The sequence below is a fragment of the Pleurodeles waltl genome, chromosome 7 (assembly GCF_031143425.1).
Source record: "Pleurodeles waltl isolate 20211129_DDA chromosome 7, aPleWal1.hap1.20221129, whole genome shotgun sequence".
NCBI lineage: Eukaryota > Metazoa > Chordata > Amphibia > Caudata > Salamandridae > Pleurodeles > Pleurodeles waltl.
Window position 1 is genome coordinate 1326052594 of NC_090446.1, and position 288358 is coordinate 1326340951.

At 44.7% G+C, this 288358-nt stretch overlaps 1 protein-coding gene across 3 annotated transcripts; it reads right to left on the minus strand.

The window, feature by feature from the left end:
• Positions 1 to 60084: 60084 nt before the first annotated feature.
• ODAD1 (outer dynein arm docking complex subunit 1) lies at positions 60085 to 173451 on the minus strand. Of its 3 annotated transcripts, XM_069200673.1 has the most exons (16): positions 173361 to 173450; positions 170083 to 170752; positions 153063 to 153142; positions 145016 to 145115; positions 135055 to 135244; positions 131449 to 131571; positions 126730 to 126843; positions 121420 to 121487; positions 112793 to 112980; positions 111503 to 111637; positions 109281 to 109363; positions 104794 to 104962; positions 85314 to 85477; positions 70738 to 70841; positions 64616 to 64709; positions 60085 to 60739 (listed from the first exon to the last, which is right to left on the minus strand). In XM_069200673.1, the coding sequence occupies exons 3-16, from the start codon at positions 153127 to 153129 to the stop codon at positions 60635 to 60637; spliced, it is 1704 nt and encodes a 567-aa protein (XP_069056774.1). In that variant the 5' UTR covers positions 153130 to 153142; positions 170083 to 170752; positions 173361 to 173450; the 3' UTR covers positions 60085 to 60634. The 3 variants fall into 3 exon arrangements, with proteins under 3 accessions (XP_069056774.1, XP_069056773.1, XP_069056775.1); XM_069200672.1 differs by lacking the exon at positions 170083 to 170752 and having other exon boundaries at positions 173361 to 173451; XM_069200674.1 differs by lacking the exon at positions 170083 to 170752 and having other exon boundaries at positions 60514 to 60739; positions 153063 to 153139; positions 173361 to 173434.
• Positions 173452 to 288358: the final 114907 nt, after the last annotated feature.

Genomic DNA, 288358 nt, shown 5'->3' on the forward strand with positions numbered 1-288358 from the left:
CCTGATTCACATTTGATCTGAGGGCTGCAGCTTTTTTCAAGAGCCAGCGGTTCTTAACCTGGCGTTTTAGGGTCCATGAGGGTCCGTGATGCCTACTCAGTGGGTCTACAACTTTTTAGAAAGGTAAATAATGTTAACAGACTAAATATATAAATATAAAAATGTAAAATGATACATTTTGAAACACCCTGTAAAATCTGAAGGTATTTGATATTGGTGGCTAAAAAATGAATTAGCATCCTTATTTTGGTTCATGGGAGCAGCCTAGGTACAGCAAACAAAATCCAAAATGGCCTATTGGTGACCTCAATTGAAGCACTGCTAAGTGCGACAATAAGAGACCATGCATTAAGAGCGAAAAAGATAAAGTAAAATCCTGGAGTGTAGCATAGTGCGTCATCTTTTAAAAATAAAACAACATTTTGAAAAGCTCCAACCTTCCAATTAGAATTAATATTTTGATATTTGTGTATTTTGTTGCTTGTGAATAATTTGTTTTTCTTCATAATTTGTGTATTTGTTTGGTGTATATTTGTGCCTGTATTTGTGTGTATTATTGAGGTTTAAACAGTAGAAACTGCTTAGTTTTGGGCCCCCGGCTTCCAGCCGTGATTTAGTTGGGGTGCACAAAAGTAAAAAGTACAAACCACTCCTTTATACTTAGATTGTGGCATCAGGTATGCTGTGCACATATTATAGTTATTGCTATTACCATTCTTTGCTTTCTAAATGCTTAGAACATTGCCAAACAGTCACAGCTGGGGACTGGGAAAAGTGGCTGGGTGGGGGGAACAAAAATAAAATATTTCTATTAAAAATAAGTACTTTCTCTGAACCGCCGCACCTCCGCTCTCTGCCGCGCTGCAGGTACAGGCTCCCAGCCTGCCCTCTGGCCAATCATGACGCTGCTCAGAGCAGCTTTATGATTGGCTGGAGTGCCCAGGCTGGGTGCTCCAATGCAGACTGGGAGCCTGGGCTTGCTCTCTCCAACCCGGCAACACAGTGCCGGGTTGTAGAGAACCCTTATACGCATGTGTGTTTGGCTGGCCCAAGATGGCCGGGCAAACATACATGCGCACTGAGGGGAGTGCTCTGTGCACTCCCCTTGGTGCTCGTCACACCCATGGCCCCGCCCCTTTGAACCCTTCGGTACCACGGATGTAACGGTTAAGTCCTCGGCTGCAGCGCAGCTGTGCCAAGGACGTAACCGTTATGTCCTGCACCTGGCCCACAGGGGTAGAGCTAGTGCTCCCCCCGTGGGCCTAGACAAGGGGGCATCTGATGACGTCAGCGTGCGTTCATGCACTAACCTCATCAGAGGTCACCCCTGATGCGCTGGAAGCATGGCTTCAAGCACGTCCAAGGAGAAACTGATTAGTTTCTCCTCGGGACGGGGAAAGGGGCATGTCGGAGAGGCATCAAAAGAAAGGAAAGGCTTTTCCTTTCTTTCATGCCTCTCTGAGCATTCCTGTAGCACGATCGCATAGTGATCGTGTTGCAGGAATTCCCACTAGACACCAGGGAGTTTCGTTTTTTTAAAATCTGACATGAGGGAGCAGCCCCTTGGGCAAAGGTTGCTCCCCTTGGGGGAAGACGGGCCTATTTTTATGAGGCCCTTCTGCCCCGAAAGGGGGGCAGAAACCACTTAGGCCCCAGGGATAGGTGTGTGTTTTGTTTGGCGGGCAGCCCCTTTGGGAAAGGTCGCTCCCCATGGGTGCGCATTACTGTTGACCATTTCTGCCCCCGTTGGGGGCAGATCGGCCTATTTTTATTAGGCCCATCTGCCCCCAAGGAGGTCAGAAAGCTCACTAGACACCAGATAAGATTTTTTTTTAAACAAGAGAGGGTGGGGGTATGGCCAAACCCCCACTCCAAATAAATGGGGACAAAGTAATTCTGCCTACCAGTGGGCAGATGGGTTAATTACCCCAATCCACTCTCCGAGGGGGGGAGGAAGAGCAGAAAGCCTAATAGATTCCAGGGAATTTAAAAAATGGAGGTGTGGGGGTTGCCAACCTGCATGGGCCTGGTTATGCCCCCCACCCCAACTGAAGGGGGTAGAAGTCTTTTAGCCCCCCTGCAAACTAAAGCATTTCATCCCAATGGCAAGTAAGAGGACATTTGATTATTGTGGGTTTTGATTTTACATTTGGGCCAAGAGAGCTTGGCTAACTCCCAATATCGCCCCACTTGGGATGGTGAACAGCTGCACTTTTTGGACTTTAGGACACTGCCACCTAGAAAAATCTACCAGACCTAGACACATCTGAAAACTAAACATCTGGGTGAGTCCAGGGTGGTGGACTTCACACCACACCATTTTCTTACCCACAATGCCATGCAAACCTCCAACTTTGCTTGAAATCACGCATTTTCCCTACATTTTTGTGATAGAACCTTCTGGAATCCGCAGGAATGCACAAAATTCCTACCACGCAGCATTGTTGCATCTATACCAATAAAAATTCTCCCCCACTCATCAGCCTAAAAACGTTTTTTTTCAAACTGCCCTTTTGGACCTGCTTTGGTTCCCCCTAAATTTCAACATGTTTTTGGCCCTTTCCTGTCACAGGTACTTGGCCCACCAACACAAGTGAGGTATCATTTTTATCAGGACACTAAGTGGAATGTTGGGTGGATGGAATTTTGTCCTGGTTTGGTGATCCCACACAGAAATGTGAGGAAAATGTGATTTTTTGTTTAGCTAAATTTGAGGTTTGCAGGAGATTCTGGGTAAGAAAACACTGGGGGATCCCACAAGTCACACCTCCCTGGACTCCCTTGTGTGTCTAGTTTTCAGAAGTGTCTGGGTTTGGTAGGTTTCCCTAGATGGTTGCCGAGCCAAGGACCAAAAACACCCCCTTGCAAAAACATGTACTTTTGTACTAGATAGTTTTGATTTGTCCGTGTTGTGGACCCTTCCCTGTCATTGGCACTAGGCCTACCCACACAAGTGAGGTATCATTTTTATCACAAGATGTGGGGGAACGCTGGGTGTTAGGAAGTTTGTGGCTCCCCTCAGATTCCAGAACTTTGCAGCACCAAATTGTGAGGAAAAAGTGTTTTTTTTAGCCACATTTTGAGATTTGCAAAGGGTTCTGGGTAACAGAACCCAGTAAAAGCCCCACAAGCCACCCCATACTGGATTTCCCTAGGTGTTTAGTTTTAAAAAATGCACAGGTTTGGTAGGTTTCCTTAGTTTCTGGCTGAGCTAGAGGCTAAAATCCACAGCTAGGCACTTTGCAAAAAGCAGGTGAGTTTTCATTAGAAAAATGTGATGTGTTCATGTTGTGTTTTGAGGCATTTCTTGCCGCGGCCACTAGGCCCACCCACACAAATGAGGTATAATTTTTAGCAGAAGACTTGGGGAAACACAGAATCAAAGAACACATGTTATTGCCCATTGTCTTTCTCTACATTTTTTACTTCCAAATGTAAGACAGCGTGTAAGAAAAAAGTTTATTTGAGAGATGACTTGTAATTCACATGCTAGTATGTATTCAGAGATGTGAAAATAACCACTGCTTCTCAACACCTTATCCTGTACCCATTTCAGCTGTTACTTTCTGTAGGAAAACCTTGAAGGATCTGCACAAATGACCAATTGCTGAATTCAGAATTTTGTCTACTTTTCAGAAATGTTTAGTTGTCCAGGATCTACCATTGGTTTCACACCTATTTCTGTCACTAACTGGAAGGAGGTTGAAAGCACAAAAATAGTGAAAATGGGGTATATCCCTGTAAAATGCCAAAATTGTGTTGAAAAATATGGTTTTCTGATTCAAGACTGCCTGTTCCTGAAAGCTGGGAAGATGGTGATTTTAGCACCTCAAACCCTTTGTTGATGCCATTTGCAGGGAAAAAACACATGCTTTCGTCTACAGCTAAAACACATTTTAGCTGTATTTTGGCTAATTTCTTGGTCTCCCCCATGGGGACCTACAAACTATGGGTACCTTTAGGATCCCTAGGACGTTGGAAAAAAGGACACAAATTTGGCGTAGATAGCTTATGTGGACAAAACGTTATGAGGGCCTAAGCTCGAACTACCCCAAATAGCCAAAAAAAGGCTTGGCATAGGAGGGGAAATGGTCTGGCAGCGGAGGGGTTAAAAATAAAATGATAATAAACATTGTTTATTATAATTTTACTTTTAAAGGTGTGCAGGCTGGTGTGTGTGTGTGTGTGTGTGGAGGGGGGAGTTGACGCTTTTCCACCATAGCAGAGGAGCTGCGCCTGTTGCTAAAACTGTCATTTTCACAGACTTGCGTCTACTGGGACAAAACTTTACATTTCAGATACATTTGATGTATTTTGCTAATGTCAAATCAAAGTAACATGTTGACTTGGTTACTTTATGCCCTTCTTTTGAGTGCCCCTTTATTTCTGATGGGGCCAGTAACACCTGCCACCCCTTTTGATAGTACCAGGCCAAACATCCAGGATTAAAACCAGGGGAAATGAAGAATTATCATTAGAATGGGATTCTCCCTGGTAATTTCTTTCCCCCAGGGAAGCGTAAAGGTTCTACTTATAATTTTGAATGAACTGCCCCTCCTGGAATTACAGAAACTCTCTGTATAGGAAACTCTGGGGGGCTGAGTCAATAGGAAATTTAGGAGGGCATTTGTAGTGAGGGACATAGTCCTCAGGCTTTTTTCCATTCTCACCATGAAACTGAGGCACATCCTATGCTCCCTCTGGCAACTGCACCAAGACTGGTTGTGCTCCTTCAGGGCGCCTAGTATCATTCTGCATGTGATAATAGGCGCCCCGAAGGAGCACAACCTGTCTTTGTGCAGCTGCCAAAACTTGAGCCAAGTTTTGAATATTATTGTATTCCCACATGGCCAAACATGCTATTCGGCCTCTCAAATGACTGTTGTTAATAACTGGGACTAAGCATCTCAAATGGAACCATTGCTTATGGCAGACAGCCATACAGTGGATCAGAGAGTATATGACCAAGTGAAATGCTTGCAAAAGTCACAGCCATTTGCAATCGCTGGGGCTGCATTCCAGTCCATCATCCACTCAAACAAAGAATAGCTATGTATACGTCAGTCATGGTCTGCTGCAGTAAAAAAAACCAAACTGCCAGGCCAGGTACCCTTTACACAGAAACACAAGTATAAAGCCTAGTTAGGCCACACTGTGGAGGTATAGCATCAGTGTTGTGGCACAGTAAGCACAGGACTCAGGATAGGGGATACACCTGGCACGTGGGTCATCGCACTGAGAAACCTGAGGTAACTGCTTGTCCTCATTCCAGTCCATTGATTTTCACCCATTATGCTACTCGACACAAAGACCAGCCATATACACATTAGGTTTGGTTTTGCTCAAATAGGAAAATTTCACCCCAGGTGCCCTATCATGAAACACAATCAACCCCTGATAGGGGCAGCCAAAGTAATACCATAACAGTGAGGTATAGCTTGAATCCTGTGGAGTGACAGTATCTCCATATCCTGTATGGTGGGACTAGAGACATTGGTCTGCCAGAACTAAGTACAATGAACCATACAAGTCTGTAAGGCAGTTCTCGCTATGGGTGAGTGGAAATGTGAAGCAGTGAAACCTTCCTATTGTTGGCAAGGAGTGTTGGTGATCTGAAAAAGCTAGAAGGACTTAAATATGGGGATCTGATTGCTATACAGAAATGAAAATGAGTTACTTACCTGTAACTGCAGTTCTCCAGTATTGGTTTCTTTCATAGATTCACATGCTTGAATCATCCCGTCGTCGAGGTGGGAGCCTCACGGTAACTTTAAATACACAAAGCAGTAAGTTTGAAACCAGTAGGCCTCAGTAGGCCCCATAGGATATTTTATAGCCTATCCACCTTGTTTTGTGAAAAGACCCAAACTTCAGTGCCAACCAATCAGGATTCAGCCCCCTCCCAAACACTCCCAACAGAGGCTGACTTCCCTCAGATTTTCTAGTACAAGTGTGAAGTTCAATATCTGTATATTAGGGGAGCCTCTGAGGGGTGGAGGGTGGGTCGCATGTGAATCTAGGAAAGATACCAATACTGGAGAACTGCAGTTACAGGTAAGTAACTAATTTTCTTCTCCAGTACTGGATCTTTCATAGATTCACATGCTTGAATCCGAGTAACGAGCAGTAATGTTGGAGAATTAGTAAATTAATCTGCATGTTGTTTTATCGTAATTCTCCAATCTATATCAATAACGTTAATAAATATAACATTAATAGAAAAAAACTGTATGTCTGAATATTATGCTACAAAATGTGACATTGTTGTTTTGAGGTCTACAACATTTTAACACAATATGAAAAAGCGTTGGTACTACGAGTAGTATGAAGCAACATATTAGAGAAATCAGCACTGTAATATAAAATTAGATGTTAAAGAAACTGAAGAACAATATCGAACATACCTTGAGTATGGTGGTGGGATGTTGGAAGAGGCTCACCTTAACGAAACAGATGCCTCAGTACTGCCTGCCCCACCGCTGTATCAATGTTACTTGTTTCTTCGAGACAATAGTGTTTTGTAAAGGTATGCTGGCTGGACCATGTGGCCGCTCTGCAGATGCTGTGCAGTGGCACCACAGCAAAGAGTGCAGCCGAAGTGGCTACCGATCTTGTAGAATGGGCTCTCACTTTGTTGTGGAGCGGTTTACCAGCCTTAGCATGACAGAATTGGATTGCCAGGCCAATCCACCTGGCTATAGTCTGTTTGGACACTGCGTGGCCCTTTCTTGTTTCACCAAATGCAACAAATAATTGGTCAGACTGACGTATGACTTGTGTCTTCTGTAAGTAAAATTTTAGACACCTTTTTATATCCAGGGAATGTAATGTCTTTTCCGCTACCGTTTGTGGATTTGGAAAAAAGGTTTTTAAGATGACTGGTTCATTCAAGTGAAAGGTTGAAGGAACTTTTGGGATATACTCAGGATTTGTCCTCAGGATTACACCGGAATTTGTAAATTGTAGTGAAGGCCTGAATGTCGCTGACTCTTTTAGCTGAAGTAAGAGCTAGTAGTAATGCTGTCTTCCATGAGATGCATTTTAGATCGGCTCTGTGGATCGGCTCAAAGGGAGCTTTCATGAGTTGCATTAATACAATATTCAGGGACCATAACGGCGGAGGTTTCCGGACTGGTGGGAAAACACGGAACAGGCCCTTCATGAATTGTTTCACAATCCTGGTGGAGCATAATGAGACCATGTGTTGTGATCTACGGTATCTCGAGATTGCTGCCAGATGCACTCGAATGGAGGAGTATGAAAGTCCTGACTTTGCCAAAAGCAACAGATATGGTAGTATCTGCTCTGGAGGAGAGGAAATCGGATGTATACCTTCCGCTGCACACCATATACAAAAACGTTTCCATTTAAGTTTGTAAGTTTTATTGGTAGTGGCCACTCTAGCTTTGGCTAAAATGTCTCTACACTCAGAGGAAATGTTCAGATTTACATACTCATTGAATTCAGGAGCCAAGCCGACAAGTGAAGAGATGACGGATCTGGATGCCTGACTTGTACCTGGTGCATCGTCAAGAGGGTTGGACTCTGTTTGAGTTGCACATGTGGCTGTTCGGAGAGCATTAGGAGCTCCGTGTACCAGACCTGTCTGGGCCACCTGGGAGCTATCAATAGAAGGCGACACCCCTCCATCTTCATTTTGTTGATGACTCTTGGTATGAGCAGGATCGGAGGAAAAGCGTAGGCATAGACCCCGGACCATCTAATTGAAAACGCATTGCCCCACAACCCTTTCTGGGGAAGTCAACTTGCATAATACTGGCATTTCTTGTTCTCGAGTGTGGCAAACAGGTCGATATTTGGTTTGTCCCATAAAAGGAAGAGTCGATCGAGAAGTTCCTGGTCTAGCTCCCATTCATGGTATGGTATCACTGTCCTGCTCAGGGTGTCTGCCAGAACGTTGGTTTGTCCTGGCACATGCTCCGCTTTGAGCGACATGTTGTGCTTGATGGCCCATTTCCAGATATCCTGAGCCAGTTGGGAGAGTTGTAGAGATCTTGTGCCCCCCTGCTTGTTTAGATAAAACATGCTGGTCGTATTGTCCGTTCTGATTAAGATGCTTAAATTTTGAAGTTTTGGCAAAAAAGCTTTTAGAGCTAGGTCTATCGCTTTGAGCTCCAGGTGATTTATGTGGAGCCGAACCTCTTTTGCATTCCAAGATCCGCTGATTTGCAGATCTTGGCAGTGTGCACCCCAACCCTCGAGAGAGGCATCCGTTGTTACTATGTAACTGGGTACTTGATGAAGGAATGTGAGTCCGTTGGACAAATTGGTCAGCGTTGCCCACCACTTCATGGTGGTTTGCATTAGAGGTGTCATGCGAATTCTGTCTTCGAACGAACCGCGCATCTGAGTCCACTGTACATCCAATTGTTCTTGCAGGGGTCGCATATGGAGCCTGCAATCTGGGACTAGCGGAATGCATGATCAGATGATTCCTAGCAATGATTTGTAGGTGCGGACTGAAACTAACTTTTTTGTAGAGAGTCTGCGTGCTAAGGAGGTTAGTTTTTGTTTCCTCTCGTGAGACGGATACGCCTTGCTGTGGACCGTGTCTAGTATTGCTCCTAAGAAATGTAATACTTGTGTGGGGTGAAGCTGAGATTTTTGATAATTGACGACAAACCCCAGGCTGTTTAACAATTGGAGGCAAACCGAAATATGACGTACCACCTGAGGCTTTGAAGGTGCCTTTATGAGCCAGTCGTCTAGGTAGGGAAAAACCTGCATACCTGACTGGCGGAGATGTGCTGCTACCGGAGCTAACATTTTCGTGAAAATTCTGGGGGGCGATTTTAGACCGAATGGAAGAACTCGAAATTGGAGGTGCATACCAGCTACCTTGAACCTGAGGAATTTGCGGTGGTTGCGGTGTATTGGAATATGAAAGTAAGCATCCTGGAGGTCTAGGGATGCCATCAGATCTCCAGTATTTAAAAGGCGCAAGACATCCTGTAGTGTTACCATCCTGAACGATTGTTTCTTTAGGAACTTGTTTAGTGCTCTTAAGTCCAGAATGGGGCGCCAGTCCCCGGAGGGTTTCTTTACGAGAAAGAAGCGGGAATAGAATCCCCTGTTCCTCTGAGAAAAAGGGACCAGTTCTATCGCTCCTTTGCCCAGCATCACTTGCACTTCCTTGAGGAGTTGGTTCACCCTCGGGCGGAGGGCCTGATGGGGGAACAGCTGGTGGTGTCTGTGTGAATTCCAGAGTATGGCCTCTGGCCACTATATCGAGCACCCACCTGTCTGATGTCATTGCCACCCATTGAAGGAAATAAGAAGTGATGCGACCTCCAAACCTCGAGATTGGTGAGGGGAAGACTGCTGGTATGGCTGGTAGGTCATTGTTTCCTGCCCGTATCCCTTCCTCGGGCAGCCACTCTTCCTCTCGCTGGATGTTTATAGGCCGCGGCCGGTGGCAACCTGTAATGCTGCTGTTGCTGGTGGTACTGTTGTCGGGATCCTGTGGAGGAAGACTGATACTGGGGTCTGTACTGATGGTAGCCCCCTCGAAAGGAGTAACCTCCTCTTCCCCTTGCTCAACGAAAAGGTTGCTTTTTATACTGTAAGGTGCCTAATGATTTAGCCGTATCAGTATACGTTTTGATGGCTTGTAACATGTCGTCGACATGCTTCCCAAACAGACTTTCACCGTCAAAAGGCATGTCGAGAACACGGCTCTGGACCTCCGGTCGAAATGATGTAGCCTTTAGCCATCATTGCCTACGTAAGACTGCTGCACCAGCCAATTGTCTAAAACCAGTTAAGAAAATGTCTATTGCGCTGTCTATAATCTCTGCCGCAATCCGTTCTCCTTCCTGCAACACCTTCTTCGCTTCCACCTTGACATCCTCAGGCAAGAGATCCAAGAAAGCAGACATGTCTGCCCACATCTGGCGATCATATCTCCCTAGGATGGCGAGGGAATTAGCTGCCTTGACTGTGACCGCCGCTACAGAGGATAATTTTTTTCCGATATTATCTAATCTCCTCCCTTCTTTGTCTGCGGGAGATGCTATAGGTGTGGAAGGGTTTCTAGAACGTTGTTGCGCTGCTTGCGATATCACCGAATCCGGTTTCGGTTGCGACACTAAACAGGCCGGAGAATCATCCGAGGCCTTATATTTCTTTTCTAGCCTTGGCATTTGTGAAGGCACTGTCGCTGGATTCTTCATCGCCTTCAACCCTTCCTGCCATAAGAAATCTACTATCGGTATCGCTCTTACCGATCTCTTTGATGGCTCCTTGAAGTCGTAAAGGAAGCACTCTGTTTCATGAGAGATCATAGAAAGGCCAAATCGCTTTGCCGCTCTCTTGATCAAATTATGAAAACCTCCTATGTCCTCTGGAGGTGAATCCACTGGACCTGCTGGAGGTGGAGATGGTGTGGGGACGAGGTAATCATCCCATTCACTGGTCACTGAATCTCTTAACTCACCCTCTTCCCTTTCGTCGTCCAACGAGGGATGAGCTTCTTGCGCTTGGCTACTCAAAGGTATGCCAGCGTGCGGCATCTCCGGGAGACTGGTCCTCGGGATTTGATGAGGCATCTGGTAGGTTTCAGGGCTGGGTGGTGTGGTAGATGTTGATGGTGGAAACCTTCTGTAGTAGTTATTGAGCATAGATTGAAGGTCTGACACCAATGTGCTTGGCATGGAGAGGGATAATTGTTGTTCTGCCGGGTGGTATGACGTTGAAGCATAGTTGGGCTGGTACTGCTCTTCATCTTCCTCATCAAAGTCCTGGCATTTTACATGCAGCTGAGACGAGCTACTCGCTGCACCAAACATTCCCTCGTCTTGGGAGTATGTGTCATCATCATCCAAGAGATGTTGCAGGGGATATGGCAATACTTTGCTCGGGGAGGTATGCATTGGAAGAATATCAGAAGATTTGTCCCCCATGGTGATGAATGAAAGAGGCAAGAATCTTGCTGAATTGTCTTGAGAGTAAGGCATCATTGTTGACGATTGGTCCGGTGGAGTACACTGGAGGGTCGATGGTTTATACATTGTCACTGCTGTCGACGATATGCTCGTCGACGGTTCCCTCATCGACGGTTCCTTCGTTGACGGTTCCTTCGTCGACGGTGCCTTTGTCAACAGTGCCTTCGTCGATGGTTCCTTCGTCGACGGTTTCTTCGTCGACGGCTCCTTCGTTGACAGTGCTTTCGTCGACGGTTCCGCTGTCGGCACCTGTATCGCCGGTGTGCCCTTCTTAAACCTCATCGAGAGGTGCTTCATCGACGGAAGTGCCTTCGTTGATTGGTGGACCCACGAAGCCTCCGCCGTCGACGACGTGTTTGTCGACGAAGCTTTTTTAAATATTTTTGCTGTAATTATCGTCGTCGACGATAATGGTGATGACATCATGATCATCGGTGAGACCGCCGTTGTAAACGTCGACGCCACTGTCGTTGATGTCACCGTTGACACCGTCATCGACGGGGTGGTCGTCGACGGGTGCCTTTTACCTGAAGAGAATTTTTCCGGATCTTTCTGGGGTGACAGAGACAGGGATGCCCTTTTCGCTGTACTCTTCCTGTGTAGAGGCGAAGTAGGCTCTGAACGAACCTTTTTTGGCAAACTTGTTGTTAGGGTTTGTACACAGCAAAGAGCATGTCCCCTCTCACTGCACTAGTGGGTTCTGTAATAGCTCCCTTTTAAACTTACTATTGAAAGCCTTTCTTGTTATCTCACCTTCCCCCCCCCCCCGCCCCCTAGGGTTCTGTGTATGTTGTTTAATGTGCTGTTTTGTTTACACATTGGGCCTTGCTTTTACCAAGGCTTCTTTAAACTACTCCTCCCTAGGCCATGTGTTAATCCAACTCATTTGTATAATAACTGAAACTCTGCACACCTTTCAAGAACATGTGCAGCATGTGAGGACCACACCCAGCTCTTCAAACCACACCCAGCTCTGCACACCTTCCAAGAACATGTGCGGCATGTGAGGACCACACCCAGCCCTTCAAACCACACCCAGCCCTGTCTATAAAAGGCATCCCCCGAGCCTCACCCAGTGCTTGTGCTCGTCTACCTCCCGCTTACCTGAGAACAGATCCCTCGGCGCTGGCACTCCTGCTCTTTACAGACTTTCATTGACTTCAATGGGCGCAGCTTCTGGCTCTTCCTTCTTCCGGTTTCCGGTTCCTCCTTGCTTCAGCCTCTCTCCTATGAGTAACCTGCAAAAGAGAAAGAAGACAAGGTTAGACTGATCAGTATCTCTTGCCAGCAACAAGTAAGTGCAAAACCTTTTATTACCTGAAAGAACTTTGACAACAATTTCTGGATTTGTGTATAGACAATTTGAAACGAAATACCTTCCACGAACATTGTGATTCAAACTCTTTGTTACAAGAATATTTTGCAGAACTTTGTGAAGCAAACATTGTTTTTTCTCATGGAACCTTTAAGAATCGAACAGTGGAAACCATTAACAGCAAGGCAAACAGTAAATCAAGGACTTGCACAAATTACATGCTGTATTTTGATGTAAAAGTACAGTATTTGTTTTATAAAAGATTCTGGAAATATGGGAAAAGTGAGTCTGCTATTGGGAATTTAGGCTTTAGTTATATTATGATGAATGTTTGATATTGGTAATTCTGATAACGGTATTTGTTTAATGTTTTAGAAGCTTTACAGTAATAGAAAGCACATCCCAGAGCAGTAACACATTCCAAACCTGGAAACTAGAGACCAGGATCCAAGAGGTACTTTTAGAAGAGAATTTCTAATAAATAAAGGGATAGTCAGGAACCCATTTAGGAATAGGTTGCACTTATCTGTTCTTTGTTTATGTTTCATTAGGCACCAGTTTCTACAGAAGTCAGAAAGGGCCGCAGATTTGTGCAGCACTTCAACAGTGGAAACGCAAGAACGGTGTTGTCTCTCTTTTTTATTTTATCCACTTCCCCCCTTCCCTTGAGCTTCTGTTCTTAGTGCACTGTTTTAAAAAACTAGTGTGCTGGAACAAGCAGTTTCAGGGTGGGGTCGGATTGTCTTCAACCTCCATCAGAACTGAACAAGAACTCAGGTGAGCTGGGCTTTGACACTTGTGTGGGTCTCTGACTGGGAAACACCCTTTTTTGCCTCAGTAGAGACCTGCTTCATCCTTTTGGCCATCTTCCTCAGTGGCTCATCAGGAAATCTTCCTCTCTCACCTGTTCTTTTTTGGGAGTGAGAAGCATGAGATGACGCTTCGCTTTCGTCTGAGGAAGGATGCTCCATGGCTTTCTCCTTCTGCAGCCACAAGAGAAGCCTACCCTCACGGTCTTTGAGGGTTTTGTGACTAAAGGTACGACAGATCTTGCAGTCTCTCACCTTGTGGTCTGGATGTAGGCAGTAGATGCACTTCTTGTGGGGGTCATCAACATGTAGTCTCTTCATCCCACAACTGCCACAGTCTCTGAACAGACCCTTTTTTGTCTTTTCAGACATGATAAAGCTGGAAAGCTGGGTTCTTGAGAGAAACAATTTTCAGTCATAAAAAAGGTAAACTGAGCAGAGCTCAGATAGACTCCCTTCACACGACGTGCGGTAGAAAATCTGAGGGAAGTCAGCCTCTGTTGGGAGTGTTTGGGAGGGGGCTGAATCCTGATTAGTTGGCACTGAAGTTTGGGTCTTTTCACAAAACAAGGTGGATAGGCTATAAAATATCCTACGGGGCCTACTGAGGCCTACTGGTTTCAAACTTACTGCTTTGTGTATTTAAAGTTACCGTGAGGCTCCCACCTCAACGATGGGGATGATTCAAGCATGTGAATCTATGAAAGATCCAATACTGGAGAATATGGGGTTTCTGGGATCAACAAGCATGAAGTATTCTTCAAAAATTCAAGCAGAATATGGATTGGCCAAAGTGGAATTTTACAGATATTTGCAATCCCAAAGTATGTTAATACAGGCAAGTAAGTACCAGATAGCAATTTTGTTGACATATATGACAATGTCAGTTAAATGGACAACTGATGTGGTCCAATCAGTGGTTTGGGTTACATGGAGGCAATGGTACACCACAGGGGAGTAGTGATAAAAGTTAGCTTTAGATTTGTTCAGCAGATTATTTTACAGTTATTTTACAGAGGTTGCTTTACCAGGGTACTACAATGCTGTACCTCCGAGGATGTGGGGACGAGGGCACTTTCTAGCACATATTTTGTCTCTGTTCCAAAGTTCGAAAAGTTCTCGGGTTAATGTCTAAGAATTGTTATATGATCATGTGGGAATCTTTTTTACTCTCCATGCTGGGATTCTGCTGCTTAGAATGGGGTGCCTGGCAGTTTAGGAAGGACTATTCATATTGAAGCAGGGTTAAGACTGATTTGCATTTGGCTAGGTCCAAACTGTGGTGGCATGGTGTGCAAAAAATAATGGGCTAGATTGCGGCCCTGAGCGATTGCCTGTGGCTGAGATTAATTCTAGCATTCCATCCATCACCTTATTGTTGTAGTTGACATCCTAAGTGTCATGAGTATGGCCAGATATGAGACCCGTGCCCACTATGCACTGGAATCAAGCTACACTCGATCTTGGGTTACCTGTGTTCCAGTTCCTGGAGGGCCTGGCCTGCCAGTGCAGGCTCAAATGTTCATACTGGGACAGGGTCAAGACTAGTTTGTATATGCTAGGTCTAACCTGAGGTGGCATGATGAGCAAGAAACAATGGACTGGAGTGCTTCTCCAAATGATTGCCAGTGGCTATGAATAATTCTAACATTTCATGCATCACCTTGTTGTTTTTGGAATATGGAGCAATCAGGAATTGCTCAGACAGATTAAACTGTTTTTGCATTTTCCACACAAAGTGCTCCAGGTGTGCCCAGACGTGGGGTACGGCCTCACTATGTCACTAGATTCGAGCTAGCCTGGCTGCTGAGGGGTGATACTCTGAAACCGGTCCCAGAATGCTTGTTTCTGATCCAGAGAGGACCTGGCCTGGCAGCTCAGGCTTGGCTGCCCCCATGGGGAGAAGTGTCAGACTGGTTTGTATATGGTTGGGTCCAAAGTAGGGTGGTGTGGTGGGCAATAAAACAATGGATTAGGATGCGGCCCGAGCAATTGCCAGTAGCCAAGATTAATTCAAGCATTCCACCCATCACTTTGTTGTTTTTGCATCTGCTGCCTTAAGAGCGCAGACTATGCCCAGACGTGGGTACCGGGCTCACTGTGCCACTGGATTCAAGCTAGCCTGGCTGATGAGGGGTGATACCCCAAACCTGGTCCCAGGATGCTGCCTGGCAGTTCGGGCTGGACTGTTCCCATGGGAAACAGGGTCAAGGCTGATTGGCATATGGCTAGGTCCAAATTGGTGGAGGAACCAAACTGGCTGGGGTTGAGGAAAGAGCAATACAAACAGTACAAAGGGGGACCTGACAGGAGAAGCAACACATGAGGGGAGAGCAGGAAACACATGGACTATGTATTGCTTAAAGAAGATGAAAAAAGGGCACACACTACAGAAGAGGAAAGAAAGCCATCCAACAGAAACCAAGATAATGAAACAGATTGGAAATTGAACTAATCATGAGCAATATGCAGATTTAAAGTCCACCCTAAATATTTGTATTGAACACAAGAGATTTTTCAACAACAATCACGTAAAAGGTCAACATCAAGTTTTTAAAAATGTGCAATTGGTCCATCCTTAACAAGCACTGAGCCTTTAAAGTTACAAAACTTTCTAAACAATGAAAGGAACAAAAGCTTCAAGACCCTGCAATCACAGCAACATGTGAAGGCATAAAGACAGTAAATTATCACTGAAATGTGATTTGATCATTCTTTCAACTCAGAGTATCTGCATGGTGCAAAAACAATCAATTTGAAATTTAGGGGCAGATTTATGGAAAGTGGCGCTGCACCTAGTGCAGCGCCACTTTACCTGCACCCCTAAGTGCCCCCCTACTGCCACCATGTGTGCACCATATTTAAAATACGGCTCACCATGGCGCAGGGTATGGGGCAATAGCGTCATTTTTCATTACGCTATTGATGTACTCTGCAGGAGTAGCGCCAAAATATTGGCACTACTCCTGCAGAGTACATAGAGGCCCATTCAAAATAATGGAAGCCCCTTTTTGACGACTGCTCTGAGCAGGCGTTAAAAGTGCTGTAAAAATTGGCGCAAGGAAATCTCATAGATTTCCTTGCCCCATGTTTTCAGCCCCCCAACGGGGGAACTCCCCCTTTGCATACATTATGCCTGGCGCAGAGTGGCATGCATTGTGCCACTCTGTAAATACGATGTGGGGAATTCGGCCTCATTGGGCCACATTAATGTAAAAAATAATGGCGCTAACATGGCGCAAGGTTGCGCTAGGGGATTATAAATATGCCCCTAAGAACCTTACCCTGGTAACACAAACCTCAAAGATAAGCCTAGAGCACACTCAGGTATACTGTACAACATTAATGATGAGGTGCAGAATGGCTAAACTTTTTTTGTTTTCATTTTGTAATTCAAATTGGATTGGAAAATAAAAAGAAACAAAAGCACAAAAGGATTTTTTGGAAAGCGGGCAGGAAAACAATACGCACAGTGGAATGCCTGGAAGAAACATGGGGGCAAAGCAGTTCGAGAGACCAAGACAGATGGGGAGGGCGCAAAAGCAACATGGGGTTACGAAAGCAAAATGGAGGGTGTTTGTACAAATGCATCACGGAGGGGTTGGGAGAGAAGCATATGGGCATAGAGAACATTGTGGAGAAGGGAAGAGAAACACGCTAGGGACACAGGTGGAAATCACATGCAGTCTCATAGCTCATAGAAAAAAGGAGCACCTAAGAATCGAGCAGTGTAAGGACACAGTAATTTGTCTGTGTGCCAAACAAGCACAAAAAGAGGAAGGAAAGCCCACACACACTAATGAATAAGAATCTAGAAAATGAAAGTGACAATGAAGCCAACCAATGGTAATAAACAGGCGAACTCTAAGCCTGCTGTATGCGAACACTATTTCTTACAACTGTGCATGTTCAGTCTAGCAGGCAAGACCTAAAAACTTTGGCCAACAAATGAAACCCATGGGCACAGTTTGCTTGACACCCTGAAATGAGTTTTCTAAAACATCCTTCTGTTGTTAGCGTTCTGTCTAGAATTAGAAAGATACTGATGCTCAGTAAGAGTCTGTTCTTCCACAAAGCATTAATCACACTGAAACTGCCTGACAGTGAAGCAATGTAACAAAACTCAATATAACAACAAGCATTGGGAAAGTAAATAGGACTCGCATATGTGTCAGTTATTGACTTTGCCAATGTCTTTTAGCCATGTTATACAGCAGGGTGACTGCTGTTCAGTATGGCTAAAAGTTAGTGGTGTGGTGTAGATTAGAGTGGTGCAGAGGAGAGTGAAGTAGTGTGGAGTGGTATAGAGTGGCCGGAGTGGTATAAAGTAGCGTAGAGTAGCTTGGAGTCGGGTGATGTAAGGTACAGTGACGTAGAGTGAAGTAGTATACAGTATAGTAGTGTACAGTAGAGTGGCGTAGAGTGGCATGGAGTAGAGTAGAGTGGTGTAAAGTAGAGTGGCATAGACTGGAGTGGTGTAGAATATATTGGAGTTGCATAGAGTAGAGTGGTGTAGAGTGATGCAGAGTGGAATGGAGTGGTGTAGAGAAGAGTGGCATAGAGTAGAATAGAATGTGTACAGTGGCTAGACAGGAGTAGAGTGGCATAGAGGAGCGAGATTAGATTGGTATAGATGGAGTTGCGTGGAGTAAAGTGGCATAGAGCAGAGTAGTATAGAGTACAGTGGCTTAGAGTAGAGTGGCACAAGGTGAGGTGGACTGGAATAAAGTGGAGTGAAGTAGAGTGGCATAGAGTAAAGTGGCGCAGAGCAGATGGCGTGGAGTAGTGTGGCGTGGAGTAGAGTGGCTCAGAGTAGAGTGGGGTGGAGCGGAATAGAGTGGCGTGGCATAGTAGGGCAGTGCAGAGTAGAGTAGTGTGGTGTAGAGAGGAGTGTCATAGAGTGGCATTGTGTGGAGTGGACTAGAATGGCATGGGGTAGAGTGGTGTAGAGTAGAGTGGCATAAAATAGAAAGGTATGGAGTGGTGTAGGATAGAGTGGCATAAAGTAGAGTTGCATAGAGTAGAGTGAATGGTGTAGCATGGCATGGAGTTGCATAAAGAGTGATGTGGAATAGAGTGGAGTGGCAAATAGAGTAGAGTGGCTGGATTGGCATGGTGTAGAGTGGAGTGGCGTACAGTGGAGTGGCATAGAGCAGAGTGGTGCGGAGTAGTGTAGAGGGCAGAAGAGTGATGTAGAAGAGAGTCACATAAAATGGTGTGACGCAGAATGCCTTAGAGAGGCATTGTGTGGAGTGGAGGGGCATGGCAGAGAGTAGAGTGGCCTAGCGTAGAATGTAGTAAAGTAGAGTGGTGTTGAGTGGAGGACAGTGTCATAAAGTGGAGTAGAGTAGCTTAGAGTGGTGTGGAGTGGCCTGATATAGAGTAGAGTGGCATAGAGTAGAATGGTGGAGAGTACAGTGGCATAGAGTGAAGAGGGGTAGAATGGAATGGCGCAGAGTAGAGTGCTGTAGAGTGGAGTAGGATGGTGTAGAGTGGCATAGAGTGGATTGGCGTAGAATAGAAAAGAGTGGCATGGCATAGTGTTGAGTGGCATGGCATAGAGTGGAGTGGCATAGAGTGGAGTGAGGTAGAGTGGAGTGGGGTGGAGGGGCATAGAGTGGAGTAGTGTAGAGTAGAATTGCCTAGAGCAGTACAGTTGTGAGTGCAAGTAACTAAAGCATCAATAGAGACAGCGAATAGGATGAAAACAACATAAATAAGAAGTCATATGCCTATGTTAAAAGTAGGAAAGCACATTGCACGTTTATGAATAATGTTGAAACGCTTATGAAAAAACAAATTGTGCGCTGCAGAAAGAGGAACAGGGAACAAAGATGAGGAAGAACAGTACAATCTACTTTAAATCACACGCATGTTTGCCTTAATCATTATTATTGTTTCTCTGCAAGTTGCCCACACCTTATTTCAAAGATCACAATTTCTCACCGTGACAATAACTAATTTCCTGTAGCTCATCTATTAACCCCTTCGCTGCCAGGCCTTTTCCCCCCTCCTGTGCCAAGCCTTTTTTTTGGCTATTTGGGGTAGTTTGCACTTAGGCCCCATTATCTTGTAGTCCACATAAGCTATCCACACCAAATCTGCGTCCTTTTTTTCCAACATCCTGAGGATTCTAAAGGTACCCAGAGTTTGTGGGTTCTCTTGGAGGAGACCAAGAAATTAGCCAAAATACAGCTAAATGTGGGGTTTTTGGGGAAATATGGGAAAAAAAGTGCTGCAGGAGAAAGTATCTGCGTTTTTCCCTGCAAATGGCATCAACAAAGGATTTGCAGTGCTAAAATCACCATAGTATCGGCTTTCAGGACCAGGCTGACTTGAATCAGAAAACCAAATTTTTCAAAACAGTTTTGGCATTTTACTAGGAATTTTTACTACTTTTTGTGCTTTCAGCCTTCTTCCAGTTAGTGACAGAAATGGATGTGAAACCAACGGTGGATCCCGGACAGCTAAACATCTCCGAAAAGTAGACAAAATTCTAAATTCAGCAAGCGGTCATTTGTGTAGATCCTTCAGGGTTTTCCTATAGAAAGTAACAGGTGAAATAAAAAAATATTGAAACTGAGTTGGATAAAACAGCCATTTCTTTCTACGTTTTCTTGTGTAACTTATTCCAACTATGGCAGATTTTTTAAAGCAATATACTGTTACATATGCTGGACCCTTCTGGTTGTGGGGATATATAGGGCTTGTAGGTTCATCAAGAACCCATGGGTACCCAGAGCCAATAAATGAGCTGCACCGTGCCATGGGTTTTCATTGTATACCGGGTATCCAGCAATTACTTTGGTAAAAAATAAAGAGTGAAAAATAGGTATCAAGGAAGCCTATGCATTTCCAAAATGGGCACAAGATATGGAGTTTAGAAGCCATGGTTATTTGCACATCTCTGAATTCGGGGGTCCCATACTAGCATGTGAATTACTGGACATGTCTCAAAATGACTTCTTTCTTACATAGTGTCTTACATTTGAAAGGCAAAAATGTAAAGAAAGACTTTTGACAATAACACTTGTTCTTCTATTCTGTATTCCCCCAAGTATCCCGAAAAACATGGTACCTCACTTGCATGTGTAGGCCTAGTGCTCCTGACAGGAAAACGCTCCAAAACGCAATGTGGACACATCATGTTTTTTGCAAAGTATCTAGCTGTGAATTTTTGGCTTTAGCTCAGCGAGCACTTAGGGAAACCTACCAAACGTGTACATTTTTAGAAACTAGATCCCTATGGGAATACAGGATGGGGTGACCTGTGGGGGCTCTCACCAGGTTCTGCCACCCAGAATTCTTTGCAAACCTCAAACATTTGGCTAGCAAAACACTTTTTCCTCACTTTTCAGTGATGGAAACTTCTGGAGTCTTAGGGGAGCCGCAAACTTCCTTCAAACCCAGCATTCCCCCAAGTCTCCTGATAAAAATGGTACCTCACTTGTGTGGGTAGGAATAGTGCCCGTGACAGTAAATGCCTCAAAACCCAACATTGACACATCACATTTTTACACTGAAAACTCACATGTTTTTTGCAACATGTCTAGTTCTGGATTTTGGGCTCTAGCTCAGACGGCATCTAGGGAAACCTGTATATTTTTTTAAGCTAGACACCTCGGAAAATCCAGGTTTGGGTGACTTGTGGGGCTCTCACCAGGTTCTGTCACCCAGAATCCTTTGCAAACCTCACAATTTGGCCCAAAAACACTTTTTTCCTCACATTTCGGTGACGGAAAGTTCTAGAATCTGAGGGGAGCCACAAACCTCCTTCCACCCAGCACTCCTCTAAGTCTCCCCAAAAAAATGGTACCTCATTGTGTGCCGGCAACAGGAAACGCGCCAAAACACAACGTGGCCCACCACATTTTTTTACTAAAAACTGGTGTGTTTTTTTGCAAAGTGCCTAGCTGTGGAATTTGGGCTCTAGCTCAGCTGGCACTTAGGGAAACTTAGTAAACCTTTACCTTTTTTTAATCAAGACATCCTAAGGAACTCAGGATGGGGTGACTTGTGTGGTTCTCATCAGAGTCTGCTACCCAGAATACCTCAAAATTGTCTAAAACAAATTTTACTCACATTGCTGTGATGTAAAGTTCTGGAATCTGAGAGGAGCCATAAACTTTCTTCCACCCAACATTCCCCCAAGTCTCCTGATAAAACTGGTTCCTCACTTGTGTGGATAGGCCTAGTGCCCGCAACAGGGAGGGGCCCAAAACATAATGTGGATACATCAGAATTATCTATTACAAAAAAAACTGTTTTTGCAAGGCGGGCATCTGCGTTTTTGGTCTTGGGCTCGGCAGTCTAGGAAAACCCTAAATGTCTGGGTTTGCTAGGGAAACCTAGCAAATCCAGACATTTCTGAAATCTAGACATCCAAGGGAGTCCAAGGGAGGTGTGACTTGCATGGATCCCCCAGCATTTTCTTACCCAGAATCCCCTGCAAATCTCAAATTTATCTAGAAAATCCCATTTTTGGGTCACCACACCGGCACAAATTCCTACCACTGAGCATTCCTTTCCGTCTTCTGATAAAAATGATACTTTACTTGTGTAGGTGGGCCAAGTGCCTGTGACAAGGAAGTGCCAAAAACATGTAGAAATGGAGGTGGAACCGTAACAGGTCCAAAAGGGCAGTTTTTAAAAATGTTTTTAGGCTGACTCTGCTTTGGGCACCCACACAAGTGGGGCAGAGTTTTTATCAGTGCAGATGCGACAATCCTGGGTGGTAGGAATTTTGTGGATTCCTGCAGATTTCAGAAGGATCCATCACAGAAATGTAGGGAAAATGCATGATTTCGGGCAAAGATGGAGGTTTGCAGGGCATTGTGGGAAGAAAATGGTGTGGGGTACATGTGCACAACACCACCCTGGACTCACCCAGATGTTTAGTTTTCAGATGTGTCTAGGTCTGGTAGGTTTTTCCAGGTGGCAGTGTACCAAAGTCCAAAAAGTGCAGCCGCTCACCATTGCAAGTGGGACAATATTGGGAGCTGGCCAAGCTCTCTTGGCCCATATTTAAATCAAAACCCAAAAGAGTCAAATGTCCTCTTGCTTGCCATGGGGATGAGATGCTTTAGTTTGCAGGGGGAGGGGCTGAAAGACTGTTACCCTTTTCAGTTAGGGTGGGGGACATACCCATGCCCATAGCGGTTGGCAGCCCCCGTCCCTCTATCTTTTTTAATTCTCTGGCATCTAGTACGCACTGACATCATTAGATGCCATGGAGAGAGGGTCAGGGATGGCAGCGAAAGCACTTTTGCTGCCATCCCTGCTGTGGAGGTGTGGGGGCGGCCCACAGGGGGAACGCTAGCGCTTTCCCTGTGGGTCAGTGCCAGGACGTAATGGTTACATCCTTGGCACAGGACAACCATAGACGAGAGTAACCATTACATCCTCGGAATGGAGGAGGTTAATACTGCAAACCAGTGCATGAAATACTCATATCCCCCTCTCCCACTAAATATCACACCTAATTCCTACTTATGTGATCTACCATATAGAAACTTGAGTAAAGGCATAGAGTGGTTCTCGTAGAGCACAAGACTAATACCAATAACCAACAATGACTACAAAAAAACACCCCCAAGACCTGGAGCAGCATGCTGCCCAGCGTAAAAGCACAATGCCTTGTGAGGGGTAATAAATGCTATATAATGCAATTGCAAGACAATATAAACCCCACACTACAACCAATACCATAACACTCAACAGTCAGTCAGTCAACTATATTTCAACAGGCTGCAAATTCTATTTTCCTAATTCACACTCTTACGCTCACATAAGTCAAAACTGTTATGTCATATCCATCACCAAATACTATTCCAGTCCACAGTAGTAAACTACTCATCTACTAGCGAGTAGGCACAGAATAACAGAAGATATTTGCCATATAGAGCTGGGCAACAGAGGACTCAGATTTAGTCACACGCTGCATGTCCCAACCAGCAACATACTGCCACCACTACCTGGCATCTTATAACATCATTCAGATTTGGGATGATATTATCAAAGTCCATCCCAGCAGATGTCTCTGCCACTTCTACCTTTAACCTTAGCCTGCTCAGGACCATAAACTTGAAACAAAATATCTCTGAATGGACAACCCAGTACAGTAACCAGCTCTGTGGAGCATGAATATAAGAAATACCAAAAAGGGACCTGCAGAGCTGCTCAAAGCAGCCAGCTTACTGAAAACCATAAACTACATGCCTACCTCTCACACTGGTGCAACCATCACACTGCTAAGTGCTGTGTTCCATAACACAATAACTGCACCTTGGTGGTTCTAATGCACAACATGGAAACACCTCCCACACAGGTTCAAACCAAACACCCTATGTGGTGTAAAATGCTACCCATGCAGGCAAGCGCTTCAGCCTCCCACATAGGGGTAGTAAGCACTATTTAAAGGTGACAATACAACACAATAGAATACAGTACATGGCTCATGCTCCAGGGAGGAGCTAACAAAAGAAAGTAAGGGAAGCCTATGGGAGCTAAGCAATCGAAAGATTGCAAATGAGTGGCAACGAAAATAACCAATGGTATGCTGTGGGCAGGGTGTAAGCTCACTGAATTGTAGACACCTAAAAACTGTAAAATGTACAGAAATCAACAGAACTTTAAAGGCTCAATGACTTCACAGCAAAGACAAAGTTGAAGTATCAAAACTGGAGAATAATGTTATATATAGATTCAGTTTGGACACAAATTAATTCATATAAAATATGCCTCTAATATAGAAACCACGGAAACGTGAGCATTTGCTAAAATCATTTGCTTAAAACACTCGAGAAACGAAATGAAGCTGTTGGAAACCAGCTTATATGATTGTTTTAATACTTTATCAGCACTCAGATGGGGAGTATGCTTGATCAACATCATTTGATTAGACCCATTATAAATGTCACCCTAATACGAAAATGACCTCCTGATTCAGCATAATTGAACACTGACAGAAAAGAATGCAGCCGACCTGAAAACAGGAGAGGCCACAAGGTGTGCACGCGCAAAAGAAGGACAACAATCTCTTGGAGTACTTGCATGCTGCACAATGTATGAAACTACATAACAAAGCCAAATCTCACGAAGCTTCACTCGATCGCAGCAAGGCCCTCGCAGTCATAGCAACACAGAAATACAGGAAAGCAATCAAAACATTCAGGCACTGAAAACGTTTGGCGCTCAGACTAGCATCAGAACCGGGGAAGCAAAGAACAGTCGCGCCCTCCAGAGCAACAGTCTGTGCTGTAAACAAGACAGTAAACAAAACCGTTAACCCACATGATAGGATCATGCCCCCGGACAGCAATCTGGCTTAATTAAATCAAAATTAAATGCATGCAACAGCACATGGAAAAGCATACAAAAAAAATTCTCTCTTTCCCCTGCCCAAATGAGATATGGTGGTTGGAGAGAGGGGAGGCACTGAAGGGGAGCAAGAGGGATTTAAAAAAACACAATTCAAAAAAAGACGACTGGGATTGATGGGAGAAGTGGCAAACAAGGTGGGGGGAACCTAAGAGCAATAGCGGCTCCTCTGCTATGACAGAGGAGCGCTGCTCCTCTCCACCCCTCCCCCCCACCAGCAGCAACCTCTGCAAAGCCTTTAACAAGGAAAGGATAATAAACTAAGTTTATTAGCCTTTCCTTGTTAAAGGCGCAGGGCATGTGGGATGATGAGCACTGAGGGGAGTGCACTGTGCACTCCCCTCACTGCGCATGTATGTTTGGCCGGCCATCCTGGGCCGGCCAAACACATATGTGCAGTGTGCTCTCTCCAGCCTGGCACTGTGTTGCCGGGCTGGAAAGAGCAGGCACAGGCTCCCAGTCTTACTGGGAGCGCCTTGGCTGGGCACTCCCAGCCACTCCTAAAGCTGCTTTGAGCAATGTCAGGATTGGCCACTGGACAGGCTGGGAGCCTGGGCCTGCCTGGCCTGATGCAGGGACGACGGAGAATCAGCAGCGCGACACAGTAAATTAAAAAAAAAAAAGTTTTTATGTTATTAATGTCACCCCCCTCTCCATCACCCCGTGCGCCGCTCCGCCCCCTGTAACTCCCCCGAGCTATTACTGCCCTAGAGGTGAAGCAGCAAATGAGAGAGAGAGAAAACACATACAGACTTATGCAATGCTGAAACAACCTGAAAAAATTAGTTTCCTAAAAGTCGGCAGTGGACGGACACAAGTCAGCCAAATTAATAGCATGGTAAAAAGGCTATGCCCCAGGGGAGGGACAAACAGGAGAAGACAAGAGTGGTGATGAAGCCAACCAATGGTAAGCAAGTAATGGACTATAAGCCCACTGCTGGGTCATAATAGGTTTTTTTCACAACCAGACAGTATGCTGAACCTAAAAATGTATTGCTTCCTGGCATGTTCAATTTCCCCACTTAATGAATGACCTATATTTGAACTTGGCACTTGCATCAAGAGTAGGGTGATCAGGTATAAAAAAACAAAAACCAGGACATTTCACTAAAATAGAAGAAGGACTACAATTTTTTATCAGCCTGGGAGGCACAGGATGACAGCACACATCAACCTAGAAAAACAGAGGAGGCACTGAGAAAATAAATAAAGTGGAATTTTTAACTTCACTGTCCCACCTGTCAATTAAATTGCTTTCTGAGAACAACTGCTAACTAGCCCTGCTTTGGAACATATAAAAACGTACTTCTGTTGGTTGACAATCGACTTACTCTGAAAACCGGGACATAAGCCAAATTTGCTGAAATCTGCCTGGTCAACTGCTGAACAACCAGGACTGGCCCGGCAACTCCGGGGCACCTGGTCCCCCTAATCAAGAGGCAAAGGGACTGGTATTGCAATCTATTCTTATGAGACCCACTATGATACCCTGGTAGTGACAGCGTGTTCACCCCAGTTTACTCCACCTAGACTCCACATTCGATGTCCAGATGAGCCACGACAAGGCACTACTTACAACTAGGTCACACACAGCAGAGTATTTGCTAAATATCAAGAACTGTGTGTAGTGGCAGCTGCTACTCAACAGGGGGTGGGGTGGGGGTGAGGGGATATTAAAAAAAAGAAAAGAAAAAACACTTACCTTTTCCATTAGGAGAGACAGTTCCATCTCTCCTTCCTCCTCTTCTTTTCCCCGACTCCTGGCAGCATGGAAGCACACAGGCTCCCAGACTCTTCTAAGCCAATCATGACGCTGCTGTCACCAGCATGACAGAGGTGTCGTAATTGGTCTGATCAGCCTGGTTCGGCGCTCAGACAGGGAGTGGGAGTCTGTGCACAGTATCTTCCCGGCTGTGCAATACAGTCGGGAGGAGAAATGTTAAGTGTGTATGACCGTTTGGACGACCCAACAATGCTGGACAAACGGTCATGTTGGCACTTATGGTGCACTGCACTCCTCCTCCATCCCTCCTCCAGCCCAGCCCTGCCCCACCTTAACCTGGGTCCCGAGAAAAAATAAAATGATAATAACATTCGCTATTATCATTTTATTTTTCCTTCTTCTGCACTGCACAAAACAGTGGGGAAACGCACCTCCACCTTAGCGGAGGAGCCGCCCCTGAGTGTGTCATAAACTGGGAATGCAACCCCACAGACCCACCAACGTCTTATATTTCGCTTGTTGATTTTACTTCTTAGTCGTGTGCTACTTTGATATTTTATTTTCCACTTCCTGACTTTGAAGAAGGCTCCAAGCTTCTTATTGTTATTTTAGATGGGAAATATTTGTGTACAATTACTGCTATTGTAATACATTTGGTTTGCTTATTGTTTATGTGTTTTCACAACCTAGTATGCAGAAAATAATACAAAAAAGTTACATTTTAAAAAAAAGCAGGTTTTCCATTTTGTCTTGACGGCATGCCAGATGTCCTTTTGGGAAAACAACCACAATAGATTTACCTCAAAGCTGCGAGATGGCGCCAGTGAGGCAAAACCTAAAAATTATCCTTTTACTTACCTGGGCACTGTTCTTAGTTTGTAATTGTTGACTCAAGCACCTCAATCACTTCTCATGTTCTTTTTTGAGACTCCCTAAGTGCCCTCGGCTGCCTCCGTAGGCCTGTTATGGCACCTCGTGATAGCAGCATATCACTGGCAGTAATCAGGGGCTGAGCTCTGACTGAGCCTGTGTAAGATTATAAGTGAAACTCTGAGTGATCCTGCCATGGACAGGAAGAGTGCTCCAAGCCTGTGCAATACTAGGAGCTAAGCTACGAGTGAGCCTGATCATTATCAGGACGTGACTTCTTAGTAAGACTGTCTATTACCAAGAGGCAAACTCTGGTTATTATCAGTCAGAGTTCCGATTGAGCATATGTGTTATCCAGGAACACATCTCTGAATGAGTCTGGGTATTACCAGGAGCTGAGCACTGAGTAAGCCTGTGTGATACAGCAGCAAACCTGTGAGTGAGTCTGGTCGATCCCAGGAGCTGAGCTCTGGGAGAGCCTGTGTAATAGATCTGCGAAGCTTGTGGGTCAGTTATCATCAAGAAAGCTCTCACTGAGCAACTATTTGTTTATTTCGGATATGTCAATCCATAAAATGTACATCATAAAAACCTACCGTATTTATACTTTTTTAGCGCTGCATTTGCGCCGCTTTTTGACGCAAAAACGGCGCAAACTTACAAAATACAGGCCCATATTTATACTTTTTGACGCAAAACTGCGCTAACGCAGTTTTGCGTCAAAAAAATTAGCGCCGGCTAACGCCATTCTGAAGCACCATGCAGGCGCCGTATTTATTGAATGACGTTAGCCGGCGTTAGCCGACGGTGCCGTCTGGTGCGCGTTAAAAAAAACGACGTACACCAGGCAGCGCCGGCGTAGGGGAAAATGGAGCTTGGGCGTCAAGAAATGGGGCAAGTCAGGTTGAGGCAATTTTTTCGCCTCAACCCGATTTGCGCCATTTTTTTTCACTCCCAACCCCCATAGAAATGACTCCTGTCTTAGCAAAGACAGGAGTCATGCCCCCTTGCCCAATGGCCATGCCCAGGGGACTTCTGTCCCCTGGGCATGGCCATTGGGCATAGTGGCATGTAGGGGGGCACAAATCAGGCCCCCCTATGCCACAAAAAAAAAAAAAAAAACACTTACCTGAACTTACCTTAATGTCCCTGGGATGGGTCCCTCCAGCCTTGGGTGTCCTCCTGGGGTGGGCAAGGGTGACAGGGGGTGTCCCTGGGGGCATGGGAGGGCACCTCTGGGCTCCTTCAGAGCCCACAGGTCCCTTAACGCCTGCCTTTTGCAGGCGCTAAAAAACGGCGCAAAAGTGGCCGTACGTCATTTTTTTTGACCCGCCCACTCCCGGGCGTGAATTTTGCCCGGGAGTATAAATCCGACGCACATGCCTCGGAGTCGATTTTTTAGACGTGAACGCCTACCTTGCATCTCATTAACGCAAAGTAGGTGTCCACGCTAAAAAATGACGCAAACTCCATGGACTTTGGCGCTAGACGCGTCTAACGCCAAAGTATAAATATGGAGTTAGTTTTGCGTCGAAATTGCGTTAAAAAAAACGACGCAATTCCGGCACAAACGGAGTATAAATATGCCCCACAATTGTATTTTGTACGTTTGCGCCGTTTTGCGTCAAAAAACGGGGTAAACGCGGCGCTAAAAAAAGTATAAATAAGGGCCCTAATATCATAAATATGTTGCATTAAGTAAAGATTTCATCCTTTTTAAAAACAACATAAAAGAAAGTGAACTTGAGATCTATAATGCTAAAATCCTGCTGTACACAATATTCGATATTAAATTTCCCTAAAAAAGCTCACTACACATCGTAAAAGGAAGACAAAATGAAATGGCAGCTTCCATACTAGTTAACAACAAGTGCACGCTGTATGCTCTGAGGTAATAGGATCACATAAAATAATAATAAAAAATAAATACACAATTCTTTCTGGCCTCATCTGGGGTAACTCAAACTTCTATTAGGCAGTATTTAAATCTTAGAACGGTCTTCCTGCACTTTGCGAATAAGCCAGGCAGCATGCAGAAAACTGGCTGAGCTAATAACACCTCACATGTATCTGCCTTTAATATCTTAAGGGCTGATCCAAGAGTCCTTGTACCCAGAAGTTTACACACTGGAATAATCCACTTTCACCCAGGATCCCTATATGCCACACAAAAGAAAACAAAATGGAAGATTGTTTCAGGGGCACTGTCACAGGGTGGGCAGGTAATATTAGCCATTTTTCCCCATCTAACTGTGAATTCAAGCGCTAGGAAAATCCCATACCTACACTTCTGCCTAGGGAAAGAACCCTGGATAACATTCAATACAGGTTCGTAAAATGGCAATCTTGTAATCTAAAAATACATCTGATAGATTCTCTGATTTGCAGTTCTCAATTGTTTCTCCCCACAGATACTCCCTACATCGGTCCTTGACAGCTGGTATCAGATGAGCATCATCTTGGTTGTCCCACAGACTCTCGAGGACGAGAGATTTAAACATTTTCTTAACATAAAGCAACCATGGGATCCTTAGATGCCCAACTGTACTTAGACGTTCTCTAAGAGGAGATCTTTAAGGTTCAAGTTCTGGTGTTGAACATAATCTGTGCCAAAATGGCCGAGGTCTCAACTGAACGGTAAATGTCACCGGGTACAAGCCCACACCTTGCATCAAAGGAAGTGTTGGGGTGCTGAGAGGAAGATTAGTTAAGTGCTTGATGAACTTATTCTCGGCCACAGATAGCTCATTTATGGCTGAGTGGCCCCAGAGCTCTGCACCGTAGATGGCAGTGTTTTTGCCTTTACCCTGTATACCTCTAGGGCAGGAGTTATACTTGTTGATTTTAGTTTTCTCCCCTTATTTAAAATTGCCCCAGTCTCCTGCTGTAGTTTCAGCAGACTTCTGGTTATTACGGCCTTCCAACTATAATTGTGGGATGAAAATAGACAAAATTGGATATTTGCTCGAGTGGGATATTATAGGCAAGTATTATGTTTGAAATGATTTGATGGGATTAAACACCATTTATTTCGTTTTGCTTGTATTCAGCTCTAAGCCACGGTTAGCGCGGAACAGTAAAAAATGATCTAGGACTGCTTGCAAGCCTTTTGGAGTTTTTGAGATAAGGAGGGTGTCGTCTGCGAATAATAGCATTGGTATTTACATTCCACTGATTCTAGGGGCATCATTATTTCAGAATATCAAAGTCTCTGCAAGACCTTTAATAAATGGAGATAAGAGAGTCAGGGCTATAATGCAGCCTTGTCGCACTCCCCTCTATTTTGATTAAATCAGTTTATTCCCCATTCTCCCATATCTCATTTGTGCTTGATTGTTCTCATGGTTTTTTATTAAGGCATCTAGGATGTTTGTTGGTATTCCCATACTGCCAAGCACTTCCCACAGTTTGTGTCTTGGGACAGTGTCAAAGGCTGACTTAAGGTCAACAGAAATTATGTAAGGTGGCCTTTCCCAAGCAGGACTGTTTTCCAATAAATCAGGTTACACCTGAATGTTTGGTCAAGAGTACTTACTTTCGGGTGAACACCTGCTTGCAAGTTTGTAAATATGTTATTTGACTGAGCCAATTCAGATAATTTTAACAGAACCTGTCGGCAGAAAATCCTCTGGAGCCCATCTATAAAGCTAATCAGTCTATAATTCCTGGGTTCGCCCCGCTGGACTTTCTTATGAATTGGAACGATCTCTGCACTATGCCAAAATTTTGGAATTGGGCCCCGTCTCAAGATTGCTTTTGATAGTAGATTTAAATAAGTAGCCCAAATATCAGGTTCTGAGGCATAGAGTTCCGAGGGGATATAGTCCAGGCCCGGAGCTTTATTGTCTATAATTGATTTCAGGGCCTCAAGGGAATCAGCGTAAGTTATTTCAAGTATATCTGATTGATCCAGTAGAGGACTAGGAGGATTTCACTCCTCCCACCACCATCTCCAATGCTATCCTTAGCAAAATACAATTCTGCATAGTGTTTAACCCACTTGCTTGATCCAATATGGAAGGCTACTGGGCTAATCACAGAGCGACTGCCACGTGCTACAATGGCCCAGAATGCTTTGGAGTCCTCCATCCTCACACCAAGTGTCAAGTCTGCCCAAACCCCCGCCTCCCTGACACTTTTGGCACATTTAAGCTCGTTCTTATATATTCACAGAACCTTTGGGATTCTGCTCTGGTCTCCTGCTTTTATGCACCCCAAGAGTGAAGCTTTCACTATCCTACACTTATCATTATATCATGGGTGCTGTTTAGGGCCACCCCTTATTGGTTTCCTAGATTCTTTAGAGAATAAATCCCTCGTAACAGCAAATAATTCCTCATGGACATGTATAATATGGCTGGGGGATACACCTTATACCAGCAGTTTATTCATCAGTGCCATGGCATTGCCCACATTTACATATACTTGTTTTAAAATATTGAGGTGGGCCTGCACATACTCCCATTTTAGGGACTTTTTGTTATTAGAGAGGACTACATTTCCCAGAAGACTCAGCTTTATTTCAGCTGAATAAGGCTCAAATAGGCTTACAAGTTCCAGTGTCAGGGCATTGTGGTCACTGTCTCCCCTTTGCATTACAGACACATCGCTCAGGTGGGCCAAAAGACACAAGGATAAGAATATACAATCGATCCTACTTGGACTATTCAAACGATTATAGGTAATGGCACCTTCTTGATCAGATAAGGACCGCCCATTACAAGCCCTTAAGACAGTTCTCAATGTAATACCCAACAACTGTAATGCCAAAACTGAACACTTCACCTAAGAAATACCCAGTTTTGGAATATGCCATCAGGCATCCTCCTCATCAGATATAGATGAGGTACAGTTGTACAATGGTTCCAGCATCACATTAAAGTCTCCGGCCACTATTATTAAAAGATTTATGGTGCAAGATACTTAGCTGATTGTCCAAGAGTGCAACAGTAGACAATTCACTACTTGTTTTTAAACATTATAAAGGTATATGCAAATATCATTTTTACACAGTTGGAGACAAAGGAGATTAGGTGTAGATATGTGAAGTAAAGTAATTTTGCAATTCAACAGGTTTTTCACCCAGATCAATAACCCCCTTGCCTGACGACCAATCTCTTCAACTATTGCAGGGCAGAAGAAACTTGAGTAACCACACCTATAGCAAGCGTCAGGATTCCATGTTTCCTGAAGAACACATATGTCATGCTCATCAATGTATAGTCCCCAGTGAGGATCCAAAGGTTTTCCCTTTATCCCGGATAGACTCCATAAAAGGATGTTCCACGTTGCTTTAGCAGCATTCAAGGGGTTACTCAGAGGGGCCTTCTGGTGATCTAATAAGTGATACTCAGAGAGTCAATCGCAGGCATCCAGTGAGGCTAACAGAGCAGGTCTATTAGACGTAACTACACTGTTAAGAGCTATAAGCTCAACTCCTGCTCCCCCACAGTTTCGTAAAAAGATCTAACCTGTGAGGATATGATAACAAACCCAACCCAGTGGGTCAATAAAAAAAGCCAAGGTGGGAGGAATACAATGGAGGTCAAGGGACAGCCAGGGCCAGGACGACGAACAGAAGCAAGAACACTTCCTGCAGTCAGGGGTCGATTGAAATTAATAGCCACACAATCCCCTTCAAAGGAATTTGGGCCCTTGCTGATCCAACTCACCCTCCTAACCAGGTTCATCCATCCACCCACCTCCGGCCCTAGTGACGAATGTAATTGCATCCAGTCTGTGACCTTCCTCAGCTGGTCATAATTTTCCACCACCCCTACTTTTAATGGTAGCATATTGCCCAGGCCAACAATATAAGGTTGTGCTTCCCAGGGCAAGTTAATATGTGCTAACCTCAAAGATGGGGACTCTCTACCCTATGAGGTGATAAAAGCATTAGACACCAGGGTCTCCGAGCTATTTCTGGGAGATGATTGAGAGCCCGACTGCTAACCAACCTACCTGGGCCCACAGAGAGGACACTCTGTGACCTGCCATCCACATTGTGACTTTTAAAAATTATCCGCTTGGAGCTGCCTGAACTCGGCTGCAACAAGATACAATCTTGTGTGACTCTACGTGGTGCTTGGATGACCGGTTCTCCTCCGCCGGACATCATCATTGTCATGGATGGATCTACAGACTGAGGTGGAAAGGGAGGTACACAGGTAGGAACAGAAAGCCCCTCAGAATGTAGTGGCGGTAACAAGTTGGAGAGTTTCCGTTCAATGGCAGTCAACCTTACAAGTAACAGTTCCAATTTTTCATCCAGGGGGAGCATGCAATTTGTAGTAAAAAGAATCTAATAAGGCATCCAACTTTTTGGATTCCCTAGAAACCACATCTGAACCGATTGGGAACCGAATATTATTCCACTAGGGGTGTTTGGACTTGCTATTATGATCCATGCTTTTCCTCTTTCTTCAATCAACTGCACCTTTATCCACCACCACCACCACCACTTCAGGGACCAGAGGTACTACAGACTTGGGAGCCTCGTTAGAGTGTTGAGGTTCACGAGTAGGGGCAGAACAACTCAAGGCCTCACTCCCCCTAGACACCTCCTCAGACCACACAGCCCCAACAGGGAAAATGGGGTCGTCACTAGTGGGTGGGGGAGTCAGGAAAGGAGAGGGATAGCCGGCTCTCTGCCAGTTCAATTTCCTTACTGACCCGCACAGCCCTTTGAAAGAAGCCAACCAAAGACATGGGCGTGGGCATACGAGGTTTAGAGGAGCTTACTGGTTGCTTCCTCTTCCCCATAGCCCTACAGGGGTAGCTATAGTGCCAAAGGCCCAGAGTCTGCCAAACAAAAAAACACAAGAGTACCTCTTGTATCCAACGTTGGAGGTATGGCCTGGCCATGGCCTCCTACGGGTGATGACGGGCCCAGTCTTGGCCCGGTCTTCGCCCTGGTGTGTCCCACGCCATGGTAGATGAAACATGCTTTAACATCGCGTGACGCCGGGAGAATGCCTGCAGCAGCCTCTCCTCCTCAGGCAAAGTTTTCGTGGGGCAGGGAGTCCCCAAACACTCCACCAGCTCCACAACTGCTTGTCCATGAGCATGTGAATTACCAAGGGTATAGCACCAAGGAAGTTTGGTTATTGTCAGAAGCTGAGTTCTGGATGAGCCAGCCCAAGAATGCCTAGGGCCAGGTTTATCATAGTGTTATGTCGCTATTGCACCACACAAGGGGGCGCAAGGTAGATGCAACACTAAAATCAGATTTATAAAGCCACGCAAGGCCACCTTGCGTGTGCCTGCCTGGCTTGATAAATCTGTAGAAATGCAAGGCAGCGCATATCGCTGCCTTGCGTTACTCTGCCCCGGGGAGGCGTTCCATGGGTGGAGCGTGGGTGTTCTCATACATCTACCCATGGATTTTGGAGCATTTCCAGATTTACCATTACTGGACGACCTGGGAATGCACCAAAATGCTATGCCTCCCAAGGGGAGGCGTAAAAATTAGAAATATCTTTATTTGTGCTAGTTTTTATGTCTTTATACATATGCTGCATTCTGAAGCACACGAAGAAAGAGGAAAATGCCTTTGTGGGATGTTTTTGGTGCAGGAAGGCGTTCCTTCCTGCACAAAAACAATCCTGTTTGCAAGCAGGCACCCTCACACCATGGTGGAAGGGTGCCTTAATTGGCACTAGGCAGCCCAAAATGTGCCAGCGCAAGGAAAGGAGAGGAATGCTCCATATTATGTTAAATACGGCACATTCCTGCCCTTTTACCCGACAGAGCAAGATGGCTTGCTGCTTGAAAGTATGATAAATCTGGACCACAGTGTTAAACGTGTAGGAGTCAAATCTGCTTTTTTAACAGATCATACATTGCGAAACGCTAGTAGCTGTTGCTCCCCAAGCCAAATCTCTTCAGCGCTTGTCGGTTCTTTCGGGACGGCTTGACTAAAAGCGTGCTTACTATAAATGGCCACACATCACTATACCACTTTAACTCCAGGCTCTTCCTGCCTGTATGCCTACCAACAGGTGCCTTAAAATGAATTAGCGGGCCCAATTTTACAAAAATACAGTCTTACACTCAAAAGAACTTTTGCTTGTTTGCCACCCTTTCTTGTTCAGAAGCAGCTTTTTAAAACCCCTATAATTTGTGGGCCGAACATAGCCATGCTTCAAAAATTGCGACAGCACTACGGAGGTCATCCGAGGACATAGTACTGTGTATAAGAGTGAATCCGATCTTCTAGCGACATCTAGTGGCAAGTCTGCCTTTGTGCAGCGGGCCCAGTCCAGTCACAGTTTTAAATTAACAAGCATTTGCCATAGCAATAGGTCTTGCATATTTCGAATAAGATAATTGTCACCTTCTCACAACAGCGCCCAGGAGCCAAAAAATAAAATAAAAACATGAGTGGAAAGTAAGAAAAGATAACTTAACAAAATAAAGTTAGCTTTAACAAATAAAACCTTGCAATTTTGTTTGTCCTGCTGGGCACGTTTTTGCCAGTCACAGGCCTTCTGTTTGCGGTGAATTGGAATTTCCAACAAAATAGTACATTAATCAGTGCTTTGAATGGGCCGGTAATGTCCGGTACTGAGTACCGACACTTTTTTATTTTGAGAGGGAGAGTCCCAGTACATCTCAAGAAAAGCTTAATAGTTTTAATTGGAGAGTACCGGCACTTCTCAAAAACAAGCAGGTACTCTGGCACAGAGTACCTGCACTTCTGTTTTTCCATTTCAAGCACTGACCTTGATCATGTGGGGAGCAGCAGATGGGCACTACTTAAGTTTAAATCAATTAGTGCTTGATCCCGGCGCTACACAAAGGAGCAGAAATGAGGCCAGACATGACTTGACGAATTACAAGGCTTGAAAGAGTGCCACCCAAGCCAACAAATGGTGAGTGGCAGGCAGACTACAACCCTTTACTGAACACAACAGCCTCTCGTATACCAGACGCATGCGCAAGCACATGTACTCGCAGGCTCGGCCCTGAAAATAGTGGAGATAATCTCAGCCGTTCATCTTTCCGAGGGCAATAAAACAAGTGCCTATCAGCAACAGTTACAGCTACTATGTACAGTGCTAGAAAGCTGTAGCATCAGACCACTTAAAACAACTGTTCCTGAAACCTGACATTCACGAATGTAATAATCAACCAATTGCTATTTTCTTAACTTTCTCATGTGAAAACGTAGACACTTTTTGCCATTCACTGCAGTCGAACAACTTTGAACTGAGTTGCAGGTGACGTAGCTACACAAAGACCTTTACAGTACATGAAGTTTAAAGCAGTATTTGTAATCGATTTCTTAGTAAGGCGCGCTTACCGCATGACCCGTCTCCACACTTTTCAGTGATTATACAGAAGTGGCCACAGTCTTGAAACACGATTACTGTCAAGAACTGAAATTCAGGACGTGTGTGCTCCATGCAGACCCACCAGGGAGGAGGGCAGCAGTGATTGCAGATAATTTTGTGTAGGTTGGTGTCGGTGAGCGTATTGCAATGCGTGCGTTGGTCTGGGAATACAGGTCTGTGAGAAGAGGTAGTGTGAGGGCTCTAGGGCGTTTCCAGACTAAAACTCGGGCTGCGGAGCTTCTGGCAAGTAGGGGAAGAGATCCCCATATGATAGCTGCTGCCGTGGCCAGTATGTCATGGGCCAATATGCAGGGAAGGAATTTGCTCTCCTGGCTACTTCTGAATTGCAAAATACATCAATAATTAGGTTCAGTGAGACCCTCAGACCTCTAGGCCCTGGTGCCACTGCACATGCTGCACTAATGGAAGCGTCGCCCCTGAGTAGCAGGAGTTAGTGCTTGGGGGTGCAGATTAGCACCAAGGTGAAGGTTCAAGTTGTGTGGTGTTTGTCGAGTGGGGACAGACTGTTGCCTTCATATGTATCTTCCGTAGCATCCACAGTTTTGGGAAATGATGCACACATTTTTTAAATGTAAACAGGAGTAGATGGTCAGCCAGTGGGCTCAACAAAGATAGACTACTAGGCTTTTGGCTGATTGTTGTGTCTTGCCTTTCATGCATGAGATAAGGAAATTTGTCGGCATGAGACTATGAGGCAGGTGTCATTTTTTGTATCTAGGGGTTGGGCTCTGGTGTACTTGCTTTTTTCAAAATTAATTTCTGTTCCCTCACCCCTATTCAAGCATTTTCTGCTGTTGTGCCCCTTATGTGCCCTTTGTTTCTCCTTACTCTTCCTCCCTTCTTTTGTTTCATGTAGCTACCCTGCCATCTTCCTCTTGTCTGTTCTTCCTCTTTTTTCCTCTGCTTCCATGCTTCACTTATGGCCGCCTGATACAGAATATGGATACATATAGTCGTGGACTTACAAGCAGTGAAGCAAGGTATCAATCTGTGGTTTGTTAAAAAATGTAATGTGGTGACATGATATGCACAGTGTATTTTGCAGATGGCAGTCAGTGAGCGGTCCTAAGAAACCTGCATTTTGACTAATAAAGAGGCCCTGGTCACAGAACCTTTTCCTGATAGCTAGTTAGAAATGATGCATTTTTGTGCTTAAGGTGTGCTAGTTCTTGCACATCACCCGTCCCTTAATATGGACGATCGAGTGGCTGTTATTAATGCACAAGTTGCTTACCTCCAGTAACACTCTTTCAAGTAGAGTCTCTCTGTAGCCACAGATTTCTCACCATTTGAATATTCCCCAGGTGTCAGACTGGATCCTGAAACCTTTCAGCAGTACCTCTGTGTACTGTAGGTTGTGCTGTGCCGCTCCACACTGATGCTGTTCTTCTCCGAAAATAATGCGTGGAGCCTATACAGATGCCACTCCAGCATGCTGATGTAGTTTGCTTTCAAGACTTTCTGCACCACCAGATGCAGAGCCCCAAAAGCAAATTGTTGTGACCAGTGTGCAGATTCCCAGACTTTGGATATTATTAATGGACAGAGGCCACCCACACGATGAAGAGGGTGGAAGGGTTGGTGAGGAATCCGCGACTAGAGTCTCTGCCCAAATGATCATTACTGAAGGTAACTTGTTCTTCTGATAGAGGCGTCTATCTGAAGATTCCTCACCTTTTGAACAGAAAACAAAACAGTACCTATTTGGAGGAGGGTCGGTGGATGGACTCAAATGAGAAAGTCCTGCAGGACCAAGCTGACAAAATGCCCCTCTCTGCAAACCTGACTTTCCAGACAATAGTGCTTCGTGAACATATAGAGGGACACCCATGTAGCACCTGACAACTGTCTAGGACAAAGACTCTGAGTGCTAACACAGAGGTATCAGCTTTGGCTCTGGTAGATTGAGCATGCAGTCCTTCCCAGAGGCTGTCTTTAAGCCACTGCATAGCAGATCATAATTCAGAGCTCCATCCAGCAGGAGATGGTTCTCTTCTGCACAGCCTTGTCTTTTGTCGCTCCCCCCAAACAGCTGATCGCCCACCAGTGTTCTTAGGTATGATCTATGTAAAAATTCCGTGCTCTTTTGGGGTCCAAGCAACAGACTCTCTCCTCCTTCTTAGAGAGCTGAGGAGGAACATACAATATCGGAAAGGTGATGTTTTCACTGATGTGAAATGGCATCACAACTTTATGCAAGAAAGAATCCTGTGTTCGCAAAACCACCTTGTCTGAGAAGAAGGTGGTGTACAGTGGCTTAACACACGTAGAAGCTTAACTATGTTAAAGCAATGAGGAACACTGTTGTGAGGGTAGGGAGCCGCAAAGAACAACTGTGAAGCGACTCAAATGGTTCGTGCATCAAAAAGTTAAGGTTCCACCATGGCATGACAAAGGTAGAGGAAGGAAACAAATATTGTAAACCTTTCAAATAGTGCATGGCAACTGGAGATTTAATCAGCAGGCATTGGCAAAGCCAATAGGGCTCGCCTATGCAATAGATATTGGCTTTGCAAATGTGTTTTAGCCATGCTGTACACCTGTATGGCTTCTGTTCAGCTTGGTTAGTGGCATATAGGATAGTGATGTGGAGTGTCGTCGAGTGGAGCAGCAGACTGTTGGGTATCGAAGTGGCGTAGAGTGGAGTCGGGTATAGGGGAGTACAGTGGAGTAGTGTAGAGTGAACTGGTTTAGGGTGAACTGGTGTTGAGTTTTGCTGAATATAGTGCCATAGAGTGTAGTGGCATAGAGTGCAACAGCATAGAATTCAGAAGCATACAATGCAGTGTTGTAGAATGCAGTGGCGTAGATTAGAGTGTTCCATAGTAGAGTGCAGTGGCGTAGAGGACCGTGATGCAGAGTGGAGTGGTGTAAAGTGGGGTAGCGTACAGTGGTGTACAATGCAGTGATGTGGAGTGACATAGAGTTCAGTGGCGTAGAGAGGTGCGGTGTAGAGTGGTGCAGAGTAGAGTACAGAGCCATAGAGTGCAGTTGCGTAGATTGCAGTGGTGTACAGTGGAGTGCTGCAGAATGCAATAGCATACAGTGGAGTGATGCAGAGTAGAGTGACACAGAGTGCATTGGCATAGAAAGCAGTAGTGCGGGGTAGAGTTCAGTGACAGAGGGCAGTATTGCAGAGTAGAGTGTCATAGAGTGCAGTAGCCTAGAGTGGCATAGAGTTCATTGGCGTTGAGTGCAGTGGCATAGAGTGGTGTAGAGCACAGTGCAGCGGCACTGAGTACATTGGTGCAGTGTAGAGTGGCATAGAATACAGCAGCATAGAGTGCAGAGGTGCAGAGCAGAGCAGCATAGAATGCAGTGGCATAGAGTGGTGCAGAGTAGAGTGGCATAGAGTGCAGTAATAGAGAGTAGAGTACATTGGTATGGAGTGCAGTGGCATAAAGTGGAGTGCTGCAGAGTGCAGTAGTGCAAAGTAGAGCTGTGTAAAGTTCAGTGGGAGAGGACGCAGTGTTGAAGAGTACAGTGTCAAAGAGTGCAGTGGTATAGAGTGGCGTAGAGTGCAGTGGTGTAGAGAAGAGTGTCATAGATAGCTGTGGCATAGACTACCGTAGTGCAGAGTAGAGTGCAGTAGTGTAGAGTGCAGTAGTTTAGAGTAGAGTTGCATAGAATTGAGTGGAGTGACGTAGAGTGCAGTGGTAAAGACTGCAGTGATTTAGAGTAGAGTGGTTGTTGAGTGCAGTGGCATAGAGTGCAGTGGTGTAAAGTAGACTGGTTCAGCATAGAGTGTAGTGGCGTAGAGTGAAGTGCTGCAGAGTGCAGTAGTGAAGAGCAGAGTGGTGTAAAGTTCTGTGATGGAGGACGCAGTGTTGAAGAGTACAGTGTCAAAGACTGCAGTGGTATAGAGTGACAGAGTGCAGTGGCATAGAGAAGAGTGGCGTAGATAGCTGTGGCATAGACTACAGTAGTGCAGAGTAGAGTGCAGTAGTGTAGAGTGCAGTGGTTTAGAGTAGAGTGGCATAGAGTCAAGTGGAGTGACGTTGAGTGCAGTGGTAAAGACTGCAGTGATTTAGAGTAGAGTGTTGAGTGCAGTGGCATAGAGTGCAGTGGTGTAGAGTAGATTGTTTCAGAGTACAGTGAAGTGGCGTAGAGTGAAGTGACATAGAGTGGAGTGGTGCAGGATAGAGTGAAGTGGTGTGGAGTGGTGCAGGGTAGAGTGCAGTGGCATAGTGTAAAGTGGTGCGGAGTAATGGCAGAAAGTGGTGTAGAGTGAAGTGATGCAGAGTAGAGTCTCATACAGTGGATTGGCATAGAGTGCTATAGAGTGCAATGGCGTAAAATGCAGTATTACAGACCAGCAAAAAGAGGAGTGGCCTAGACTGGAGCGGGGTAGAGTGGCATAGAATCCATTGGCATAGAGGAAAGGGGTGCAGAGTAGTGTAGAGTGAAGTGGCGTATAATGGAGTGGTGCAGAGTACAGTGTTGTGGCACGATATAAAGTGGAGTGATGCATGGTATAGTGCAGTGCAGTGGCGTGCAGTGGTGCAGAGTAGAGTTGAGTACGTGTGGTGTGGTAGCACACTGTCACTACAGACAACAGATTTTCAGCTAAAATTACTATTACAATTGTACATACAGTTTTATTAATAAAACAATGCAGCGCACAAACAATAATGTGAGGAAATGGCATTGCCTTGTGTATTAATTTGTTTTGATCATATTAAAGTATTTGTTTACAACACACTTCAGAATTTTTTAAAAAATTGTTTTATTTATGCTTTGCTAATTCTGCTATATCCTGAAATACTTGCACAGTTCATTTAAATGTTGTTGTATGCTAGAAAAAAACCTTTCCTCTACTCTGAGTATCCAGCAAGAATGTCACATAAATCCTCTTACTTTGAAGTCGAGAAAATAATGTAAACACCAAACTCCCTCAGAAGAAAGAGCCTGACATTTGACCTCTGTCTTTGAATGCACAGCAAATGTGACAAGTTAAGAACAAGATTTACTGGAGCTACCTATTACCAAAGGGCGTGAGTATAGCACCCCAGCAGGCAGCTGAGGCCTGAGTACCAAGCTGGTGGATGACAAGGCTCTCTTGCAGGATGTCTCCACCTATTTCAACTCCGTATTAGTGGGAGTAGTGGGGAATGTGTGGGGGTTACTTGTGCTTGCAGACATATGCACCACTAAGCTTTCAGGAAAAGGGTGCTGAGATATAAATACAGGGTTGCCTGTGGCAGGGCACTGGCGCAGTTGAGCTGAAGACCAGACAAAGGTTTCGCCCATGCTCCCAACAAAGTATCCATAAGGGCCTTGTTAAATGGTAGTAGGGGCTTAGTAGATGTCTACCCTGCTGGAAAAACCTTATGTAAGTACATTGGTCTTGACCTCCAAGGTGAGGATTTGGAGGTCAAGTTATTTGGCTGCCCTATGCATAACCACTGCATAAGAAGCACTCTCTTCAGGAGCCAGGGGGTGAGAGAAGCCTAGACACAGGGGAGGTATCAAAGCTGCTAGTCTCCTGCAGGTTGTGATAACAATTCTTGTTGCAATAATGTTGGCCAATCATCCCACCGCATTGTAATCGTTATTCCAATCTGTGCCAAACAGGGAATACAGGATGTAAGTTTGTTATTGTGGAGGATGATCAAGTGAGGAATTGGAGCCTCAATGGCGGTCAGGCACAACTGTGACATTAGAGAAGTATCAGCACATCTTTTGGTGTCACCGAAGGTGTCGGGGTCAATGTGCGTATAACTAGAATGGACTGTAGCACCAGAGGTTGAGTCAAGAGTGGAGGGGGAGGCAGACCATTATGGATTCTTGATATCAATCTGGCTCTGAGGGTGTACCTGCTGATGGTAACCCAGGTGAGGAGCCTTTCTCCTCTGTGAGGCCCGCAGGCATGCCTGGCAGAGTTAGCAAGTGTCGGAAGAGTCAGAGCATAGCGTCACAGAACTCTTTGATTTACTTTGGAGCGTAAAACAGCCCCTGCTACTCGGGTGATGTTGAACAAGTTGCAGGACTGGCTCCGAAGTCAAAAGACTTCAGGAGCGAGATTGAGATGTATGGTGCCACCCCCACCTTTTCAGGTGCGAGTGAGTGGTGGGAAGGGGCCCAATCTCGCTTATATTTTTTTTGTTTTTTGTTTCATTTACCCAAAGACATAGGCCCTCATTATGAAAATTGGCGGTCAGCTGACTGCCACGCCAGCGAATGCGGTATTACTGCTGTCAGGCTGGTTGATAAGACCGCCATATGATGACTACGGCGGTGATCCCTCCAATATACAGCCAATGGACCGCCTGAACCTCCAGTGCGGTCCAGCCACCGACCACGGTGGTTGCCATTCACCGCCCACCATATTACGACATAGAAGACTGCCAGGATTTCTGGGATGGGACCACCGCCACAAAAAGCCTGGCGGAAACAACCCATATAAAAGGAGACACTCACCTCTAGGGACACAGAGGAGTCAGCGGCCGCCATGGAGCCCGAATTGGAAGTTCTACTGATGCTGTACCATGCAATGGGAGTCTTCTTCTTTAATACTTTACTCGGTTCATATAGACCATAAAAGACATCCAATAAATACATACATAAAAATTTCTTAGCAGTAAATTAATTAATAACATTATTAGTACAAATTTCGAATTCCAAAAGCAGCATATATATAGTTTAGCACAGCCTGTATTGTCTCTACTTCTCCCAGATTGTGTAAATACGAGAAGGCAAGCTGGCTAGTTCTAATGCTTTTAGACAAAAAAAACGGGGCGTAAAAACCTTTTTCTTGGGGTATCATAAAAAGTGCAGAAGAGTATAAAATGCAAGGCGCTTTGAGGTGTTTTTCCATCACAGCAGCACGGTGGAAGATTCTTGAACCAAGTTCAGCGGGTGGGAAATGCAACCAGGTAATGTAATATATTCAAGCGTAGCCTGATGAGTAAGAACCTTTGTCGCTCAAGACTGGTAGTAACCAAGTATAACATTGGATATAGTTGCTGTGACTGGTTCCTCTTCTGATTTTTATCTAAGCCTGTGTTTAGCTTTAAATCATATATTTGCTGCCAATATATTTCCTTTACCCTTTTGATGTCCAGCTTTGTCAGAAGGTCCGGCTTGAGGAAAAACTCCCCTATTCCAAGGGAGAAAAGAGAAGAATGGACATATCTAAGCCAGGGTATGTCCAATGATCGTGATAAAGAGAGGCAGTCCTGAATCACCTTTCTACATAAGTGGGCTTCAGGTTTTGACCACATTTTTAACCATAACAATACAGGTTGAAGCTTTATGTGATCGGATATACCTCTGAAGCCCACTTCTTCGTGACAAAACGTTACTGAGGTTGATTGCGGAACTGCTCTTAACCTCCTTAGGAACTTAGGGCCAGATGTAGCAAAGGTTTTTACCCATTCTGTGTCTATGGGAAAAAGTGTTCGTACATATGGCCCTTATTTTCCGCAACCTGGAGGCTCGAGCATTCAGCATGACCCCAGACCCCTGCTTCAAATGTCACAATAGAGAGACATTTACTAATAAAAACAGTCACCATCTCTTTTACAGGTTTATGTCCCAACTTTTTCGAAAATCTAAAAACAGCATCTATGGCTGTTTGGAATTGTGTTAGACGTATATTTACTAAAAATTTCCAATTAAAATCAACATCAATGGGAAACCCCAAATACGTAAAATATGGGACCTTAAGTATTTCTTCCCCTTCCAAAATATTTTTTTTAGTTTTTGCTAGCTTTGGCCCACTCTTCATCACAAATGACTTTGATCTGTTAATTTTAAGACAGAGGTTTCCCATAAATGTGTTAAAAGCATTCAGTAAAATTTGGAGCCCATTTGCTGTCCTTGAGATAAGTACGGCATCATCCGCGTACAAAAGTACTGGAATTGGGGAGTTATTGATAATTGGCAGATTCTTCCCTATTTCACAAATAAATTTCTCTAACCCATTTATATAAAGAAGAAAAAGAAAGGGGGCCAGCACACAGCCCTGCCTGACCCCCTTTAATGAGGGGAATTTCTCTGTTATATCCCCCTCCTGAGAGTATCGAACTCGCGCTGAGGTGCAAGCGTGGAGTCTACTTAGTATACAGGCACAAAAGTCAGGCAAACGCTGGTAACACGGGAGGAAAATGAAGAAACTGATTAGAAAAAAATACAGGCACAAAAGTCAGGCAAAAGCTGCTAACACGGGAGGAAAATGCAGTTCAAACAAGCACAAATGCTAGACAAAACAAGCAAAACCGACGCCAGCGGCGTCAGCCGGCAGCGAGGCAGGCAGCGAGGCAGGGGCAAGGCGAGGGGGCACACACAGCAGCTGGTGGCCGTGCGGCGCGGGGGTGTCCCACAAGTGACTGCACAACGTGCAATAGCTAGGTCACACCACTTAGGCAGTGGACATTAGGGCATCACTCAAACACCAGTGAGTCAGATGTAGGCCCTTACTGAAGCTGGAATACCAGCAAATTACCAATACCAATTGGGCATACCACTCACCATAGCTATGCTGAACTTGCCAACATTACCTACAGGGGCATATTGAGGCATACACTGACTATTACCTTGCATTCAAACTACATGCCAGGCATTAGGAATGACATTAACACACTGTGTACTCACCCCCTTGTGGCTGCTGTGCTGCTCTTAAGCGCCCATCCAACTCTGGGTTGGCCTCCTCCAGTATGCGGGCCACAGGGCGGTCAGGGTCCAAAGGGCACCCCTCCCTCGTAGGGAGGACGTCCCCAGCTGGGCCTCCGCGGTCTTCCGGGCCCAGCGTCTCAGGTCCTCCCATCTCTTTCTGCAGTGGGTGCTCCGCTGGCTATGGACCCTCAGGGTCCGCACGTCCTTGGCGATGGCATGTCATAACCCTTTCTTCTGATGGGCACTGACCTGCATAAGAAACACAGACAGAAGGACACCGTTAACTACACACTACATTCTGTTACAATAATGGTCTACATATTGCATTGATCCCACATTCATCTCACACATAACTCGTACCTCTGCGTACATATAGCATGCAGCACAAAGAGCATCATGTGCGCCATTGACTTCGATGTTAACCAATGAGGAGTTGCACGGCGGTTCAGAGCGCCCTCCGCCATGACGTCAAATGCCAGCAGAGTGAGGTTACTTCCACCCGTCCTCTGCATGCAGGGCAGGCGGGTGCCATTTCCTGATGATAGTACTCATGGCAGTCAAATAAATGTGCATCATAGATACGGATAGTACGCACCAAGCCAATAATTTGGTTGGGTGGGAGACTCTGGATCTTCAATGAGATCTCGTACCAGTGCACTGCTTACAGAAGAGTAGTTGACAAACCATGTAAAATGTGTTGCTACTAGTCACGTTACATGACTTCGACTACATCTTTGAGGCACTATGGAAAATGATCAAGAATGTATGGTGTCAGAAGTCCGTTTGCATGTAGAGTACACCAGTGTAGATTCTGATCATTGGTTGCCTGCAGCGTATGAGACAGCTGTTTACTGACACACACTTGTGATGTTTGGTTTGTTTAGATACCAACCACTGCGGAGGAGGAGGAATGCGCCAGTGTACAGAGCCCTAATCGAGTTGGCTACACTGGAGGAACGTCATATTATACTCACCTATCTCTGGACAGGGCCACAATCATTGAACTGTGTGCACAATTGGAGCCAGATCTCATTCCTGCTCTTTGTAGTCCTACTGCTATACCCCCTACAGCAGTGTTCCCCAACCCCCGGGCCGCGGACCGGTGCCGGTCCGTGGATCAATCGGCACCGGGCCGCCCCACTGTGGCGGGCGGTAAATGTTTGATAATTTTTCCGTGGCCCGCTTGTCACACAATGGGCTCCCAGCGAGGCTCTTTTAGGGGCCAGGACTATGGCAGAGGAGGTGCCTTCTTCCCCTCACGCTCCCGATTCATTTGTCGGCATGGCCAACGAGGCGGCTCAAGATCTAACTCCCAGTCAAGTTTGTCTGCAGGTGAGAATTCAAGAGGGTTCTTTCATTCAGTTGGGGGGTCATGTAGAGTTTTTCCTCCACAATTGGTCTCAAGTGACTCAGGATGCATGGGTGTTGCAAACAGTCCAGGGTTTTCATCTGGAGTTCTATCAGACTCCACTGCAGGAGAGTATTCCTCCTCCTCTCCATTTTTCCCGACAAGACGCCAGCTTCATAGACTCCGAGATTCGGGAGTTGCTCCAGAAGAGAGCCATTGCTTTTTGCAAACCCCATCCTTCATGGTTCTGCAGCAATATTTTTCTAGTACAGAAAAGAGGAGGTCACCGTCTGGTCTTAAATCTTCGAGAATTCAACGCTTTTATCGTTTACCGGCATTTCAAAATGGAGGGTCTTCATCTTTTACCAGACCTCCTTCAGTCGGGAGACTGGCTGATGCGTCTGGACCTCAAAGATGCCTATTTGACGATTCCCATCTTGCATCCTCACAGGTGTTTCCTCCAGTTCAGGTGGAGGGACTCTTGGATGGAGTATTCAGTCCTTCCCTTCGGGCTCTCCTCGGCGCCTTGGTGTTTTACCAAGCTGCTCAAGACTGTAGTGGCGTTTCTGAGGGAGAAAGGGATTCACTTGATCGTTTATCTAGACGATATTCTGATCATGGCACAATCCCAAGAGTTTCTGAGGCAGCACGGGCTCACAACCGTAGCCCTTCTTCAGGACCTGGGTTTTGTCATAAACAACAAGAAGTCTGTCCTGGTACCTTCCAAGACTGTAGAATTCGTAGGTTTTCTGATAGATTCCGACAGATCACTTCTGGTTCTTCCCAAGACAAGCTTCTGGCCTTCAAGAAGGAGCTTCAGGTGGCCTTAGCCAGAACATCATTGTTCCTGAGAAAGATCGCTGGGATTGTGGGGCTTCTGGCATCCTCAATCCAAGCGATTTTTCCAGGACTCCTCCATTACAGAGCGTTACAGAGACTCAAAATACGTCACCTCCAGAGGGGCATGACCTATTCAGATTTGGTTCCTCTGACGGAGGAGGTTCGTTCAGAGCTCAACAGGTGGTTGACCCAAGTCGACGAGTGGAATGGCAGAGCCATCTTCAGCTCCCTGCCCGAGACGGTGATAGAGTTGGATGCCATTCTTTGGGGCTGGGGGGCGAGATGCGGGGACATCTTGACGGGGAATGAAGATGGTCCTCACAGGAACTTCAGTTGCACATCAATTGCCTGGAGTTATTAGCGGGTTCTTTTGCAATAAGGACTCTGTCGCCCAAGAGAGCTTTGTGTTCCATTTTGCTTTGGATGGACAATGTTGCGGCAGTCAGGTATATCAACAAGGTGGGTGGCACGCGGTCGCCTGTCCTAGCAGAGATAGTCAAGGATTTTTGGCATTACTGTTTGGAGCACCGTCTGCGGGTGACAGTGGAGTATCTTCCGGGTCAGATTAATGTGGTAGCGGATTGGAATTCCCGTTATCTCACGGATTACAGTGACTGGAGGCTTCTGCCTCAGTTATTTCTGTTTACTCAGCAACTGTGGGGCCAATGCAGAATAGATCTGTTTGCTTCTCGTCTGAACAAGAAGTTACAAGAGTTTTTCAGTTGGAGACCGGATCTGTTGGCGAGAGCAACGGACGCGTTCCTTCAGGATTGGGCAGGGTCCCTCAATTATGCTTTTCCTCCATTCGCCAAGATCCCAAGGGTGGCGACTCAGATCAAACGGCAGAAAGCGGAGGTGATATTGATCACTCCTCTCTGGAGGGTGCAGCCGTGGTTCCCGTTGCTGTTGGAGCTGGCATGCGACTTTCCTCTACTTTTTCCTTGGTTGCCGGACATGCTTCTGGGTCCACAAGGCGAGAAACACCCTCTGGTTCTGGAGGGACAGTTGCAGCTGATGGCTTGGAGGCATTCAGGCAACAGTGGCACTTGCCAGGCATTTCACGATCGGCTCAGAGGTTTATTAGTGGGGCTTGGGCGCCCTCCACTAGGAAGAGGTATCTCTCCGCTTGGAGAATCTGGAACAGTTGGTGCCTGGAACGGCATTTGGATCCCGTGGCAGCCGAGCTGGTCCAAATTGTGAACTTTTTATCGCAGAAAGCTGACGAAGTATTGTCGTACAGGTCGGTAAATCATTTTCGTTCAGCCATTTCTGCAGGCCATGTCAAGGTGGATGGAGTTCCGGTAGGTATGCATCCGATAGTGGTTAAGCTTTTAAAGGGTGTGAGGGTTTCCAACCCTCCTGCTTCCAGGTATACGTTCCTTTGGGATGTGATCTTGGTTCTCCATTTGTTTGAGAGATGGCCTGATAACTCTGATCTATCTGCGAAACAGTTATCAGCAAAGCTAGCCATGCTGCTATGCCTAGCAGCTTGTCGACGATCTTCGAATGTGATGGCCTTGGATCTTCCAGGTAGAGTTTTTACACCTGAGGGTGTTCCTTTCTCCATATCTAGAAGAACTAAAACAATGTCTACCAGTATCGAATACTTTGCTTTTCCATTTTCTAAAAAGTTGTGTGTTGTTGCTTGTTTGAAAGAATATAAGCAATATACTAGATCTCTTAGGCAGAGTCTGACGGGCCAATTGTTGATTTCACTTTGTAAACCTTTTAAACCTGTATCTGCAGCTACCATTGCCAGATGGTTGTGTTTTGTAATGGTTGAAGCGGGAATTGATACGCAGTTATTTGGTGCGCACTCTGTTCGGGGCACGATGGCTTCCAAATCTGTGGGTTTGGGTCTGTCAGTGCTGGATATTTTGAAATCAGCTGATTGGTCCTCGGATTCCACTTTCAAACAGTTTGATTACAAACCAGTTGGTGATTTTGTAGCCAAAGTGTTTCAGGCAGCTTTGAACTAGCATAATCTGAGCCTCCTGTCCTGCCATAGAATGAAAAATTTGCTAGCATTCGCGCCAAGAATTTTCAATTCTATTAAGGACACGGAGGCGAGGATTATCCCTCCCAAGGATTGTGTTTGTTTTGGGCAACAATATGTTCAGTGCAGTCTCTATTGGGATATGTTTTAATGTTCCCTCCCGAATTATACTGCTGTTATATAGATGAGCATGCAATTATTATTATTATTATTATTATTATTATTATTTTTTCTTCTTCTGCCTTGCATCGGAGCAAAAAGCGGAACAGCAGGGAGTTCTGGCACGAGGCATTTGGCTCGGACGTTTTTGCTGCATTAATGTTTGTCTTCAATCAGCTGTTTTTTTCCTGGGCGTTCTTTCATTTCTTGGTTATGAATTCTTAATACGCAGTTCGTGAAGCAAAGAAAGAGGAGGTTCCAGAACGGTTGTGGACTCTAATATGGTCAAGGAGCTGTTTTTATTGGTGGACATTTTGTGCAATGACTATTGGGAAATGTAGTTTATGTATTTTATGTGTTTTGATTGGCTGCTGAAATTTTGAGTAGTAAAGAGAGAGAAGCATAATCCTCGCCTCCGTGTCCTTAATAGAATTGAAAATTCTTGGCGCGAATGCTAGCAAATTTTTCAGTCTATTGCTGTGCAAATTTCTGAGTTGAACTGACCAGTTGAATGTAGGCTATCGTGTTACAGGGGCTTATGTTGCTCTACTTCCTTTACTTCTCATTTGAATGTCACTTATGGTTTCCCTTTTTACAGATGTCGGTGTGGTCACTACTGTGAACTCATGTGGTGCCTACAGACTGCTTTCACACAGTTTGGTGGATGGTGATTTGTGGCATGCTCACACTTTAAATTACATTTGCACAGGATGATAAAGGTCAAGACATAGCATATAGTTGTAATTAAAGCACAAAACCTTAAGTTGTGGTTAAGTGTGTTTATTGCATTGACAAAACAGAAGGGATAGTGCAATAGAGTGGAGTGATGGTGGACGAAATCTTCAGTGTAGTGGCCCAGTTAGTTTGTAGCACAGGTCCAGTATCCCTGGGGCCACAGGAAAAGGTAAACACAATGTCTCAGTGGCACACAAGGGAGACATGTAGGAGAGGCTTACTTCCTGGCAGTGGTTTTGGTCTTGGCTACAGTCTCTGGTGGCTGTCTGGGCCACAGGGAATGTGATTTTTTTGCTGCAGAGGTAAGGGTGCTGGTAGTCTGTGAGTCATGTGGCACGTCCTCCTGCCCACTAGCTGCAGCAGATGTGGAGGGATGGTCAGGAAACTGGCTAGTGGAAGAGGCCCGCTGGTTTGTTGTGTACTCACGCATGATGGTAGCCATCTCACTGAGCACCCCTGCAATGGAGGCCATGGTGACATTGTAGGACTGCAACTGCTGCATGACCTCCTGGTGGTGTTCCCCTTGCAGTCTCTGGTTCTTCTGCAAGATGATCAGTACCTGGGATTTCTCCCAGGACATGTGACAGTGCCTCCTGGGCAGTCGGTTCCCTGGGTTGGGCCACCCCATGGCGCACAGCTATCCTTCCACTGGCCCCCTGTGCCTGTGTCCCCTAAACTGTGTGCTCACTCCCAATGACAGCAGGACCTTCTTCATCTTGCTTGTGAGGCTATGACTCGGGTATCTGTACAGGTGGGCACACTGTTGAATGACGTGTCCTGGGGACAGAGGTTTGGGGATGTTGGGTGGCTTCTGTGGTGGTGGAGTCCAATGTGGGGTGCTCTGGGGTGGACTGGGTGTTGCCTGTGGTGTCTGAATGACCAGTGGTACCAGATGGGTCAGGGAGATCTTCCAGATCCAGACACCCAGAGTTGCCGTCATCACTGGGGCCTTCTTCTGGTGGAGGACTGGGTTGACGTGCCCAATGCTGCCAGCTGACATTGGATGGAGTACCTGTGTATGCTATTTGTTACATTCATTCTCAGATACATATTCAGCATTTCTGGGTTTCCCTATGAGATGAGTGTGGTTTTTCCACCTTTGGTTTGTGTATGTTGATGCACTGTGGGATTGGTAGTGCTACATGCTGCCCATTCATTACTGATGTGTGTGAAGGCTGACCTTAGAGTGGTGTGCTTGCAGTGGGTAGGGCATGCAGGGATAAATTGTTGAGGGTGGTTATGGGGTGATTCTCTGTTTGGGATGGAGTGGGGTGAAGGGAGATAGGGTGACGAGCTGACATGCCATGCAGGTGTAGGTGGTAGGGGTGGGGAAGTAATGGTGACTTACCAGTGTCCAGCCCTCCAGTGATTCCAGTGAGGCCCTCAGGATGCAGGATAGCCAAGGCTTTCTCCTCCTATGTTGTCAACTGTGGGGAGGAGGCGGGGGGTCCCCCGCCTCTCCTCAAGACGGCAATGTGGTGCCTGGATGCAATTGCACGCACCTTCCCCTGTAGGTCATTCCACCTCATTCTGATGTCGTCCCTTGTGCGTGGATAGATTCCCACAGAGTTCACCTTGTCCACGACTCTCTGCCATAGCTCCATCTTCCTGCCAATGGATATCTGCTGGACCTGTGCACCGAACAGCTGTGCCTCTACCCTTACGATTTTGTCTACCATGAACTGCAACTCCTCGTCAGTGAAATGGAGGTTCTTTTGTGGGGCTATGACAATTATGTAGTGGGTGTAGTGTGTGTGTTGTGCAGAGGGTGGAATGTTTGGGCGGGGTGCAGGGTGTGTGAGTATGTGGGATGCTGTGAAGTAGTGACCGTGTCCAGTGTTGTGGGTGTTAGGTGTAAAGGTGTGGTGTGTGGTGTGTGATGCGTGAAGGGTGTATAGGTGGTTGTAGTTTGTGTCTACAGTTCTGGAAATGTGTGGGCTGGCAACGTGTAGCTAGATTTTGGCATTTGCAAAGAATACTTGGTTGTGTAGCAAAGACAGCTAGCAGGGCATAAAGGACAAGCAACACTACTTCAACTTTGGTGTGGTGTGAAAGCATTTCTTCAAGCACCATAGTACACAGATTCAACAGGTGGAAGCAGATAGGATGCCCTTTGGGTAGCTGGGAAGCCTACACTGCTGGAGCTGTCGAGCGGTGGTATAATCTAGTAAATTGTTTGACTAGGATTGGTTGGTTGGAAACTAGGCACACATTTACTTAGGTTGGGAGAGCGAAGATTGAATTTTGCAAACTCAAGTTGCAGAGTAATTTTAAGGAGGTTCTGAAAGTGGCATCAGTAAGAAAGGGTGTTTATAAGTTCACACATATTTGGAGACTGAGGAATGGCAGTGCAGCTCTTGGTGACAAGTGTTCAAGATGGAGACAGTTTCATTGGCATGACAAGAGTGCGGCTTGGGGTTAGAGTATGAAGGAAATGATAACAGAGATTTTGGTGAGCGGTTAGAGGTTGGCGGAGGAGGGAAGTGTGAGGCAGTGATTGCTCTTGGTATTGAGCCTGGGCAGTGTCTCTAGCACTGCATTGATTGTAAAACTCGCTGATGATGGTGAGTGAGTTATAAAAAGGGTTGACAAATGCTTGTTAGCCTGATTAAGCTGCTTTTCTTTGGGTTGTCAGTTTAATAGATTATTTTTGTAGGGCACTGAAGGGATTTCTGAGTGAGAAGGCAAGTGGACAGAGTTCCGTCCTGCTTTGAGGTTGTGCTTTTGAGAATCCACAGATAGTGGCAGAACCAGAGTGACCAGTAGATAGGTTTTGCTTTGTCTTTTCTCTTTCATTGGTGCCAGCATGGAAGTTTGAGGGGAAGTCTCGATTTGTTGGAGGTTTTGACTTGTACTTTTGTGTGACTGAGTACTGGGAAACTGTAAGTATCAAAGAGTATAGATAAAAGTGAAGGGAGTGTTTAAAGCTGGTTGATCCCCTTGCCACATGATATTCTACTCTGAGATGGACAGGATGATGATTCCCGTCTAAATGATACAAAGCCAAAAGAGAGAGGTTGGACCAGTTGTAAAGTCTGGTGAGGTGTCATGTGGAGTTTAATTTTATCTATGCACACTGATGGAAACTATCCTGGACTATGTCCAGGTTACATATCTGCGAGGAGGGGATCACGTTACAGTGATCTCTCCTTTCATAGATATCTGTGTTATGAGCATCACATTGCAGCCGATGACCAAGGCTTCATTCCACAACAGATTTGTAAATTGCAACTTTAGGGATTATGGGCCAAATTTAAGAAAAGTGGTGCTGCAGTCAGTGCAGCGCCATTTTTCTTGTGCCCCTTAGCGCCCACCTAATGCCATCATGTGTGCGCTGTATGTAAGATACGGCGCACACACCATGGTGGAAGTTAGGGAACTAGCATCAAAACCTTTGATGCTAGTTCGAAACTGTGCAGGATTAGCGTAAAAACTGTGGACGCTAATCCTGCAAATCCCATTGAGGCCCATTGTAAACAATGGTGTGCCTACTTTTAACTCCTGTTCTAAGCAGGCGTTAAAAGTGGCAAAACAAATGATGCAAAAGAAATCTCTTAGATTTCTTTGCGCCGTTTTTTCAGCACCCCTACATGGGGTACAACCCCTTTGTATACATTATACCTGGCGCAGGCATACTCTAGCGCAAAGGGTCACAAAGTGGTGAAATGCATGCATTGCGCCACTTTGTAAATTTGGCGAGGTGATTTTGGCCTCATTGGGCCACATTAGCGTGAAAAAAATCTGATGCTAATGTGGCAAAAGGAGGCGCTAGGGGCTCTTAAATCTGCCCCTCTGTGTTTCAGTGTTTGGCTCTTGTAAACCCTGGGCACCTATCAATCCCTTGGCCAAGGTTATGGGAAAGAGTTAGTAACTTTGAGAGATCAAGGAATAACCTGGGGAGACAGAGAGGCCGTTGTGGGATAGAATGTCTTCAAGGAGAGTGTTAATGAGTAAATGGGCACGCTAATGTGTTGGTTGTCTTGCACTGATGTCAGTAAGGTAATTACAAGAGTGTGGTTCAGTAGTGTGCCACTTGAAATAGAGATTAAACTGATTTGTTGGACACTGAGCAGGGAAATGCATGCATCATCAAGTTAATCGCAATGACAATGAGCTCTTGCACATGGTGCAAAACTTAGAGTAGCATGCTGCCCATTCACCAAAAGTGTTCACGATCTTCAGGGGCATGAAGTGTTATATAAATGCAATGTCAATACAATACACTTCATTTGTTCCTGGAAATCTGAATACATATTGATACTCTCAGGGGAAGGGAAGGTCTGAGCCCCCATGAAGAGCAGACATTTATGTCTTGTGATTCCATCAGGTCTTTGCCATCTCCTCTCTAATCTCCAGAGCAGTAATGCAGGAACAAGTCTATATGCATAAGTGATGGTGGGGGTTGTTCACTTTGCTATGTAAGCCTGAAGCTTGCAGTCCCTGGTTGGTGTGTTTTGTTTTCACTAATTTTGGGGTCATTGGTGTAAACAGAACGGGTAGAAGGTGAGTAAGGGTGGAAGAGCTGGCTTGCTGAATAATCTAGCTATTTCTTCAGGAGAACCCTATGAGAGGTCTTGCGCCATCCCTGGGTATCTGTCACGTTACACGTTCTAACAGCCTGGAACTCAGAACGGTGCACTACTGATGTCTAGCAAAACCATCGTGTTCTACAGTTACAAGACCATGCACGTGTAGGCAGTGCAGTTGATGCCTTCTACAAGGCATCCTATAAGATGCCGGGCAGCAATCTGTCTGTAGCAGGGCCACTGAGATCCAGACTGTCTCACAGACATACTGGAATATATTCGGCTGAGCACAAATTTGAGAACACTCAGCAGCGGGGGATCCAATCCAGAAGACCTGGAAGTCAAGCAAACATTCAGCAATACTTTTGGACTTTAAACAATGTTCCAAGCAAACTCCCTGGAGTACTCAGCACATGGATATTAAAAAATACTCCAGGTAAACCTTAGGTAAATGCACAACGTTTTGATATATGAGAATATCCAGGGACTTGAAAGAAAATCAAGACTGCAGAAAACGTGGACATTCTACAACACTCCTGATAAACATGTCAGACTACTCATCATTGTAACAAAAATATTCAGAATATTCTGCACTTGGACATTCAAGAATGCTGCAGGCAATCGTTGTGGCACATTTACATTAGGGAATATTCAGCATTCAAGCAAGCATTGAAGAATAAGCAACACATGTAAATACTTAGCAACTGGACGTATTCTGGAATACTTTGCAGTTGGGTGAACCTTTCATAAGGATGCTCAGTTGATAAAATTCACAAACCTTCAAGAGTTGGTCAAACTTTCTGCACTGTTTACTGTAGCAAACGGATAGATGTTCAACAATATTTGGCAGATGCGAGTACCAGTCTTCTATGTCGCTGAGGGGATTTTCCAGATTCGGAAAGAGTAAGACAACCAGCAGTAATATTGGCCTCCAAAAAATTGAGGGGGCGTTTATTCCAAAGCATTTACATCTACGTTTGCCTTGTCCTTTTCTGCACCCAATGCACCAGCAGCTGGGGATTTTGTTATGAAAGGGCGGTGACCCTATACTTTAGAGACCCATCATGCTGATGAAGTCCTGTAGGAAAAAAAATCACTGTGGCATCCGTCATCTTTCAGAGCTATTGAAAATGTGAAACGCACTGACGCCCTCTGAATGCAACAAGTAATTGATTCTGTAAAGGGCTCAAAAGTGCTCTGTCTGTGGAGGTATGGGAGGCGATTAAAAATAAGATAACGATAAAATATACAGCCCCTGACTAATATCGCACATACTTAGAGGCAACATTTAAACAGATTGGTCCCAACACATAAACCAAAGCCAGTGAAGTGTGACATAGGACTTGCTGACTCATGCTTATGCCTTTTCTTATTGCTATAAATAGCCTTATCTTGAAGAGTGCCCTGGTGACAAAAAACAGAATGAAATAATAGACCCAGGGGCATATTTACAAGCCCCTAGCGGTACCTTGCGCCGCACTAGCGTCATTTCGTTTAGACTGAGGCGGCTTTGAGGAGACCTTTCTCCCGCGTCGAATATACAAAGTGGCGGAAACCCTTGCGCCACATTATGATTGCCACAGGCATAATGTATGCAAGAGGGGCATTCCGACGCAGGGAGGCCCGAAAAAATGGCACAGTGAAATTTATAACATTTCACTGCCCCATTTTTTCCATCAATTTTAACGCCTGCTCAGAACAGGCATTAAAGTGACACACCCATTTGAATCAATGGGCCTCCCTGTGCTTTACTGCACTAGCGTCAGAATTTTTGACGCTAGTGCAGCAAAGCGCCAAAATAGCATCCAAAATTTTGACGCTTTTGTCCTAACGAACGCCATGGTGTAGAGTACTGTAAATAAGGCGCAACCATGGTGTCGTTAGGTGGGGCAGGGGCAACACAAGAAAAGTGGCACATTGGGACCAATGTGCCACTTTCTTGTAAATATGCCACCTAGTGTCAAAATCTGAGCCCGAAATAATTCAGAAGTACACAAAACCGCCCACAATTCATAAAAACATGAGAAATTAAAATTGTATTTAAAAACACCAATAACTGGGCAAGAGGACTCAGAACTACAACTAAAAAAACAAGCATTGGCGGTGCCGAAAAGTTTCGCTTTTGTATTATCAGTAAGATGTTCAGCAAGCTTGAACAGAAGAGATAGCACCTGAGAAGCAATAGCAGGGACCCTCGCAGTGCTGCTGACCATGTTGTATTTGTTATGTGTGAGTTAGATAGGAAACGTACTACTGCCACCTGCTGCATGTTAGGGAAGCTTGGACTGCTTTAAACACACACTTACAGTTGAACACAGGGGGCATTATTGTATATTCCTGGCTTGTGACGAAAGGCGAGTACACTTCAATTAGCCAGCAACTAACCTATTGAACAGAAAACGGGTGCAGGGGCAAAGTCTGACACGTTACTGACCCTGTGCCAGCCCTTCTAACACCTGCCATCAGAGAAGAATGAATAACCCAAACTGTTCTGCAACTTCCTCCTGGTCGCCATCAGTCCCTGCGCCGCCCATGGCTGCCCGACCTGCAGCACGGGTGCCTGGTGGGGTTGGAAGTCCGTGCCTGGATCTTACGCTCCAGAGCAGTTCCTGTCCTACTCCAAAGGCAAGGGTTGGCCTTACTGAACCTGCCCGCCTGATGCTAACAAGGGGAGCTCGGAGCCAGACAGATCAGAGCCAGAGCAGCAGTAGCAGTGGCTATTGGGCAGGGAGCGACAGTCAGCAGAGGTGCCACTCAACAGAAAAAGTTATTTGTCCAGGTCTCGGTCAGGAAGGCGACGTCTGGGGAGGCTGAGTCGAGTAGATTCCATAGCTCTACTGCGTGCTTGTGGATGGAGCGGGTGTTGAGGAGGATACATCTGAGATGGTTGCGTCCTGCCTTGGTGGGTGGGTCGTTGGCGTGGAGGCTGGCAAAGGTGCAGTTCCGGCAGGAGAAGGGTCTGCGGGTAGTCTGCTGGGAGTCTTGAAGGCAGGCGGGAGCGCGGCCGGTGTTGAGGGCGCGGAGGGTGGCGTCGTCGTAGTGAAGACGTGCGTGGCGGCGGTGGGGGGGACGGGAGCCAGGGGTTCTGGCACTGGGCGCGGTCAAGGCGCGGACAGGCATAGACGGGCTTGCCTTCAGCACGCAGTGGCCGTCATTAAGTAGGGAGGTGGGGGGGAGAGGACAGCTGGGAGGTGGAAGGGGGACAAAAAATGGCACAAAAAAGGGTGTGGAGCTGAAAAAAGGGGGCGGGCCGCGGGGGCAGCAGCGGCGGGGAGAGAGAGAAGGGGAGAGAGAAAGTGAGAGAGCGAGAGAGAAAGTGAGAGAGAGAGAGAGAGAGAGAGAGAACGGAGTGAGAGAGAAACGAGGAAAAGGAGCACTAAGGGACAGTAGTGGAGCAGAGAGCAAAGCAAAGCAAAAGGAGGAGAGAGGCAGAAGGTAGCCTAGCAGGAAAGCAGAGCTCTCCCACTAGACACCAGGTATGAGGCGCAGGCAGAAGCCTGCGGGTGGAGGAGGGCCTAGAACTCCTGACAGTGGGCAGGAGTTCAGAGGAGCCAGGGAAAGGGCTCTACTTAGAGGGTGGAGCCACGGGAGGTAGATCAATGCACTGACCATGGGGTGAATTATTTAGAACACAGAGTCACACTGTACCATGAGGACATTTAGCTGTTTTTTGTCCTTGGCTCTTTTGAGGTCCCTTGGCATCACTGCTGTTTCCCTATACCTGGAAGAGCATCTGTTGTCCAGTCTGATATATACTGGTGAGTTCCTTATTGGGATAGGGCGCCACCTTTGGAGTACACCTTTCTCCATCCACCAGACGCCACTGTTGAGAGTGCATCTTTCTTCATCCACTAGAACAGGACACAGGATGGCTGAGAATCCCTCAAACCTTGAAAGAGGCACCCTTCCCACCCACCCCACATGCAGGACTCTCAATGTCCTGCATGCCTAGAAGCACTCGTTACTGCAATATCTCAATCCTTCCACTAGAGCCCCAGTAATGGTACTTAATTTCAGGCCTGTTCCTATTGCAAGATAATCCAGTATGTAGCCCAGTCCAAACACAGAGTTATGGATGGCCCAGAGCCAGAAGACCTCCCCTAGGTGGTAATCTAGTTTTATTAAAACATCTCTTTCGTGGGAAGCTCATGACTAATTTGTCATTTGTCAAAGGTGATATTAACCTCGTTTACATCGCATGCATGTTTGTGTGTTTGACATGCTCTTTTGCAGTGGTTCCCAACCTGTGGTCCGCGGACACCCAGGGGTCCGTGACACATTACTAAGGGCTCCGCAGGCCTGGGCCTCTAGACAGAAATACCTGTGTGCTTTTATATTTAAGACTTCATTTGTGCAACAGTTTTAAAAGCACTGCAAAGTTCCCTGTACAACCGTCATTTGCTGGGCAAAAATAATCTGTTGATTAATGTTCCTGCTGGAGAGAGAAAGTTTTGTCTAGTGGCAGTTTTGACTCATTCAAGGTAGCGCAGTGGTTAATATCCCTGATGCAAAGAAGTGTATCATGCTAAGAACAGAATGTAGCACAGTGGGGTAATACTTTTGTCACAGAGATTCTTGTGTTATAGTGCAGATCATAAATTAAAATCCTAATCTAGCGCTGTGATCTATGAAGTGCCATTAAAGAGTTGCATGCAAACTGCGTGGCACAAATTAGAAAGTTTGTTTTTTTCCCAGTTCTCCATTAACCTTATGCTGCTAAAAATGGTTTGCTTTGTAGAAATACATTCTTATTATTAAAAGCAATTCTAACCACTGTGTTATGTTATGAATCTACAGTTTGTGCTTCTCCAGGCCAGGCACTCTTAGAAAATGCCTACCAGTGTTGATGACATGTGAATCCTACACATTGTAGTCCCCAGTAAAGTGCTCCGACACCCTAGACTGGTGTACCAGGTGCTATAAAACAAATGAATTACATGTGACAGAGAGGCTGTGGAAATATGAGAGATATCAGAGGCCCTTATGATTTTATTTCCTTTCCTCACCACATATTTATGTGAAAAAGCTTTCTCAGATCTTATGTACCTAAAAAATAAAAAGATAAATTGCTTGAGAAATGTAGAATCTGACCTGAAGAGTCAGCTTTCCTAAATAAAACCAGAAATTGAAAAGTTAGTGTCCAAGATGCAGCGCCAACCTTCCCGTTAAAATTGTATCGATTTTTGCATATTTTTTAAATATAAAATATTTATATCTTTAGTAATTCGAGTATTTATTTGGTGTGTACTTGTTTGTGTATTTTTGTGAACTACTGTTTTAATGTTTGAAATTTAAATTGTACAAATTGCTTGGGGGTCCCCGGCTTCCAGTAGTGATTCAGTGTGGGTCCTCAGGAATCAACAGGTTGGGAACCACTACTCTATTGCACACTTCAACATAGACTCAGAAACATTTACAAACAGATATTAACAACACTCTCTCAAAGTTAGACCAATAATTTTAGATTTTAATGCAAATTTGAATAATGATTTCAAAGCTAACAGGGACTCACAGTTAAGAAACAAGGCACATCATTTCTGCAGGCAAGTCGACACTAAGGTGAGGAGAGAGGAGAACAGCAGCTTTTAACAGAGGCAATAGAAAGTAAAAGGATAAAGAATAACAGCACATATATAAAGAGCAAGTAAAGTGTGAAGATAAAGATGATCAAATGATAGTTTCAGTAAAAAAAGAAAAAATAAAGAGAAAATGGACTAAGGAAAAGGCAGAAGGATTATACATGAAATCTCCAGAAAAGATAATTTTTCTTTCTCTTCTGTAGCGTCTTAAATAATCAATCAACCTAGGAATGTAGGACAATAGCAGAGGCAATTAAAGAACCAGACATTGGGTTGGATAAATATGAACAAAGGCCCTCCTTCATTTATATACCTCCACCACCACCCACCACATGTCCTCTTCCGGAATGCTAAGTCCTTGTCGGGTCCATTAGGATTTTGAAAATCTAGTGAGGATCCAATCATCATGCTTCACCCCATCAGACTTCCTGTAGGCGTTTTCGGGATGTTGAGATAGTGACGTGCTTGGATGTTGTGTCGTTCAGTTGCAATTTCTTTGATGCTCTTTCCTCCTTCTTCAGTACCTGAGGGAGTTAAAGAAGATGGATGGTTTTAAAAGTGGTGGCAGAGATTACTTACTTTTGGCCAAGGGCTCTGAAAATATAAGTTTGTTTGTTTTCCAGTCGGAAAGAGGTTAATTTCTTTATGTATGTGATTTGCTACAGAATGTAAAAAGGGTTAAATATACATATGCATAAATCTGCCATATCCTTCAAAACAGCCTCCCTTTGGAACTCTTCCGAATCCAAACCTTATATCCTTTCTGTGCAGGAAAAGAATCTACAAAAAGTGGATGAAGATAATGATCATTTGCTATGTGTTGAATTTGCTAGGCAAAAATTACAGAATTTCATTATTTGTTTTAACAGAAAGCGATGGCTGTATACCTCCTTAATCCTTGATTCACAGTTGACTGATAAAGCTAATCAGGATTGATGCATCTCTACTTGGGAGCTCATGTCCATCCACTGAGGAAGATATATAGTTTGTGGTCTCAACAAATGGATTGCTGCTCTCTACAGTCAGTTGCTGAGAAAAGGGGTGTCTCTCACAAGTTGCAAACTCCTCTAACTCTTTGGTATGGATTATATGCAGAACATAGACTAAAGGTGTTTGTAGGACTCACACAGGCACATATGAAGCATAGCCTTGTGAATACCTGTGTGATGTTTGTTTCAGTGAAAATACACAGGTGATCATGCTACAGTGTTCAGGAGTAGCTGTGCAAATCTGTACCTCAACAAGGCCTTCTGGTGGTACCTCTATTTCATCCATCAAGGGCGCTTCGAATGTCTGATAAGAGTTATTCTTATCCTCCTATTACAAACTAGGGTTCTAAATTAGATGAAATAAACCTCAAATTGGCCTGAATGATAGCCACACAACTCACCTGTTCAGGGTCTGTAATCAACATTATTACTGCCTGTGCCTTATTCATACAGATGAGAACGGAAACTAGGTAACATGGTTGAAGTTATCGGCACTCACATGAACACAAGAGTAGCTCTCCTCCATGTGTGGGCACAACACTGAAGACTGGATGAGTGACAGCCTTAAAAGCCTAGGTCCACTTATCAAAAAAGCTTAGCTAAAGAGTTGTTTTCATCAGTGGGTCTTCTGACCTCTTTCACTTTTCTGGCAGTTGCTGTGGAGATGATTAAAAAACATAGATACCACGGCATTGATCACATTGTGTTGATTTAGAAACAAGACAGAGGGATACACAACATACCACAATATCACTGTAGTGTACTTCTATCTGTGCCAATAGACCCCGAAAATGCACTGCGCTCATGCTTATGATCAATGCAACTTATGATAGCTGCACCTCCAATAGTCCAGCGGATAGTTCCAATTCTGGGTGCCTGCCAGGACAAAGGCCTTATAGTAATATCTCCACTCACCATTAAGTGGTTTTCAAGGGTGTATCTCTTCCTTGTTGCCCTGAAGGAAACCAGGTTCCATAGTATACATTGGAAAACGTTGACAATCAATTAAGAGCTTGCACTCCCCTTGGCAGAGATTGTTCATTCTCACGGCCTAGATCTTGTGTCATATGCTGTTGACATGCAAATCATCATGGCCCTTATCCCTGACACAAGCTATACATCTGCCCAACTTAATAAGTATTTCAAGGAATTTACTGAACGGATGTCCACAAGCAGTCTAAAACTTAACTGTGAAAAGACAGAGCTTCTGGTGGTTGGAAATAATCCACAAGATGGACTGATCTGTCCTGGTCAGAGTATTTAGGAGACTGCCCGAAGCCTGCCATGGCAGTAAAAAGTCTAAGGTTCCGGATAGACAATAAACTCACTATTGAAACACAGGCCCGGAAAATGGACATGGTCCTGTTTCAGCACTCTAAGAACCCCTAAAAAGATTACTGCGCTGGTTACCACTTCCTACACGGAGAATGGTTGTGCAGGGCTTAATTTGCTCAAGGTTAGACTAGGGCAACTCCCTGTATGTAGGGAGGCCAAAATATGTCATCCAACGACTTCAAGTAGTCCAGAATGCTGCTGCCAGGATTCTACACAAAATTCCAAAGCATCAATCGGCCAGCCCAGCCTTGGCAGCCTTGCACTGCCTGCCGATTCAGAGAAGGATTCATTTTAAGGCCCTTGGTATTGCCCATTGGATAGTACACAGAAGAGGTCAGGGACACTAGGACTTCTTACAGCACTCAAAATCAGCAAAGTGGGATATGGTGGCCGCACATTTGCTTACCTAGTACTGAAATTCTGGAACAATTTTCCATCAGACCTTAGATCTCAACATTCTGAAGCTAAGTTCAGGAAGCTTCTTAAACATCACCTGTTCTAAAGCCCTGCACTAATTTAAAGTACACTTGTTACCCCAAATGGCGTGGTTGCTTTAGCGCTGGGATGCTTGGTTGGGTAGCTACGCACTTTACAAAAACATTAGAATAGAAATAGAATAGAATAGCTCGATGCAGATTTATTATTACAAGGCTATATATAAAGAGTTGACAACGTGCCCCATTTAACATACTTTGCATATAAATGTTCACAGGCTCTTACTGATGTGATATATTTTGCATAATTGTCTTTTGTTGTAACCTCACTTTCACAAGCACTGCGTCGGTCTCACCTTGTGGGACACCCTTCTATATAATGTTGTTTTCTTGGAATTCTTAAATATAGCTTTTGTTTTGGCTACGTGGTGTGTTGTGCTAAGCCACTACATAACCTGTTTTAAGGGGGATTCTTTGACTCCTAATAAAAAAGTTGTTTTCCGAAATACTTTTTTGTGTTAATAGGTCTTCCCGACAGAATCATTCTGGAATTTCATATGGGCGCATAGTCTGTAGAAGAGCTGATTAAAGGGTCAATGACAAGTTGTCGATGGAGCCTATTTAGTTGATGAGGTTTCTGGCGCAATCAGGTGCAGAAGCCAACACTGTCTTTACTGACTTTCTCCATGATGAGATAGTCCACACAAACCAGAAAATGTGAAGATTTTCCTTTAGGAGAGGAGGTTTAGGAAGTTTCTCCTCGATCCCAGTCAGCCTAGCACTTCGTTCTTTGTAGTTAAAGTTTCTTTACTTTTAGAAATGTCCGATTCCTTGCACTGGAGTTCCTGCTTGAAAAGTCTTACGGGTATGGATATGGAGGGGGGTGGGGCTAAGGATATTGCACTCCAAACACAGACTCATACGCGGTCTCAGTTTTTTTCCAGAGTCTTTGCTGAAGAAGTGTTGCAAATGTCGCACTCCTTAGACCTCTGGTTGAGGTGCAGAAATGACACGCAAGAGGTACAAGACTTGGACACCGACTGCAGCATTTTGGATGAATCAGCTAGTAGTAATTGCCACAGCAACACTCTAGAGCAGGAGAGGTTGCTGGATAAAAATAAGCACTTATCTGAACTAAAAAGGGGAGACCTCTAAATGGAATTGACATGGTATAACCCTGCGCTTTGGTGGCCTCTAAGGGGGATTCAGATCACATTCATTCCACTGGCAAAAGCCTGGGCAATTTTCAATTAACTGATTGTACTACTAAATTTAAACAGTCCTGTAAACTCTGTAAGTCTGTGAATCCTGTTTATTGCTATTTATGAAGTTAAGAGTGATTATCAGCTTGGTTATGGGAAGCAATTCAAGCATATTATCAATTTATGAAAGGGTGATGGCTGGAAAACATGTGGAAGCATCACAAGGTTAGAGCTTGCCTTCTGGTCCTCAAGATATCTATGATGAGAGTATGTTAAGGCCAGACTTTAGGAAAAGGTTAAAGGGATGCACTCCTTCAGTGTCACAAATACAATACATTTCTATGGATTTAACCTTGGACAGCAGTGTATATGCTGTCCTGTTAAAGTCGAACTGTAATATTTGCTAGGCAAGTATTTACATGAAAACTCTCTCTACTTACCCCCCTCATAATCCTTTCTCGGAGTTCTGATTGGGTCAATGGGCGCTCTTCCTCTTCTGGCACCGGGGAGTCTGTTCCACTATCATGATCGTCCCTAGGAAAAGAAGAAGAGAGACATAATTCCAGAATGTGTAGTGTAGTGGCAATCGTCCTAGGCTTTCAGGTACAGACCTCAATAGAGGGACCACACAGCATGTGAAAGTAGGGCATCTCACCTTTTTTTATCATACCTTCGGAATTACAAACAGCAAACAGGCACACAGAACATGATAGACTACACTTACTGGTAACAAATTTCACAGCCAACTAGCGTCATCACAAAATCAACTTAGTCTCCAGCTCAACTTTTGGTGTCATGGTACTGCAACACTTTTGGTATCTTTCATTAGTATTCAGTGTTAGGAATTTTGAAAAAGAATGGTGGTGAATGGGTAGAATATCTGAGGCACAGGTTATGTTAGGTGGAGCTGTACAGCGCACTATCACCCTTGAGGTTACCCCGGTGCATTGCAGGTGTGTGGTGTTAGCCTTGACGAGGTTTACTCAAAAAGCCAGGTCTTCATCATCTTACCGAATTCAAGAACTCTAATGTTGTGTAGGAGGTGGTTACTCGCTTTAGGGGCAATGTATAAGAAGGTCTGACCTCCTGATCTGCTTTTGTGATGCATGGAGTGTGGGCTTGTGAAAGTCCAGCTGGGCGGAGGCGTTCTTGATGTTTGGTAGAACTGCACGCAGTTGTTCAGGAAAGCTGGGCTTATGTTGTGTAGTGCTTTGCATGTGTGGATAAGAAGCTTAAAAGAAGATTAAATTGTGCACGCCTATCTATAGGTAGCCTGTTTAAATCCCTTGGGTGTCAAGTGATGTGAGACCAGCGTGGGAGGTTGATGACAAGTGTGGATACTGCATTCTGGACGGTCGGAAGTCTTTTTGTGAGTTGGTTGGTGATTTCCGTGTAGAGGGTGTTCCTGTAGTCCTGTCTTCTGGTGATTAGGGCTTGGGTGACAGTTTTTCTGCTGTTATTAGGTAGGCACTTGAATATCTTTTTTCAGCATCCTCAGATTGTGGAGGCTGGTCGTGGCAATGGTGTTGACCGCAGTGGACATGTCTAGCTTGCTGTCAATAATCATCTCAAGATTTCTTGCTTGTGTGCTGGGGGCAGAAGTGGGTCTGTAAGCCAGTAGGTGGAGTCCCAGGGTAAAGTATATTTTCCAAAGATCACCACTTCTGTCTTGTCACTAAAACATACCAACCGAGGTGGCGTGGTGTGCAAAACAATAATGGATTGGGTTGCGGCCCGAGTAGTTACTAGAGCCTGAGATTAATGCATCACATTTTGTATACTTTAGTTTGTCACCCTAAGTGGGACGGGTGTGCCCAGACACAGGTCCCTTGCACTCTTTGTCACCAAACTATACCCGGTAGAACCAAACTATACCGGGGTGATGAGCCCATTACAAGGGTGAAACCGGTCCTGGGTTGTTTGTGCTCTGGTTCAGGGAGGACCAATCAAATTGGGCAGGGTCAAGACTGATTTGCATATAGCTGGGTCCAAACTGAGGTGGCATGGTGGTCAAAATAATAATGGATTGATTGGGATGCGGTCCGAATAATAACCAATGGCTGAGAATAATTCAAGCATTCCAACCATCACTTTTTGTATACTTTCGTTTGTTATTAGTTTGAGGCTATTTGAAAAAAAACAGAACTGTCCCCAAATTTTATTTGGTGAAGAAGCTCAATCACTGCTATGCAAAGACAAACTGTGTTCCTTTTTAGGTCTTACAGAATATTATTCCCAATTTGTACCCATGTTTACAGATAGAATCAAAAACATGAGAGAGTTAATGAGAGATTAATGAAAAGTTTACTCAAATGAAGAACATGAGAGGGGCTTTCAATATTTAAAAGAAAATATTTCTGTGGCTCCAACTACGAAACCTTTAGTCACCAGTGTAAGATTATCATAAACACTGATGGCAGCGATGTAGGACTGGGTGCTGAGTTACTCCAATTCAGTAAGGGAAAATAAGTTACAACTGTATATGCATCCAAGCAGCTGAGGGATGCAGAGGGGAATTATTCAACCAGAAAGAGATCCTAGCCTGCAGATTGGGGGTGAATTATTTTAAGGAACTTGAGTGAGGGACTCAGTCTATGTTCCACACTGAACATTGTCCTATTATTTACATGTTCATGACAAGGGGTGCGTACTGGTAGTGCTACAGCCAGGATATCAAGGCAGTTTCTGAAGTTGCAAGAGTACAGTTTCACAGTAACATACGACTCTGGAAAGAAAAATGTATTAGCAGACTGTTTGTCACGCTTGCCGGTTGACAATCTGCTTGAGGTTACAGATGGCAAGGTTTTGCACGAGGAATGGGCGATGACTGCTATAGAGGGTTTAAGGGAAGCTTGTGATCCTGGAAAGGAAGCTAGGATGCTGATGAGAAGGAAGAGTTCCAGAATGTCAGTGTGTAGGTGTCGTGAGTTCATGGGATTGTGTTAAGAAAAAAGTTAACACAGCGCACTTAGGCCAAAGATTTTAAAATTAGCCCATGAAAACCACATTGGAATAAGTGCTACGAAGTGCAGCATTTGGGCCAATTAAAGGCGGCTGTGGCTAGACACCGACGTGGAGAAAAAGATAATGGATTTTGTCCCATAGGCTTTGAGTGATAAGTCACACAGAACTATAGTGTATCCCCCACAGTAACTCATAAGGCACATGGCTATGGAAAACATAGCTTTGAATATTTTTTGACTCTGCAGTAGTTTGGGAGACATTCTCAAGTATGCCATTGAAGTAACAGATTACTTTTCACGTTGTCCGCAAATGATTTTTGCAACCACTTCACCAGAAAGGAAGTCACTGAATTCTTGGATGAGTTGTATAATAGAGAAGGGCTGCCCAAAGTTTCACAAACTGATAATGAGGTACAATTGGTGTCTCATGAAATGAAGGGGTTTTTGTGGGTGAGAGAGATTAAACATGTGAGTTCCTTTGTTTACCATTCCCAGGAGCACGGGCTTAAAGAAAGGATTCCAACTAGTCTTGAGTAAGAAAGGAGATGAAGCATAGCTGTGAAAAGATTGGTATTATATCGCACCATTCCTGGTAGTGTCACTGGTAAGTAGCAATATCAACTAATGAGTGGTAGGGAACCCAGGACCATTCTGAGTGTGGATGTGGAAAGGAAGTTTGAGGTGGCCAGTAAGGACATCTAGGATGAAGGAGCTGTAGGCACTAAGCTGAGAAATACTTTTCAGTTCATGGTAGGAGACTGTGAAAAGGGATGTTTGACAAAAAAAGGATGGACATGTCTTTCTCCACTGGGTTACCTGAATGTTTGCTGGATGGAGGAATGGTCCACAGACGTCCGGTGACAAGATATGCCAAGGGGAGTATGTCATGGATAAATATATCAAAACAAGTGTATATTATTATAATATATATATATATATTCCTATTCATTGAAAACAACAAAGGTTAGAGGGACGTTATAGTTAGGTACTGAATTTACTCGCATAAAACCATAGAAATTCACCAGTTAGAGTTATTTCAATTAACTATAACTCACACCCTAAGGTAACTACAACTAGCGCCCTCGCCATGCACAGTTTTCTTATCATTAATTTAATTGCAAATGTTGCAGTGATAATATCAAAGATGCCATAGAAGAAGTAATCAATGATATAATATGTGGAGTAATGAGCTGTGCATGGGAAAGGCGCGAGTTATAGTTAACTTAGGGTGCAGGCGAAGGTTGGGCACAGGGCCTGTCTCTGTCAGTGGATCTGTGAGTGGGTGCATGAGTGTCTGAGTGGGTCTGAAAGTGGGTGCGTGATCTATGAGTGGGTCTGAGCGGGTGCATGAGTGTCTGAGTGGGTATGTGAGTGGGCACATGAGTCTCTGACTGCACGTATGAGTGAATGAATTAGTGTATGAATGAGTCGGTGAATGTTTATTAAACATAATTTTGTATATCCTTGAATATCCTTGAATAGTCAAGGATATTCAAGGATATTTGTGAATATCGTGCATGGTGAAGAAAAATGATTTAAAACCCATAATATGGCCCTAAAACATCCCTACATTACACCCTTGGGGTCAGAGTACCTCCAGCCTGACCCCTTATACCACATATCATTTCTATTTTCAGCCACCGGGGACCCTCTCCGATAACATAAAATGGCAGCCCTAACTTTCTAGTCAGTTTGTGGCCAGCCAATTACAGCGCTTCAATTTGCATGTAAATTCGCAAAAATGTGCATATTTTCACGTTATATTCACAAAGGATCCACGGCGCTAGATATACACATTTGTTTTCCCTTTAATATCTCCAAAACTACTGAATAGATTTTCACCAGATAAGCAAAAGGGTGATCTGCGCACAGAGAGCTAGTTCCTGCCAAATTTGGTGTAATTCTGCCCAGCGGTTCAGGCTGTAGTTGTGTCTAAAGGTTCTATGGGAATTAACATTAACTATTAACAAATGGAAATGTAATGTTTTTTTACTCTCGTTTTTCTTGGCTCCCGCTTGATGGATCACCCTGAAACTTTCCATGCGCAACAAGAACATTTTGTGAAGATTCGTGAAACGGTGCCAAAGATATAGGCAAGTCAAAAAATGCTTTTCTATGGAAACCTGGTCCTAACTATAACTACCATGTGGCGACCGCCACTAGGTAATATCTATCTATCTATCTATGCGTGTGTGTGAAAATATCTTTATTCCTGATGTACCTGCGATTTCTTTTTTATTGCACAGTGAGGAGAGTAGGTGGCGGGTGGATACCTTAAAAAATGTATCCATGAGGACAGAGTATTGTTAGTTCAATTATTTGTGTTTGTTCAATTTAAGAAGGGAGAACTGTGGCATCACAAGCGTTAGAATGCTCTGGTTAGTTTCTTTTTGGTAGGCACTTGCGTGCTCTACAAGTTTCTATGATGGCAGTTGGCTTGCATGTTCCCCGTTATGAGAAGCAACAGTTGCTAGAGATGCTAAACACTGCTACTGAATCCACACAGAAGGGTGTGCTGCTTATGGAGATGAGGAGAACAGTATAATAAAAGAGGTGCAGTAGACAGGGGAGTAAGGCTGAGGTAGAGATGAAGTATAGATAGGTTAGGTAGGAAATAACACACTGTAAAGAAAAAAAGGAAAGGTAGCATGAAGGAAAGATTCAGAGGGGTAAAAAGAGGACGTACTATGCAGAGAAAGGTTAAAATAGGTAAAGGTTTAGAGTGTGGTAGAGAGAACTAGAGATAATGAGAAGAAACTTTAGAAAGGGAGAGGAGTGATATACATGGAGGGGTGAGATACAGTGAGAAGCAAAGCAGAAAGGCAGATGAGTTAGAGAGATATAAAGACAGTTAGATGTAAAGAGAGACGGGCAGAGTGACATACGTTAGTGAGAGAACACCTCTGCACAAACAGTGGCAACAACCAATTTTTAAATGTCATAGAACTCTTTGTTGCCAGCTAGAAATCTGAATGCCAGGTTTGAAATACGTAGGTTTTAGGAATTAGCTTACATCAAACATGAGGATGCAGCTGGTATCTTGAAAGACTTTAAGACTTCCTGCTTTCACTGCTCAGTGTTTAAAGCACAGACCTTGGCACTAGGAAGTATGTACCAGTCTTGGCACATTGTTAAGTATGGTTGACCATATTTTAATGCAGTGCTTTAATTAATCACATATTTAAACAACATTTAGTTTCATACGTAGTAATATTCTCCATGATCTTGGGTAATACAAGCCCTACAACGTGTGAATAGAAAGGGAGCCAGATGTTTAAGTAGTGGAAGCTTTGAAAAGCCGAATACCTATCCAGTTTTCTAAGATGGGGATATGGGACTGTGCGTAGACAGTGATGATAAAAGCATAGAAAGGATAAGAGAGATGACAAAAACACAGAAAGGAGAAGATAAAACATTGCAACACATGCAAAGAAAATCCAAAACTGCACAAAAATGTACTACTAACATGCACACTTTCCTCCACTACACCAATGTCTTTAACCAATCATTGGTAATTCATGCAAGAAAAAGAGGAGGTACATTCTCTTAAGAGAGAAGATGAATTTTGGTGTCTGCAGAGCATTGAGCAATTCCCTCACCCAGTGGAAGGAGGCAAGATCTGGAGTGAAGGGGAGTGGAAGTCCTTCATCTGCCCAAGTAGAAGCAGGGCGCTTTCGTGAGGGTCATACGGCTTGTCGTAGTTCTGTAAAATAGAAAAGGAATAAATAAGGAGGGCAGTAAGGCACACATCGCGCACCTTTACACAATCCCTTCTGTTACTAGATGAACAAGTTACTTACCTTTGGTAATGCCTTATCTGATAGAGTCTATCTAACCACAGATTCCTTACCTTAGAAGGTATCAAACTGGATCTGGAAAACCTTGAGCAGTATCTCTGTGTGCTGGAAGGTGGCGTCGATCAGCTCCGCGTCAACGGCATCATCCACGTCAGAAGTGACCTGCTGGTGCCTACATAGGACCACTCCAGTGCGCTGACATCAGTTTGTTTTTGTGACGTTCCTGTACCAGAAGAATTGAGCCACGGTAGAAAGCTAATGGACCACAATGTAGATAACCAGGGCCTACAGCGACCTTTCTAGGCAGAAAATCTGTTCACTGAAGCAGGGAGGTTGGGGGGGTCGGTAAGGAACCTGCAGATAGATAGTGCCTCTAGCAGATACGGTGTTTTCGGAGTTAAGTAACTTATTCATCTGATTGAGACTTCTAGCTGCAGATTCCCTACCTTAGAATAGATACCCAAACAACACCTCTCTGGAGGAGGGTTTGTGACCTAGACAGAACGGGTAAAGTACAGACAAAGTGCGTGTCACAACGGACCTGACTGTCCAGGCAGTAGTGTAAACATATGCAGAGATGCACACATAGCAGCCTGGCAGATGTCCAGGATACGCAGCAGTCAAAGCCTTGGCTCTGGTGAAGTGAGCTCGCAAGCCCTCAGGGAGTCGCTTCTTGGACACTGCATAGCAGATATTAATGAAAGGCATAATCCATCACTGCTTTACTTCTCTTTGCCCCAGCGAACCCAATGAAGAGCTGGTCATCCACCCATTGTTCTCTGGTGCGACTGATGTAAAACAACAGTGCTCTTTTTGAGTCCAGGCAACGGATTGTCTCCCCTTCTTTAGGAGAAATGCTAAGAACTGGACTGGCTAGAACAAGGTCAGCAGCAAGATGCTTTGGTCAATGTGGAAAGTTGTCACTACTTTTGGGAGAAAAGAGGCACAGGTGCAGAGAACTAGTTTGTCTGGGGGGAAGTTGGTGTATAGTGGGTGTACAGAGAGCGGCTGTAGTTCGCTAAACCTCTTGATCGATGTAATAACTACCAAGAACACTGTTTTGATCGTCAGGAGACTGGGAAGCTATGCAAGGGCTCAAATGGTGAACATATCATATAGGTTAAGAACAAGTTAAGGTCCCATTGAATCATAATGAAAGGTTTAGATGGAAACGTGTTGAAGTTCTTTCAGGAAATGAGTCACAGCAGGTGACTTGAACATACAAGGTCGATCTGGCAACCGTAAGAAAGACAAAATGGTTGAAAGGTACCCTTTAACTGTGCCCAAAGCAAAGCCTTGATGGGCCATGGGTAAAACAAAAAAACAAAACACTGGATGAAGGTGCAAAAAGAGCATCCACATGCTTTCCAGCACACCTAGGAACAAACTTGTCCCAATGGCAGGCATATATGGTTGATCGATGCCTTGCTGCCAATATTTCTTCATAGACTTCTGCAGGAAGATCAAAAACTGTCAGCTGCAACCACTCAATCTCCATGCATGAAGGCAGAAAGTGTGCAGGTTCTGGTGGAGAGCCCTGCCCTGTTTCTGTGACATGAGATCCTCCCGAATGGACAGGTTGTTTGGAGGACCGATGCTCATGAGTTTGGGATACCATACATTCTGTGCCCAATTAGGAGCCACAAGAATGACTTGGGCCCAGCCATTCCTAATCCTCTTGAGAACTCTGGGCGGGAATGGTATCAGCAGAAAAGCAAATACGAGTCCTGAGATCAACTCGAGATGAAATGCTTCTCCAAGTGAGAGCCACTTTGGAAACTCCAATGTACAGAAGTGCTGATGTGAAGCGTTCTTGGAGGTGGAGAACAGATCTAACCAAGGGTTTTCCCAGTCCCGGAAAAGACCCTGTACCACTTGTGAATGGGGACGCTACTTCTAAACTGCCAGGCATCATTGGCTGAGTTCATCTACCCTGTTGTTTAGTGAGCCCACCAGATGTTGCACAACCAGGAAAATATCCAGGCACTCCAGCCATGTACAGACATGCAGAAAGTCTTGACACAGGGCCCACAAACCCACCCTGCCCTTCTTGTTGCAGTACCAAATGGTGGTCGTGTTGTCAATGAGCACCTGGACCAGCCTCCCCTTGACTTAAAGAAGGAAGGCCCTCAATGACAAGCAAATTGCTTTCAACTTCAACAGGTGTACTCGGAGTTGAAACTCCAGTGGCCGTCCCAACCCAGAAGAGATGCATCTCTCACCACTGTGAGGTCTGGTTAAGGAAGGGAGAGGAGTCTGCTGCTTACCGAATCACACTTTGCCAGCCTCTACTGCAGGTCTTTCAGAGTTCCTTACAATATCTGGACCAAGTCAGAGAGATTTCCCTGATGCTACTCCCTCTGGGGTTTCAAGTCCCACTGCAGAGCCTGCATATGTCAGCAGGAATGTTTTACCAGCAGGATGGAGGAGGTCATGAGACCCAGCAGCCTCAGAGTCATTCTCACCGAAATCCAGGATAGAAGCTGAACCATCTGAATTATACCCTGAATGTCCTGGACCCGCCACTCCAGAGGATAGGTGCGGACCTGCCCTGTGTCCTGAATGGAATAGATGAAAGAAAGCATCTGAAAGGGGGTCAGGTGTGACTTTGACATGTTTATAGTGAGGTCCAGTGATGGCAAGAAGTCTGGCATAGTTTGGAGGTGGGCGATGACTGCCAAGTGCAAGCCCACTTTCAATATCCAGTCATCGACGTAGGGAGAGACTGGAACTCCTGACCTCCGCAGATGGGCTGCCACCACCGCCATCACCTTGGTGGACACCCGAGGGACACTAGTATGGCCTAGGGAGAGCACAGAGAACTTCAAGTCCTCTTGGCCCACGTGAACTGCAGGTAATGCCTGTGTGCCAGCAGGACAATATATGGAAATATGTATTCTGAAGATCCAGTGCTACTATCCAGTCTCCAGACAGAAGCTGAGACAACATGAGGATTCTGAATTTCTCCTTTTTCAGAAAGTAGTTGAGAGGGCATAGGTCTCTGTCCTTCCTCAGCACCAGAAAGGAGAGGGAATAGCAACCACAACCAACTTCTGGTGTCGGCGCCCTTTCTATAGCTCCTTTGGCCAGAAGAGTCTGTACTTCCTGACGCAACAGGGAGAGGTGGTCCTCTGTCAGCTGGGGAGTCTTGGCCTTGTTGGCTGGGCAGAAAGGAATGCAGCTGGTGGCCCCTACTGTAGCCACATAAGGGACAAAAGGCAGAATGGGGCTGGCGTGGTACCACAGAGAGTCCCAAGAACTAAACAGTGGCCCTGCTGTCCTTAAAATGCTTGAGCTCTGAATATCCCTTATCACTGAACAGGTGAGTACCATCAAAAGGCATGTCCATAAAAGTCAGTTGATCTCAGCCAGGTGTGGCGTTGAAGTGCCACAGACTAAGCAATCACTCTACCTAGCGAGTCTCTTGTATCCAGTCTGCAGTATGGCATGCAACTCTGCTATCGGCAAGAGCCTGGGACAGGATGGCTTGGCCTCCTCCAAGACCATGGGCAGCACTTGCACAACCGACTCCCAGACTGTGTAGAAATACCTACTCAGGAGGCATGCGATGTTCACTGACTGCATTGGAAGGCTGGTGGTAGAACAAATCCTCTGCTGAAGGTGTCAAGTCTTTTGGATTCCCTTTCCAGTGGTGTGGTAGGGAAAGCGCAAGGCTTGAACTTATAGTTAGAGGCCTTGATGACCAGTCTCTCTGGCGTGGGGTGCTGGGTGAGGAGAGCTTGGTACCCAAGAGTGGGGTGAAAGCGGCAGGAAACGGTACCATGCACAGAAGTGCCTGTGCAGGAATTAGTCCAGGCCCCGAGCAGGACATAAGTGAGGGCTTTGCAGTGGGTCAGGATAACCACAAGGATCTTCAGATCCACCCTAATCATATTCCCCACAGGGCCTGTTAGTAAAAGGAGGCGCTGTCTCTGACCTGGATGGTCTTGGTTAGGCCGGCACTGGAGTCAATGTCAGGCAACGCCAGTCCAGCTCCATATCGGTGTGGGGTATGATGATGGAGTTGGCGCTGTCGAGGGGCATCAGAAGCACTGGGAATAGTGCCACTGGAACTAACTCCAGGAAAGGTTGCTGGCTTGTGACGGAGCAATCTGGGAAGAAATCCAAAAGGCCCAACTGGAACCCAGGGCAAACCTGCTGGCAGGAATTCAGTTGGGGCATCTGCTGAACCTGTGGGGCCCAAAGGAACTATGGCGGGGTCAGAGCACCCAAAGACGAGGTGCATAGCTTCACAAAATTATTTTAACTGGGCGGGGTTTGCTCCGGCTCCAGGAATCTCTGTGGGTCACGGAGTAGACCCAGGCTCAGGCTCTACAGGTGATGTGTGGAAGTGGGGACTAGGTAAGAAAGGAACAGATGTCAGTGCGCCGGGTTAGTAATTATAAGTTACTCCATTCACTACTTCCATGGTGGTACAGAACCAACATAGAGCTGCATGTTGCCATCCATCACCACACAGGAGCAATGCAAAGAAAAGTTTCCAGGTGCAGTCTGCTTACTGAGTAGTATTCAAACGTGAATAATCCACAGTTAGAAGTATCTAGAAGAAAAAAACAATTTTAAGACATTAAAGTCCTCTGGTAGCAAAGATTTTGCCCAAGGAAACCATGGCAAAGCTGAACCACCGGAACATGAAGATTAGTGGTGCTTGTCTGTCAGTCTAATAGAATATTTTGATTAATGACTGTATTGTAAGCACAGCTGCCCACAGGTGTTTTGTTGAGTGAGTCTTCCAACACCTGCTCTTTTCTTTGCTCACAACAGATGGAAGCCCTAGCAGTTTTGGAACCTGCAGCTAAATAACCAATCACAGAGAAACTGCACATCATCAGTGGTAGAACACATGATTCTTCCTGGTTGAGTACAAGGCCAATGGCTCCTTCTTTGACATTGTTCAAAAAAGATTTTAACCAATGATCATTGGAGCTTAGTGGGGATTCCTATGGACATCACTGGTTATTGTGCCTGCTAGGTCACACACTTCACTGAGCAGCAAATATGCCATATTTTGTCCATGGTCCTTGCAAAAAGGACGCAAAGGAGTCATGCATATCTTGTCCTTGATGATTTCTTCAACCAAGTTCCAAGTATTCTGGCCAAAACATTTGTGCTTGTGTAGGTAAAGGCATAGGCACAGATGCTTTGGGTGCATCCACCTTCCAGGAAAGCATACACAAATGCCGTCTGGCTGCATTAGAGGAACCCAAAGCTGCAGAGCAGCTGCACATAAGGAGGCAAAAGGAATGCCTGAAGGAGGCATATTTGTTGTTCCATTATATAAAGGGTTGATGTGAAGTCTGCTGCATGTTGGATTTGATCTGGAAGAAAATGAAAGTCTTTAAGGAGCGACTGAATAGCATGACTAACAAAAGTGTTGGCTCAAGCGAAAAGATTGAAGCTGAATAGGATTTCTTCACTGCAGTCACCAACTTCTGGTCAAAAGCATTTACAGGAGCTAATTCTCCTTAAATGATATCCCATTGGGATGATAACCCTAACATCAAGGGTAATGTTTTGCTAGGAACCTGAGGAACGAACGTTACACTTCCTTTCATTCATCTGATAGAACTGTGTGTGTATCTACAGAGGAAGACACTGGCTTCTTCTCAACATACTGAACAAAACATCTTCCTCCTCAACAGCCACAGAAGGCCCTGGGAAAGATAAGTGACCTAAGTGCCTCTGCACATCTGAAAGATCAGTTTATTGCTCAAAGGATCCCCTATTTCTTTGTCTTCTGTTTCCTCATAGCATTTAGTTCATGAACCACTCAAAGCACTTTACACATTAAGGGTGCCTCCCTAGGCAGGAAAGTTTGTCATATGCATGTTTGATCATTTACTGAATAGCCCCCAATGTTGAGAAGTTCTTGAGGACTGTGAGAGTGTCCAGTTCCTCTGCTACTGATGAGGGAGATAAATGCTCCTCTGTACTTGGCATTTATTTCTATGACAGAATATTGAACACAAAAATACTGTGATACAAAAATAGTGCAGCAAAAATATCAAGGCCATAAATACTGACTTAACATACTTGTAATGTAAAGTACAAGAATAGCAACCACATAAATATTGTGGACCAAAATATCGACATGGCATAGGTAAATATTTGTAAATGTATCTAAAATTATCATATCTTAAAAAAAGTTGTAACATTATTTTTACAGAACATAATACATTTGTAAAAATATATATATATTGTAAAAAGAATTAACATACTTAAACACCTTTTAAAACATGTAATTTCATGCAACTACATAAATATTATAAAAGCAAATACATCTATCAAATAAACCTAATTCTTTAAATGTGACATATCAATTATTAAAATATATAATGAAAACAATATAAACATGTACAATTATTATAAATTATATTCAAAAGAAATACAAACTGAACAAGTTACTTATTTTCAGCAAGGCTTTTTTTGGTGAACACTATGGCCCTCATTCTGACCCTGGCGGTCGGCGGAGAGACGGCGGTCGGACCGCGAACAGACCGGCGGTATTAAAAATGGCATTCTGACCGCGGCGGTCCCCGCCGCGACCGACCGCTACTTCTCCACTCCGACCGCCACGGCGGTCATGACCGCGGGGCTGGAGTTTGCGCACTCCGGCCCGGCGGTCGTCCCAAGACCGCCAAGGGTATTATGACCCTGCCTACCGCCGCGGTTTCTTGCGGGCGGGAACCGCCGTGCGAACCATGGCGGTAAGCACTATCGGGGCCAGGGAATTCCTTCCCTGGCACTGATAGGGGTCTCCCCCACCCCCCACTACCCACCCGAGTCCTCCCCCCACACCCTCCACCCCCCTGCCACCCCCCAGAGGTGGTACGAACCCCCTCCCCACCCCCACCCCGACATGCACATACATGTACCCCGACATGCACACACCCCCAACATGCACATATACACACCCCCTACACACACATACACAACGGGGACACATACCCGCACACATACATGCCGACATGCGCACCTGCCGAACAGCACCCATAGACACAGCAGCACCCCCCGCCCGCATACACGCACTCACACACCCCCTCTACACACTCACACGCACACCCCCATGCACGCCCACATCACACAACACCCCCCCACCCCCTCCCCTCACGGACGATCAACTTACCTTGTGCGTTGGTCCTCCGGGAGGCGACGGGAGCCATAGGGACGTGACCGCCAACAGAAGACCGCCAACAGAAGACCGCCACACAGAAATGTGGGTCGTAATTCTGTGGGCGGTGTTCTGCTGGCGTGGCGGTGGAGGTTGACCAGTCTCCACTTTCCCGCCGACCGCCAGTGTGGCTGCTGGCGGTTTTCCGGCGGAACGCTCCCAGCGGTCAGAATGCGCACAGCGGCACACCGCCGCGGTCGGCGGTCTTCACCGCGGCGGTAACTCAGCGGTCTTGCGAAAAGACCGCCAAGGTCAGAATGAGGGCCTATATCTTAACATAGATTCCTCACCTTGTGAATGTGGATCCAGAGAATTTTCTTCAGCAATACCCTATCTTGTTGGTAGGCTGCACAAAGCAGCCGTACTTCTAATCTGTCCCCACCCTGGTTGTGGCATTGTTTGTCCCTACACAGCTTCCATCTCCGCATGCAGATACTTTCTAACAACTGTCTGCGCCGTGGGACGCAGAGCCTTATAATCATTTCATGCGCCAGTGTGCATATCTCTAAATTGAAACTTTATTATCATGGGCCAAACAAGTCCATTGCACAGAACGGACAAGTGTCTGGGTGAGGAAACTGAGGTTAGATAGAGTCTCCCCCAGAAAGATTGTAACTGAAGGTAATTACTTTGTTCCTCTGATGAATACTTCTAACCACAGATATTTCACCTTGTGAATAGCTACCAAAGCAGTACCTACCTAGGTGGTGGGTCTGCGGAAGGACTCAAAGCAATAATTTCAGCAGAACAGAATGGGCAAAATGCCCTTCCTGCCAGACCTGAATATCCAGACAGAGGTGTTTCAATAACATGTGAACTCACGCCCATGTAGCAACCTCGCAGATGCCCAAGACTGGTATCCCACTTACGAGCACCATGGTAGCAGCATTTGCTTGGTAGAATGAGCATGTAGGCCTTCTGTGGGCTCTTTCTTGGCCAAACCTTAACAGGTTTTGATGCCTAGGACAACCCACCTGAAGATGGCTTGTTTGTACGCACAGATTTTTCCTTCTTTGCCCCAGATAAGTCTATGAACAGCTGGTCATCCACACAGTTTTCAATGGTGGGATTGATGTAAAAGCTCAGACCTCTTTTTGGGGATAGGTCATGTAGCCTTTCTTCCTCTTTGGATGGATGAGGTGGGGTAAAGAAAGTTGTCTGGGTGATAGACTGCCATATGTGGAAACGTATGACATCTTTCGGGAGGAATGCCACTTTAGTACGAAGTACTAATTTGTCCACAAAGAAGTTAGTATACTGTTGCTGGGCAGACAGTGCCCTCACATGACGAGGTTAAGTTATCACTATGAGGAATGCTGTCTTCAAGGTGAGCAACCAGAGAGAAAAGCTGTGCACTGGCTCAAATGGAGTGCACACGAGGAAAGTGAAAACCAGACTGTGGTCGCACTGTGGTGTTGGCGGGAACATGTTGGTGAGCCCTTTGAGAAAATGCATTACAACAGTTGATTCAAATAAAGATGGCTGATCAGGTAAAAGTAAGAAGGTTGAAATGAAAGAGCCAATAAGTAACATTTAACTGTTGCCACAGCAAGCTGTGCTGGGCTAAAGATACGCAGAATAGCACAATATCAGAAAAATGTGCCTCTAAAGGTTGGATATTTCAGAAAGAGCATCAGACAACAAACCTCTCCCAGGGTCTCAAATAGATTATCTTAGTTGAGGGAGGCCTGCCTTCCAGGATGACACTCACTATTTTGGAAGGGAGAACAAAAACTGTCGACTGATGCCGCTCAATTTCCAAGCAAAGAGGTGCAGGATGTGCAGGCTCGGGTGCAGGACCTCATCTGTTACTGCAATAGGAGGTCCTTCCGAAGACGCAGCTGAATTGGAGGAGAAATGCTCATGGACAGACGTTCTGGTTATCACACTCTTTCTCACCACTCCAGAGACACTAGGCGGACTAGGCTAGGTCATTCCTGATCTTTTTCAGAATTTTGGGCAGAAGAGGCAGGAAGGAATACTGGAGTCCCAAGCTCCAATCAAAGTGAAAGGCATCTTTGAGTGAGAACTGCCTTGGGAACTCCTATGCAAAAAAACATGGACACTGCACAGTCTATGCAGTGGTGAAAAGATCAAGCCAGAGTTCTCCCCTTTGCTGGAAGATGCCCTGTGCCAACTCGGAGTGTAGCCACCACTTGTGATCATACAAGCTGCTATATAACCAGGGAAATGCCCTGACAATTTAGCCAGTTCCAAAGGCAGAGAGCCTCTTCTCAAAAAACCCATGACCCCATCTCGCACTGTTTGTTGCAGTACCACATCGCTGTGGTGAAAACCTCTACCCACTCACCCTTGATGAACAGAAGGAATGCTTTCAATGCAAAATAAATGGCCCGCAGCTCCAGCATAATGATGTGGAGGTGGGTTTCCGCCAAAGGAAGAGTCCTCTGATCTTCACCTCTCCCAGATGGCCTCACAAACCCAGCAATGATGCATCCATAATAACTCTCAGTTCTGGGTACGGTAGGGAGAGGGATCTGCCACTGGTCCAAGCGCTGTCCAACAGCCTCCAGTGCAGATTTTGTTGCAGTCTCTTTCGCCATCTGGATAGAAAACAAAAGGTTCCACTGGTGCTGAGCCCACTGTGATGTCAGATCCCAGTGCAGAGCCCACATGTTCCACCTGGCGTGGTCTAGAAGGTGGTGGTAGGAGGTCAAGAGGAAAAGGAAAAGAAGCCTCAGAGCTGTTGTCACTGAGATCCAGATCAGAGAATCACACATCAGCCCTGTCTTGGACTCGCTGAGGTGGAAGGGAGGCTCAGAACAGCAAAATGTCCAGGATGGCTCCAGTGAAAGGGATCCTCTATGAAAGAGTCAGGTGTGACTTTGGCATACTGAAGGAAAATCCTGGTAATGTCAACAGGTTAGCCATTGTTGAAGGTGGTCCACAACTGTCTGAGGCAAGCTTGCCTTCAACAACAAGTGGTCGAGATATGGGAAGACTGGTATTCTAAATCCCCAAAGCTGGGCAGCAACCACCATCATCGCTTTCATGAACACCTGAAGTGCACTGGTAAGGCTAAAGGGAAGTACTGAAAACTGAAAGTTCTCTTGGCCTACTTGAAACTGCAGGTAACGCCTGTGGAGCTACCGGATGGGAATGTGGAAAGAGGCATCCTGCAGCACCAACATCCTCACCCAGTCTCCGGGATCTTGTGACAGGGTGAGCATGCTGAGCTTCCCGTTCGTGAGGAGGAAGCTGAGAGGGCAAGGGTTGAGTATAGGATGGAGGCCTCCATTCTTCTTTGGCAGTAGGAAGTAATGGGGATAACAACCAGTCTCGACCTCTAATACTGGCATCCTCTCTATGGCTCCCTTTTCCAAAAGAGCCAGAACTTCCACATATCTGAATTGACAAGTGGCCCTCTGAGAGGTATTGAGGAGTGGGAGGCATGTTTGGAGGAGAAGAGAGAAAGTTGAAGGCACATCTATTTGGAACGATTTGGAACACCCAAGGGTGTGATGTAATTCTCTGCCACCTGCAAAGATAAAATGTGATATAACCTTCTACCGCGTGACTGTGCACCACAGAGGGCAGATATAAGTGGTATTGCAGTGGTTGTGGAAGAAGAAGAGGGAGGGAATAGTGAGTTGCCTCAGGGGCTATGATGTTGGCAGCCTAATCCCCGACTGCTGCCTCAAAGAGCTTGGGAGGTCTGCTGTTATTGAGGCAAAATGTGAGAAGGCCTCTGCTGGAATCCTCTTCCGAAGACTCGATAGGGGCAACATTGTTATGAGAACTGCCATGTAGGCAGTCCCAGTCCAAGGAAGCAGGCTTTGGCTTTACACACACTGGAAGGTTGAGTCCACCTTGCCAACTAAGAGATGGGTGCCATCAAATGGTATGTCCATCAGGGATTGTTGAACATAACAGAATCCTGTATAATGCATCCACACATTGTGCAGGAGCACCACACTGAATCCAACCGCCCAACCCTACAGTCTGTAGTGACCTGGCCCCAGCAAATCACATACTTTGCTATGTGCTGCCCATCGTGAATGACCTGCTGGAGGTTCATTCTGAGGTCCTCCAAGAATGCTGGCAAGATCTCGCCGCCATCTCCCATAATGCATGTGAATAGCGAAGGCAAGGCTGACCAAGGAAAACATGCACTTTGCAAAGGTCTCCATGCATTTCAACTCTCTGTCTGATGGGATGGACAGAAATGCATTTGGGTTGACCCTACAGGTCGAGGCTTGAACCACTAGACTCTCTGATGTGGGATGTTGCAGGAGAAAAGTAGGGTCTCTTGAAACAGGCCTATTTTTTCTCGCTCACTGCTTGTTCACTGGTTGGCAAGACCCTGGTTTCGCCCTGGTGCCCAGCAGTTTATCAGTGAGGGAGTCATTAAAGGGCAAATAAGGTTCCTGTGAAGTCTACCCTGGCTGCAGAACCTCTGTGAGGACATTGGTTTTGACCTCTTTGGTGGGTTGTTGTAGGTTGAAGACCACTGCTGCCCTCCTTATGACCATGGCAAAAGGGGCAGCCTCTGGCAGTGCTAGACAAGGGTAAATGTAGCTGGTGCTAGCTACTGGCATCCTGGGGGTCCAAAAGAGGCTCTCATTATCATAAACTTGTGAGGTAATGTATCACTGGGGCCAGGCAGGTTATAACGAAGTCAAAGAATTTCTAAATCTGAAAATGTAAGAGGGCGCAATGTGTGTGACTTTGGTAGAGGTCACAGCATATTAACTTCTGAATCTGAAAGGACTATCAGCTCCTCCTCTTGAGTAGGTGGCGGCAGTGCTGAGGTTGAAACTCGAGGATCCAGCATAAGTCATGGAGCTTTGTGGGGCCTAGGAGTAGGCATCAGCCCCTGAGTCAGGACAGACCTGCTGAATGATCCTTAGGGACCCCATCCAGAGGGATCAGGTAGAGTAAAGAAGATCTACAGTATAGCCTCACTGAAGGACTAGATCTTCTGCAGTGTCGCTGATGGACCCTGGAACTTGGGTTGGAACAGGACTAAAGCTGGGATCAGCTCTGTGGTCGGAGACCCAGTCCTTGACCGAGAGTTACCGTGCTGTGTGACTCCTCATAAAGGGAGTGGAGTGATTAGGGGGAGCCATGCTTTGTCTTCTTCAGCATTCTTTGACTTACCTGATGACTTAAAATGAGAAGGGAGCGCTCATGGGATTGGTCTCAGAAAATGAGAATGCATCTGCGCACTTGACTTTGAGAGAGATCAAGACTTATATGCCTTTTGACAATAATCTGTGGTGTAGAGCTTGGCCTCACGGTCCCAACGGCCTTCAGATTCATCTGAGCACATTTGTCATGTCTAGTCATGTCAAGCCAGAGCAGACCTCGCGAGGTTCTGTCATGACTTTTGTTTGCAGCAGTCCTTACAAGGTTTGAACGCTGTCATATTGGGGCAATAGTAAAATTTTGCACACTAGTAAAAAATATTTTAAATAAAGCCTGTCAGGCCTGAATTTGAAAAAGCGAACTCTGGATACACGTCAGAAGGAACCGAAAGAAACTGATGTCAGCATACAGAGGTGAATGTCATGTAGGGGCCCGGATGTCACATCAAGGGTAGGACAGATCCGGTGTGTAGCTGCAAAATGTCACCTACCGACATGCAAGGGAATTGCTGAAGAAAATGCTCAAGATCCAGTCTAACGTTTGGGGTATTCACAAGGTGAGAAATCTGAGATTAAAAGTATCAATCAGAAATATAATTAATAAACCATTAAACTTTAAAAAAAAGTTTTAAAAAACTAAAACACATTGAAAGATAATTTTAAGAAACAAAACATAATTTAGAATACAATTTCTTTTTTAAATAAACATACTCAAACTACTTATTAACAATATTTAAAAATTTTAAATAGCAACCAAACCCCATCCAAAAATATAAAAAAGTGTATTCCAATATGCTACAGTAAGTGCAAACACTGAGGACATTTCATAGATTGGGGAGGCCAGATTTTACTATTCTAACTTCAGTGTAACAAACATTTGGTAAAATGCATAATTGCGGGCGTCTCTTCAAATGTAACTTTCCAACCCCAGTCTTTTGAGGAATTGCATTCATGGGCCGGAGGGAGTTATTTACAATTCTATCTACATCCTAACATACATTGGGGACAGTGTATACATTGGGAGGCTCACATTTACTATTCTAACTTCGATCTAACAAACATTGGGGAAAGTGTATATATTGAGCAGGCTCACATTTACTAGTCTAAATCCTACCTAACAAATACTGTGGAAATTGTGTACATTGGAGAGTCAGATTTACTACTCTAATTCCAATACTAAAACATTTGGGAAAGTGCATACATTGGGGCAGTGGGGGATAAGATTAACTATTGTAACAAAAATTGGGGAATCCGCATAGATTGTTTGGACGGTTCAGGTTTACTATTCTAACCACAATCTAACAAACATTGGGAAAAGAGCTGCTTGGGGAGGGCAGGTTCCCGATTTAAACTCCAATCTAACTAGCACTGTCTAAGAAGCATGTTTGTGGAGGGTTACATTCATCACAACCCAAAAAATATGATTTCTCCTTAGAAAATAAAAAAGTAAATATTAATAATAATGTTTTTAACAAAAGTAAATGCTATTTTACAAAAATAATATAAATTAAATGAAATATCATAAAGATAATTTAAAAATATATCAAAAGAATCAGTAAAATAAACAGTACACCTCTAACTTACCAATAAGAAACACAAACATGAAACCAGTTTTCTTTATCAGAAAATAGTGACTTACAAGTTATTTCACTTTAAAATTTTAAAATTATACATATTCAATTAAAAAAAGATTTAAAAACACATGATCAAATCAAAATAAATCACACAAATGCCTAATTAAAGTAAATAAATATTTTTACTAATCAAAAATTAAGCAATTTAAATTAATATATAACTAATAAAAAAAAAACTTTATATGCCCAACAATAATGGCTCTGACAATCCAAAGCTATTGGTTTATCTTTTCATGCAGTCTGTCGAGAACGCCTGATCAAACAATCACATCTGTAAAATTCTCTTTTCTCGTTCGTTACTCGCATATTTACTCCGCCCCAGCTCTCTCTGCACATGCACTGGCTGGAATCGGTTCACTGTCTGAATTTAATGGGGGCTTTAATATATCCTTTGAATCACTTGTATACACATGAAGCTTTAGCCATACATTTTGTACACTGTACCTTAGAATCCAGGTATGACTGGCAGGCTAAAATCTCATTGGTCTTCTGTTCAATGAGACCCAAGTACTGCATTATGTTGTTGTCTCGGATGGTGGAAGACGAACCCAGCATATCGCTAAGCACAGAGTGGTCACAGTTAATCTTGGTAAACAATATGTCAATTCCTAGAAGAAGAATAAAACACACCTTTATTCCTTTACAAGAACATGCAGTGGCTGTACATTTTGTATAATAATATGCAGAAACAATGGTAGTTCCAGCCTGCACACACCATTGTTATGCATGTCCTGCTGCTGGCATAAGCCAATGTGTTATTCCAATCACAGTGCTACCCCGAAACAGTCATGAGACTCATTTAAAGCACATTTATTTGCACCATCAACTCGAACTCCAGAATCCTACAGGATATACACATTGAAATTTGCATTACCTAAAGCATAGTACTCCTGTGACAATCATTGCACTAAACGGTGCTCCAACCCAGGCACAGACACCTGAACCACTCCAAGAGATAAATACACAAACCATAACACAGAAAAACTTCAAAGCACAGACACAGAAATCTGTACGATTACTTTAATGGACTCCTCCAAATGTGCATGCATTACATTAACATATATACCACCAAAGCACATAAAGCGTTATCTACCCGCGCAGAAAAGGTTTCACCAATAAAGGTAAAGAAAAATACACACTTCCACACAGGGAAACTTGTACTTCCTATAGCGATCTTAACAAACAAACTATACCACCCAAGTTACAGAGTCCAACACCATCTCAGGCACAAAAACCTGCATCATCCCAAGTGAAGATGGGTGACCAAACAAAGGCACATAAATCCACACCTGAGGACAGAAAGTACACCAACCCATGCCTAGAACCCAAGCTTGAGACATGGGCTAAGAAATCCACATGAACCCATGTACACATTCACCAACAATAGACATAAACATGCCCATCCCACGTAAATATATCCATACCATCACAAAACAATAATAACCCCTAAACATCTCCACCAGCTCAGAGACAGGAACCTATACCACCACATGGGCAAAAATGACTACAGAAACTCAAGCGATTCCCAGCAGCTCATATCATCTTATGCACAGAATCTATTGCCAATACAGCACCGACCTAGACAAACTCAACACAGGCAAATAAACTTGCCCTGAACAATGCAAAAAACCAACAGTGACATAGATACAGAAAGCTCAGCTGCACAGAAACAGCTACCTACATACTGATGTTTTGCCCAGACTGGAATGGCTTGAATGATCATTCAGTGCTCAGTAGTACCTGAAACAGTCTTTGATCCATGCATGGCTCACTGGAGGGAAAAGGGGCAGGGCGGTGCGTGGCAGGGAGGATTGGGGCGGGACCAATAAATAAATAAAATAAAATTAAAACTTACCTTTTTTCTACGCCGCGCCGCTCAATCTGCTCTGCTTTCCTCCATCGATGCAGGCACAGGTTCCTAGCCTGCTCTGCAGCCAATCCTGACTCTGCTCAAAGCAGCATCAGGATTGGCTCGGAGCGCCCAGCCAGGGCGCTCCCAGGCAGACTGGGAGCCTCTGCCTGGTGTCTCCAACCCGGTTGGAGAGACCCTACTGCGCATGTATGTTTGGCCAGCCCAAGACGGCCGGCCAAACATACATGCGCATTGAGAGGGAGTGCTGTGCACTTCCCGTCCGTCCCCATTACGCCTGTGGCCCTGCTGACTTTTATAGTAAAAACATAATAAACAAAGGTTATTATGTTTTTACTATACGTTTTGCAGCTCCTGCTGCTGGTGGGGCTGGGGCGGCACTCCTGCCCTGCTCTGATCTACTCTCATTGGTTTTATGGTTGCCCTTCCTTGCATGTGCAAAATATATCATTCAATATTTTAAACACATCTAACAGGTAAGACATGCAGAAAAGCAGAGCATTTGTACACTTACTCATTGCACTGGCACTGCACTGGCACAGATCATTCTGAATTCTGTCCTTGTGGGGAGTATTCAGAGAACTGGTCTGAAGGCTTAACTTTGCCCATTGGAGCTTGTAGGGACAACAGGTAACCGGGACATTAGGATTTAACTAAGCAAGGGTGCAATTCCCATTCTTATTGTTTGAGACTATTGCTTTATCCTCATAGTGTCATGCGAGCAAGGCAGTCTTCTAGTTCAACTAAGACCATCCTACAATGGTTGTTTCCAGCCTCCACTGAATGATAACAGTTAACATGTGCGACTGGCTCGAAAACGAGCAAATGTCAGACCCACAGCGTGTACGTGTAACCTGAGGCAATGCCAGGGTAGTGGAATTAAGTACAGCAATATCCTTAAGAACAATGAAACACTTCTAGACTCTAACAGGGATGATCTGGTGAGGAGGTTGTTCTGCCACCCTGCGAACAGGCTTCCTCTAACACCACATGCACGAACTGGAGAGCACCCCAATTAAATGAATCTGGCCATGACAAGGCAGGCAGGGGTTGACTGGTGGGATTGGCGCAACATATTCCTCTTCAGCTACGAATAAGCGAATAACTCCATTAAGAGACTGATTATAAGGGGAAACGTTGCATGTGGCACCAGAGAGGAATGTCGCCCCCTTGTCTCTCTTTAACCCCCTTTTCAAATTAACACTACTTGACACTTTATAGCACCAAATTCATGTTAGTTTTACCATCCAGAGTGACAGGCACCACGAGCATGGGGGGGGTGGTAAGGTTTAGACCTATTATGCTAAGGGGAATAGGCGTGGGTTGCAAAGTTATGGACGCTTTTACATTTTGAAACCGAGCAATCAAGTTGTATAATCCTGATGGCATTGAAGCGGCTGAGAAAACTAGCCTAACTGGCCACACTAATTGAGGACGGGCCTTTAATTTGGTTATGGATGTGACAGAGGATAAGTTCCCTTAGGCTGATATTTTAATGACTTCTCAATCAAAGCGTGTGGGTTTTACAGACGCCATGGGGTTTGTTAATGTATAACCGAACGTGCAAGAAAATGTGAGGCAGTCATGTCTGCCAACGTGACAGACCACCATCCTCCACATTTAGAGATCACTGCCGGCCCAGCAGTGATCTCTGTGCCTTCAGAGGAATTGCTGTCACATCTTTTAGGTAGCCGCCCACCAAACTTCTTTGTTTTTCAGAAACAAACTCCCAGGTTTTTCTTGGTGTTGACAGACAGATAACAAAAGGCATTAGACTGCCTGTTCTAAATAGGGCAGGTGGTCTGATGCTCTTATTCTTGCAGACCCTACTTCATCGGTCTGTTGAAGTAAACTTTCAGAAGGCAGAGCCCCTTTCAGAAAAATGATAGTCCGCCCGACTCTAAGTAGAGCATGTGGACCGAGGGCTTGGAAGACAGGGTACTCCACCAAATGTTTGAGTTCTCTGTCTGGAAAACTCTAAATCTATCACTTAGACTACTTCTTTGTAAATCATAACTCTCAACCTAGGGTAAGGGACATGACACTCCTTGCACAGGAGAGTTCAGATCCCTCTTTTCTTTGGTAACAGAAACCAAAATGTGCAGACACACTGAGGGTTGGAAATTAGGTGCTGGAGAAGTATAGGACCATGACATGTTGCAGTACTTAACATAACCCATAGAAACTAACTTTGAGATCGACAAGCCTGTACAATTGGAAAGGGTGCTGTGAGAGGCTTTGAAAATGGTCATTAGATGAGAAGCCATACAAAATGTCACAAGACTAGATCACTAGAGAAGTGATAGCTTCAGATTGAAACTGTATACAAAAAATTGACTTCATTGTCAGACGAATCATTGTGTAAAATAAATGAAGAACAGCATACCGGGAGTGATAATGAAACAAGGACACATTACCTAAACTCCAAAAGTAGATTTATGATGTTGGCACTAAGGTGGGTAAGATGATTATCTGGGTCAGTAGACACAATAAGGAAGAAAGCTGGATACAAGAGGTGTTAGACAAGTCCAAAGATCGAGTGATGGGGAAACCCAACACTGTTCAAACCACTGCTAAGCACTAACAGAGCAGCTCGAGGTGTCTTTAAATCAGGAGTCCCCAACATTTTCTATAACAAGAGCTACTTTTGATCAATTAAAATAGTCCTGAGCTACTAGTGGCTTTAACAATTGTTGCAGCAGTGACTACAACAGAGACAATCACGAGTGACCTTGCAGGATTACTAGTAGTGACCTTTCACATGTATGCCGCAATATGAAATTGTTAGAATAGCACATCCAGAATATCAATTAATACAATAGCATGAAGATATGCATATACATTTATATAAATATACATTTAAGTATATATTTTATATACTTAACTCCACATCTCTGAATATTGAAGATATACAAATCTTCAAGATAAATAGTTCTCAAACAAATAAGGTCAGTACTCGTCTACACTCTCAATCAAGCATTTGCTCTCCTTGGCTACTGTGTCGCTAAAGCATGGTTCTCACTCACTTCCAATCTGTCTCTTGCAGCCCCACATTCCACTGACACCACACAGGCTGGCAATTCTTTTCTGGCTAAGTTTTCACATTCACTGCATGATGGATAGTGTACTGTTTGCAAAGTGACCACTTTCTAAATTACTGAGCTAAATCGAGATTGGAGACAGGTTGTTATGTTGACAGGGTTATTATGTTGCAGGTACTGCAGCCAGTCACAGTGTGTATTTGTGTGTAAATGTGTCGCTCTGCAGTTGGTTTGGCTTAAAGTCATTCCAAGTATATAGAGATATGAAGCACTGAAGCACTGCCTTGTCTAATAATGGCTAGGCTCCCTGATTTACATACTGTGTTGGACTGCACTTCAGAGAGGGTACCTGCGAGATACAGGTTGGACAGCCCTAGGGTAGATACCGAGAAAACTTTGGTTCAATGTCTACGATTGCCTATAGTGTACACGCCTTCATCTGGAGAAATTAGAAAAGTTCAGCCAGTGTAGTTACACCACAGAATCTATAATAGTGGCCACCAGTGCCACATTGCTCAAAATAAAATCATAAAAGACTTCAGGAGACTTGCATCTGGCCACAAATCACTTATTCACAAGGCATATAAATCTAAGAATGAATATAACTCATTTCACCACGTCACATTATTAAATAGAAAGACTCAAGTACCTACAAACTTCTTCAGCAATCTTCTCGTTTTGGTTATTGAGAAAATCTACATTCGGACCAGTCTGGTTTTATGCCAACTCAATCAACAAAGCTGATCGAACACTCCAATGTCTTCATACGTAGTAATCCTACCTTTAGAATCTGATAAGGCTTTTGACTCAGTTAAATCATCTTTCAAGTTTAAAATCCTAGCTTATATGGCATTTGGCCTAGAATATCTATCTAGGATTAAATCACCATGTGCCACCCTTTAGGCAAGCTCTGAGCCAAATGAGTTCTCCTACAACCATTCTGAGGCATAAAACGAAGATGCATGTTAATCCCATTACTGTTGCCAGGATGTTAGAACCATTTGCATGTTGGAATTGGAGGGATCGAGTGGTTGGGGGAATTAGGTGCTGTGAAGCATAGGCTGGCAGAATGCTATCCCTAAATACAGTTGACATGATCCTTATATGCATCTTAGCTCAGCAGCCTCCTTTACATCTTTCAGGTTTAGGTCAATGCTCAGGTGTAAAATTAATTGGACGAATCTAGTACTGATTAATTGGCCATATCTAGTATTGTACCTCTTAATGGATGGATGCCAATGTTGCATTGCCAGTGTTTCTTTCAGACAGAGAAACAGGAACTTAGATATTTAGGGATTATAGGGGGTCATTTTGACCTCGGCGGTCTTTTTACAAGACCGCTGAGGGACCGCCGTGCTGAAGACCTTCAGTGGTGGCGGTTTTCCGCTCGGCACATTATTACTGCTGGCAGCCCTCCGTCCTTTTTTGGACGGAGAGCCGCCAGCAGCCATACTGGCGGGCGGCAGGGAAGTAGAGGTTGCTCCACCCCCACCGCCACGTCAACAGAACACCGCCCACCGAATCACGCCCTGTGATTCGGCGTGGCGGTGTTCTGTTGACGGTGTGGTGGCGGTGGAGCAGCCCCCATGGATCCCGTCCCCTCCCGGAGGATCAACTGACCAGGTAAGTTGATCGTCCGTTAGGGGAGGGGGGTGGGGGGGTGTTGTGTGTTGTGTGCGTGCATGGGGGTGTGCGTGTATGTATGTAGAGGGGGTGTGTGAGTGCGTGTATGCATGCGGGGGTGTTGTGTGTTTGGCAATGAGTGCGTGTCTGTCTGTATGGATGTCTGTATGGATGTGTGCATGTATGTCTGAATGAGGGTGTGCGTGTATGACTGTGTGTGTGACAGTTAGCATGTATGTTGGTGTGTGTGCTTGTATGTGTGTTGGTGGTGCCTGAGTGCGTGTCGGGTGTGTATGTGTAAGGTAATGTCGCGGGTAGGGGTGGGGAGGGGGGTCCTGCCACCTTTGGGGGGTGGCAGGGGTGGTGGGGGGTGTAGGGGAAGGACTCAGGGTGGGGGTGGGGGGTGGGGGAGACCCCTATCAGTGCCAGGGAAGGATTTCCCTGGCACTGATAGTGCTTACCGCCATGGATTTCATGGCGGTTCCAAACCCCATGAAATCCATGGCGGTCAGCCGGGTCATAATACCGCCGGCTGGAGACCCAGGTCTCCAGCCCAGCGGTCGTCTCCGCCCTGGCGGGCGGTACGGAGAAGTGGCGGATGACCATGCCGGTAACCGCCATGGTCATAATTTCAAAATATTTACCGCCAGCCTCTTGGCGGTAAGACCGCCGCTTCTCAGCCGACAGCCAGGGTCGTAATGACCCCCATAGTCTCAAAAACTAGTGTCAATTTTCCATGAAAAAAATTACTTAAGACGTTGGCTCCTTTCAGGGAAGATACACTTCACTGGACGAAACTCCTGTTGTACCTTTGTGGTAGGATGTGTCTTTTTAAAATGACTGCATTTCCAGTTTTCCCGTATATACTTTAAAACACCCCATACTGGGCCCTAAATGACGTGTTCCAGAGGGTGGGCATGATTTTAAATTCTAAACTTTTGGATTGGGGTGCCTGCAAACTCATCCTTGACGCACTCTGGAAGACCGTATATGGTGAGAGTACTCTATTGCCTCATATGTACAATAGGACTTCTGCTTGACAGTGCCTAACAACTGGACACAACAAGAGTCACCAATAAATCCAAAAGGACTAGGGTAATGCTTGTATCTACAACAATGTCCCAGAAGGTATCATTAAAAAAAGGCAATTTTCTAATTCGTACAATAATCAAGGCAAATGTTTTCTGTATGTAAATAAATGACAAAAAGATATGGCCAGTAATAATCCAAAAAAAAGTCCTATAAATATAATCTTTTCATAGCATCAGCATCAATATTAATTAAAGAATAAGTGCTCAGTGTGCAGAGTGGACACACAGTACTCGTGAGATTCATGTGGGTGGCTCAAGGTTATACACATAAAATTAAATAACGGTGAAAAAATATATTGATCCAGTACTGTGCACTGATAAAGATATGTCAAACGTTCATGTGTATTCCGTTGCAGAACACATAGTCAGTCAGTCCAAAAAATTTTTATTTAGATCTTACGGGCCCATTACGTGTTTGGCAGATGAGAACTCCCAACAGGGTGGTTGCCGTCATGCTGGTGACCTCCCCAGCGGCCCCATTATGACTTTCCCACTGGGCTGACCAGCGGAAACCAAGGTTTCTGCCGGTCAGCCCAGTGGGAAAGTGGCGGCAGCATTGTCACCGGCTCAAAATAGAGCTGCCAGCAAAGCTGCAGCACACAGGGAAATGTGCACTGTCTGCACAGGTGTTGAGGGTTGTTAGGCAGGGAGATCCCATAGGCATGGGCAGTGCAAGGGCCCCCCTGTGGCTCCCTGAACTTGTTCTCCACCAGACTTTTCATGGCGGTTGGACCGCCAGGAAAAGGCTGGTGTAGAACAAGGCTGTAATCAGCAAGGCGGTGCTGAGTTCAGCACTGCCCTGGGTGATTCCAAACTGCACTGCCGTCAGCCTGTTGGGATTACTAATCCTGGAGGGGACGGCAGGAAGTTGGTGGATCTGTCTGCCAACCTCATAATGTGGCAGTCCGACAGCCACCATGAGTCTGGCGGTCTGTTGACCACCAGAATCGTAATAAGCCCCTTAGTCTTAAAACAACACTAAAAACAATATTATTATTAAATACCCTTATAATTTTTATATACAATAAAATACATTTATACAATTTATTTGGATAAATAAGCCACAATAAATACTTTCACAATTCCATTCTAAAAGCCAGATAAAAATTCCTTGATGGAAACCAAGAATCTTCCTAAAGCACGTCATACTGAGGTAGCTCATATCTGTTAAAAGCGACACTGCTTGCATACGTTCTCAATTGCCACATTTTAAAAAAAGTGGCTTTAAAACTACTTTTCGTTTGTCAGAACATTTTGACAACCTAAGAGGACATGCAAGCAGTCACATTTTACTGAAGACTTATGTGCATGGGCTGTTATCCTTGCTAATTGCTGGAGTTCCCTGATGCTATGCCCCCATAAATGACATGCTAGCGGGAAGAATCCAGATGGTTAATACCCTGATTGATAAGAGTAGGCTTGGTATTGGGGGATCTGTTTGGGTATGTTGAACTGGGATATGAATTGATTATCGTACATTGTTATGACTTCTCACGGCTCTGGAGTAGTAGTAGGGCTGGATGTCTGTTCCATTTTGGATGCTCTTATCGACCAATATCATACTGTGGTAGAGTGGTGTGGAGTGGTTTCAGGAGGGGGCGGTGAGATGTTACTTCTTGGCACGTTTTATATGTATCTGTGATACACAGTTGTGATATGTGAAAATGTCAATAAAAATAATTTTTAAAAAGCAGTCACATTTTACCTTTAGTCTGCAAGTGCATTCTCTTTGTCCATCTATCATTGCCATTTTCACCTTATCCTTTATATGATATGGGCTTAAACCAATTCTTAAACTTAACACCTCAGATCTAAGCGTGGGATTAGGTAGGGCATCTATATAGGGGAACCACTCCTCATTTTGCCATGAGTTTTGCCGAAATTGGGATGTCACTCCTAATGTACCTCATATCATGTTCTCTAGTGCAATCTTTAATAGTGTACAAGTTTTCCCTTTGTACGAGTTTCCCCTTCAGCTTCCTCAATATGCACAATCTAAAGATGAACAGACTCTTTAAACAAAGGTTTGGAGTACTGGCTGTAGAAAAACTCCCAGGGAAAAGCAATCAAAGTAAAATCCACTTAAGCATGAGAAAGCAGTAAAAAACAAGCATTTCAATGCAACGGGTCTCGCATTTGCTCGAGTTGGAGCTATTAGCGTTGTAAAGAAAAGAAAACGCAGTGCGATAGCACTATGTAAAATGCAGTGCAATCGCGCTGCGTGGAAAATAAACAGATAAAGTAGTCCGGACACAATGCTGAAAACATCTTGCCTCGTATGTTTTTAGTAGTTTACCGGTGCTGTGCAGGTGGGCTAAACACCGGAAAAGGCATGACGTATGCATGCCTTTCACAAATGAAAAGAAGCAGATTTTAAAAGGCAAGCCCACAAACCAATGTAAGTGACTGACGTGACATGGGCGTGGTTGGAAGCCCAAAAAGAGATTACAGAATGGGACTGAGCGCTTTGTGCTCGCCCATAAAAAACTGCAGCTGTTTCTATTTGTTTGCGGAAACGGCATTGAAGAGGGACTCGCATTCTAAGCCGCTCCATCTCATTGTCTACAGTGCACCAGAACAGTGAGTGGATGTGCTACAAACACTGTATTAAATGCATGAGTTTAAATCCTGCTGCATAAATAAAATACCCATAGTCACAGAATGATGAAAGAATATTGTATATCATGTGAAACCATGAAGGATCCAATGCTGGAGGAGTGCAATATATTATTGCTCATTGCTGTATTTGCAGAGAATGAGATTATGTATCTGACGTGAGTTTTTCTATTTGTTTCTACGTGTGGTCTTTATCCTCACTGACTGCTTCCTTCTGAGAACATGCAGCAGTTGACCTCACTCCCCAGAATGATCAATCATAATTTGCAAAGTTCTCAGCATACTCTGAATTTGATTGCCATTAAGGACCAGCACAGCATTGTTCTGTTATTGATAAAGTGAAGGTCTTTCCATTATCTATAAATGGCAGCCCAGTCGCATGTTTTGTAACCTATTTGTTTATGAATGGCTTGTTACATTAGCAGCAGTTGGGTTATGACTGCCTTTTTATTTGGGAGTTCACACAATCTGATGCATTGAAGTTGCCACTTCAAGCAACTGGCCACACAGTACCCAGTGTGATAGGAAGGAAACTCATGAGCCCTGCCAAGTGGATCATCGGTGAGCGAAGAGAATCTGTACTGCTTTTCTCATCTTAGAAGGTAAGGCCAGGCGACATAGAGGAGCCAGATTAATTGTTGACTTGTTGAGGAGCCTTTTTTTGAAGTGTGGATTTGGGAGGCAGTGGAGAGCTCTCTAGCTGAGACAGAAATTTGCTAATTTGTATTTTAAGTGCATAGAACCCTGTTATCGTTTTGATACCACAAAACATACTTCCAGCATAAGAAGTGATTTAGTATGCTACAAACTGCGAAGAGAAGTCTGAGAACTTCAAACTAGATTCCACCACCAGTGACTGCCTGATTTACCCTTCAACATATTCTGCTTTACCCATTTTATGTACACAGTTTGCCTGTATTTGGAAAGAAGGTAATAATTCCTCCATACTGCAGTAATGAATTACTGGCTGCCTGCAGAGATCCTGGAGAGAGGTGCATCCTACTAAACATCTGCTTTCAGCATTTTGCTCTAGGACTGCGGGAACCACTCTTCTGCTGATCCACAAGGTTCAACCTTCCCCCACTAAAGATTAACTTACACCAGAAAAGTAACTAAATATGAAAAAAAAAACTTTTGGCAAATGGACAAGCAACTTGTATCTGCATTCACTTAAGGATCAAGCCCTTAGAGTACCTAGTTTCTCCTGGCATGTAGGGCACTTTAATATTTGTTTTTTTGTTTCTTCCATTTAAGTTCTACATGAGGTATGTTAGAAGGCCTAACTGCATTAGCCTTGTGTAAAGAAATGGCTCCCTGTTGCAGTTACCCCCCACTTTTTGCCTGATACTGATGCTGACTTGACTGAGAAGTGTGCTGGGACCCTGCTAACCAGGCCCCAGCACCAGTGTTCTTTCACCTAAAATGTACCATTGTCTCCACAATTGGCACAACCCTGGCACCCAGGTAAGTCCCTTGTAACTGGTACCCCTGGTACCAAGGGCCCTGATGCCAGGGAAGGTCTCTAAGGGCTGCAGCATGTCTTATGCCACCCTAGGGACACCTCACTCAGCACAGACACACTGCTTGCCAGCTTGTGTGTGCTGGTGGGGAGAAAATGACTAAGTCGACATGGCTCTCCCCTCAGGGTGCCATGCCAACCTCACACTGCCTGTGGCATAGGTAAGTCACCCCTCTAGCAGGCCTTACAGCCCTAAGGCAGGGTGCACTATACCACAGGTGAGGGCATATGTGCATGAGCACTATGCCCCTACAGTGTCTAAGCAAAACCTTAGACATTGTAAGTGCAGGGTAGCCATAAGAGTATATGGGCTGGGAGTCTGTCAAAAACGAACTCCACAGCTCCATAATGGCTACACTGAATACTGGGAAGTTTGGTATCAAACTTCTCAGAATAATAAACCCACACTGATGCCAGTGTTGGATTTATTAAAAAATGCACACAGAGTGCATCTTAGAGATGCACCCTGTATTTTACCCCTATTGTTCAGTGCAGGACTGACTGGTCTGTGCCAGCCTGCTGCTGAGACGAGTTTCTGACCTCATGCGGTGAGAGCCTTTGTGCTCTCTGAGGACAGAAACAAAGCCTGCTCTGGGTGGAGGTGCTTCACACCTCCCCCCTGCAGGAACTGTAACACCTAGCAGTGAGCTTCAAAGGCTCAAGCTTCGTGTTACAATGCCCCAGGGCACTCCAGCTAGTGGAGATGCCCGCCCCCTGGACCCAGCCCCCACTTTTGGCGGCAAGTCCAGGAGAAATAATGAGAAAAACAAGGAGGAGTCACTGGCCAGTCAGGACAGCCCCTAAGGTGTCCTGAGCTGAGGTGACTCTGACTTTTAGAAATCCTCCATCTTGCAGATGGAGGATTCCCCCAATAGGAATAGGGATGTGACCCCCTCCCGTTGGGAGGAGGCACAAAAAGGGTGTACCCACCCTCAGGGCTAGTAGCCATTGGCTACTAACCCCCCAGACCTAAACACGCCCTTAAATTTAGTATTTAAGGGCTTCCCTGAACCTAAGAATTCAGATTCCTGCAACTACAAGAAGAAGGACTGCGAAGCTGAAAACCCCTGCAGAGGAAGACCAGAAGACACCAACTGCCTTGGCCCCAGAACTCACCGGCCTGTCTCCTGCCTTCCAAAGAACCCTGCTCCAGCGACGCTTTCCAAGGGACCAGCAACCTCTGAATCCTCTGAGGACTGCCCCGCTTCGAAGAAGACAAGAAACTCCCGAGGACAGCGGCACTGCTCCAAAAGAACTGCAACTTTGTTACAAGGAGCAGATTTAAAGACCCCTGCAACTCCCTGCAAGAAGCGTGAGACTTGCAACACTGCACCCGGCGACCCCGACTCGACTGGTGGAGAACACACAGCTCAGAGAGGACCCTCCGGCGACTCTACGACTGTGAGTAACCAAAGTTGTCCCCCCTGAGCCCCCACAGCGACGCCTGCAGAGGGAATCCCCAGGCTCCCCCTGACCGCGACTGTCTTAGACTCCATTTCCCGACGGCTGGAAAAGACCCTGCACCCGCAGCCCCCAGCGCCTAGAGAAACGGAACTTCTGTGCAGGAGTGACCCCCAGGAGGCCCTCTCCCTTGCCTAGGTGGTGGCTACCCCGAGGAGCCCCCCCCTTGCCTGCCTGCACCGCTGAAGAGACCCCTTGGTCTCCCATTGAAAACCGAAGGAAACCCGACGCTTGTTCCCACACTGCACCCGGCCGCCCCCGCGCTGCTGAGGGTGTACTTTCTGTGCTAACTTGTGTCCCCCCCGGTGCCCTACAAAACCCCCCTGGTCTGCCCTCCGAAGACGCGGGTACTTACATGCAAGCAGACTGGAACCGGGGCACCCCCTTCTCTCCATTGAAGCCTATGTGTTTTGGGCACCTCTTTGACCTTTGCACCTGACCGGCCCTGAGCTGCTGGTGTGATAACTTTGGGGTTGCTCTGAACCCCCAACGGTGGGCTACCTTGGACCAAAAACTGAAACCTGTAAGTGACTTACTTACCTGTTAAAACTAACAATAACTTACCTCCCCCAGGAACTGTGAAAATTGCAGTGTCCACTTTTAAAACAGCTTATTGTGTTTTATGACAAAAGTATACATGCTAATGTAATGATACAAAGTTCCTAGAGTACTTACCTGCAATACCTTTCAAACAAGCTATTACATGTGAAATTTGAACCTGTGGTTCTTAAAATAAACTAAGAAAAGATATTTTTCTATTACAAAACCTATTTGCTGGATTTGTCTCTGAGTGTGTGTACCTCATTTATTGTCAATGTGTATGTACAACAAATGCTTAACACTACTCCTTGGATAAGCCTACTGCTCGACCACACTACCACAAAATAGAGCATTAGTATTATCTCTTTTTACCACTATTTTACCTCTAAGGGGAACCCTTGGACTCTGTGCATGCTATTCCTTACTTTGAAATAGCACATACAGAGCCAACTTCCTACATTGGTGGATCAGCGGTGGGGTACAAGACTTTGCATTTGCTGGACTACTCAGCCAATACCTGATCACACGACAAATTCCAAAATTGTCATTAGAAATTGATTTTTGCAATTTGAAAAGTTTTCTAAATTCTTGAAAGTCCTGCTAGGGCCTTGTGTTAGTCCCTGTTAGCATTTCTTTTAGAGTTTAAAAGTTTGTTAAAAGTTTGAATTAGATTCTATAACTAGTTTTAGTTTCTTAAAAAGCATTCCAACTTTTAGAAGTATAATGTCTAGTACAGATATGAATGTGGTGGAACTCGACACCACACCTTACCTCCATCTACAGATGAAAGAGCTAAGGTCACTCTGTACCATAAGAAAAATAACAATGGGCTCCAGACCTACCAAAGTACAGCTCCAGGAGCTGTTGGCAGGGTATGATAGAGCCAACCCCTCTGTGGATAACACAGAGGAAGATGATAGTGAATTGGAGGAAGATTCCCCCCTACCAGTCCTATCTAGGGAGGACAGGGCCTCTCAAGCCCTGACTCCAAAAATACTAGTCAGAGATGCTGGCTCCCTCACAGGAGGGACCAGCACCTCTGAAATCACTGAGGATAACTCCAGTGAAGAGGACATCCAGTTAGCCAGGATGGCCAAAAGATTGGCTGTGGAAAGACAGATCCTAGCCATAGAAAGGGAAAGAAAAGAGATGGGCCTAGGACCCATCAATGGTGGCAGCAACATAACTAGGGTCAGAGATTCTCCTGACATGTTGAAAATCCCCAAAGGGATTGTAACTAAATTTGAAGATGGTGATGACATCACCAAATGGTTCACAGCTTTTGAGAGGGCTTGTGAAACCAGAAAAGTGAACAAATCTCACTGGGGTGCTCTCCTTTGGGAAATGTTCACAGGAAAGTGTAGGGATAGACTCCTCACACTCTCTAAAAAAGATGCAGAATCTTATGACCTCATGAAGGGTACCCTGATTGAGGGCTTTGGATTCTCCACTGAGGAGTATAGGATTAGATTCAGGGGGGCTCAAAAATCCTCGAGCCAGACCTGGGTTGATTTTGTTGACTACTCAGTGAAAACACTGGATGGTTGGGTAACTGGAAATGAAGTGCATGACTATGTTGGGCTTTATAATTTGTTTATGAAAGAACACATTTTAAGTAACTGCTTCAATGAAAAGTTGCATCAGTATCTGGTAGACCTAGGTCCAATTTCTCCCGAAGAATTGGGAAAGAAGGCAGACCACTGGGTCAAGACTAGGGTAACCAAAACTTCCACTGGGGGTGACCAAAAGAAAGGGGTTACAAAACCTCCCCAGGAGAAAGTGGGTGACACTAGAAACAAATAAAAAGAGTCCTCTGTAGGCCCCCAAAAACCAGAACAGGTGGGTGGGTCCCAAGACACAACCCAAAACAAAGGTGGGTACCAGGGTAAGAACTGGGATGCCACTAAGGCATGGTGCCATAACTGTAGACAGACAGGGCACCACACCAAGGACACTTCTTGTCCCAAAAACAAACCCCCTAGCAAAATCCCAGGGGTAACCAGTGTAGCCATTGGGGATGACTCCTCAGATGAGGAGGTCTTCATAGCTTTCAACTGGAAAATGGGCCCAACAGGTGAGGTGGAGATTCCAGAGGGAAGTAGACACTTCCACCACCTACTGGTGAATGGAATCCCAGACACTGCCCTGAGAGACACTTGTGCCAGTCACACTATTGTGCATGACAGGCTGGTGTTCTCAAACCAGTACATCCCAGGTGAGATGGCCAGAGTAAGAGTTAGCCCAGACAGGGTCACTGATAGGCCTGTGGCTTTTGTGCCCATAGAAGTGGGTGGGACTTTTAGCTGGAGAAGGGTGGTAGTCAGTACAGACCTCCCCCTTGATTGTCTCCTTGGAAATGACTACCCAGAGGTTAGTCAGAGCCCAAGAGAGGAACTGGTCCAGTGCCAGTCCTCTCCCAAGGATTCTGGAGGTCCTGCCCCTGCAGTAACTGCAAGTAGGCCCCAGAAGAAAAAGAAAAGAAAACAGACTAGGAAAGGTGGGCAACCTTTAGCCAAGGTTCCAGCAAGCCAAGGAGATTCTGCTCCAGTAGGGGAGAACTCCAAAAGTGGCACTGGTACAGTCCAACCTTACTCACAAGAAGTCCTGGTTAGTCAGGCAACTGTTAAGCCTGAGTGTGTGGCTCCTCAGCTAACAGAAGAAAGAGTGGAAGAAGGGTGTTTACTACAAGATGTGGTAACCCCCCACTCTAATACAGCAGACAGGCACCCTGAACCCAAAGAAGCCTGTAACTTAGCCCCTTCCCTTGTAGGTGAACAGCTAAAGGAGTGGTTCTGGGCACTGACAGCTGTCAGTGGCCTCTGCTGGGTGTTAGCCTTTATGGCTGCACTATCCTTGGCATGGTGGTCTGACCACATGCCAAATAGCAAATTAGGCCCCCTGACCCTGTTGGTCATGGTGGGGTTACTCCAGCTCTGGGTAACCTCTTTGGGTAAGCTAGGGGTGACCCTGGCTAAGATAAGATTAGCAGAGGTGGATACCTCTAACCTCAAAATAGAGAGAATGGGTGGAGACATTAAAGACACAGACAAGAGGCAATTCAGACTAGGTCCTATTACTGTGGAAGTGGGTCAGTTCCCCAGGGGGAATGACCTGAGCAGGAGGATGTAAGGCAGAGTAGGCCCTGCAACAAACCAGCCTATTTCCTCTACTCTTCCTCGCCTGACAGACTAGGAAGACTCTCCCAGCTTTGGCTGAGTCTCCTGGCCTGTGGGCTGGGGGGGGCTTGTGTAAAGAAATGGCTCCCTGTTGCAGTTACCCCCCACTTTTTGCCTGATACTGATGCTGACTTGACTGAGAAGTGTGCTGGGACCCTGCTAACCAGGCCCCAGCACCAGTGTTCTTTCACCTAAAATGTACCATTGTCTCCACAATTGGCACAACCCTGGCACCCAGGTAAGTCCCTTGTAACTGGTACCCCTGGTACCAAGGGCCCTGATGCCAGGGAAGGTCTCTAAGGGCTGCAGCATGTCTTATGCCACCCTAGGGACCCCTCACTCAGCACAGACACACTGCTTGCCAGCTTGTGTGTGCTGGTGGGGAGAAAATGACTACGTCGACATGGCACTCCCCTCAGGGTGCCATGCCAACCTCACACTGCCTGTGGCATAGGTAAGTCACCCCTCTAGCAGGCCTTACAGCCCTAAGGCAGGGTGCACTATACCACAGGTGAGGGCATATGTGCATGAGCACTATGCCCCTACAGTGTCTAAGCAAAACCTTAGACATTGTAAGTGCAGGGTAGCCATAAGAGTATATGGGCTGGGAGTCTGTCAAAAACGAACTCCACAGCTCCATAATGGCTACACTGAATACTGGGAAGTTTGGTATCAAACTTCTCAGAATAATAAACCCACACTGATGCCAGTGTTGGATTTATTAAAAAATGCACACAGAGTGCATCTTAGAGATGCACCCTGTATTTTACCCAATTGTTCAGTGCAGGACTGACTGGTCTGTGCCAGCCTGCTGCTGAGACGAGTTTCTGACCTCATGCGGTGAGAGCCTTTGTGCTCTCTGAGGACAGAAACAAAGCCTGCTCTGGGTGGAGGTGCTTCACACCTCCCCCCTACAGGAACTGTAACACCTAGCAGTGAGCTTCAAAGGCTCAAGCTTCGTGTTACAATGCCCCAGGGCACTCCAGCTAGTGGAGATGCCCGCCCCCTGGACCCAGCCCCCACTTTTGGCGGCAAGTCCAGGAGAAATAATGAGAAAAACAAGGAGGAGTCACTGGCCAGTCAGGACAGCCCCTAAGGTGTCCTGAGCTGAGGTGACTCTGACTTTTAGAAATCCTCCATCTTGCAGATGGAGGATTCCCCCAATAGGAATAGGGATGTGACCCCCTCCCCTTGGGAGGAGGCACAAAAAGGGTGTACCCACCCTCAGGGCTAGTAGCCATTGGCTACTAACCCCCCAGACCTAAACATGCCCTTAAATTTAGTATTTAAGGGCTTCCCTGAACCTAAGAATTCAGATTCCTGCAACTACAAGAAGAAGGACTGCGAAGCTGAAAACCCCTGCAGAGGAAGACCAGAAGACACCAACTGCCTTGGCCCCAGAACTCACCGGCCTGTCTCCTGCCTTCCAAAGAACCCTGCTCCAGCGACGCTTTCCAAGGGACCAGCGACCTCTGAATCCTCTGAGGACTGCCCCGCTTCGAAGAAGACAAGAAACTCCCGAGGACAGCGGCACTGCTCCAAAAGAACTGCAACTTTGTTACAAGGAGCAGATTTAAAGACCCCTGCAACTCCCCGCAAGAAGCGTGAGACTTGCAACACTGCACCCGGCGACCCCGACTCGACTGGTGGAGAACACACAGCTCAGAGAGGACCCTCCGGCGACTCTACGACTGTGAGTAACCAAAGTTGTCCCCCCTGAGCCCCCACAGCGACGCCTGCAGAGGGAATCCCCAGGCTCTCCCCTGACCGCGACTGTCTTAGACTCCATTTCCCGACGGCTGGAAAAGACCCTGCACCCGCAGCCCCCAGCGCCTAGAGAAACGGAACTTCTGTGCAGGAGTGACCCCCAGGAGGCCCTCTCCCTTGCCTAGGTGGTGGCTACCCCGAGGAGCCCCCCCTTGCCTGCCTGCACCGCTGAAGAGACCCCTTGGTCTCCCATTGAAAACCGAAGGAAACCCGACGCTTGTTCCCACACTGCACCCGGCCGCCCCCGCGCTGCTGAGGGTGTACTTTCTGTGCTAACTTGTGTCCCCCCCGGTGCCCTACAAAACCCCCCTGGTCTGCCCTCCGAAGACGCGGGTACTTACCTGCAAGCAGACTGGAACCGGGGCACCCCCTTCTCTCCATTGAAGCCTATGTGTTTTGGGCACCTCTTTGACCTTTGCACCTGACCGGCCCTGAGCTGCTGGTGTGATAACTTTGGGGTTGCTCTGAACCCCCAACGGTGGGCTACCTTGGACCAAAAACTGAAACCTGTAAGTGACTTACTTACCTGTTAAAACTAACAATAACTTACCTCCCCCAGGAACTGTGAAAATTGCACTGTGTCCACTTTTAAAACAGCTTATTGTGTTTTATGACAAAAGTATACATGCTAATGTAATGATACAAAGTTCCTAGAGTACTTACCTGCAATACCTTTCAAACAAGCTATTACATGTGAAATTTGAACCTGTGGTTCTTAAAATAAACTAAGAAAATATATTTTTCTATTACAAAACCTATTGGCTGGATTTGTCTCTGAGTGTGTGTACCTCATTTATTGTCTATGTGTATGTACAACAAATGCTTAACACTACTCCTTGGATAAGCCTACTGCTCGACCACACTACCACAAAATAGAGCATTAGTATTATCTCTTTTTACCACTATTTTACCTCTAAGGGGAACCCTTGGACTCTGTGCATGCTATTCCTTACTTTGAAATAGCACATACAGAGCCAACTTCCTACACCTTGTTACCAAAGATATGCTAAAATAAGCTAGCCTTTGTGTGTCAAATGTTTTGTCCCTTGAAGGATCTCAGTCCACTCACATGAAGACTGTTCCATCTTCTCAAGATAGCTTAGCAAACCAATTCACTTTAGAGAGGAATCAACAGATCTGTTGCTCTTGCTTTCTGTGTCTAATTGGTAATGTATTGGAAACAATATATGGCACTAACTAAGCCAGTATTACTTGCTCACCTGTTTTCAATTGGTCCAGAATTTTCATGATGCCTTTCAGCTGACCCTCATAACTGTCGGCTTGTTTTCTCGCCTCTTCTTGCTTGTACTCAATCTCCTTCAGGATCATTCTGTGCTCCTGGTCCAGACGCACTCCTTGGGCTTTGAAATCATCAATTTCTTTTTTAATCTGGTGAGCAAATGCAAAAGAAAACCATAGGCTTGAAGGGACGAGTAGCAGAGGTAAAAGGGCAGCAACAGAGTATTTATCACCTAAGTAAGGTTTCATTTTAAAATTGAACTACCTTCCCCAAAGACATGAAGTGCTGGCTGTCTGAAAACTCTCTACCCAAGATGGATAATTTGGTTTTTGGAGATAAGCAGCAATTAGCGTGTAAAGACGTCATTATTTTGGTCAATCAACAATTATACAATGTTTAGAGGGTATGCAATTTGTGCAATCTCCTTCTTTAAAAGTACCCTGGGAGCTTCTAAATATGTTAGCAAAAGAATAGTTCCTTGGTGGGTACGCAACAGATATTATAGCTGCTCTCATCAATCAGTAAAATACTGTCTGTAATAAGAAATGTGTTATGCCCTGTCTCATGTCTTGTATGTATATCTTATGTCCAGGGTGTTCTATTGAATTTGGTTGGTAACACATCGTTTTGGAATGTTTTTATGTGATTGTTAAGGATTCAATAGCACTTACTGTGCCACTGTTCGGCTGCATGGCTGCCGCTTTGGATCCTTTGGATGATGAACTAAATTGTAATTGTATTTGTTCCCTATCTTCCTCATTCCACTGGCCATAAGGCACTGACTATACCCACACTTGAAACCAAGTCTTTCAGCATTCCTTATTAAAGCTGGCTATTTTCCTGCATTCTCACTCATGTCTCCTCCCCACAACAACATTCTGGGTTTACTTCGGTGTCCCTATAGTTCAGGCATTGAGTGCATACATTTTGTGATCTTCAGGGCTCGCTCCAGACCCTTTATGTCTTTAAAATGCAGTTCAGCATTGCATTGAAGAAGTCAGTATCTCCAGTGTGCACATATCAAAAAATTGCTTGGTCAGTGACATTCACACAAGCTGTGAAGGCACATCACTTTAATGTGATTGCTGATGTAATTATTTTGAACAGAACAAAATATTTGCATTCCAACACCAACTGCTACATGTTAGGCTGAACAGCACCTGTAAACAATGCCTGCAGGGACCTGAGTATGAGCAATACCACTCCTGGCCATTGTTGGTTTCTCTGTAATTCTGAACTCTGAATTATCGGGTTCGCAAATGCCAAACACAATCATTTTGAGCCCAGTGACCTATGCGTAGAGCTGAGGGCAGATGCTGCGACCAATCCGTGCTCTCAACACAGCAAATGCTGTGCCCTCACTCTGACCTCCCAATACACAATCATCAAACCAAACTCAGAGGCCACTAAACAGCCTCTGTACACATGTACCACCTGCTCCAAGAAGACACTAAGGAGTTGATAACGAGTCTGGAGGATGGAAAACTCCGTCTGCCAAACTCTCGACCGGGTGGCCGCTGCCTACGCGGCAACCTCCCCGACAGAGCTATTGTGGGTTTCGTGCTAGGTCGTAGGGTGGAAACCTACATTTCCGCCCGCTGGCCTAGCGGGAAACAGGCTACAGCATTGTCTCTGGCTCGTAATCGAGCCGGCGGCAATGCTGTCGTCTGCAGGGTGCACCTGCACCCTCGCAGTGTTCACTGCGAGCGTGGTGGCCAGGGGGGCCCCTGCACTGCCCATGCCAAGTGCATGGGTAGTGTAGGGTGGCCCCTGTGGCCCCCTGCACCTGTTCTCCGCCAGCCTTTTCATGGCAGTGCTACTGCCATAAAACCGCTGGCAGAGAACAAGGTTGTAATCCCCAGGGCAGCGCTGCTTGCAGCATTGCCCTGGAGGATTAGGACCTTTGCCACTGCCAGACCACCAGGATCAAAGATCCTGGTGAAGCTGATGGTTCCCTGGCAGTCAGACCGCCAGGGTTGTTATGTGGCTGTCGGACGGCCGGATTGGCGGCGGTCCAGACAGCCACCGCGAGAGTGGCGATCTATTGACCACCACACTCGTAATGAAGCCCTAAATATTTGTACATTTAGACACATTATTTCTCTTAGAAATGGGTAAAACACACAGAATTGGGGTCAGAATTGAAATACCTTTATGTTATTTTCCATAATCCTTGGCTATAGGTGCGGTGATTCTGCCCTCCGGTTTGCCTGTATGATATCAGGGCCCAAGTGTGCAGCTGCGCTGCATCGGATAGCAATAGTCTCTATCGCCCAGTACTTCACTGGGTATTTTTCACTGATACACACCCCTTTCTTTGTACATCGTTTGGAAGTATGTGTTGTATTTCTAGGCAGACAGGTCCCTGAACACTCTGCAGTGTTTGCACACCCTATCTTATACGCATGAGAAGTGTAAATGTCTAGGTTGTATGCACTGTTATGGAGTCTTAGTTTACCTGCATTCTGATATTTGCAATTTAACGATTTAGAGGTAATCTGCTATTCGTACAGCTACAAGGGTGAGCCAGCAAATAAACAGAGGTATTCGTTCATGGCTTTCAATACATATTTGCATTGTTAAAGATAGGTTTTAATTTTGAGGACAAGGGCTATATATTTATTAAATATTTAGAATTAGAACTGCAGAGTCTCTTAATGCACCTGCCACAATCCAAGAGAGGGAGACTGAGTTACTGTGTGATTTCAAAGAAGCAAGGGCAGGATTGGAAATACAGTGCAATAGACAAGAAAGTTCTGTAGTGCCCAAACAAACGTTATTTACCAAAGGATATGGAAATAAAAATTATGATAGTTATATAGCTTTTCCCCTAGAAGAATGTAAGTTTGAAATTATCACAACACAAGGTGATGAAGATTGTTCCAGTAGTGCACCGGAACAACCTGATTTATACGTTAGCTGTTTGCTCCTGGTTGTTGTGGTCTTCCACCAGCTGGTCAGTGGGCTGGCAGCCGTATCTGAATTAAGCATGTAGGGTGTGTAGCAGCAAAAACATACTTAGGCCCATATTTATACTCTGTTTGTGCCGGATTTGGGTCATTTCTTTTGACGCAAAACTGGCGCAAACCTAGCTAGTGCCAAATTTATGGAGTTAGAGTCATTTTGTTACCGAGGAAACCTACCTTGCGTCAATGAGATGCAAGGTAGGCGTTCCTGGGCAATAAATGACTCAAAGGCATTTGCGCCTTATTTATACTCCCGTGCAAAAATGACGCACGGGAGAAGGAGGGCCTTAAAAAATGTCCCTAAGCCTGTTTAGAGTCATTTTTTAATGCCTGGGTCTCCAACCATGGAAGCAGTCTACAGGTGCCCTTCCCTGCACCCAGGGACACCCTCTGCAACCCTCACCCACCCCTGGAGGACACCAATGGATGGGGGGACCCATCTACGGTAAGTACAGATAAGTAGAGGTAAGTATTTTTTTTTTTTTTTAGGTGGCATGGGGGGGGGGCTAACTTGGGCCCCCCTACATGCCACTGTGCCCAATGGCCATGCCCAGGGGACAGAAGTCCCCTGGGCATGGCCATTGGGCACGGGGGCATGACTCCTGTCTTTGCTAAGACAGGAGTCATTTCCATGGGGGTTGTGCGTCAAAAAATGACACTAGTCAGGTTAGAGTCAATATTTTTTAATCTAACCTGACTTGCACCATTCTTTGACGCACAACCCCCAGTCTTCCCTACGCCTCCACTGCCCGGTTAGCATCAATTATTTTGATGCTAACCAGGCCGCAGCGCCGGCTACCGTCATTCATTAAATATGACACCCGGCTGGCGCATTGGAATGGCAGTAGCCGGTGTTAAACTTTTTGATGCAAACCTACGCTAGGTTTGCATCAAAAAGTATAAATATGAGCCTAAGGGTCTTATTTAGAGTGCACAGGTAAGAGATATTTGTCTACCTGATGAAGAAAAACCTAAACCCAGAATAGAATCCACTAGTAAAAGTTCCTTCGCAACACAATTCCCCTGAAGACGTAAATTGAGCTGGTGGATTCTACTCAGTACTTATAGTCCCTGGGAGAAACTGGAGGAATATCAGCCACCAACTATAAATCAGGCCTTAAGAGTGGTTGTAATATTGTTGGGGGGGGGGGGAAAGGACACAGAGTTAAATCTATTTGTGGGACATGATTAGAGAAGGTCCCACATCCCTCTTTAGCTCTTGTGCAATAGGGACCAATCAATATCCACAGAATCTCACAGCCCTGAGACAGAAATGAAACAATCCAGAAAGAAATAAAATCTTTCCTGCCTGCAGCATGCAGCATTACCACTGATGAGTGTCTGAATGTATAAATTATTCATTAGCACAGAATATGTAGCCCCAATTAAGTTATGCTGCAAAATAATGAATTCTTATTGGAATTGTTGTAAATACTGTGGTGCCGTTGGGAGAAACACAAAGACCACATACTCTAGAAAAAGACACAAAATGTCTACTCACCTCTGCAATCTGCTCCATCAGCCTCTCTGTCTCATTATTCTGCTCATTCACGTAGTTGAAGAGCGCAAAATTCCTATCTTCCACTGAGAAAAACAAAGTCAACCACGATAGGTGGTAGGCAAAAGCATGCACATGAGATATTAATTAATTAAAATATCCCTAAAGTAAGTGTTTAAAACAACCAAAATGTATGGAGGACTGGTCACTTTCTGGCTAATATGTCATTTTCCAACACAATAATTTCATTTGAGTGGCACAGTAAGCAAAAAAAAAACACAATTGGCTGAAATGCTAACATGAGCGTTTGCCAGTGGTTAGAATAGTTACAAGAATTTCTCCCATCTATAGTGTGTTTTATGTAACGTTCCAAGTGGCAAAGTGTATGCCTAGACGTAGGTCCCTTGCTCGCTGGCCACAAGATCTAAGCTATACCTCTCTGATGAGGCCTAATAATGCTGAAACCTGGTGCTGATTTACATGAGGCTGGTCTTTGTATACAGTGGCACTGTGGACAAAAACCGTGTGCTAAATGGTACCCGGAGCCTTTGCCAGTGGTTGGACTATTTCAAGCACTCCTCCCATCACTTTCACCTATAGGCACAGTCGATACTGTAAGTTAATAGAGTTTGGATTTAACAGGTAAGACTCTAGCTGTGCATTATAATCCCTTTATATAATGATAAATCCATCCTCTCTGAACAGCATACCTAAGAAACACTTGGCCTGCAGTTAGGCCAGAACCGTTCACTATGATGCGCAGCCTGTTACCGTTTCTTTTTGGTTTCTTGGTTTATGATGGGGTGACACCCTTAAAGGGTAGTTCAACATGGAGGTCAATGCAGTAGTGGTTTTAGATTATCTGCAAAAAGCTCCGTGGTTTAAGTAGCACTTCCATATAAGCAGACTGCTTTTCTAGGACATAACAAATGTAAAAGAAAGAAAGATCAATGTCTCCTGCTCTTCTCTTGTTATCTTTTCTCCACTCTGTCAGTCTCGTCGGTTTCCCAATCTAGATTGTCAAAAGTTCCAGCTCTCTTTGCACTCCTATTTCTGCCCTTTCTCTATTCAGCAACGCCTGCCCTCCTAGCATTCCATAACAGCCCAAGATCTCCCTAGACCTCCTTCTCTCACAGCAGCACTCCATGCCTGTCTTATAGTTCCCATGCTGGGTCATGATTCACTGGCTTCCCACATCTCGCCAATAGCTTCTGCTCTTCCATCTGTCTGCACTGTACCTTCTCATTCTCAACCACTCTCCCAGCACTCCACATCTGCCCTATTAGTCTACCAGCATTATATCCCATCACAGCTCGCTGCTCTCCCAACATTGCACATCTGGCCTGAGTCTGCTCACTCCTCGTTTCTCACCAGCATTCCATGCCTGCCTTATAACCCTTCCATGGATACCCTGTACCACCCCACCCTGCTTTCCCACCATTTCATGCCCGCTGCTTCAAAATACCTCGATACCTTCCACTCTTTCAATATGCCCACTGTTCCAGCAGTCAATGTGCCTTTATCGCAGAGTTGGACCCACTTGACATCCATTTATAATGAACTTTTGCTCCACGTATTCATCCAATCCTTCGGCTGTTTAGAATCTGTTTCTTTCATTGCTATTCCCAATTTACTTTTCGTCCATGTCCTCCCCATAGTGTTCTGAAGTAGTAGCTAGGTGACATAATAATATTAAGAAGAAGAAGATGCTGAATATTGATAAAGACATCTCTCCTTATTATCTCCTACTCTCCCAGATTTACAAATCATCTTCATATCTCCCTAAACACCTTCTGCTCTTCCAGCATTCCGCGTCTGCAGCACTGCCATGCTTCCCTTCTTTTCCCTCTTGAGTTCTACCCCCTTTTCCCTTGCCTGTCGCTCCAACCATTGAGCTAGTTCTGCTATTTCTGGCTTTACAATCTGTCCGTCTATCCCCAGCAGTCACTGCTTCTTCGCAAATGCCCTCTCTTACATGCTCATACTTCACATTCCCTGTCCGCAGTAACTTACCTTCTCTGCCATGCTCTATGCTCACTAACACTATTTGCTCCCTGTCCTATTATCTAAAACTACTCCTTTCTTGGCACTCCTTGGAATAAAAAAATAAATAAAAGCTGACTAGAAGAGCTACAAAAAATACTTGATGAAAGGAATGGAGACAGCACCTCTTCAAGTTTGCGGTGCCCAACAGTTGAGAGCTGATATGTCCATTTCAGGCTCACCTTCTATGAACTTGGAGACGAGGATGTCCAAGTTGTCCTCGTTTGTGATATTACGAATCTGCTGGAAGGCTGCTTCGTAGGTCTCCACCGTCTCTTCTGTCGGATCCCTTCTCTTTCTTTCAGACTCTTCCTTCTCTGAATAAATGGCAATCAGAATATATTTTTTAAATGTGCTCGTAAAACCATGAAAAACAGGTCTCAATCTTACCAGAAACAATTCTATCCCACTGCAGAAAAATTAAAAGAACAAATCCATTGAAAGGAATATGAACCAGGGACATGTAGGCTCATCATAGATCTAAGGAGGGTGAACTCAATCTACTCGGCTAGCCCACAAATCAATCAAAATGTTTTTGTAGAAACCATACAACACCTATAAACCTGGCCTTGGCAGCTAAACAAATGTTACTTCTCCATCGGAAGACAATATAAGACGTGGATTACTAAACAAACCTTAGCTTTCTACAATTAGTACACTACAAACATATTTATAGCACCTAAGCAAGGTTTACATAGTGTGTGGAAGACTATACATTTCAGGCAGGAGATGACAAAGTGTGAGAGAAATTCAGTTCCCAGAGTATTGTGTAAAAGAACATCCTTGATATAAAAGGCCTTACAAGACCCAACAAGTATCTTACTTTGTCCATGTAGTTTCTGGAACATGATCAAAGCACGTGGCACGGAATTTCTCACTGCTGAGCTTCAAAGGCATTTTAATTGATTGACTGATTAGCAGATTGTAAAAAGTGTAGTGCCCCATAATAGGGAGCCTTTGCACTGAAGGGCTTCACAGAAAGTGTGAAGTGTTAATTTGAGAACAAATGAATTTTAAGATGTTTATGGAAGGTCAGTAAGCCGGGAGTAAAGCGAAAGGAGCGGGGCGGTTACTCCAGACCTTAGTGGTTAGTACTGGAAATCTCCAACAGCTCACTTTACTTATGCAGGTGCCAGAGAAAGGCTGAAAAGCCCATCTTCTCTGTAAACTGCACCCTCTTTAAGTTACAACTCTGTCTTTGCTCTCAGTGCGACCCGCAACTAGGCCATCCATGGCAGTCATACAGAAGCAGCATCATGACTGAAATGGAGCGTTCCCTGTAGGCCACGGATGGGAGCAATGTCTCCTAGAGTAAACGTTCTCAGTGCGACCCGCAACTATGCCAATTCATAGCGGCCATACAGAAGCAACATCATGCATCATGACTGGAATGTAGAGTTTCCTGTAGGCCACGTTCTTCGTCCAGTCTTAGGATAGGATATGGCAAGGTAAAGAAACCAGCTGGGCATTACCTCGCCTACGTCGTGCCTCTAGGACTTCCTCGCTGATAGTGCGTTCCTGCGTCTTGGTGCTCATGAACTCCTTCAGCTTTCGGTCGTGGTCAATGATGCGCTGTAGCTCCTTGATTTCTGCCATGTGCTGAACCAGATCCTTCTCTGTCCTCTCCTTCAGCTGCAGCATCTTCGTCTGAGCCTCATCCCTGTACACCACAGAGGGGAAATGGAAACATTTTTAAAAGGCCCCATTACGAAACAAATATTACAGTAAATGTTACAGTAAATATTACAGTTTCACTTACCTCACCCCCACCACTACAAGACCTTCATGGCCTCACCTGGGAAGGGACCTGTCTGACATATTTAAGAGTTAGAATAGACCATAACCCTCAGGACCTCTGGGACGGAAATATTGTCTTGGTCCTTAGGGGACTTTGTACCAACATTGATTTCTGGAAGCTAGGGCCCTTATCAGTGATGGAGAGGATCGCAATAGCGAAGATGGTGGCGCTCCAGCGATTGCTGTACTCTTCCTCCACACTGCCTCCAGTTGTTCCCCAGAGTGTTTTCCAAGACCAGGGCTCGATGTTGACTGAGTTACTATGGAGAGCTGAGTGGTAATGACTAAACTATAGCAGTGGGAGACTAGCGGCCCCGGAGTTTGAAGTTTATTATTTAGCTGTGCAACTTCAATGGTTCACCCAGTGGCTTCACTGGCTCCTTAAACCAGAAGGGTATGATGCTCTGTTGACACCAGACCTCCACATTCATTACCAATTACTCCTATACACTGAGCCCCTATGGCGGGGCAGCCCTACAGACTTACAGGTTGTCCGATTTTACTGGTGCTGCTCTTTTCGCCATACTCACACTCAGTGCTTTAAATGGAAAGAAATAAGTGCAGGTACTCATTACATTGAGTTTGGGGCGTGGCTAGTGGGTGGGGTTAGAGGCGGGATGAGATATGATGATACCAGGATGCTTCTATCGAGCATGCATTTTGCCCATGCATTGCACTTAATTGTTGTCTCAAAGGTACCCAAACCATTGGCTATACCTTGTGTTAGTACAGTAGTGCTGCAGTGTTTTTGCAGTCATGTTTTTTTCATGTGCAGATTCACCCTCGTAATTAGCTCTGTGTTCATGGTTCTCATCACCATCTGGCTCTTTCTGCCACACCAAAAACCCCAAGATTCCCCCAAGTGTACATTGGCTCTCTTAACAGTAACATACTCTGGAATGAGGACTCAACAAGTTGTGACTGAGACTTGGACGTCACAAATTTGAATACTGGTAAACAAAAGGTCAGAAAATTGAGTAATATTAAATTGGGTATTGCTGATAAAGACAGTGCTTAGATTTGGCAAACAAGAAGCATGAATTGCTATCCAACAGTAACTTAAATGCCTACTCATCCATTCTCTACAAAAACACACTACAGATAAGCAGGTATGCACATCAGGCAGAGTGTCAGCTGCAAGGCATGCTTCCCAGAATATGAATGTAGAGCAACTGCACAGCCCCTGGAAAGCGTAACAAGTGAAGCACATTGCTTCGTCCCGTTCTCTTTTATGTTTTACTTTTTATCATACAAACACACCTCTCTCTCTCGTTTTTGTCACTCTCCCTTTTCGCCATCGCCATTAGTATTCACATCTCTAGTCTCTCAATCCCCTCCCAACTCACTTCTTCTATCCCATTGTCTCTTTTTCCTCTCACTGCCCCAATCGCTACCCCTGTCTTTCTGTCTCTTTTCCCTTTAAACTCTCCTTCAATTTCTACCCCCTCACTCTTCACATTCTTTCACCTTTTTCTCCCTCCCCTTCCATGTGCTGAACGCCCCACAGTCGAAGAGCTTTCGGTGGCAGATACTGAGCACTGCAGGGTCCAGCGCATGTGCAGAGTCCTACAGGGTAGAGGTCAGGAGAAAAGCAATGCTGTCCTCTGGTGGAAAGGTCAGTAGACCTCCACCCAGCTCACCTCGGCTCGAAGTAGGCCGCTTACTCACCTCCACCAACTCATCAATGTCCCAGAATTCGGGCGGAGCAGGATTTGCAAGGGCAATTGAGACCGTGGAAAGGCAGTCAGACCCCAGTGAAAATGAACCTTCTTACCTTAGTTCAAATATGGACACTCATGCTTAGTCCCTCTCCCCTCCCACTCATTCAATCTACACACATAAGTGTCCCATAACAAGGCCTGGCAGGGGGCTGGTGAGGACAATGAGAGCTTCCATCTGGGAGGGGATGGAGCAGAGGCCCACTTGCCCCTGCTGCAGGCCTCCAGCAGACCATTCAGGCCCCATTGGGCGCTCGGCACAGATAAGTGATACACAGGAAGCCCTCAGGGCCTGGTCCATCGTTGGGTGGCACCTTACTAATCTGACCCTGAGTACCGGTACTCTCTTCGGGAGTGGAGAAGTGCTGGTACTCAGCTCGGTAAAAATAACAAGTGCCGGTACTCAGTACCTGTGAGTACTGGCCCATTTAAAGCACTGCTCACACTGTTAGACCATACTCCCCTGACATTTCCTTGACTAGACTGGACGGTGAAGAGGAGAGTGCATTGGCATAAAGTAGACCCCAGGCCAGTGCTACGGGGCCTCTCTGAATGGGCTACATGTGCACTAACTGGGCTCAGTGACTTCTATAGGTATGGCAAATTACTTCCTTTTGATGACCTCCCAGGTGACTTTGACCTCCCAAGGGGCCACTTCCTTCTACATAGAGCAGTGAGTGCCACAATAAATGACCTCTGGAATATTGTCAGGACTGAGCCCTCTCAGCATGCCTGTTGTCAGTACTTGCGCATATCGACAGGACTGTTCAAGGCAGTGATGGGACTTTACCACGCCTTGAGTCTGGGCATCACTACTCCCCTGACAGTGCTGCAGGACAAATGGAAAAAGGACCTAGCACACCCCATCATTGATATCGCATGGTCGAAGATACTTTCCCACACTTACACAGTATCTAGGAATGCCAGATTTAAACTGATTAACTTCCACTTTCTGCATAGGGCTTACCTCACCCCTGGTAGGATTATTCAGTTTTTTAGAGAGGCAGGGGCAGGATGCCCTACATCTAGGAAACAGGATGCCAAATTGTTATGTATGATGTGGTCCTGCTAATCGAATACTTGCAAGATGTGGTGGATTGCATTAATGATGCTATGAACAGGGAGATACACCTTACCCCTGTAGCTTGTCTCCTGGGTGGATTCCCCTGACCTACCCACTGCAAGGTTACTACTAGATTTGTAGAGCTGGCTCTGGTCCTTCCAAAAAGGGAGATTACCAGCACTGGAAGGCCACTGGGGTACTAGGTTGGTGAGGGAAGGAGGACCTACTCCTATGGACGGGTTATGAAAGTGTGATATTGCATCAGGAAGTGAGAAGAGGTTGTGGCTACCCTGACAGAGCCCATGCATGGGATCAGCTTATCAATTCCCTTTGAGAGCCTGACCCCGATACCCCCGATGTTCTCCACTGCCAGTAACTGGGGATAAGGAAAGCTAGAACTAGGAGGCATTGACTATGTCATGAGGCTATTGGAGCCGATTACTGTACTTAGCCATGCAATAGAGTGGTGCACAGTTGAGAGGTGCAGAGGGAAGTGTTGTATGGTGAAGTGGCATACAGTGGAGTGGTGCAGAGTGGAGTAGAGTGCAGTGGCAGAGAGTGCAGTGGCATGGTGTAAAGTGGAGTGGTGCAGAGTAGGGTGCAGTGGCGTGGAGTGGTGAAGATTAGAGTGGAAGTTCCTAGAGTGGAGTATGCATGGGGGGTGGGGCACTACCATTACACACAACACATTTTCAATTGAAATTACCACTGCATTTGCACAATGGGTTTACTAATAAAACTATACAGCTCACACATGATAATGGCATCACCTACTGTATCATATTAAAGTATTTGTTTACAACACACCTCAGAATTACCAACAAATGTACTTCATTTGCGCTTTGTAAAATTCACCCAGACCTAGTATGTAATAAGGCAGACAAATATGTGAAACAGTGCGTGTGTATGCAATGCACAGATGCGAGAATATAATCTATAAAATATTCAGACCCCGTATTTCAGATTCAGAGGCAAAAGGCAATAGGGATTCATTCTGAAAGTTCCCTCATGTATATGTGCACACTCCTCCAGGATCCAAAAATGTTTACTTCTAAACTGCTGAGTTTTGCATTATATGTCAACTCTTCTAAAGCCTTAACCTCAGAACCTGTGATGTTTTCTCATGCTGGAAAATTAAAGACAAAAATCCAGATACTCTTTCAAACACAAATAGCCTTTCAATTAGTCTGTTTGATTACTTAGTGAATGAAAAATCATTTAGTTGGCTGCTCGGCTGGCTGAGAACAGAGATAGAAAGATGGTGTGTGAGAAAAATACATAACACTCACACAACATTTTTATGTTTTTCCCATGGGAGGTTAGAGCAGTCTGAGACTATTGCTGCTTTATATTTGTTTTCCAGTGATGGTTCCGAGGGGCAGTCTCCATCATCTTGTGGTGACCCTGCCTTTTCCATGAGCTCAACTATAACGCTGCACCTGCAGCCCTAGGCACAGAATGAAGTACCTGATAAACTTAGTGATGGGCAGATAATCAGTGCTTTGTTTTATATCGCTTTCTACAATAATGCTCTCTTTTCTGCGCTCTGTAAGAACACGTGTTGTTATTCCCCTATTGAATGGTGTTTGATTTGTCACCGCGTCATTTCCGAGACACTGGACCTTGTAGACCTGTATGTGATGCCCAGGTGTCAGCGGGGATCGGTTGCTCACTGGGAGGTCATCAAGACCTTTTGCATGGAGAGGAGTATCATGAAGGAACCACACAACCCAGAAAATAAAGTAAATATCTGCACAAGAAGATATTCTCACATATGGGCCTGGGAATCTCAAGCGCTGTGCCAAAACATTGGCCTCTATGTCCAGACAGTGGGCTATGAGTGGAAGCACGCATTCTAGGCGCCAAGAAGCTGTTGCACTGCCCCCCTTCCAACTGCTCTCATCCTGCTAACACTTGAGCAGAGTTTGTGCACCGTAGCAGCATTCTGAAGTATTCTACAAGGAATTCGTGATACATATGGTTTGCGCCTGAGTGCACGCCACATTGACAGAATGAGCTAGCCTTGGTTTTTCCACTTACCGCCCTAGTGTATTCTGGGATTTGTGGCCCTGGTTCATTCATTTCCAAGGGTTCCAAGACTTCTGAAAAAAGTGATCTGCAAATGAAAACCTGGGGATGGAGCATGGCGTTTTCAGTGACATAGAGTCACATGGTAACCTTAATCACAAGACCTTTGCAAAGGCACGAGATGCAGAAAGGTTTGACTTTTGTTATGTTCTTTTTTTGGGCTGAGTAATATGTGCTTGCATTGTCTCAAAAAAAAAGTACAAATGGCAGTAAATAGGCAGGAATTACAAGGAAATAGCAACTGATGAGGGTAAACGAGAGGACGATCAAGATTAAAAAGAAATATTTATTTTAGAGATTTATTAGAGATAGTAAATTTCAAGTCAGAAAGTCATGCTGCTTTTTCTTCGAATTTCACAGCTGTCACGCTTCCGGGGTCCAGGCATGAATAGCCAAAGTCCAATTTTCTTTCTTTGCATGTTGGGGCTTTCAGTTCTATTTAACTCATTATGAAATCGCCATGTAAACCCTAGACTTGTAGACCTACACTTCCTTGGACCTGTAAAACTCGAGAGTGTTGCATTTTAGAGAAGCTGAAACATCTGTGCAATCTGCTTGCTTTCTTTAAAATATATTTGTTTTCTTCACTATCAGACCTCTTCCTTTATTTCACTCCCTTTTCTACCAGACTGTGACCTAACCTCTGACATCAGGTGAGAAGTGAGTGGACGCACGGGCGCCTTTGGTGCGAGTCATGAATGGTGTGTGTGTGTGTCTGAGGGTGAGGCGGTGGTCCTCACACAATGTCACTTTCTTGGTTGATTTGGTCGCCACCATACTCCACATGGTACAGCGTTCTCTTGTGCACAGTATACAGTGCTGGCACACGCTGTGCTTATGTTTCCAGTTTTCCTCCACACAACCCAGAACAAAACAAATAAAAAAGTCCCTCGTGATAACAATATGAAGGGGGCAGCACCGATGCGAACGCAACTTCTCAACAATCTTTTTGTGGATGTGAGCTCCTTGTTCAGAAACAGGCTAGTGGCAGTGGGGTTTGCACAAAATTCAATCTGATTGTTATTTTTTGCAAATGTAAAACAAGTGTCGGCCTTGTAACAAAAGGGAGCACGAGAGCGGGTGCCTGCTTCGGCCCTGCGGGGGACTGCTGAGTGTGCGTTGCCCCAGGGAGACTGGTGAGTGCCGTTGCAACATGACTGAGACTCGTTGCAACATGACAGGCACAACATCCAGTGACTGTCCCGGACACTTGCTGTCGTTCCACTGTAGAATAGCTGAAGCTTCTGTGAGCTGCGCAGACACATTTAATGTTTATGTGAAAGACAAACGCAGCAGCACAGGTGTCTCTTGTAGGAAGTTTGGCGGGAAAAGAAGCAGAGAAGAACAGTACTTGGGCCTTGGGACACTGATAAGAGCAAACATACTTCGAACAAGCATTGGTAAATGAATGAAATAGTGCGACAGTCAACAGAAACGGAGGAAAATTAGGTGGCAAGCACAGGAACCAATGAAAGGAAGGAAAGGAAGGGGGCTGGATGTAAGCTGGATTAAATACAATAGATTTCACAAGCACAGCACAAGTGCTCTGCAGGAGAAACCTAAGGTGTGCCCTTCGTATGCATAGTCCTTGGGTAACTAATTTCATTAAACAACTTTTCTTCAACAAAAAAACAACTTGCAACTTCATCAAACTACTATTGCAATGAAACATGACTTGTTGCTCTACAACCTCCACCTTACAAAAAATACCGGCCATTTCTTGTTAAGAGTCTGAAAAGGCTCTGCAAGCACGACAAGATACTAAATAAGACCTGAAACAAAACATATGTATTCATTTGTAACATTACTTTCCTATCTTAGTTTACCTAAATGTTTAGTCATGGATCATTAATGTAGCTCTAGAACATTCTTAAAAGTGCTTCCTGTTGTTTGAAGTATATGCAGATAGGACTAAAAATACCAGCTTTAGGTGATTTTGCTCATTTTAGTACCAGTCAGGCTATTAAAATATCAACCCTAGTTGCTCTTCCACTAATTCAACATTTCTGCTATCAATTAGCTTTTCGTTGGTGGCTCAACAGCTGAAATATTACAGAAGTAATTATCTAATAGTAAAAGAGTAACTGCCCTCATATTGACAGTACATTTAAACCAACAGGCTATCATTTCATTGATTACAAGCCTTACTATGGTATAATGTAATGTTGAGTTTTAAGAGAGACATATTTTAAAACAAGGACAAATTGTGACTTATGTCTCACTATCGTAAGTTTGAAGTTGCCCTTGTCTTTACATGAATCAACAGAATACAGGCAAATGAAAATGTGGGAAAAGTCATCCATTAGGTATGTAACTCTGAGGAAAGCGCAGGTGTCAACAGAAAAAGAGTGAAAAGTAAAGTTCAGATTTCTGAGAAGTGCTACGAAGGAAAGTGAGGAAGATGTTGAAATAGATGAAAGAGAATTATGAGCGTTTAGGGACAGTACTGACCCTCTATAGATCTCACAAGCTTCAGGATTGTGTGGGACAAGAAGGAAGCCAGATTGGCCTGCAGGAATTGGCTGCGGAAAAATGATGTAAATAAGTTGACAGTGTTTTCAGTGGATTTGTTCAATAAGTGAATCGGTCCATGATGGTTTTGTGCAGTACAGTGTTCAACACCGTGGAGAAGTCTAGATGTATTAGAGAGAATTACTACATGCAGTCTGAGGACTTCTCACAAACAGCAGAGGCTGCACATCATACCTTGCTCATAATGCATAGCAGAACTATCCTGCACTTTTATTCATTCATGTATTATTTGCCATTTATTGCAGCCTTGTCAATGCCTGGAAAGCTAGTGTTTTATGGTATTGGAGCTCAGTTATAACAGCTATATTTTCTCACTTACTTTTGATTAGTCAGATCTAGAAATGTAACATTTCATAGGTTCTAATGTACAATTTGAGTCTTTATTTGTTTCACAAACTGCGAAAACACTTCGGCCCTCATTACAAGTCTCCTGGTAGAAGGGGACAGTATATTGCACTTGGTATTGCTCATATTGGGAGTACTGGTGGTATCGCATCCAGGTTATTAGTGTAGATCACAAATTGAACTTCAATAGACTACAAAAGAAATGCGGAATAATAGGTGGAAATTGAAGTTAACGCAACAACTTCCACACATACACTTGCATGACATTGATGATTCGTCCTTGCTGCACAACTTTTCATTTTCAATGAGGCTCGTAATTCTATTTGCCAGCCCCATCAGGAATCGCAGGCTTCTCATAATAAAGACTGTAAGCTAGGTGCAACTACAACCACCACAAAACGTGACTGATATCCCATCCACCATTTACAACTGCCATAGGCCATAGCCATCCACCAAGCTCCAAAGAAGGCCCTGAGTTCTTAAGATAAATGTAAGCAAATAAATATATATGACAAGTCACAACTTTAGAAATAATCCTTGAGTAGTTGCCTTTTACCTGGCATCATATGCCGCAGATGAATCATCAATCACTGACCCAATTTCTTTTCTGGTTTCATGCAGTGCCTGGAAAACAAGAGTGCAAAAACAATCCAGGATTAGGACTGCATTGTCAAATGTACAGTAGTTGACAGATTCACTGACTGATTTATAACGTTTAGCTTGTTCTCTTGCCTTACAGCTGCAACTAATTCGTCTTTTCTACATCATATCATGCACTCATCTGCCAATCATAGTACAGGTCTAACTCTCAAAATTGAAATGCTCTCTCTTGCACTAATAGTTTGAGGGCTACTCCCTGTACTCAATGTGGAAGAAAAGGTAAACCAAGAGATCATAATTATTGGCTACAAAGTTCTGCAATTTCATATCCCATACTTTCAGCAGACAATAACCTATTTACCTTTTCTGAAACTCTTGAATGCCTTACCTCTTCTAGTTCCTCCATCTCACTCCTGGCTGGAAAAGAGTCATCATTGTAAGTTAAACACTATGCAGTTCCTCGATGAGATCCACTTTCTCAGGCATTCCATGAAACCATTAACCAGCAAGAGCAGGTATATTACAAAGGTGATAGCCCCTTGAGATTGTACATTCTTTCATGTTTTTGTTTCAGACTTTCTGAGATACTTCCTTTCATGTTTTCTTTTCAGATCTTCTGAGAATGCTTTCCCATCAATGTGTTGTTGGTTCTCTTTCCCAGTAATTTCTTTATAAACTTTGATTCCAATCCTCAAACCTTTCTGCCATATAGGTTGTTTGTGTGTGTTTTAGCTTGTTTTTTATGATCTTACTAATTAACTTGACAAGCGTTTCCATCCATTTCTTCTTTGCTTTTAGAGGCCTATACTGTAACGTACATTATGTACCTGACTTTTCTAAAATGTATTTGACTTCTTTACCATAACCTCCACAGCTTTTACCTTTCTCCTATTTACCCATCTTTCTTTTCTTCCATAGCACCACATTCTGCTGTATAGTCAGTTCCCTTCTAACCCAGTATCCATCTATCACTTGTATGTTACATATCCACCTCTATGTTTTTGAATAAATATAGCTCTCTATTTCTTGTGTTTCTTACACCACTTGCACTTGATTCTATATTTCTTCAAGCATTTGCCTCCCTTGCTCTTCTTTTGTGTATCTATTTTCCTTTTGAGTATCCAAACATTTTCATGTAAAACTTTCTTTGCTCGTATGCTAATGGCTGCAGGCTAATCTGGGTCCCTTCCTGTCCCAAACAACCCTGAAGCTTGTGAGATCCATAGAGGGTCAGCACTGTATCTAAAGACTCAACATTATCTTTCATCTTTTTCAACACCTTCCTCAACTTCCTTCATGGCACTTCTCAGAAATCTGAACTTCACCTTTCACTCTTAGGCTGTTGATACCTACGCCTTCCTCAGAGCTACATACCCAACTGATGACTTTCCCACATTGCCACTTGCCTGTAATCTATTGATTCATGTAAAGACAAGGGCGGCTTCAAACTTGTGATACTGAGACAGAAGTCACAATTTGTCCTTCATTTAAAAGATGTCTCTTTGACAACTCAGTATTACATTATAATGTGGTAAGGCTTTGGAATTATAGCATGTTGGTCTAAAAGTACTGTCAATATGAGGGCAGTTTCTCTTTTACTACTAGATAAATACGTCTCTAATATTTCAGATGTTGAGCCACTGATGAAATGCTAATTGACAGCAAAAAGTTTGAATTAAGAAAGGAGCAACTAGGGTTGCCACTTATCCAGTTTTCTATTGGCACTACCGGCATTTTAATGGCCCAGCTAGTACAAAAATAAGCAAAATCACTTAAAGTCGACATTCTTATTCCTATCTGCATATACTTCAAACAACAGAAAACACTTTTAAAAATGTTCTAGAGCTACATTACTGATCCATGAATAAAAAGTAATGTAAACAAAGACAGGAAAGTCATGTAACAAATGAATACATATACTTTTGTTTCAAGTCTTATTTAGGGTTCTTAACAACAAGACATGGCCAGTACTTCTCTAATATTTCAGGTGGTGAGCAACTGATGAAAAGCTAACTGACACCAGAAATGTTGAATTAGGAGATGAGAAACAAGGGCTGCCACTTGACCGGCTTTCTACTAATTACAGTTCCTCTGAATGGGCAGTATAATTCTGATAAACTACTGTTGTCCTAAGAAAGAGTTTTTCAGTTCTTCTCATGAGGACCTTGGCATTGCAAGATGATGTATTTCTTAGCATATTATTGCAGCTGGACAAACACAGAGAGTGTGAAACAGACACCTTGCCAATAGGGAGAGATCACAGCAATTGGCACAATGCAGTGGAACATCTAGAGAAGCATGTGGGGAAGTAATAAATATTAAGGAAATGCCACACTGGAATTAGCTAGAGGTAATATGTGAGTGCATTGCTCTTGAGGTGAACTGCGTCTTCCAGATAACCTGCTGCAGGAGATATAATTATGTCTGAGTGAGGATCTTGATATACTTGAGAAGGGTGATGCTTCATAACCTCATCCTATAAAGACAGAACCATTCTGTACTCTAATGATACTGAGCACAACATGGGACTGGCAAAACTTAAGCATTCCAATAGGAACTAGTGCAACACTGTAGATTTCCCTGAGCAGTCCCTTTTGTGTTCAAAACAAGGACAGACATGCTTCTGACTCCACCATGTGTACCAGTTTACTAAATGGAAAAAGGTAATTTTTGCATGCAGGTGGAATAGAGTAGTGGAAGAATGGATGGACGTTATTGAAACTGCAGTGTTTCTCCATGGTAGAAAGGACCCTCAGGTCTAAATCTATTCTAGCCTTGAAACTTCATCATAAAACTCAGACATTGATCAACAGTCATGTCTGAGATTTTGTGTGAACATATAGTGCATTAGAACCAGACACTGCACACTTAGGGTTCTTTTCACAAATGTATACTTGTAGACTTACTAACCTGGAAATGTACTCTTGCACTTAGGTGTAAACCCACATTTTTGTGCTGTGCTGTACTCACATGTCTCTACCCCTTGAAACCAGAGGTGAAGGCATCTAAGAGTAAATGTATGAGTGTAAACGTACTATTTGTAACTTTCTCATATAAGAAGTGATTTCCGCAACTAGGGTGCATTTCTCCCTATATAAAAAACAGGGGAAATTATTGATAGGTATTCATTTTTTTTTAAATATATAGAAAATATTTTAGCTAAAATAAAATTGCAAATTAATTTAAAACAATTATCAATAACCTAGACCAAATGTAACTCAAACTTCTAATCTTTATTAAATAGTTAAATAATCAAAATGTATTCAGTGATTTTCTAAATATATTTTTACATAAAAAATGTCACTAGCATATTATAATTTAGTTCATATTTCATGGGTTTAAATAAAAGTTACACTAATTAATAAAATTAATAAAAGTTTAATTATTTTAAAATAAGATTATTATTTTTAACCTTGTAATCTGAGAAATGTTAATATACTGTAACGTTTTTAACACTAACAAATATTAAACATGAATTTAATATTAAAGTCAAAATAATTAAGCAGCACTGGAGAAACATCCTAAATCACTATGTAATTTTACATATTCCAGCTATTCACCAGGGATTTCAAATTACTTTTGGCTGCAGACAAATGAATTTAGTTTGGTCTTATGATTGTTAATGATCAGATATTTAATCTTCGCATAACTTTACATTAGTTCAAGTTGGAATTATAATAATTTCAAGGATCGTAAACATTTTTAAAAACGGGCATTATATATATACATTATTAGATTAACAACAGAATTCCCAATTTCCAGACCAGATGAATCATATTTATTAGCAAAAGATCACTCACAAGAATGCCAAAGAAAACGGAGGCAAGATACATTCCAGCCTCAAATAATTCTATGTGGCAATTTGAGGTTGAACATATTTCAGAAGAGAAGGCAAACTGTTGAGTTCAAAATCTGGTTCTTTAAAATGCCCTTATCCGATTATCTTGCCCTTCACTTTAGACTTATCATACGCTGTCTCCTGATGAGAATGAAAACAGACTGCAAGACGTATTTGCCAAACCACAGACTACAAGACGTATTTGCCAAACCACAGACTACAAACATAGATTAACTAAGCGTCAACCTTACATAAATATCAACTTTCAAAAATTCTAAGTTTCACCTAATTCATCAGTCAAACATTTGCCACTAAATGGCTTAAGACTGAAGTTAGAACAGTAAATTAGGCAGTCCTTCAATATGGGGAAAATGGACTTGGCTGAACTAAAGAATTAAAGAGAAATCTATATTTTTATATATAATAATAATTAAGGCTGATATTTTGGAAGTCAATACATTTGAAGTCTAGGTTTTTAGAAAAGATGTTTTTGCACTATTTGTCTTTACTTTGAACAACTCTCTTCCACTCACATTTAGGGACAGATGTATCAAAGGATTTTGCAATCGCAAACGGTGCAAATCTGTAAATTCCACCTTTTGCGAATTCAAAATCGCCTTTCATGTATGAAAGGCAGTGCAGTGCAATTTTAGGGAATTGAAATTTTTAGCGATTCCCTAAAATTGTGACTTTAAATAGGGAATCGCAAATATGGAATTCTTATTTGCGATATCCAAAGCACATGTATCATGCATTTCCTAAATGCGAACTGGAGATTTAGGAAATGCAATTACCACAAATTCAAATTTGGTGGTAACCATGTGCAATTTTAAAAATGCATTAAAAATGCATTTTTAAAAGTGGCAGGTAGTGCACACATGATCCTAGGGCATATGTGTACTTTACATGTGCATAATGTCTTGGGGATGGCTCATCAAAGGGGGCCTCAGACCCCCTGCACCCTTGAATTTGCATTACCTAATTTGTAAATTCCTAGCAGGAATTCGCAAATTGGGAAATGCAAAACCATTCGCACCTATGGGCCTTCGGGTCCATAGGGATGAATAGAGTCCCATTCCCTAATAACAATTTTTAATAGTGTTTGCAAATTTTAAGAAACCGCTATTAGGGACTCGCTATTTTCTTACATCCCATTTTGCATTTCTCAAATAGCGATTTCTTAAAATTCGCTATTTAAAAAATGCAAACCAGGTCTTTCATACACCTGGCCCTTATACACTCCATGCCCTTCACATACTTGTAGAATAGAAAAGACAAATCAAAGAAAGAGACAGGGGGTGCAACCTCATTGAAATTCAGTGGACATGGCACATGTTTAAAAGTGACAAAGAGCAAAGAAATTAAATATTTATAATATTGGACAGTAGAAAGCTGAGCTTAATTCCTCGTCATCCGTCTCCATCTTACCTTTTGTAGTTTGTGATAAAGCTGCTCAAAGCGGGATCGTTCAATTCGCATGATGTCGAGTTCTTCCCTCATAGTGGCATTCTTTGCCAACTGGGAATTAAATTTGGTTAGAGCCTGAAATTAAAAAGACAACTTTATCATGACGACACTGTAAGTATGGCATGCACCTGTTAATTATGGCGGCATAGCTTTCAATGAACACTGCACTTTTACTAATCATAGCACTTAACTCTTGCATCTGAGCCTCATGTTTTCTTTTCTGAAAATTGGCAGGTCTTCCCTGACACATTCTTTCATGCTTTCATGTTTCAACTATTGTGATTGCTTCCTTTCTTAGTTTCCATATGCATTCTATTTAACATCCATCAGTTATTATCAGAGGAAATGTTTTTGAAAGTCAGGGGTATTTACTTTACAAAGGCAAAGTTTATATTATTCAATGACAAATTCTATACAACAAAGTAATGCACATAGCAACACACATGAATTGAAGGTATATCTAGCCCTAACTGTTACAACATTTTTACCCAAACAATATTCTCAAAAAGCGGAGCTTCTGTACCCAAATGAACAATGAGGATACTATCCTGTCTGAAAATATTAGTATGACACAAGGTTAGTCAATGGCAGGTCAGAACTGCAGACAGCAAATATGATGTTGAAGGTCCTGAAGTTTGTTCTGAATGATATATGGTGACCGGTGTTGGGCTTCTAAATGGCTCAAATGAACGCTTTCAGTGAAAAAGGGATCCATTTGGTTTTTGATACCTCACAAAATGAAGTAATTCTTCCAAAAGTACACTGGCTGGCCAGACAGCCTCCAGACGCCTAAGGGGTAGTGTGTGATTTCAAACAAGATTGCAATGGGGAAAAGGTTGGTACCATGGTTAGGTCCAAGCACAAGATGGCTTGAACAGCTATTCCACGGTACAGAGAACTTGAGGATGGAGTGAAACTGATATCAAAGGCCAGCATGCAAGCACCACTGGGATGGTGAGCGTTTGATAGAATACAATGTAATTGGTGCTTTAAGCCCAGTTGGCAGCTTTTTTGCAGGAGGAACGAGTGCATTATGGATCCCAGGTTGTCAGTCTTATGGCAAAGATACTCTAGACAAAGAAAATATGCAATTTCACAAGGCTATGTGACTGCCCAACAATTACTTTCTAAGATAGTGTCGGGAGTGGGGTCAGTACTTTCCCATTCTCTGGTTCATACCAAAAGACACCTCACAATCTGGAGCTTCTTGTGAGGGCTCTGGGTCACAATGCTTTGAGCAAACTGAGGCAGGGAGGCAGGTCACCTGTCTGGGGATGATGCATGATATACTGGACTTTTGTTGATGCACAGATTGATCAATAATGCAGTCAAGAGAGACACAGACTTTATCAGTCATGAGACGTATGGTGCACCAGCTGTCCTCCTTTAAAAGAAGGGAAACCACGCCGAGCCCCGCTCTCAAAGTTCACAACAACCCGTAATGTTATGCATATTATTCAAATTACAGGCTTTAAGGCTGCACAATTTTTAGGGATCTGGAGCTTCACCTTTTGTCAAAGCTTAAGTAACCAGCAATGATTACATTCAAACTCATTAGCCAATCATGACCTAGACAGTCCCCCATTACTTAATACTGAGGAAAGACAAATCCAGAGAGAGTGAAAAGTAACTTTTTCCATTTAGGTTTACATAGGTGAAAGAGTGCCTGCAGTAAACAGCATACTAAGCTCGCCTCTGGGGCATGTATTTGACTCAGTAACTGTGCTATATTCTAGTACTTTCAAAACACACACCTACTGGGTGTGATTAAGTGCATCATAAAGGGGTTCAGGCATACAAAATCCCCACCATTAGTTTTCTGTGATTGATTAAGATCGAGCTGCAATAATTATTTTTTAATTTTAAATATGGAATCACAGGCACACCACACCTGGGGGTTTCTTTCAAATCGTGTACCACTAATTAGCCACCACATGGGAAGTGCAACAACGGTTTAGTAGACCAGAAAATGATATACCCTTGGCCAGCAGAAGTCTAGGACTTCAGTGGTGCACATCGTGGTAGAGCAACTGTAAGACCACAAGCGGGAAATTTCTTACAAAAGTACAAAGATATATTTCCTAATACAGACATGAGTGTGAACACAGACTGTAAAGGAGAGATGAACGTTTTAGCATCAGCTTCCATCAAGAAAAATAATCAAGCTACAGAAATGAAATGAGAGCCGAATGGAGCCAAGATGTTTGCATAATGACACTCTTCTGCACACATACCTAAAACACTGTAGGACATGGGATCTAGTTTGGGACCTGGTCCTAGTTTTGTTTTGAGTTGTATGTTGTATTTTAAATTTGCATTCAGTTTTAGGCAGGTAGTACACCTGCATCAAGACATCTAGGTATTTCAAACTACAAACGTATGAAGCAAATCACATATTTTTCAAGGTTTCTCCATTCTAGATTCACCTGGTATTCAAAACCTGGAGCTCCAGAGAAAGAATTGAAGTAAATGAACACGAAAAATCGGAATATATCTAATCAGCTCCCATTGCTGCAACTCGCTCCATCAATGTACGGCAGAAGCAAGTTGGGCATTTGGCATCTGCAATGATAAGCTCGGACGTGTGACTAAAAGAGAACTTCAACAACAGTCCAACATTTAAGATCTGATATTTAAACATTTAAGCACATAGAGGGATGTTTAATATATTATTTCAATTGCCAAAAGAACCATAGACAGCCTTTCACAGTCTTTTGGCCATAGAAACGGATTCTATGCACTAGCTATCCGCTGTTAATTTACTCAGCCAGACATGTTTTGGACTTCTCTTTTCTGTAAAATATCTGGAGCCTTAACTTATATTAAAAAAGAAAAACAAACGTTTTACCCACATCTCCTACTCAGCTTTGTACTAGGAGAGGGCTTTTTTTCTGCCAGCAGTGTTTTGCCAAGGTCCGATTCTCATCTTTTTCGAAGTTTGTGAGGTTTTGTTATTAAAATGTTCCTTCACCTGAACAGTTATTTTCTGCACTATGTGATCATTTCAAAGAAGATGTTATCATTTTCGCTCTAATAAAACTCACCCAAACTGAAAGATCGCTGCAAATGTATCTTTTGGAAAGCTTTTCTATGCATAACGGTGAATGTTTGCAGACTTTTTCATTATAAGTTTACATTTCGCCGAGCTTTTGAATGCACAAAGATATTGTAAAAAAGCATACCACACGCAGAACCATTCTGTTAGTGTTAAAAAAAGTCAAGCTCTAAATTAGCAGAACTTTCTGCTTGTCGCTCTATTCCGGCTGTAATTCCTCTGGGTGTGTGCTGTTGTATATCTTGGCAGAGGTTAGCTCCTTAACCTACACCAGAGCTGGAAGTTGAAGGGCCCTTGTAGGCGATCACGTCAGGACGCCCAATACCAGTACTGCAGAAACACTACAGCAGGAAAGAGAAGATAGTACTCGTGTGCAGAGCTTGAAATAGAAATACAGAAATGCTGGTACTCACTATTCGGAGTACCTATTTGCTCCTGAGATGTGCCTGTACTCTGCCAATAAATGTATCACATCAGAGCTGAAAAGTGCAGGTACTCTCCCTTTCAAAATGAAAGAACTGCGGGTTCTCCGTACCGGACAGTACCTGTCCATTTAAAGCGCTGCTCGTGTGACTCTGCAGCCATAAGTAGTGAGTGGACCCGACTGCAGCTCTTCCTTGTTTCTCTTTCTTTTTACTGGCCAAAGAGGTGAATTGTCAAGTCTAAGATCAGGCAGGGCACCCCAGAAGCACAGCCAGGTGCCGCTCGTGAATGACACCAGCCGTGTCTAGTTGCATGTCCAAGTCTCAGTCATCAAGGACAGGCGTGTCATGCTCATTTCTCGCTACAAGGGACGCCAGAGGACTGCGTATTTATCATAACAGCAAACGTTCACATTTGGCCCACCCTGAGGCCAAATGTGAATGAGCGCTGCCATAGAATCAAGCAGCAGGGGGCACGCCCGCCCACCCACCGGTGCCACGGGGCACCACATACATATGCATCTTCCTGGCTGGTTAACGTTCATACAGGAGTTTATATCATACACTGTGCGACTGGCTTACACAATCACACAAACTGCAGGCGGAAATAAATTGTTGTCGAGATGCGTTTTGATTAAGGAAATAGTGAGAAAAGGTTCCTTGGACCAGGAAACCCAACTCGAATCGCTGAGACCCCGAGCAAAGCCCCCGGTGTCTGCAACCAGAGTTGGTGGCTTCGACAACTCTGAACACTACCTGCAGGATCTTACCTCGCTCAAGTCACATAAATCTCACATGAGTAGGTGTTACATTTCTGGATAATTAGAAATTCATCAGCGTAAGTCGCGTGTACATCAGACTTACACCCTCCGTTAATAGGACTATGGATAGAGCTCCATAATCTTTCAGGCAAAGGAGACTGTGTGCAGCCTAGTTTGCATTTCTCCCTGGTTAAAAAGGGGCAGGAGACAAAATCAAAACAGAAATGCAACACCTATCTCATTCTCAACACCTATATCGATCTCTTGGAGAGCTAGCCTGTATTGAAGGGTATGTGTACAGGGAGATCTAAGGTCAAAGGTGATTCGAGACAAATCGTGGGCAATGAGTGACGTCTGATTTCAGCACACGTGCTCAAAGACACAGAAATACTGACATGCCGAGAATTGTCTATTTTTCCACTAAATGCACTTTTCTTCTTACCCTGTCCAGTCGGTTCTCCATCACCCGTATGCTTTTGTGAGTCTGGGCGCTGCGACGCAAGCTTCCGGCAGAGCCACCAACAGCCTTCCGCTGTCCTGCCAGCTTCCTTTCCCAGAGCCTAATCTAGAAAGAGCAAACAGGATAGCATGTTAAAATATGAAAGGATATAAGCAAAAACTCATGATCGTGCACAGCCTTAAAATGAGAGAACCTGACATGAAGACCAGTTTAAAACCATAGCAATGTGGAATGTATCGAGACAAAAATATAGCATTAATAGCATTTGCTAAGGCAAAAGTAAAGTTGGTAGTGGTTTAGAAATTATAGCTTGTGGGACTTTAATAACATTGCATGGGCAGTGCAGGGGCCCCCATTGATAGCCCCGTCGTGCTTTTTACTGCCGATTTACGGGCCGTGAAAAGCGCGATGGGTGCTGTCGCACCCTATGCACTGCAAAATTGCCGCTGGCTCGTTTAAGAGCTAGCGTTAATGTTGTGGTGTGTTTCCCTCTGGGCCGGCAGAAACGCTATTTCTGCCCGCGGCCCAGAGGGAAACTCATAATAGGTACCGTGGAGGGACGGCCCCATATGCGGTCATCCCAACACAGGACTTTGGCGGGCAGCGGAGTCGAAATGAGGGCCTAGGTGTTCATAAAAGAGTGCAAATTATTTTCACAGATTAGCATGAGGGAATGTTGTTTCTGGAAGAGCCAAGGGATACCAGTCATTGCAGCGAAAACAAACTCAACACATTTAAGGACATCACGTTTTTTTACAAGCCGTGCAAACTATTATATCGTAATTAAATGCACTCTAATGAAAAGAACTTCCACAACGCTTACGTTAACATCGCTGCATTGTTTAATTTTTTTTTTAATGACATTATCTTAAATGTCATTCCTTGCTGCATGAAGGCATAACCAGTACCAGGTGGCGGGCTGACAAAGTGACAGTGTCAGAGTCTACCCAAACTCAGTTTATTCACAAAGAATAACACTGCATTTCCTAATGTTATGTTTCTTCCCTGACATACAACACATACATTATTGTGTTTTCTTCTATTTTTACTCCTTTTTACATAAGGCGTTATCTCTTTCTTTTTATTCTTCTCTTCTTTTGTTCTTCTTTCTTTCCTTTCTCTTTTGTCCCCTTCAAAAATATATGTAAAATTCTCTTTTTTGAAGTGGTGATTGTATGGTTTACAATCTTTGTGGATATATAAAATAGGGGTATGCTTATTTGCTACTCAATTACATTTTATGATTTTACATTGTTCTACTACTGATAGAACCTCTAATTTACGACTTAATTTATCTAATTGCTACTTTTCTGCAATATTAATTGCAGTAAGGAATCCAAAACACAAAAAACGCTGCATTTCCTTCTCTGGTTATATGCGCTTTGGTTGCCAGACTCTTCTCGTTCTGTAATCTCGCAGGATTTCACTGGTTTGCACGTGAGCATCCTTTTCCTCTGAAGTGGAGCCGAATCTAAATTTCTCTCAGGATGAAGCTCTCCGCCACAGCTTTTTACCTTTTGAAAAGTACAAACAGCACTAACCATGCTGCCTCTGGTGGCCAGTGACCATTTTAAATAGAACACAAACGGGAGTTGCATTATACTGAGGAAATATGCCCACATTGCAATGAGATGACAGTCTGCAAAGGAATCATTTTCAAAGACTTGCTTTTATAACCTTTTTTAAAACCGCATTCTTATTGACAACGCATGTAGTAAATGTAACATACCGTTTAGTGCAATCACTCTTTCACTCACGATCTTGTGTAGATTATTTTGGTTATAAAACATGAATGACGTTTCCTGACTCTCTTGTTATCCTTTATGACTATGGTAACATGCACGAGCCCGGGCACCAGGTCCCAGGGGAAGAAACTGAAGACTCGATGGGGATGCACAAAGCCTTCCCTTCGGTGTTTGTCATACGGCTACAGGAGTACAATGTAATAATCTGTTTATTACTATTGTGTCATGATCAGTTAGCGAGAAACAGTCTTCCTGTCCATTGCGCTTCGTGTGTAGGTCTGCACTTAAGAGAATGGTTTGGGCCCTGCCCTCTTGTACTTCCCTCATTTTCCCTAAGACTGCTTTCAAGGCAGTGGTTTGGGAGGCAAAATATTACAGTATTAGCTTTGTCAAATACAAAACTCGATAAAAATGCCAGATGTCTTCCCTTCTCCCTATTAAAGGAACTCCTTCTAACTTTGAATCCTTAGCAACAGTACTCTACTGTGTGAGAGCTGATAATGCCCTGGGATGTGGCCAGACAAACTCATTACTAAAAGTGTAACGTTTTGTAATCTCTGTTTCCATGCCTGTGTTGCTATTTCACTGAAGGAGCTCTGGAAAGGGCCTTACCTCTTTGAAAAAGATGCTGAGAGTTGTTACAGAGTAACTTAAGGTACTAGACAGTCTTGGCATAATTTAAGAATATCAGACAATCTCGTTCTGCTAAGACTCCCTAAAAGCATCTCCCCTACCCCAGTCAATGCAATATTAAAGACTATCAGCCACTACTCTGCACTCATGACTTAAGAAGGCGCCAGCTATCAGAGGAGGCTTTCTCTTGTTTGAAAGCCTCCTCCGAGGCTCAAATGGTGTGACAAGTGTCCTAGAGAGATGGGGTCTTTTGTCTTTCCTGAGGCATGGGCCCACGTGGGATGACCACATATAGTAGATCTGAGAAGCTGTGAATACAAAACCACAGGGAAAGGCTGTTACCCTCCATCATAAATTGGCAATGCAACACTCCGGTGACTTAAACTGCCCACCATATAAACAACATACAGGGAATAGTACCTTCAAGCAGTGCCATTGTATGTTCCACCAGCAAAGAGGAATAGAGGATGGTTCAGCTATCTGTAAGACAGCATTGTAGTTTATAGAACTGGAAGAATATGCGGTTGAACCCTAGGATTTCAACAGAAAACAATTCTTCCCTAGAGCCTAAGTGCAAAGGACTGTAATGGAAGGAACGAGGGAATCTGGATAGTACAATTTATCTGAACTACACCTCGAGGAAATAATGTTCTTGTGTTTCAAGCGCCTAGATTCTTGTGTGTCTACGTGCAGTAGTAGGCCATTCAACCAATGCCTAACCTTTCACCAATCTACCCCAAGGACTGTCAAAGTAAAACAGCACTTCTTTTCGTCCCTGTTTCCCTATCTGAATTCAAACTATTTTTCAACTTTTGCAGAGTAAAATATCTGCAGATGCAGGACACTGCTAATTCTAAAAGAAATATGCGTATTATAGAAAAATTAAGAAATGTAAGGGTTGAATTTTTCTTTCAATTCGTGTTTTTTACTAAAGCAAAATGTTTTTTTCTCTTTGAAGGCAATAGTCTCAGTGCTGTCACTTCCATGACTGTGCTCTGACTTCAAAATGAGTTTTGGCCTTGACTCTCTGCTAAGGGGTTTCTCTGAGCCAGTCACTCCACTTTATGCCAGGATTATTACCTCAAATTCATGCAAGCCATAGCATAATGCTCACCTGAGCCACACCCAACTCTTCGGTTAACCGAGGTTCGATCCAGCATCATAACCTTGCCTCTGCCACCAAAACATGGTTTCTTGCACAACATCTCACCTCTTCCTCCAACTCAGCAATGAGCCGCTTTTCTCTGGCCAGTTGCTCCTCCACATCATCCTTCTGCTCTAGCAAGTTGCACAGGTTCGCATGGCTCTCCTGGTCTCGGGCCTGGTTTCTTCGACTCTCCGCTACATCCAGGTTCTTCAGAAGCTCTTCCCGCTCTCGCTCCAGTGCCTGCATTTCGGCTCTGTTCAGAAAACAGGCACAGGTTTTGTGCAGTTTGAAGGGAAAATCATGGCATTTCTTTCAACATAATCCTCAAAAGCTAAATAGAGCACCCAAGAAATTACAATGTACACATTTGTAAGCAAATCATTATTTACTGATAGCGCTCAAGTTCAGTGCAATTCATGGAAGGTGTCTGCCTTTATCTGCATACCTCTGAAACTGCTGTGCCTTCTAACGTCTGATGGGGACATGGTAGCCAGGCTGGTTGTAAGTAAAAGAAAAAAAAAGAAATCCCTCTCCTATATGTTCATTTCCTGTCAAAGCCACCACTGTTCATTATCATCCATAATTGTCTGCACAGATCAGGTCACATAACATACCACACAAATCGGCACATATTGTCCTGAGAAAAATATTCACCATTCCTCAAACAGTATTTGCTGACCAGGTCTGCCCTCTAGTGTGTGGCAGGAGGTAGTAACTTGTTCTCAGGCTGCAGCACTGTAGTGCGAAGCAACTATCACCTTCGCCAAAGATCATCTAACAATCATCCAGGGTTTCAAACAGTCTCTCTCGCTAATGTTCATTAGTTCAGGTCCAAAAGATGCTACTTCATGCAATGCACTGTAGACGTGTGTTACTTTTATAAAGCGTAGAGCAGCACAAATAAGGCAGTGGCTGTTAAAGCAATACTCTAAAGTGTTGAGTTTTGTGACTACTGGTTCCTGCAGTGTTTGTCCAAGGAGGCTGCAGCAACTAGTGTTTGATTCCATATTACTCAGAAGTAGAGCAAGTAAAAATGCTGACAGAAGTGAATGCAATAGCGACTCGAATGGCAAGGAGGATGTGCCAGAGAAGGTTGTCTCATAAACAGACAAAACAGGGTAGGAAAAGCACAAGGTTGAGAGTGGGAGGTGGGCAAATTATAAACCAAGGTATCCAGATTATGAATACCGCCCACTATTAAAATTAGATCCTTTACTATCTCAGAACAGATCCAGAGCCTGGATGACAATATTAACAAATTATCCAATTTATCCAATATGGACATAAAGTTCCTCATCCTGGTTCAATCCCCACGGATGTCTACTATTAAATCGAATTATATACTTTGATTCCATTTTTCTGAGCAATGAGGAACTTTATGTCCATATTGGGTAAATTGGATAATTTGTTAATATTGTCATAACCTTATTTTTATTGAATGTTGGGTTTACTGGAATCACACTATTACAGGTGGCTTGCATCAAAGTTGTTAGGTCGTACCACCGAGAACAATGATAAACTCATGAGATTATCTTAAATGAAATAACTTTGTTTATATTATGAAATGGCAGTATAACATTGATTGTTAGAAGTGATAACATATTATGAATGGATGTATTAATGTTTTATTAGTATAATTATGGATTATACTACAGGATGGGATAATACTGAGGCCACTTGGCATTTACCTTTTGCTATCAACAAGGGTAATTGAATTGTTTGAATATAAGGGTAATATCTATATTGCAATAATAGGTTGGTACACAGTATGAATAGGTAATTTGATCAGGAAATGGAGTAATGTAAAATTAGGTACAGCAACAAAATTACATCCATCTGTTTAGATTTTGTCTTTGTTATTTTGGTAAATCATAATGGATTGGTACAGTATTTCTTTGGCATTAAGATTTCTTTTATGTCTAGAAAACCAACTAGTATATTTTCTAGGGGGGATGGGGCCTCTGTAAAAGAATTGGGCTAGGAAGAAGACCGTAAAGGTTGAAACACGTAGCTGTTGATGTAAGCTGAGATTTTTCTACTAAATAGCCATTAAAGAAGTATTGCAGTCGTTTGGCTGTCTGGAGTGCCAGCGTTCTATTTTTTACCTGTTATAATATATATGTATATATATATATATTCACTTAAAACACTGAAGGTTACAGGGACGTTATAGTTAGGTTCACACTTTAAACCTCCAAAACCATAGAAATTCACCTGTTATAGCTATAGTTATCTCGAGTAACTATAACTCATGCCCTAAGGTAATTACAACTCGCACCCCTGTCATGCAGGTTTTTTCGTCAAAAATTTTACTGTAAATATTACATTTATATTATCAATGATGTTTTAAAAGATGTCATAAGTGCAGTAATTTGTGGGGTAATTAGCAGTGCATGGCTCAGGCGCAAGTTATAGTTACCTTAAGGCACGAGTTATAGTTACTTGAGATAACTATAACACGTGAATTTCCATGGTTTTGTACATTTAATATGTGAGCGTAACTATAACGTCACTGTAACCTTTGGTTTTTTAAGTGAATTTCTATGTTTTTTTAATTCTATTTCCTAACTATAATGTCCCTGTAACCTTTGTTTGTTTCAGTGAATTTCTATGTTTTTTTTACCATATAGTAATTTTCATTACTATATGTTAATCCATCCAGTCCCTGCGACCAGCCCCTCTAACCACCCAACCCTGACAGAGAGAAGGGAGAGATTGAGAGAGAGAGAGAGATTTAGGCTTTGATGAATGATATACTTAGAATTAGATATTTCTGGACAAATTGAAGGGAAAAATGTTTTTGTCAATTGAAAAGTGAGATCACCTTTCAGTATGTAACCTAAATATTTATAGTTGAAAAGAAACTAAAGCAGGAAATGACCACAGACTCACCTAGACTAGAACCGTTAACCTTTAGTCTGCATGTCTGAGATCTTAACTACTAGGCCAGAGGTGACTCCTTACTGTGAAGTGTCCAACTTAGCTATGACATTCAACCCACAGATTTTGAGGGGAAAAATACTTTAATGTTCCATCAATAGGAATGTTTAACAGTGAAAACACTGGAAAATAAAAGACACACTGCAAAGAAATACTAGGATTTGAACCTTCAGCCTACTGAGAGACAGCACAAGGCCTTGACCATTAGGTCAGAAGTGACTCTGTTCTGCTCTGCATTCAAACGTAACTATAAGATTCTTCCCAAACATCTTGCTAGTGTGACTCTTTGAAGCCACTGTATGGAGAGATTATTGTAATAACAATCTCTATCTCTTCCATCCCTTTATGGGATGGAAGAGAGAGAGAGTGACAGGACCAAGGGGGAGCCTGAAGACCCTGCGGTGCTAGCCAGCTCTCTGTGTCCTGCAGGAGCTGGCATTGCTCCCACAAGCAGGGGGCTGTTTTAAATAGTAGCTCCCTGCTTGTGGAAGCAATGTTTTCATCTTTTTCTCTGTGTGCGTATTTTCGTGCAGAGAAATAAATTAAAACTTCACTTTCTGCAAGTGCAAGCTGTTTGACAGCTTTCACTTGCAGAAAGTGAAGTGTTTGCTATGACTTGGCAGGAGCTGTCAAAGCACCTGCCATGTCAGAGCAAACAGCTATGTCCCAGAGGTGGGTACCCCAGAACATAGCAGGAGCCAGCCCTGGGGGATGGCGGTCCCCAGGGCCATCATTGGCTCAACAAAGGGGGGGCCACACAGCCCCACTCCAACATAAAATAGCCCCAGGGATGGGCTCGCCTGGTGACTCCCCGGGCTGCAGGGGGCCCCCGCATTATATTTGATTGTAGCCCTGGGAGCTGGTGGTCCCCGAGGCTGTAGGGGACCACCAGCCCGCATTGTATTATATTAAAGCCCAGAGGATGTGGTTGTTCCCGGGGCTCCGGGGTGAGGTGGCAGTCCCCAAGCATCACAATGCCCTAGAAGGGTGGCCTTGTGCACCCCCTCCTTTATTTCAAAATGCCCCTGGGACCTGGCCCACCCTTGGGCTTCATAAAAACAAGCGTGGGAGCCCGTGCTTGTTTTTTTAAAACATTTTTGAGGCAACATTTTTGTGAAAATAGTGCTTTTTAGACCTGGCGGGCCCCCTTGGGGCCTCATTACCACAGCTGAGGGGGTCACGGTGTACCTACCCTGGTCCCTTTTCTTTTTTTTTCACTTTTTTTCTGGGACTTGGCTGAAGCCGAGCCCCAAAAGGGCTGACAACACTATCTGGCCTGAAGTATTGGCAGCTAATCAGAGCTCTGCATCTCTGTGCCTGAGCTCTTATTATTCGTGTAGTCGTCAGGGAGGATCCACGGCCCTAGATATACAAATTTATTTTCTCTCCAATAGCTTAAAAACTACTGAACGGATTTACACCAAATAACCAAAAGCACAATCTGCAGAACAAAATCTAGCATTCTGCCAAATTTGGTGTAATTCAGTCCAGCAGTTGGGGATGTATCTTAAAACTCCTATGGGAATTACCACGGGAAATGCACATTTTTTTAACCCCCTTTTTTTCGGCCCCCACTTGACGGATCACCCTGAAACTTCTCATGCGCAACAAGAATCACTGGCACACATTTTTGTGAAAATTCAACAAATGGTACCAAAGATATAGGCAAGTCAAAAAATGCTTTTTCTATAGAAGCATGGTCCTCACTATAACCACCTAGTGGCTACCTGCTATATTATGAGAATAACAAAGCAAAAACCAGATATGAAGTCCGGCCCGTAGGAAATCAAAAATAAGAATGCCCATCACATAATCTCTTTTTGAGACTTTCAGTTTTTTGTCATGACAAATGGAACTTGGAAGGACATTCTATAAGTCAGTAAATCTAAAATCAAATGGCTCCAAGTGAACAAAAATTGTAAAGTGACTACCCAACAGAAAGGTCAAACACATCTCACTGAATGAGGTGAAAATAATCTACAAAATAAATCTGATCTTCCAGAATAGATTGGACGTCTGACAATCAGGAACAACTGTTAAAGCTCTGTCCTTCAATCAGACAGTAATAAATGCAGATCTTTTAGAACAAGTGCACGCGTCATTGGAAATGAACACTGGTCACACTTGAGACACCTGCTGGAGAAGGTCAGTGAAGGAACCAGACACAACAAGTTAGTAGTCACCAGTGCAGAACCTCGAAGGAAAGATTCCTATACCTAGACATATACTCTACTGAGTGCAGTCTCCATAGGCAAAAAAAATATCCAGAGAGAAGCTATTGCTCTATACATCTCAACACTGTGTCCTATTCTAATGGCCAGAAGAAGTTCCACCAATGAACATCAGATCAAGGGCGGAGAACACAGAGAACATGGTATATTTTGTACACCACAAACACCTGCCCCAAACTTTTATCTCTCAAGCCACTGATAGCACTCAGGCTAAGTACAGAGTGGGCATTTATTGCATTGTTATGTTATTATGCTATGTGATTTTGTAATGCACACATATCACCCTAGATGGGTAGCCTGGCAGCTAGAGAAAGTGGTGCTGCCCTGCCAGAGACATATGGGAAGAGTGAGTTTTTCAGTTTTTTCGGAATTCTAGAACTCAGAAGGTGACTCTCTTGTGTGAGAGGGAGGTTGTTCTCGTTTCAGGCGTTAAGAGCTAGATACAAAAAGTGTGGCTGCCGGCTTTGGCTCTACATATGAGGGGGACATGGACAAGCAGCAAGCTGGTGGACCGCAAAGGTCATGGAGAAGATAGTAAACGTACAACTGTCTCACTTCCTAGAAGACAACATACTCGACGTCTCCCAGCCTGGATTCCGCAAAAAACCACAGCACCGAGACCACGCTCATCTCCTGCACAGACGACATCCGGACCAGATTGGACAAGGGCGAGACCGTCGCCCTCATCCTCCTAGACCTCTCTGCAGCTTTTGACACTGTATGCCACCAAACCCTCCGCACACGCCTTTTCGATGCTGGAATTAGTCACAAAGCCCTGGACTGGCTCACCTCCCTCCTCTCCGAAAGAAACCAAAGAGTTTGCCTCCCTCCTTTCCGGTCTACAGCCACCAAGATCATCTGTGGGGTCCCCCAAGGATCCTCCCTCAGCCCCACCCTCTTCAACATATACATGGCTCCTCTCGCCAACATCCTCCGCCCCCACGGCATCACCATAATTTATTACACTGACGACATCTAGCTCATCATCTCCCTCACTAGGAATCCAGCTACCGCCAAGAATAACCTGCATGCCAGAATCCTCGACATCGCCAACTGGATGACAGCAAGCCACCTCAAATTGAACTCAGACCAAACAGAGATCATCATCTTCAGCCCCAACAAGGCAGCATGGAACAACTCTTGGTGGCCCACCACCCTCGGACCACCCCCAACACCCACCACCCACGCACGCAACCTTGGCATCATACGGGGCTCGTATCTCTCCATGACCCAGCAAATCAATGCCATATCATCCTCCTGCTTCAACACCCTTTGCATGCTATGCAAGACTTTCAAATGGATTCCTTTAGAAACAAGAAGAACAGTCACCCACCCCTTCATAAGCAGAAGACTGGACTACGGCAACGCCCTCTACGCAGGGACCACAGCCAAGCTTCAAAGAAAACTTCAGCAAATCCAGAACGCAGCCGCACATCTAATCCTCAACCTCACTCGCCACAAACACATATCCACCCACCTCAGATCCCTACACTCGCTGCCCATCAACAAAAGGATCATTTTAAAAATCCTTGTCCAAGCTCACAAAGCCCTCCACGACACTGCACCTCAACGAACGAGTCAACTTCCACATACCAACTCGACAGCTCCGCTCCGCCGACCTCACTACAGTCCCCCGCATCCAACGCACCACCTCCGGCAGCAGATCCTTCTCCCACCTCGCCACCAAAACCTGGAACTCCCTCCCCACCAACCTACGCAAGACCCAGGGCCTCCTAACCTTCAGAAAGCACCTCAAAACATGGCTTTTCGAGCAGTAACCGGCCCCCCAGAGCCTTGAGACCCTACCGTGTGAGTAATGCACTTAAGAAATGTATTTGATTGATTGATTGATTGAATGACGATGTCTGATAGGGGTGTTGAGGCTGATGCGGCAGGTCAGGTATGCAGGTACTTCGTTCTGCAGTTCTTTCTAAATGTGCGTGAGTAACTTGATAAGGGCGTGTTTGTAAATGGGGAACAAATGTAGGTCTTGGAGGTGTGTGGATATGTGGGTGTGTTATAGGAGTTTAAGTGTTTGGAGGCTGTGGTCTGTATAACTTGGAGTCTTGGTGAGCAGTGTGGTGCTAAGCAGATGTAAAGCGTGTTTTTAGTTGTCCAACTTGAGGGCAACAAGGGCTTGAGTAATAGTTCAACATGTGTAGAGCTGAAGCTATCTGAAGATTTTCCTGAGGAGCTTAAGGGGGTGGAACCAGGAGGAAGCAATCAAGGTAATCTGGTTGATCATCAAGATTTGACTCCTATCCCTAAGTTCATGATCCCTAGGTTCCTAACTTGGCTCAATGGATTGGGCGTGGGTCCTAATTTGGAGGTCCACAGGCCAAGGGCCAGAGTGAGGTGTCTTTCCCAAAGAGTACCACTTCCGTTTTGTCTCATCTTCAAGCAGTTGGTCTTCATCCAGCAAGCAACTTCTGACAAGCTGTCAATTTTGTTTGGATGGACGTTTCCTGGGAGGAGACAAGATGATGAGTCGAGACAATAGATGATGCGGGCAAGAGGTGGCATGTAGACTTTGAAGAGTTTGGGGCTGAGTGATGATCCTTGGGGATGCAGCAGATCAGGCTGGAGACAGAGGACTTGTCGGGAGCCAGACTGACAGCCTCCCTGCCACCCTTGAGGAAGGATTTGATCCATTGAAGTGCAGCCCGCATATTATGGTCTCGTAAAGGCATTGAAAGAGGATTGGGTGGGAGACTGTGCTGAAGGCAGTTCAGCAGTCGAGAAGGATGAAGGTTGCAGTGTTGCCCTTGTCCATGATGAGATGGGTGTCTTTGATGGCAGCGAAGAGGGCAGACTCGGGGCTCTGATTTGGTCTGAATCTGGATTGGGATTGGTTTAGGAGGTGGCTGTCGCTGAGGGGGTCAGCCAGTCGTTTGTTAAGGACATTTTTCCAGGACCTTTGCTGGGTAGACTTGCAGGGACATGGGTCGATAGTTTGACCAGTTTGTTTGGGTCCACAAAACGTTTTCTCAGTGGTGGTATAATGTTTGCTTATTTCCAGGTGTTCAGTAAGGTGGCAGTGGGGACAGAATAATTGAGTATTGGAGTGTGGGCTGTGCAGATGGGTTCCCAACCTTAGGTGAAGGTGAAGTGCAGGCATGGGTCCGAGGGACCTACCGAATGGCCAGAGCGCATGGTGGTGGCGATTTCTAGGGGAGTGGTGGTGGCCCTGCATGTCAGGGCGGTTTCTAGTGTGTTCTGCTCATTGTGCTGGAGGGCTTCAAGTGTGGAGAGGTCCAGCTAAGTTGCAAAGTTGTCCTATATTGTGTTGGTGCTGTTGCTAAAGTAGTGAGTGAGCTATGGGAAGAGTTCTTGGAAGGAGGAGATGGTCATGGAGCTGGCAATGGAGAAGGTAAATTCCTTCACGATGAAGAAAATTTCTTCAGAACTTTTGTAAATCTGTTCAGTCAAGGCTGAGAGTTTGGTGCATCGGAGTTGCTGGTAGTAGTGCCAGAGGGCATATCTGTGGGTCTATCTGTCATGGGTGTGACACCATCAGCATTCCATCTCTTTGCAATGTTGTTTGGTAAGTCATAGGTCATCAGTGTACCAGCTTACTTGTGAGCTTGGTAGTGAAGTGGTGGTGGTTTTGAGTGTGGCCTGGACGTCCGCGAAGGCCACGATCCAGTTGTTGAAGTTGGCGATGTATTGTGAGTGGTGGTCTTGGAGTATTAGGCAGAGGGCTGGGAGGTCTATGGCCCAGGTTGTTTTGGAGATTAAGTTCAAGTTGCTTCTTGCGGTCTTGGTGGGTGCTGTTCCCAACTAGTGGGTTAAGTACAGGTTGAAATGGAGGAGCGAGTGGCCGGTCCAGGCAAGGGGGCTTGTCTTGTCTACCGTGATATCTGCTGTGATATCAGAGAAGTTAGTGACAACAGGGGCAAGGTTATGCCTAGCAATGAGGGTGGGGTCCTTTGCTCGTTAAGTAAGCCCGAGTGTGTTCAAGTATTATGAGTTACCCTACATATAACAAGTGCTCAAAATATATTTTGGAGACAGAGCTTTTGTATATTTTAGTAGGGTGCGTTAAATAAAGAAAAACTCAAGTCAAAATGCTTTTGTATTTGTGAATTTCTTCGTTTACTAGACTTTCAAATGTTCTGTCTATTTTTTATTCCCTGCGACTTAATAATTACATTTTAAACGACCTGGTCAACCTGTTATTTACTACCATGATGTGAAAAGAAGCATCTCATGAAGAAATATGAATGCAGAATGTAGTTACTCACTCCAGCCAGCATAGAGAATACTGTCATCGGTGCTTAGAGTGTTTGTGCAGGCTTATGCATTCCATTCTAGTATTCATAAGGCACACCATAAATGCAGTCTTTTTGAAAATGATGACCACAGCCATATGATCAATCCCTTAAAAAGAAGAGTTACAGCCCAAGGCTAAGATTGCGTACATGGACGGAAAGAAGCAGGACAAGCACATCCAGAAAGAAAAAATACTGGTGTTACATCTACAGAATTGAAGGACACACAAAACATGCGACAGAGGATGCAAACAAACTGTGCAGGGTCCGTGTTTTTGCCCTCAAGACATAACATTGAGAAAAAGTACAGAGATGAAAATATTGAGTCTAATCCACACCTCCTTGCTGATCTCAACCTGCAGTACCTTGTTAACAACCATCCTCTCTCCCCCTTTCATTCGGAATCGTCCCATGAGGGAGTTTTAGAGCCAGACTTGTCCACACTAAATCCTCAGGGGAAAATAGTATTTCGACCCAGTTTATGCTTTTTTACTTTCTCCCCATTCTTAGGTGGCTGCAGGTGTTTCTTTTCATGAAAGTCCAGGAGACATTAAAAAGTAAAAAGAAAGTAGGCAAACTCACAGCTGTCTTCTGATCACATCCTGCGATTCGATACTGTAGGCCTGGCGGTCGCCTTCCTTCAAGCGGTACTTGCGCTGCAACTTGGCCAACTCGCCCTCCGCTGCAGTAACACAAACTCACAATCAGGAAAATAAATATACGAGAAAACCTTTGCTGCTCTCTGCATTTGTGTCTTCATAGTGGGCACACTTTGTACAGACAGGTAAATGGATCTGCTGATAGTCCCAGAGTTAGCTTAACTATTGGCATTTTAGTGGCAGCTACTCACATAGATGGACTTGACTGCAGGAAATTGGACATACCAGTGTCAAAGTCTGGTTTGGAGACACAAGACACAGTGGTGGTCATGCTCTGCGCCCCTTCACTAGAGTTTCGCTGTAGGGTGCAGTACACCTGGTCTTGTGCCATGAAGCTTACAGCCAAGAACTTTTACATATCGCCTTATCCCTTCTGTTCCTTTATGAGATGTGAAATGGCAGAAATTTAATATGCACAAATACCTCGAATAAAAAATGCAATAGAGCTATTTTTTGAGGCACCTGAGCAACGAGACATCAAGAACGCTACAGAAGAGGGGGGCATCCTTAACAACACAGTCACTAACGAAGCATTTAGAGCTGGCTGCTGCTTTGGGGGCACAGTCAGAACGACGTGCAGATGATGGCACAGAGAGGCCTCAAACATGATGGAATGACAGACAAGCATAACATATGGTGGAACGATGCCTGGAAACCCAATTCTTGAATGGTGCAGCAATACTAACCTTCAGCTAACATCAGGCTTCGGACCACTAAATATGTAGCATCTCATCTAAGCACTTGACCTCAGGGCAAAACGAGGAGCACCCCACTTGTTACTTGTGTCAGTGTGAGGCTACTGACACTGTCGCCCAGGCCCCCATTATTAGCTCATCCACCACTGATGGGATCTGAAGTGCACTTCAATAGCTAAGTTAAAGGCAGTGGGCACATCAGGAGATACCGAAGACTCCTGAGCGTACTGAGATTGAATTTAAAGAACAGATTCAAAGGGGCAATTTTACACGAGATACAGGTAGGTGTCAATAATGAACAGATGTATGTGTCTTGGTGAACTAATACAAGAGCATAGGTCAGGATGTTGTAGGCCATCGTAGAAAACATTCTTGGAGCCATCTTGATTGTTTTGTTTAGGAGGGCAGTAATCAGAAACGAGATAACTGATTACAACTTTTTGTGAATTATTCTGCACGTGAAGAGCCAATAAAATTCTCATCGTTCAATTCCATTCTTTGTGTCCACTATTTCCCTACTTTGCTTACTTCAATACGTGGATATATAATTTTGGGCCATTCTAAATTGGGTTGTTCACATGTGGAATAAGTGAGGGGGTAGAAAACTTGTAAATTACAATTACTGAACATAATGTGCCAGGAAGCTGTGCCTTTCAACCCAGAGAAATATACACAAACTTAACTATTAAAACATAGGTGGTTTGAGAAAACAGCAGAAGATTGCAGGATGCATGCCTTAGGTCCAATGGCAGCTATTCCGTAGCAGATGGCATTAGACCGGAAGACCTGACTTCCTGAAACGATCTTCTGAAAGAAGGGTTTCGCAATCTCCAAGATCAAAAAGATGCATCCCTTGAAATGTTATTTGCCAGATAAGCAGGAGCCATGCCAAGTAATGTCATATATACTGAACATAGCTTACACTTGCTTTAATTCTGGTGGCCACTAGAATTCAGTGAAGAATTCTCCAGGTGCTTGAAACATAATTTAACGATATCTTTATTTGCAATGTTTTGCACGAGCTAGAGTGTCAAACACAACTCAAACATGAACTATTTGAAAAAATATGATCCGTAAAAAGATACTGTTTAAATTGCTTTCCACCCTATTCCCGTATAACTTTTGGAACCCACTTCTACTTCACACCGTATACACTTACAGGTCAAACATGCATGGTAAATGCATGCAAAGTACATGATCTTGCGCTGAAAAAATATGTGGTAATTGCCTGTTGCAGGAAATGAATCGAAGCAAAGGTAACATACCGTCCATCACAGAAGTCGCAATGGGAGTTGGCTAGAACACCTCCCATGGTGGTTCCATCAACTATCAGGATTAAATGGAAGCTAAGTTTATGGGGAAATGTTGGAAAACTGTCTTAACAGCTTCTCCAAACCGATCCTTTGGGATTACTTACTCTCACAACTCAACATATCCTAAGCTGGAGACAACTCTCTGATTACAATAATGGTGAGTGATTCTAATTTTGTTTTGGATTCCAATGAATTTCGTCCTGGAGAGTTCTAACATTGGGGCCCTTCTAAGATTGGAGCATTCACTTTTAGGGGGCTATACTGTTCGTAGGTTCTTTTGTTTGGTGGAGCAAGGCTGGAGCATTTTAATATTGAGGTATGCTAATGTTGAGTAATTCTACTATTTGAAAGTTCTAATAATACAAGGTTAGACTTTTGGGGTTCTGCTATGGTAATGGAATGTCCAGATTTCTGTTGGGATGTTTCAATGTGAAGGTTTGTAGCACTGGAGGGGTGGACTTTTTTTAGCATCCTACAGTTGTGAAGTTGTAATGTTGGAATCATACAAAATGTAGAGATTTTGATAGCTTAAAATTCGTAATATAGACGTTTGTGGTGCTGCAATACTGGGCGGGGGTAATGTCAGGAGTTTGTAAAACTGAGTTAGCTATGTTTGTTTTCCCAGGCTTTGCGGCATTTCTGAAATATTTCTGTCTCTGGAATTCACATCATTTGCAGCTACTTTCCTGAGGCCAGCGAGCCTTGGTATAATAAATAAACAGAGGGCTCTTTTATAGCGGTGATGATAAAAGCAGAAGACTTGTGACACAAACACACTGACTCTGTTTATTAAAACGAAAGAGCAAGCGCGCCTATACTTCTTGCTAAATTAGTCACCGTGCTTTGGATGAAAACATTTCAACCCCTCCCTAAACAAATATGTGTACAAGAAACAAAATAACAGTCGTTTTCACACCCTCCACGAACATTGGCAAATGCAGCAAAAATGTGGCAGCCATCAGAATAACCGTCCAGTTGCAAAATTTTAAGCAGCTCTGGAAAAATATGATCCATGATGCTCAGCAAAAACAAATTACCAAACCAACAGGACATGGAAGGGAGCACAGAGAAAGAAAAGAGACCCACCCAGACATACAGGGCTCTGGACACAAAAAACGCATGTTTGTCGTTCAGAATCCTAAATAGCCCATGACCAGATATCCTTCAAGCCTTTATACCGAACATCACAAAGAAGTCTCTCACGATTTAAAAATCGCTTTCGAACTTTACAGTGTGATGTACATAACACTGGTCGCAAATTGCTGCCAGCATTTTTTCAACAGTGTGGAATGTTGTGATCTGTCCTATGTACTAATAAGTTGGTTCACAAAATTCTGAATCATAGTGGGTCACAATCCGACCTGCCTCATCGATATTCATGGCCCCAAATCTCTTAACTGCTCTGGAGTTCCCCTAACCCTTTGTCAATTCTCCCAATGCAATATGTCCCTAAGCTCAGCTGCAACCAATGAATCACAATATATGCAAGCAGTACGTCGCTCTGAACACAGTGGTCTCCTACTAACTTTGTATTATTCCTAACTCCTGAGATGTCTCCCAAAGTCTTGATGAACTAGGGAATCTCGATGACTTGATGAGCTGATTATGACCCTTTTCTGACTGTCTCATTAGATTCCTGTTCCTCGATCTGGAAGTCCCTATTCCTGAGTTTGCACCTAAGTTCAATGTATATAATGTTAACAGTACTAATCTTGGGAAGTGTAATGACGATATTTCATGAGGCATAATAAAACCCCAGTGAGAGTTTGCAGTGATGGAACAAGGTTGGGATAGATGATGACCTTCCTTCTTCAATCTGCTGTTGATGTTGCTGGTAAATGGACATAAACCTGTAAAACATGTGGGGATGGAGGGGTAATTAGAAACAAGCATTGGGAAAGCCAGTAGATCTCACCCATAAAACCTATTTGTGTTGGCAATGCTTTTTAGGAATGCTGTATAGCAGCTTGGCTGCTGCACAACATGGCTATTAAAAATAAAAAAAATATATAGACACAATATTGCGGCTGCCATGTCATTTTGCACGAACACGCACAACACACACGAACATACCTATAAAAGAACACATCCCTTTTTTATTTACTGTTCTGAGATGGAGCTGTAAATTAAAAAAGGGCAGCGCAAAAGTGCTTTGGAAAAAAGGTTTGGTGGGTTGCGGGAGCAAGTTGGGGAGTGGATGTAGATGAAGCATCACAGCAGGTAGGCGTAGGGGTGACACATCACAGCAGGTAGGGGGGAGAGGCACCATGAGGGAGAGAGAACACAGGTGAAATAGAGCAACAAGAAGAACGCAGGGGGAAGCACACCGACAGGTAGCAAGACAAGCGCGAGAAAAGGCAACATGGAGAGGAACATGAGGGAGTGCACGAAGGAGTCAGTTGCAAAACACATGCACTGTTATGGAGAGCTTAAACAAACAGAAAAAAATCATTTTCCTAAAAGCGCGCAGGCGAAGCATAGCAAGCAGCTAGCCAAACAAAGAGATGATAAAGAGGCTATGCTCCAGGGGAGGGCTGAATACAAGATGGACTGGCTGAAACAAGCAATGCCATCCAATACAAAAACAAGCAAATAAGAGTGACAGTAAAGCCAACCACTGGTAAGCAGCGGCTGTGCTACAAGTCTCTGTTTGATCTTGGTAAGCCCACAAAATGTCTTTTGCAACCAAACACCTTGTTCCGGTTTGATAGGCACGACCTAAAAAGAACCTAGTGCTCCTTTTTCACATGACCAGAAGTAAATACGCCCTGAGAGGATATTGAGGGCTTATTTTAAAAATCCATTTAGAAGCGAAGCTGGCTGCTATTAATCCTGTTTCGGGCAACGTTTTAAAATGAACGAATGAAAATTGATATAGCACAAACAGGTACCCAAACGGCATCACTTGGCCCATTTTTCAGTCTAAACCATTTAAACCGATCACCGAAGTGGCAGGAGCACAAACCATACACAATCTGCAAACCCTCCACAGAAGTTTATAGAAAATAAATTATAAATTAATATTAAATAATTATTTTTAGATCTGACTAAAATCCTAAATCGTATTGCAGCAACGTGTCATGAGAAGAAAGAGGAAGAGGAGTAATGTGGCTGAGTTAAATTCATAATAAGTTTCAGAAACAATAGGAGTTACATGTAAAAGTTGTAAACAATAGTACATTTTGATGTATGGTGTAGAGAGCAGAGAGAGCAGAAGAGAGATGCTGCAAGAGGAGAACCATATTCTGAACCAGCAATGTTGTTTAGGCCCCAATACAGGAATAATAAACATGAGTATCAGAAATATAATTTTGATTCAGCTGATGTTGCTAACCCAATACATATAACTAATTGTAGACTGAACCTATTGTATAAATAATATCGTGACAGAAGCTTTGTAGAAGGTGTGAGGCTTCTGCCTCTCTTCTCAGGGAAAATGAGAAGTTAACACCTTGTTGCATTTTCTACACGTCTCTCCTCTTTAGAAAAATAAGAATTCCTATTCAAACTCCTACTCTTAAGAGAATAGACAAAAAAGCAAATTCACAATGCTTGCGATCCTTTTTTGTTTCGTAGCACAGATCCTAAGGCAGGGTGCATTATATTACATGTGAGGGCACATCTGCATATGCCTCTTTGATGTTCGGTTCCATTACTAGATATTGCAAGGAGCCAGGCAGCCATCTTAAGGACATGTACTGGGCACTGCTCAACACGAGTTACCCCGCTACATGATGGCTGCATGGAAACTGATGGTGTCTGGTATCAAACACCTCATCTTAATAAATCCATACTGATGCCAGTATCGTATTTATTCTGTCATGAACCGAGAAGGCACCTTAGAGGTGCCCCTGAAACTTACTAGTTTTCTAGTGTGCTGGCTGACTGGTATCGGCCTGCCTGCCACCAAAGATGAGGTTCTGACCCCTGTAGGTGAGAGCCAGCACTCTCTGAGGTCAGGAAACAATGCTCCGGAGAAGGTGTTACCACCTCCTCCAGCAGGATGGGTAGTGAATCTGCATACCAAAGCCAGGGGCTTTAGAGCCCCTGTCATCTTTGCTATGCGACCCCGGGCCTCCTCCAGAACTGGAGAATGCCACTGCCTGCCCTAAGGCCCATTTGGCGTCAGTACAGGTGGGAAATTAGTTATGCAAGTTGGCGTGTTGCACCTCCAGGTTAGTTACACCCCTAAGGTAGGCTACCTAATGTGATCCATGAAGGAAGGGTTCCACCATCTTGGTTTTGGTGGAATTAGGAACTCTAACTCAGGACAATGCCCACTCCACACAGGAAGTCACCCCAGGGGTAAGTAGCCCATTGGCTACTATCCTACACTTCCTTTAATACCCCTAAATTCAGTATTCAGGTGGCACCCTGACACCAGGAACTTAAATTCATCTGCCTCAAAGAAGAAGCACAAAGAAGAACCGAAGACCTGAGAACTGTGGACCAGCAGCGAACATGGCACAAAACCCTGTCCTGACAATCACAAAGATGGACTTGTCCAGAAGTGGAGCAGCCTCTCCAAACCCTTGAAGAACTGCCCAGCATTTCACAGATCCAGCAACATCTCCCTTGAGGAGCCACTTCTCTGCACCAGCAGGCAGCACCTGCAACTGACTGCCCGGTTCTCAGTTTTGCTGACCATGGGTCCATCCAGGGGGCAACTCGCAGTAAGAGGATACCGTGTATCTGGGAGGTTAGCCCCGTCAACCCATCCAGTCCTCAGAGCCCCACCAGAACCTACCTGCACCAGTACCCGGGGCACCACGGCCAGTTGCAGGCACCAAGACTTGTTTGTGTTCACTCAAACACCACCCCTGCCAAAACTTACCTGTAAGTCGAGGGACTTCAAAGAAAGCTAACTCCACAACAAGAGAGGTCCTGCTGTGTTTCTTTCTCCTCTTCTGCAGGTAAACCAAGAATCGTCAGAGCCTCTTACTCACCCACCTCACGGGACAAAACTCCTTTGCACATAGGCTTCTCAGCCTGGGCTCAAGTAAATTAATGGTGTCTCTGCACTCCTGAGACCCTCAAGAGCCGAGCTTCCCTTCCTTGGGTTCTGCCAGACTGGTCCCCAGTCCCCGCTTCGAGCCTCTTTCTTACAGGTACTCATTCAATTGACTAAAACATGTAGCGTTGGAGGCGACCCCCACCCAAACTCCCCATGGCAGGTAAACTTGATCTGCTGGTACTTTCCTGGTCATTGGCCCCCACTCACCTAAAGTCCAGAAGAACTGTCCTGTAAGTCATCTGTAAGTGTACCTATGTAGTGAATGTTTCTCCCATAGGATAACATTACAGCGTTTGAGGCTCGTGTTTGAAGTTGCTGACAGTTCTGTATTTTCTTGGTATTTACTTGGAAATTCAATAACGCTCAAAGTACTTACCTTAGAATGTTGAACTTGGTGTCAAAATATATATAAACACCTACGTCATTTTTCTAAATTGGACTTGGATCTCTCATTGAGTGTGTGTCTCATTTATTGACTCTGAGTGTACAAGAAATGCTCAACACTCCCCTCCAATAAGCCTAAACTGCTTGACCACACTACCACAAATAGAGCACTTGGGATTATTAAAGTAAGCCCCTGTAAACCAATAAGGACCGCCTGGACTATCTGCATAGTGTCCCTCTACATTGGCACACTACATAAATAGCCAGCTTCCTACAATGTGTAAAATATTTGACATAGTTTCCTTCAAAATATCTTTTACATGGAGCATCCAAAATCAGCATGAGAAAATCAGGAGTTAGTGAGTATGTACGAGGGGAGGATGGATTGCATCACTTTCAAACAACTTGAACACCTTAACCTAGCAAAACAAATAATCACCTATAAGTCTTCAGGGTAACCATGGTGCTATGTAAATAGTTTTCTATTTTTTATAAGAAAATAGGGCCTATGTGCCTTGTGGGAAGACAGACCTTAAAAAGACACAAATAAAAATACTGCCATACCCATTCCTTCCAGATCCACTTCACTAGTGTCAGAGCGGCCGCTGGATATTGCTCTACCACGAGGCATTTTCTTTCGCCTGCTAAGATAAAACAGAGATAAAATAAATTTTGAGTGCAAATATGTATCACATTTGTATTGCTTTAAAAATGTTAAAATACAGAAGCTAACAGAAAGAGATTTACAGGGTCATTCACACAAAGGTAACTTTCACTTGTGCATAATTTACCCGTGTAATTTACTCTTACAAGTTTGAGATAACTTACTACTTGGGCTATTCAGAATGTAAATTTCCTCAAAAATGTAGACTTATATGCCTTCATCGCTCAAAAAGAGGGTGGAGCGAAATGTATGAGTGTAAGTTACGACTGCCACAAAAAAAAGCAGTTATAAACCCAGGTCCCCAAATGGCCAATCACTGGCACCAAAAATCGTATCATAGAAATTAATGGTGGTAGAGACTTAGGGGCCAATTACGAGTCTGGCAGTCACACAACAGCCAGACTTTTGGTGGCAGTCGGAATGTGGCAGCTGTGGTGGTCCAACCTCCACATTATGAGGTTGGCAGGCAGACCCGCCAAACTACCGCCATCCCTGCCAGGATCCAAGATCCCGACAGGCTGACTGAGGTCCTGGTTGGCTGAGTACAGCGCTGCGCTACTGATTACAACCTTATGCAGGCAGTGCGCATTTGGAGGATGTTGGTGCACCCTGCGTGCAGCAGCATTGCTTCCGGCTCAATTATGAGCCGGGAACAAAGCTGCCGCACCTTTCCATGGAAAATTTGTAATGAGGCTGGTGGGGAGACCGCCAGCACTGCAATAGTCTCCTCATCTGGAGTTTGGCGCACAAATGTTTCCATCCACCAAACTCCTAATGACCCCCTTAGTCTAAAATCTCATAGGAAATAATGTCAAATTAAATTACATTATTTAAAATAGTTAAAAATATAACTAAATCTAAGCTAATGTTAAAAAATGTAAAAATAAAATACATTCATTATTTAATTATAGAATATTGTAACAACCTTTTTTGAATTATAAACAATTGTAACATTCATTTTCATTAAAATATAATTACTATTGTAGTACTACTAAAGGTACTACAAAATGGAGTTTGATGGAGGTCTACTAGTTAAGTTGTTGACTACAGATCCAGGTGACACAAAATCTTCATCAGACTTTCCCACTTGACCATGATGTGCGAAGGGGCAAATTATTTCTTTTTGTTGTGCATCAGTTTCCAACAGCCAAAACCAGGTAGCGCCTACACATAAACTAAATGATGGAATTAAGAAATATGCAAATAAATGTTGTTTATATTCTACTGAGTTCACTTCTTTAGACTGCCAGAATATGTGCTAATGTCTAGTGAGAATCTACAGTAATGGTTACAATTATTTCTTACTTCCTGTCCATAAATGTCATGAACAAAACTTTCACTAACATGATTTTGGTATTGACTGGGTCCCTCTAAAAGATTCAGTGCATTTTTAGGGTGGAGCGCACAAGCACTCCGTCCCTGTTGTAATCTCTCTTTGGGCTTGTAACAATGCCCATGTCACGCCTGTCACTTTCTGCCTTTTAAAATCTGCTTGATTTAATTAGTGAAAGGCATGCATACGTCATGCCTTTTCTGGTGTTTAGCCCTCCTCTAGCGCACCGGCCAACTACTGAAAACTGCAGAGGCTCGATGGTTTCTGCCTGGTTTCTGCATTACTTCATCTATTTATTTTCCACGCAGCGCCATTGCACTAGGTTTTACATAGCGCGATCATGCTCGTTTTTTTGTTTTTCAATTTTAGTGTGATCGTGCTGCGTTTTACATAGCGCAAGATTGCACTAGTTCTTTTCTTTCTATTTATGTGGCAAGAAATGGCAGGTTAGGAGTTTACAACGCTAATAGCTCTAAATTGAGCAAATGCGCAACACATTGCAAATGCTTTTTTATTTGAGTATGCAATTAACCTAGGATCAAATAAGACCTTTTGACCTGAAGGAACTACCCCGAGACAGGAAGCTTGGGTGTTTCAAATAAAAGGTGTGGCTAGGCCAAGAAAACTCTACCAAGCAAAGCCCTGATGAAATCGAGTACTGAGAAGAAGGTGGAAGACTGGTGTCCTGAAATGCTGTTTTATTTAGCCTGGAATTATAGCGGGTTTACAAGTTCTCATTTTGCCTTCGAAGAGCTCTGTACAACAGAGCAGAGGAAAGAGCTGAACCAAAGACAGTAGCTTGGCAGACTGGCAGGAAGACTGTTAGACAGGGTCCTCCAGGGTGGGTGATTAGAGAGGCCACACAGCTCTCTAAATGAGATGGAGCTCAGGTTCCTTATCAGCCAACACTCATGCTGCACAGCCAGCAGCAAACAGTGGATTACAATTAAGTGTTCTTACTCTCTGCTAGACCAGGATAAGCAGATCAAGGTTTAAATCCGTAGGTATGCCTTCCCTATGGCAGTGATGTTTTTGATCCTTTAGCATAATTCATACACGCTAATGTCTGCGAAGAATGATGTTGGAAATGGCTGTAACACCAAGCCTTCGGATTTCAATTTACATGGAAAAGCCAGTGGGCAACTCAGTTGGCTGCACCTAGCCCCCAACCCCTTTGAATTTGCTGCCACCAGCCGGGACTCGGGCGAGGTGGATGCCACATGTGGACAAATGGTGCGAGGAAAATGGGGGGACTCCCCTTTCAGGGATCATCCATATGGTGACCTGAATGTGCAGTTTTGGGGGTCCCTAAGGTTTAAGGACCCCACTCCCCCAACTCACTCTAAACAACACAGGGTAATTGCATTTGACAAAGGAAAAAAGTACAGAGACATCAGCCGCACAGAATTATCGGGGACGGTTGTCGTTACAGAGACATTCAAGCAAAAGAAAAACCTGTCAAACAAAAACTTACTGTTGCAAAGACCAGAAGGATAATGTGATAGACTGCCTGGTAATAAGACAACCTGCATTATTCGACCCCAAAATATAGGCTCAGTTGTTTCACATAATGCCATTAAGACCTTTCTTCACTTAGCACTGTCAAGATCAGAAAACTGTTGGTGCAATACAGCCTGACGCAAAGTCACTGACATTGAAAAGAGTCATGAAGCCTCCAGTTTGTACTTCCAAATGCCCCTTTTCAACCACCATGTGGCTCGCTTTTTCCTGCCTGCAGTGTGGTCTGAGGAGTTCAGCCCACCTATTTCTATTTCCACGTGGCACTCCACTCAGCTGGCCCTGATCACAGAGATTGGGACCATCCTTCTGACCTCACTATGGGTCAGCTGTCCTCTGGTGCTGTTGAATGTAGTTTTGCCATATAAGAATTTTCCGACTCACAGCAGTTATCATTCTGCACAATGCAACACCCGACCGCCACTCCTGAAACCCGATCACAAGTACCAGAGCTATGTTGTCTCTCAACAGAGACATCAACACAAAGACATGCATGAGTGAACTAAGTAAAACTATTGAACTGGACTGTCGGGCATGATGCACCAAGCAGACACAGTATCTGCACTGCTTCGTTCTCTATATTCCTTGCACAGAAAGTCTTTCAAATTATTTCCTCCATTTTACCCAGTCGATGATACTTAATGTTTTTAAATAACTTCTTAACTAGATGACAACTAAAACTAATAAGAGTCTAATTTAGTTTTATGAAAAGACAGACCACTGACTGCACAATGAATTGGTGTGTTAATTGTATCTTCTAATCCAAGCCACATCAGCGTTCAAAAGAAAACCTAGACTATTTCACCTCGTTAATCCATAAAAATCAACGCCTAAAAATGAGAGACTTGGCAATTCAGTGAGTTAGCAATAGTATCTGGTTCTTATGGATCCAAGGACAAAAGGTAATACTCGTCCCAGGGGTTTTTGAGTTGCCCAGGATCAACAGGAACAATTGCCTGACAGTATCTATTTTATTACATTATTATATTATTATTTAATTATACAACCTCCATTTGGGGCCTCTGCCGACTTCATCACAAATCCCAACCCCGTCTCGTGCCGCGCCCCACTGAGTAAAATAAGAAAGAAATCTTTTCACACCGTAGCCTGACATCAGAGGAGCTTGATCTTCGATCTTGGACTAAAAATCCCTTCTACACGGACTTCCTGTCCCCAACACACAAAACCTTCCCTGAAAGCTGACCCCTCAAAATCACCCAGCAAAGCCAGAACAACTCAGTCAATTCCCCCCCATGTATAAGACCAGGTCATTTGCTACTATATCAACAAAATAACACATTGAATCCCCACATCCTCATCAAAGCTCCGATTCACTTTGTTCCAGTCTCCAACACAGAAACATTTGCTCTCAGATGTTCAGATGTTTTCTCCACATCTATACGTTTGCGGCCAAACACAGCCTCATAAACGCAGATGTGACTATGGCAAAAAATACAGATCTACTATTCTGCATAAAAACTTGAAGACAACAAGCTCATTGCAAACATTTTTGGGTATTCTCATTCCCCCAGACTACAAGACTCGAAGTTTAAACCATACAGGAAAAATGGGGACTGTCATACACTGGTCCTCTATCTCTGACCAACCCTCAACTTTTCAATGCCTGTCAGGCAAGGTAAGAACATCAGTAATTGTATTGTATTGTATTGTAATAGTATTTATATAGCGCTTACTACCCCTGATGAGGCGTCAAAGCGCTTTTTGGCAAGTAGCACGCTACTCTGGAACCCAAAAGGAATTCATAAGTATGTAGTATAACAACTTATCTGGGAGTTATGCAATGAGCTATGAAAATGTTAAGCATAGAATAACATACACACATATATATATATTTACACACACACACACACACACACACACACACACATATGCACACATATATGTATATGTACATACATATACATATTTAAACCATGAGTAAATATACATTAGATAAACAGGTTTAAAGAGTGTATGTGTAGTTTATTGTTATGACATAATAGCGATACAAGAACTATATATAACTAGAATATACACATAATCAGAAAAAAATATTTATCAACATAGGCATATGCAGTCCATAGCTGTTTGAATATGGTGGTTATGAAGGAAAGAGCCAACTCTTGAGTAGTTTTCTGAAGACAAGAAAGTTTTCTGTGGCTCTTATAGTTGGGGGTAATGAATTCCATAGTTTGGCTGCTCAAACGGAGAAGGATGTCCCACCTATAGTATTTTTCTTGTATGGTGGTGTTGTAAGGCGGGGTGTCAATCTTGAGTGGAGGTTTCTTTGTTGAGTGTATTTGGTTATTTTGTTTCTGATAAAAAGCAGTCCTGTTCCATGTATTTGTTTGTAGGTGATACAAAGCAGCTTGAAAGTGCATCTTCTGGCAACGGGTAACCAGTGTAGTGCTCTCAAGGCAGGGGAGATGTGGGCTTGTGGCTTTACATGTAATAGTAGCCTGGCTGCGGCGTTCTGAATACGTTGTAGTTTTTTCATAATAGAGATGATCCATGGTAGAGGCCATTGGCATAATCCAGTTTGGATAGTACAAGCGAGATAGTAGCTTGCACCTTGTTTGGAAATCCGAGGTGGTGGAAGATGCGTCGTAGAGTCTTCAAGGTGATGAAACTTGTTTGTGCTAATTTGTCCACTTGATCATTCATTGTTAACTTGGAGTCCATGGTGATTCCAAGGTTTTTAACTTCCTTGGATAATTGAGGAGGTGGTCTGAGATGGCAGGCCAGGCGAACAGTGGATCATAACTTTTCCAGTCACCACATATGAGTATTTCTGTTTTGGAGGCATTTAGTTTGAGATGGCTCCAGGTCATCCACTGATCAATGGCTCTGAGGCAACTGAAGATTTCTGAGTAATGACTCACCAATCTTCCATATCACATATCACCTTTCAGGTGGAAATCCACTATTCATTGAACGGCTGACAGAATTCACATCAGAAAAAAACAACTCTTTTGCAGATAACATATTTCTTGAAGAATCCAACATCCCATGATCAAGCTGCATCACATTCTACACTTTTCCTATCTAACACTGACCAGGAGCAAGCCACTAAGGCAACTATACAAATACTTCAAACCATATCATGGGTTTGATTTAAGACTTATTCAAATAAATAGACCTAGTAGTGCCTGATCCTTCTATCACAGTGAACTGGTCAGACCAAATCCACTTCTTTCTCCATTCACCAAATGACATTCCTCAGAAAAAGAAAAAAAACAAAGGTCTTGATTCGAGACCTTTACCAACAACAATTTTGCCCTAGAAAATGCAATCTCCATAAAACTAAGAAATATCCCACCTGACCTTGAACCCTAAGCTTATGCAGCCACCTTTACACAGTCACGACAGTGGTCACTGATAACCTATCCCCCTTAAACTATAGGGACCAGAGTTAGGGGTCGACAAAATTACTATTTGAGAAACAGAGAGCCCGCAGAAACACAGAACACCATTGGAAAAAATCTCCACAATGAACCTAGGAACTCTCCAACATAAATACACATTTTAACGGTGAAATCAACCTTTTTCAGATCAGAAATCAACTTTGCGTAAACCCTCAAAAACCTTTTTAACAACGTCAAAAAATGATGTAATCTACAGGCATCTCTGGATATTTCCATCAGCTAAGAAGACAGTGAAAACTTCTTCAATTTCTTCATAAACAAAATAAGAGAAATAAAAGTTTCGCTGGTCACAGAAGTCTTAGTCTCACACCACAAAACCTTTCCAGGAAAAAACACTGTGACTTACTCCTCCTTCAAAGAGTTAACTCAAGAAGACATATAGCCACAATCTCCAAACTCAGACCTTCAAATCACTTTGCTGTCCCTATCCCTGCAAGCAGTCTGAAAGTGAATGCGATGAACTTCTCACTTCTGCATTAAAAAAATGCCAAACTGCCTTAAAATAGGACGATTTACCACCTTCACAAAAACAAAAAATAAGAGATCCAGATCCAGAAAACCTCAACGACTTCTACTCTGTCTCAAACCTCCATAGCAGTCTAAAAAAGCTGATAGAATATAGACAAAGATAACATACTAAACTACTAACATATAGTATTAGAACATGATGCAGTACAGAATCAGACACACTTCAAATACTGAATGATGCGCTTGGTATCTTAGACAAAGGCGAATCGTGTCTCGCACTTTCTAACCTGTCAGGTGTGTTCAACACTGTCAACTATGCATCCCTCCTTCAAATCCTGAAAGAACTGATGGGTCCTAAAATAGTTAGAATCACACCTAGATAACCGCATGTACCTATAAAACTGGCCGATGGCAGTCATACTTGAATACCCTACCCCCCTTCAACAAGGCTCCATCCTTTCTCCTATAATCTTCAACTTTTAAATGGAAACTCCTATTGTCCTAATCCAATATTCCTTTTCACTCTCACGCTGATGACATGCAGTACATGAAAATATCAACCCCATAACACATAAAAGCCCTGGCCCTTGCTCTAAAAAAACCTTTAGCATAAATGACTCTACAGCACCACAGAACTCTAGAAAACAGAATTCCTACTTATATTTTCACAAGAGTGTGACACACCCGTCCAAGCCTTGCTCGAGGCAGCAAACATACTTGACTGAAAACTACCATCTTTGAAACTTTGCGGTCTCTGGGGTTCACCCTGGTTAAGAAAATAAACCTTAATAAATAAGTTACTTACCTTTGGTAATGTCTTATCTGGTAGAGACTATGGGCCAGATGTATCAAAGCTTTTTGCATTCGCAAACGGTGCGAATGCCCGTTTGCGAATGCAAAAAGCCCTTTCAGAATGTATCAAAGGCAGTCTGAATGCAATTTTAAGGAATCGCTAAAATAGCGATTCCTTAAAATTGCGACCCTGTTTAGAGAGTCGCAAATTGCGACTCTCTAAATAAGAAATCGCAAATAAGGAATCCTTATTTGCAATTTCTAAAGCACATGTATGAAGCAATTCCTTAATGCGAATTGGGCATTAAGGAATCGCTATTACCACCAAGTTGAACTTGGTGGTAACCATGTGCAAATTTTAAAAATGCATTAAAAATGCATTTTTTTAAATTTACATGTAAAGCACACATGCCCTTTTGGCAAGTGTGTACCTTACATGTTGTTAAAAATTGTTTTGGGGTGCAGCAGAGGGGGCCTTAGGCCCCCAGCACCCTGGACTTTGCATTTCCCAAAATTGCGAATTCCAGTTAGGAATTCGCAATTCGGGACATGCAAAATATTCACAAATATGGGCCGACAGGCCCATAGATGCGAATGGGGGCCGGTATCGCAATTTGCGATTCGGTAATAACATATGCGATTTTTAAAAAATCGCTATTACCGAATCACAAATATGATACATTGCATTTTGTGAATCAGAAATAGGGATTTCTTAAAAATCGCTATTTCCGATTCGCAAAAGGCTTTTTTCATACATCTGGCCCTACATCTAGCTGCAGATTCCTTACCTTTGAATTCTCCCCAGGCGTCAGACTGGATCTGGAAGATTTTTGGTGAGCAGTACCCCTGCGAGCTGGTAGGTGGCATTGATCGGCTCTGTGTCCATCATCGCCGTTGTCCGCACCAGAAGTGATGGCGCGGTACCTATATAGGTGCCACCCAGGCACGCCGACATCAGTTTCTTTTCACAACTTTCCACATCAGAAGTGCGGAACCATGAAGAATACTGACCATTGGGATGTCAAAACTAGGGCCCTGAAAGGGGTCATGGCTGTCCCTAGAAATCCGTTCGCAGACTGGGGAGTGTGGGTGGGTCGTTAAGGAATCTGCAGCTAGATATAGGGCCCTATTACGAGTCTGGCGGTCCAAAGACCGCCAGACTCGCGGTAGAGGTCGGTCCGCTGCGGCTGTGGCGGTCTGAACGCCACATTAGGACCCTGACTGTCGGCCTGCCAAAAGACCGCTGTCTCCGCCAGGATCTTTGATCCCAACGGGATGATGCCAGATATGGTTGTAATCAGAAACGGCGGTGCTGAAGTCAGCGCCACTGTGCTAATTACAACCATATTCCCCTCCAGCCTTTTCATGGCTGTTCAATTGTCATGACAAGGAGAACAAGTGTTGGGGGCCACAGTGAGACACCTGCACTGCCCACAAAATTGTTGTGGGCAGTGCAGGGGCCTACCTCCCCAGCTCAATCGGAATGCGCACTGTCTGAATAGCAGACAGTGCGCATTCCAATGGTGCTGGGGGGGCCCCTGTGCTTCGGCATTGGGCTCAGCTCAGTCCGATGCCGCTGCATGTTTTCCACTGGGCTGACTGGCGGAAACCTTGGTTTCTGCCGGTCAACCCAGTGGTAAACTTGTACTGGGGCAGGTGGAGAGCCCACCAGCACTGTGGCGGTCTCCCCATCGGGAGTTTAGCGGTCAGGTTTTCCCTACCGCCAAACTCCTAATCAGCCCCAAAGTCTCTACCGGATAAGGCGCTACCGAAGGTAAGTAACTTGCTGATAGAGACTTCTAGTTTCGATTCCTGACCTTTAAATAGATACCCAAGCAATACCATCCTCGGAGGCGGGTCTGCAAGCCAATTTCAAACAAGGACGTCCTGCAGGACCGAATGGGTGAAGTGCCCATCCCTACAGACCTGACTTCACAGGCAGTAATGTTTGATAAACATGTGCAGAGACGCCCACGTTGCATTCTGGCAGATGTCCAGGACCAGAAAACTGCATGCTAACAGTGGTCACAGCTTTAGCTCTGGTGGAATGAGCTCGCAAACTTTCAGGTGGTTGCTTCTTGGCCAGAGTGTAGCAGATATTGATGAAGAGCATGACCCATCAACAAATCGTTCGCTTCTGAACAGCCCGACCTTTCTTCGCAGCCACATGCCCGACTAGGAGTTGGTCGTCCATCCGGAACTTCTGGGTACAGTCAAGGTAAAATGCCAATGCTCTTTTTGGGTCCAGGCTGTGAAATCTCTCCTCTTCCTTAGAAGGATGTGAGGGTGTGTATAAAGTAGGCAAGGTGATTGGTTGGCCTACATGAAAAAGTGTGACCACTTTTGGTTGAAAAGAGGCCTTTGTATGAAACACTAGTTTGTCACCATATATAGAGAGGTAAGGCGGCTTAAATGACAAGTCCTGCAGCTCACTCACTCAGCGGGCAGATGTAATTGCCACAAGCAAGGCTGTTTTCAGTGTGAGAATCCTGAGGAGACAATTATAGAGAGGCTCAAAAGGAGCATACATCAAAAATGCTAGAACCAAATTAAGGTTCCACTATGGCATAATGCATGGAAAAGGAGAAAAAAGATGAGTAAGACCTTTGAGGAACCTATGTATAATATGGGACTTGAACAAAGAAGGATGATCAGGCAACCGCAAGAAGGCAGAAATGGCAGATAAATAGCCCTTAAGGGTGCCCATAGCAGAGCCCTGCTGGGCAAGGCAAAAAAAAAAAAGTAAGTCCTCAGAAAGAGGGGCAGAATAGGGATAGACAGATTTTTCTGCACACCATGCCATAAATTTCTTCCAACAGCAAGCATACACCGTCTTGGTGGAGGGAACCTGGCTGCCAAGCTGACTTCGGGAAGAAGGTCAAAAGCTGTCAACTGCTGCAGCTCTAGCTCCACGCAAGAAGGAGTAGATTTAACAGCTTCGGGTATTGCTGCTGTAATAGAGAATCTTCCCACGGGGGCAGCCCGATCGAAGGCTCAATGGCCATGCTCAGTATCCTGGGATACCAGGCACTCCATCACTAGTCCGGAGCCACATGTATGACTTAGGCCCTGTTGTTCCTGATCTTTTTGAGAACTCTGGGCAGGATTGGTATAGTGATGATGATGATGACTGCACCTTGTATTGTTCACACCTACTCGAAGGAGTGTCCCGGCGCCTAGCACGGGTTAAATTAGTAAGGAGATCCTAATGTCTATGACTTTAAGAAAAGCCAGGTTTTCAGCCTTTTTTTAAATGCTGCAACATTGTTCAACACACAGACCTCACGAGTCAGCTTATTCCATGTTGCTGCTCCTAGATGAGCAAGTGACCTTCCTCAAGTTCTAGCCTGGCAAATTCTGGGAGTCATAGCAAGCAATTTATTGGCAGACCTCAGGATTCCTAATGGATTGTAAAAACTGAACCTTGTTCTGAGATAAACTGCAGCGGTCTGTTATAGTGCCCCGTGAACTAACACTAGTGCCTTGAACAAGATTCTTTTCCTAAAATGGAGCAGTTGGAGAGTGCACAGGTGTGAGGACATGTGCACTCTTCCTGGCAAATTCAGGAGATGTACTGCAGCATTTTGAACCACCTTCAACCTGTCCAACAGGTGTTCTGCAGACCGAGATAGAGGGCATTACCATAGTCTAACCTCAATGATATCAGGGCTGGATGACTGTTTTTCTTGCAGGAAAGGGCAGGAAATTCATTAACTTTTTTAGAGAGCGCAGAATGCCAAAGCAAGAGCCTACCACAGACTTGATTTGTGGCTTAAAAGGCAAACTATCATCAAATTTGACTCCCCTGGGTTTTTGAATATGCTTCTCTGTGGACTTGGGGTGGGGGCCATCTTCAGGCCAGAAATTCTGCAATGTTTTGGGGAAGAGTTGCCAGAGAAATAAATTTCAGTTTTGTTAGCATTACACTTGAGTTGGTGTACGGCCATCCAATAGAAAACCGCAATCAGGCAGGTTTTAATCGGCATCTCTGAAATCTTTTCTCCCTTGCCACATGAGAACAGCAACTGCATCTGGTCAGCATAAGATATCACTTCAGGCCCTAGGGCTTCTGCTATCTGGGCAAGAGGAATGAGTTATATATTGAATAGTGTTGGGCTCAAACAGAGCCCTGGGGGACTCCCACTACCAGCTCATGTGGTTTTGAAGAGAAAGGAGGAATCCAAACCTGTTGACTTCTGCCTGCCAAAAACGAGGCAAGCTAGGCCAAGGCTTGGCCCACTATGCCGATGGATTGGAGATAGGCTAGCAGTCTGGAGTAGGGGGTTGTGTCAAAAGTTGCTAATAGATCTAAAATGATCAGCACAGCCCTTCCACAGCACTTAAAATGTCTTTGATGTATTCTGTTACCTCCATTAGAACTGTATCTGTTACATAGTGGGGTCTAAAGCCAGATGGTTAAAGTGGAGCAGATTATGGGATTCCAGATATGAAGAAAACTGCTGATTCACATGCTTCTCCAGAACTTTTGATAGTGCTGGTAATAAGGAGATAGGCCTACAGTTAGGAAGGACACCTGGATCAGCAGAAGATTTCTTCAGCAGGGAAGAATTTTAGCTTGTTCCCGGGAGCATGGTACTGTAGCTGTCACTAACGATCCATTAAGTACCTTATTTGCCAGCGGAATTATGATGATATGGGCAGAAAGGAGTACAGGAGGCCTGAGTTCCACTTGCGACAAAAAGCGTCTCCGAGTGAGAGCCGCCTTGGAAACTCCAGCGCACAAAACTGCTGACACTGCGCATTCTCTGCTAAGGCAAACAGATCTAACCAAGGCTCTCCCCACTGCTGAAAGAGACCCTGGGCCACCTCTGGGTGGAGACGCCATTTGTGATCTGCTAGGCATCTTCAGCTGAGTTTGTCTTCTCTGGCGCTCAGAGAGCCCGCCAGATGTTGAACCACCAGGGACATGCCCTGCTGTTCCAGCCATGTCCAGAAATGCAGAGCCTCTTGACAAAAGGTCCACGAACCCACCCTGCCCTGTTTGTTGCAGTACCACATGTCGGTGTTGTCCGTGAACACCTGCGCTAGATGGAGTGTAGAAAGGCCTTCTATGCCAGTTGGATCACTCGGAGCTCTAGCAGGTTGATGTGGAGTTCGGATTCCGCCGGAGACCAGAGTCCTCTGATCTCCACCTCTCCCAGATGGCTGCCTCATCCCAGGAGTGACACATCTGTCACTACTGTCAGATCAGGCTGGGGAAGGGAGAAGGGTCTGCCTCTGACCCTACTGCAATTCATTAGCCGCCACCGCAGGTCATTTGCTCCTCTGTGATCTGGACCATGTTGGAGCGATTCCCATGATGCTACGCCCACTAAAACTTCAGGTCCCACTACAAAGCCCACATATGCCATCTGGCATGTGTTACCAGCAGAAGGCCATGAGTCCCAACAGCCTCAGAGCCGGTCTCACCGTAATCCAGGCTGAAACATCACTATCATACCCTGACTATCCTGGACTCACCGCTTGGTAGGATATGCCTGAAACTGCACCATGTTCAGAACATCTCAGATGAAAGGCAGCATATTAGAGGGAGTCAGGTGTGACTTCTGAAGTTTATAGTGAACCCCAGTGAATGCAGGAGGTTCACCATAGTCTGGAGGCGGGAGATGACAGCCTGTGGCAAGCCTGTCTTCAACAGTCAGTCGTCGAGATAGGGGAAGACTGGAACCCCTGATGTCCGCAGATGAGCTGCAATCACCACCATCACCTTGGTGAGCACCCGAGGGGCACTGGAAAGGCCAAAAGGGAGCACAGCGAACTGAAAATGCTCGTGGGCTACCGTTAACCGCAGATAGCGCCAATGGGCAGGCAGGACGGGGATGTGAAAATAGGCACCCTTCAAGTCCAACTCTACTATCCAGTCTCCAGTATCCAGGGCAGACAAGACCTGAGCCAACATGAGCATTTTGAATTTCTCCTTCTTGAGGAAGAGAATGAGGGCTCATAGATCTAGAATAGGTCAAAGACCTTTGCCCTTTTTGGGAACCAGAAAGCAGCGGGAATGGCAACCACAGCCTACTTCTGGCACCGGAACACTATATATGGGTCCCTTGACCATGAGAGCCGCAACTTCCTCATGTAGAAGGGACAGATGATCCTCTGTGAGCCTGCCATGAGATTGTGCCATGGGTGCAGCTGTAGTCTCAAAGGGGAGGGAGTAGTCCCTAAGGACAATCTGCAAAACCCACCTGTCTGATGTTATGGACTGCCATTGAAGCAGGTGATGGCGAATCCTGCCATCAATTAGGTGCCTATGATGGTAAAGGGGCAGACTAGGAGGGTTAAGCGGCTGCCTCAGTTAGGTGGGCAGTGGCCTGACAGACAGCTAGCCACTTGACCCACGAGGTCGGTGGGTATCACGCCCTTATCCACGCAGAAGCTGGGAGGCATGCGCAGCACAGTGGCTGGCCAGGAATTGGGGGAGCTGGGAGCCCCTTCCGTAGCCACAAAAAGAGAGAAAGGCAGATTGGGGGGGACGGACGGAAGGCCACTGCGAGACCCATGGACCTGGCTTTTGCCCGAGAGTCCCTGAAGTGCTCAGGTGCCGAACCTGCCTTGTCTCAGCAGAGACAGTTGACATCGAGGGGCATGGCCATACGGGAAGTTTGGACATCCCCCAACAAGCCAGGCATCCTTAGTCAGGCATGGTGACTCAGGGACACTGCTGTGGAAACCGCTCTGCCTAGGGAGTAGGTTGTGTCAAGTCTGCAAGGAATTGTGAACTTTGCTGCATCCCTCCCATCTGCAACAGCCTCAGAGAGTACAGAACCTGTGGCAGCACTTGCACAACTGTGCCCCCACAGGGTGTGGGAATAATGGCTCAAAAGGCATTCTGTGTTCATGGACCGCAATGCCAGGCTGGTGGAAGGAAACATCCTCTTCTCAAATGAATCCAGCCCCTTTATTTCCTATCCGAAAGAGTGGTAGGGAAAGCCCGTGGGAAGTTGAAAAAAAAAAGAAAGAAAGAAAGAATAACTTAATATAGAACATTGTGGTATGGTGTGAAACAGCAGCAGTCAGAAAAGCAAGACACTCCATAAGGAATTTACAACAGCATTGGCAGGAGATGGGATCTGATGAAAATAGAATGTGATCTATCTTCACATTAGAAGGGTCCTGATATCACATAAGAGTGGAAACACAAAGGTAACACTAAAGAAATTATAAAGTAAAAACAACATCACTGGCACTAAAGGGAACTAGTTTGTGTATGAATGTGCTCCTTGTGAGAGAGCAAAATGCAGTCACTCAAAGAGAAGCTAACCAGTGGCTTTAAGTAGGCTGGGCCACTGTTACATGCTCTATGCTGTAGTGGGCGGAAGCAAAATGTGAATGACACAACAACAGACTAATTGATGATGAAGAGAGGTGGATGAAAGCCCCTATATGCAACTATTTTATACATATTTTAGCAAAATTAAAAGGTCTTGGCTAACGCCAGACTTAAAAACACACAGCAGAGAATGGCATGTGTGTAAAATGCTTGTGTGGAAATCACTGCAACTTGGCAACACATAACATTTTTTTTTAAAGCATTTTAAAAAGTGGCTGTAGCTCGGTTGACTGCACTACTGACTAACTTCATTGCAGCCGCTCGCAAGCTGTGTGCTAATCAATGAAAAACATAGCTTATTTCAGGCTGTGAATAACGTGGGGCCACCGACTGTACATCACAAATATAAGTTCTCTTAAAGCTGCAAAACGGGAAGCACACCGCCAACATCAGATCTGCATCAACAGTCTGTACAAAATATTGATTAAGCCTTCCTTTAGCAATGTTTTGAAAACAGGGAAATGTGTCTAAGTTTAAGGCACAGGAATTATAACAGAGTGTGAGAGAGTTTGTGTGAGTGTGTGTTTGTATAGCACAACCCAAGCTGGACAGCAACTGAGCCCTGAACGAGTGAGACGGCCAAGTTGTGATTCATGATCATCTAGGCGAGGCAGAATATTCAAGTTGGGGGCTTCCAATTTTTGTGAACTGTAGGAGGATTTGGGGAGTTCTGGTGTTGACAGGGATGTTGTTGCAGATTGTAGGAGTTTACATGGAGAAGGCTGGTCTCCCGGTTTTCTTTTTTTTGCAATTTATAGTTTCCTTTCTGGTAATGTCCTGGCTTCTCTTGTGGCCCTGTCCACCTGAAGTGGTTGCTTTCTTTGCCAGGTATGCAGAAGTTCTCAATCTGGTATGTATGTGATTAAGCTGATCTTGACTACAATGCGTGCTTGGCTGGTGAGCCGTGCATTGGCTGAACATCTTCAAGCCTCTGATGAGATATGCTGCAGCATGTGGAACCTAAAATATATTTTAAAGTATTTGCCATGTTAGCTTTCACCATTATTATTACAGGGGCGCCCCCACCCCCGCCAGTAGCAGAAGCTGCAACCCTTTCACCACGAAAGGGTAATCCCTTTGTGGTGAAACGGGCAGGGCATTGGGGATGACAGCCACGGAGGGGAGTGCATGTGTGTTTGGCCAGTCGTCTTGGGCCGGCCAAACACACATGCGCGGTAGGCTCTCTCCAGCCTGCAACACAGTTGCTGGGCTGGAGACAGCCTGCACAGGCTCCCAGTCTGCCTGGGAGCACCCTGGCTTGGGGCTCCAAGCCAATCCTGACGCTGCTCTGAGCAGCGTCGTGGTTGGCACAGGGCAGGCTGGGGGACTGTGCCTGCCTGGAGCAACGAGGGACTGAGGATCGGCAACGGAGGAGGGAAGTTTTTTCTTTCTTTTCTTTACTTTTCTTAAATAGGAGCGAGCTGCTACTGTATTATTAGTTTAGCCCTCACGTTTTATACTCCAGTTTAGTGTTTAATCTGTGCTTGTTGTTTCCGGTGGAGAGCACTGGCAGTTATTTTTGTGCCTCAAGCATTGACTGCGAGCTAAAAACACACATAGGAAAGACAGAGGAAGAGAAAAACTAAAAAGCGTCACAATGGGAGAAAGCAGAAAGCTGCAAGAGTGAGCTGAAGGGGCAGGGAGTGGCTGTAAATGGGTTAAAGAGGCCTGAGATGCCTTGAGGGTTACGCTGCCTCAGTATTCCGTGTTCGCACATTTAATTGCAGCAACCACGTGTTTAAGAGGAGGGCTTTGGGCACCGGCACCTTTTTATTAACAAATTAAGCACTGCTCCAGCTGACAGTATGCATAGAACTCCATTGCAGCATATGGCAGCATTCCCAGGAAAGATGCAGAAACCCACAGGACTGTGATGAAGTGAAATGTATATTTTTCTCATGAAAGGGTTTAGCCCTCTTAGCATAAGAGCATTTCTGTTACATGTGCAAAATTATACTTCCTCCAGGCCCAAATATGTTTGTCAGACACAGTACTCAGAGTCCTTACAATGAAAATCAATGAACATGCACCTTAACAAAACGTGTCTGTAATTTGATCACATTTTTTCAGATGATCTCTGCCACAGATGGACAAGATACCAGGGCTCTTCCACTGACCACAATGTGCTCCAGGATAGCAGGAGTTTGAAATGTGATGACCAGTGATCCACGACAACCGGGAAACTTTACTGTTTTGCTACAGTAGTAATGTTTTGCTGCAGCGACGACTACAGCTGTTATTGTCCAAAACAAGAGCTCTTCAGCACTGCGGGAGGACAGATGGGCAAGGGCTCAAACCCCACTATATTGAGCTCGTCCCATGCTACCGCAGTTGCCACACAATAAAATCTTCAATACTTTAAAATGCTCTGTCATTGCTACAGGGAGCACGAAACATGCAGTTTACCGGGGAGAATGAGTACTGAGTACACGATCACCAAGGAACACGCGGAAACTTTAAAGGTCCATCATATCTCGCCCCTCCCTACGGTGTAAGCATCAATGCTGGTGGCAAGGGCAACGCTCAGATCGGAGTTGTAAGGCCTCATGTGTACGGAGTCACCTTGAAGCAATGCTCCTCCCAGCCACGTCCTTCCGCTTCACCTACGCCAATAAACCAACTTTCAGCTAAACAACAACATGGAAACCCAAAAGGCCACAACGATTCCCGCACCACATGTCGGAGATGGGCCACGAGCATCTGTCGAAAAAGTTATTGAAAACACATATCAGAACTGTGATAGATCTCTTTAGAGGACATGCATTGACAACATGCCTATCTTGGCCAATGAGGGTTCATAAAAAGTTACATATGTATGAGTGTATAGGAGCTAAGAGACACAGGGTCTGGTGTCAGCAAGGACGTCACTGGACATTCGGCCACCATACAGATTTTCACACCTATCAATTAAGTCTGCAATATGTAATTGAGCAATTCATGGTTCCTTATTTACACAATCCGTGACTTATGACAATAGGCTTGTCTCAAAACCGCAATTTTTTTTTTTACTTCAGCTATATCATAATATATAATCCTTCTCAATTCCTGCTGCTGAAAGACATCACAAACGCTGCTTGCCCCTATCTCCAAATGTGCATTAACAGTTTCACAACAGCACACCTCGTGTTCACCTAGACATTAAAAACACTCGGATTAATACCTGAAAAGGGGTGAGGTGATATTTATAAATACGCCTAAAACACATCAGGCACTTGACAACAACTAGGCACTACCATTCAACTGCTAATTTTACAGGATAACAACTATTTGAAAAGTAATGAACATTTGTAATATTTCAATTTGATGCCTTGTAGGAGATGATGGGAGAGATCTATAATTAACAAACACACAATTTTATTTTAAAACGTAGTTATTTTGCAGTTGGCTACGTACTTTACACCTAGCAAGACAGCTGGGCCACACAAATAGCTCAGTATGTTAATGCATCGAATGCAGATCTATTTGTGAAGATTGCAGGTTGAAAATCCGTGTGCTCCAATCAGCATTTCATCTTTCTGAGGTGGATGACTTGAGCTCCACTGAACTGTGCTTTCTGTACAGTGAGGTGATTTATTGTGTTGGATGCTACACAGGCGGTTTATTAATACCTGTATTCATGGTCACAGAGTAAATAACTTATTTTGGGGCCATGAACAGTTAACAAATTACATTTTTGCATTGCCTCTCAAGAAATTCAACTTTCCAAGCCACTTGCAATAAATGACAATGATTTGGATGTCCTATTTCTAGAGCGTACACTGTGTTGTAATGTGAAGAATAAACACAATAAATATTATTATTGTTATTAATATTTTACTAAAGTGGAGTGACATGTATAACACTGCATTTAAATCTAGAAATTAAAGCCTTTTTTTCTCAAAAAAAGGATCTTGTGATTTTGAAACTTGTGTGGATGGCGGTCGACTTTGCGACATTTTATCGGAAAAGTGTAGATTACTGCAGCTGCAGGCTTGAAGGAACAGGCCGCGTAAAGACCTTGAGGAGGCCCAAGAAGTAAACAAAGTAATAACCTCGGATAAAAGGCCAGGTGCACTGCTCCAGCCGCCTGATTCAGACAACAAAGAGAAGGGCTGCGTGTGCCAACCTCCAACCAATGTATGAATTGACATCCCCCCATACCTAACTTATATTAATTTAATTTACCACATAGAAATTGGAGCTTTCCTTAAAAGTGCAAGAGTAATCCTAATAACAAACAGTAAGTAAAAACCTACTAACCCTGGGATCTGGAGCACTGTTTTGCCCAGTAGAAAGCCCTACAACACCTCGTTTGGGGTACAAAGCGCTATTTAAAGGCAATTACAGTTTATAACTCAAACTAATAGTAATATAACACTCAGTGATTGAGCAGTCGAGTGGACTTCATAAAGGCTGCATAATTCCCTTTTACTGCTTGATACTCTTACAGTCACAGAAGACAAAACTGCTAAAGGGATATGTTCATCACCCATTACTGTACCAGTCACTGTACCTGTACCAATAAACACCCCTCACCAGCTGAACAAGCATTGATTAACTGAAGAGACCTGCCAAATGCTGGTAGCCAAAGGCGGATTTTAATTTCGTCCACAACTACAGGTCCAACCTACCCACATACTGTGACTGCTTCCTGACATCTCAGGATGACAATCAGAAATGGTATGATATTAACAAAGTCCATCCCAGCTGATCTCGCCCTCATTTCTACCTTTAACCTATACTTGGTCAGGACCATTAACTCTAAACAAAATATTCCAGACCTCATTCAGTAACCAGCTAAGTGAACTATTAACATAACTCATACTATAAAGGGACCTGCAAAGCTGCTCAAAGTTGCCACCTTACCAAAGCCATAAACCGTGCGCCCATCTCACACATCTTCCTCCTTCATACTGATAAGCGCTGCATCGCATAACACAGTTACCGCACCGCGGTGGTTATCACACACAACATGGGAACACTTGCCACACAGGAACAAAACAAAGACAACACACTTCCAACCGCATGCCCTACATGGTGTACCGTGCTACCCACGTAGACAAGAGCTTCAACGCCCCCACATTGGAGCAGAAAGCACAATATAAATATTACAATACAATATTAACAATCATTGAAAAGAAAGAATTTAATAATGCGACCGATGCCAGAGTGAAAAAGAATGGCAATGATGCAAACTGCAGTATCTCCGGAGCTAGTCAACCTCTGAAACTATAGTATACAAACAATGAAATAAAGAAAGAATTGTAGCCAAGCATAGTGCCTCGAAGCGTCCAATCATTGCCCGTCGTGCTTTCTCTCTAAAGAGTACCTTAATGTCAACTTCACTTCGAAACTTTCTCGTTATCTTTCACTGCGTCCCCGACCAAACCACACTGTTGTCACTGCCGGCTGCTCAGTTGTTAGCAACTATCTCCAGGAAATGCAAAGTAGGGGGCGGCGGAGGTACTGTTTGTGTCCGTCCCCTTCATCATCAACCTGGCCAATCAAAAAGCTCGCAGCAAAAGCCTGTAGAAAACGGGAAGCTGGGGAGCAGCAGCGCTCGGGATCCTAAAAAAAATATTTTACTGCTCACCCCTGCTGAGTAGATGAACATTTTAAGGCAACACATCGAAAGAGCCGCCGGTATCACTGACTTTTGTCAAATGGGCTGCTTCTCTAGTTGTCGCACTCATTACTGCTTCCAACAAGACAAACGTAACAGCATGTTGTTTTGATGTGTTATATAATGCTGCACGTGTTGTATTTAATATTTTGTATGTTATGGCTTGTCGTAGCTTTCACTGAACCAGAAAAGAAAACTGCCAGTAATGCCCCTTTACAAGCCTGGCAGTGCACTACTTCAGTGCACTGCCGCGCCGGAACAGTTTTCATTTCTGTATTGTTTTAAATGGTGCTAACTCGACATGAAAGTAGTGGGGCACTTTACATGAGCACCAGTTACATTACACGAGGTTAGCCAGATTCATTTTTTTAAGTAAAAAGCAGATTAGGTGACTTTCCCAAAATCACAGGATCAGGGCACAAGTCCTAAATAAAGAAGTGCGAGGACTAACTAAGTTAGGCAGTATGCAAGTGACATCCACGGCGTGGGACATCACGGTGCGTGACATCACGTGTGGATTCACATGGAGTAGCTTCACAAACCATGACATTTCAGGAACTGACACCACAATAAGTGACATCAGATCTTAAGACCTCACACATATGTTTAGCAGGTCTATCATGAGTACATTTGAGTGTATTACAATATTTAACAAATTAGATTTTGTAACCAGGTTGTGCGAAAAAGAAGTGCAGCAACTCCAATGCAAAATCTGAGCCTCAACCTTTATATTAATTTTTTCAAAACTCTTACCAAAAAGAAACTGAAAAGAAGGAGAATCATGGCAATAAATCTGTTCTGCTTAATTGGTTGCAAAGTCTGCATTTTAATATATCTTATGGGGTGAAGGTACTTGCAGAGATCTGTGTGTGCAAACTAAATCTCAGGGAATAATAATAACAGTAAAATAACACTGCAGGATAACATATTTGCAGGAGAGATCTGTGTTTTGTCTAGACCCAGTTTTGAATGAAAGTAGCATAGTGTGTTAATATGTCTCCTGCAAAGCGCATCCTGTAACACGCAGATGACAGAATTTTATTTCCTGTAACTGGGTAACTGGGTTACTGCTTTTAACACTGAGATCCTTTTGTTACTTGCAGTTCAGAAATTGGAAGTCACGGTGAGCTTTGAAGGCCGTGTCACTCCTACACCTTGTAACCCTCATTGTCTTATTTGACACATCCTGTACATTGATTTACACACATATGATTGTCAATGCATAATATGTGCGTGTGATGTAAAGCACTCTTACACCTTGCGATGGGATGAGTGGCGCTAAAGCACTCTAAAAGAAAATAAACAAAGTAGTGGTATTAAATCGTTATTTATGTAAATACTGAGACAGACCAACACTTCTGATGTTCTTACAGTGCATGCTCATGTCTTATATACAGGGCCTGAACAAAGCCCAAAATATCCCTCTCAAGTACCTGTGAAAAGATAAGCTGTGTCCTTGTTTCCCCTCCATTGCCTTTAGGTGTGAGGCTCCCAAGCTCCCAGCCATGATACTTCAACAAAAGGAGGCCTGATAGCCCCTTAACTTCGGTCTTTGTTATGGACCCAGCTGGAATCTGACAAGCCCCTTCCCCGCCTGTATGTCTCTGCTTGGAACGAAAGCAGACAACATGCAGCTGCTGTTGAATGTGTCCCGGTGTCTACAAAACTTACACCGGGACACGCTTAGCATATTTCTGTGGTGCCCACATTTTTTGCAGGGTAAACAGCATTCACCCTGTGAAAAAAGTGAGTAGGTACTGTCTACCTGCACCTACCCTCAACTCAAACCCTGCACAGGATGTTAAGCAGATGCTGAGGCTCAAACTTGGTTTCCCAGTTCCAAAGCTGGCAGCTCTAGCTCTAACGCCACATACTGGTTTGGATAATAGGAACTGTTTGTATTGTTGTTGTAGTTCTGTAGCACCTCTTACACTTGACAAGCAGTTCAGCGCATTAGTGGATGTGTGACACCCAGTGGTGGAGTGCTTGGTTATAAGAATTTTTACATGAGAGTGTGGTCTACTTGAGAAGCATTTCAGTTAGAGGTGGGTGAGCAAATAAATTAACAAGGCGAGTCAAGCCAGAACCGGGCCAATGGGCTGGCTCGGATCTTAGAGCCCGCAAACGAGCTGAGCCATGAAAATGTGTGCTACGTATATTATACAACAAAGCATGTAAAATATAAACTCTCTTCAAAATTCAAAAAAGTGTATTTAAACATGTTAAAGCTTTGAACTTAATAAGTCACATTTTAGCACAGAACTGAAAGGTACTTAGTAAAAGTGAAACTTTTTAAACATGAACCATTACCTAAGTAAGAGGCGAGGGAGCTGTCATGTGAACCCTGATGTGTCCCAGATTATTTTAGAGCAACACCATAGTCAATTAAATCAAACAAAATGAGTTTCTTTTATAACTGATGTTCTGAACTCATACATTTGAAAGTGCTTTCATACACGATAAAGATGAAGAAAGGAGTTTTGGTGAAATAAACTATTTGCCTACAATCGCACAATTCAAGCAGGGAAGTAGTGATTTATCTGGGTTTTCTTGTTTTACTTTATAGAAATCAGACACTAAAGGGTAATCTATGTATCTTTCCCTGTGTTAAGGAATTGTTTTTTACGTCTTTGTGAATTGTTATGCAGTGTTTACATAGCGTAAACACAATCAAATATATTGGAGTGATTTAAATGAGAACCAGTTACATTACACAAGAGCACATTCATTGTTTATAGGCACAGGGAATTTAAATGATTTTCCCAGAATCACAAGATTGTGAGAAGCTGAGACTCAAACCTGGTTCTCAGTTTAGTTTCAAAGTCGGTAGCTACAGCCGTAATGCCATATCCTGACTCTAAAGGAGTTGGCAGGCAGAAGCCACATGAAAGCTCGGCCTGTCATGTGTACATTCTGGGGTGTAATCAGCAGTATCTTTTGAACAGATAACTGAAGCTGATGTGGGAATCACTCTCCCAGCTATCAGGCCATTTTCTAATTTTTGCAGACCCTATGGCGGCAGTCATTGTGAAAAGCAAAGTTCCTCCCACATCCTCTGCCTAGCTCAATTCGTCTTTGAGTCAGGGCACAATTCCTCATTTAAAAAAAAAAGGACAGGTCACACCTGACCTGAACAACTTCCATCCGAAATACAACTTTCCCTTCTTGGCAAAAGTGCTTGATGTTTGAAAGTTGTGTAGCAAAGCACATGAAAAACACAAACAAGAAATTAACTTCCTCAATGACCACCACTAGTCAGACTTTAGAGAGGCTGTAGCAAGGTGCCAATGCTCCAACTACTGGATGAAGGCCTAAGCATCCAGGACAATGATGAATCCTGTCTCCTTGTATTTCTCAACCCATATGCTGCATTTGGCAGTCATTTGCACCTCCCTTCTAAAAATCGTAAAAGACAGTATGGGGATCAGAGGCACAGTTCTGAGATACTTTGAGTCATAGCTGTAAATCATTCCCATCAAGACTAATTGTCAATTTTCTAACTATCAAACTCTCTCATTAGCCCCTCACCTCCTATTCATTGAAAGCATCTATTATCTCTCTTGATCTATAGATGTACCTCAAAGAAATATACTTGAAGGTCTTCTTACCAAAAGTCATAACCAGTCTTGTAAAGACTCATTGCAACCTCTAGTTTAGCATGTTGTTCCATCACCTCTAATTGAACCTCAGTAGAACAGAGTTCCCCTTGAGCTCTCAACAGCACTCTGAGATGACAATGCAAGCCAGTCTTGATGCATCAAACATGTTTTACTGCAAGCCATCATTTGTGGAAAGCACTATGGCCCTCATTATGACATTGGCGGTAAATACTGCTTACCTCTGCCGCCAACATACCGCCATGTGTCATAATATGGCAAATATCCGTTTGCCATATTATGACTCACACGAACCAATCGAACAGAATACAGCCACATACACAAATCCCCCAGCCCAAAGGTCAGTGATAAAGTGGCGGTCCCAACACCCACTGCCACGCTCAAAATACACATACACATACAAAACAACGCCACATTGGAAAATTCAAACTACACACACGTGACACACATACACACACCATACCCACACACCCACACCAGTATAAAACACCCACCCACAATACCCACATCCCTTTACGACTAACAAAAATTGCCACTAGAGAGAGATACAGCAAGAGCACCCACACAACCAGAGGCACAGGCCACCATCACCTATACACCATCCACGCACCTCACAGCACACACACCAACACATCACCCCACACACACCACTCACACTACACCCATGGCAACACAAAGACACCCCAGGTTCTCAGAGGAGGAGCTAAGGGTCATGGTGGAGGAAATCATCCGGGTAGAGCCACAGATATTCGGATCTCAGGTGCAGCAGTCATCCATCGCAAGGAAGATGGAGCTATGGCGGAGAATCGTGGACAGGGTCAACGCCGTAGACAGCTCCCCAGAACAAGGGACGACCTACAGGGGAAGGTGCGTTCCATGGTTGCAAGACACCAGATAGCAGTACAGAGGAGTGGCGGAGGACCCCCACCTCCTCCTCCACAACTAACAACATGGGAGGAGCAAGTCTTGGCAATACTGCATCCTGAGGGCCTGGCAGGAGTAGCAGGAGGACTGGACTCTGGTAAGTCAAATCTCTATTACTATCACCCCCCTACCTGTATGCCATCACATACTCCCACCCTCACCCTCACTCCCATCACTCCACCATCTCACATACACCCCACCGTCACAACCCACCCCTCCCACTACCAAGCCCTGCATGCAACACCAATGCATGGACACCCATCACAGACCTGCATGGACACCCATCACCAAAGCATGCACACTTGAGACAATCACCTAGCCAACCAAATCACCCCACACACAAGCCTAAGCTGCCAGGGCAATCACAACCTAACAGGGCAACACACCCATGCACAATATGTCACACGCAGAAACTATAACACTGCATTTACATCCGCACAGGTCCCCCACACAGCGTGAACGGAGAGGAGGTGCAAGCAACATCCAGTCCCCCCCAAGAAGAGGCCCACAGTGATGACAGCAGCTCTGCACGCCTGGATCAGGATGATCAACCTGGCCCATCAGGGACCTCCAGACAGTCGGTTACCCCGCCACAGTCCCACACCACCACAGAGCCTCCCTCTTCAGGAAACACCACCACAGCACCCACCCAGCGGGCCCATACATCTGTCCCCAGGACATGTCAATCAACAGTGTGTCCACCACTACAGGGACCCCAGAACACCCCACAAACACAGGACGATAAGGGACCTGGGGTCAGTGGCAGTGGGCACATGGTTCAGGGCACAGAGGCACAGGACAAAAGGGAAGCTGGGAGGACTGCTGTGCGACAGGGGGAGGACAGGCCCAGGGAGCCGACTCTCCACGAGGCACTCACCAACATCCTGGGAGCATACCACCATTCCCAGGAGACGATGGGCCAGATACTGGCCAAGTTGCAGGAGACCCAGCGGCTGCAGGAGGGACAGTACCTGGGGATCAGGGAGGACCTGAAGGACATCCACACCACCCTGGTCACAATTGCAGGGGTGCTGGAAGACATGGCCAACACCATGAGGGAAGCAGTGGCACACCACCGGGCCCCTGACACTAGCCACACTGATGAACAGCCCTCCACCTCTGCTGCCGCCAGTGGACAGGAGGCCCTGCCACAGGAACAGCAGGCCACCAGCACCCCACCCCCTGCAGAAGGAGAACCACCCCCCAAACGGTCCCTGTGATCCAGGCAGAAGCCAGAGAACATTGCCAAGACCCCCTCCAGGAAATAAGACTCTCCTGATTGTCACCCTTGTGTCCCACTCTGTCACCCTGTCCACCTTGAACTCCCATTGCTCCACTTCCTATGCCCCCTTGGACAATGCACCTGTGATACAAATAGACTGAAACTCTTACCTGGACTCTCCTTCACCACCCCCAGCCTATAGCAATACCCCATCCACTTATTAGCACATCAATAAACTTCCTTGTAAAAAATACAAGTATTGAGTCTGTCAAATTATTGAACTATGTATTTGTGTAACAATCTGTAGACACTGCAATTTAACTGTACAGTAATGTATACATAGGTACGACCTGTAGTTTGCTGCAATCAATACACCAGGAGCCAGAGTGGGGCTATGTAAATAGACATGTCAAAGGGTACAGTAACTGGCCATAGTAGTGGGGATATCAGCCTGCCAGTGAAAATGTACAATACAAAACTGCAATGGAAGGTGAAGTTACAGTGTCTTACCTGTGTGTCACTGGAAGTACTGTCGAATGATTGCTGTTCTATTGTCCACATCCTCATCCTCTGCCTCATCTTCGTCACTGTCCACAGACTCCACCGCTGCCACACGCCCATCTCCAGCCTCATCCTCCTGCAGAAAAGGCACCTGTCGACGTAAGGCAAGGTTGTGCAACATGCAACATGCTACGAAGATCTGGCACACCTTCTTGGGTGAGTAGCACAGAGAACCACCTGTTAGATGGAGGCACCGAAACCTGGCCTTCAGGAGGCCGAAGGTTCGCTCTATAATTCTTCTTGTTCGCCCATGTGCCTCATTGTAACGTTCCTCTGCCCTTGTCCTAGGATTCCTCACAGGGGTCAGTAGCCATGAGAGGTTGGGGTAACCAGAGTCACCTGCAAATACCAAGGGATACCAGTTAGCCAGACACTAACCCTTATGGCCAACCCCATACAACAACGTATACTGGGTGGGTCCATGGGCTCATCTATTAGCCACACCCTGTGCCTCTGGAGTTGAGCCATCACATATGGGATGCTGCTATTCCTCAGGATAAAGGCATCATGCACAGACCCAGAATACTTTGCATTGACGTGGGAGATGTACTGGTCCGCCAGGCACACTATCTGCACATTCATCGAGTGAAAGCTCTTTCAATTTCTGAACACCTGTTCATTTCTCCGGAGGGGTACAAATGCAATATGTGTACCATCAATTGCCCCAATTATGTTAGGGATATGTCCCATTGCATAGAAGTCAGCTTTCACTGTGGCCAAATCCTCCACCTGGGGGAAAACAATGTAGCTGCGCATGTGTTTCATCAGGGCAGACAACACTCTGGTCAGCACTATTGAGAACATTGGCTGAGACATTTCTGCTGCCAAGCCCACTGTCACTTGGAAGGAGCCAGTTGCCAAGAAATGTAGCACTGATAGTACTTGCACAAGAGGGGGGATCCCAGTGGGGTGACGGATAGCAGAGTTTAGGTCTGGCTCCAATTGGGCACTCAGCTCTTGGATTGTGGCTCTGTCAAGTCTGTAGGTGGGGATAATGTACCTGTCCTCCATTGCTGCCAAGTCAAACAGGGGCCTGTACACAGGGAGATGTCTCCATCTCCTATTCATCCGCAGTGGTTGTAATCTAGGGGGCAAAACGATGAGCATCTGGTCAGTATCCAACATTTCCAAAATGTACAGTGCATTGCAAGTTGTGACAGAAACAGTATGTTGTTGTATAGGGCAAAATGGTGCCCATGTGTGCTGTGACGCAGTTAGGTGCCATAGCCTGCCCCCACCCTGAAATGGCACCCGCCTGTCCTGTGTGGATGGACATGTGGAAATGAGGTAATGCCGCTGACGTTGTGCGCCTTGCGGGAGGCGGTTGAGTACCGCCGTGCAACTCCTCATTGGTTATCATTGGGCCCTATGGGTTACAGTAACCAATGGTGATGTATGCCGGCGGTGACGGTTCGCAGCACTGCGGATGTGACCCCCATTTTCTTTCTGTTCTCTCACTTGCTACCTGACCTTCAACAGGAGAGGACCTACACTGCAAGTGCTGCTGTGACCTGTGTCTGGAACCGACCATGGCTCGAGTCACTGGGGAAAGGACCCCTACCTTCACCGCTGCAGAGTTGGAGAGACTGGTGGATGGGGTCCTACCCCAGTATTGAATGCTGTATGGGCCTCCAGACCAACAGGTGAGCACACTGTGGGCACGATGCATGGGGCATGAATGCAGGGAGTGCTGTATGTCAGGGCATCGTGTAAGGTGGGGGTGGTTGAGAGGTCCCCGGCAGCATGCTGCATGTATGGTGGGCAATGTATGTGCATAAGGGGATGGGAGTGATATGGTGGGCCATTAGTGTAACAGGCCGGACGGTATGACTGATACCCTTTTTCTATGTGTATTTCCTCTGCAGGTCAGCACCAATCAGAAAAAGGGTATATGGCATGCCATCGCCAAGGATTTGCGGACCCTGTGGGTCTACGGCAGGCAGAGCACCCACTGTTGCAAACGGTGGGAGGACCTGAGACGCTGGGCACGGAAGACGGCGGAGGCCCAGCTAGGGATGGCCTCCCAACGAGGAAGGGGTGCCCGTCGAACCCTGACCCCCCTGATGGGCCGCATACTGGCGGTGGCCTATCCGGAGCTGGATGGACGCTTGAGGGCATCACAGCAGCCACGAGGAGGTGAGTACAGTTTCCCAACATACTACTTGTGTGTGGTGGGGTGGTATCCGGGTGGGGGATGTGGGCCTGTTGGTGCCTCTGGGCCAGGCCGGACATTGCAGGGTAGGTTCCATATTGGGCAGGGGCTGATGAACTCCACCTCCAACCAAGCTAGTGGGCATCCACTACTGGGCAGGGCTCTGTGGGTCTCAGGTATGCTGCAATCGGGGTTAGGCATTCCTGTCCATGGGATGGTGACAAGCATTGTGACTGGTAGTGCTTTGCCTAGTGCATAGGGCTGTTCCCTGTGTGTGAGTGTGTTGTGTATGCCAACGGTGGTGTTTTTGCTGCCATTGACGAAGTGTATCCTCTGTCTCTTCCCCACTTTTTGTTTTGTCATCTTGTCCTTATGTGCATTAGTATCATCTGGCGGAAGAGGGAGCTGCATCCCACAGGGCCCATGAGGCCGAATCCCCGACGGTGAGGGGACCAGTGGGACGGAGCACAAGGGGAGCACCATGGAGGGGACAGTTCTGAAAGTGATACCTCCTCCGATGGAAGCTCCCTAGTGGTGGCGAACACCTCTGTGGCCACCCCAACTACAGGTGCAGCCGCCACCCCTGTACCAGCACCGCCCTCCCAGCAGCCCCTCAGCGAGTTTCCCGTGCCCGCTCACCCAGAAGGGTGGGCATCTCCTTTACCCCGGGCACCTCAGGGCCTTCCCCAGTTAGCCCTGCTGCCCCGAGTGAGGAGGCTATTGACCTCCTGCGATCCATTTCTGTTGGGCAGTCAACCATCGTGAGTGCCATCCAGGGGGTGGCAGGCAATTTGTAACAAACAAATGCATTCCTGGAGTGCATTCACTCTGGCATGGCAGCCAAACAGAGATCATTCCACGCTCTGGCCTCCTCCCTGATGACAGCCATTGTTCCTGTCTCTAACCTCCCCTCCATCTTTCTCTGCTCAGTCCCATTCCCCTGAACCCCAACCTATCCCAAGCACACATTCAGACCGCATGCACCCAAGACAACACACAGGAGGGTCTCAGGCAAACACAAGCACCACACATCATCCCACAGGCACTCACACAAACACCATCCAGATGCAGACACACCAACATCCATTGCCTCCACTGTGTCCCCCCTCCTCCTCCTCATCCACCTCTCTCCCAGTAGCGTCTCCACTCACACCTGCATGCACTACATCCACACCCACTGCCTCCATCACGCCTATCACTACACGCCCCTCACTGACAGTAACCACACCCACATCCATGTACACATCCCGTGTCCTCTCCCACTGTGTCTGTGCCCCTCCTCCCAAAGTACCCAAACGCAAGCACTCAGACACCCAACAGCCATCCACCTCACAACAGCATCCAGCCTATGCACCTGCACCCAAACACAGCAGACAGACACCTCCAACAACCACTCCCTCTTCCTCCTCTCCCAAACCTTCACCCTCTTCCCGTCACAGTGTCTCTAAGAAGCTTTTCCTCTCTGCTGTTCACCTCTTCCCTCACCCCCATCCTTCACGTCGGGCCAGGGTGGGCAGAAACCACGCAAGCACCTCAGCCACCCAGTCCACGGCCACAGTTGTTTAGGCAGCTACTGCAGGTGTGAGAGGCACCAAGGAAACACCCATCAGCACTGCCAGTGTTCCTGCACCAGCTGCCAAGGGGAAGGGCAAGGATGTACCACCAGCTGCCAAGGGGAAGGAGGCACCACCACATGGCAAGGGCAAGGAGGCATCACCACATGGCAAGGCCAAGGGCAAGGCGGAACCACGACATGGCAAGGGCAAGGAGGCACCAACACATGGCAAGGAGGTACCACCAGACAGCAAGGGCAAAGGGCCTGCCCCAGAAGGCAGGAAGGACAGGAGGCCTGGTGCTGGGACTGAATCTGAGCCCCCAATACCAACCATGGCGCTTCATCCTACAGCCTCCCCCCACCACTACCAGCACCGCCACCAGCACCACCATCAGTACCACTGCCAGCAGCAGCAGCCCCACTGGGCAGCCGTCTGAGGCTGCAGGGGAAGATCTGGAGCCTCCCCCCACCACTGGCAGCCCCGACACCAGCACCGGCACTGCCACCACTGAACAGCCGTCGCCGCCGGCGGGCAGTGTGTAGTCCTGCCTCCATATACTGTAATGCATCCTGACCACTGTAAATCATGTGGATGTAACACCCAGGTGAGTGACTGTGGGCTTGCACTCCCCAAGATCTGCATCACAGGGCACAAAGCCCCCTCCAGAACAAGTGGAAGAAGGCATCCACTCACACCCTCCTTGCCAGGATGAAGCATACTGGGCACAAAGCCCCCTCCAGAATCAGTGGAAGAAGGCATCCACTCACCCACTCCTTGCCAGGATGAAACACACTGGGCACAAAGCTCCCTCCAGAACCAGTGGAAGAAGGCATCCACTCACCCCCTCCTTGCCAGGATGAATTACACTGGGTGCAAAGCCCCCTCCAGAATCAGTGGAAGAAGGCATCCAATAGACAGACTGTGGCTTTGCACTCCCCAGGACCAAGCAGTGGGCAAACCACCCACTAGAGAGAATGTGGCTTTGCACTCCCCAGGACCAAGCAGTGGGCAAACCACCCACTAGAGAGACTGTGGCTTTGCACTCCCCAGGACCAAGCACAGGGCATGGAGCCCCCTGCAGGACAGGTGGTGTTGTACCATCTTCCAGCTGAGGTGCCCCTCCTCCTTCCCCGCCCACCTGAGGTGCCTGTGCATTTTCGACCAGATGGCCCAGCAGTGTTCTCTTCGTGTTGATACAGGAGTAAAGTGGGGCCTTGGCCTATGTGATGTGGCCCTGTGACCCACGGAAATTATGGACTGGGCAGTGTCCCTCCATTTGTATATATGTAAATAATGATTTGATTTTTGAGGACGTATTTCAAGTTTTTTATCTTATTACACTCACTTCAGTAACTTCCTTTTGTCCTTGCAATATTGCTGAGGGGTAGGGGGTGGATGTGTAATGTTAATGCATCTGTTTGTGTGTATGATGTTGGGGGAAAGGATGTTGTGTGTTGCGTGTGTGTGTCACCGTTTTTTCTCCCCCCTCCCCTGTGTGCTAGGTGGCAGTACTCACCGTGGTCGTGGTCACCGGCGTTGGTATTCCTGGTGTAGGAGGAGGTAGTCCAGCATGGGGAACACTTGCAGTTCGGTATCCATGGCGGTGTGGTTCTTCACTGATTCTCCAGAGGTGAGTCCTTTGCCTTCTGTGTACTGTTTCCGCCATGCTTTTGATGTTGTTGGTACCGCCCCGGAAAAAGGTGGCGGAAAGGCCTCTTGTAATAGAGTGGGCGGTACATTGTCTTCCACCTGGCTGTCAGCGGTTACCTCCGCGGTGATTGTTGCTACCGCTGTGGCGGTCGATGTGTTAAAGTGGCTGTCTGTGTGGGCGGGTTCCGCCGTGGTAATAATTAAATTATTTTTACTGCTGCCTGTTGGCGGTATTACCGCCGCTTTATCACCGACCACCAGGGTTGTGATGAGGGCCTATATCTCACTTTGATATAGTATATACAGAACGAGCTTTCTACAATCCCATTATCCACAACGGCTAATGCTTTCTGTAAATTTTCCTGATCTATTTGCTTTAACTGGGTAGCAGCTTCTTGTTGGGAAAGTTTCCAAATGTCATTATATACTGCATATAAGAAGCACTTTCTACGTTGTCTTCTGGGGAAATCCTGCAAATCTGTATTGTTAGGAGACTGAGCTGTTCTTTCCTACACTATGGGCCTGATTACAACTTTGGAGGATGGTGTTAATCCGTCCCAAATGTGACGGGTATACCACCTACCGTATTACGAGTCCATTATATCCTATGGAACTCGTAATACGGTAGGTGGTATATCCGTCACATTTGGGACGGATTAACACCGTCCTCCAAAGTTGTAATCAGGCCCTATATGTTGTCACTATCCCCAAGTGTTCCGATGACACATAGCGAGGGTCTGGCCTATTTGTTCTAAAATATCCCCGTGGAGTTTACAAAACATGTATGGCACCCATTGGTGTCTACTGGTAAAAATAACCACCCACCAGGACGTGAAAGTGATGTGGTTAATGTTCTGTTCTGGACCCACTCATCGAGCTGATCTTCAGTTGCATTTATGTACTTTTGCCACTTGTAAAATTTTGCAGGGGCAGGAATACTGGGCACATTCAAATCCTTCATTTTTGCAAAGCCTAAACAACTTGTTTGTTGTACAGTTTCATTAAAAAATATAATTTGAATAGCTATCAGGCATGTTCTAAATAAAGCTTAATTTCCCCTTATTTGCCAATTTTTAGTTCCCCACACACTGTTTGAGTCTATCGTTTTCAGCCAATATTCATAGCCTACTATAACCAACGGGGAAACAAAGGAATCAGAATAAATCTATTTGCATCAGTCAATAAAATGTGTTTATTTTCCATCACTAGCAATTTAAAATAATAGGGCTCAGCATTTTTAACATTGAGCCCAGAGAAATATGCAAACTTTTCAGAATACATTTTGGAACTCCCCACTGGCGGAGTCGGACATTGTTATATGTTATATAAGAAGCACTTTCTACGTTGTCTTCTGGGGAAATCCTGCAAATCTGTATTGTTAGGAGACTGAGCTGTTCTTTCCTACACTATGGGCCTGATTACAACTTTGGAGGATGGTGTTAATCCGTCCCAAATGTGACGGGTATACCACCTACCGTATTACGAGTCCATTATATCCTATGGAACTCGTAATACGGTAGGTGGTATATCCGTCACATTTGGGACGGATTAACACCGTCCTCCAAAGTTGTAATCAGGCCCTATATGTTGTCACTATCCCCAAGTGTTCCGATGACACATAGCGAGGGTCTGGCCTATTTGTTCTAAAATATCCCCGTGGAGTTTACAAAACATGTATGGCACCCATTGGTGTCTACTGGTAAAAATAACCACCCACCAGGACGTGAAAGTGATGTGGTTAATGTTCTGTTCTGGACCCACTCATCGAGCTGATCTTCAGTTGCATTTATGTACTTTTGCCACTTGTAAAATTTTGCAGGGGCAGGAATACTGGGCACATTCAAATCCTTCATTTTTGCAAAGCCTAAACAACTTGTTTGTTGTACAGTTTCATTAAAAAATATAATTTGAATAGCTATCAGGCATGTTCTAAATAAAGCTTAATTTCCCCTTATTTGCCAATTTTTAGTTCCCCACACACTGTTTGAGTCTATCGTTTTCAGCCAATATTCATAGCCTACTATAACCAACGGGGAAACAAAGGAATCAGAATAAATCTATTTGCATCAGTCAATAAAATGTGTTTATTTTCCATCACTAGCAATTTAAAATAATAGGGCTCAGCATTTTTAACATTGAGCCCAGAGAAATATGCAAACTTTGCAGAATACATTTTGGAACTCCCCACTGGCGGAGTCGGACATTGTTCCTACTGCGTGTAATTAAAAATAGTCTTTGGGGTACTTGCTCTGTGAATGAAATGATGCCCATTATAATTATAAAAGAACATATCTCCATAATTTTCTCTGGATTAATAAACATCCTCACTTTCAAATACAGTGAAATATTGCAAATCAAACATCATAGAATCAACTGTTTTGACATCCAAATCATCACAAACAACTCAGGGTGTTATTACATCGTTCATGGAAAGTTTAAATACAAAAGGAATTTGGATGTCCTCCGTCGGGCCATATATATCAAATGATACTTTATCACAAACAATACCATCAGGAATTGGTATAGCGGAAATGTTTACTAGGGACAAGTCTCTGCAGACTTTGTGAGAGGAAAAATGTGGTTTTAGGACCTCATCCACCAGTTCAACTGTAGAGCGTTCAGGAAGGTAATGACCATGGGCCAGATGTATCAAAAAAGGCATTTGCGATTCAGAAATAGCGATTTTTAAGAAATCGCTATTTCTGAATCGCAAAATGCAATGTATCATATTTGCGATTCGGTAATAGTGATTTCTTAAAAATCACAAATGCTATTACCGAATTCCAAATTGCGATACCGGCCCCATTCGCACCTATGGTCCTGTAGGCCCATATTTGCGAATTTTTTGCATTTCCCAAATTTGCGAATTCCTAACTGGAATTCGCAAATTTGGGAAAAGCAAACCACAGGGTTCTGGGGGCCTAAGGCCCCCTCTGCTGTACCCCAAGAAGTTTTTTAAGGACATGTAAGGCGCACACATGCCAAAGGGACATGTGTGCGTTACATGTCAATTTTAAAAATGCATTTTTAATGCATTTTTTTAATTTGCACATGGTTACCACCAAGTTCAACTTGGTGGTAATAGCGATTCCTTAATGCCCAATTCGCATTAAGGAATTGCTTGTTACATGTGGTTTAGAAATCGCAAATAAGGATTCCTTATTTGTGATTTCTTATTTAGAGAATCGCAATTAGCGATTCTCTACACAGGCTTGCAAATTTAAGGAATCACTATTTTAGCGATTCCTTAAATTTGCGTTACGAATGCCTTTCATAAATACTGAAAGGCATTTTTGCATTCACAAACGGGCATTCGCACCATTTGCGAATGCAAAAAGGCTTGATACATCTGGCCCAATGTATCAATAAAAACAAAACGATGGCAAACCCAATCCAAAGGAGGAAAGCAAATATAGTCAATAAGATCCACAGATAGTTCCATGGAAGAATGAAAGTTGATTTTGAGCCAAAATATCAGTTTACGTGCTCTTGACAGTTCAGTTACAGAAGAGGTTGGTGAAATTGTCATTGATGTCGGCAAAGTATCCAGAAGCAGTTCATGCAAAAACTGGAGCCGTGTTTGGAAGATGAGAGCTGACAGAAGTCTCTCGCAGTGGTTCATAGTAGATTATACTATCCGTTTGTGTAGAATTTGAGTAGAACCACTCAACATTGTTGACGTTACTTGTTGCAGAAGTTAATATAACTAATGAAAGATAATTTCCCACCCTTCCCAAGCTCAGAGGGGGGCCAGTGTTGCTGCTTAAAACCTGTAGAGAAAATCCTGGTCTGTAGTGAGAGGGATTTGGGTACCACCCAGGAGTCCTCTAGGTCTGCTGTGCATGATCAGCCATATGGTATAGCTTGACAAGGTCGTTGGAGACAAAGTGATTTTCTTTAGAACAAGGCAGCGGTGGTAGAATGACAGCTCTGGTACCATGTACTCCCAGGACTGGAACCGATGCATGATAAGAAGGACGGACTACTTTTTCACAGCAATCTTTTCACGCAGTAGATCCCCGACTTTTGAAATCTATCTGGTAGATGTTATTGGTACGTCCCTTATTCCCAAGGAGGCAGCACTGGCAGATGAGTTGTCGTCACTGAACTGTTGTAAGTCCTGTAAGACAGTGACAAGTTCATTTATGTCAAATGGTGTATCGCCGCCTCCATGCCAGGAGATCGCGGAGGCGGCAGATAAACCATCAAGATCTGGAACATACATTTGTGTTCCGAACAGGCATTCGTATGAGGTACACCCCCCCCCCCGGGATCTTCTGTCCAGATTATTAAGTGCTCTCTGGACTCCATACAGCTGAGCACGACCCTTGCCTAATACTCTGGCTGTTAAGGATTGCTTTAGATCCTGGTTTCTTCACTCCACGACACTATGTCCCTCGGGATGAAATAGAGACAAACAATGCAGTTGGACTCCTAGCAAAGCCATGGCATCCCTAAAAGCCCTTAAGGTGAAAGCCGGGCGCTGGTCCGAGTGGAAAGCCGCAACTGCATATGTGCCAATAAAGACTTGCAAATCTTTAATAACAGTTTGAGCGTCAGTAGAGTGTTGTGGCCAAACCCAAAGAAATCTGAAGCATGAGTGACTAAAATGTATTTGTATGCACTGTCAGGCGTCAGGGGACCAGGGTGGTACACACAATTTAAAGGTTTGTTGGAAATTAAGAGTGGTGTCTGCAGTGGGTGTTTGACGGTGGACCTTTTATTTGCTGCAGATGTCACAGCAAAGGATACCAGTAACATGCTTGGAACAATGATATTGGAGCCGCCACACCAGCATGGGCAGAAGCAACTCCCTCATGTGCTGCTTTGATCAACTCTGGTCTTTGATCTTTGTTGGCAATCACACGATTACCCATCCCTTGTATTACGACCAGGGCAGTTTTGAGGCATCATATGCAGTAGGAATATTTGGCAGGATATGCCTTTAACATGGGCGTGCCGTCAGCCGATGCTTTCATAACAGCCAGTGTTTCATCATCCAATTTCATTGTGAACGAGTTACTGCAGCAACAGAAGGCATAGCTGATGCTGATTTGGCTGCTTCATCAGCCAAGGTAATGCCAGCAATGTGTATTCCAACACCCTGATGCCCTAATGTATGTACAACATGGACATAAGATAGTGTTTCCTTCAGATCCGCTAATTTCCCCCACAGAAGTCTGTGCTTGATGGTTTTGCCTTTTGAATCTCTGAACCCATTCTAGTGCCAGTAATGCAGATATTCATTGAAGGTCTGGACACAGTAGTTTGAATCACAAACGATTAACGTTAGCTATTCTGGATCCTTGTATTCCAGTGCCATCACCAGAGCTTTGAGCTCTGCCAATTGTGCAGTGCAGTCCCCTAAGGTTTGTGTATAAGTATGTGGTGGATGGAATTCATCATCCTTCATGTAGCCACTCACGACTGCGCAATCAGCGGAGTATTGATGTTTTGTGCCTATGGCAGGTTGTGCTGAGCCATCAGTGTACACCAGTGTACATAATAGTTTGATATTGTTCAATAGGCAATGTATTTGCAGGAATGTGGTATTCAAGTTCGTATTGCAAACATTCTTGAGTTTGTAATTTTGAGTCAAAAATATAGTCAACATCAGTGGCCTTCTGAGACATTGCCCATTAATCCAACATGCATGTGGTGCTTTAGCATTGGGAACGCTGGCTTTAGAAACAGCCTTAACGGCCTGGATCAGAGATACGACAATGATATGTTTCCCCTGGGCCAGAGGTCTCTCTTTGATGACAGCCATCTGAGCAGCAGTGAATATTTTCTCAGTGGGAGCAAAGTGTTGCTCTACTGTAGAGTACAAATGTGATTAGTATGCAATTGGGACAGTCTCACCCTCATTGAACGTTAGATCGGTGAAACCAATGGCACCAGCAATTACTCTGATGACCAAGTGTTCTTTGCTCTCCCTTGTGTGTAAGTGATTAGCTGCAAGCATGTCTTGTTGTAATGCTCTGAGAATGCGTGTGTGTTTGACTGTCCAGTATTTACTGGAAAAGACAGTACGTATCAAGTCATATAAAGTTTTAATGCGTTGTGCATAATCTAGAATGTATGTTCGGCCAAAGTTTAAAAAGCCCAACAAAGACTAGAGCTTTATGATGGTGTTTGGTCGTTGTAGTTACAAGCATTTTTCTAAAAATGGGGCGCTAGTCTCTTGCCTTCATCTCATAATTTGTCTCCCCAAAAAAGGACACTAAGGAAAGCTATTTTTCTTTTTTTTTTAAATTTAATTTGTAGCCTAATTCGGCAAATCCCACAACATGTTGCATGTAGTCATCGTCCGTGAGCTAGTTGTCATCTACGTAGGACAACACTTCAGGGTCAATGTCGTGTAAAATGGATGTGACACAAGTTGAAAACAGTCCTGGACTGTTTTTGTACCCTTGTGGGAGTCGGCAATTTTTTTTCAGAGAGCCTAAAGCGCTGAAACTTGTTAAGTCTCTACTTTCAGATGCTACAGTTTGACAGAAAAATCCACTGGGAATATCCAAGGTTGTTTTATATTTCTTGCGCACTATATTGTTCATAAGTGCTGTGCTGTGTGCATTTTGTATAGCAAATGTAAGTGCATGACTGTTTTAGCTACGGGGAACAATGGATTGTTCATTGGTGAGACACAGGGGACAATTAGGCCCTGGTAGTCTAACTGTGTGAGGTTTGCCCTCAATGGTTCTTTAGCTTCATGCTTTATTAGATATTGGGGTTGAGGTTGGGGTTGGGATTTAATTGGCATTACATGACAGGAGGAATCTTTATCCCACCCTACGTGGTTCCGATATAACGCAGGTGCCTGCACCACTGCCCAATCAATGGTTTGAATTTCTATGAGCTTTCTGGGAACAAGGGGCGAGAAAGAGGATTCAATAACCTCTTCCCCATAAGGGAGATTATGGACAAATTCCGGTGACCAATCCTTCTCGGACAACAAAATATCATATATGGTAACAACGTGATCCAAAAGATGGCATCTACTTTGCGCTGAATGTTTCTTTTGAACTTTATAGTTACTTTATACACCCTATTGGGTGTGGAGCCACGTGTGTCCACATTCTCAACTTGTAAGAGGTCATCAGTTGCTTTCACCTCCAGATGCTCTTAAATTCCCGGCAAACTATTGTGACCTTTGCTGCACTGTCTAGCAGTGCCAGTGACCACTTACTATTCTTCAGTAAAGCCCTCTTCCCAAGTTCCAAGTAGCATGTCGTATTGCAACTGCTGCCACTTTTTTTTTTTTAAGGGGGTTTTGTTGGGGAAGTTTCTCTTCTTTCTTAACAGAAACTTCAGATGAGCATTGTGAGTTCTTTCTTGGTTTCACATACTTTGTTCGCTGCTCTGACCACCCACCTCTCTCACTGTGTTTTTCCAGTGAGTCATGAAAGGAACAAGATTGACATGTATCAGTATGTTGATATCTCTACGGCGTTTTTATATCATCACTATTTCTAAGATTATAGCTATTTTGAGGGGTCTCCGAATGCAGAGATTCTGTTCTTTCTTTTTTAGGTTTTGGTTGTTTTTTATCCAAGCGTTTTCTAGAACCTTCAGGTGCTTGCTTGGTAGAATCTGTATTGGATTTACCCTGTAATTGTGGTTTAAGGGGTCTGGCTCCCACACTATCTTGAAATACTAGAGTAGGTCTTGGCAATAATCTTAGGCAGCTCATGTTTTTGATCCTGTGCAGGAACGTCCCAGAGCCGCATACGCACTGCTAATGCAACTGCCTCTCCTTTGAGATTACTCAATATTATTAAAGATACTGTGGCAAAATTGACCATCAATTCCATCCCCAAATCAAGGGCTGGGGTCATCCCCGTATTCATCATGAATTTGTTTTAACACCTCCGGAAGATTGGCAAATGTTGGTGTACTGTGTGCGGTAGGATGGAGCATGGCAAACACCATGCCCCAACTATTACAGTTATCTACTGCGTGAACCATCCCAAATGGCAAGCACCTAGTGAGTATTCTATGTTTATCCTGAGGACCCGTATGGGGAAAAACTGCTTCCAGCGCATTGATTTTTTGAACTACCCAAAACAGAATCTCCCCCTGCTTGGTGGGTACTTTACCCATGATCGAATGTACAGTTGCAGAATTAATGCCTGGCGTAGCTGTGGCAGCACGTGCTGGGTTGGTATTTAATGTCTGCACTACAAACTATACTAACAGTCTGTATATTGCTGTGAGCTCTGTATATAAGCGGCAAACTTCACCTACCGCCAAGGCTGCTGCATCAGGGTGCGGTGTATATGTGGCCAGTAAAGGCCAGGTAGGACGATCATTGCTCAGAGGACGTAACCTAACGTGTACTATTGTATGTGGTAGGGTGCCTTCAAGCCAATTATTATAGTCTTGATAAGATAGAGGTATCTCTAAGTATGCATAAGCTCTGTAACGTGCAAGTATGTTAGCAGGTGTGCAGTAATGAAATGTGTTAGTGTTCCCATCACCTGCTGGAAAGGTGACCCAAGAATAAAATGTTTCTGTTCTGTAGGCCGGATGAGCCTCAACAACAAGTGTGACTGGACCCCCCTGGCCTGTGAGGCCATTTGCCAATAAATGTGCAGTGAGGGGTGGTCGCATGTTTACTGCAATTACTACCGTTTGCGGATTCACCATGGTAATGGTAAAAGTATTTGTTCAGAGAAAAGGACACCAAATGGGGATTGATCCTTTTAAGGTTCAAGTTTGAACAACCTACAGCGCTGGATAGGTACTACCTACCGAGCTGAGGAGGAAATCCTCAATACCACGGATGTCTCCGTATATAGTACTGAGGTGCCTTTAGCACATAGTGAGACAGAGGTACTTAGGAGGATCTGAAAATTAGTGCCTGACCAAATGTTGGCGGCACCATGTTACGTAGGTTCTCATTATCCTAATGAGACTCCTGGATTTGGGCAGCAGAATCACCTGAATTGTGGGGAACTGAGTCCAATCCCACACCATGTGACACCTGTCGGCCTAATCCGGGTTTTCCGGCTAACTAGCAGTGCCTCATCTCCACCCAAGAGCAGGGATGATTGTGGCAACCAGGCACATGAAAGAGATGACTCCTCAGGGGAATCGTGGTCGGTCGGATCTCATCCTTTTCTCATAGTTACATTAGTCTCACACAGGTAAAGACAAACAGAATCAGAGTATAGTTCAATAAGGTTTATTGAAGTAACTGCATCTTAGATAAAATGGCATGTATTGCAATAACTAGGTTGATAAAAATAAGCTAGAAGCAAAATGGTAACAAGAAGAGTGAAACACAAGAACAGTCCCACCATGCTGTCACTTGGAATATATATATATATATATGTTTCCTACCACCTAAGCCATGTTTGAGCACAGCATTATAAACCCTAATCCTCCCTTCACATTTCTCCCCTGGGAAGACATCATCCCCCATACCTGAGCAAGGAAGCCTGTGTCTAAGAAGACACCATCCCCATGTAGGCCAGGGATTTGGCAGTCTAAGCAAGCAGCTGTAGCGAAGGCAATCGGCATACAGTCATGGTCATCTGGCTGGAATCTTACTCTACAGTGTATGGGACAGAGACCTTTTTTTTAATAGAACAGCCGATGCTGTAAGAAAAGGTCCCCATGTAAGGATATGTATGTTTCTGTGAATGTCAGAGGCACATCATACTACTTTTGCCAGCAACCATATCTGGCTGCAGCCTTGAGGAAAGCACAAAGTGAAATGAATGCTGCGCCTAAGAACGTAATGCTTTCCCAGGCGAAAGAACAACTGATAGAGAAAATAAAACAACACTGCAAATGTGGCTAAAGCTAGAAAAACAAAGCGATGCTGAAATAAAATGTAACTGGGCTAAAGTGCACAACGGCAGGCCGAGTTTGCTGAAATAACATGTCTAAAAACATAGCTAAAATAGCTATATAACACCCTCCTCCATTTAATGATGCCAGGGCCCCAGGGGATGGGGTCCCTGGGGTGGAAATTGGCCCTGGGAGAGGTAACCACGTGGCCCCCCCATTAAATTGTAGTGGACACTGGGGGATGGGATCCCTGGGGCTTAAACTGGCCCAGGGAGGGAGACTGCTGGACACTGGCCATTTACCCAACGAGGTAGCACTTAGTAACTAACCAGTAGAAAGTACTCCAGTTGGATAGACATTTTTGTGTAAAACTGTGGACTCTTGTTGGATAACCGAGCAGGTGAGTTTGCGTTCTGGCCATTATGCTCATTTCAAAGAAATTAAACCTTAACAGGAAGCACTTTCAAATATAAACGTAGCAGGTGCCCCAGTTGAAGCGCCACTTCAGGAAAGGACTAATGATCCTCACTCCTGGGCTTGCCAAGGGCAAAGCAAGTGTGTTTACTTAGGGATTCCATATTGAAAAACAATGCCACTCCATGCCACACTACTCAATGACACCCTACTCCACTGTACTCAACACCACTCTTCTCTACTCTACCTCACTCTATGCCATTTTACCCTACATTACTCCAATCAATGCCACTTTATACCACTCTGCTCTGTGTCACTCCTGCACTGCGCTAAGCAGGCTTTTGCTGAAGTAAAACAATACATTTCTTTCAAGCACTTTCTGCTCACAAAACCGAAAAGTAAATCAAAGCTTAAATGAAAGCGTCTTATGTCTGTATTTCACAGCATCTATGTTGTGGACACTGCACCCACACTCTCTAATTTTCTCCACTCTACAACACTCCACTCTACACCACTCTATTTTACTCCACTGTACAACAATCTACTCCATTTCAGTCTGTGGCACTCTACTACACTACATTGTACACCATTCCATGCTCCTTCCCTCTAAGGCACTCAACTCTACAACATCCTACGCCACTTCACTCTATGATGCTCTACTCCACTCTACAACATACCACTCAACTCTACTCCATGACACGCATTGCCACTCTACTCTCCTCCAATCCACTCTATGCTACTCCACTCTACGGATCTCCACTCCACACCTTTCCAGTTCATGCTATTCCACTGTATGCCGCTCCCCACAATTCCACTATATTGCACTTTATGCAACTCCAGTCTAAGCCACTCCACACCACCCCACACCGCTCCACACCACTCATCTCCACTCTATGCCACGCCACTCCATTATACACCACTCTACTCTAAGCCATTGTACTCTACTCCATTCTGTGCCAATGTACGCCACTCCTCCCTACTCCCTGCCACCCTTCTCCACTCCACCTCACTCTGTACCATTCTACTCTATGCCACTCTAATCTAAGCCTCCCTATACTACATATGACATGGTTTGGCCTGCTCGGATGATTCAACGGCTGGAGGAACTTGGGGGGGAGGGTGTCCGTGCTCTTAGTCTACTATTTTCCTTCCTCACGGACAGAGTCCAAGTGGTCAATTGCAGGGACTTCAAGGCTGACGCCTTCAGTCTTCCTTGTGGAGTCCTCCGGGGCTCTGCGATGAGTCCGACTCTCTTTAACATCTGTGTGGCACCTCTAGCAGCCCTGGTCTGGTCCTTTGGATTCGAGGTTCAATCCTATGCTGATGGCACGCAGATAATTATGACGATTTCCAATTATGTGACCTCTGACGCCCAGTCCTTTAGGCAGTGTAGGTCCAGCATTGAGAACTGGATGAGCAGCAATGCACTCAAACGTGATGCTGGAAAGAGAGAGGTGCTGGTTTTTGGTGCCCAGAACTCAAGATGGTCTGATACCTGGTGGCCCGAGGAGTGTGAATCTCTTCCCACCGCTGTGGATTCTGCCAGAAACCTGGGTGTCTTAGTTGATCATTCTTTGAACTTCAACAGCCATTCAGTCATACGTCCAACACTGGTTTTTATATTACCAGAGTAATGAGGAAGATTTTCCCTTTCATCCCTGATGAACTACGACAGACGGTTGTCATTGCTCTTATCCCCTCCCGATTAGTTTACTGTAATTCCCTCTATCTTAATATGGATAAGAGAGGTATTAACAAGCTGCAGGTGATCCAAACGGCTGCTGCTCAGCTTGTTCTGAATATTCCCATGTAGGTTTCGTTTAGGGAAGGTCTGCAGGTTCTGCCTTCCCATCCGAAAGAGAATTGTTTTCAAAGTCTTGTGTGTGGTCCATAAAGCCCTTTATCTTAAAAACACTGAACAGTTTAATGCCATGTTCCATTGGTAAGTACCTCCAAGACCTCTTAGATCTTTCTCTTGCATACTGGCAACTGTCCCTAGATTTCGTAGAGTCAAATGGAGAGGAAGGGCTTTTTTCGGTGGGAGCAAACAAATTATGGAATATCCTGCCGTCTGACATTCCAGATGTAGAAATCTTTTCAATCTTCAAAAAACATCTGAAAACTTGGCTTTTTACTCAGAATGGCTTTGAATAAGTAAGTCTTCATCTGCCTTGAGCAGGTTTCTGCCAGCGCCTTGATACCCTTGGGTTTAGTGCGCTCTACAAATGCCTATAACATAACATATGCTATTCCAATCAAGACTATACCACTCTACATCACTCTACTGTATGCCACTCCACACTATGCCACTCCAGTCTATACCAATCTACTCTATGCCACTCCACTCCACTCTACACAGCTCCACTCTATTCTACACCACTCTACTCAAAGCCACTCCATTTTAAGCCACTCACCTCTATTCTACGCCACTCTACTGTGTGCCACTCTACAGTACGCCTCTCCACTTTACACCACTCCTCTCTGTGATACTCTATGCCACTTCACTCTACACCATTCTACTCCACCCTCCTCTACGCCACTCTTCTCTATGCCATTCTATTCTATGCAATGCCACTAAGGTTAGCTAAAGAGCAGCCACGCTGCTCTGCTGTACAATATGGCTAAAAGACATTGTCAAAGCCAAAAGCTCTCAAATCGGCAGGACCTATTGGTTTTTCTAATACTTGTTACTCTCTGCTTTGGGAGGATTTTTTAAAGAAAAGTAGACATTTTTAAAAGTTTGGTGTTAGCGTCCGTCACCAATGATAGACACACATCCAACTTTTAAATGGCTTTGTATGAAACGCCGTGACAGTGGTTCAAGCAAACCCATAGAATTCACTGCTGGTCGAGCAGTGAATTCTATATTTGGCAGACAGAGTAATGGCAGATTGGCACGAAAAGTCCTCCGCCACTCTGACCGGCTTTACTCCATCTGCCAAACTTTAAATCAGGTCGCAAGACACTGTCTTGCTTTTTTGGAGGAGAGATCCCATAAACAGAGACGTCAGTCAAACCGCAAGTTTTATATTGGTTTCAGCAAAAATATTTCTCCATAATCTCATAGATCTCAAACCGATGACGGTTTAACTACAGAAGTGTCATGTGCAGTAATCGCAAGGTGGGCAGTAAAATACAATATTTACCAGTTTAGAAGGCATTTTGTGCATGCAGAGTGCCAAACAACTGACTAAAGCACCCCGCCCGACCCGACATTAATAGTTCTTATGTATAACATACAAATGTAAATACCCATTTACACACAAAAAGTTTCAGGTATGGTGTAAGTCCATGTTACAACACGTGGTTAAAAATGCAGCTAAAACTTCAATGAAAAAGGAAGGAGGCCCGACAAAGAGTATTATAAGCGCATATAAAAAATAACAGGAAAATATAAATATAACAGTCTAAACACTTATGGGCTGTCCAATCCAAATGCGAGTCGCTCACAGTAAAGAGTAAACATGTTAGCGGCTCTGCACCAGCTGGGATACACCATTCTTGGATCCTGGGTAAATTGACATATTTGTAACGGAGCAACAAATGGACGGCGTTGAACTTACTTTTGCCACTAACCGAGGAGAGACGATCCTTCTAAACGTCCAACATTAACATACAGGATGACAGAGTCTGCACTGGTGGCTCTGCCATAATAATAGCGTTCTTCAACCAGGTTATTAGCGTTTTTGTCCCAAGGGATCTTAATTTAATTATAGTAGCTGCTTGGAACTGTCATTTAGTGGTGTTATCATTTCAAAAGAAACACTAGCCAGATATTATGGCCAACCATGTATAATCCCTCTGTGATACCATACTATTAATTCATCAAATAATTGCATGGTATTGTCGGAGATCCTGGAACAGTTCGTTGGTGGCCAACGCTTTTTCGCCAGGGTTTCTTTAAAAAATCCATGTTTAATCGGCAGGACCCTTAAGATGTGTTGATGTTTAGCAAGAAAGCGAGAGGGTGGCACACAATTCACAAAAACTCTCTTGCCTGCAGTGTGCTAAACCGGCTATGGCTGAAATAAAACGATAAATTTCTTTCAAGCACTTTCTGCTCACAATTTCGAAAAGTATATCAAAGCTTAAATTAAAGTATCCTATGTCTGTATTTCCCAGCTTTTATGTTGGGGACACTGCATTCGCACACTCTACTCTACGGCACTCCACTCTACGCCACTGTATTCTACTCCACTCTACGCCACTGTATTCTACTCCACTCTACAACTCTCTACAACACTCTACTCCATTAGACTGTGACACGCTACTATGCTCCACTCTACACCCTTCCATGCTCCTTCTGTTTCCAACACTCCACTTTACAAAATCCTACACCACTTCAATCTACTCCAGTCTACAACACTCCACTTTATGCCACTCCACCCCATGACACTCCACAACACTCTACTCTACTCCACTCTTTGCCACTCCATTCCACTCTATGCCAGTCTGCTGCACAACACAATACTCCACTCTACAGCACTCCACTCTCTGCTCCACCACTAACCTTTAGCTATGTTGAACAGTGGCCAAGCTGGTGCACAACATGGCTAAAACACATTGGCAAAGCCAATAGCACTTGCATCAGTGAAATATATTGTCTACATTTGTTTCCTTTCGATTTATAGTAGAAAATATCCCATCTGAATATCCCACAACATCAAGTATGGATCTGGATTTACAGAGGCTAGGCCTGGGATTTTATGTGTATAAAGTTCACTACGATCCTTCAGCTAGTTTTGGTTTATGGTGTGAGATCGTCCACTAAACAAATAACTCTCATTTATACGAGCTCCTCAACAAGCAGTTAATTCTGTCAATTCTGCAACGGCCTGCCATTTGATGAATGATTGATTGCATTTCCTTTATCCACATAAATCGAATAAACTATCTTTTTGTATAGATTCAAGTTTGACAAGCATCTACTCGGAGAATCCCGTGCAGTTTGAAATCGTAAATATTGTGAACACCTGAAACAAGATTGTGTGCTGTTTTACACTCTGCAAAATGTGTACTTTTGACACATTATGCTACAGACCATGGTGCATTTTTGACACTGCTTTGATTTTTGGTTCAAAAATTAGCTGAACATCAGCTGTGACTGAAATATGTATACAATAGCAACTTTAGCTGGAATCCTTTGTGACATATTTTCATCCTCTAGCTGAAGCCTGAAAGGAGCGCAAGTTGAATGGGTCAGACACAAAGCCTTCATTATTTTCTAAAAACAGCATTAGTATGACTTTTTTCAGTGTCCATGCTACAGATGAATCCATAACGCAGAAAATATTTAACAACCATGTGGGAAGGGAAACGCTTGGGACTAAAACAAAGATTAAGGGGGTCATTATGACCCTGGCGGCCGGCGGTAAGTTGGCAGTAACACCGCCAACAGGCTGGCGGTGTTCCGCCAGCTATTATGACCGTGGCGCAATAGCCACAGCCATACCGCCGGCCCCTCCACTATACCGCCAGGCTTCCGCCTGGCGGTCATAATCCCCAGGGCAGCGGTGCAATCACCGCTGCCCTGGGGATTATGAGTCCCCGACCGCCAGCCTGTCCGTGGCGGTAAACACCGCCATTGAAAGGCTGGCGGAAAGGGGACTTAGGGTGCCCCGGGGGGCCCCTGCACTGCCCATGCATTTGGCATGGGCAGTGCAGGGGCCCCCAGGCATAGCCCCGTCGCGCATTAACACTGTTACCGTCCGCTGGCCCAGCGGAAAAGTCATAATAGGGAGCCAGGAATACCACCGGCAATGGCGGTATTCTGACTCCCGGAGCCTCGGCGGTCTTTTTAAAGACCACCGAGGTTGTAATGACCCCCTAATTCTTTTTCATTAAATACATTTTTTCACGTGTTTCTTTTAACATTCTATTGGTTAATTATTACATTCTCTCGTTATGTTAATTTCCTGAAAACAACTTGCTTTAATTTTCAGTCCCACAAAAAGCCCATCTTATCCTTTGTAGTCCCAAAACGGTACTAAATAAAGTTAAATCTCTTATTTACTTTTCCTTCCAGATGTAAGTAATTTATTCACATAAGTGATTCTATTAGCCTTGAATGTATGTATGTGGTATTTGTTTAACATGAGCCTAGCCACGGAGAGATATAAATGTTCAAAGGCAAACACACAAGAAACAATGTAATAGGTAAGGTGTTTGGGGTCTGTGAGCACAAGTATACTAGTACTATATATGATACTATATTGTGATGGTTACCATGTTCTTTAAATTCCTCCCCTGTCAATTCCTTCTGTATGTTTTGGTACTTTTGCGTTAAAACTACATATCACAGGTGTCTCCTCCGCTTCTGAGAAGGATAATTGCATTATGTTTAGCTTGGCAATAGCATGACCCCGTCACAAAGTTCTACTATAACTCGATCCACGTCGGGTGTGTATTTTTCAAAATAAACAAGGGTTATACATCCTCAGAAGGACATTTCTTTTTCACAAGGCACTGAAATTAAGTATTGTCTAGATGGAACATGGGACGGGGCTTCCAGGATAAGCTCAACTTCCCTATTTGGGATATCAATTAATCTGGTGTGATTTTTTTGTACTCTAACCTTGTAAAAAGATGCTGAAGAACTGCAACATTCTTCAGAGGCCTAACTTGATGTGTTGTACCAGGAACTTTAAATAGAACTTACAAAGTTTAAAACGCTTTCTATTATTTATGGGCGATATGAAACAGGTAGTATTGAAATCAATTGTGCGCTTTGCTGAATTGGTATTGAAGTTTGTCAGGGCCATCAAATCATACTGAACACTATAGTGAGCCACTTTAATTTAATATTCAGTAACACTGTTATTGTTGATTAATATAGTAGATTATGGACTTCATTTTGTCATTGGCGGTAAAAACCGCCCACCGCCGAAGGGAGGGGCGTGAATGAAGAGGGGGGGTTAGAGAGGAAGGAGGTGGTGAGGGGAATCTGGGGAGGGGTGTAGGAGTGGGGAAGACCTCTGTCAGTGACAGGGAAAGGATTCCCTGTCACTGATAGTGCCTACCGCCATGGTTTTCGTGGCGGTAAGGAAGCCACAAAACCCATGGTGGTAGGCAGGGTCATTATCATTGCTGAGCAGCTGCATTAAACATGACGGCTGATCAACAAAGCTTCAGTACCTTCAATGGAGCCGCCACATGAGCAGCTCTGCTGAAGTCAGAACTCCCTGCCAGCCAGGCTTCTTATTTACTGTCTGCCATCCTTATGTGCAGATTGTCTGGGAAAAGCTGGATTTATTCTTTGAGATTAATATCTACTGGAACAGAAATCCAGTGATCCTCATGTCTTGCCGCCAATTATGGTATACAGGAGACCTGGGGCAATCAGGAGTCACTGGGTTCAGTTGACAGCTATGTCTTAACCCTGCTACTGATCACCAAGCACACCCCATTAGCACTTGACTCGGTGGGTAGCAAAGTTGAGCAGTCCAAGGCTGAATCAGGGAGGAGGTATGGGGTTTGAAACTCAGCACTCAGTATCTATAAAGAGCCTCATGGTGCAGCCAGCTGTCATGGATATGCAACTCACAACAAATTGTAGCATTTAAATTCTTGTACGAGAAAGAGTATCCAGAAGCCTACTTCCTGTGTCTCCCAAGCCCTGTTATCACTGGAGAAATATGAAAATCTCGCAGTCACAACAGCCCTCGGAGGCAAGGGGAATAGTAGAAAGGAAAATACACTGAGGAAGAATCTGGGTCCACACTGGATGTTTCCTTAAGACATGAATCTCTCTGCTACCTCCTAAGCATCACTGGGTATGAAAATTCAAAGTAACACTGTTACTCTTCCCAACTGGTTTTATAAAGCACATATAATCACCCAATAGGGTATCCAGGCGATTATACGACGGAACACCGACTTAAAAACAACTACTAACCTTAACAACGAGGTCGGAACACCGACCTCGTTCTTACTACTAATGATTTTACCACGAATGCCTTAACAACGATATTTCATTGTAAAGGCATTCCTGATAAAACAATTACTAATAGGCACCATTCACCCTACATCCCTCACCCCACCCCCCCAACCCCACCCCAAAACCTAAAACCCCCTAACCCCCCACCCCCTCCCCAAAACCAAAAACGCCCCACCCCCCAACCCCACCCCAAAACCTAAAAACCCCCACCCCCTCCCCAAAACCAAAAACGCCCCACCCCCCCAACCCCACCCCAAAACCTAAAACCCCTAACCTCCCACCCCCTCCCCAAAACCAAAAATGCCCCACCCCCCAACCCCACCCCAAAACCTAAAACCCCCTAATCCCCACCCCCTCCCCTAAACCAAAAACGCCCCACCCCCAACCCCACCCCAAAACCTAAAACCCCCACCCCCTCCCCAAAACCATAAACGCCCCACCCCCCCAACCCCACCCCAAAACCTAAAACCCCCTAACCCCCCACCCCTTCCCCAAAACCAAAAACGCCCCACCCCCCCAACCCCACCCCAAAACCTAAAACCCCCTAACCCCCACCCCCTCCCCAAAACCAAAAACGCCCCACCCCCAACCCCACCTCAAAACCTAAAAACCCCCACACCCCAGCCCCCTCCCCTAAACCCACCACTTACCTTAGTCAACCCCTTGTCACCTGCGTCGTCCTCCTTCGCCAACTCCCTTCTTTGTACCTTAACCACGCATGTTCGTTGTTCAGAACATTCGTAGTTAAGGCACAAAAAAACGGAGTCGTGGTTAAAAAAAGCGTTGTTGCGCTTTCGTTAACCACGACTTTCGTAAAAAAAAAGTCGTAAAAAAGGATGTTTCCCTATCCAGGCGCCTGCAGGTCCTGAAGGCTTATTCAAACAGCCAGGCCTTGAGGGCCATTCAGAATTTCAGAAGTGAAGTGATGTTCCGGAGGTGCATGGGAAGGCTGTTCTAGGTTTTTGCTGCAATGTGAGAGAAGGAGCGTCCTCCACTTCTGCTTCGCTAGATGCGGGGAGTATGGGCAAATCAAAGGGAGGCAAAGAGTAGTCTTCTCAACAGTTGGTGGACGTTCAGGAGATGGTGTATGTATGTGGGTTGGGTCCTCGGTTGTGTAGAGCCTTGTGTGCATTGATCAGCAGCTTGAAGTGGCATCTCTTCTGTACGGGAAGCCAGTGGAGTTTCCTGGGATGGGGTGTGATGTGGGTTTGTCAGGAAAGGCAGAGGATGAGTATGGCTGCGGCGTTCTGTATAGTTTGAAGTCTCTGTAGAGGTATGGGGGGTTTCCTACATAAAGGGCATTGCCATAGTCAAGTCAGCTGGTGATGAGGGCCTGTGTCACGGTGCATCTCATGTGTAGGAGTAGCCAATTGAAGCAGACAGAGGAGACAGCGTTGACGTGATTTCATGGTGAGCTTGTTGTCAATGATGATTCTGAGGTTTCTGGCATAGTCGGAGGGAGTGGGTGCAGGTCCTAGGTTTGATGGCCACTAGGAGTCTTTCCATGTGTTGCGCCATTGCCAAAGATCAGTACTTCTGTCTTGTCTGTGTTCAGCTGTAGGCAGTTGTTCTTCATCCAGTCAGCGAGGTTTGTCTCTGGTGGAGGAGGGGGTGTTGGTGACTGAGAGGATGAGTTGGGTGTTGTCTCTACAGGAAATTTTGTTGAGACCGTGGGATCTGATGATGTTGGCCATCGGGGTCATATATGTGTTGAAGGGCGTGGGGCTGAGGAATGAGCCCTAGGGGACACCGCAGGTGATTTCCTTGGGTTCAGAGTTGAAAGGTGGGAGGTGGATCCTCTTTGTTCTTCCAGTGAGGAAGGAGGTGATCCATCTGAGTGCGTCCCCTTGAAGGCCAATGTGGTGGAGTCTTTCGATCAGCATGTGGTGGGATACGGTGTCAGAGGTTGCCAAGAGGTCGAGGAGCATCAAAGCTGCTGTTTCTCCTCAATCAAGGAGGGTTTGGATGTTGTGTGTGGCTGCGATCAGGGCAGTTTTGGTGCTGTGATTGCTGCAGAAGTCAGACTGGGAGGCATTGAGTAGCTGGTTCTGCTCTAGGTATGGCATGAGTTGCTTGTTGATGATCTTTTCCTTTACCTTTGCTGAGAAAGAGAGCAGGGAGATTGGCCGGTAGTTTTTTGGGTTTGGCAGAAGATTTTTTGCATAGTGGCCTGACTTCGGCTTCTTTCCAGGCGTCAGAAAATGTTGCAGTGGTGATAGAGGTGTTGTGTAGGGTGGTGAGTTCCTGGCCGATCCTTTGGTTTCCAAGGTTGAAGATGCGGTGTGGGCATAGGTCTGTAAGAGCTCCCGACTGGATGGATTTCATGGTGGGGGTGATGTCCTGGGTGGAGAGGATGTTCCAAGTGGTCAGTGTGTGGTTCTTGTCAGTTACGGTGCTGGCGTATCAATCAAGGTGTGGGTTGGAGTTTGAAGTATCTGTATATGGTTGCATGTCATGGAAGAAGTGAGGGAGGTTGTCGCACAGCTCCTGTGAGGGTGTGATGTTTTCGCTGGCAGCCGGGTTAGAGAATTCCTTAACAATGTTCAATAGTTCCTTGGTGTTGTTAGTACTGATTTTGATGCGTGCAGCAATGGATGTCTTCTTTGTTGCCCTCCGGAGGCAGTGGTACTGGTTGAGGGAGGTCTTGAAGGCTGCTCCGTCAGAGGCATCCTTGCTGGCACGCCATCTCTTCTCCAGCTATTTGCTGTCTTGTTTCGCTATTCTGAGCTCTTGGGTGTACCAGTTGGCCTTTTTGAAGGATTTTCTCTGGTTATTGCTGTTGATGGTGACGATGCTGTCAGCGCAATTGGTAATCCAAATGTTTCACTCCCTGATGTTGGTGGTGGTAGCGGGGTTGGAGGTTCTGAGGGCGTCTGCCCAGCTGGTCTCTGAAATTTTGCTCCATCTCCGGTGGAGGCCGCTGGTCTTTTTGGGGTTGGAGTTGTGGGGGCTGGAGATGCTGAAGTGAATGATGGAGCAATCGGTCCATGTGAGTTCTGTGACATGGCTGTATTTGAAGCTGGTGCTGGAGGTAAAAATAGAGGCCAGCGTGTGTCCTGTAGTGTGTGTTGGGTCGTGGACAATCTGGGTCAATCCAAGGCTGCTCATTATGTTGAGGTGTGCAGTGTTGTTGTTGTTGGGGTCGTCAATGTGGAAATTCAGGTCACCAAGGAAAATGTAGTCCTTGGAATCTATGGCTAGGGGTGCAATGACGTCTGCAATGGTGTTGCAGAAGTTGGAGCTCCAACCTGTGAGTCGGTTTGCAAGTGTGCCCCTGATGGTTGTTTTAGCATTTGTGTGGAGCTTGAAATTGAGATGTTCCATGGGGGTCGTAGGGTTTTCAGTGGTGGTGGTGCACTGTATGGGCTCTTTGTGGATGATGGCTATTCCTCCTCCCTGGTTTTTTGGTGCGGTCCTGGTGAACGATTTTATATCTTTCGGGGATCGCGGTGGCAATGTCTGGGGCGGATGTGGGGTTGAGGCAGGTCTCGGTGAGGAAGACAATGTCTGGTGCAAGGGTGGCTGTGAAATTCCATAATTTGGTAGAATGCTTGCATAGTGAGTATGTGTTGAGAATGGCGCATGCAATGTGGTATTTATGTTCAGGTGGTGTCTGTGGTGTGTTAGGGGTGTGGTTGGTCGGTGGGCTGGTGTGTGTGCTGTGACAGGTGAAGTGGCAGTGGGTTCAGGTGAAAGGTCCTAATGTGGAGCGTGGGTCAGTGAGGTGGCAGTGTTTGTTGCGGCATCTGGGGTTCAAGGTGTAGAGCTCGGTAATAGTGTATCTTCGTGGGAGGGAGAACCTGCAGTAGTGGTGCTGAGCGCAGTACAGGCGTGGATGGGCACAGACAGGATGGGTCAGGGGTACTCACTGGAAACAATTTAAGCACTATGTTTTAAGGCAATGTGTATGGGCCTTTGGCTCTATGAGGGAAATCTTGATGGGGACCATTTGGGTTGAATCTTGTTGGATCGCTCACAATTGCTCATAATTTTGGTCCACCCAAATAGGTGCATTGTTCTCACATATCTTGGCTGCAATGCCACAGTATCTTTCTGTTCTTTAGTAGTGAGTTTGTGAAGTCTGCTAGCTAAGGAATTGCCTGTAAGTGTACCTTCCAGTGTTCATGAAAGGATGGTGCACCTCCTGCTGTGGCCCAGCTGACGCCCTATCTTCATACGAGGAGTGCTGGTGCCTGCAACCTCAGGTAAGTCAAAACAGCACTAGCACACATCACTCAGAGGTATGCTGGGCGTTACAGAGCTCACAGTTATAAGATATTGCCTTTTGGGGTTTCTTAGGGACCAATCTCAAAACCTCACACCTAAACAAACAGCTACCCCTTCCGGAACACAGCCATGATACTCCTCCAGATGATATTGGGCTTCACCTCACAAGTGAAATTAATCTTGTATATCCAGCAGTGCCTGATAGTCGCTCTCTGCCTAGCTCTGCAGTACTTCTTGGTCCAAGATCCCAGAGTGAAATTCACTCACTGATGAATTTCAGACCACCCACAGCCACATGTGTTGATGCCATTCTCTATTAGGGATGCAGATCTGGGCCTGCGGACCTTACTCTCAGTGTCTAGGTGCAGGTTGCCCCTGTGTCGATTTACAACTATAACATCTTCAGGGCAGCGTGTTCTTCATGCACTGCATCTCTAATGCTCCTCCTGCACAGTCAGTCACCTCTCTAACTCGAAGTATTTTGCAGAAAGCCTCTCCAGGCAGATGAGTTGATGGTCCTGAACCTTGCAAGGGGCATTAGCAGTCAGAACCCCAAAACTGGAACTCAAAGAAATCTCTCAGTCATCGGCAGTGTGGGACCCCAATCTTCTGGTCAAGAAATCTTGGCACACTAACTAAAAAATTCTGCCCTATCTTTACTCTTAAGATGTATAGTGTAACCTAGAAGTTCAGATCTATGTCTGACTCTGAGCAGTTCTGCACTTTTCTTATTTCTACACAGATTGATCTAGCCATGGCCTTTGTTACAAGAATCAGAGGAGAAGTGAGTGGCGGCAGGGAGTCTCCATTAATGAGCAACCCAAAACAAGAGCACAGCACAAATGGAAGTGAGACTGCCATACTTACCAGCCTATGAAACTGTGAGTTGTAGCCTCTTCTACAGAGCAATGGGCTGAGGGACAAATCTGACGTTCAAGGAGGCCTGCTGTCTCCTTCTTGTACACCAACAGCATTCCTATGCCTGCCCACAGTTAGGATAGACGGAATGTTTTGGGGAGCCTTGTTATATACATCTGTTATATGGGCTGTCCTCTAAGCCCCCATCTTAGGTACCACCAAAGTATGTCTGATACAAAATGGAACCCACTGAGGCCTCAGCCAGATGTAGCATTCGGTTGCCACACACAAGTAACACGTGTACATGCAGCATCTACACACACATAGCGACTACACATGTAACCTCTACACACAGGTAATGCATACACATGCAACATCCATACTCTACATGGATGGTCGTAGAACCCAGTAATAGAAGACGCATAGAACGATTTGCAAAACACAAGAGAAGCTGGTAGGTTGCTCCCCCAAGAAGACAATAGAGAACAAGTCCTGTCCAGCAACGATCACTTTGCTGCACTGTTGTCAGTCCTCTGTAGCTCGGTGACATGACAGTAGTGACTGGGTTTAGAAGGCATTGAGGATACTCTCTAGAGCCATGCAGGGAACATTTCCCTTTCCTCACACCCAACATCTCTTTTATAGGACATACTACCGCTAACATCCTTCCAACCACACACTTCATTAGGGGAATGGAGCACTATACAAATGATACGAGATGGTACAATACCTTTAATTTAGGAGAATTTATTAACTATGACTACCTTGAACACATCCAGTAAGTATCAGAACAGATTCAGTAGTCTTAATAGGAACACTGAATCAGTTCTGGATGTGGCCCTGAAAACTTAAAGGCTGTAGCAGCAATGCTATAATCAGATTTGGTATGGGTTTTTGACAACATTAACCATGAGGTCCATCTGAGATGTTTATGGAAAATGGTTCTAGAAGGAATTGCCCTCACAGTGCCAAATGGTGTAGCACTATATAAATGATCTTTCAGTCATATTTGGTGGCTGAATCGCAAGGCATCTCATTTCCAACATTTATGCCAAAAGCTGCTTGATAGAACTGGTATCCTTTGCATGGGATTCCCCCTTACTTTTTGCCTTCAAACCTCCTCTTGGCTGACTTAATTTTTGCTGGTAGAACTGGCTAATACGTAATTGCCATATTTAATGTTCCCCCCAGTCCCTAGTACAATGGCACTACCTGTGCCCAGGGCCTGTAAACGAAATGCTACTAGTGGGCCTGCAGCACTGATTGGGCCACTCACCTGAGTAGTACATGTTCTAGGCCTGCTATTGCAGGCTGTGTGTGCAGTTCCTAGCTGCTATTTCAACATGGCAAAATAAACATTTTGCCAGGCCCAACACTTTCTTACTAAATACATATAGGTTAAACATAGGATAGGCCTGAGGGCAGGGTGCAATGTATTTAAAAGTAGGACATGTACTCTTACGTTCACATGCCCTGGTAGTGAAAAGCTCCCAAATTTGTTTTTTACTACAGCAATGCCTACCTCTCCCATCAATCAATCAATCAATAATTTATAAAGCGCGCTATGTACCTGTTAGGGTTTCGAGGCACTGGGGGTGGGGGGCTGCTATCGTTCGAAGAGCCATGTCTTGAGGAGTCTCCTGAAGGTGAGGAGGTCCTGGGTCTGGCGTAGTGAGGTTGGGAGTGCGTTCCAGGTCTTGGCGGTGAGGTAGGAGAAGGATCTGCCGCCAGAGGTCTTGCGCTGGATTCGGGGGACGATGGCGAGGGCAAGGTTGGCAGAGCGTAGTTGACGTGAGGGAACGTGGAAGTTGAGCCTGGTGTTCAGGTAGGTGGGTCCGGTGTCGTGTAGAGCCTTGTGTGCGTGGGTGAGGAGTTTAAAGGTGATCCTCTTGTCCACGGGGAGCCAGTGGAGGTCCTTCAGGTGAGGGGAGATGTGACATCGGCGGGGTATGTTGAGGATCAGGAGGGCGGATGCATTCTGGATGCGTTGGAGTCGTTTGATGTCTTTTGTTGGGATGCCTGTGTAGAGTGCGTTGCCGTAGTCGAGTCTGCTACTGACGAGGGCTTGGGGTACCGTCTTTCTGGTTCCTGTTGGAATCCACTTGAAGATCCTGCGGAGCTTACGGAGGGTGTTAAAACAGGAGGATGAGACTGCGTTGACCTGTTTGGACATGGTGAGGGCGGAGTCGAGGATGAAGCCGAGATTTCGTGCGTGGTTGGCTGGGGTGGGTGGAGGGCCCAGGGCGGTGGGCCACCACAAGTCGTTCCAGGCCGAGGGGCTGTGCCCGAGGATGAGGACTTCCGTCTTGTCGGAGTTAAGTTTTAGGCGGCTGTTGCTCATCCATTTGGCGATGGATTTCAGTCCCTCGTGAAGGTTGGCTTTGGCGGTGTGAGGATCTTTGGTCAGGGAGAGGACGAGCTGGGTGTCGTCGGCGTAGGAGAAGATGCTGAGGTTGTGCTGGCGGGCCAGTTGTGCGAGGGGGGCCATGTAGACGTTGAATAGCGTTGGGCTTAGTGAGGAGCCTTGGGGGACGACGCAGATGAGGTTGGTGGCTTTGGAGTGGAAAGGTGAGAGTCGGACCCTCTGGGTTCTGCTGGAGAGAAAGGAGGAGATCCAGTTGAGGGCTTTGTCTTGGATGTCGGCTTCGTGTAGACGGGTTAGTAGGGTGCGGTGGCAGACTGTATCGAAGGCGGCTGATAGGTCTAAGAGGATCAGGGCTGAGGTTTCGCTGTTGTCCATTTGTAGTCTGATGTCATCTGTGGCGGCCAGGAGTGCAGTCTCTGTGCTGTGGTTTCGTCTGAACCCGGATTGGGAGGGGTCTATGATGGAGTTGTCTTCAAGGTAGTGGGCGAGCTGTGTGTTGACGATCTTCTCGATGACTTTCACTGGGAAAGGGAGGAGGGAGATTGGTCGGAAGTTTTTGAGATCGTTGAGGTCAGCCTTAGGTTTCTTGAGGAGAGGTTGGATTTCTGCGTGCTTCCAGCTGTCCGGGAAGGTAGCGGTGTTGAAGGAAAGGTTGATGATCTTGCGGAGTATGGGGGCGATGGCGACGTCGGCTTTGTTGAAAACGTGATGTGGGCAGGGGTCAGAGGGAGATCCTGAGTGGATGGAGTTCATGGTTTTTAGGGTTTTGGCGTCGTCTACTTGGGTCCAGGTGATGTGGTCGGCGTGGGAGGAGTTGTTGGGGGTGGGGTCTGGCGGAGGTGAGGTGTTGAAGCTTTCGTGGATGGCTGCGATTTTCTGGTAGAAGAAGGTGGAGAGATCGTCGCAGAGTTTCTGGGATGGAGGGATGTCGTTGACGTTGGCGTTGGGGTTGGAGAGTTCCTTCACGATGCTGAAGAGTTCCTTGCAGTCGTGAGCGTTGTTGTTAAGGCGTTCTGTGAAGTGGGAGCGCTTGGCGAGTCGGATCAGTTGGTGGTGTTTACGGTTGGCTTCCTTGAGGGTAGCAAGGTTCTCGGGTGTGCGCTCGAGGATCCATTTTTTCTTGAGTTTCTGGCAGGTGCGTTTGGAGGTGGTTAGTTCGTCTGTGAACCAGGCTGTTTTTTTCTTTTCTTGGTTGGCGGTGGGTCTCTTGAGTGGGGCTAGGATGTTGGCGCAGTTGAGGATCCAATGTTGGAGGTTGATGGCAGCGGAATCCGGGTCGGTGGGGTCGGGTGGTGGGTTTTTGGCGAGGGTGTTGGTGAGTTGGTCTTCGGTGACTTTTCCCCAGTGGCGGTGAGGCGGCAGAGGGGTGCGGTGGTGTTCGGTGTTTTTCTTGAAGGAGAAATGGACGCAGTGATGGTCGGTCCAGTGGAGTTCGGAGGTGTGGCTGAAAGAGATGTGGTTGCTTGAAGTGAAGAGTGGGTCAAGGGTGTGGCCGGCGATGTGGGTGGGAGTGTTGACCAGTTGACGGAGTCCGAGGTTGGAGAGGTTGGTGGTCAGTGATGTGGTGCTGACGTCATTATAGGTTAACAATGGAGTTACCTTATTACATTTAATAAGCTGTAACTTCCAAATGGAAACAGGTCACTCATATATGCCGGGAATCTTTGGAATTGTGATGAAAAACCCTAACTTATGGTGAAGCTGGATTTTAAATTACAATTTTGCAAATGCCACTGTTAGAAATGTGCCATTTTTGGCCTCAGCCATTTAGTGCCTGCAGCCTGTCTCTGGCTCACATGATTGGATAGAGCTGACAGTGGGACTTTGTGTATCCCACCTAGACAGCCACACACAATAGAAAGCTTAGGTGTGCCTCGATGGGCCATCACTGGCCATGTTGTAGGGCTTACATTTAGCCTCCATTTTATTTTTATTTTTTAACTTAGCATCTTCATCTAAATGGTGGTTTACACATCTTTTCCCTTAACATGACAATGTGCCACACACACATTTATTCCTGTAAGCATTGTTGCCCGGTAGCCTACACAATTAGTTCCAGGGTCAGACATTCAGAATGTGACGCCCTTGTGCTTGTAGAAGACAACTCTTTTTCTCCAGACTAACTAAACCTGCTCTTTCTGCACCTCTGTCACAGTAAAATAAAGAAAGTGTTTTTTTTTTTAAACAGCGTCCGTGCTGAGCTCAGCAAGAGGCACTTTGCACTGAAGTTATCATACAACTACTGTGTGCTATGACTGAGATGCAGCCCTGCTGACTACGACCTTCATCCTGAGAAGGAACATTGCAGTGCAACAGAAATGTGCAGGCTGCACATTTAGAGAGGAGCATTTGTTAATGCACTAAGGTCGGTGTCCTGACACCTAATGCCAAGGTATGGGGCTAGATCATTCCAACAGGTCTGGCAGATAGGTACTCTCATTGTACTCTCTCGATAGTATATAGGTACTAGTGACACATAGGAGTAACATTAGGAGCAATCACAATGGTTGAATTGTTTGCATTTTTCACCATTCTAATAATGCTTATTACAATGATGTCTCATCAGCTTAATAACCGCAGCTCATATTTTATTTAAAGGATAAGATCTTTTCATTAAATATTTATAAATGTTTTTTCAAATCACTTCTTTGTGACACCTTGGGCATGCAAAAGGGATAAACGAAAGGGTTAGATCTGTTTCCACGAATTCCTTGGGAATCGGAGTGGTCATGTTTGAGGTTACTGACATCTAACATCCTAAAAGGTTAAGGGATTTAGATGTGGTACTGTGAGCTAGCCAAACAAACCAACATTTACTGATCATATAAGAAGACACAGGGCTCACTACGACCCTGGCAGTAAATCCCACTTACCCCCATGCTGACTGCCGCCAACATACCGCTGGCACGACGGATATCCGTTCACCATATAATGACACACACACACCAATCCGTCACTATCCAGCCACAGACACAACTCCGCCACACCAAAGATCAGTGTTAAGTGTTAAATTGGCTGTTTCAAAACCCACACTGTTACGCCAACAGAACAACGCCCACAACATGATGACCCACGAACCACCACGGCTGACATTCAATGGCGGTAAACCATTGGCGGTACATACTGCCACGCTCAAAATACACACACTCAAACAAAACACCACCACATTGGACAATTCAAACTACACCACACCCACACCACTATAAAACACACACCCACATTACCCACAACCCTTTATGAATGCAAACAATTGCCACGAGGTAGACACCACAACCACAGACAAGACCAGAGACACACACCACCATCACCTATACACCACCCACACACCTCACAACACACACCCCAAGACATCACCCTACACACACTCACCCACACCACTCACCCAACACCCATGGCACCACAACGACACCCCAAATTCTCTGAGGAGGAGCTAAGGGTCATGGTGGAGGAAATCATCCCGGTAGAGCCACAGCTATTTGGAGCACAGGTGCAGCAGATATCTATTGCTAGGAAGATGGAGCTATGGCGGAGGATCGTCGACAGGGTCAACGCCATGGGACAGCACCCCAGAACAAGGGATGACATCAGGAAGAGGTGGAACGACCTGCGGGGGAAGGTACGTTCCATTGCAGCAAGGCACCAATTAGCTATACAGAGGACTGGCGGTGGACCACCACCTCCTCCCCCTCAACTAACAACATGGGAGGAGCCTGGCAGGAGTAGGAGGAGGACTGGACTCTATACTATTATCACCCCCGACCTGCATGCCATCACATACCCCCACCCTCACTCCCATCACTCCACCACCTCCCACACACCCCACCATCGCAACCCACTCATCCCAATGCCAAGCCCTGCATGCCATACCAATGCATGGACACCACTCACAGACCTGCATGGACACCTATCACTAAAGCATGCACAGTAGAGACAATCAGCTAGCCCACCACATACCAACTCACAGAAGGTAAAGCTGCCAGGGCAAATACATCCAAAGAGGGCAACACACCCATGAACAATATGTCACACACAGAAACAATAACACTGCAATTACATCCCCACAGATATCCCAGCCAACGGAGAAGAGGTGCCAGCAATATCCAGTCCCCCCACAGAAGAGGCTCACAGTGATGACAGCGACTCTTCTCGCCTGGATCTGGATGACCAACCTGGCCCATCAGGGACCTCGGGACAGTTGGTTATCCAGGCACAGTCACACAGCACCACAGAGCCTCCCCCTCAGGAAACACCACCACAGCACCCACCCAGCGCACCCATACCTCTGTCCTCAGAACACGTCAATCAGCAGTGTGTCCACCTCTACAGAGACCCCAGGGCACACCTCAAACCCATGACAATCAGGGACCTGGGGCCAGCTGCACTGGGCACACGGTTCAGGGGACAGAGGCACAGGACAACCGGGAAGCTGGGAGGACTGCTGTGCGACAGGGGGAGGACAGGCCCAGGGAACCGACTCTCCAGGAGGCCCTCACTGAGATCCTGGGAGCATACAAGCATTCCCAGGATACGCTGGGCCAGATCCTGGACAATGTGCAGGAGAACAGGCAGCTGCAGGAGGGACAGTACCAGGGGGTCAGGGAGGACTTGAAGGCCATCAACACCACCCTGGTCTCCATTGCAGAGGTGCTGGCAGACATGGCCAACATTATGAGGGAGGCAGTCTTACAACAGCGGGCCCCTACCACTAGCCAGACTACTGAACAGCCCTCCACCTCCGCTGCCGCTAGTGGACAGGAGGCCCCAACACAGGACCAACAGGGCACCAGCACCCCTTCCCCTGTAGAAGGAGAACCACCCCGCAAACCTTCCCTGCGACCGAGGCAGAAGCCAGAGACTATTGCCAAGACCCCCACCAGGAAATGAGACTCTCCTGATTGTCACCCTTGTGTCCCACTCTGTCACCCTGTCCACCTTGAACTGCCATTGCTCCCCTTCCTATGCCCCCTTGAACAATGCACCTGTGCAACAAATAGATTGGAACAATACCCTAGACTTTCCTCCATCATCACCCCAGCCCATTGCACTTCCGCCTTTACTTATTAGCACTGCAATAAACACACTTTGAAAAAAATACAAGCATAGAGTATGTCAAATGATTTGGGAATGTATTCGTTAAACAAGGTTCAAAAATTGCAAATCAACTGGACAGTAATGTGCACATAGGATAGACCTGTAGTTAGCTGCAGTGAACACACCAGGAGTGAAAGCGGGGCACCAACATCTGTAAAAAGAGTTGCCAAATGGTACAGTGAGTGGGCATGGAAGTGGGAAATCACAGCCTGCCAGTGACAATGTGAAACAGAAAAATTACAATGAAATGTGAAGTTACACTGTCTTACCTGTGTGTCATTGGAAGTATTGTCTAATCACTGCAGTTCTGTTGTTCTCATCCTCATCCTCTGCCTCCTCATCTTCACTGTCCACATGGTCCACTGCTGCCACACGCCCATCTCCAGCCTCCTCCTCCTTCAGAAACAGCACATGGCGTCTCAAGGCAAGGTTATGCAACATGCAGCATGCCACGATTATCTGGCAGACCTTCTTGGGTGAGTAGCACAGGGATACACCTGTTAGATGGAGGCACCAAAACCAGGCCTTCAGGAGGCCAAAGGCACTTTCAATGATCCTTCTTGTTCGCCCATGTGCCTCTTTGTAACGTTCCTCAGCCCTTGTCCTGGCCTTCCTCACAGGGGTCAGTAGCCATGATAGGTTTGGATAACCAGAGTCACCTGCAAATATCGAGGGACAGCATTTAGCCACACATTATCCCTTATCCCTACACCAACATCCACTGGGTAGGAACCAGGGTTCACCTATTAGCCACACCCTGTGCCTCTGTAGTTGGCCCATCACATTACGGATGCTGCTATTCCTCAGGATAAAGGCATCATGCACAGACCCAGGATACTTCGCATTGACGTGGGAGATATATTGGGCCGCCAGGCATACCATCTGGACATTCATTGAGTGAAAGCTTTTTCAATTTCTGAAGACCTGTTCATTCGTCAGGGGGGACAAATGCAATAAGTGTTCCATCAGTCGCCCCAATTATGTTGGGGATATGTCCCATTGCAAAGAAGTCAGCCTTCACTGTGGCCAAATCCTCCACCTGGGGGAAACAATGTAGCTGCACATGTGTTTAATCAGGGCAGGCAACACTCTTGTCAGCACAATTGAGAACATTGGCTGTCACATTTGTGTTGCCAAGCCCACTGTCACTTGGAAAGAACCAGTTGCCAAGAAATGGAGCACAGATAGGGCTTGCACAAGAGGGGGGATGCCAGTGGGGTGATGAATAGCAGATATCAGGTCAGGCTCCAGTTGGGCACACAGCTCCGTGATTGTGGCCCTGTCAATTCTGCAGGTGAGGATAATGTGCCTGTCCTCCTTTGTTGCCAAGTCTACCAGGGGTCTGTACACGGGGGGATGTCTCCATCTCCTATTCATCCGCAGCAGTTGCAATCTATGGGACAAAAGATAGAGGAGTCGGTCATAAATTGTACACTGGAGCCACTACAGTACAATGCTGGATGTAAATTTGAAATGTATAAGTGGCATTTGTCCTGTATGTACAATTGTGATCTGTGACGCAGTTTTAATCTGGCCTGCCCCACCCACCACCCCTGAAATGGCGTCCGCCTGTCCTGTAGGGAGGGACAGGTGGAAGTGAGGTAATTCGGCTGACATAGTGCGCCATTGCGGGAGGCAGACCGGGAAACGCTGTGCAATGCCTCATTGGGTAATATTGGCCCCTATGGTGTACAGTGGCCAATGGTGATGTACGCCGGTGGTGACGGTATGCACCGCCGCGGACGTCACCGCCATTTTCATCTGTTTACTCACTTGCTACCTGACCTTCAACAGGAGAGGACCTACACTGCATGTGCTGCTGTGACCTGTGTGTGGAACCTACCATGGCTCACGTGACTGGGGAAAGGGCCCCTGCCTTCACCTCGGCGGAGTTGGAGAGACTAGTGGATGGGTGTCCTACCCCAGTAAAGGACTTCTGTATGGGCCTCCAGACCAACAGGTGAGTACACTGTGAGTACGATGCATGGGGCATGAATGCATGGAGTGGTGTGTGTGTGAAGGCCTCATGTGGGGGGAGGGGTTGGTGGATGGCACCTGGGCGCCGTGATGCTTGTGTCTTGGGCCATGTCTGTGCAAATGGGGATGGGAAGGGGTATGGTGGGCCATGAGCGTAACAGCCCGGACGGTCTGACTTATACCTTTCCCTGTGTCAATTTCCTCTGTAGGTAGGTGCCCATCAAAAGAAGGGTATATGGCATGTCATTACCAAGGAGGCGCGGACCCTGGGGGTCTATGGCAGGCAGAGCAGGGTTCTGATGTGATATTCCTTCTATCTAGCTTGTGGGCATTCACTACTGGGCAGGGCTGTGTGGGTCCCAGGTATGCTGCAGTTGGGGTATGTGTCCCTCCCCATGCCCTGGTTACTAGCATTGTTACTGGTAGTGCATTGCCTAGTGCGTAAGCCTGTTCCCTGTGTGTGAGGGTGCTGTGTACGCCAACTGTGGTGTAGGTGCAGCCATTGACCAAGTGTATCCTTTGTCTCCCCCCCCTTTTTTTTTGTCACCTTGCCCTTATGTGCATTACCATCATCTGGCGGAGGAGCAGAGGCACTGGCGACGGAGGGAGCTGCATCCCACAGGACCCAGGAGGCAGAGACCACCGACGCTGAGGGCACCAGTGGGACGGAGGGCGAGGGGAGCCCCACGGCAGAGACTGGAGGGGACAGTTCGGACACGGATACCTCCTCCGATGGAAGCTCCCTGGTGGTGGCGGACACCTCTGTGCCCACCCCAGCTGCAGCCTCACCACACTTTGGAACCTAGGTATCGCTTCAGTTACACAATGCATCTTTGATACGAATCCTCACAATGCTCTGCAAACGAAATTTAAGCTACTTTGTTCAGCAGGGCTAACGAGGTCCCTGCAGCTGGACTGCACTCTATTGTGGTCTGCCTGATCTTTTGAATTTGGGCAGGCCCAGCGCAGCCAGATATCCACAGTTGAAGCTTTGTGCTTTTTGCCTCTATTTTCACTGAGATCTTAAATATTCCATATCACCGGTTTTACTGATTGGATTTTTGTCGTTTTGGTCTTGTTTCATTATTAAAAATTACTATATTTTCCGAACGTAGTGTGGTATTCCTTTTTGTGTGGTGTTTCGTTTTATTACTGTTTGAAGTGTTGCACAAGTACTTAACATACTGCATCTAAGGTATGCCTGACTGCTCTGTGCTAAGCTACCACAGGACTGAGCACATATTAATTTAGGGTTGGCTTGTGCCTTACCCTAACAAGGATTGTGGTTGCTGCTTGGCCAGGGATCACACCAACAACCCTATTACATACACTGCTCTATCCCTTTTATATTCACATTGCCCACTATATTTCTTAGAACCTGTTTTAACACCGAAGTTCTACTCAGGTTTGAGGGGCTAGCAGGTGCAAATATTGGAAATGCAGAACTGGATGGGCAACACCTACCTTCTATTCATGATGGGGGGAGTAACCAGGTGTGAATGTTGGATGTGCAGATCTGGATGGCAAATACGTTTTAGATTTTCCCCGCTTCTGTCAGCAGCGGTAAGGAGGAAAATCTTTTCATTCCTTGCCCTCATGTGAACTAGGCTGCAATTACATCTTTGTCCTCAGTATGAAAATTTACATTTCAGGAAAGGACTTAAAACGTCGTTTTCCTAGCCTCTCATTCATAGTCCTCTTTAATAGGTGCAAGCGCTATTTCCAGCTGTTTTTGATTCTGAGCTACCCGTGAATTTCATAGTGACCCATGTTTTCCCTTGCCAGTTCTTCCAGGTACTAATTGGAAACATCTGAATGGGCACAAAAGATCTAAATGAGGGAAAAAATGTTTTCCCATGGAGTAAAACTGATTCCGCACCTTATCCTCATTCCAAACAGCAGAACTCAGAAAGGAGTGGCAAAATCGTCTGGGGAACCCACAAGCTGAGGTATCAGTAGTATCTCAAGCACTTTTACCGCAGGTATTCCCACACATCCGAAAATAAGAGGCTTATCTTTCGAGGCATGGGTTGCAGTCTCCCATCTGCCTGTTTCATCTCCCTGCAGTTCCTATCATCCTTCAGGAAGGGTAAGCTAGTTGCCCACCAGTGTATCTCTCTGGGTGGACCGGACATCTACCTGAGGTTTTGGCCGGAGAAAGGTCCTGATGCAAAGGAGTACTTACCCAGAACGAATATGGCCATTGAAAGGAGACAAGGCTACTGCCACCTCAGTACACAAAGAGCATCATTATACGTTATACTACAGATCTGCTATACATGTTCTCTGCGCGCACCCTCAAAACGATGGAAATTAATTCAAATGTTTTTTTGGATAACACATTTTTAATTGGGTTTTTGAAATCTACAAAGGAAAGAACAATCACATTTGCATAGCACCTTCACATTACAACCAATCACTTGACAAATCATATCCCCAAACCACGGTGTGCCTCCCACCTCCCCCATATCTTATCATGCTTCCGTGGACAGCCTTGTGCACTATATATAGTTTTTTCTGGTTGAGCGTACCAGTCCACTCCTGCCCTTCATTCCCCCAGGATCAGGACGTTGGGGGAGTTTCATCTCTGAGAAATGTCTTGCTTTGCGAGCAATGTGGTAACACCCAGAGCGTTTCGTCAGCCTGGGAGCCGCCAGTCTCATCAACCATGCCCATCAGGTCACTCTGGGGGGTTAGAGCAAGGTTCCGCTCCAAGACCTCTGAAAGCTCACTTTGTATTCGCTGCCAGTAAGTGGAAATGATTAGACAGGCCCAGATCACATGGTAGAAGTCAGCTGAAGCTGCAGAACATCCCCCAGGCTGGTTGGGGGATCCTGCTGGCATGTTGTAGTCATATTGGGGTGAGGTATGGCGTATGTAGGTAATTTAGTTGAATCAACCGGAGGCGTGTGGAGATGGCCAGAGTGTGTGGAGCTAACCTGGCCTCCCTCCAATCTGCCTAGTCGAGTTTGCCAAGCCGGCCTGCCAGCGGTGTCAAAGTGTGTTAAAACTATGTGGGATATTTGCAATGAGCGATCAATAGATTTGGGAGATAGTGCCTTTTATCAATGCAGCCCATTGGTAGTTTGGTGCCTAGGGGGCTAAATTCAGGAACCTCAATGTGAGGTGGGATGTTGGCTATGAGGGCGTGGCGCAGATGCATGTATTTCTGGAATTGCCTTTGATTAAGATTATAGCGATACAGCAGGTCTCAGAAGGTTATTATGTGTTTTTCCACCCATACCTCTCCAAGGACTGTGATGCCTATCATGTCCCATTTATGGAAGCCCTCTAATCATGCCGAGTGGTGGAGCCACTGTCTTCTTCAAAGGGGGGGGGGGTGTCATCCCCAGCAATTTACGGTTCTAGCCTAGGAATTTTAACGTAGATCTCCAGCAAAAAGAAGACCACACAAGTAATGTCAGGAGCGCTGCATTGCATAACTAGGATGTGGTCTAATCCCAGAGAAGAGAGTCCTCCTCTGTAGGTTAGATCATCTCTCCCACTGCTGAGCCAATCGTTAATAACAATTAGTTAGCTGAATTCAAATGTTAACAATATTTTTGTGGAAACAATTAGTCCCATGAGGAGTAGATGCATGGCCTTCAGTCCACCCAAGAAAAGTAGTGACACTACATATTAAGAGCAAAAGGATCATGGATCATATCTCTTTAAACAGTAAAATGATAACATCAAAGCCAGATGTCACTTCATTTGAAACCACCTTTCAAGCATACAGACTGGGGTAAGATTCTTCTAAGATACACAAACAGACAGCAGTGAATTGGGTGACAGTTTTCTAAGTACATGCACTGTATTGAGGGTCTATGGAAAAAATCCCAAAGCAGGTAGGGATCTGCATCGTGCTGGACATGACCTGCACAATGCAGATGTTTCACAGAGCCTACGAAGACCAGGTTATCCCTCTTCCCCTATAGTGTGGAAAGAAAGAAGGAGCAATCTTCACTCGGATCATTCGGCTAAAGGTATTTTGACCTTCCCCAACAAATTTTGCAGAATCCCGTGTTGCTTACTTACCTTTTACTACTGAGATTGTTTTACTGATATTTTAACCTGTTTTTACATGCCTGTTTCAGTGGCATTTTGACACGCCTCTTCTCACTAAAACGGCCACTTTCCACCCTCCTGCTCAACCCATTTAGAGCCGCCATTTTGGGAGGCGGTCTTTCTTGCCTGCAGCTCCGGCCCACTATAAAGGGCTTGATGAAGCGAGAGCGCAGGGGATCACTTGGCTAAAGGTATTTTGATCTTCCCTAACAAATTTTGCATAATCCTCATGTTGATTATTTACCTTTTACTACTGAGATTGTTTTACTGATATTTTAACCTGTTTTTACATGCCCGTGTCCAGTGGCATTTTGACACTCCTCTCCTCACTAAAATAGCCATTTTCCACCCTCCTGCTCGACCCTAGTAGAGCCGCCATTTTGGGAGGTGGTCTAGTCTTTCTTGCCTGCAGCTCCGGCCCACTATAAAGGGCTTGATGAAGCGAGAGCGCAGAGGATCACTCGGCTAAAGGTATTTTGAGCTTCCCTAACTCATTTTATATAATCCTCGTGTTGCTTACTTACCTTTTGCTACTGAGATTGTTTTACTGACATTTTAACCTGTTTTTACATGCCCGTGTTCAGTGGCATTTTGACACTCCTCTCCTCACTAAAACGGCCATTTTCCACCCTCCTCCTTGTTCTAACTAGAGCCGTTATTCTGGGAGGCAGTTTAGTCTTTTTTACCTGCAGCTCCGGCCCACTATAAAGGGCTTGATGAAGCGAACGTGCAGCGGACGCGCGCAGCGGGAGCGCCTAAGGCAAGCCCGTCTGCGCCAGTCCACACCTGATCGAGACCAGGGACCAGAAATGCTACCCAGGGCTCTCCTGAAAGCTTAGTTTACTCAGCTTCTCAACTGTTAGCTATCAGGAAGGACGCTTCTCACCTCTGTAAACCCTCTTTAAATCCTAACTCCCCTATAATACATTGCAATGTGTGTCACTGGTCTCCCTTGTCTCATTTCCCATTCCAGCAGCGGAACAGCTTTGGTGGAGGTTGCCAAATCCTTCTAGTCAACTGTCGTTCCCTGCCTGCGCATAAACTCCATATTTTCTCACTATTAATTGATCATGCTCTGCAGGCGTTATTTCTAACAGAAACCTGGCTATCCGAGGACTCTGGTCCCGATATAGCTATGGCTCTTCCCCATGATTATCATATACACCGATTAGACAGACCTCACTCCAAAGAAGGTGGAATCACAATCATTGTTAAAACTACTATAAATTGTACTACCCACAATTTGTCTATTCCAGACTGTGAAAGTCTCTTTTTCTCGTTAACAATCAATCCTACCTTTACTCTCTCCGGAACATAAATTTATCGTCCTCCTGGTCCGGAGAGGACATTTCTTCAGGCTTTACCAGAACTAATATCAGACTTTGCCTGTAGGAACTCTAACTTCACCACTTTGGGTGATTTTAATATTCAAGTTGATGATGAATATAACAATATGGCAAACACTCCGTTGACGGATCTAGCAGCTTTAGATCTGCCACAGTTGATCCAAGGCCCCACTCATATTAAAGGACACACTACTGACTTGGTGTTCAGTAATTTATCAAACCTTTCGGTTTTGCCTCCCCTCCCTCTAGTTTGGACTGATCACTATCTAATTTCTCTTTCACTCCCTCCTACCCCTGCACCCCCACAATCCTCATCTAGCACTACCACCTATTGCCCCTGGTCTAAGTTAAGTCACAAAAACTTGATAGATAGTTTAGAACTTCATCGTCCGTTCTCCACTACTAAATGAGACTTGCTTGGTGTCAACATTTAAAGAATAGATTTTCAATTCCCTGGACAATGTACTTCTGGCTAAGACCGTCCATAACATTGCACGTACCAAGAAGTCCTCTTGGTTTTCTCCTAAGATATGGCAACATAAAAAGATGTGTAAACAGTTAGAAAGGAAATAGAGAAAACCCTATTATGATGACTCTAAACGTGAATATAGGGCAGCAATTAAAGACTATCATGCGGAAATTAAAACCGTGCAAGGACTGTTCTATGCTGCCAGAATAGAACAATCCTCCAATTCTCCTAAAGAAATCTTCACAATTTTTTAAGAATTAACTCAAGACCCTTCTCCTTGCAGCCCAATTCAAGAATCTTCGGAGCACAGTAACAATTTGGCAGCTTTCTTTCATGAAAAAGTTCTTGATATTCAACTAAGCTTCTCAAACCTCTCCGCACAAGAAGCCACTACGACATTTCAAGACCCTTCGAATGTCACTTTCATAGCGTTTCAGCCTCTGGCTGAGAAACTAGTTCTCGATCTCCTATGCACTATAAAATCAGGCTCTCCTCTTGATCCAGCCCCACCGTCTATATTAATCCTCGGCTCGGACGTTATTGTGCCTGTTCTAACTAGGATTCTCAATAATTCTCTCACCTCTGGTCAGCTTCCACAAAACTGGAAACATGCTGTCATCAAACCTTTATTTAAAAAGCCTATGCTTGATCCTAGGTCATTGAGCAATTATAGACCAATTGCCCTTCTGTCGATAAAATCAAAAATTATGGAAAAACATGTTAACAAACAAATTTCAGGCTTTCTCGAGGATTACAATCTTATACATCACACTCAGATGGGTTTCAGACCTTTGCATAGCACGGAATCTGCCCTGTTGGCGGTTACTGAGGACACTTGTCAAGGCTTGGATTCAGGTGGCTATGCAGCAATTATCCTTTTGGATCTGAGTGCTGCATTCGATACTGTAGATCATAATATTCTCCTTCAGAGAATCTCTCGGATGGGCTTTTCAGGGACCCCATTTGAGTGGCTAGCTGACTTCTTGGAGGACAGGACCTTTTGAAGTCCTAGATCGATCTTTTTTTTATAAACCTCTGCCACTCAGTTGTGGGGTGCCGCAGGGCTTCTTTCTGAGCCCTACACTTTTTAACATTTATATGTCCCCCCTGGCAAGAATTATTGAGCCACATGGACTATCTCTAGTATCTTATGCGGATGGTACTTATTTGGTCAACTCCTTGTCTGCTAAGAATACCCAAGTACAGGCTACCTTATCTTCCTGCCTCTCAGATATCGCCAGACAGATGATAGAGAGCAAGCTTAAGCTCAACAATGGGAAAACAGAAGTTATGATCATCGGGAATCCTTCCTTACTTAGGTCCCCATCCTTAGCACTGAACTTGCCTAAGGATCTACCTCCGTCTAAAGATTCCATAAAAAGCTTGGGGTTTTGGCTATACCCGCACCTTACAATGGAATGCCATTCTAAGAAACTGGCAGCTACCTGTTTCGGTTTTCTAAGAACCCTTAGGAAAATCTTTAAATGACTTCCTTTTTCAGCCAAAAGACTTCTTACTCAGTCTCTGATACTTTCACATCTCGATTATGGGAACGTACTGCTCCCGAGCTCTCTTTCGCATGCTCTAAAGAGACGTCAGGTGGTACAGAACGCTGCTGCTCGCCTACTCACAGACACCCACAGACATTCAGCTGCCACTCCAGCCTTGGCTTCCCTTCATTGGCTTCCGATTGAACAACACATTATTTTTAAAGCTATGTGTTTTATTCACCGAGCCCTTCGAAACAAGGGTCCAGTCTTCCTCAGACGAATGATCACTCCCTAAATCCCCGGAGAATACTCAGATCTTCTTCAGCTTTTTTAATTAACTCCTTTCGTGCTAAGAAAGTTAGATGGGGGGATAGATCATTCGCCTGTAGAGCAGCTAAGATCTGGAATTCCCTCCCTTTGGAACTTCGTCATGACATGTCAGAATCTTCTTTTCGTAGAACATTGAAAACTGTGTTGTTCCCTGTTTAGGTCTGTTTCTCTTACCTAGTGATCTTCCTCAGCGCTGGGAGGCCTTTGGGTAGCCATGGGCTCTACAAATCCTCGAAACTAAACTAAACTAATCCTCTTCATGCAATGTGCCCACTCATAGGCCTCTCAATCTACTATCATCTCTGAGAACATTCGTCCTAATATATGAGAAGACAGGTCACAAAATGTGGTCCCAAATTGTGCACTGATGTTTTGTGACCGGTGTCTAATTTATTTTCTAAAGTGATCTATATACTAAAAGGACCTTCCCAGGTGGACTCGCATCACCCCCAACCTGGGAAGTCTCCACTGGCTGCAAATTCAAGGTTCTCACCATTGTATACAAATCTCTCCATAATATCGGACCCAATATCATTAACCACAAACTCTCCTTTCACCAGCCCACCAGGGAACTCCACTCCTCCACCCTCACGCAAGTCCCCAGAGTTCATTGCAGCTGCTATGGTGGACACTCCTTCTCCCACCTTGCCGCCATGGTCTGGAACTAACTCCCCCCCCGCCTACGTACCACCCACGCCCTCCTCGACTTCAGGAGTAAGCTAAAGACTTGGGCCCATATTTATACTTTTTTAGCGCCACATTTGCGTCATTTTTTGACGCAAAATCGGCGCAAACTTACAAAATAATGGTATTTTGTAAGTTTGTGCCGATTTTGCATCAAAAAACGACACAAATGCGGGGCTAAAAAAGTATAAATATGGGCCTTGGTACTTCGACGAGTAGCTACCAGTTCGCAGCAACCACCCACAGCGCCTGGATACCCTCCGGGGTGATAAGCCGTGCTTTACAAATCCCATGATTGATTGATTGATTGATGTTGCAAAATCTCCATTTGCAGGGGGTCACAAAATACCCTTTGAGATGTTGGTAACTGATGAATGGTTCATGACATTAATTGCATTGCAAACCATATATATATATATATATATATATCCCTTTGTGACTTGGAGTTAGGAGCAGAAATGCCTTTCATGCCCTTCCTATTGGTTGGAATGGATTACAAAACCCATTTTGTGAGTTGCAAAGATTTTTTCTAGTCGCACAATAAACAAAACCTATTGTGTGCGAGGAAAGCACGAACAAGGGTCTGCGAACAAAGGTCATTATTTTACTGCTTTTATGCATGATTTTTTTATCCATGTTGTATATGTTGAATACAACACTGTATAATGTCAGATTCCATATGAATGAGAACATGTTGATAGTCAGGTTGTTTTTTAATACAACTCCTTAAAAATATTTTTACTTAGTTTGAATGCTTTGTATATAAGTACCCTCTGTGAAATGCTACTTTACACCCCAGTTTTTTGTGGGAAAAAGGTTTATCCTGTTAACTGACTTGAACACCTTGAGGAAATAAAACTCTTTACAAGACTGTGAAATCGAAGATGGCTCACTTCAAATCTCAGGATACCCAAGCAGCCCCTAGGCACTAGACAGCTTCTAGGAGAAATGATATAACAAAGCAAGTAAAATATGCCTCAAACAAAAGACCAAGGGCCAGATGTATCATACAACCGATTTGCGATTCTCAAATAGCGATTTTTAAGAAATCTCTATTTCAGAAATGCAAATAGGTATGTATGATTTTTGCGATTCGGTAATAGCGATTTCTTAAAAATCGCAAATGCTATTACCGAATCACAAATAGAGAATCTGTCCCCATTCGCACCTATGGGCCTGTTGGCCCATTTCTGCGAATTTTTTGCATTTCCAAAATTGCGATTTCTTAACCAGAAATCGCAATTTTGGAAATGCAAAACCCCAGGGTGCTGGGGGCCTAAGGCCCCCTCTGCTGCACCCCAAAAAAAATGGGGGTACATGTAAGGTGCACACTTGCCAAAAGGGCATGTGTGCTTTACATGTACATTTTAAAAGTGCATTTTAAATGCATTTTTAAATTTTGCACATGGTTACCACCAGGTTCAACCTGGTGGTAAATAGCGATTCCTAAATGCCCAAATGGCATTTAGGAATGGCTTCATACATGTGCTAAGAATTTGCAAATAAGGAATCCTTATTTGCGATTTCTTATTTAGAAAGCTGCAATTTGCGACTCTCTAAACAGGGTCGCTATTTTAAGGAATCGCTATTTTAACGATTCCTTAAAATTGCGTTCAGAATGTCTTTCATACATTCTGAACTGGCTTTTTGCATTCGCAAACGGCCATTCGCACCGTTTGCGAATGCAAAAAACCTTGATACATCTGGCCCCAAGTTCTGTAGCAACCTTGTTGAAAATGAAGAAAGTCTACCACTTGACTAGCATTGCTAAGACAGCTTGCCAATTGAGGGAACTCCACAAGCTACTTACTAATTTAAGATATCCTGAGACTACCTGCTTGAACATCCCCCCACTTCTAATTGCTATGCCCCTCCCTTCAACATATTTCCTCCCTAAAGTATCAGAGTTACTCCACGCACCAGGAACGCAGATTAAAGATTGTCACTAGAGACATTCATGGTGATCTCTTATATTTTCTCCATTCTTACATGAAGAGTACTCAGAGCACATACATTCATACAGCGATTCTGACTCATCTGCAGCTGCCACAGCCGAGCCCATCCTTAACATCTCAGTTGACACTTTGCAAAATGACCTCAAACTAACACCAAACCACTTCTGAAAAGAAATAAGTAGATCCAGCCTCCATGGCTAACAACGGGACCGTTGTCGAGGAAGGATTAGTTTGAAAACGAATTAAAAACGGTTTATAAGGGTTTCCTCTCGACCTGACATGAGAATCAATGAGCAGCCTTGCACTTAGTCTAGTTTATTACACAGTGCATAACCAAATTCTACTGAACCGGTCAAGGAGTGGACGGGCGTGTCAGACAGATTTCTGTACAGGATTGGCTCTTTTCTACTGACAAACTTCAAAATGTCGAGATTGGTTCATTCAAGTCCAACTTGGCACCCCAGGTTTATAACTATCCCCAATCTAATATGTTCATTCACCAATTAAACCGTCATTGATCTCTACCACCTCGAATTCCAAATGTATAGATGATACCCAGATCTCTGACTATGGAGGGACTCAAGTGATCACTGTGACAAGACAACAAAATGCTTAGAACACATACTTTTATGGAAGAAGGAAAACTTCCTCCATCAGAATATTGAACAAATTGACTGTTGCAACATCACCTACACGAGCCTACAAATTACAATTACAAAGAATACAAAGAATTCATGGTCAGGCAGCAAAAATGTACCTGAATCCAAAAGAACACAAACCCTTCACTGTTATTCTGATGGTTCTCCAATGGTTTCAGAACATCAAAGGATCAATATACTATGCAGTATGTAAAAGGTCATAGCTACCTGCAAGATAGGGCCCCACCTTATCGACCTTCGTGGAATCCTAGGCCCAAGAATGCTGCCTGATTCTACCAAAGCTAACCCAGAGAAATTAACATGGATGGAAGCCACTTAAAGGCCTACGACTTTTTAACAAACCGGACCTATCCTTAAGAGATCAACTTAATTACCATAGGTTCATGAAAATCCTAAAGATGTATCTGTTTATAAATGCCTTCTGCGTACAGGTGGCTGTATAAGTCTTCCCCCACACCATTCCACAGACCGCTGCCCAACTCACCAACAGGTCTTCTCTAAAAGACAATATTGTTTATATTACTTTCAGGAAGTCTATCTTAACTTTCCATTTGTCTGGTCTGGACTGAGACATACACATATTTCACCACTCAGCATTCTTAAACGCCTGCTAATCAACATGTTTCAGTGTTATACAAAAACTCCTTTAAACAATAAATCCACGAATAATCTTACCTGGTTGTCCGTCCACTTCTGTAAGAATATGCATGAAATGAAAAATCCATTGCTTCTGCCTCTCGTACATCTCCATGGTTGACCCTAGCAACAAACAGGATATCTGTCATGAACTACAAATTAACCAGCGTAGACCTGATGGAAAGTGTTTATCAAGGGAAATGCTCTACAGACATGTAGACATTTTATTGCGACTATGTGTATGTCCACAGAACCAGAGTCTGCTTCTGTGCACATTACCACCTATGCAAAATAGATATTAACAAATACATAAAATAAACGCTGGTGTGTGTTGAGTGGTACCTGGGAGACAAGTCAGGTATTCATCTATCTACCATTCCGGTTCACCAGTTCTGATTTCTTAGCTGTTCCAGGGATTCCTCTGACGTGAAATAGGACCCTGGTTATCTGGACAATTGAGAGGAGGTGGCTTCAAATGTGAACAGGCCTACTTCTTGTGACTAGAAAATGCCTTGCTCTATTGCCTTAATTTGGGCTTTTGCACTCTCTTTGGGTTCTGTTCTGGGACCTGAGACTCAAAACGCTATTCATGAACACTGCCTTCCTTTACAGCCTGTCCTTTACAGTGTCCTTCCTGTTCACCCCGTTGGCTACCCACTGACCTGCTTTCAAAGCCCTGCACTTTCAGTTAGCACCCTGGGTGTTAGCAAGATACTGATGCAAATCTACAGGACCAGAGTATAGAATGCCCTCTTATTAAAAAAAGATTAAACTCTTAAATTGCACTTCTTTGTTAACTTTTAACAAGATCTTCAAATAATATTTAGCACTAAGCATCTAGGTCTCATGCAATGTCTTCAAGGTCTTCGTAAATTTCTAATTATACAATGAAAGGGTTATCTCAAATATCTTTCACTTTAATCCAGCTCCATAATAATTTATGTACCACTGAGAGGAAGTCAGCTGATTAAGCTGCTGCTTTCTTTACCTCCAATTTTTTTTTAAAAACATTATTTTATTAGGTTTTCCGCATCAGTCAGAGTAGAGGTATAGGCTTGTTCAAGTATGTCAGGCTCTCAAACTATTTGTAATTGCGACAGCATTTACACCCCTAAGTGTGCTATCGATGCAACTATGAGAAAGCAAATTATCATGTGGTAGGGTAAACTAAAAACAAGATAACAACATTTTAAACTATGATCCAGCTCTGTGATAGTGAAGGTAGTGCAAGGGATAATGCCACAGTTATATTGAGAGGCATATGTTGTGTGGGGAGTTAGACATGTTTTATCGTGCTCAGTTCTCTGAGAGTCCTACACAAATGGGCTGCTAGGACACCTCCCTTAAATTGTTATAATGTGGAAGATGCAGGTTATAAGCATCATCGCTTGGGAGAAGAATTTCAGGGGAGATCCAACTTTTCGGCATCACACCTCACTAGCTGTCCATCTTTCCCAAATTGTGGTAGATCGTCCAGTATTTGTTGTCAGGACTCCTCACAGCTCCATGGTCGCAACCTTCTATCTGCCTACCTTTTTAGTTCTGCATTCTCGCAGCTAACTCATTTCTGGAGTTCTGTGATCCGACACTAAATCCTGTGGCCCTTTGGGGACTTCCAGGCTATTGTCAACTGGAGTTTAGGAAAAATGTATGTCAGATCTGCAAACCTGGTTGTGACTACACCTGTTTTAGGATGGGGAACCAACTCACGAGGCAGGCCGCAGGTAATGTAGGCACCGTTCTATGGCGATCAATAGCGCTTCCATCACATTGTTCGAGTAGGGGGTGAGGATTGGGAACTCCCAGACCAAAATAAAGGAGTGCAATATTAGGCTCTCCGTAACTGGGACATCCTGCACTCACATCTGATATCAGATTTATCCTTTTGGATGTGAGGTATGCCCTATGGAGAAAGTAATACTGAATGACTTTAAATTGTGCGTCAGGAGAAACCTTCGGGATGCACTCCAGGATTTTGGCCCTATCTGCTCCACCAATGGGAACTTATAGGTCTGCCTCCCATCTGTCCCACAATGGCCAGAGATCTGTTTTCACTTGCCCTAGCAGTGACTTTATAGGAGCGAGGTAGCATGGTGCTGCCCAAACAGATGGACTGCAGGCCAAGATGGACCTTTAGTTCAGTCAAACCTATGCACCCCCACTGCCGAATCCCTGCCGCCAGAGCACAATGTAATAACAAGCATTTTCAATGCAACGAGTCTCGCATTTGTTCGAGTTAGAGCTATTAGCGTAATAAAGAAGAAAAAAAAACGCAGCGCGATCGCGCTCTGTAAAATGCAGTGCTATCGCGCTGCGTGGAAAATAAACAGTTAAAGTAGTCCGGACTCCAGGCTGAAAACATCGAGCCTCTTATGTTTTTGGTACTTCACCGGTGCTGTGTAGGTGGGCTAAACACCGGAAATGGCATGACGTATGCATGCCTTTCACAAATGAAAGCAAGCGGATTTTAAAAGGCAAGCCCACGAACCAATGTAAGCGACTGACATGCCATGGGCGTAGTTTCAAGCCCAAAGAGAGATTACAGAATGGACAGAGCACTTTGTGCTCACCCATAAAAAGTGCCACACAGGAATCCGGTATTGGTCCTGAAGGTCGTCAAAATGTGCTACTCTGTCATTTATGTATAAATCACCCACATTTGTGAGATCAAGTGCTGGCCAGTCCCTCAGCTCCTTCCAATTGCCCCAATGGGAAAGGGCGAGGATGGCGAGCAGTGGGAACTCCCTGGCGTAGAGAACTTGTATTTTTGTGAGCTGCAGTGCCCGCTGTTATGCATATTGATAGCACATCCAGTCTTTATAAATTACTTATACTTGGACACGGCGGAGGTCGGTGAACCATTTTACCGGGTTGGGTTCTCCTCATCCAAAGAATTGTCGGATCCCTCAAATCAATAATTATTAACCATTACTCAGTTAGTAATCAATCAACAAATTAGTTAAACAGATAGTCAGTAATTAGACACACCATGACCTTTCAGTCATGAATAACCACACCTGTTTATTAAAAGTTAATGAGTTTATTTCCCTATATTAACAAAGCTAACACAATATAAGTAAGTCTCAAAATCAAATGATATACGTATACGAACATTACTAGCTGTCCATAACGACGGAAGAAATGAAATCTACGCAAAATTTGGATTATAATGCACTCGGTTATAGCAATGCAAATCACTAATAAAAGTAACTGAATTTGACTAATTGCATACATTGGTCAGCATAACAAAATTTCAATTCAGCATGGTGCCTCAAATGTATACCTCAACTAACCTCTGATTAGCATTGGCATGTGGGGCTTCATGCAAAAGAATTTAACCAACATAGATTTAGAAAACTTCTAGCTTAGGCTCTGTCAAAATAAGATGTTGGTACCTAAGAAGGAAAATACAATGAATAATACATTTATCTTTTCATAATTACCAAATACAATCAGCATTCAAGGTAAGTCTTCGTCCTTCAGGTACCGGTTCGATCAGCATGGGGCAGATTTCAAAGGGGCAAACTTTAAATCAAGTTTTCCTTGCAGCAGCAAGGAAAAATGGGGCAAAAGTATTCGTATGGGCAAGACGGGGTAAAGTTAAAGTCTCTAGGGTGAAAATTCTTTAAAGTCTCTCTCTGGGATAGAGAAAAAGCATCAAAGTGGTATCAAAATGGCTTCTCAGATCTGGCCTAAAAATGGCATCAAATAAAATGGCTGGCTTCTCTTTGTCCAGTGGGTTTAAGTAAGAAAACGTTCCAAATTCTTCAGGGTCTTCCATTGGAGGGTCCATGGGGTGGTTTCTCTTTGACCAATGAATAGTGTCTTTCTCTTAGTACTCATTTATGCATAAGGTGTCCTTGGAGTTTTGGAACACAAGTAGCAACAAAGTTTGCCAATTATTTCTGTATCAGTGTCTTTATTGTCTGCACGCGCAGAAACTGACCTTGCTTCAAAGGGGATGAAACTTGCCTAGCACGCAAACCGTGAGGTAAGGGTATTAGTCATTCTACTGGAAAAATACAGCTTTTAAAGTTAAAACATGTCTTTGTTAATACAAGTGAAGACTATGTAGTTAAAATTGAGGCCAGGCAACTAGGCCAAAGCCTCTGCTAGATTTAAGCTAAGCATATAACAGTTTTAACGAGAAAATCATAAACAAAATACATCTGCAATTATGACGGATTACTACATTGTCGATTCTTCATGATTAATCAAGCTCGTTTATACTAATGGCGAACTACTTTGTGGGCACATTTTCTACACACATTATTTTTCTTTACTAAAATCACATTGCCTTATACGATTTTGTTACATGATATATGAATGTTTGTTGGCCTTTCTTTTTCTGCTTCATCAATCCCTCCTCTGATGACTAAGTATGTCATCACATTAAATCTTCCACCACAAATTGTATTTCATTAAAATTCTGTTTTAGTAATTTGGCATTTCAGTCAATTCCCTTTTTCTCTTCACTCCCTTTGATTTTTCCCTGTAGATTTCTACCATTTTCTTTTGTTCTTTTTTTCTATTCTTCTCTTGTTCCTTGATTTTAATATTTTGATAGCTTTCCATATTCCCCAAATACCTATTAAGCAAATTAATATTATTAACATTCCTTTTACTATCTTCAGTAATAATCCGTTCCAAATGTTGCTGAGCCAATTTCCCACGGAAGCAAATCCTTTTACAACCTTTTCCCATATTCCTGGTTCTTTCAATTCTTTCAAATCTGTACTATTGTTAGTTAAATTTGTAAGCATATTTCTAATTTGCCCACTGTTGTCTGGTATATATGAACAACAGTGACGTGCACTAAGCATTTTGCAAACGTCGCCATTCTTTGCTAAAAGAATGTCTAAAGCAAGCCGATTTTGAAGAGTCATAGTTCTTTCTGCAGCAAGTTCAGTATCCATCAGGATCATTGCTCCTGAGAATTTTGTCAGCATGTTATCCACATTAGTAGACAACTTTCGTATTTTGATTGAATTCAATATAACTCCTATTGAAGGAATCATTGCTCCAAATATATCTCCTACCACACCAGAAGCTGTCTCCCTTTTCTGAATACAATGTAATTCAGACAGCTTTGGAAATTTCTTTAAGTCGTCTAGTTGATAAATCTTTGGAAATACTATTCCCAAATAACACCTCCCATACCATCCTTTTGGAAGACGATAATAGGCATTAAGTCCACAAATATAGTATACCCCTGGAGTAGCTGGATCTAGTCCATTTAACATGAACGTCCATTTACTCTGGAATAAAAACACATGTTTACATTCACTCGTTCCTACAAAGATTGTGTCATAGTATGATTTAGGTCTATATATACAAAGTTTCCCTATGTGTATTGCATCTAAAGCTAGTTTCCCTTTTGTCTTTATTGCGGCAAAAGCATAGTTGTCTACAGATGTCCTTTTGTGTAATTCTTTTTCTAATTTTTCCTTTACCATTTTCCTTCTATCTTCAGTGTGATATAAAAAGCTTTTCTCTACGGGTGAAAGCAAGCATGTAAGGTTTCCTTTATGAGCGTGAACTGTGGAAAAAGGTGATAATGGTTCAAAGAAACCCCTAACTAATTGTATATAATAATCTCTTGCTACTTTACTTAAGTACTCAATTAATGAATATACTCTTGGCCATACAATCTAGTTAGTAACTGTAGGAAAGTACCATCTTGCCTGGCATGTTACCCCCATATTTCACTGTATATATGTTGTTTTAGTTGTATGTGTCACTGGGACCCTGCCAGCCAGGGCCCCAGTGCTGATAAGTGTGCCCTATATGTGTTCCCTGTGTGATGACTAACTGTCTCACTGAGGCTCTGCTAACCAGAACCTCAGTGGTTATGCTCTCTCTTTGCTTTCCAAATTGTCACTAACAGGCTAGTGACCAATTTCACCAATTCACATTGGCATACTGGAACACCCTTATAATTCCCTAGTATATGGTAATGAGGTACCCAGGGTATTGGGGTTCAAGGAGATCCCTATGGGCTGCAGCATTTCTTTTGCCACCCATAGGGAGCTCTGACAATTCTTACACAGGCCTGCCACTGCAGCCTGAGTGAAATAACGTCCACGTTATTTCACAGCCATTTACCACTGCACCTAAGTAACTTATAAGTCACCTATATGTCTAACCTTTACCTGGTAAAGGTTGGGTGCTAAGTTACTTAGTGTGTGGGCACCCTGGCACTAGCCAAGGTGACCCCACATCGTTCCGGGCAAATTCCCCAGACTTTGTGAGTGCGGGGACACCATTACACGCGTGCACTATACATAGGTCACTACCTATGTATAGCGTCACAATGGTAACTCCGAACATGGCCATGTAACATGTCTAAGATCATAGAATTGTCACCCCAATGCGAGACAATTCCATGATCCCCCGAGTCTCTAGCACAGACCCGGGTACTGCCAAACCACCTTTCCCGGGGTTTCACTGCAGCTGCTGCTGCTGCCAACCCATCAGACAGGTTTCTGCCCTCCTGGGGTCCAGCCAGGCTTGACCAAGGAAGGCAGAACAAAGGACTTCCTCAGAGAAAGGGTGTTACACCCTCTCCCTTTGGAAAAAGGTGTCAGGGCTGGGGAGGAGTAGCCTCCCCCAGCCTCTGGAAATGCTTTGATAGGCACAGATGGTGCCCATCTCTGCATAAGCCAGTCTACACCGGTTCAGGGATCCCCCAGCCCTGCTCTGGCGTGAAACTGGACAAAGGAAAGGGGAGTGACCACTCCCCTGACCTGTACCTCCCCTGGGAGGTGCCCAGAGCTCCTCCAGTGTGCTCCAGACCTCTGCATCTTGGAAACAGAGGTGCTGCTGGCACACTGGACTGCTCTGAGTGGCCAGGGCCAGCAGGTGACGTCAGAGACTCCTTCTGATAGGCTCTTACCTGTGTTGCTAGCCTATCCTCCTTCCTAGGTAGCCAAACCTCCTTTTCTGGCTATTTAGGGTCTCTGCTTTGGGGAATTCTTTAGATAACGAATGCAAGAGCTCATCAGAGTTCCTCTGCATCTCCCTCTTCACCTTCTGCCAAGGAATCGACCGCTGACTGCTCTGGACGCCTGCAAAACCGCAACAAAGTAGCAAAGACGACTACTGCAACCTTGTATCGCTGATCCTGCGGCCTTCTCGACTGTTTTCCTGGTGGTGCATGCTGTGGGGGTAGTTTGCCTCCTCTCTGCACTAGAAGCTCCGAAGAAATCTCCTGTGGGTCGACGGAATCTTCCCCCTCCAACAGCAGGCACCAAAAGACTGCATCACCGGTCCTCTGGGTCCCCTCTCAGCACGACGAGTGTGGTCCCTGGAACTCAGCAACTCTGTCCAAGTGACTCCCACAGTCCAGTGACTCTTCAGTCCAAGTTTGGTGGAGGTAAGTCCTTGCCTCCCCACGCTAGACTGCATTGCTGGGTACCGCGTGATTTGCAGCTGCTCCGGCTCCTGTGCACTCTTCCAGGATTTCCTTTGTGCACAGCCAAGCCTGGGTCCCCGACGCTCTAACCTGCAGTGCACAACCTCCTGAGTTGTCCTCCGGCGTCGTGGGACCTTCCTTTGTGACTTCGGGTGAGCTCCGGTTCACTTTACTTCGTAGTGCCTGTTCCGGCACTTCTGCGGGTGCTGCTTGCTTCTGAGTGGGCTCCTTGTCTTGCTGGGCACCCCCTCTGTCTCCTCACGCAATTGGCGACATCCTGGTCCCTCCTGGGCCACAGCAGCATCCAAAAACCCTAACCGCGACCCTTGCAGCTAGCAAGGCTTGTTTGCGGTCTTTCTGCGTGGGGAAACCTCTGCAGGCTTCTTCACGACGTGGGACATCCATCCTCCAAAGGGGAAGTTCCTAGTCCTCTTCGTTCTTGCAGAATCCACAGCTTCTACCATCCGTGGCAGCTTCTTTGCACCCTCAGCTGGCATTTCCTGGGCATCTGCCCAATCTCGACTTTGTCGCGACTCTTGGACTTGGTCCCCTTGTTCCACAGGTACTCTCGTCCGGAAATCCATAGTTGGTGCATTGCTGGTGTTGGTCTTCCTTGCAGAATTCCCCTATCACAACTTCTGTGCTCTCTGGGGAACTTAGGTGCACTTTACACCTACTTTTCAGGGTCTTGGGGTGGGCTATTTTTCTAACCCTCACTGTTTTCTTACAATCCCAGCGACACTCTACAAGCTCACATAGGTTTGGGGTCCATACGTTATTCGCATTCCACTTTTGGAGTATATGGTTTGTGTTGCCCCTATACCTATGTGCTATCATTGCAATCTATTGTGACTGTACATTGCGTGCATTGCTTTCTATTGCTATTACTGCATAATTTTGGTCCTGTGTACATATATCTTGTGTATATTTGCTATCCTCATACTGAGGGTACTCACTGAGATACTTGTGGCATATTGTCATAAAAATAAAGTACCTTTATTTTTAGTATATCTGTGTATTGTGTTTTCTTATGATATTGTGCATATGACACCAGTGGTATAGTAGGAGCTTCACACGTCTCCTAGTTCAGCCTAAGCTGCTCTGCTAAGCTACCTTTTCTATCAGCCTAAGCTGCTAGACACCTCTTCTACACTAATAAGGGATAACTGGACCTGGTGCAGAGTGTAAGTACCCCTTGGTATCACTACAAACCAGGCCAGCCTCCTACAGTAACAGACTACAAGTTATTCCATACGTAAGAGGCATGCTATGATATGTCACCCCTTCTATTACTGAGGTAGGTATTTGTGTACATACATAACAATCTTTCGCGTCTCAACATACTCATTCAGCAAGCGATAGAAAACGTTAGAAGAAAGTTCTTTCTTGTCGTGTAAATATTTTTAGTCTTGTTCGAGTTTCTTAAAAGGAGTTAATTCAGTAGTAGTTTTAAAAATAGAAGCATAATTCACGTCTCTTTCATTCCCTCCATTCATTCTATGAATTATTGGCATAATTATTAGTACACATGCAATTATTAGACCTATACACATATATTTACAATATTTCATTTTATGTCCTTATGTAGTACTGCCTGGCATGATCTATATAGAATCAGAAAGCTGAAGACACTTTATCAAATCAAATTTGCATATATATATATATATAAAAGATGAACGAGGTCAAAGTTCACAAGGGTTTCTTTAGCAGCTTAGGGGGTCATTACGACCTTGGCGGGCGGGAAGCGGTAACCGCTGTGCGGCCGCACTCCCGCGGCCCCTATTACGACATCACCACTGGGCCGGCGGGCACAAACCAAGTTTGCGCCGGCCGGACCAGCGGGGATGAGGCCGCAACATAGGAGCCGGCTCCTAATGGAGCCGGCGGTGTTGCGGCCGGGCGACGGGGGCAGTTGCACCCATCGCGCTTTTCACTGTCTGATGTGCAGACAGTGAAAAGCTGTCTGGGGCCCTGTTATGGGGCCCCTGCACTGCCCATGCCAGCGGCCAGCGGCATGGGCAGTGCAGGGGTCCCCAGGGGCCCCAGGACACCCCTTACTGCCAGCCTCTTCCTGGCGGTGCAAACCGCCAGAAACAGGCTGGCGGTAGGGGTGTCATAATCCCCAGGGCAGCGCTGCTTGCAGCGCTGCCCTGGCGCATTATCACCGCCGGGGCTAAAACAGCGGGAAACCGCCGGCCCCGGCGGTGCGACCACGGCGCTACCGCCGCGGTCGTAATAAGGGCCTCCGTACCGCCAGCCTGTTGGTGGTACGGACGCTACATTACCCCTGGCGGTCGTAATGCGCCCCTATGTCTCTTATCGGTTTAGCAGCTTTGTCTCAAAATCGGTTTCAAAGTCAATCAGGTTATCAATGTCTTATCCGGTAATGTTCATGAAATTCACTTTTCAAGTACCAAAGTGTCGTTCTGCTTCTTCGTTTTAAAGACTAAGAGATAGAAATTCATCTGACCAATCGTTAGTGGCTGTGTATGCCCATTCTGGACCAGAATATCTTCTGCTCGGTATTCTTTTCCTTTTCAATTTTGCATCTCCTTTCAAATTCCCTTTCGCTTATGTCTTGTTCTTTGGCTGTGTCTTTTTCTTCATTCGATGTGGTTATGATAGACACTTCCTTTCTCTTCTCCTTCAATTTTGGCCATTTGTTTTCGTTCAATGTTTCTTTAGTCTTTGATACGCTTTGTCTCTGTTTCGCGTTGTTTTCACCTGATGGACCTGCAACCGGTTCTGGAAGAATTGGAACAATTTCACTTTGCTCTGTCTTGTCTCCTTCACCTGGGAGATCAGTCAGGTCTTCTCCTTCTTTTCCTGTATCGTTTGCTTCTGGGAAAACCCTCCTCTTATTAGGCTCTCCTGCTTCTTCACCTGAGATAGGATCTTTGTCTCCTCCTGAGGCTTCTTTCTTGTTGTCCTCAAAAGGATCGACTTCGTCTTCCTCAGAGAATATTTCTTCTGTCTCAATTTCTTCTTGTTCGCTTTCAGGCTCTCTTCGTTCTGTTTCAGTGTCTGGTACTTTCCTGTCAGCTGTTGGTAACTTCAGTGCTTCAATTTCCTCTTCTGCGGGACACGTCACCCTTTTTGTGTGACTGGCGTGAATCCAGTTGGGAACTCCCGCACATTTCATAGCGGTGGTAGTGGTCAGAATCACTTGAAAAGGTCCTTTCCAACGGGGTTCCAAACACGACTTTCTCACATGCTTCTTTATCACCACCCAGTCGCCTGCTTTCAGTGCATGCCCTGGACCTTGGATCGGTGGCAAGGTGGTTGCCTCCACCTGGTGAGAAAAAGAGTGGACCACATGAGCCAGACCTTTGCAGTAGTCCAATACCATGTCATCTGTAATATTTCCAAGAGCATTTGCAGGAAATGCTGGAAGTCTCATGGCCCTGCTCATGAGAATTTCGTGTGGTGATAGTCCAGTTTTTCTATCAGGTGTGTTTCTCATTGACATTAACACCAAAGGCAACGCGTCAGGCCATTTCAAGTTCGTGGATGCGCATATTTTTGCCATTCTTGATTTCAGCGTGCCATTCATTTGCTCCACTAGTCCTGATGCTTCAGGGCTGTAGCTACAATGCAATTTTTGTTCAATGTTCAGTGCTGCACATAGTAATTTTAGTACTTCGTTATTGAAGTGACTTCCCCTATCTGATTCTAAAGAGATCGGGAATCCGAAACGTGGTATTAGTTCTCTCAAGAGTAGTTTTGCAACTGTAAAACTGTCATTTCTGCGTGTAGGATATGCTTCAACCCAGTGACTAAAAATACACACAGTCACCAACACATATTTCAAGCCTGCATGCGTAGGCATCTCAATGAAATCCATTTGCATCCTGCTGAATGGCTCACCTTCTCTACCAATGTGGCTCAAATTCACTACGGTTCCCTTCCCTGCGTTCATGTGTTGGCAAATGACGCAACAATGGCAAACTGCTTCAGCAACTTGGCGAAATTTGGGATTAAACCAATCAATTTTGAATAATCCAATCATGGCATCTCTTCCAATGTGTGCTTGTCCATGGTACAGCCTAGCTATTTGCGTCAAAAGACTGTCTGGCTAAACCAATCTCCCTTCACTTGAAACCCATAAATCATCTGGTTTTTTTACGCATTGTAATTTACTCCATGACAGTTTTTCATCCTTCCTAACATTATTTTGTAGGAATTTTAATTCTTCTATTGTGTCTACAACTTTTAGAGCAAAGGCTTCACTTGGTTCAAGTTCTGGCTCATTTATCAAATTCCATTCGTCTCTGAGCAATATACAGTTCAATGCGCAAAACCTTGCGACTTGATCTGCAAGGTCAAAGAAACAAAGTCTTGTGATTTCGAATGAGCACTGCATTTTACCACTGCTACTTCTCCTGGTAACTGGATAGCATGTAACAATTCTCTTATTCTTTCACCATTTTTTACTGATAATCCTGAAGAGGTCATTAAAGCTCTTTGTGACCACAGTTGTCCAAAGTCATGCACTATTCCAAATTCATACTGACTGTCAGTGTAGATGGTGACTTTCATTAATGCGGAGAGTTGGCAAGCTCTAGTAAGGGCTACTAGTTCTGCTACCTGTGCAGAATAAACTCCTTGAAGCCAAGATGCTTCTAGAACATCAGTTATTGTACCTACAGCATATCCTGCTTTCAATATTCCTAGTGCATCTCTTAAACATGAACCATCAACAAAAATAATCTGATCATTTTCTTCCAATCGAGTATCTTGGATATCAGGTCTTGGTTTGGTACAAAATTCAGTCACTTGAAGACAATCGTGTTCGATGTCTTCGGCATTTTCAATTTCAACATTTTCACTGGGAAACAAAGTTGCTGGATTCAATGTAGTGCACCTTTTTAATTGCACATTAGGTGATTCCCAAAATTATTGTCTCGTACCTTGTAAGCCTAACACCAGTCATGTGCTGTGTTCGGGAACGTGTCAAAAGTATTTCGACTGAGTGAGGTACCATAACTGTTAAAGGATGTCCCATCACTATTCCTTCACTCTCATTCAGGCTCATACCAACTGCTGCTACAGCACACAAGCATCCTGGTAAGGCTGCTGCGACTGGATCCAAAGTAGCTGGAAAATATGCTACTGGTCTATTTACGCCACCATGGGCTTGAGTCAAGACAGACAAGGAGCATGCATCACGTTCATGACAAAACAATGTGAAAGGCTTTGTGTAATCAGGCATACCTAAAGCTGGAGCTCTGCACATGCATTCCTTTAATTCAATAAAGGCATCCATTTCATCTCTTTTCAACATTATTTCATCTTGCGCATCTTTCTGGGTCAGTTTCAGTAAGGGTTTGGCTAAAGTTGAGAAATTGGGAATCCATTGGTGAAAGTAGCCCACCATTCCCAAAAACGTTCTCACCTCTTTTCTTGTTTTGGGTGGACTCATTTGAAGTACACTCGTTATTCTTTCTTTCATAATTTTTCTCGACCCTTTTTCTATTTGATGACCCAAATATTTCACTTTCTTTTGGCAGTATTGCAATTTCGAAGGAGACACTTTGTGTCCATTCCTTCCCAAATGGTTCAGTAGGGCAATAGTGTCAACTGTACAGTCATTTTCTGTTTTGGATGCAATCAGTAAATAGTCAATATACTGTACTAAGGTTGATTCAAAAGGTAATTCCAATGATTCCAAATTTTTCTTTAGAACCTGATTGAAAATTGAAGGTGACTCCGAAAACCCTTGAGGAATTCGACACCAACTGTAGACCCTGTCCAGGAATTTGAAACAAAAGAGAAATTGGCTGTCCTCATGAAGAGGCACAGAAAAGAATGCTTGTGACAAATCAATGACTGAGAACCACTCTGCATCACAGGGAATTTGAAACATTATTACAGCTGGATTTGATACTACAGGACAACATTTGACTATTATGTCATTTATTTTTCACAAATCCTGAACAATTCGGACTTTCCACTTGGTTTTATTAGTCCCATGATTGGTGAATTACATGGACTACTTAGTACTTCTTTCAGTACTCCTTGTTTCACAAATTGGTCAATGAGTTGGGCGACCTTCATGAGAGTATCTTGTGGCATATGGTATTGTGGAGTCTGAGGAAAATGTGCATTAGGTTTTACAGTCACTTTCACTGGTTCTGCTCCTTTGACCAATCCTACTTCTTTCCCTGTCATATCCCACACTTCCTTTTCAACAGTTTCTTGTAAATCAGCTGGAATATCTGCTTCAGTGAGCATAGGATAAAGAGTAATCAGGGGATACTCTTCATCGACAGTTTCCATCTCTTCTTCTTCTAACCGGCCTTCATCTTTCTCTTTACTGTTTGTCTGAATTTTAATTCCATTATTTGAACACATAATCGAGCATCCTAGTTTGCATAATAAATCTCTTCCTAATAGGGATATTGGACTTGAGTCACACACCACAAATTTATGTAACCCTTGAAAGTTACCAATTTTGACTTGCACTGGATCTGTAATTGGGTATGTCAGATACCGATTTGCTACTCCTACTACTTGAACTGTTCTCCCTGTAAGTGGCAAATTTGGTACTTCGATACTTCTAACTGTAGAGCGTGTAGCTCCTGTGTCAACCAAAAATGAAACGCTGTGACCCATAACTCTTCCTTCCACATATGGTCCCTTTTGATCAACTTCCAAAGATGCTGCAAGCATACAATTTCCCTCCTCATCTGAACTTTCATTCACCCATTCATTGTTTATTCCATTATCACTGTGTAACGGGAATTGGTGTACTGTGTTACCTTGATTCATTCCTTGACCTGTTACCTGTTGAGGAAGCATTACTTGTTGCTGATTCATTGGTGCTAAGGGTACTTGCATTTGCTGATTAGGTACCAAAGGAAACTGCTGTTGCATTGGCTGTGATTGTGCCATTTGTGCACGAGGCATTTGCACCTGTTGTTGTTGTATAGGTTGTAGACCCTGCATCTGATTTACATTATTTTGGAAATTTGGATTTGGACCTCTCAATTTCGGTCCTCTCATATTCTAAAATGTATTGACATCATTGTTTTGCTGACCTACACCTTCCTGCACCAACATTTGGCACTCCCGTTTCCAATGTCCGACGATTCCGCACGTGTGACATGGCATCACCTTCTTCATTTCCTGTATACCATTAGGAATTACAACAGTATTTAAATCATGACCATTATTCACAAAACCTCCTCGGCCTCTGCCTCTCATCTGTGGCTGAAACATAGCATTTCCCTGTTGTTGCTGCTGCGGCAACTGTTGTTGGAAACCTTGCAAACCTGTCTGAGCTGCTCTAATCTGCATTACCATCACCTTTTCTTTCAACCTTTGCTGCTTTGTCTCAATTTCATCACTGCAGTTGTTTGCATAGTTCAACACTTCATCGATCGATTTGGACTGCCAACAAATCAAATGCATTTTAATCATCTGGCTAACTTCTGGTCTCAATCCTTCCACAAATCTGAATACAAAATGAAGCATGTCCTTTGCCTCAATCGTTTCCGTGCCACTGTAATTTTTAAATGCTTTCAACAATCTCTCATAGTATGCATGTATCGACTCCTTAACCTCCTGTGCTGTCAATTTTCTGCCAATCTACGTTTTTCGACGCAACCTTTGTTTTCAGATACTCAATCACTTTATGGTATATGCTCATTACCCTAGGCGATAGTGCACCTGTGTCCTTATCTCTTTCTGGTTCACTTGTTGGCCAATCTACAGCTCTTTTACAATCTTCCCACAAATCTGCTGGAACTACAATTTCAAACAAAGTATTCAGGTCTTCCCAAAGACACTTTGCGAGTTTCACAAATCTATCTGTTTGTTGATACCATTCAATCGGTTTCTCTCTTAATTTAGGGTAATCATCCGTAAAAGATTGAATGTCACAACAGTGCCATGGTACATGGATAAGTTTTCCCCCTGCTGTTTCTCTCATTGGTAGCATGGTTATAAGATCATCATTCTGTGGTACTTTTTCATTCCGATCTGGGGTACTTTCTTTCTTCTTATCCTTTTTCTTAACCCACCTACTCTCCCACTTGTCTAAACATCTCCAAACCTGCGCGCTTTGCAATATTTCTTTAAGGTGTGTTTTCATTCCTGCAGACCTCATGTGTTTAAAATCTTTTGTCTCAAAGTCTAACCTGTAACTTTTGCTCAAATGCTTGGTTTTAGTTATGTCTATTTTGTGTCTGTCTGCAATTTCTTGTAACCTCCTATGTATGCTGCTTACTTCTCTTGTAACTCTAGAGCAAATGTATCTCAGCTCTTCTTCTGTGTATGATTCTAACCTGTTCAGACCCATCGTTCCATCTACGAGTTCAACTGCTTCCATGCCCAATCTTATTTGATTCAAATATTCTTCTCCTTTCCCCTTGGATGTACTCTGTGAGGAATTTAGACTGTTCAACCATTGTGTTAACTGTTGTGCGTTTAGTCCCATTAATGTGGTATCTACGTCTACTGCTACTGATGGTTTCTGTAATATTTCTGTTTTTTAAGTTAGCGGTACTATTAGTGGTGGACTCGACCTTACCACGGTTGACGGAACACAAATTGGACTCAGACTAAATTCCAACAAAGACCCAGGTCTGTTTGACAGTGTTTCTACAGGAGTCGTTTCTTGGGTATTTTCTATTTATCTTCTTCCTGTCTCATTCTGCGTCATCACACCTTGATCGCATACACTTGGCTTTGCCTGTATATATAATGGTACTGGCGGACCTACAGTGATAGGCAAAGATATTGCATCCAGATTCTGTTTGTTACCTAAATTCTGTGGCATGTTAATTCCCACATTATGGTTCATCATTGCTGGCATGTCTAACTGCGTTTCTGCTGTTTGAATGTACTTTAGCACTTCTTGCGTCTGCTTTTGAGGCATCAAAATTTGTGTTGATTCGGTTTGAATCAATGTCGGTCTTTGGTAATTCTGTCCTCCCTGCACCATTAAATTAGAAGTCATTTCCAAATCATGCTCATCATAATAGCGTCTTTGAACCTGTGGCTGATAATCATTAACAGGTTTTAGTTTAGTCATGTCAGGATATATTCTCTGAACTTGTAGTATTTCTGAGGTAAAAGGTATATCGGGACTACTTTGCCTCTGCAATATTCTCAAATTCGGGGCTACAGTACCCTGTATTGGTTCTGGAGGGGCAGTACTAGTGCTTGGGCCATTTTCACTTTCCACATATGGTGGCGGACGGTCATTTAGCAATTGCAGAATAAACTCCTCATTGTCTGATTCGTCTGACCTTTTCGAGTTTCTCTTGTTTTCTCTATCTCTGGACTGACTCCTGTTTGTTTTATGAGTAGCTTTCTTTCCTTCCCTCTCTGCTTCGTCAGTAATTGCTGGAAACAATTTAATTCCCTGCAATATGTCTGATCTCCAAACCTTTTGAGTACTATCCCATCTAGCATCCGCTAGTGTCTTTTCTACTTTTCTCACTCTTGTCTCAAATTTCTTTTGTAGTTGCCTTCTAGCCATTTGTTCCCAAATTGCTAATGCTTCAAACTGTGCTGGTCTTGGAGGTATTTTCATGTTATATAGCGCAAATCTTAAATTCTCCAAAACTCTTAGATTAAGCGACCCATGGATAGGAAACGCTACACTTCCATGATTTTCTGTTAATTTACACCATTGCTTTAACCAAAGACATGGAGCAACACCCTTTTCTTCAATTACGATGTAAGCTGGTGTACCCTCAGGCGGTGTTTCTTCTCCTACATTTGCTTTAATATATACATCTCCCCTCAAGGCACCCTTAAGTGCTTTGAAAAATGTCATCTTTCTGTCCTTTATTTTCTCAAAATGTAATCAATAAGTGACTTTAATTCCCGGAATACTCTTCGCTTGCCTTTCCCCACCAATTGCGCTTCACGGACTGCGTCCAATCCGTGCGTGACCCTTCTCACCAACCAACCTATCCCAGCGCGGCTCCTAGTGATGTCACACTCACACACTGCGGCTGACAAAGTCTCGCGGCTTGTCCTCCTTCATTCAGCTTCACTCAAAACTAATTTCTGCAATATATCGCGAGCACTAACCAAAAAGAAGAAAACAAATCTGTCGGTTTACTACAGGAAGGTAATACAATCGCTTCAGAAACCTTAGGGATTTTTCACTAGCCTCAGCAGTTATTCCATCTTTCTCGGCTTCCGACTTTCGCAAGCAAAATTTGACCTGCAAACTTTACTCTCAACTGGTCAATGAACTATTCTAGTGCACCTTAGAATTCGTCAAATCTCAAAGTCGAATGTTTTCGCTTATTCTTCAACATTCGTACCGACTTGTTGACCAAGCCCGATCAACCTATTAAACCGAACAAATTACAACATCAATCAAGTGTCTCATACACTTTTCAACATACTCCGGAGTTTCTTGACCTCGCAGGGCCCGTCTCAACATCAACAACCACGTGGACAATTTTTCCTGCACAAAGCGCTACACACATATGAAGTTCGACGACTTCCCAACTCTCACACTTTGGAGTATCACTCCTCTAAAATTTTGATTGGAGTTCGTAACCCCCTAAAATCCTCACAAACTTTGCAATTCGTCTGTGGCATAAACTACGCAAGCGCAAAACCCTAACTTCACTCATACCGTCACTAGAAACGGTGAAAGTATTCTCACACCTCCATTTCCTCCATTCGCAAGCTCCGAGATTCCAGGAAAGTCACTGGGGATTTAGGGCATCATCATCTCTCCAACCTGTTTTATTAAAGAAAATTCTAACTTGAATCCGTCTATTGTTCGGATGGAGTCCCAAAGGGCCAAACCATCAAACTCTGCTACCATGTACTGATAGCGCGTCCAGTCTTTATAAATTAGTTATACTTGGACACGCCGGAGGTCGGTGAACCTTTTGACCAGGTTGGGTTCTCCTCATCCAAAGAATTGTCGGATCCCTCAAATCAATAATCAATAACCATTACTCAATTAGTAATCAATCAACAAATTAGTTAAACAGATAGTCAGTAATTAGACACACCATGACCTTTCAGTCATGAATAGCCACACCTGTTTATTAAAAGTTAATGAGTTTATTTCCCTATATTAACAAAGCTAACACAATATAAGTAAGTCTCAAAATCAAATGATATACGTATACGAACATTACTAGCTGTCCATAACGACGGAAGAAACGCAATCTACGCAAGATTTGGATTATAATGCACTCGGTTATAGCAATGCAAATCACTAATAAAAGTAACTGAATTTGACTAATTGCATACATTGGTCAGCATAACAAGATTTCAATTCAACATGGTGCGTCAAATGTATACCTCAACTAACCTCTGATTAGCATTGGCATGTGGGGCTTCATGCAAAAGAATTTAACCAACATAAATTTAGAAAACTTCTAGCTTAGGCTCTGTCAAAATAAGCAGTTGGTACCTAAGAAGGAAAATACAATGAATAATACATTTATCCTTTCATAATTACCAAATACAATCAGCATTCAAGGTAAGTCTTCGTCCTTCAGGTACCGGTTCGATCAGCATGGGGCAGATTTCAAAGGGGAAAAGTTTAAGTCAAGTTTTCCTTGCAGCAGCAAGGAAAAATGGGACAAAAGTTATTGTATGGGCAAGACGGGGTAAAGTTAAAGTTAAAGTCTCTAGGGTGAGAATTCTTTAAAGTCTCTCTCTGGGATGGAGAAAAAGCTTCAAAGTGTCATCAAAATGGCTTGTCAGATCTGGCTTCAAAATGGCATCAAAGAAAATGTCTGGCTTCTCTTTGTCCGGTGGGTTTAAGTAAGAAAACGTTCCAAATTCTTCAGGGTGTTCCATTGGAGGGTGGTTTCTCTTTGACCAATGAATAGTGTCTTTCTCTTAGTACTCATTTATGCATAAGGTGACCTTGGAGTTTTGGAACACAAGTAGCAACAAAGTTTGCCAATTATTTCTGTATCAGTGTCTTTATTGTCTGCACCTGCAGAAACTGACCTTGCTTCAAAGGGGATGAAACTTGCCTAGCACGCAAACCTTGAGGTAAGGGTATTAGTCATTCTACTGGAAAAATGCAGCTTTTAAAGTTAAAACATGTCTTTGTTAATACAAGTGAAGACTACGCAGTTAAAATTGAGGCCAGGCAACTAGGCCAAAGCCTCTGCTAGATTTAAGCTAAGCATATAACAGTTTTAATGAGAAAATCATAAAAAAATACATCTGCAATTATGACGGATTACATTGTCGATTCTTCATGATTAATCAAGCTCGTTTATACTAATGGCAAACTACTTCGTGGGCACATTTTCTACACACATTATTTTTCTTTACTAAAATCACATTGCCTTATATGATTTTGTTACATGATATATGAATGTTTGTTGGCCTTTCTTTTTCTGCTTCATCAATATCAAAGAGTCGCTGTCAGGACACCTTTTTCCAGCTGATGAGGTGGCCCTGTTAGCACCAGTAATACACGTGCCAAAGTGTCCCACGGGCAGTTGGGATCTTCTTCCCGTCAATCTCCCTAACTATTCTCCCATCCAGCATGGTGGCCACTGCAGCTGCATCACCAAGTAATACAGTTCAAGGTCTGGGACCGCTAGGCCCCCCTCCATTGCAGGAAATCGTAGCTTCGCCAGTACGAACCTTTTCCTGCCAGTGCCCCATATTGACTGCAGTTTCAAAGCATCGATCTTCAAGGATCTGCAAGGGAAGGGCTGTAAAGTGATATGGCAATCTAGGGACATTCTTCCCAGAGTTGAAAGTGGGAGCATTAACCAAAACCTGCCTCTGCTGCCTGTACATTGCCTTCAAGAAGTTGGCCCCCTGTGTGGTATATTCGGATCCCAAGATATTTGATCATGGTGGGAGTCCAACGTAGCTTGTCCCCCAGTTCTGCCGGGAATGTTTCCCCCCTCAGTAGGTACAAATGGCAACACACAGGATTTTTCTCAATTGATTTTTAAACCAAAGAATGCACTATATTGCTCCAGTGCACCAAAGGCTCCGTGGATATCTGCCATGGTTCCATGAATATATAGTAACATGTCATCTGCATACAGTGAGAGATAAAGTGTTGTTCCATTAATGCGCAGACCTTGATATAGTGTCACTTGACAGATCACGCTGCCAAGTGGCACCAGGGTTAAAGCAAACAGCATGAGCGATAGTGACCACCCCTGCCAGGTTCTCCTATCCACCCTACACTGTACAAGATGACTGCATCAGTCTTTATTTGGGCTGTCGGGTTTGTGTAAAGAAATTTGGTCCAGCCAATAAATCCACTGCTCAGTCCAATACCCAACACTGCTACATGAAGAAAATCCCAGGACAGGGAGTCAAAAGCTTTCTCAATGTCAATGGCTAGAGCCATAATTGAGATGGGAGGTCAGCAGGGCAGTCAAGCAAGTGTATAAGCCACTGAATATTTTGGTCTGGGAGGACCAGGCCCTGGATACAGGGTAGCAACCTATCCACCAGTATCCAACTAAGAATTTTGTAGTCTACATTTAATAGAGAGAGGGGTCAGTACGACCCAAACCGCTCTGCGCCATGCCCTGTTTTTAGTAGTGCTGTGATCAGCTCTCCCTGCATGCTGCCAGGTAGTTACCTAGTCTCCCCAGCCGAATTAAAAAAAATTGTGAGCCTGGGGAGTAAGCGATCTGAGTAGGTCGCATAGAACTCAACGGGGAGCCCATTTGCACCTGGCACCTTTCCCGCCACCATGGCCTTGATTGTCTCCCTGACTTCCTGTTCCGCTATAGGCTCTCCCAATTGCTCTATCTCCTGCGCTCAAAGGCTTCCTATTTGTGCCTGGAAGTTGGAATGGTCAAGCAGCTGTGTTCACTTTTCGCCTAGTTCATATAAATGTTTATAGTATTTTAAGAACGTCTGATTAATCTCTGCTTGCTCAGTATTTGGGATGCCCAGCTTTTCCGAGGTGAGCTAGACTAATTGGGTGCCGGACTTATCATGCTTGCCGTGAGCATGATAATGCTCTCAGTCCGTTAATCAGTAGCACTAATGACTCTCTCTGCTGCTACAAGAGACTTCAAGTCCCAGGAGACCTGTTGAGGTCGCAGGATAAGGAACAGTGGCCGCACAAACGCCAAACTATTTAGCACTTACCTGCTCCCCGCTGCGTGGGGTGCTCGGCTGCTGCTACGAGGGACTAGGAGTCCCAGGAGACCTGTTGAGCCTTCAGGGGAAGGAAGAGGGGCTGCACCAACACCACAATATTTAGTGCTTGCCTGTTCCCCGTTAGGGTGACGCGTGCAGAGCATGCCTGGGCGAAGACCAGAAGAAGAGCAGGCTTGTCTGCTCCTGTCAGTGGCTGAGCTGGGCTATCCTTCTCAGACTTCATTCATCTTCAGTTTAAGTTTTGGGCTTTAGAATTATTAACATCCTTATAAGCACTACAATTGCGGCTAAGAGAAAATATACATCCAATAAGGATAATCCATTGGCAGGCTCTATAGTGTCCTACCTTACTAATGCCATGAGGGCAACAGAACAAGAAATTGGCTCTGTCAAAGAATGATGGAGCTATGTCCTGAAACCAACAATTGGAAACAGCCGCAGTACAGATGCCAGGCCTCCTATGTCGGCATCTGAGAAGTCTTATGCTCCTCCACAACTGCTTGACACAAGGAAAAAAATCCATGCATGGTTTATTCCCTGATTAAATAGTTCCTTTGGAGGTTGTGCCTATCTACCCGACAGTATCAGATTCATTTTGTTCCCCACCACCAGCCAAAAAATAAGTACCCTCAGTAAAGGAAGGGAAAGCCTGCCCAGGATACTCAAACAATAGAGGAGGGTGTGGATTTGTCTGAGTTGGAGAATTTGCTTCCAGTATTGGAGCTGAGTATACATTTGCCTGCTTGGAAAACAAAGTACAGCTTTCTAGGCCTCTGACAAGTGATGCTTGTGCGATAACTCTAATGGTTTGTGGAGTAACTAAAGTGAACAGGGATATCCTAATTTCAACGAAGTTTATTTCAGGAGCCTTGCCAGTACTCTGCTCTAAAGGTCCTCCTCCACAGCCTTCAAAATGCCATGGACCAATGGGGAATGAAACGTGGTATTGGGGTACATTGCAGCACCTTCACATGTGAGGAATGGGGGCCATACTCAAAGGGCTTATTCTATGGATCTACTGATTCTACAGTTGCCCCCAGTGGCCACTCCTAATGTGTTGGTTCTTAAATGTGTTACTCCATTGAGATAAGATTTATCTGAGACATGAACAGCTAGTAAATAAAGTGGTGCACTGGATTAATGGTAGGGCAGGCAGCCTGGAACAACTTCACAATCAAATAAACCCTGTACGAAGAGTTTCATGGGTAGGTACTCATCCCAAACCTGATAACAGTGAATGTATTGTTGTAAATTTTAAGACCACAATAGCTGTGCAGGATATTTTGGGTAGGCTCAATCACTCTGAGCACATCTCAACTATGACTGAGGTGCTCCCTCTAAGTTTATGTTTTAGACCAGTAAGTCAACCAGCTTTGACACCTACCCAGGTGCCCCATCCCATTACTATTACAAATAGATGTTTGCCCTTCTCACAGCTATAACAGCAGGACTGACTTCAAAATTTATCAAATTCGTAACATTCTACTGTGAGCTTTCTAGGGGAGATCACTTCTTAGAATTGCTCCCACAGTTGAACAAATCAAACTATAGGACTAGCTTCATGGAATCTGGCAAATACTAAAGGCAAAGTTTAGAGTTTGGAGAAGGGGGTTACTCCGTCACAAACATGACAAATATCCCGTCCCCCGTATTACAATTCCATTATAGCCTATGGAACTTGTAATACAGTGGACAGAATACCCATCACGTTTGTGACAGAGTAACCCCTCCACCAATGTCAAAATCAGAACCTAACTGGTTAAGCTTTATTAAGCCCCATGAGTACTCTGCATGCAAGAAATCTGGTTGACAGAAAGTGTATTTATAGATGGTTTTGTCACCTACTTTACACCCGCTACACCAGGGTTTATGGGAAGGGCTAAGGGTGGTTTAATCACACTAATTTCCTTCACTTTCCCAGGACAGGTTAAACTGATTAATCTTGACTCTCCCCACTATCAACTGTTTTTGAAAAGCTGTCAGTCATACAATTCACTATTAATAAACTTCTATAATAATATTTTTGGTACAAGTAACCTTGTCATGTTAAATCATTACATGAGTATGTACAGTGAAAACTGAACAGGATCAATGGCAATTGTTTGATTGTATGGACGGGTGATTTTAACACGAGACACAGTCAATTGTCTTTTGCTTGTCCTTTGGTTTGGTGGGCATAGAAGGGGACTCCATTACACATTTTTGCCATAGCTCATATGAAGATTAATTGAACTTGCTTCTTATGAAGTATAAAGTGGTGTTTGCCTTTGCCCCTTTAACAGTAGAACCAGTTACCAGAGGGGATGCTCCAGTTTAATAGATTTTATTTTATCTTGAAAAAATCTTAAAAGCTGGGTTCAAGAATATGTAGTAGATTCTCCACAGTGACCACAACCTGTTAGCTATCTCGATCAGCAACTCTTTTTTAAATAAAAATTCAGGTGGTGAGGAACCCTCTACCCTTAGCGCATACAAGTAATAAAGGGTTGATTATGAGCTGGTCTAAAATTGATATGGTTCAATTCCTTACTGATCTAGTGAGAACAACTTACTCTGACTCTTTGGTGTGCTTAGATGAGAACAAAGATGGGGCCAGAATAATCAACAGCTACAACATTTGTGAACAAGCATGCAAAATACTTACTGTTACCAATAGTACCCACAATAGGAAGCAAGTGAAATGGTTTGAATATAATTGTACAAAGGCTCACAATCAGCAATTTTTAGAGCTTAAAGCAGCTCGAGATCGATGAAGTGCCCAGTTGTAGGAAGTCGTGTAAAATGGCATTAACGGCCCAGAAAAAAGCTGTCAGAAAGGAACCTTATCAGACAATGGCTAGTGGGGGTGGCTTCGGGTGTCAAGATGGCGGTCACACTTTAAGAGTGCTCCGGACCCCTCCATTATCTGCTGCCACTATACCCAGTACCATACAACCCTGATGGCGAGGTTGAACCCCCTCTGGGTGCCCGGGAGGGGGACTGCGGCATTGAAGGAGCCTGAAGTCTGGGCAGTAGAGCCTAGCGGGGGTCTGCGCCTGGTGCAATGGGTCTGGCGGGGAGGTGAGGCGCAGTGACCTACGCGCTGATCTTGAGGCAGCCGAGTGGGATCGACCACCTGCCTTACGTGTGCCTGCTGCGGCTACCTCTGCCCCAGGGGAGAGGAGACAGAGGAAGAGAGAGGTGCGGCCAGCCGCAAAGCCCTGGGGAGGTGACAAACAGGGGCCTGAGGCATCTCACCTGCCAGCCCCAGAGAGGGGAGGGGAGGAGACCCAGAGCATGGAGCATTCTTTTGAAGAGGCTCTACAAGTAGTGACAAGTGAGGAGCTGGGCTAAAGAGGGGTAATCGGTGGTGCACTGGCCTGCTGACTGCGCAGCATCAGAGGGACAGTGTGTAGGAGGCTGGACTGGCTTGTAGTGAGTACCAAGGGGTACTTACACCTTGCACCAGGCCCAGGTATCCCTTATTAGTGTATAGGGGTGTCTAGCAGCTTAGGCTGATAGAAAAGGTAGCTTAGCAGAGCAGCTTAGGCGGAACTAGGAGACGAGTGAAGCTCCTACAGTACCACTAGTGTCACTTGCACGATATCATAAGAAAACACAATACACAGATATAATAAAAATAAAGGTACTTTATTTTTATGACAATATGCTAAAGTATCTCAGTGAGTACCCTCAGTATGAGGATAGCAAATATACACAAGATATATGTACACAATACCAAAATATGCAGTAATAGCAATAGAAAACAGTGCAAACAATGTATAGTTACAATAGGATGCAATGGGGGCACATAGGGATAGGGGCCACACAAACCATATACTCCAAAAGTGGAATGCGAACCACGAATGGACCCCAAACCTATGTGACCTTGTAGAGGGTCGCTGGGACTGTAAGAAAACAGTGAGGGTTAGAAAAATAGCCCACCCCAAGACCCTGAAAAGTGCACTGAAGTTCACCAAAGAGCACAGAAGTCGTGATAGAGGAATTCTGCAGGAAAGACCAACACCAGCAATGAAACAACGATGGATTTCCAGACGAGAGTACCTGTGGAACAAGGGGACCAAGTCCAAAAGTCACGATCAAGTCGAGAGTGGGCAGATGCCCAGGAAATGCCAGCTGTGGGTGCAAAGAAGCTGCTACTGGACAGTAGAAGCTGAGGATTCTGCAAGAACGACTAGGGCTAGAAACTTCCCCTTTGGAGGATGGATGTCCCACGTCGTGAAGAGTCGTGCAGAAGTGTTTTCCTGAAGAAAGACTGCAAACAAGCCTTGCTAGCTGCAAAGCTTGCAGTTAGGGTTTTTGGATGCTGCTGTGGCCCAGGAGGAACCAGGATGTCGCCAATTGCGTGAGGGGACAGAGGGGGCGTCCAGCAAGACAAGGAGCCCTCTCAGAAGCAGACAGCACCCGCAGAAGTGCCGGAACAGGCACTACGAAGTGGAGTGAAACGGTGCTCACCCGAAGTTGCACAAAAGAGTCCCACGCCGCCGGAGGACAACTCAGGAGGTCGTGCAATGCAGGTTAGAGTGCCGTGGACCCAAGCTTGGCTGTGCACAAAGGAAATCCTGGAAAAGTGCACAGGAGCCGGAGTAGCTGTAAAACACGCGGTTCCCAGCAATGCAGTCTGGCATGGGGAGGCAAGGACTTACCTCCACCAAACTTGGACTGAAGAGTCACTGGACTGTGGGAGTCACTTGGACAGAGTTGCTGAGTTCAAGGGACCTCGCTCGTCATGCTGATAGGAGACCCAGAGGACCGGTGATGCAGTTCTTTGGTGCCTGCGGTTGCAGGGGGAAGATTCCGTCGACCCACGGGAGATTTCTTCGGAGCTTCTAGTGCAGAGAGGAGGCAGACTACCCCCACAGCATGCACTACCAGGAAAACAGTCGAGAAGGCGGCTGGATCAGCGTTACAGTGTCGCAGTAGTCGTCTTTGCTACTTTGTTGCAGTTTTGCAGGCTTCCAGCGCGGTCAGCAGTCGATTCCTTGGCAGAAGGTGAAGAAAGAGATGCAGAGGAACTCTGATGAGCTCTTGCATTCGTTATCTAAGGAATTCCCCAGAGCAGAGACCCTAAATAGCCAGAAAAGAGAGTTTGGCTACTTAGGAGAGAGGATAGGCTAGCAACACCTGAAGGAGCCTATCAGAAGGAGTCTCTGACGTCACCTGCTGGCCCTGGCCACTCAGAGCAGTCCAGTGTGCCAGCAGCACCTCTGTTTCCAAGATGGCAGAGGTCTGGAGCACACTGGAGGAGCTCTGGGCACCTCCCAGGGGAGGTGCAGGTCAGGGGAGTGGTCACTCCCCTTTCATTTGTTCAGTTTCGCGCCAGAGCAGGGCTGAAGGGTCCCTGAACCGGTGTAGACTGGCTTATGCAGAAATGGGCACCACCTGTGCCCATGAAAGCATTTCCAGAGGCTGGGGGAGGCTACTCCTCCCCTGTCTTAACACCTTTTTCCAAAGGGAGAGGGTGTAACACCCTCTCTCTGAGGAAGTCCTTTGTTCTGCCTTCCTGGGCCAAGCCTGACTGGACCCCAGGAGGGCAGAAACCTGTCTGAGGGGTTGGCAGCAGCAGCAGCTGCAGTGAAACCCCTGAAAAGGCAGTTTGGCAGTACCCGGGTCTGTGCTAGAGACCCGTGGGATCATGGGATTGAGCCAACAATGCCAGGGTGGCATGGAGGGGGCAATTCCATGATCATAGACATGTTACATGGCCATATTCGGAGTTACCATTGAGAAGCTACACATAGGTAGTGACCTATGTGTAGTGCACGCGTGTAATGGTGTCCCCGCACTCACAAAGTCCGGGGAATTTGCCCTGAACTATGTGTGGGCACCTTGGCTAGTGCCAGGGTGCCCACACACTAAGTAACTTAGCACCCAACCTTTACCAGGTAAAGGTTAGACATATAGGTGACTTATAAGTTACTTAAGTGCAGTGGTAAATGGCTGTGAAATAACGTGGACGTTATTTCACTCAGGCTGCAGTGGCAGGCCTGTGTAAGAATTGTCAGAGCTCCCTATGGGTGTCAAAAGAAATGCTGCAGCCCATAGGGATCTCCTGGAACCCCAATACCCTGGGTACCTCAGTACCATATACTAGGGAATTATAAGGGTGTTCCAGTATGCCAATGTAAATTGGTGAAATTGGTCACTAGCCTGTTAGTGACAATTTGGAAAGAAATGAGAGAGCATAACCACTGAGGTTCTGGATAGCAGAGCCTCAGTGAGACAGTTAGTCATAACACAGGTAACACATACAGGGCACACTTATGAGCACTGGGGCCCTGGCTGGCAGGGTCTCAGTGACACATACAACTAAAAAACATATATACAGTGAAATATGGGGGTTACATGCCAGGCAAGATGGTACTTTCCTACACAGTGCACCAGAGTCTGAGGCTCCCAGGTTCATCCAGCCACGCAATGGGGAAGGAGAGACTCAGTAGACAGCTGCCCTCGTCCCAGCAGCGTATTGATTAGTTCACTGCCCAAACTAGCACTTTGACATAGGGGGCTCCTGCAGTGGAGGGTCTAGACACTATCCTGCAAGCTATCCAAGACTCGCAACAGGCTGTAGAGACCAAGATCGGAGAGGTGCATGAAGACGTGGGCCTGTTGCGGCAAGACTTGTGGACAGCAGTGAGCTGAACTTAAATATAAAGTAGCCCAGCTACTGACCCGCACAGGCAAACTTTATCATACGGTCGAGGCTGCTGAAAATTGTTCCAGGCGCAACAATCTGCGCTTCATGGGATTACCGGAGGGGGAGGAGAAGACTCAGCCTGCTGCGTTTCTAGAACAATGGCTTCAAACCCGATTACCGACCCACAAATTGTCTCCCTAGTTCGCAGTTGAGCGGGCCCACAGAGCACTTACGCCTTGACCTCCTCCCGGGGGGCAGAGGAGAGCGATGATTGCCAGGTAACTTTAAAGATCGAGACGTCATCCTCAAGGAAGCAAGAGCGCAGTCTGGCCTTCAGTGGTAAAACTTTAAAATTCTTATTTTTCCTGAATATACACGTGAGGTGCAGAATAAACGCAGCTTGTATGATGCGGTCAAACAAAAGCTAAGAGCGATGCAGCTGTTCTATATGCTTTTGTTCCCCGCATGCCTCAAGGTCCTACTGGATGAGAAATCCCTTTTCTTTGACACACCAGAGACTGCTTGGGACTGGCTCACCGAGGAGTACCATGTCGACAGAGGGGAGCCCCCTTCCTGGGGGATGCTCCACGGTCCACGCGTGATAGCTCGCTTGGGCTGAGGCACAAACGAGGGCAGCACCCTGCCCTGCAGCAGAAAACAGGGTGGTGTGCTCCAGTTGCCTGGAACGGACCCCGCCGGGCTCTCATCCCTCCCGAGACCAGCCCCATCCAATCACACTGAGGGGGAACAGCCTTTATCAGATCGAGCAAACAAAAGTTTTAGCCTCCTTATGGTGTGGAGGACTAACAGTGATCCCCTATTTATGCAGAGGAGAAGGGGGTGAGATCTCCTGGCTGACAATGGGATCGTGACAGGGGCTTTATTGCAGAAATCTGACTCTCTGGAGGGGTCCACCACTCCACTCCTACTACAGACAGCTTGGTTTTGAGTTTCTGGGCGACAGATGCTTCAGGGATGGAAATATAGAGTGGGGGTGGTTGGAGGTGTTTGGGGAAATATTTGCACCAAGTTTAGATAGCAAGTTACAGTTGTGTTTACTATGTACTAACCCTTTTCTTTCAGGAGGTCAGATCATGCACTTAGGTTTCCTTTATATGCTCGACTCTCATAGATGGGCTCCCCGCCCACAGAGCCATTCCCCTGGGAATCTAGACACACATGAAGTTCTAAATGCAATCAAACACTGTTCCCTCGCACACCCCTGGGCTCCCTAAAACACTGATTTCTTGGAACGTCAATGGACTATTAGATAAGATCAAATGGCCTGTGGTTTTTAGTGCTTTACCCATTCTATACTGTTGCTTCAGGAGACGCACCTGATGGGCACTCGATGCCCCATGCTGCCATGTGGTAGCTACGACAGGGTATATCATGTGGGCTTTTCCAAGGGCTCTAGGGGAGTCGCAATACTGTTGCATCACTCACTGCCCATGGTGACCACTAACACTAAACTAGACCCACAGGGTTGATGTGTGGATGTATCTGGGACACTGAACGACCAACCAGTTAATCTCCTGAGTTTGTATATCCCCCTGGCGCATTGGAGTGGTTCTTGGAGAATCTCCAAGAAGCTACATCACAACTCCCTCCAGGCCTAATGCTTCTGGGGAGTGACTTCAGAGCAGTCATGAGCCCGGAGACAGACGCTACCGCCACCCCATCAGCTTGTCAGGACACTGAGCCAGGCAACTGCACTGCTGGGCCGATGGCCTGGGCCTCTGCAGTGTGTGACAGGTTTGGCACCCTAGAGTACGACAATACACACACGTCAGTGGCACATCATACGCATGTGAGAATAGATCTCCTTTTTATGCCAGTCCCAGATGTCCTCTCGGTCACAGACACACATATACTCCTCCACTGAATCTCTGATCATGCGCTGCTTCTTGTGCACATAGGATGCCCTGACATGACCCAATGCACCATGTGGTACTTGAATGCTTGGTACCTTCAGGACAACATCTATGTCCAGTCCCTAAAAGAGGAACTCACACACTAATTTGCAAATAATGTTGGCTCAGTGCAGTCGCCACGCTCCTTGTGGGCTGCTTGCAAGACCGCCTTTCAAGGGCATGCTAGGCACCTTTTCGGGGTGAGGGAATGCGCTAAGAGCCAGCAGGTGGGGGACTCATGGCCCGAGCATTACATCTAGAGATGCAGCTCTCTCCTACCAACCATGCAATTATCACCAGGCAACTGGGGTTGATTAGGGAAGAAATCCTTCATCTTACTCTTGAATCCGTGAAGCACATGTGGCGAGCTTCGACCGCCCAGATATATGTATGGGGGACAAAAATGGTAAACTGCTGTGCTGGCTGGCGTCCCGACCCCTAGTTGGCAGAATCATCCCAGAAATCATTGCCAAATTAGGCAGCTCTTGTAGGACCCCCCTGTCTATTGCCTAGGGCTTTGCCGCCTATAATACTAAGCTTTATGCGGAGCGGCCGCAACCCCGATCAGAGCAGGAGGCCCCACTTCTACGCAATGTGTTCCTCCCCTGAATCTCTGCCATGGAGCGGGAGAACCTTGATGAAGCCATCACACTGGATTAAATGAATGTAGCTATTTTGACACTGGCCCCAGGCAAAACGCAGAGCGAGCCGCGATTGTAGTGATTGTGAAGTCCCGACCACCCCCCAGTGTGCTGCTCTGCCTATCACCCCATCTCACTCCTCAACACTGAAATAAAGATTTTCTCCACTCTACTGGCCACCTGCTTGTGGAGTGTGCTCAATTCCCTAATCCACCCAGATCAATGCGGGGAAGCACCCGACACTGCCTCACATGGCTTCATGCAGCTTTGGCCTACCGCCATTCTTTGCCCCCACAATTGGCGCTGCTCCTCATAGACTTCGAAAAGGCATTCAACACTATTGACTGGTCGTACCTTTTTCAGGTGTTAACAAAAGCAGGTATTGGCCCTAGATATTAGAGGCTGGTGCAACTCCTCTACTTCAATCCGTCTGCCCAGGTGCAGGTGAACGGAGTAGTTTCAGACCCCTTCCCCATCCAGAGCAGGACCCATCAGGGGTGTCCGTTATTCCCACTCCTTTTTCCGTTAGCGATCGGACCACTGGTGAAGCTTATAAGAGAGGATCCGCCGGTTAGCAGTTGGGCCGGTCCCACCAGGAGGAAGATCGCATTACCTTGTATGCCGATGATGTGCTCCTCTATTTGGCCAATCCGGCCAGTAGTGTCAGAGAGCGATGGGAGGGTTGCTGGGGCGGATGGAGGAGGAGGATTGGCAAGATGGCTTTACAACTCATTAGTCTATTCTTGGAAGCCTCGGGCTTGACTCTTAACCCTGGCAAATCTGTGCTGGTTCCTTTGCACCCCGCGAGGGACTGCTATGACTGGCAAGACAATATCCCAATTCAGCGCAATAGCTTCCTGTGTCTGGGTATCACCGTTGCCCTGCTGCCTGAGCTGGCGTGGTCCCTCAACATCACACCGCTCACCTGGAAGATTAGGGAAGACCTTAAGAGAGGGCAAACTCTGACCCTTAATGTTTTGGGGAGAGAAGCCCTGTATAACATGATGATACTACCCCGCTTTCTTTACCTTCTCCTGAATTTCCCATGTCAGCTCTCCAAACAATGGTTCAGAGAGATAGACACAGTGGCACGGCAATTTCTATGGTACAACTCGCGCCGCCTAATTGCATTTCACATCTGTCAATGCGACATTTATGAGGGTGGACTTGGGATGTCCAATTTATGCTTTTTTTATCTAGCCATACAACTACTGGTACTTAATGACTGGTTGCGAGGTGGATGGTCAGACCCGACATACCAGCTTGTACTCCAGACCTTGGGTTTTCCTAAGCTCCTAAAGCTGCTATATGGGGCCCCTCTTCCCACAGAGATTCTGTAAGTGACAAGGATGGTGTTTGCGGGCTGGAGAGCAGCCCAGAGTGAAATGGGCTGGTGGGCAAACCTCACCTAGCAGACCCCCCTGTGGTGGGGAACATGGCACCCAGAGGTCTTTGCTCTGGAGGGGTTTCACAAGTGGGATACTATAGGCATTTCACTTCTGGGGGATGTCTGGGTGGACTTTCATATGTTATCATTTCAGGAGTTGCAACAACAGTATTCTCTCTCAAATACTCAATTCCATAAATACCTGTAACTTCAACGTGCCTTGGTGGTCCACAGACTGGCATAGTCCTCCCTGAGTTTAGCCTGATGGAAGTGAAGGTTCGGATGGGTGGTCTGGGCAAGGGTGGGGTGTCCAAAATATATTGTACCCTGATCATTAACACGATGGGGCCGCTCACAAGTCTCAGGGAGCGATGGGAAGGTTGGCTGGGGCGGATGGAGGAGGAGGATTGGCAGGATGCCTTGATGACCCGAGGAACCAAACCATTACCTCTTGCCTCCGTTTGGTTCAGACATACAATTTACACAATACATATCTCACCCCAGAGAAAATGCAGAGGACGGGTCTTCAGTCCCACTCTGCCTGCCCCTGCTGCTCACGACCCAATGCAGATTTTTACTACATCGTGTGGCCTTGCCCATACATATATATTGGCTTACTGGCGGGCGGTGACTGCTTAACTTTCCATTGTGTTGACTATGGAGATGGAGATGGCCCCCTTGCCAATCCTGTTGGGTGTCCTTGAGGGAGTTGGGAGCAACAGGGCTGACCGCACCTTCCTGGGGACGACGTTCCTGATAGCAAGGCGTGATATTGCTGCCAACTGGAGTTCTAAGCAAGCCCTTACACTGACCGGTTGGAGACAGAAGGGTGGACTTGTGCACCCAGCAAGAGAAGCTAGTCTATGAGAAGCGGAGTGTCCAGTCAAGTATAATAAAGTGTGGGGTAAATAGAGGAGTTTTGTGATGCCTAATAATTAATAGACTGGGACAGTTACAGCTAAATGTTGAACCCTTTGGAGTGTGCAATGTGTTAGGTGAATGAACTGTTTAAATTTTGCCTTAGAATAGTGCAATTGTGTTATATCAATGGCATAAATGTGACATGTTGTTACACTGTTGTAGCAATAAAAGCAATAAACATGTTTATAAAAAAAAAACAATGACTAATACACTCAAAGAGAGCAAACTTTCCTGGTAGACAATGAATCGTAATTATTTTGAGAACACTCATGAAATTGGCCTTGACACAGTGATTCTGTCAGAAGACTAGGTCAGACACATTACACAAGTACACGCAGGCCCAGCCTCCATTTAGGGCTCCCTGCCCATTGAGACACAGGTTAGGTGCTCTACAGTACCCTCAACTTCTCTCTTTCCCTTTCCTGGATTAGAAATTAAACTGAATGATGTTATAGTTGCCATTAATAGAAGCCTGGCATGGAAATCTCCAGGGTCGGATGGGATTCCTGTAGACCTCTTGAGGGCTCCTCTTTTGACTAATGTCTTGAACAGTCACGGCTCGCGGGAGGGAAAAGGGGCGGCGCAGCGCGGTGCGTAGCAGAGAGGGTGGGGGACCCAAATAAATAAATAAATATATAATATAAATAAAACTTACCTTTTTCCTGCGCCGCTCCATACGCTCTGCTCCGTCGTTGCAGGCTGCAGGCACAGGCTCCCAGCCTGCCCTGTAGCCAATCCTGATGCTGCTCAAAGCATCGTTAGGATTGGGTGAGAGTGTCCAGCCAGGGCGCTCCCAGGCAGACTGGGAGCCTGTGTATGCTCTCTCCAGCCCAGCACTGGCCACAGTGAGCATGTATGTTTGGCCGGCACTCCCCATCTATCCACATCACACCTCTGGCCCCGCCCACTTTTATAGAAAAAACATAATAAACTGAGTTTGTTATGTTTTTTCTATAAACGTTTTGCAGCTCCTGCTGCTGGCGGGGGGCGAAGCGCCTCTGCCCTAGTGGAGGAGCCACCCCTCGTCTTGAAGGCACCTTTAAGTACGGCCCCCCTAAAGCTTGGTCACATGCGATCACTGTACCCATTTTTAAGAAACGTTCCAAGGGGAAGCCACAATGTTATCACCTGATATTGTTAATTAATTTCACTGCCCAAATGATGCTTAGGATCCTGCTTCAGTGATTGCAAAATTAGGCAAGCGAGAATAACATTCTCTCCAAACTACAATTTGGATTTTGCACTGGTCTCGGGACATAAATAAATTTACAGTGGCTACGGAAGGAAAGATATATTTAGCAATCATTAACCTGAGTTCGGCGTTTAACTCTGTTAATAGATTGAAGCTTTGGGCCATTATGACCTAACATGGAGTAGAGACGAGCATTGTCAACTTTTTGAGGAAAAACGTTTAGGCCAGTGTAAAGTTCGGCCCTGGTGGAGACAATGGAAGCTTTTAAGCTCACTAAAGGCATAGCAAGGGCTGCGCTTTGGTCCGTTTGCTTTTCTCATTGTATGTTAATGGTCTCAAGAATCACTTATTAGATCTCGCAGTTGACTGCCCACCAGAAGGAAACCATAGTGTTCCAGAGTTGATTTATGCCACTGATACAGTCTTATTAGCCAGAAATGCAAATGGTTTGCAGTGACTGCTAAATAACTTTTGCACTTTCATGGCAAACTTGGATCTTACGGTAAATCAAGGAAAAACACATACAATAGACTATGCCTCCCGGAAAAAGAAAAACAGAGCTTTCATAATGAACAATACAATAATTAGTATGGTTCTTTCATACCCATACTTGGAAATTTTGTTTGAAATTTTGTTTGATGACAACCTTACCTGGGGTCCCTTGAAAATAACTAGTGCAGCTGCTCTTGCAAGAAGCACAAAGGAGGTCTTTAGCTTTGCATCTAAGTTGGGTAGGAAATCCATTAGAGAACTAATAACAATTTATAAGCCAAAGGGCTACTCAAATGTTATGTATGTGTTATCCGCATATGAAATGACTCTGATGTTAAAGGAGTCCACCACAAAAGCTTATGGGGAATTAGTGATCACCTTGGGTTGTGGGGTGTTGAGAATAGTTTTATTAAAAATTGATGGGCAGATTGAAAACCACTAGTAGCCATTTCTGCCATATTAAAGTGGGGTTAGGCTGTATAAATGATCTTGGCGAGTTACGGTTGAAGATATGTATCAAGAACAAGACCTCACTCAATCGGACTGATTGGACTTGACAGAGGACTAAAAATACCTTGGGTTTCGAACATACATAATATTTGTGTTAGTCTGAATTTACTCCAACTTTTTGAGAATCCAGTCACTTACTCGGCTATTTTTTCTAAACCATTAAGGGAAATGTTTTTGATTAAATTCACTGATGAAAGATTGCACAACAATACTGGCAGGCCCACTGTTATAGCACATGCTTTGTTTGGTACCAGTCCTAGCACTGAGCCTTATTGAATTTAGGTGAATAACATGCACCGTAGGTTTTTGCTAACAAGACAGGTTGAATATTGTACATTTTCATGTGGCCTATACTGTGCCGGGCATTTATTTTAATAACTCACCTGTTTGTCCATGTGATGGCTACTCTGCACAAAGCATGTTGCACTTATGCTATTTTGAAAAATTTATCTGGCAATGAGGAAGATGCTAATTTTACATCTTTTAAAACAAGCCTGTTGTAGACAATGTAGGGCATCTATGGTGTTTCTGCAATCGTTGTCAACACTGAGATTATGCATTTGAATTGCAACTTTCATACAACATGGCATACATTTGAGGGTAGAGAATGTGCTATGAATTTGTACCATGTCCAGAACCTTTTATATCAACAAAGTATTTGTTCTTATTTACTTTTTTATTAACTATGTCTGTGTATACTGCAACATTTTATGTAAGACTGTATTGTATTGTATGAATGAATGAATGACTAATGCTTGTAAAGCGTGCAGCTACTCACCATAAAGTGTCCCGGTGCTAAGGTACTTACAGAGATCGGCGCAAGGTCAACCAGGCCACACACTATCTCCTAAACAGGTATGTTTTTAGTTCTTTTTTAAATAGATCTTTTTGCCAAGGCCATAAAGGACCTTAAGTGTGAAGGAAGCTGATTCCATAACTTAGCAGCTACTACTGCAAAAGAAGAGCCACCCTGGCTTTGCCTTTTAAAGCGAGGAACCACCAAAAGGCTTGCATTACTAGACCAAAGTGGGCACACCCGAATATATTCAGCACCCTCTTTTTAAGGTATTAAGGAAGCTTGACCCCTTGTTGTAAAAGGCTTGGTGAACAGTTATTAGAGATTTAAAAATTATAAGTTGCCTCACTGGCAGCCAGTGCAATTTTTCACAACATGAGGACACCGCAGCAGACTTAGGCAATTTAAACAGAAGGCAGATGGCCATGTTTTGAATCACTTGTAATCGATTGGTTAGATAAGCTGGCAGTCCCAAATAGAAAGTATTAGTATAGTCCAGCCTCAAGTGATCAATGCCCTGACCACCATCACCTGGGTAGAGTGTGGAAGAACTGCAGTTTTCTTTTCAGCATGCGTCAGATCCAATAGCAAGATCTAACTACTGCAGATACCTGAGCCTAAACAAGAGTTTAGTGTCAAATATGACCGCTTCATTTCTGGCCTATGTACGTGCAGGGGGAGGAGGGGCAGTCTTGGGCCATACTCCCATCCATCCTAGGAGGGTGTTGTGACCAAACAATAAGACCTCTGTCTTATCTGGATTACATTGAAGCTTAACCTTCAACCAATTCAGTACTGCCTCCATACAGGCAGTTTAGCCTCCGATGAGTCCCCCACATACAAGAGCAGGGGTTGAGTGTCATCCGCATACAAGATGACTCAGAAGTTAAAGGAGTCCCTAGAAAAGACAATGACGCAATATAGATTTTAGTAGGACTAATGGAGGAGCCTTGCAGCACTCCCCACCTTAGTCTCTTTGCATCTGAGGCATATGGCTTCATCAACACAACCTGCTCATGATGCATCAGCAAGGAACTCAACCAATCTAGGGACCAGCCACTCACACCCAGCCACTCACACCCAGGTGCTCTAACCCGCTTAGCAAGATATTTTGCTCAACCGTGCCGGATGCTGCCGACAGGTCAAGTAGCACCAAGGCAACATTGAGGCCCAAGTCTAAACTATCTTTTAAGTCATCTGATGATCAAATAAAGTATATTGATTGATTGACTCCATCTCCTCAAGCAGCCTATTTTTGGCAGTGGGGTTCCCACTCGACCTTTTCCAGGTGCTGAAGGAAGTGCTGAAGGAAGTCTTCTTGTAACTGGATGTCAGATTGCATTTGCGCTTGGACCCGACTGCCCAAGTAACAACACTTTAAAGGTATTCTATTCTAATAGTCTAAAGGAGGCTGTTCCCTCAATCTCTCTAAAGTAGTGCTCTATAGTCTCTCAGTGGTATTTTATGCATGTCCTCTGTGCATGAGGACATGCTCTATGTTGTAATATAGTTCTAGAATGTGTTTGGTAGGTTGCTTAGGAATTAGAATGGGTAGTTTTGAAATACTGGTAGACGTTGTCAGGACCTTGAAGGAGGCAGTCACTATTGATGGAAGGGGCCTGTATTGAACTTACCTAATCACCCTGAATTAGCAATCATCTCTGAATGGAACCATAACTTCACATAGGGAATGAGTGGAGGAATCCCAGCGGTCATAAACATCTGATCACAGATTTCAGAAGTGAAACAATGCCAGAAGATCTTTTGTTTTTAGTCAACCTGAAGTGTGCTGATATTTAAAGAACTGAGATAAGCTGCGGTACCCAATTCAGTGCGGTAGGTGATCATTTGTATATTTGCTATTATGGTTGTTTTCCAAGCAAGACCGTTAGCACGAGACCACCACGAGGCTTACCTGCCACGTTACTCTATACGACATCCTGATGGCTGGCACGCGCACCGGAGAATGAATTCCTGCCACACGCAGAACAGTCTGACCGGCAGCACTCCCCATGTGAGGCTTCCTTGAGAGCACATTGTTAACGGATGACGTGGGAGTGCATGTGATCACCTAATGTCGTATTGTATTTGGCAACGTGATGCTGCGCTTCTGGCAACCAGACGCCTGAAATAGTATGGCTGATGCGACATACCACCATTTTGGATCGGGCTGTGCAACACTGCGATGAAGAAGGCAACAGTAAGCATAACAAGCTCTGGTGAAAGATACAGTTTGTTAAATAATACTCAGGTTCTGGACCAGGAAATTCATGGTGAGCGCTATGTCATCTCAAAACAATTAAAGAAAAAAAGAAAGGATTTCTGTGGAAAATCTTGTTGCTTCATTCTGCCAGGACTGGAGACTTGATATCGTTCTAGTCTGTGAACACTGATTGGAAGGAAATAAAAATGTATCTACTGAAACGTTAAATTGGGTTTAATGGTGATATTAGAGTCAATTTAAACTACATAACTTTAATTACTTTGGTACTCAGGTATCAAGTTGGATACCAGTGTGAAGGAATCGAGTATCAGATCAGGTACCTAAAAAGGGGTGAGTGTATGTGTGTGTGTGTTTGTGTGTGTGTCAGAACCTATAATATTGTGGCAGAAGTGGAAGAAGGTTTTTAACCATTATGCCAGGGTGTGTGGCACTTCGCTAAGTCAGAGAGGAAAATGTCATTGCTGATGCATTGTCTGGGCCCATGAGGGCACAAAGGTTTTAAACATTTACCAGATTTGACCACAGACGATGCCAACGGATTGAATGAGTATGAGATATGTTTAAAAAACTTGGATCTGCATTATTTTCCAAAATTAAGCACCATTCTCGAACAATATCATTTTAGGAGAGTCTGTTGAAGAGTATATTACAGTGTTGGGGAAACGGGCTTCTACTTGCAACTTTGGCACAGCAACTGAAGAAAGGTTACACACTCAATTCCTGTTAGGGTGTGCGTTAGACAAAGCAAGAGAGGCCTCATTACGTGACATTTTAACCATGGTGAAATTGTGGGAACACTCATAAGTGTGTGTTGAGGTAATACGAAAAAATATGATTAGGAAAAAAAAAAGTATACAGGGAGTGAAAAAGGACCAATTTCAGGCAGAAAACAAGAAATAACTGGTACTAAGAAATTCGAAGGAAAGTGTTTCAGGTGCAGTAATGTGGGGCAAATGACTAATTTCAAAGAATGCCCAGGATATAAACCCACATACAGGACTTGTAGAAAAAAGGGGCATTTTACGTCCTGTTGTAGGTCCACTTGAAACATGAAAAAGGTGAGAGAGGTGAAGTATAACCCCGACCAGGAATGTGAAGAGATAGTCTTACAGATTAAGGTGAGACAAGCAATAGGCCCTGTGAAGTAGTGCAAATTTATGGGTTGCCTCTCAAGATGTTGTTTGATTCAGGGGCAAAAAAATGGCTCTGGTTTCCAAAACATTGAAGAGAATGTGAGAAAATCAGTGGGAATGATGAAACCTGACATTAGACCGAAAGGAAATGGAAGAGGCCAATTAAGTTCATGGGGTACTTTTGGGGTACGGCTGAGTTGGCAGACAGGGTGATTCCCGGGAACATATATGTTTCATCGAGAGGTGATTCACCGATCAGTCTGTAACATCTGAAATATTTGGCTATGTATTTTGACCACAATGAAATGGCTGAAAAGAAGGGGGTTGGTGGAGGAAGGTGTTGTAGTTGCAGAGGTATGAAAGGACTTCCATATGTTGATGGATTATAAGAAGCAATTCCCTGAAGTACTCAAAATGAGTCTGGGACGTTTGAAGAATTATGTACACCACATAAAACTTAGAACTGGTGCTATACCCAAAGAGGGAAAAGTGGCAAGTGTGCCCATCATGGTAAGGAAAGCGATGAGAAAGGAATTGGAGAGACTGCATGAAAGTGATGTAATTCAGGAGGTGGAAGTGACGGAATGGTTATCTCCAGTAGTGATGGCACAGAACCGAATGGGGATGTGAGGCTATGCGTAGATCTGAGGGAACTAAACAAAGCCGCGAGGGTGGATAATTATGCGTTACCTAACATAACGGAGAAGCTATGTTGTTTGGATGGTGCAAATTTCTTCTCTTTATTAGATTTAACATCAGTGTATCATCATATATCGCTACATCCCCAACCACGAGAGCTTACATCATTAATATCACAATTTGGAACCTTTAAATTATTGATGCTGTTTGGGTTGATTTCCGCCTCAGCGGAGTTCCAAAGGGCCGTGGAGCATGATTTGAGAGGGGTGAATGGAGTGAAGGTATATCAAGATGATGTTCTGGTGCATGGGAGGACTCAGGAAGGACATGATAGTAAGCTGCAAGAGGTCTTGAGGTGATTAAGCAGATGTGGTTTGATAGGAAAAGTGCACATTTTGTGTGACTTGAAATTGAATATGTTGGTCACTTGATCAAGGGTGAGAGATTTCAACCTAAGGGTGAACTGGTGTATGTGATCAGGGGAAATGCCCAGTCGATCTAACAAAGATGAATTTTTGAAATTCTTAGTAAGAGCTGGGTATTATGGCAAAATGTGTTCCTGGTTTTGTGGAAAGATGTAGCTGCACGAAACATATGTTAAAGAAAGGTGCAAAATGTCTGTGGTCGGAGGACTATGAGAAAGAATTTGAGGGTGTGAAGATAAATTTGAGTGGAGCGTCAAGTTTGGGCAGCTTAGAACCAGGGACAGAACCATTTTAAGGACCGATGTGGGAGCAGGTATTAGAAGGGAGAGGGAACATCATCTTGAGATTTCAAGAGGATTGCGATGTACGGAAATCAATGATTCTTTGATTAAAAAGAGGCGTTTGGCGTTTATTGGCTGGTGAGAAAACTCAAGACGTTTATTTGAAGAAGTTCTTTTGAGGTCAAGACTGACCTTAAGCCTTTGATGGAAGTCTTTAGCAAGAAAGGAATTGATTAAATCTCCAGCATGATAAGGAGATAGGTTGTGGCATTCCAAGAATTTGATTTTGTTGTATCCTACTTGCCAGGCCTTATGAATACAATGGCTAATTGTTGTTCAAGGTTGCGTGTGACTAATGATGGTTGCTTGGAAAAAAAATGTTGAAATATGAGTTGTTGAAATATGAGTTTGGTGATGATAGGGTTGCCAGTCAATATAAGGATGAGATTAATTGAATGTGCACACAGGAGTCACCCAGGTATATGTAAAACAAAAGAAAGTCTGTGAGAGTTGTTGGTGGCCTGGAATGGATTTGATGATTGAAAGAGTCTTGAGAGAGTGCATTCGGTGTACAAAGGGTGATAAGGTGATGAAATACAGAACCCAATCCATGGTCATCAGGGAAATGGCATGTGGTCCTTGAGCGGAGGTGGCATTGGATATAGTTGGACCTCTCAGAATTTTTAGTATGGATAAATTCATAATCGCATGCACTGATTTGTACTCTTGGGGGCCTTAGGTGAAAGTTGTGAACTCAGGAACTCAGTGGAGACACATGATGTCATAGGGTTTTAAGAAAAGATAATTTGGGAGAGAAGGATTCCCTGACTCGTCCCAAGCAGATAATGGGGTCCAATTGACATCCAAGGCTATGTACACTTTTTTGGAGGAAAGGGGCATAAAACATAAAAAAGCCTCATTATGTCATCCAGAGGCCAATGGCGTGATAGAGCGCTTTAATAGAAGTATCAAAGAAAGAACTCAGCACTCATTGGCCAATAAGTTAAATTGGGTGTAGTAACTCAAAACAAAGGTATGTATTTGCAGGATTACCCACCACTCCTCAACAGGTGTTACACCTTTCATCTTGTACAGGAAAAGAGTTCCCAATAGCCTAATAGGTCCGGTGTGGGTCAAAAGAATGAAAATGCATAGAGTGGATGGTGGGAGTAATGAAATACTGAGTAGAAGGAAACGAAGAAGGAGGTAATGAGGAATAGGAAGGAAAACTTCAATAAGCCCATGGCTGTCTAGAACACAAAGGTGTCTGTTGGAGACTGGGTAGAAATAAAGAATCCTAGACACGGGGTCTGATGGACAAATTTAATCAGCTCATGAAGATCGTTAAGCTCTTTAAGAATGTGGTCAAGACAAATTGCAATCCCATTTGGAATCTGGGAAGGTTTGCTGTTTAGAAGTGTGGTGCAGATTGCCACATTACCACCAGGTTAAAGCAGGGAGGTGAAAGAATGATCACCTCTGAAACCACTGCAATGAGAAAATCCCAAGGGAACAGAAGGAGGAGAATGTGGGTGATAAAGAGGCCAGCTCACCTGGATGATTTTGTGTAATTTAATGAACTGTGGGATTTGTGTACCTAAATGAACTGTACGATGTATTGTTACCCCTTATTTGTTTAGTTTTTGTGTAATTCTCCTTCTCATTTATTTTGGGTTTTTTTTAATTGAGAGAGAGGTTTGTGGTATCCTATGCATGTCTTCTGTGCATGAGGACATGCTCTGTGTTGTAATATAGTACTAGCATGTGTTGGATGGCTTGCAAAGGGATTAGAATGTGTAGATTTGAACTATTGGGAGACGTTGTAAGGACCTTGAAGGAGGCAGTCACTATTGATGGATGGGGTCTGTATTGAACTTTACCTAAAAAACCTGGATTACCAATCATCTCTATGTGGAACCATAACTTTATAGTCTCCCAGCATATTGCAGATAACTGTGCCCTCCAACAGCAACGTCTCAAGTTTCCATGTTGGGATCAATGACCTAGTCATGTTCCAAGCAAATGTCACCATCAGTGGGTTGTGGTCGGAATTTGTTCTGACCAGGTATTCCACTGACATGGCCTTGTTCTATAAGGGTGTGGTGCATAGAATCTTATCTAAGCATACATATAGCGAGTGCATCCCTAAGTAACATGAGTATTCTCTCTGAAGGTGGTATCGGAGTAGCTATGTATTCCCTAAGCCCCACAGTTGCATCCAGTCGCTAAATCCTTTAGTAGTTTTTGAGTGTAGGGAAGCTGGGCAGAGAGGGATGTGATCTATCCAGGAATGTGTAAGCTACACAGTTAGGAGAGCCCACTCCCACCAATAGGGGTTAGGGTATCTAGAAGGGCGCATTGATCCATATTTTGCGCATGTATGTTAAGAAATACCATGTCCTTCCCATGATCCACCTGCCCTCCCAGTATCGACCCTCCCGATCTATCACTACTATATGAGGGGGAAGGGGACCCCTAATGGTATCTTTATAAGCTCTCCTCTAGCGTATGCTAAATATGTTGTAACAAACACCTTGCCTCTCCATTGTTTGGGTTGTGCCTGGCCCTCTGCCTTAATTAAATGAGCCTCTTGCAGGAAGGCCACCTGTACCTTCCGTTTTTTCAGAAATGCCCGCACTTTGTATCTTTTAGTAGCGGAATTAAATTCCTGCACATTCCATGTTATGACTTTCATACACAACATCATGTAAAAGTCGGTTGTGCCCATAGAATACCTTCTCCAAACTGATCCTCCTCAGGATTATTAAACCCATCTCTTCCCACCATAATGTAGTAAAACAAATTTAACCATCGCATCCCCAACGCCCAGTGCCAGGACTGAGCAGCCGAAAACACTCTGTCCAAACAAACAGGATATGCCTGCTTTCTTTACTTCGTTGAGCTTGTAAGCCTCAAATGCCACCCACTTGTTGCTGTCCTTACCAGAACATATATCCATTACTTCCTTTGGAGCATTGGGTGAAAAGAGAATGACTGCCAGATGTAGGGAGTTGGCACATCTGAAGCAGGTGAAAACATTAGGGCATCAAAGCTAATCTTTCTGCTTCTAGAGCACGAACCCTATCTTTCCCTTTCTGCGCTTAAGATTTTCCCACTGAAACTCCTTGTTTTTTTCAATCTCAGCTAACTTGGCTTTCTCTACATCTGTCGCTATTTGTTTAACCTTCAGAGCTTCAGAGTGTCTGTGCATACAAGTGTCATAGGCCTGGGTGGCAGTGCTAAGGCATCAGTGTGTGGTTTTTCTTATGACTTGTTGCCCCTCTGCATGGCCTTGTACTTAGACACGAAATCTAAACATGCTGGTACGAGTCCTGTATCTTGAGATGTTTAACTCTGCACTGCGCTTTCAGTAGGCCAAAAGGGGATGCTAAAAGTGTTCCCTACAAATCAGGGAACTTGTTGCTTTGTCTGGATTGGAAAACTGGTCTCTCAAGTCTCCGAGATGCTCTGCGGTAGCTGGTCGGGCAGTCAAGGCCTAACTTAAAGGTGGGGCCTAGATACAGTATAATACAGTTATCACAGCTGCAATAAAAATAGAATGTCCAGCCAGTATTATGTTTTATAGAACATTCTTAATAACTCTTTAAATGTTTACATGTATATCCATAAAAATAAAAACCTAAAACAGAATATAACACAAGTTAAAAGCACAACAAAATGTTAGACAACTACAGATGTTTCACTGGGCTCCTACATTACAAACAACGTACACTGTTCACAATCACTAACTGATTGCGAAGTTTGTGCTATGTGAAGTTAAGCTGAAAACATGAACATGATACTCCCACCAACACTGTAAGCCCCTAAAATGCAGTTTACTAAGAAAATTACCAATAATACATAAAGGAAACAAGAGTCTACCACTATTGCATCAGGTACCTCACTGTTCGCAATAAGGACCTATGGGCCACATGTACGAAGCTTTTTTGCCATCACCAACGGCCCAATTCCCAGAATTGGACCGTTTGTGATGGCAAAAATGCCTTTTTAAATGCAATAACATCCAAACTGAGATTCTCCAGAATCGCAGTTTAGGTGTATAAATTGCAATTTGGAAGGGGCGTGTTCAGGGCGTTCCAAATAGTGATTTCCAATGTTATGTATCAAGCTTTTGCAATCAAAAAGCAGTTGCAAAACCTTGATATCCTACCACCAATCTCAAAGTTGGTTGTAATGCATTCGCAAATTGGAACGGGTCCCTGTGGGATCCCTTCCCCTTTGTGAATGTTGCAAAAAATATTTTTAAGAGCAGGTGGGGTCCCACGGACCACTGCCTGTTCTTAAAATATGAAAACAAAATGTTACGTTGAAACTCATCCCGTTTTTCTTTAGGGAAAACGGGTTGCATTTCATCAAAGAAAACCTTTATTCAAAGGCAATCACAGAAATGGTGGTCTGCTGACCTCAGCCCTTTGATGTCAGGCGTTCATAATGGGTTGCAAATTGCGACCTACCTCATTAATATTCATGAGCTAGGTCGATTAGCGACCCTTTTGGAATCAAAAGTATGAAACAAAAAAAACAAAAAACATCATACATAACGAATAGTGGTTTCCAAAGGGCGATTCGGATAAAATTGCTATTTGGAAATCACTATTCCTCACCTTTGTACATTTGGCCTATGAAACCGAAAAACCTGTTTAATTGGTGCCTTAAAACTGGAATATCTCACAACCCAAGGAAGCTAGCAATAGCCAACCGCTTCACTACTATCTCTGTAGTGAAGGGGGCAGAGAGGGATTTGACCTTCTGGGTAATAATAATTTGGGTCCACAAGCAGAAAGAGCATTAGCAAGGGCAATGCACCCCACTTTGAGCTTCTGGATCCAGCCATCTAGGTGAGTCCTGGACAGAAGCATGAGTCAAACATAAGGGAAAAAACAAACAAATAACTCCGGGAGAGGATGTACTGGCCAGGCAGGCGAACCTCAGCTTACCAGGACATTCATAGGTGGTGTTCGTGGAAGTTAGCGTGCAGTCCATAGCCAATCATTGCATTATTCTTTAGAGTAAAAAAATCAACCAGTTAGGTTAAAGAAAATGTTCTCTCCTCAGAGCATGCTGGGTGTAGTAGGCTTTGCCTTGCTAAAACAATGCATTGTAGGACTTCTTGTCTATAAAAAAAAACTGCAGGTGCATACTCCATCATTCTCCTCTCGCAGGAACTCATTTTTTTTCCTTACAGACAAAACACAAACGCTAAACACAGCAGAGAGGGAAAAAATACTGGGGGGGCAACTGTTATTTCTCTGTGGGTAGCAGTCGTTCTCTATTTCACAGACCACTCATACTGAGAAGATGGACGCGATCACCTAACTTTAGCCATAAAAAACAGGTGCACACAATTATAACGGTAAAATCAATACAGAGCTAGATAACAAAAATTAAACTCTTTAAAAAAAATCTGGATTATCCAATCAATGGATTATATATTGTGAAGCAAGGCCAGTAGGCGTCGCCCCTGGGCGCCAAAATGCAAACGGAAAGCTATGGAAATGCGGCCACAAGCCAGGACCTGGGCAAGCTTCTCAAGTGGGCAGATTAATGTACTGCCACCCTCTCGTTTGGCATACCAAGGTGGTCTCCAGGGCACACCAGGTTTCTTATGTGAGAGAGTGTTCGTTGGTTTAAGATTAGGGAGTCCGGCATGTTCCTGGGGAAACGAAGTACACTTATTTTTCTGGGTTCACAGAAGAAAATCACGATTTGGTTTGTAGATTGTACCGTTTTGTTTGCCTGATTAACATTTTCCATCTGGAAAACTGCTGACAGAAATAGTAAAAAATGTGAACTACATTTCATACTCTGAGCCTAACAAAAACATCCTGGTTCCCCTGGCAACCGGCGCTGGAGTAGGCTGTATATATAATCACTTCCCTCCGTTCAGCAGCGTTGGTCCGTCACTGAGTGTTACATTTGTTCTCAACATTACAGAAGCGTTGCCTAGATCCTGTAGCGAGCACTGACTCACAAGCCTCTCACAGAAGACAACAATTTGAAACTGTGACAAACTGGAAGGCTAAAAAGAAAAACGAAAAAGCAATGAGAGGCGTTTTGCAAAGGGTTGGCGATCCCTGATGATTAGACCAATTGCTTCATTTTATCAGAGGACCATAAATAATTCTATTACATAATGTTTTTGTTTTAAAGTGCTTAATTCAAAAAGAGGTGTGATTTTTAGAGATGCACCCATGACGACCATGTGCTGTGGTTGACAGCCCTTCTTTTCTTTGAAATATGAAATTGTCCAGAATTTGTTGTACTTGCTTTCGATGGCCTAATGTAGGAACATGCTCCAGTCGCATACCAAGTGCAAACACAGACGTTTATTTTGTCAAAAGAAACGAATAACAAGTGTATCCTTTCAGCGCAGCAGCTCACTGATTGGCCAGACCCCACCGTTGAAACAACACACTTGAACTTAAACACAATAGATTGCACCAGAGCATAGTTCGATAGTCATCAGTGCAATACAACAAGATCATACACATACATTTCACATTTTATCTGATCAATACAACTGATCTGCATGTTTGCTGAAACGTGTATTGTGGTTTATAAGTATGGATTTGCATAGTTATTAGTGTTTTACCTTTCTTGTATGTGCATGTCAGGCTGTTCTGTGGGAATATGTGTTCCGCTTACCAGTAAGTCCCTAGTAAAGTGAAACAGATGTGTCCAGGCCTGTAAATCAAATGCTACAAGTGGGCCTGCAGCACTGATTGCGCCACCCACATGAGTAGGTTTGTCTCAGACCTGCCACTGCAGTGTCTCTGTGTGCAGTTTTTAATGCCAGTTCATCTTGGCAAGTGCACCCACTTGCCAGGCCCAAACCTTCCCTTTCGCCCCATGTAAGCAACCCCTAAGATAGGCCCAAGGCATCCCCATGGGCGGGGTGCACTGTATTTAGAAGGTAGGACATGTACTAGTCTGTTTTGCAGTTCCACAGAAACTATAACTCACCTTCAATAACAAAGCGTGAAGTTACAAAGCTTGAAGTATTTATTCCAAACATAGGCAGAAGTGTTAGTGTACACATCATTTGGGAATACTTATTGAACATGAGCTTAGTTTTCAGAAATTACCAGTTTCATATGGAAGTACAGAGAGTTGTTTACTGTAAGAAATTGTATTATTAGTTTAGGGGGTGATAATCCACCTCAAAAAATAATCACAAACCTTGTCAGGGTGAAACACAATGGTCACTAAATAAATCTATGCTTAACCATCTGCTAACTCAGCACAACGCAATCAGGCCTAAGTTAGAGTCAATGTGTAGTGTATTTATGCAGCACTCAAACAGTAATAAAGTGAAAACATAACACAAGAAAATCCCAAACCAATTAGAAAAATGTAATTAATTTTAATAAATAACATTACACCAAAATGACTAAAATATAGTAAGTAGAACCTGTGATGTGATTTTTTAAAGTGTGAATAAAAAATAGAACCAAAAAGCACCCAGCACCAACTATGGTCATCTGGTTGCACTCGAGCAGGTAAAAGTCAAAAGCTGCGAAGGAACGTGGGCTACAGGGACCAGGATTATGCCAGTGGAAAGTTTACCTTCGGACTTCAAGACCTTTATGGAGAAAAAGTGGTTGACGATGAGCAGGCAAGCTGCAATGAAGTTGGGAATGCTCCGAAAGGCCTCAACATCAACAGTTGCTGCTCAATATCAGTCCCGATAAAGCCCTCTAAGTTAGGACTAGGAAACTTTTCTGGAAGTCAGATCGCCATCTGTGGGGGCAAACCAGAATGCTGAGGCCATCTGGTGATGCGACTTCAGGTCTCCGTTGGTACTCCAAGCATAAAGTTGGTGAGAATTCTCATTTCTTGCAATATGGGAAGAGGAGGAGTACACTAAAAATGAATGCAGCCTTCTATAATGTAAACAGTGCTCATAAAAAGTGCTTTGATACCTGCAGATTGAGATTGCACTATATAAAACTGCACAAAAAAAAAAAAAATGTATATTAAATTGAAAATCAGCGCTTGCTTGACAGCCTGACCTGACAGCTCCCTAATGAATTATGCAGCAGAGGAGAACCAATTTATGCGGCAGGGTTGTAGCAAGAAAAGGCAAATTATGCAGCATAATGCAGCACATTTTGTTATAGAATTACCTCATTATTTTGTCATTTTTAGGTTTTGTGAAATCTATTGTGTTTAATATATCTTAAAAGGGGCTTCTCTTATCAGTATCCCGAGGCCAAGTACTCATTCTAAATCTGATTTAGTGAGTGGAACTTTTTTCTTACGTTAAGGCTGCACAGCGTTTACTGTTTACCGAAACTTATCTTCCCCTGGTGCACACATTTACAATACCTATCTCCTACTAAATCTGAATTTTTGGTCTGGTTATTACTGAATATATAAGCCCATGTTATGGATGTTATAAAAAAAACACTTAATAACTGAACTGGTCTCAACTGCTTTCTTTATTATGGGGCTGTTGCATTATCGACTGAATATTTTATTGAAAAGTATTGTGCATTTTCGAAGCGTTACCGTAACCCACATGCTGAATTGCCTGATATGTAATACAGGGTAAATGAAGCCAGCAGCAGCTTAATTTAAATGTCTGGATGGTAATTTGTGTATTTTTCTCATGATTAGATTAAATTAAATCTGCGTTTTGGGTAAAATAAGTGTTTGCATTTAATGTAATTTTCCTTTAATATTGGAATTTCTTCAGTTCATATACATTAAATGCACTCCAAGAAACTGAAAAGCCTATATTATTTGCAATTATATGTGCAGCTGGAAGATTTCAAAAGACAAAAGTACATTTAAGTCTTGTGTCACCCGAACATATAGTGATCTTGGGCAATTCACTCTATTTAAGCCACATTCACTGTCAGACTTCAGGGACTGTTAAACTGTAAGATAAGTTCTCTTCCCACAGAAAAGGCAGACAGCTTCTAAACCTATGCAGGAATGCTTGCTTTTTATTACTTTGTTTTCTAAAGCAGATGCTTTAGCCTTAGCACGTTTGTGGTATTTTCTATTAATGCCTCATGACATTTCTTTGCTCTTTGTAGGCAAATTATTTTGACAACTTAATCTATTTGGTCATTGTGATCAAATTCTAAATGTTGTACTAACCATTGCATGTTAAGAATATAGTTAATATGCAAGAGCTCCCCTTCGTGTGTATTTAAGGTAAAGCCGAACGAAGTGATTTGCAGTGCTTTGCATGAGCATGCATGGTGGTGTTCTGAAGGGATGTTTTAACCTCATTTATCTGACAGTTTCTATGTAACATTACAGCTCCAGACAAGTGCCGCAGAGTCTTTGTGTGCCTGTTTTAAAAGTATTCCTTGAATTTTGTGATTGCAGGCTGTCCCTTCACAAGGGCCATGATTTCAATAGTGCAGCAAGTGCAGTGGCACTGGAACCAAAAGCTCTAGGCCCCCCACTAAACACCGATTATATCTATATTTTACTACTAAACAGGCAGTCACAAATGAAGTTATCTTGCAGGCATTAGCTTCATGATTTGGATGGAGCAGCAGGTTCAGTGACACTGGGCCCAAAAGTTGTCAGAACTCCACTAAACACTTATTATTGCTATATTTTACTACTAAACATGCAGTCACAATTGCAGTTACCTTGCAGTTAAAAGGGGCTTGATTTGAATGATGCAGCAGGTGCAGTGGCACCTGGGCCAAAAGTTGTCAACACTCCACTAAATACCAAATATTTCTATATGTTACTACTCCGCAGGCAATCATCAATGCAGTTATCTTGCAGGCACTAGGGTTATAACGTTTGAACTGTGCAGAAGGTGCAGTGGCACAAGGCCCAACAGTTGTCAGGTCTCCTCTAAACATAATATTGCTATTACATCAATTAATTCTATTATTTCCCTCTTTCATTTCATTGTTCAAATTTTTGCTATTACTTACCCCCACTGCACCAGTCTTAATTAACAGCACAATATGTTGCCTTTTTGTACATAAACAAGCCATAACACTTTAACAGACTTTCTGTAACTCAAATTGTACAACTACACAGCAAGCTACAGCTTACAACAAAAAACAGCTTATTGTTAATCACATAGACGACACCTGATGCATCTGCAAATGCTTGTTACACCCGGTAACAGTGTCTGAGAAGAGTGTTTACCTTTATTAGTACCAATTTGACACCCAAATATAGCAATTAGCAAATGAAAGATGACCAGTCAACCTTGGCCAAAAGCCTTCTGGGGCGCAGGACCCCGAGTTGCCATATTCTTCGTAACTTTTGATCTATTTGACATAGAAAACAACTTTTTTTCGTTCAAATCTTCAAATTATGCAGCAGATGATATATTATGTGACAAATCCATGATTATGCGAAAATCCGCACAGAATCGTATAATTCTAGTAGCCCTGGTCATGGGAGGGCTAAAATAACCTTTTTTTAGAGTTTTTTTATTTTTATTAACATTTGGGCGAGGCCTAAAAATACCCATTACCTCATAAAACACGTCTTAGGGCTGAAGCTTTCTGTGTAAGGTCACCTACTGCAGGCAATTTATGCCGAAACTTACCTCCATCATTGATCCACACAGAAGCCTGCTAGAGCAATGTTGAGTGAGACTAAATCACCAAGAATGAAGACGTTTACCAAAACAATGATGATATGCTCCGGAGGGCAGCTATAAAAACCTACTTTGACGATCGTAATTGCACACAGCTAGTCGCAGATGCCAGCCCCATAGATCAGCAAGTGTCCTACTTCAAATGGATAAAGTCTACCCCTTCACAATCGTCAATGTCAGTCGAGCACACAGAGAACAGTAAACCTCAAACAAAAAGGGAGGCCTCATTAATTCCGTGAGGGCGCTTTCTATGCCAAGTGCCATACATCAGCCAAGAATGAGTGCCCTTGCAACAGACTCCTCATTGCCGTCTTTGTCACTCCCTTTTTTGGGTCATGCGTGGCTACAACAAGGAGAACGCACTGCTGCTGTCCACTCACATCTTGTGTTTGCATCTTCCTTTCATCTACTCTTGTAGTGTCATGCTGTGTGGTTGGGCCTTTAATGCAGACGCATGAATTTTAGCATTCCCACATAGCTTAAAGTCCCAACGCAAGAGAAGACCGTCAACAAACAGCTGACCACCTTCCTGGAAAACAATAACCTGCTCGACCCTTCACAAACCGGATTCCGAACCAACCACAGCACGGAAACCGCCCTAATCTCAGTCACAGATGACATCAGAACACTGATGAACAACGGTGAAACAGTCGCCCTCATTCTCCTCGACCTTTCGGCTGCCTTCGACACCGTCTGTCACCGCACCCTAATCACCCGCCTCCGCTCCAACGGGATCCAAGGCCAGGCCATGGACTGGATCGCCTCCTTCCTCTCAAACCGCTCCCAAAGAGTTTACCTCCCTCCGTTTCGCTCAGAACCCACCGAGATCATCTGCGGCGTACCTCAAGGCTCCTCGCTCAGCCCGACACTCTTCAATGTCTACATGAGCCCCCTCGCCAACATCGTACGCAAGCACGACATCATCATCACCTCCTACGCCGACGACACCCAACTTATACTCTCCCTCACCAAAGACCCCGCCAGGGTATGAAGGACGTCGCAGATTGGATGAGACTCACTCGCCTAAAGCTGAACTCTGAAAAAACTGAAGTCCTCATCCTCAGCAACACCCCGTCCGCCTGGGACGACTCCTGGTGGCCCACGGCCCTCGGCACCGCACCGGCCCCCGCAGATCACGCCCGCAACCTCGACTCCATCTTGGACCCTCTTCTCACCATGACCAAGCAAGTCAACGCTGTGTCCTCCGCCTGCTTCCTCACCCTCCGCATGCTCCGCAAGATCTTCCGCTGGATCCCCGCCGACACTAGAAAAACCGTGACCCACGCACTCGTCACGAGCCGCCTGGACTACGGCAACACCCTCTACGCTGGGACCACCGCCAAACTCCAAAATCGCCTGCAACGCATTCAAAACGCCTCGGCCCGCCTCATCCGCGACGTACCCCGCAACAGCCACATCTCCGCACACCTGAGACACCTGCATTGGCTCCCAATCAACAAAAGGATCACCTTTCGACTTCTCACCCACGCACACAAAGCCCTCCACGACAAGGGACCGGAATACCTCAACCGACGCCTCAGCTTCTACGTCCCCACCCGCCTCCTCCGCTCCTCTGGCCTCGCACTCGCTTCCGTCCCTCGCATCCGCTGCTCCGCGGCGGATGGGAGATCTTTCTCCTTCCTGGCGGCCAAGACCTGGAACTCCCTCCCCACCAGCCTCAGGACCACCGAGGACCACTCCGCTTTCCGGAGACTCCTAAAAACCTGGCTTTTTGAGCAGCGGTAACCCCCCCTTTTTCCCCTAGCGCCTTGAGACCCGCACGGGTGAGTAGCGCGCTTTATAAATGTTAATGATTTGAAGATAACGCCATGCATCAGTGCTCCTTCAGAAGCTTCCGACACCACCATCGCCCATGTACTTTCTGGGTTACATTTTTAATAGTTCCTATTTTTGCAGGTATTTAGGGCACTGTTCTTTTACAATGCTTGTGGTTTATGTTGGTTTATGCATCCGTCTCCTTCTCTGTCTATTCTTTTTGTCTCCTTTAATTCTTGTGTGTTCCTGTTTTTTCTGATGCCTCCTATTTACACTATTTTTTCGGTATTGTCACGTTCTAATTAATATAAATCTGTCTCTGATTTTATACAACAGGCAGAGACCTTGAGTTGTTTTTGGCCAATATCCCTCTTTTTCCTCCTTTCCTATGTGACATCTTATTGCGGCACTCAATACATTCATATCTTTCATTGGAGGGGGCTAGCAACGTGGTTACCAAGAGGAGTCACTTTTTCTTCTATCACCTCCTTTAATCCTTTCAAAGGTGCCAATGACTACAAGCATATAGTACTTCAGGTCCAAAGATTGGTCCCTCACACTCTATGAAGAATACATAAATGGATCATATAACTTTAGGAATATAAATTTATAGTTGCGGACTGCCATGTAGTACACAGAGTGTTGCCGACTGAAGACAGAACAAAATTAAGCATGCATGTGTGAGGTCAATCATGGGGGTGGTTTGAGTTTGATACAAATTTTCTTTATTATCAGATAGGCTTCCCCAAAAAAGACCTGGTCTCCATCATGAATGTCAGGAATGTTAGTAATTAATGGGCAATATAAGGCAGGCCCTGGTGTTTGTTTTGCACTGTCCAGCTAGCACATGTTGAAGATCCTTTATGTACATTTTTGATTTAAAAAAACAGGTGTCTTGTGACAAGCAGTAGACCAAAGTGAAAATCCACCAATATTAAACTGGCCTCATGCCAGGGGAGAAAGTTATACCTGATTTCGGTGAAACACCCAAAAATAAACACGGACAAAAGACCCATAATCTTCCACATTTCCAGGGGCAAGATCTGCACCACTACTTGTGAAACCTGAGCACCATTCATTATTGCCCTGCTTGTCTCAAGCCAAGAATGTATTGAATCAAAAAGAAAGGACTGGTGTGAAGCTGGCAATCCTTCAGTTCTTGAAGAAGCACACCTCACTAGTCAGTTTCCTCAGTGGTGGGCAGATCCTAAGTTGGTACCATTCCCAGCCATTCCTCATGTATCCCACCTATAGTTAATCCAGAGGCCAGTGAAAAGCAAGGAAATGATTAGATAAGCCACTGTGGAGTTGTCTGGATGTAACACATTCAGGAAACCAACCTAGTGCTGGGGAAGGAGTGGCACCAAGGGGAAAGGTCTGAATCCCACATAAGCTCCATACTTTGGTGACTTTTACTAGGGAAGAATTTATTTAAACAGTATGTGTCTGCATTCAAAAGGAATCAAACCCTAATCTGGAAGACCTCATACACTACCCAAAGAATATGACTGGAAGGTTTCATATGGATAAATCATCATCTGGTCTGTCAGAGAGTCAGAATGAAGCAGGCCCGCTTGTAACAAACAACCCTACAATGATCCACTCTGGATCAGTGACCCCTTTCGCCGGTTTACTTTGCTTGCTTTGACATCCATTCATAAGCCAATTTAAGATTTTCAGGGCATGGTTGTGACACCTTCTGGACTGTATATCTGAATGTGCATGTACGGTGGTATATGACTTTAGCAGCTGTGGTGTCCTGTAGTGTATAAGGCTGGTCACGTGATTGGAGGGTTTGGGCAAAGGTGGCTTTGCATCGCCTAAAAGATAGATATGTTATGGAAGTAGTGCCACTGCAATTGGTTCTAACATGATTAACTGAAACTGCTGCCAATCCAGTATGTGGAAGTGAGATCTTCCAATTAGTGAGTTCACAGCTGGTTTCTGAGGAGAAAGAAGCAACTCTTTTGGGCATAGTTTGTGGGGCACCTCTACCTCACAGAGAGCATCCACCACTCTGCCAAGTCAAAGGCAATGACCATTGCTCTAATAAATCCAATATGGGTTGCAAGGGAAAGCCATTACCCCTTGCAATGGGATTCTAACCAGCCAGGGCCTCCACACAGAAAGGAAGAGTCGATCTGAGCAGATACAAGGACTGAACAGCTACAGTCTAAAGGCCTGATTTAGATCCCGGTGGAGGGGTCACTCTGTCACAACAGTGATAAATATCCTGTATGCCAAAATCGAAATCCCTTGGTTTTCTATGGGATTTCAATTGCGGCGGACGGGATATCCCTCAACGTTGTGACAGAATAACCCCTCCACCTAGATCTAATAAGGCCCTAAGTGTAGCTGAGTCGCCAGCAGATATATTCCCAAAGTCTGTCTGAGTCCGCAGCACATCCTGGTGCTGCACATCAGGGTGCATAGGAGATGATGGAAACAGATGTACCCGTTCGATGAGTAGGCCGTAAAAAGGCAATACACATCAAGTCACCCCCTATGGGCTACTAAACTCATGAGTGAATCAGGGCTAAGGGTGGGATACTGTTTATCACAGCAATGAGAATGAGACCTGCTTACACTTTAGTTCTTAATCATTGCCACTAAGAAGCATGCTTCTGAGTTAGGAATATGAGACACAGCATGACACTTAGGTGGACCAAAAAAGGGCTTAGGGAAAACTGACCTCACACCTGCTTCTGCTTCTATGATGTAGTTACGGCCTCACCACTTATTGAGCTCCCAACCAAAAGTAGGATTAAGAAACTGTTAGATTATTTGGGGCGAACGAAAGAGCCCCTATACATCAACGAATTACAGAAGGATTACTATATCATCAATATACGTGTGAGCCAACAGGGATAGAAAAAGAGAGGGAACAGACTAAGGGCCTCATTATGACCCTGGCGGGCGGCGGAGGCCACCCGCCAGGATGCCGCCCTCCATAATACCGCTCCGCGGTCAGAAGACCACGGAGGGTATTATGAGTTTTTCCCTGGGCTGGCGGGCGGTCTCCAAAAGACCGCCCGCCAGCCCAGGGAAAAACTCCCTTCTCACGAGGATGCCGGCTCGTAATCGAGCCGGCGGAGTGGGAAGGTGCGACGGGTGCTACTGCACCCGTCGCGTATTTCACTGTCTGCTATGCAGACAGTGAAATACTAGCGGGGCCCTCTTACGGGGGCCCCTGCAGTGCCCATGCCATTGGCATGGGCACTGCAGGGGCCCCCAGGGGCCCCACGACAATCCCTACCGCCATCCTGTTCCTGGCGGGCGAGCCGCTAGGAACAGGATGGCGGTAGGGATTGTCAGAATCCCCTCGGCGGCGCAGCGAGCTTTTCTTTGGAGGATTCTTACGGGCAGTGGAAAACCGGCGGGAGACCGCCGGTTTTCCCGTTCTGACCGCGGCCAAAGCGCCGCGGTCAGAATGCCCAAGGGAGCACCGCCGGCCTGTCGGCGGTGCTCCCGCCCCCGTTGGCCCTGGCGGTTCTCTACCGCCAGGGTCATAATGAGGCCCTAAATGCTTACAAATTGCCTAGATGAGTGTTATATCAGGCTTTTCAGAGCGCCAGGTTCTTTGTACCCACTAATGCAAATACGACTTTTACAAAAACGTTCAAGAGAAAGGTCTCAGAGACCAGCAACTTGTGTTAGAGGGTTTCTTGGACTCGCTGAATGTTTGGAGCCAGGGTGTGGAACTCCTATAGCCCGATGGCCAGGATATATTGTTTTAAGTCAAGGAGCACAGGTCTTCATGTTTATTTTGTCCACAGTAAGTTCAACCTGCTATAGCATAAACTCTTTGGCCGGCAGTTTATGCTGCCACTGTATGGTTGTGGGAAGGAAGACTGTCTGCTTCAAAGACAAGATATGCATTCATATGTAAAAGATGCTTGAAATGGTACTATCAGACCAAGTTTGGGTAGGCAAGCAAGGGCTAAGGGTCTTATCTGTGGCCTTTAAGGTTGTTTGCATTTGATGTTTGGGGGTCCATCCTACTACAGCTCTGCAAATTGGGCCAGCAACTTCAACACTTCACTCTCTGTGGAGGAGATGGCGTGCAGTCACAAGCTTCTCATGGAGGTAGTTTGGGTGTAACTGAGCTCAGAAATCAACAAACACATGTCATTGTAAATGATTGTCAAATCCAGTGCTTGACTTTTAAGAAGAAAACCACTTAATGCGCACTAGAAGTGAACAGTACACATATGAATATGTACAAAATGTGTGGTGCTTTCAGTACATCAGTATCTCTTCTGCCGACCCACTGCACTAGGGGTCTCACTGCTCTTCAAGTCTCATGGACAGTAACTCCTCCTGTCAGGATGTTCTCCCACCTACTATCAGGCAGATACCATCTGTGGTTGCAAGGCAGTTGTTAGACCTGGCAGCTTTTTTGGGGGTCTCCTCTGTCTTTTTGCCTTCTGACCTGGTTTTGGACTCTGTTTTTGCTGGTTTATTGTCTCTGTGCACTTTACCACTGCTAATCAGTGCCAAAGTGCAGGTGCTCCCTAGGTAAATTGTACTGTTGATTGGTTTATCCATGATTGGCATATTTGATTTACTGGCAAGTCCCTAGTAAAGTGCACCAGAGGTGCCCAGGCCCTGTAAATCAAATGCTACTAGTGGGCCTACAGCACTGATTGTGCCACCCACATAAGTAGCCCTATGAACATGGCTCAGACGTGCCACTGCAGTGTCTGTGTTTGCAGTTTTAAACTGCCAATTCGACCTGGCAAGTGTACCCACTTGCCAGGCCCAAACCTTCTCTTTCGGTAAATGTAAGGCACCCCTAAGATAGGCCCTAGGTAGCCCCATGGGCAGGGTGCAGTGTAGTTAAAAGGTAGGACATGTACTGGTGTGTTTTACATGTCCTAACCGTGAAATACAAATTCAGGTTTCACTGTTGCAAGGCCTATCTTCCTCATGGGTTAACATGGGGCTGCCTTTAAATAACTTTAAAGTGCAGATTCCCTTTGAGGGCAGACAGAAATATGGAGTTTGGGGTGTCTGAACTCACAATTTAAAAATACATCTTTTAGTGAACTTGTTTTTTTAGAAATTAGGCATTTTCCTGCTTAAACCATTCTGTGCCTGTTTGTGGATTCCCCGTCTGGGTCAGTTTGACAGTTTGACAGTTGGGCTGTTCACACCTCTCCTCTAAACAGTGACACAAAGGGAGCTGGGGTGTAGCCTACATATCTTGATGAGCCATCTGAGCTAGAGTGGAGGGAGGAGTGGTCACTTCCACCTGAAAGGACTCTGCCTGCCCTCACACAATGCAGTCTTCAACCCCCTGGTGTGCGTCTGGGGCCTGGCCTGGACAAGGAAAGATCTTGCAAACACTTGAGACTTTGCTTTGAAGTTTGCCAACTTCAAAGGCAAAACAAGGTATAAGAAGAAGACCCCAAGCCCCAAACTTTTAGAATCTTTCTGGAATCAAGCGGAACCTCTGCCAAGGAGAATAGCTGAACAGCTGGAGGAGGAGTACTGTCCGTTTGCTGTTGTGCTTTGCTGGACTGGTCTGCAATTGCTACTTCTGCCTGAAAGGAGTGCAAAGGGTGAACTTTGCTGTGTGTCTTTCTTGAGAACGTTCTCCAAGGGCTTGGAGTAGAGCTTGCTTCCTGTT

What these genes read in the sequence shown, in the direction of transcription:
- ODAD1 (XM_069200672.1), bottom strand. Translation starts at nt 153,129, where the DNA reads ATGCCTCGTGGTAGAGCAATATCCAGCGGCCGCTCTGACACTAGTGAA. An exon ending in TCTGCGGCATATGATGCCAG is followed by an intron (nt 112,981 to 121,419) that starts GTAAAAGGCAAC and finishes TGTGGTGTACAG; the next exon opens with GGATGAGGCTCAGACGAAGA. An exon ending in ATCTTGCCTCCTTCCACTGG is followed by an intron (nt 64,710 to 70,737) that starts GTGAGGGAATTG and finishes TTCTTTTCCTAG; the next exon opens with GGACGATCATGATAGTGGAA.